This window comes from Ictidomys tridecemlineatus, chromosome 5, assembly GCF_052094955.1.
Source record: "Ictidomys tridecemlineatus isolate mIctTri1 chromosome 5, mIctTri1.hap1, whole genome shotgun sequence".
In the NCBI taxonomy this organism is placed as follows: Eukaryota; Metazoa; Chordata; class Mammalia; order Rodentia; family Sciuridae; genus Ictidomys; species Ictidomys tridecemlineatus.
In genome coordinates, this window is record NC_135481.1 from 64,553,964 (window position 1) to 64,842,321 (window position 288,358).

Below are 288,358 nucleotides of genomic sequence, written 5' to 3' on the forward strand. Positions count from 1 at the left end.
ATAGAATCAGAAATAGTGAACAACTCTGGCAATTATTCCAGCACAGATTATCTTTTGTGTTTTCTTTTCTATCTTGATTTAAAATGTGAAATTTTTACCCCATCTAAGAACAAAGACTTTCTTGTCTCAGTTTGCATGGTGCATTTTATACGCATGACTTCTGACAGGTCTAACACATTTATAATATTGACCATAAATGCACTTTTGTGAGATTTCAGTCCCCCACTGGAAAACGCTTCTCAGCTAACAGAGATCCTGCAGGACTGCCATCCTCATAGTATGGGCAACTTAAGAGAAAGAAGGGAAGGCCCAGGTAACTCTGGGGGAAAGTAGTTGGTTGAAGATGTCAGTGCCTTGAGGCATGAACGTGGAACTTTGGTTTGTGTGTGATCATTCCTCAGCAGTGCCTGCTGAAGTATCCTTCCACTGTGTACAAGATCCTTTACTGACCAACCTGGACCATTCTCATAATTTCCTGGTCACTTCAGTTACCTACAGATTCAGTTCCATTCAATTACAAATCTTCAATCTCCAAATTGACTTAGACCCGCCTCCCCGCCCTTCCTGGTACAATCTTGTGTTGGCTCCCTGCTGGGAGAAGAGCAGTTGGTTCTGAGTCATTTCCTCCACTTTATCATGACTCTACCTCTCTGAGGTGATGGGGTTAGGAGGAGGGCAGAACATGAGGGTCTCTTAACAGTTGTAGCCCTCTCCCTTCACTGTGGCTTTGCTTTCCCACCCGGTGGCAGGTGCCCACTTGCTGGCCTTCCTGTGGGGCACGCCTCAAGTCCTAGGGTGGTGACTCTCCACTGCACAGGACCTTGACATGGGCAGTCCAGCCTGGCTTGATCTCTTCCATATTTCCCCACATCGATATATCTCACATCCACTTTGTTCTAGGGATTCCGACTTTGTTTTTTTGTTTTGTTGTTATTTTATTTTGTTTTTGTGGGGCTAAGGCTCAAACTCAGGGACTCACATGTGTTGGGCAAATACTCTACCAGTGAGCTACAATGCCTGACTCTGCCTTTGGTTTTTGTACCAAAGATGTAGCTCTGCCTGGCTCCCTCTGGAGTGTGTGTTCACCTGTGGGAGACTCACACATCCCAGCCAAACCCAATGGTGGGAGTGCAGGCTGGTCCTCAGCTGCCTCTCTCCTGGCTCTGTATCTCTCTCTTTTTCTCTCCTCCTTAATCCCTAGAAGTGATTTATTCAGAGCCTCCCCATTTTTCTTTTATTTTTGGTGGTGGGGGGTGGCATGGGGGTGGGGAGAAGCAGCCTAGCATTTCTTGGCTCTCTCCTTCCTTCTTTTTCCAACTTTTTCTTACAGATGGGGATGAGTGGCTAATTGCAGAGATAATTCAATATTATCTTAGGGTCGGGTATCAGTCCCCAAATGGTTCTCTAGGATACAGGATGCTTCGTATCTTTATATTCTTAGTTTGGGGTTCTAATCGCCAACTCCAGGAAACAGAAAAGTGTTGTTATGGTGGGTTTAATGTTAGATACAAGAAAAAATGGATCCCAGAGAGATGCCCTGCCCCATCACGGAGGATGAAGAAGGCCCCTGTGTTCTGAGCCCTCAGAACCCCAGCAGCTCTGTGGGAAATGCAGGCTTCTGCCATCTCAGAACCCTATTGGGCTTGCCCTAGACAGCTCTGTCCTTGGAGGGCCCAGACCCCATCTATTCCAGGGCCAGGCAGGACCCCTGGAAACCCACTCATCCCTACTCCCCACATAGGCCTCTGTAGGATGCAAACATATCTTCTGAATTCCCATGACTGGCCCCATTTCCATTATGATTTAACCCCTCGCAATGCTGGTGCAATGGAAGAAATTGAATCTTTTTCGGGGGAGGATTTTTGGAGAGGTGACATGGAGCTCACATAGAGACCTCAGTCTTTCCACTGCTCCCATCCTCCCCACAGCCCAGTGTTCAGCCATTCTTTCCTATAGCATACCTCTTCCCTGCTCTGGACAAAAACTCTGATTTTTGGAGGCTTATTCTTAAGACCCAAGGAGGAGCCATGCTGGGCTGAGCTGACCCCAGAAGATTTGATCTGATTCTCTTATACATCAGTCCCTTCAAAATCCTTGACTGGGTATAAAATGGGCCTGGTAGAGATTTTCCCAGGCCACTGCAAAACCTAGAAACCAGAGCAGGACTCCTGGCTTAGAGTAGGAGGATCAGGAAAGCTTTTCATTCTCCTGCTGTATCAGCAGGAGATGGTGAGAAGTTCTACAGTGCTACAGCTGGAGCCCAAGTGAGATGAGAGAGCGAGGGTCCTGTGGATCTAACCACCCCACTGCGCCGTTTCCCCCAGGTGTGTCAGAGTCCTGGACTTCAAGCCAGGAGGCCAACTTCTCATCCTGGTTCAGCCATTGAACTACCTTAGGCCTTGGGTAATTCCCTTCACCTATAGACCCAGATGGTTTGTGTCTGGGCTCTTCCGCCTACTGCACACGAGGTAAGCAGGTCTTGAGTTAAAGGAAGTGTGAGTGCTTCAGAACATGGGGAAGCACATGCAGAGAGGGAAAGAGGTTCAGACAGGCCGAGGGCCAAGAGGGTGAAGAGGAGTGGGTATCGAATGGGGACAATGCAGGAGGTAAAACTTCAGGACATGCACAGTATGAGAAAGCCTCCTCAGAGAGGATCCACATTATAGAGACCATGGTTAACTGTACAGGAAGGAGAAAATGAGGAGTATGCATTAGGGGAGAAATAAGATGTAGATGGAATAAAAGGCAAAGAGAGGTGCAGGAAGTGGGAGAAGAAAGGCAGGATGTAATGAGAAGTGGCAGAGGGATCGCTGAGCAAGGGGTCACACTGGATGATGAAGAGTCACAACAGGCTGGCTGGAGGGGTAAAACATGGTGGGGACAGGAAGGGCAGGAGAGTAGTAGTGTAAGGTGTGGTGAGGGGATTGGAGGAAGAGCACTTGAGAGGAATGTTGGGTGACAACCTAGAGAAACAGGCAAGAACTAGGCTGAGGTGCCACTGATAGGCTATTGTTGTTTGAGGCCTTCACATTGCATCTAGAAAGGTCTGCAGAGCAGCATGTGGACTGTTTTCAGTTCAGAATAGGTGCTCAGGTGAACTGTGGTTACACTTGAAATTTGCTGCACTATTTCAGTCTCGGGATCCAGCCCAGCTCTCTTGCAAATCCAGGTTCCCAGGCACATCCACGTAGGTGTCCCACAAGCCTTGCTACCCAACATGCCTAAAACTGAACAAGTCATCTCTGTTCTTCTATCAATGCTGAGGCACAACCAGCCAGCCACTCTCCCAAGATTGGAACCCCAGAGACTGCTCTTCCTCTTTCCTGTGTCCCTCCCTCCCTCCCTCTCCAAATAGTTCACCGCCATGTCCTGTAAATTCTCTCTTCTCTCCATCCCTGTTGCCCCACTTCCTACAGCTGCCATTGGCCAATCTCTGCTCCATCCATTCCCCACCTCAATCATCTACAATGTGGATGATTCAGCTACTGAAAAAGGAAATCATGTCAGGTGACGTCCTACTTGAAGTTCTTCAGTGGCTTGGAGTAGCTGATATGGGCTGAATTGAATCTCCCCAAATCCCTATGTCAGAATCTAACCCCTAATGTAGACTGTATTTGGAGAGAGTCTTTAAGGAGGTAACTGGGATTAAATGAGGTTATATGGATGGGTCCCTGATCCTTGTATGGACTGGTGTCCTTATAAGTAGAGGCAGACACACCCGATTACTTTCTCTCTCTCCTGATCTCTCTCTCTCTCTCTCTCTCTCTCTCTCTCACACACACACACACACACACACACACACACACACACACACACACTCAGACACAGAAGAAAAGCCATGTGAGGACACAGTGAGAAAGCAGCTCTCTCCAAGACAGGGAAGAAAGCCTCACCAGAAACCAATCCTGACAGCACCTTGATCTTGAACTTTTAGCCTCCAGAACTGAGAGAAAATAAATTTCCGTTTAGGTTGCTGAGTCTGAATCATTTTGTTATGATGGCCTGAGCAGACTAGTATGATGGCTCTCTGGTGTTGCTTTAGTTTAGTTTGCAAGGCTAAGCATCTTGATCTAGTCCTGACATTGAGCCCTGGTTCCTGTACACATATTCCTATGAAATGCACACATCTCATTGTTGTGACATTGACACACTGCATTGGTGTGCTTCTAGGTAAGCACAGCTACATCTGCATTCAAGGCACTTTCCAGGTCATACATATCACACCATCTGTGCCACGTGCTCTTCAAGGTCTTACATTTCCTGCGTCTGCCTGGAAAAACAATAACATCAGTAACAAGCATAAATAATCACAAACTTACCAGGCAGTGTGATGCATAAATTATATCAGTTATGTATTGGGATCCCTCCCAAATCCCAAAGTAGATAATATCTTAGTTATGCAATTGAGAGAAAAAAAAATGCAAGACTTGGAGACCTTAGGTGACATGATCAAGGTCACCTTGCCTGTAATCTAAGAGTTGGGATTTTAAACTCAGGTCTCCACAAACAAGCCATTCTTTGCTTTCTGCCATTTCATACAGCATCACTAAATGACCCAGAATATGCATCTTCCATCTGTCCTCATTTGGTGAAATCTGCCTGGTCTTTCAAAATTAGCTCGGACATCTTTCTGCCAGGCTGAATCTTACATGCTTCCTCCTGAATGCTCCCAAACTACCCTTTCCTTGCCTCAGCTACAGCCCTGGACTTTCAGAAGGATCATGGAAAGTAGAGTCTCTATTTTAGGTGTTTTTCTTAACTCATCTCTGGAAGAGCAGTCAATGAATACCTTTGAATTGATGAAAAGATTATCTTTTTGTTGGATTTTTTAAAAAGGAACTAAGAAAACAAACTACTGTAATTTTTCTGGTTCATGTTGGAAACTCCACTCGACTATTCCTCTTTTTAGGAAGCATCCCGGTTTTCTTTGTCCATTATATGATGCTTCAGCATCTAATGCTGATGTCTCTGACTTCTTACGGTTTTCCTGTATTCCCTCCCGTATTATAATCAACAGTTCTCATGCCTGTTCCATCTACTAAGCTGAAATCACCACCTTAACGTTAGAATACCTTGCAAATCTTCATGAGATGTTTACATGGAAATAATTATGAGATTAGCACATTTAAAAATAATAATGGGGCACAGTGAAAGACTTGACAGGATTTTGACAGGAATGATCATTAACTTTTTAGGTATGATAACAGCATTATGACTATATTTTTAAAAGTTTCCATATAACTGGGTATGGGGGCCCATGTTGCTAATCCCAGTTACTCAGGAGGCTGAGGTAGGAAGTTGCAAGTTTAAGGCCAGCCTGAGCAATTTAGGGAAACCCTTTCTCAAAGGAAAGTAAAAAAAGAAAAAAAGAGGGGAGAGGCTGGGATATAAAGTTCCACAGTAGAGCACCCCTGAATCCAATCCCCAGCACTGCAAATAAATAAATAAATAAATAAATAAACAAACAAATAAATAAATAAAACAAAACCCTGTTCATTTATTTTAAAAATACCTACTTCACAGACGAAGTTTTTTGATGCCTGGAATTTGCTTCAAAATAATGGGAGGTGGGCTAGTTGGGAATGGAAGAAACAAAACTGGTTGTGAGTTGATAACTGCTGAAGCTGGGAGATAGTATATGGGAATTCATTTCTCTCATCTCTTTATTGTTCTACATATCAGCAGTTTTCCAAAATAAAAGTTAAACTACAAGAGATAAGATTAGGTATATGTATAGAAAGACACTGGGGCTGTGTTTCTATTTTCATGTCTGAACAGGCACATGGATGATAGGGGGTGAGAGGAGACAGGGGCATAATGGTTTGGAACAGGGGATCTCACACTTGAGAGAGTGCAGCAGATTCCTTTGGAAGGCCTGTTAAACAGATTTCTGAGTCCTATTCCCAGAGGTCAGGAGTGGAGTCTGGGATAAGGCCTTAGAATTTTCATTTCTTGTACATCAGCAGTTTGGATCTTAAATGTCCCCCAAAAGTTCATCAGCTGATGCTGATGTTGCTTATCTGGAGACCACATTTTGAAAAAAATCATTAGTTTATAGTTTGGCTTTCAATGTCAGATGTCCAAGTACACATTTGAGTTCTGTTAAGATAGTTAAGATATGGACTCTGTCAAGATATGGATTCTGGGAAAATCACTTGTCTGCTGTGTCTTCATCTGTAAAATGGGTGTCATTGTATCTTATAGGGTGGCCATGGTGATTCAGTGAGATAGAGTTAAGCACTAGACATGGTGCCCAGGTTACTTACAATACCTAATACAATGTAAATACTAGGGGTCAGCCTCCTCTTCCTCTTTTAAATCATTGGAGAGCTTTGGTGATAGGGGGAGCCTGAAAAATTACCTCTTCTAATGTTTCTTATTTATTTATGGTTATTTTTGCAGTGCTGGGAAGAGAACACAGGGCCTCCCATATGCTAGTTAAGTGCTCTATCACCAAGCTACATCCCCAGCCCCAATATTCTAGTGGTTATACATAAAAAATCCCAGGGTTGGGGATGTAGCTCAGTTGGTAGAGTGCTTGCCTTGCATGCACAAGGCCCTAGGTTCAATCCCCAGCACAACAACAACAACAACAACAACAACAACAAAATCCCAAACATTCTCCATATCTGCAGGTTCTGAATTCACAGTCTGAACCAATCACAGTTTGAATATCCTACTTTGAATGCCCCATTTATTTCTATTGGTGTTCGGACTGATTCAGGACTGTTGCTGAATCACAGTTTGAACCACAGGTCAAACACTTATCTTGTGGTAGATCCAGAACTAGAATCCACTTCTTTCAACTTTAGTATTTTTAATTTGCTATACATTGAAAGAGGACTCATATGAATGGAAAAGTTCATTGAAAGTGGAAGAAGGGGCTTGTCTACTGAAATCTTGAGTAGTGCATCACATCAGTATCTAAAAAGTGAGGTTTTGGAAAAGATATGAGAAAATACACCTGCTAACACCGTGAAATAGACATGCCATCGTAAAAAAGGCATGGTGAGAGACTGCATCATGGGGACTCCGTGAGGAGAAGCAGAGTGAAAGAACTATCTCACATCAGTAGCAAAGCCACCTGGCATAGTAGGGAAGACAGGGGCCGTAGAGAGAGCTCCTATTCCTGGGACTCCTCCTCTGGCTTTGCTATGAACTATTTATGTGTCTTTGAGCAGTCAGCCTCACCTCTCGGACCTTCTCTTTCCATTTGGAAGTTTTTTTTGGGGGGGGAGGGGGGGGGTGTGGTGCCAGGGATTGAACTCAGGGACACTTAACTACTGAGCCACCTCCCCAGCCTTTTTTTTTTTTTTGTATTTTATTTTAAGACAGGGTTTCACTGAGTTGCTTAGGCCCTGCTAAGTTGCTGAGACTGGCTTTGAACTCAAGATTACAGGTGTGGGCTACCATGCCCTGCTCACCTGAGAGTTCTTACTACAGTTGGCTCTCCATATCTTCGGGTTCTGCATCCACAGTTTGAACCAACCATAGATCAAAAATATTCAGAAAAAAATTGCATCTCTATTTCACATGCACAGACTTTTCTACTTGTCATTATTCCCTAAACAATACCATGTAACAACTATCTGCATAGTATTTACATTGTATTAGGTTTTGTAAGTAACCTAAATATGATTTAAAGTATACAGGAGAATATGTGTATGTCATAGGCAAGTAGTACACCATTTACATAAGAGACTTGAGCATCCGCAGATTCTGGTGTCCACGGAGAGGGGAACCAATTCTCAGATGCCAAGAGACAAGTGTGTACTTCAGGCACTTTGCTGAGCCTGTTATCCCATGAAATTTTTCTGATGACCTGATGTGATGGGCCAGATCTCTCCTGCCTGTGTCTCTGGGTCCATTCTTCCCGTTTCCCCACCTGCTCTCTGCATTGCCACGGAGGTCGACTTGTGTGCCCTGTTATCGGTAGAGCTCTTGTGCCCTTTAGATAACCAGGGGTTCAGCAAGAGATGGGAGAGGGGAGGCAGGAGAGGACAGGGTGTTTATTCCCCTGCTTCCTCCCTGTGAGGCTGTCTTAGGCTGGCTGTTTTCTACTGAAAGGTGTTGCCCCTGTCTAAGTAGCCTACCTACCTGACTCTTAATTCTGAAAACCTCTCCACTCCCAAAACCTCTCTAGGAATAATCGCAGCTCTGTTGCTGACAGCCCTGGGTTTCCAATTCTGTCCCGGCCTTCAGAATATCCTACTTTGAATGCCGCATTTATTTCTATTGGTGTTCGGACTGATCCAGGACTGTTGCTGGAAGTGGCCCCAGGAGACCAACTCATAAAATGGGACTCAAAGTTTAGGTGGGTCATGTTTTTGAGCCATTCAGAGTTCACTTCCTTGATGAGGGCAAATGATGGATCATGAAAGATGGTGGCAGTAAGATTGTCCAAAACACCATTGAAGGTAGTAGGAGGGCAAAGTGTTGGGAGATCAAGTGGTTCTGACATCACTAGGGCAATAACCGTGATTATAAAAATTGTGGAGCCTATGGATTCTTTGGGTGGCCTTGGTGATTGCTATGGTTTGGATCTTGAATATTCCCCAAAAGCTCATGTGATGAAAGTACATTTGCCAGCTAGTGGTGCCAACTCAAGGTGGCAGAAACTAGGAGGTGGGGACTATTTGAAGGAAGCAGGTCCCTGGGGGTGTGTCCTTCTCTGTCTCTTTGCTTCTTGGCCCTCATTTGAGTTTCCTTTGCCACACCCTCCTGCCATGAGGTTCTGCCTACAGGCCTAGAAAAAAATGAAGCCAGGTGACCAGGGACTAAAACCACTGGAACCACAAGCCAAAATAAATCTTTCCTCCTTTAAGTTGTTTTTTCTCAGGTATTTTGTCAGAGCCATGGAAAGCTGACCAACACGGATATCCTACAGGAAGGATGGGAAAAACAAATTTTAAGCTTTAAATATACTCATGGAGAACTGGCAGTCCTCCCAGGAAACTCTAAAGGAGCCCCCTCGTTTCCTGTAGGCACAGTGAAGATAGAGATGTGGACCAAGTCCAAGTTGTAGCATGAATTAAGCACTCGATCTCGTTAGGAGTGAGGAAGGAGTGAAACCAAGTGACATGTGACTTTATCCATGCAGAACTGGGTGCCTCATCCAACACAATTATAAAATTGGCTGTACATGGCAGTACTCCATCGTAAAATAGAAATGGTATATAAAAACCCAGGCCAATTAGGTCATCCTACTGCAAGGCTGTAGGAACAGGTGGTTTAGACTCCTGCAGTAACTCTGGCTACAGCTTTGCTACCTCTCTCTCCACCACACTTTGGCTTCCCAGAGAATTCCCTGTGATCAGTTTATAATTTAGGAAAAAAAAAAGAACTTAGTTCTGCATTTGCACAGTGTGCCAGCATAGTCCAGAGGTGGACAACATCATGCCCTAGCCCTACTCAGGTGTGGCCCTCAAAGACAGGCTGTACTGAAATCCTCCCAGTGGGCAGAATTTCAGGCAGTGTATTACATGTTCAGTTTGATCTAAATTATGGATCTAGATTGGCTCATACTGAAGACTTGAAAGGAAGTCAACTAGGAGCAAAATATTGGGTGGTTTGTCCTCTCCAAAGCTCATGTTGAATCTTAATCCCCAGAGTCATATCTTAGTGGTTTGGAGGTGTGTCCTTTGGGAGGTAATCAGGATTAGATGAAATAAGAGGATGGAGCCCTGTGATTGCATTAGTGGCCTTATAAGAAGAGAAAGAGAGACCTGAGTTGGTAAGCTTTCTGTGTTTCACCACATGATATCTTGTGCCACTTTGGGACTCTGCAGTATGTCCCCACCAGCAAGAAGGCTCTCACCGGATGTGGTCCCTTAAATGTGGATTTTCCAGTTTCCTTAACTGTAAGAAATAAGCTTCTTTTCTTTATAAATTACCCAATCTATGATATTCAGTTATAGCAACAGAAAATGGATGAACACAAGGAAATCTGGGGAAGGCGTGGAATGAGTTACACAGTGTGAAGATGTTTGTGTCCCACCTAAATGTCTACCAGAGCAGCCATGGTGGCCAATGTTCTCAATAATCAGATGGACTCTATGCTATGCATATTAGTTGGCCTCTCTCTTTCTGACACTTGTTCCATGGATCCATGTAGGAGATGGCAGCAGGAATGGAGTCTATACTTGGGCTCAACAACACACGTGTTTCATCATCAAGTTTCATTTAGCTATTGTCACTAAGAGCATATGAGCTGTTAATAGCAAAAGCAACAGATGAGCCATTGATATAGCAATATCTCCCAGGAAGACCAGCTGGTTGCCTGGTGTCAGGTTAATTATACTGGACTACTCCTATCATTGTGGAAGAGATGGAAATTAGCCTTTACAGAGTATCCATATTCTTGGTATGGATTAGCCTTTCTTGCCCATAGTGTTTTTGCTATCATCTGCTTTATGGACTCAGAATGCCTTATGGCATCTTCTACAACATGTCTCTAACCAGAGGTGCGGGTCTGACCATATTTTCTATTATCCAAAGGAGGCTTGACCTTGGGTGGGATGGCTTGATGCAGACTCAATTACAGCACAAGCTAGGAGATAATACCTTGTGAAATTATTGTGCTATCTTACTGTATATGTTCTAACTTACATTCTTTAATATTTAGTGTTGTCTGCCTCTACATAGGATTCATAGGTCTTGACATCAAGGGGAAAGGGATAGGATCATTTCTGAATCTAATAATCTACTTACGAATTTTTGATTTCTGTTTCTAAGTCTTGGGCTTAGTAAGTTTATAGGTACCAATGTCCAAGGGATAAATGCTTCCACAAGAACCATAGTTATGGTTCTGATGAAAAAGAAGCTGAGCCTTCCCCTAGCCATTTTGGATTCACTGAATTGGGTAGGGTAATTACTTGCAGGAAATTGGGTTGCTGTTACACAATGAGATTAAGAAGGACTGTGTTTGAAACTTGGGGATTCGTTTAGTGTGTATTTTCAAGCTCTCTTACTCAAAAGTACTGATCAATGAAAATCTGAGCAACATGCCAAGAACCATGAAGGTTTTCATGATCCCACCAAGTAAAGAACTTTGCCCAGTTTAGATGCTGGGTGGAATCGTTGGAAAAGGTGACAGCATGACATAGCAGAAGGTGAATGTATAGAGTCTGCCATTTTGTAGCTCTGTAAGAATCTTAATATTTGAGGTTAACCAACCATCCCAGTTTCCCAGGACTGGGGGATTTCCTGGGACACAAGACTTTCAGTGCTAAAACTGTGAAAGTCCTGGGATAATCAAGACAGAGCATACTGTTATGGTCTTTATTTTCTTCTGTAAATAATGACTTCATTTCATACCCAATAAGAGTGTGTGAAGGTGGTAGGATCTTGGACCTCAGTAGACCTAGATCTTGGATCTCAGTAGACCTAGATATGAAGTGCCACTTGTGAAATGTCCTTGGACAGATTCCTCAACTTCTCCCAGGGCCTCCCTTCTTTCTTGAAGTCCACAAGTTGTTTTTGCTTACCATTATCTGCCTTACTTATTAGCATGCAAGACCTGATGTGGCCTTCTGGCTCTTTCTGGATTGCTCTTTCATTGATACCAAGCTTGTCTGTCTTAATTTTTCACTATGACCTGGGGTTGGTATGACTTGGAAGTCCTGGTGACCACTGGTCATCTCTCCAGGTATTAATTTACAAGCCTAACACTTCTAGGGTATGTATATACTATGTACCATGGTAATTGACTTGACAAGGATTCGTTTAATTTTTGCAACCCTGCATTTTTTTATTGAGAAAAATGAGAACCAGGGAAGTCATCACCTGTTTAAAAATTCACAGGTAGACTTGGGACTCAAACCCTACAGAGTGCTGAGGGCAAGCACCAGCATGTGAAGGTCCAAAATGTAATTCTATAGGCCTTGACCCCATAGCAGGTGTCACACAAATAGCTTCAGTGCCAGGATGGTCACTTAAATGAGAGAGATGGGTTGGATAGGAAATCTGGGGAATTGAGGAGGTAGACCCCGTGTACGTGGGGTGGCCACTTATTAGCACATAAAATCATTAACACTCAGTGTGATCAGAAAAGCCCAGATCCAGATTTTTTTACAAAATATTTCAGTTTTTAAGTATTAACAACTCTTCCAATTTTTAACAAAGCATTGCATGGATCAAGCTCTTCAAGTTCTTCAAGATTTTAACTGCCGCCCCACAGTCACAGAAAGAAAAATTGATTGAATGAGTTAGAGGTACTGATCATGGGAAGAGAATGAATATTTACCACAGTGTGGAAAAATTCCATTCACGTAATGGTCAGTTTGTAAGAAAGATGGCAGGGTGAGGACCAGCTTCCATTGTTTTCCCACTCAGGTAGAAGTAAGAAAGTAAGATGAGCAGAAAGGACCAGGAGTAGAAAACAGAAATTGAGGATTTTGAGGCACCAGAATAGTCTACCTTGAGTCGACTTCTTCCTAGATTTTTCAGAAAAATGCAGCACTATTTCTAGGTATGTGTTAATCAGGTTTTGTTGTTGTTGTTATTGTTGTTGTTGTTGTTGTTTTGTCACTGTGACCAAAACAACCAACAAGAACAATTTAGGGAAGGAAAAGTTTATTTTGAGCTCACCATTTCAGAGATTTAGTCCATGGTGGGTTGACTCTTCTTCTCTGAGTCCAAGGTAAGACAGGACATCAATGGCAGAAGGGCATGGGGCAGGAGGGCTCTTCCATTCATGGCCGCCAGGAAGCCGCAGAGTCAAGGGGAAGGGACTGCAGGGAAAAATGCACCCTTCCAGGGCATGTCCCAGTGACCACCTCCTCCAGCCATGTTCCACCTACCTACAGTTTACCACCCAGTTAGTCCATTCAAACTAAGATGAACTGGGTATAGCTTTCATAATCCAACCATTTTATCTCTGAATACTCCTTCATTCATACAGGAGCTTTGAGGGGACATCTCCTATCCAAATCATAATAGTCCCCAACACAGCAATGTCCTGAGGTGGAGTTTTGGAAAGTGCTTGAATCATGAAAGTGCTAATCTCATTAGTAGATTAATCCATTGGAAAATGAAATCAGTTGAACACTTTTTCCTGTGTTTGCTGGTCGATTGTATATCTTCCTCTGAGAACTGTCTGTAGCAATAATAAGCATTGGCAAAGATGTGGGGAAAAGGCACACTCATACATTGCTGGTGGGACTACAAATTGGTGCAACCACTCTGGAGAGCAGTGTGGAGATTCCTTAGGAAACTTGGAATGGAACCACCATTTGACCCAGCTATCCCACTCCTCAGTCTTTTCCCAAAGGACTTAAAATCAGCATGCTATAGTGATGCAGCCACATCAATGTTTATAGCAGCTCAATTCACGATAGCTAAACTGTGGAACCAACCTAGATGCCCTTCATTAGATAAATGGATTTTAAAAAAACCTGTGGTATATATGCACAATGGAATATTATTCAGCATTAAAAGAGAATAAAATTATGGCATTTGCAGGCAAATGGATGGAGTTGGAGAATATCATGCTAAGTGAATTAAGCCATTCCCCCCCCAAAAAAAAACAAAGGCAGAAAGTTCTCTCTGATTAGTGGATGCTGGTCTATAATTGGGGGAGCATGGGGAGAATGGAGGAACTTTGATTGGGCAAAGACGAGTCAGAGGAAGTGGGTAGTCATGGGGGCAGGAAAGATGGTGGAATGAGATGGACATAATTACCCTCAGTACATGTATGACTGCACATATGGTGTGACTATACATCGTGTACAAACAAAGAAATGAAAAGTTGTGCTCCATTTGTATATGAATCAAAATGCATTCTGCTGTCATATATACTTATTAGAACAAATTAAAAACTGACTGAATATTATCATTACAAAGAAAAATGAAATCAGTATCCCAAAGAGAGATCTTTGTACCCAGTTCATTGAATAGTCAAAATATGGAAACAACTCAAATGTCTGTTGACAGATGAATGGATAAATAGTGGTACATATATAAATGGACTATTACTAAACCTTAAAAATAGAAGGAAATCCTGTCATTTGTATATTGAGGGTGAACCTAGAAGACACGATAAGTGAAATAAGCCAAGCAGAGAAAGGTAAAAATGCCACATGATCTCACTTATAAGTGGAATTCACCAAAGTCAAATTCATGAAACAGAGACTAGAAGGATGATCACCAGGGATTGGGTGAGGGAAATGGGGAGAGGTTGTCTAAAGGATACAAACTTGTAGTTATCAGATGAATAGGTTCTAGACATCTAATGTGCAGCATGAAGACTGTGGTTAAAATATATGGAATACATTCTTGAAATTTGCTAAGAGAGTAGATCTCTACCATTCTTGTCACACAAAAAGGGCAACTAAGCCATTGTGGTGGTGCATGCCTATAATCACAGCAACTTGGGAGGCTGAGACAGGAGGATTGAAAGTTTGGGGCCAGCCTCAGCAACTTAGTGAGGCCTGTCTCAAAATAAAAAAAAATAAATAAAAAGGGATGGGTTTATAGATCAGTGGTAAAGTGATCCTGGGTTTCCCCTTTCATTTCTTGGCCATGTTGTGATGCCCAAGTCTCTCAAGGGAATCTGAGCAGATACAAGTGCCATAGACTTGGACCTTCAGTGCTATGAGCTAAACAAACCTTTTAAAAATATAAAGTACCCAGTCTGAGGTATATTATTATAGATCAGGATTCTATCTCCCTGTTCCCTTCTGAAAATGCAGGAAGTACCACCTGTCATACAGACCAGTGCAGTTTCCCAGGAGTATTTTTTGGGTACACTTTCCCAAGAAGGTGTTTTTTGAATCATCTTTCCCTGGGGCCAGATGACACGCCCTCATTAATTATCAGTAATTATCAGATTTCCCATCTGCCCTCAGATGGTCTATCCAGGTGCCCCTAGAGGAAGCTCCTCAGTAAGGATGGAGACTGAGCAGAGAAGGGGGCCAGAGAAGTCGAGGGACCAGTTGCAGGCTGGCTTCTCCTGCTTCCCCTCCTTGGACACAGCCTGCTTCTCTGTGGATTTCTTTGCCTAGATCCAGTGTCCCAAAATTCCAGCTTTCTCTCTTTCTTTATTCTGATGCTTTTCAGAAGAGATCATGCTTAGGGCCTCACTAAGGTGCTGAGGCTGGCTTTGAACTTGCGATCCTCCTGCCTCAGCCTCCTGGGCTGCTGGGATTACAAGCATGTGCCACCGTGCCCGGCTTATGAAAGGTTTTTGGAACCCACATAGACAAATATCAGCTTTCTCTTGGCCCTGGAGGTAAAAAATATCCATCCTTACCCACAGAGTGATCATGGGTGGGGCAAACACTCATAAGCCATTCATCCTTCCATGGCATAGCATGTCATTGGGAAGCGGCTGCCCAGCCAAGGACCATGCTTCTCAATCTCCTTGGCATTTGGGTTAAAATAGGTTCTTTTACTAATAGAGTATGAGCAAAAGTGATGAGCCTTCCTTCAGAGCCAAGGCAGTTTGGAGTGTATGCACCATCTCTAATTTTCTTCCCATCTGCTGCTGAACGAAGAAGACTCCAAGGCCCCAGAGACTGGCAGAGTTACAACAGGAGAGAAAATGGAGTCCCTGAATCATCATGTGGAAGAAAGCCACCGGCTGATCAAAAGCCATCCTCACTGGATTATCACATGAGGGAGAAATAAACTTTCCTTTTTCTAAGCCCCTGAAATATCAGAGTTGATTTATTACATCAGCTAACAGTGCCCTGAAAATAAGTGAGACTAAGGCGTGTGGCTAGTTCGGTAAAAGGTGCTGACGATGATCGTGTGTGCGACAAATAACATACAGGCCGCAGGACTAGGGTGATACAAAGGGACGTGTACAATACTGTTGTCAATCAAGGTTGCCAGGCCCTTTGTGCATGTGTGCTTGTTCATATGTGCGCGCGCACACACACACACACACACACACACAGACATGCACACGCATGCACACAGAGCTTCTGGATATATTCTAGAATCTCAATGTTAAACCTGGAAGCAATTGACTTCAGTGGTCCTCTGTTACTGTGATGGGACAGGAGAAGCGTTGACTCAAGTCCTCAGAGTTGATGACACTGTTGATGCTGGTGGCATCTGACTGGCCCCAGCATCCTCAGTGAGCAACTTCAGGTTCCTGGGCTGCTCCTTTCAGCCCCATTTGCTGTGGCTTACTTCCCTCTTGACAAAGCCTAGCATCTGGATAATCCAGAAAGGACTCCAAAAAAAGGCAAGGGACGGACACAAATGGATTTCATGATTTTGCATCTACCACTTAATCAGCTCAAAGGTTTTTATTCATTTTCAACTGGGTGGCATGAAAAAAATACTGAATGAGCCTTTTATCCAAGACCCTCTGTCTGTCTGCTTTTTTAATGCCATTGTCTTACAGATCCCATTGTCCCCTAGTTATTGCTTCTACATCAGGACTTGTGCTCCTGATGCAGCTTTTTCCGTGCCAGAAGTTTAAACTTAGGCAAAGGTTAAAAACCCTCAATCCAGAGAAAGAAGTTAGAGAAGAGCCTTCATCACCAACTCATGACCACTCCTGGGCCTAAAACTTTCTCAGACATACCCAGGGGCCACAGCCAGGACCCACCTGCCTTTCCTCCACCCCCAGCAGCTCTTGCCACTCTGTGACCACACCCTATTCTGTTTCAGCCTGTGCCTGTGAGCACGCTGTTCCTTTTGTGTCTGTCCCTCAATACCAAGCCCTCTCACAGGAGTGACTCACTATTTTTTCTTCCTTCAAGATCCTTCCTAAAGGTCACGCTCTCTGGGAGGCCTTTCCCGGCTCCTCTGGGCTGAGTTAGTCTTTCTTTCCAGTGTGTTCCCACAGGACTCCGGCTCGGCCCCTCTGACAGCCATTTCTCTTTTGTACCTTGGTGTTCCCGGGCTTCATAAGCTCTTTCCCATCCTGCAGCTTTTGGAAGGGGCCATCGGGATCCCCACCCTCCTTTCCTTACCTGAATCATTTGGACCAGGAATGGAAATCGGATGCACAACAGTCACTCCACAGGGGCCCGGGCCGCCACCGCAGCCTCCTACAAAGAGGTCTGCCTTCCGGAAATGGCCTTCTGGGAATGAGCTGTGTTCTCTTCATTGAGAATTTGGGCTCAGATGAGAAAAGGGGATGTTCCAGTTAGCAGTGGGAGTGAAGCTGGGAGTGAGGTCATGAAATGCCATCAGGGCTGGTGACTGTGCTGGACCCTGTGTCAGACAAGCAAACCAGGAAGCTCTTTGTGAGGCAGAGGAAAAGGAGGGGCCTAAAAAACAGGGAAACCAGGAGGGGAGAGACCTTGTAGTTTTTTTTTTTTTTTTGGGGGGGAGCGGTCAGTTGTCTGGGTTCCCGAGGGCTTTCAGGCCCCTGAGGCCTGCTGTGCTCCTGCTTTGAGTTCTACAGGATCCCCCTCCCTGGCCTTCCCAGGCCCTCCTCCATTTCTCTGAACTTATTGTAATGGGTTTCTGCTGTTGTTAACCCAAACAGCCTTTATTAAAAGGACCTTTGCTTCGCCCTCTAGACTGTGAGTTTCTGGTGGTCAGATCTCTTCCTCTTCTTTGCGTCACCAGAACCTATCTCAACGTGTGGAGGGCGTCCAAAGTGCTTTTGGTTGAATGAATGGTGAGTGCGTGAATGTGGAGTATGTGTGTCTTGGAAATCAATATGGGGCCCCGGTTTCCTAACTGGGATCTTCCCCCGCTGTGCCCTCCCCTCTATCCCCACAGCTCTCCGTCTGTATGTCCTCCAGCTTCTTAAAAGTCCAAGCTGTGACAGCTGGCATTTCCCTAAAATTTTTGTGCTTAAAAAAGTACATTGGCACCTGACTGTGACGGGAAATGACACTTTCACCTCACCTCGGTTGCACCCGCTTCAGAAGTAACCCAGGGTGATCCCTGGACCATTTGCTGAAGAAACACAGGGAGAAGCGAGCTATATGTAGAGATATAAGTAGAGCTTTTATTTCTTTTTTTTTTTTTTTTAAAACCAACCCAACATTTCCACTGGCAACTGTCAACATAGCTTATGACATGAGCACTGTTTCTTTTTCAGTTATTTTTTTTTCTTAAAAAAAGTGTTTAAAATTAAACAGGTGTTTTTTTTTTTTTAATTTATCCCTCCCCCTTTAGAAAATGTATTTATGTCAATGCAGAAAGCCTAAAGATCCGTGGGCAGTTCTGTGGTGATGTCTGTGTGTTCACTGGTGTGTGTGTGTGTGTTTGTAAAGCCAGGTCCTCTCAAAAGTCATCAGGAAAATTTCCTTGGGGCATGTCCATCTCTTTTTTTCTACCCTCTCAGGCTCCACGGGATTAGAGAGACTGAGACTCTCTTAGGGGGGGCAAGAAATACCTCACAGGCTGGAAAAAAAGCTTCATGAGGTTTTCAAAACAAGCAGGAACATGGGAGAAATGAGGAATTCCAGTTCCCATCCTGTGCAAAAATTTTCAAATGTGGCTCGAGGGCCAGGAGAGGTGGAAGGAGCCCCTTGCTGTCTTATAACCCTCAAACTTGCATCACTTGAAGAAATTTAGGCAGCTCTCTATGTATGGCCCATTAGGAGGTGAGGGGCTGGTGTAGCCCACATTTCTCAGAAGGCTGACATTTTAAATATCGTCTTTTTCTTTAAAGATCTCATTGGGTCGGACACCTCTTCTCTCCTGCTTCAGATACAAAGTCAGAGATGTTCCAGAAGGCATGTGCCCCTTTTGTCTCCTCAGCTGCCCTTTGTCATTATGTACGGTTTCTATTTTTGTCCCATCACCCCCTCGGTGGATTTTCTTGCAGGAGGATCCACATACAGACACGGACACAGTGACATATAGAACCGGAGAGACGTGAACAGGGAAGAGGACAATTGCTTTTGGGTTTGGATTTGATTTCCACGCAAGCAAAGAAAGCTCCACCCGCTTTCCACGTGGGTGTGAGAGCTCATTTCCGCTCAAACGCCACCCAGTCCTCCAAACAACACGGAGGAAAAAAAAAAAGAGATGGGAGACAGGACCTTGCTGGACCTCTGTGACCCTGTGAAAGTGGGAGGTGCGTTTCTGAAAATTCATGCCTCCATCTGTCGCCTTGGACCTGGGATTCTTTCACGGCACTTTGTCACTAACTTCAGAAAGAAGAGACAAAGACAAAACAACCAGCAAAGCCCGATGGGAGAAATGAAAACAACCACCCTAATGATTGGGATGAAAAGAGAACCCAGACCAGCCGCGTGGTTTGGTTCCTGTTCGCGCCTCACCAGCTGGATGGGAGAATCGTGACACATCCCAGTGGAGAGACAGGAGAAACCCTGTCCTCAAAGAAACTCGAGGCAAAGGAATAATCCGAAGGTGGACTAGAAGGACACAGGGTCTGCCCTTTGTTGGGTCAGGGATAGGAGTAGGAGTGAGAAGACAGAGGTGGATCTGTTGCTGTTGTTGGTTTGTATTTAATGAAATACTTTGGAAAGTGGGTGTCTCCTCCGTTCTATCTGATGAAGACTTGGCCCTTTCAGAGTGTGGCCAGGGCCTAGGTCAGGTGAGGTTCCTGGGGCTCGGCCCTGATGCTGCCTCCGCAGGGCTGCTCAGCCTGGGAAGGTCACTGTTGGGAAAGTGCCCTTCTCTTGGAAGAAAGTTCTTGGCCTGCCCTGCCGGAGGCCTGGTTCTGGCGCTCAGAACCCCTTGATGTAGCAGTAGGCCTCCAGTGTGGCAAAGAGTATGTAGAGGAGCCACAGGCTCACAAAGAGCCACGTCGTGGCCAGCTTGCAGCCGCGGGGGCCACCGAGCTCCCCACCCAGGTGGGGCCGCCGTCGGTACAAGAGCACACTGATGCAGACAAATGCAAAGATGGTGAAAAGGGTGACGGAGAAGGCCAGTGTGCCTGCGGACACGTGGAACTCCTGTCCCTGCAGGGCCCAGTAGATGGCGGCCACGGACCAGGCCAGGCCAATACCCAGGAAGACATTGACGGCGTTGCTGCCAGTAACGTTGCCGATGGAGGCGTCTGCGTACACATCCTGGAGGGCGGCGGCTTTGCTGGCAAATGTATCTGGAAAAGGACACAGACAAACGGGAGCTGGTGGGAGTCTGAGATGTGGAGGGCCTTTCTTCAAGTATGCCCCAGGGCACCCTGGCAGCAGGAGCTAAGGGGCCACGGCCAGTTCTGTCCCTTAATGAGCTGTGTGGCCTTGGGCAGGTCCCACTGCTGATTTGGGCTTCCTAGTCCTGAAAGATTACTAAGAGCCATCTAGTCCTGATATTCACCAAAAGGATTCATTGTTCTGTTTTGATTACTTTTTTCATTAAGGAGAGTTCGCCATTTTAGAATGTCTTCCCAGGGAACATTCTGGGAATGTTTGACATCCTGGGAAACTGCTTAACGTGGATGCCTGATTATAATTGTCTGAGCAATGCCTATAGGCTGGGGAGGGGGGTGGGCATTGATTTTCAGGCACCAAGGACAAGCAGGGTAAGCTGTGGACTCAAGGAAGACGGGGTTCTCTCTTTGCTGTTAGTATATGGATCACAAAGACTTGAAGGATATTTGCCTTTGGATCTTGGCACAGGTTGTAGGCCCAGGGAGGATCGCCAGGGACATCTAGCCCATTACTTTTATTTTGTAGGTAAGGAAAATAAGGGTCAAGGATCTACCCAAGGTCACAAAGGAAGTTAGCAAGAAACTTGACTTTCATGTAAGGTTCCTACCATTGACCTTCAACCAAAGAGCACCAGCCAGCTGTGAAATCAGATGTGGACCATAGCATCAACTTCCCAATGCTCCAAGTGCTGTTAGCTATTTTTTGGACCAATTGCCAGGATTTGGAAATACCTCAAGACACCTCCCTGGCTGGTTTCTCCGGACTTGCCTCAACATTGCCAGTTTTCTCAGATCTCCTGGAGAAAACCTCTTGCCCTTTCTTGCCCGTGACCTTGCACTCAATCCTCTATTATTTATTCCCACATCTATTCTTTTCCCCATATCTGCTCTTTTCCCTCTGCTGGCTTGGGTCTCTCAATGCCTGGAGAACAGTGATCACAGGGCATCTCATATACTAAATCTTGCCTGTATCATCCATCTAATTTCTTCCTTTCTTCCTCCCTCCCTCCCTCCCTCTCCCTCTTTCTTTCTTTCTTTCTTTCTTTCTTTCTTTCTTTCTTTCTTTCTTTCTTTCTTTCTTTCTTTCTTTCTCTCTCTCTCTCTCTCTCTCTCTCTCTCTCTCTCTCTCTCTCTCTCTCTCTTTCTTTCCTTTTCTTTCTCTTTTTGGTGCCAAGAATTGAACCCAGAGGTGCTTAACCACTGAGCCACATCCCCAGCCCTTTTCTTTATTTTTTATTTTGAGACAGGTTCTTGCTAAGTTGCCTAGGACCTTGCTAAGTTGCTGAGGCCGGCTTTGAACTTGCGATCCTCTTGCCTTACCCTCCTGAGCCTCTGGGATTATAGATGTGCACTACAGTGCCTGGCTCTAATTTCTTATCACTCAATTTATTTCCATGATAACCAAACCTCTTGCATCACTAACAAACCCACAGTCTGTGCTGAGGTTTGAAGAAAAGGTTTTCCTAAAGTGTGACATAGATTTAGTTACTCTCCAGGAGGGTAAATTTTCTTGGTTCAGAGAGGGCTTCCCTTGGTTCAGCCAGCAGATTCCTGCCCAGTGAGATTTAGCCTCACCCCTCAAATAGAAGGATATCCTCTGCTTCTCCCTGGGGCAGTTGAAGCTGGGAGGAGTTCAGGGTTCAGATGCCCTGGAGGTCCCAACCAAATTGTATAAGGCTTTTGATTAATTGTATGAGGCTGCATTAGTTAATTCCTGCTTCTCACTCAGGCCCAGCTTCCATATGATTTCCCTTGGAAGCCATCCCTGACCCCAGCCTAGCCCAAGTCTCCCTGGTTTATATCTTTCTCTTTATATCACTTATTGAGATCATTTTAATCACAGCATTTGAATGTAGTCTTTCTCCTTTACCTGGATTATAAACTTGGGGTGGGAAAGGAAACACATCTGGTATTATCCCATACGTGATATGTCCCCCAAAAGATCACATGTGAGACAATGTGAGAGGGTTGGTGGAGGTTGGGGATGTTAGGAGGAGGTGTTAAGTTGTGAGAGCCTTAAACTAATCAGTGAATTGATCCATGATGGGATTAACTAAGTGATGGCTGGAGGAGGTGGGGCATCAGGGGCGTGGCTTTGGGGTATATATTTGTACGGGCGAGTGGAGCCTCTCTCTCTCTCTCTCTGCTTTCTGATCATCATGAGTGCCACTTTCCTCTGTTATACTCTCTTGCCATGTTGTTCTGCTTCATCTTGAGCCCCAAGGAATGGAGTCAGTTGTCTACGAACTGAGACCTCTGAAACCATGAGCCCCCAGAGAAACATTTCCTCCTCTACAATTGTGCTGGTCAGATCTTTTTGTTACCGCAGCAAAAAAGCTGACTAAAGCAACATCTGTAGTCTCTCCTAACAGCCCCAGCAACTAGCACTCTACTGTATCAGGCGTAATAGGAGCTCAGTAAATATTTGTCTAATAAATGAATTAGTGACACCTACTCCCGTTAGTCTTTGAGTATTTAGAAGGAAATAAATACTATGCAATTCATCATATGAAAGGGCAAATCTCACTAAGCTTTCTTTGCCTGTCCTGCTAGGGGACACTTTGTATTCACAGGTGTCCTTACAAATAGAAGAGACCAAGAATGCTTGTGGACATTTCTGTTGTGACATTTTCAGGCAGGTTGATCTTTCGTCTCTCAGAGACTGCCAGCGGTAAATGGAAGAACAGTGTCTACCTTCTTTGAATGACATTGTTTGTGTGCCCTGTTAATGTAATAGAGAGATTAAGAAATTTGGGCCACTTACTTTGGGCAGGTAGCTTAAGCTCCATGGACCTCAGTTTTCTCATTTGTTATGTGGGGATAATAACTTTCCCTATTTAATAAGGTCTTGGTAAGCATGGCAGGGATGTAGACTTTTTTAGCATCCATAGTGCCTGTCACATCAAAAGTGCTCCATAAATGTTAGTCATCCTTATTAATATTGTCATTCATCCCCTTGATGGACTTTTGTGCACTGTAAGCGCAGAGGTTCTGTTACACTCAGATCTGCGATGCCAAAGAAGATGAGGCAGAGCACAGGGCTCATGTGAACCAGGCCATTCCCCTTTGCAGACTCAAGCCCCTCTCTCCTCTCACCTGGCACAGAGGTACCAAATGCCACAAAAACAACAGCTGTGACTGAATCCTTGAGACCAATTGTGCAGCCAAAGTGGGAGGCCAGGTCCCCGATGATGGCGGTGAGCATGCCGATGATGAGGATGGAGACCACGAAGCAGGCCCAGCCGTGGCAGTACTCCGTGGGGGGCACGCAGGCAAACAGCACCTTCCAGAAGACCGTCAGGAAGTGCATGACGTAGTCAAAGCAGGATGGCAGCCTCTCCTCCCCTGACTCATCCTCATCCTCATCCCCTGCTGGAGACAAGATAAGCAAGTCCCAGAAAGGACAGTGAGTGAGATCAGATCCTCATTCAGGGAAAATCAAGTCCATCCCACATTGCAGGCGTCATTGACCAGAGGGGGTCTACAGCTCTCTCTGGGCATCTGGTGACCCACACGGGGTGTGGACATTGGAAAACAGCCAGGAAATGGGAAACAATTTGGTCATTTGGTTGTCAATTTGGATGCAGGCACAAAATGAGATTGGGAGAAAGAGCAAGGGAACAAGGAAGAGAAGAGACAAAGAGGTCGACAGGGTGGGAGAACACGAGAAGAGCAAGGTCATGGAAGAGGAGGAAGGGAGGATGGAGCAGGCTGTATTTGACTCCGAGGCCCAGAAAAGAAAATGCACTCTGTGCTCACTCTTCACTGGATGCCAATGAGGCTCCCCTCGGATTATCTGGACCGGCTTCTCTGATAAACATCGTATGTCTGGTCATTATCCATCCTCAGATGGCTGTCATTCCAGATCATGCAGGTTTACCAGAGAGCCAGTACCCTTTTCCAAGTACCCCATGGGACAGAGCGGGGAATGGGCCTCGATTGTCCTTGCCAGGAAACATGAGCAGAGTTGCCCATTCAGCATCTCAGAAGAGATGTGCTGTCGCCTCTCAGTTCCTGGTCAAGATCAGCTCGTCACGTTTGGGCATAATGGGTAGAAGCTGAGTTTCTAAAGAACAGCAATCAGGAACTGGGTTCCAATTCCAGTTTTACCACAAAGAAAATCTGTAACTAGGGTACATTATCTATTGTTTTTGAAGCTCAGTTCCTGCATTGGTAAAAGGAGAAGGGTAGATTCTGTGGACTACATTCTGTTTACTGTCTCTTGAGGGGCACTGTCAGGTCATCAGAGGGGGCAATGGAAGGATCGATGTGAAAGTAGGGCAGCAGCAGCAGCAGCAGCAAACCTTTCTTCCTGGCGGTACTTTTGCTCTGGCTCTGGGGCCTTGGGGATGTGACCCTGTGAGTTGCTATGACAACAAAACCTCCTGAAAAAAGACAAGGCCAGTAGTGCTCAGCAGTACAAAGAGGCCTCAGTGATGCTGAGAGGCAATGTGGGGTGGTTGGGAGACTCTGTTCATTCCCATTCTAATGTACCTGCAGGCCTCTGGGACTCCTGGCTGGGCTGTCAGTCAATGCTGAAGTAGAGGTTTGGAGTCATCCAGGGAGGAGATTTGTTCAAGAGTCAATGTAAAGCATTTTGAAAACTCCTGACCCCTATCTTGCGAGATCAGAATCATCCCTCATTTCATAGAAAAGGGAGATCAAGTTCATGAGAAGAAGGAATGACCAAAAAAAAAAAAAAAACCCAACAATTTGTGGTGTACTTGTTTGGTACCTGACTCTGAACCCTTTCTGCTTTTCTGAGAAATGTAGTGATAGTTCCCTTTTGGAATGAGGACATTGAGGACAAAGAGGATACTTGCTCTGGTCCACATAGGACGACCAGATTTGAGGCCAGACACAGCCATACTCTTTTTAGTCACCCCACCATCCTCTTCCAAAGTGACCCAGTGAAGCAGCTGAATACTGAGCACCAGGACTAGGAAGATGGAATGCAGCCACCCCCCCAAAAAAAAACAAAAACAAAAACAAAAACAAAAAAACAACTGGTGAGCCACTGATGGTGTCGTGCTCTTGCTTCTCCTGGGTTGTCTGCTTCTCCCAGCAAGGCCATTTTTAGACCCTTCTTACCTGCACTGACAGTGATGGCCTCCATGAACTGGTCCCTCCAGGAGTGGGTCCCCACAACCAAGGCCAGGTTTGTCTTCCTGATCAGTTTGTCCACTGTAGTCTGTCAGGGAGAGAAAAACTTGAACTCATGAGGTTAGAGTGCCCAGAACCAAGGAGGAGCCTGCTGCTTCAGAGGAATGAAAGATGCCCTGCATCCTGGGGTTCTGGAAGTTATGGATGGAGCAGCCACGTTGGTTTAAATCCTCTGGGGCAATCTTCTACTTGCCTTTTTTTTTTTTTTTTTTTTTTTTGGTTATGACTCCTGACATTGGATATTTGGAGAGAACAGGGTCTGATGTCAATAAACCTTGCCCTACACCACTGAGTTTTAGTGTCTTTGTTTTAAAGATACAATTAAACAATTGTGATGATACATCTACCATCTTTCTAGCTATTCATTTCATATTCTGTATTTTTTTTCACAATATTTCCAGCACTGTTGTTTCAGGTTACAAATGGGGAAAGAGACACCTGAAGTGGGTAAGTGATTTGTTCAGCTTCAACTTCACATATTCAGTGGTGAAACTGGAGCAGAACCCCAGGTCTTCTGCCCCCATCCTGATTGATCTATTATTGAATTAGACCTCACTGATGGCCTGACCTTGAACTCATAGGACTCTTCAATGATGACCTCTAGTTTGGGGTGTTCACCCAATATTGGCTTTCCCATCTCTGCTATCCTCTTGGCTTCCTCTTCCTCCATAGTCAGCTTCCTGTCTGTCACCTCTGCAAAAAAAAAAAAAAAAAGGAAATCAAGCAAGCTTTAGAACCTTTTCCATGTCTTGGCAATTTAAAGCTCAGCATATTAGACATGTGCGACAGATACAAAACAAATAGCTCTTGGGAATGGGGACTTTGTGCATTTTACTGCCTCTTTCTATGTATGTCGTGCTAAACACTTCATGACCATTGGGCCAGGAGAGGATTCTTGTAGGCTTGGATAAGAAGTCCTGTTTGTATACCTGGGTGGGCAACATGACTCAAAGACCTTCTGAGAAATAGCACCAAGTAAAGTCCCCCAAATCATTCAGTGTGTTGTGGGGAGCTAGTAAGGAAAGTTGAACTCTTGACATTTGACTATTTTGAACAGTTGGGCCTGTTTAACTTCATGTAAGAGTTCTTGGAGGCACAATTATCCAAAGAGAACAGCTGGTCCACATCAACATCTGTTTCCAACATTGCAGGTTCTCTCCCCTCTGGAAAGGAGAAAGGGGGTTTCCAGGGTGTCTACATTTTGTACAAGAGACGATTGTCCTCCTGGTGAGACACTTGGAAGATTTCCCCCCAAATATCATGGTGTTCCAATGAATGATTCCCCAGTGTTTCCATACAAATGAGGCCTATTTCTTCTGGAACACAAATACTTATTCAAACATAAAATAAAATAAAGTTCTTCCTTTACTTTCTCTGGAGGCATTCTCTGTGTCCCTCAGCATCTTGACTCATTTACCATTCTCGTGTCGCACAGTTAGACATTTTTTCTGCTTCATCTGGTGAGTCCATTTTAAGACCACTTCACCATGAAGACATGTTTTCTGGATTAGAGTGAAATAGAGATGGAATCTTTTTATTCCCCTTTGATTAGAAAATCGCTCTTGGCGGCCTGTTTCTTTCAAAGCTCATTTAAACATCTTCCCATCCAAGTCCACATTCTCACATGCAATTAATTCTTTTATTCGGCTCCTTAATTGCTTTCATTCCACACAGTAAACCTCCCAGGGGAATTCGATAGTCCTTGGATAATATGAAGGACGAGATGGGTCAGAGGCCAGGAAGATCTTTTTTTTTTTCTTTCTTTCTCACTGGGGAATTGGTGAAGCAAGGGGAGGGACAAGGCTCAAGTTCTTGAGGTTGCAATAAAAAGAATTCTCGGAAAAGACCATAAACCAAGAATATAAGTTACTAAAGAGAGAGCCTTGTATTTTTATATAACATTTATTTTCTTTATTCTTTCTCTCTTTTTCTTTTTTCTTTTCTCTCTTTCTTTCTTTCTTTCTTTCTTTTTTTGGTAGACATGGTATGAATGTTCACAGTCTCTGATTTCTGCACTTGCTGTTTTATTACTGTCCCTGGCATCAAATATAAAAAGCAATCCCAAAACTTCGTGGGAGCTGTCCATGGTCCTAACCCCCCTCTGGTGCTGGTGGCCACTTTTGGAAACAAGTATTTCTCAAGGATGTATGTTCTTTTATATATAAGTCAGAAGACACCTGCTAGCATTCTAACTACATTTAATTAATTTATTCTGGTTCTCTGGTTAGTTAATTCTGAAGGTATATCTGTGTGCATCTAGGGTTCTGGCTATGCACAAGGCCAGAAATCCTAGAAATCAGTCTGCATGTCACACTGGAAAAAAGCCCTTAGAAAAAGACATATGGATTCCTTCAAAGAATGGAATAGTTTTTTCCTCTTCTTTCAGGGTTTGGCACCGTATCATGATGCCTGTCTTAGCAGTGACAGTGTTGTTCCACCCCTCCCTCCCAGTTCCCCTATGTCTTACTTTTACATGTGCCTTAAGAACTTTAGACCACTATAATGAGCTCTCCAGTGACATAGAAATGTACCTGTCTAACCCCTTGTCTAGCTATCAATCTATCCCTGTATCCATCTGGCATGATATTCATCTACCTACTGACCTGTCCACCCCTGTGGTGACAGCCAGTTTTTCCATTTAGTTTTCAGCAAAAAAAAAAATCTTTTTTGACAAATAACCAATGCTCTATCTTTAGGTCTCCTACAACCCCACATGAGGCACTCTGTATTTATCTGTTAATTGATTGATTCACATGCCTCTATATAAACTCTGATTTAGCATCTTGGTTTGGCAGCAATTCCTGCCTTTTTCTATTTTAGTAATAAGCATTGCTTTCAATTCAGATCAAATTAATTTCTTGAGAGAATGTTAAGTCTCCAGCTTAGAATATTATAGTGAGTCTGATCACTTGTTGGTGGAACTCCTCAGAACTTCAAGTGAAGAGAATAAATGACAGGTGATCCTGATATGCAGACTGACTAAACACACTATCAGTTCTAGGAATAGAAAAAAAAAAAGATAGGTGGGAACGAAAAGAAAGAGAGAGAAAGAATATGAATCAGATGGAAGATTGGACAAGTACTGAAAGCACAAAGAACTTGCCAAGCCAGACAAGGCTGTGAATACTCTGCAAGTATCCTTACTGAGAAGTGAGGTGATACAGCCAGGGCTGTCACTCCCAGGCCCTTGAGCTTGGTGGGTAGCTCGGGATGAACATATTGACTTTCTGTGTCTAGTGCCACCAGGCATTTTAGCCACTTCAGTCTATCCTGCCAGGAATAAGAATTTGAGTTTCCCAGTGAATTTAAAGCCTAATCAAAGCTTTCTAAATTAAAGATCTATGGATTGGAATGTCTAGAAAAAGTGTCGTTCCCCCCCCCCAATTTTTAGTTTCTAGTGATATTTGAAAGTGTGTTAAAAGTATAAAGAAACTTAAGGTCAATCCCAATCTTTGTTGTATGTATATTTGTATGAGGTAGAGGCAAGATCTGGAACAGACGAATCCAAATATCTTCTCATGCAAGAGGATGAATGAAATGGAGAAGACCCAATGTTATGAGATCAATCCCCCAGGAGAAGCATGAAAAATACTGTTGGGTATGGGTATGGCCCTTGTCCTGTTGGTATTGCAAGAAGCCAAGGAAACCGGAACAATGTTTTTTTTTTCCCCCATAAAAGTAAAGTATAAGCATAACCTACATTTTTTTGTTGTTGTTGTTTAGGCTCCAAGGAGGCAAATGTCCTTGATATGTCCATGGCCTCCTCCTAAGCCCAGAGTGTAGCCGGTAGGTGAGTATGACTATGAACTCTATAAGATGCTTTTCCTCTTAAATGACTTTAAAATTTTCTGTGTTCAAAGAATGGATGAGAGATAAGACATTCTTTAAAAATACATTGGAACTCTCTTGTGGAGCCCATTCTGCCTGCATCAAGAGTTATGGCATTGCCAGATATGGGGAAATGCTTTCCTATCTGCTCATAACATTGGATGTTTGTGAACGGTTTCTAGTCACACCAGCACACTCTCAAAGTAGATGTACATCCTATACAGAATCTAGATTCTCCAAGAGAATCTCCACAAAATAAATTCTCTAAAATGTCTATGTCCAGCCCAGAACACTGTGCCCACTCCTCTTCCCGTTGTTCACAGCACATGTCACTTTAAGGGTCAATGACAAATGCATCAAAATTCTAGTAATTTAGCTTTCATCTGTGATGAGATGGGAGATCTCCAGGATCAGTAAAATTTCAGGTTATTTATAAAAAAATGCTTTTTATGCTCTCACAGCTACTTTTGATTATTTCCTCTTGGATCCCTGGGATCAGTATTTTCTTTTAAATCTCATTACAATCTTATTAGGAGGTTCCAGGTTTGACTTTCAGCCTCTCTTCCCCAACAACCTGAGTTACAGATGAATTCAGGTGTACAAGTCTACTATCTACTATCTCCTTGGTAAGTTTCTCTTCCTGGTCCCAGAGAGGATCAGCTATGCCTCTAGCCACATGCATAGACAGAAATGATACTCATGGAATTGTTTACTTCCTCACAATTATTTCATGTGGGGAAATAAATCTCCCATTCCTTAGGAGAACTGGTCAGGTTCACTTGAGCCTGTAGTTCCTATTAAGTAAATCAAAGAACACTGATCTTAAACCAAGCAAGGGCACTGGCAAGAAGTGGGAAAGAGGGGAAAGACACCTCTTACCTGGAGATAACAGGAGCGCTGTTTGCAAATAGGTACCAGACAAAGGGAGGAAAGAAAAGGAAAGATCATTAAGATCCCATCTTGAAAGTATCCCCAGACTTTGTTGTGGCTGGCAGCATAAGAAAAGCAATGAGCTTAGTAGGTGAGAGCTGAGGAACGCATGCAAAGAAAGCAGCACTTGGAGCATGCGCAGCAATAGCAGCAGCAAGAGGCGTGAGCAGCTGTAAAGGCTGCCGAGAAGTTAAGAGAGTTATCCCCACACTTCCCCTGCAACCTTGGAGAGCTAGGGATGGAGGAATGGGGGAACCAAATGAGAGGAACAGAGACTGAGTAGGTTACTCGTGATCCAGTCTGAAAAGAAGAAGTGAGAATCCAGTTATCATGGAAACTAGGTGGATTGCAACCTGCTAGAGGAGCTGGCTCATCAGTGGTGAGTGTGTCCATACGGCTTGAGTGGGACCTCAGGGAACCAGGTAGTAGTGTGCAAGAGTGCAATGGTGCCCAATTTTATGAGATCTATTCCTAACCTGACAATCAGACTATGATCTGCTCTCCAGTGCCCATAGATTTCTATGGCCACGAAGTGCATCTGAGCTACCACGTTTATTTCTCCTAAAAGAATGAGTTAGTGAAAAAGATAAGTCCTTCAGAATGTTTTCCTGAAATGGTTTGTCTTTTTTATAGATGTATCCTGGAGGTTAGGGTCATGGACATGGACTCCTATCATTTTGTGTCACCTGGGTCCATTAAGTCCCTGCATCTAATAGTGTTCAGTAAAGTTTTGTTTTTTGCCATCTATTTTTGCAATCATCTTTTCCATGGATGCTGCATCTATGGGAGGTGGCCTTCTTTTTTCCAGAAAAGGCAGATGAAATCAGAGTCCATATATTCTGGAGAAGAGAGACTGTCAGAGAAGAGAGGTGACAAATGAAAGTTCCTTAGATGGACTGGGACATTGAACCAAGATAAAACCAACACAAGTTGTCCCTAGTCTCTGAATTTATAAACCTTGAGTTTATAGCATTTATCTGAATTTATAGCATGGTACTTATGCTAACTCTTTTAGACTTCAACATTCCTCCAAAAAAAAAAGTTATGACATACCATGCTTTTATTCTGATAGTGTCTTAGTAAAGCCCCTCACTACTTGGTGCTTGTCAGATAAGTCTGGAAACACCCTTCCATGATTGGTGGAAGGAGTATGTGTATGTGTGGTGGAAGGGAGTTGTGACTTATTTTTTCTAGGAATCTCTAGGAATGCCACTCAGGCCTGGGATCTATCATCCTGTATTCATAGCCACTGAAGACATGTGGACCCAGAATCGGCACACCATATAAACAGCAATTGATTCTTCCTGATATCTTCCATTTAGAATTCTAAAGAAGTAATGGATCAATGCCTATCTTCACTACATGGAGATAGAGAACAAGAGAACTTGTTTATTCTGCTCCTTCCATGGGTTTGCCTGGGAGAGCATCTCCTGGTCCCCGAGTTCCAGTGAAGGCTGGAGATCCCAACACATGAGTGTACCAGGACACACACCAAAGAAGTTCTTCCAAAAAGGTCCTAGTGCTCTGGTTTTCACTCAGATGTCCATTCCAACCCAGGCTCATTCCTAGAGCACAGAGAAGGCCTGCCACCAGCTGGAATTGCATCATTCTCTGGCCATTGTCGGCAGGAATCTGAGACTTCCCATTAAACAGCTACAGATGGGTCTGTGAGATCCAGGAAGGCCAACTTTGAGTGATGCAATACCTTGAGGGTGTTTTTCCTGTTGCTGCTGATGAGAGAAGCTGGAGTGGAACTTTCTCCTGTATTGGCCACCAGGGTCAGCTTGAGAGTCATTTAAACCCACTTGTACACTCCAGGCACAAACAGAAAAGAGTATAGCTCTGTGAGTAATTAGGAAGCAGCTGGGGTATTTGTCTGGGTGTCCCTACATGTGGGAAGAGGAGGAACAAATAGGCCCAGTTATTGGAGGGCAGTGTTTTCCTTCCCCTCCTGAGACTTCCAGTGTCCAGATCCAGGCCCAACAGCCCTGAAGAAGCTGCTCACTGCTGCTCTCAGAAGCCGGTTTCGTAGACTCTAGGACTTACTCCACTCTAGGGCAACCATGTTTACTCTTTATCTTTCCTTTTTCCTCTACCACAGATTGTTCAGAGCTTTTAATATCACTTCTGATGTCTGTTTTGTTTGCCAAGAATACAGTCTTCTATTTCAAATCCTGTCCTTTATTTTTTTAAAAAAATGCAATTGTCATCTTGACCATGCAGAGAGTATGTCATTCTAAATGCCTAGGACTCTCCCATACAGCAGTGATAATGAAAAGCAATTTCCACTGTACTGTCTCTCACTCCGAGAGCAGCAGGGAATTCTGCAAATCAGTATGGGTTTTCATTTGATTCTGAGTCTAGACAATCTGGTTTTATGACCTTTCACCTTATGGTGGTCTGATGCCAATATATAAGAAGAACTGGAAAAAAAAACCCAAAAAACAAAAACCTGAAAGTCAACTCCCTAGGCCATAGGGCAGGAGGCTGAGAAATTGACAAATTTTTCATTGTCTGCTTCCATCTTAGGATCTTGGTCACTGGAAAGATATGGAGGTACATCCCACAGAGAGCTCGCTGAAATATTTGCCTTCTCACCTATACTCTCCCTCAAGAGTAGATTTCACCAGGGCTTTGCTGATAACTGACAAAGAATCCAGTGTAAAAAGGAAAGGTGTCCTCAAAGGGGGAGTAGCTATAGGTATTTGCATTTGGTCAGGTCTCTAGAGAGTAGAAGACCTATCTTAGGTCACTTTCTGTCCTGCAGTAGGTAGAGGTTTTAGGGGAGGGAGAAGAGAAGACTTTATTGACTGTTGGAACAAAGGCATAGATGGTGTTCAATTCTTTCCTCCTGGCTGGAGCCTCTGCCTTCCTTCCAGCTCCCCTGTATGAACCTTTGGGCTGCTTTGACTTGCACTAAGTAGCTGGAACTGTGGAAATTGATGATACTAGCTTACAATGGCCTCAGGTGTTTGCTAATTTCAACTAATCATGAAGAGGTGGAATAAATGCACAAGGGAGGTGAGAAGGAAGTAAAGAAGGTGCTGACACAACTTGTGAGAATCTCCTTAGTGGTAGGAACTGGATGATTAGCTGAAATTCAGTGAAATGGCACGAGAGATGCTTTCTCTCCCTTTGGCAGTCAGCTGATGGCAGCACCTTATTAGGTGATCAAGAAGAAGGTGAGCTATGGAAGATCCAGAGGGTGTCAACCCGTATACCACCAGATGTGCCCAAGCCAGTATGGCACAGAATTGGTTTAGCTCTTCAGGTACTCCCCAGAGGATGGAAAGAACAGATCAAACAAACATGTCTGAGAAGAGCTATAGAGGAGCCTTGGGAAATGCTGCTGCCCAATCCTTTGGGTCTGTTGGCTTCTTGCTGTTCCTTGTTACACGAATATGAAGTGGTTGCAAAATGATTGTCCTTTTTGAACAATGGGTGAATTTCACTGCTCCGTTCTCCATGAGACTCCCGGCAGCATCTCTTCCCTTAAGGGGAGTACCAAGGTCCTCCTCTTGGTATTTCCCTCGAGCACGCTTTCTCATTCCCACATCTATTTCTCTGACTCTTTCAAAGGGGTAGCTTCAATCATTTTCTTCAAGGGGAGAAACACTTCCTTCTTTCTACCCTGGTTGCAACATAATCAGCCCCTTAGGGATAAACCACTGGCAGGTGTGCTGAGATGCATGTCCTGAGGAGGAGGAGGGGCCACTTCTCTAGTGTGGGATAAAGGTTATTTGAGGGATTTAGGCAATATCCTCACTTGTGGATGCCAAGCTAAGGTAGGTGTACATGAACCATCCATTAGCTGTCTTCAATAGTTACCCTCAGAAACCATCAGCAGAGACTACAGCATTGAGAGTCCCTTCCATTGGTAAACCCATCATCAATCCTCAGGGCCTACTTAGAGTCAGTTTATTTCAGGGCTTACTGGCTAGGGGAATTTTCACACCTGGACTTACTTCTTTTCTCTTGAAGACTATCAGTTTTTTGCTTTAAAGCTTGGATTATCCCAAAGTAGCTTGAATTAATTACCCTACCTTGGGCTTCAAAGAGGGGTAGAATGGGGTGGACAGGATGCTGGGGGGAGGAAGAGTAGCTCAGGATTCCAGGTTGCAGGACTACCTCAGGAGCCAGCTCTCTCTCAGAGAGCTCCAGAAGCCTCTGACAACTGGTATACCTCCCCCTTGCCACCGTTGACCCAACTGGGAAATAGCCAGATGACACACTTACCTCCATGAAGGGCAGAGGGGCCCATGGGCCACTCTTGCAAGTGAATAGCCTGCCAAGCATTCATTAGAGGTCGAAGGATGCAGCAGAAAACTGTCAAAGCATCATGGCAACGTGAGCCCCCACCCCCATCCCCCACCCTCCCATATTCAATCCTGGCTAGAGAGTGAGGAGTGGCAGGGTAAGAGGCAGGGAAGGGGCACAGGCATGCAGCACATCACATTCCTTTCTCTTTCTTCTCCTCCCCACCCATCAAGGAGTCTTCCCAATCACAGGCTACGGTATGGGGTGGGGTGCAGGGGACAGCGGTAACTGGATAAGTGTAGCAACACATAGAAGTAACTCATCAGGGTCGTGAGGAGTTGAGGCCCCAGTGCTGCCCAGAAGGCGGGAAAGGAGGACTTTGGAAATAAACTATGGCTAAGAAGGCAGAGATGAGACCGAAACAGGGTGAGAGCGAGAATACAGGAGGGAAAAAGAATTAAAAAGTCCATTGGCCAAAAGGAGAAAGGAGGAGGAGGAGGAGGGAAGAAACAGGGTGGAGGGGAGAAAAAAAAATAGAGTTGCTTTTTTCTTTTGGATTGTTTAAAAAAAAAATTCTTGCTTTTTTTGGTTTGTTGTGGTTGTTTTGTTTTTAAAGAATCTCACACCTGATATTCCACGTTCCATCCATTTCGGTTCACCAAGGGCAATGAAGAAATTCTCTTGCCTTTCGTATTCCTCCTCATCTACTATTTTAACCCTTATGGTTTTCCTGTAGGGACAACAAGAGAGAGAGTGTGTCGACTGGGTGGGCAGGTTGGTCAGTCACCTGGAGCATAGCCTTTAAAATCATTCCCCGTCACTCTTGGCACATGCAGCCCTGTCCCACCACGGTGGCCTTGGATAGGACTATGGTGGATTGTGATGTTCTCATATAAAAAATGGTCTCGGCTTTTCTTGTCTCCTTGATCACAGTTGTTCTTGTGGGTGAGAGGGAAAGGGAGCCAGGAGGCCAGGACAGGTGGGCAAAGGGAGGGGCCAGGAGGACAGGAAGGAAACGGGGAGGGAGATTGGGGATGATGGTGGGAGGAGTCCTTTTAGGTCCTGCCGAGGGTTAGTAGGAGGTGAGTGGGGCAGCACATTCCACAGGGTGTCACATGGTAACAGTGCCATTTCTTTTAGGCTGCAGGTCAACTACCTGCCTGTTGGGATGACCCAGAACTTTCTACCATAGCAAATACATCCGTGGAACCCAGGACCTGGATCCCCCTTTTTTTTTTGTGCCTGTACCCACTTCTCACATGAGTCTCTTAAAGAAAAATTTAAAAGGAAAAGCATTTATGAGGAAGGTAGAGAGAGAGAGAGCAGTGGGAAAGAACGGGCAGCAGAAGTCTACTGTCTTTCTCATTCTTTATTTGATAGTGGACTTGTGCTATCAGGTGGGAACCAGAATAAACAAATACTAACCACAATATGATACAAGAATCCATTATATTTCTACCTCTATTGCATGGGGTGTTGGTCCTAAGTCTGGCTTCATAAAAGCTGATTAACTTGGGTTTGGGGCACAAGGTAGTGAGATTTCTGTTCATCTCTGGCTATCTTAAAGAGGCATGGTGTCTTTTACAAGCATATCATTCAGGGAAGCAAAATTTCTTGAAAGTCATTACCCTACAGACTGGCTGGAGGCTAGCACAGGTTCACTGTCACCTGGAGAATTTGGGCATGTCTGTCTCCTGGTCCTTCATGGAACCACAATGGTGGTTAGCAGGCCCAATTAGTGAGCTGGAATTATTATTTTCTGGGGTTTTTTGGGGGGGGGGTTGAGAGGAGCAGTTGGCTGGGACCTAAATTCTCTCAAAGTGCAAAGAGAATGAATGAATGACAGCTTAGCTGTGTCCTCAGATCCTCTGATATTCCTGTGATATTCTAAAGACATGCTCTGCTTTGCTACTAGTAAAGTAGTAAAATGATCTGAGCTGTTTTTTTTTTGCGGGGGGCGGGGGGGTCACAGGACTTGATGCATGTGCGTGCATGCATGTGTTTCAAAAGTACATCTTTGGTGACCTTTGGGGCTCTTTCTTGGACACCATTTCATACTTCGCTCCGTGAACCAAAGACAACACTCACTGATTGTTGAGCCATTTTGGGGTGATTTCTTCTCCTTAGATATGAGGTCCTGGGTTATCTATAAAATGTGAGTGAGACTGTTTTTCTGCCACAGAGACTTTGCTATTCAATAGGAATTGGGAGCTCTGCACCCATGAGCCTGGCCCAGAGGGACATGATTGATGACTTAGCCAAAGAACATTGCCCCCCAAATCTAGTAGTTGCTTCCTCCATGGTATGATCTAGATGGAAAGGATTTCCTGACCTGCTTAGTGGAGGCCATGGGATGTGCAGGGTCGTGTAAGTTGAAGGCAAAGGACTCCATCCACTCTGAGCAGTTCTATGAACTTGTTGGAGAAGCTTCCCTGAAGATCAGAATCCTCTGGCCCACTACTCCAAATCTGCCTGCACACCTAGCTGCTCTGAGTGGGAAAATAGAGTAAGACAGGAAGATCTTTGACTGGTATTTCCAGCTCAGTCAAGGTCAGGGAGAGAACTAAGTCTTAATAGTAGGGATGTGGCAGGTCAGACGGCTCCTGAGGCCTGCTTTGGGAGTGGAATGAACCATGACCCCAAAAACACAGATTCTCAACTTTTGAGGACTCTAAGCTCAGCCCTGGGAATAACTGTCCCCGTCAATCTGTGCTGAGTCTCTTTCCTCGTGCTGCCTCTTGTCCGCCTCTGTGCTGCTGCCCTTTCTCTTTCCTGTGCTCTGAGTCATTCAAGAGAAGTGGAGAATCCACATTCCATACTTCTGGGGCTTGGGCAGGGGTCTCTCTCTCTCTCTCTCCCTCCCTCCCCCTCCTCATCCCAGAAAAATTGCCATTGGTTCTTGAGCATCCCTTTTCTGGATACCATGTGACAAGTTGGCAGGTGTTAGGAGAGAGCTGGGAACAGAGAGAGAGGACAGAGGAGAGGGAAAAGTGAACAGAGAACAGGAGAAGAAGAAACAGGGAAAGAGACTCAGGTAGAAGAAAGAGAAGGAAGAGGAGAGAGAGAGGGGTTGTAGAAAGGAAGAAAGGAGAGAAGAATGTTAATGTTAGTGTGGAGGACAGGGTACTACACCTTTCTGAAAACTCATATCCACCATGCGGGGGCCCATCATCTGAATGAAGTAATTCTTGTTTTTCTCATACGCCTCATCATCAATTACCTTGATGTGAATCGTTTTGCTGTGGATGGAAAAATAAGTATCATAAGCCAGGAGCCGAGTGGGGGCAAACCAACCAGGAGAAAAAACAGGAAGAGAAGGAAACAGCAAAAAGAGGCAGAGAAGTTCAAGTCTGCCCCAACACCACAGAGGTGGTGGCATGGGGGAGAGTGACTGCCCAGGGCCCCCTCCAGACTCAGTGGGCTGCTTCTGTGCTTCACGTAGCTACACTATGTGACCATACTCAAAGACTGGAGGGAGCTTGGGCTTTATGGTCAAAGGCTGTGTTCTAATTACAGCTATGCTGTGTGATCTCAGACTTTTTTTTTTTTGGTACCAGGGATTGAACCCAGGGGCACTTAACCACTGAGCCACATCCCCAGACCTTTTTTTTTTTTTTTTAATTTTGAGACAGGGTCTCGCTAAATTGCTGAGGCTGACTTTGAACTCGAGATCCTCCTGGCTCAGCCACCCTAGCCGCTGGGATTATAGGTGTGCACCACCGAGCCTAGCTCACAGGAGATACCTTCTAACCCCAGTAGTTACCTGCAACCACAGATTGTACTGAATCCTCCGTATGCTATGCTTTTTTCCCCTTATGCATACCGATGACAAAGTTTAATTTATAAGTTAGGCACAACAAGAGATTAACAAGAACTCGTAATAAAACAGAATAATTATAACAATATAATAAAAGGCATTTAAAACTTATAAGTTGTTTTTCTTTTCTAGAGTTTTCTGTAGATAAGGATCAGGGACTACTGTATAAAGGCTCAGGCATTAGCACCTTCCCATAATGTTGGTTTCCTTATCCTTCTTGCTTTTGGAACTAGGGAGTTTTTTGTTTGTTTGTTTGTTTTTTGTTTTTTGTTTTTTTCACTTTCAAAACCAGCTGATACTAATTTAAAAGATTTATTTTATAGAAAGAGCAGGAAGAAAGGACATTCCAGGACCAGACCCCAGACCCCAAATGGCCTTGGGAATCTAGGCCTAAAAAAGTCCAGCTATTTTACCCTTTCTGTGTGGCCATGACAATCAGGGAGGGGCCTGTAGGAGCTGGGGGCTATTCCACACGTGTCAAGCATCCTGGTGGTTCATGGCTGGCCTCAAAGGCCACTGAGTCCATCTCCAAAGGAGCTCTGGCAGTCACAGGAGGAACACATAGGTGGGTCCCTTAACTCTAGAGCACCCCAGCTTCTGCAGGGATCTTGTGACTCACACAATTACACTGCTCTGTCTGTTGAAAAGTGGTATTTTGTTAATGTGAACATTTAAAAATATAAGTTGACTTTAAAACCCCTGATTTTTACATTTCTTCTTCTTTTTAAAAAAAAATACTAGTTGCTTTAAAAACAGAGGCAGGCCTGCGCCTCTCCCCCGACGTAGCCTCATGAGCGGACATTTCGGGACCAGACCCCAGTCAAGACATTTTGGCCTCCCCTGGAGGATGTGAGGCATTGCCGATGGAGTGAGCAGTGGAGACCCCCCACAGGAGCCCTGGCCTGCTCCCAGGGTGCTTCCCCTTCCAGGCTCTGCTGCCCTGAGGCTTGCGTGGCCTTTGTTGGGAAGGTGGAAGGGCTCCTCCCTTCCTTTTTATTAAAGTAGGAATATCTTTACAGTCTAACTTGGGTCAACTACTTTGCTTTCCCGAGCATTCCCAAGTCACCATGAGCACTGTGGTTGGATGTCTACGGGGTCTCTGCTGGTGACCATGTTGATCCTGCAGACTGAGATCAGGGTCCATCACTCCCCGGGGTGAATGTAACAGCAATTACTAATATGCCCTGAGCCCTGCCAACTGAACTTCCACAAAAGCAGACTCTAAGCCCTCATCTCTTGCCAGGCCTGGTACTGACAAACCCAACGAGCCACCACTAGCAACCTGTGAAAGCCACGACACTTGGTCCTCCCTCCCCCCCAGGACGTGGAGACCGAAGGCCTGCCTTGAAATCCCTCCTTCCCCCATCACTGGCAGGGCGACCTTGGGCATCTTGTCAAAGTTCTCCACGACTCATGTGTGAAATGGAATAACAATCCCTGCTTCTCTGGGTTATTAAATGAGATAATGCACAGGAAGTTCTTGGCAGGATGTGTGTTCTGTTTAATAAATAGCAACCATCATTACTAAGAGTAATAATGACCTCAGTTTGGTAGTTGGAGAGTAATATCGGAGAGGATCTTAACAGCTTCCAGCCATTAAGTCAGAAAATAAGGGTACATCAACAAAGAATTGGTGACCCAAGAGGTGGTACAGGCTGTAAATAGAAGTCAGGTCAACAAAGGTTGGAAAGAACAGGAGGAGAGATCCCAAATGGGTTATTAGAGGGGTTTGGAGTGTGACGAACGGTAACAGAGAGCACCTCTCATGTTCTCTCAAAATCTGGCCTCTGGCCCCCGGTAGCGACAGGGTCTGGGCAGGGCAGACCTCGTGTCACCCAATACTGCATGACTTGTGCTTGTTTTAATTTTGGGGTGAACAGATAACAGAAAAGCAGCCGCCACTGACTTCTTAGTCGAGGGCAGGGAAACAGGACAGTCAGGAATTTTGACTGCTGGAAGGGGGAGGGGGGGACAGCAGCACATCTGTTCTGATAGAAGGTGTTACTTTGCCCGGAGGCCACAGAGAGCCCTTCCAGCTCTGGGGAAGTCCTCGCTGGTCACACAACCAGGTCAACAAAACAAAACAAAACATTTAAATTGAACAAGAGTCACCAGCCAGGTCTCGAGTTCTGTTTCCAAACTTCTTCTCCCACTTCGGTCCATGGCACCATCGTCTACCAAGCGACTCAGGCCCCAAGCCTGGCATCACGCCCCGCCTCACCTCCACCCCGTCTCCTTCTTTGGCGCCTGCCTCTGGCCCCCAACACGTGGACCATCACCTGGCCCTTCTGGGCTTCCTGCCCTACCCTTGCTTACTTTCTTCAATCCTTTCCCCCTATTACAATCAGTGTCATGGATTACAATCAGCCCAGGTCCCACGGTGGCCCCTGTAGCTGGAGTTAGCACAGAGCCCTACCATGGCCTACAGGGAGCTGCAGAGCCCCTGGACTTCACAGCAGCAGCTACCCTTCCAGGGTCCCAGGGGCACTGATCTTCCCACTCCTCAAATTGGGTCTGGCCCCTCCCCGGGCTTCCCTGTTTCTGGGATCAGGACTGGACTCACTCTCATCCCTTGAGTCTCCTTGCAGACACCACCTCTTCAGAGAGGCCCTGTGTGGCCACTTTACCTCATGGACACACCCTCCCCGCGAAGGTCTGTTCCCTCGTGATACCCCATTGGTTCCTTTTGGGGCACTGATCACAACCCAAAGTTAGCTGATGGTTACTTGGTTACTGTCTCTCTGTCCCCATTTGAGTGTGAGCTCTGTGTCACTGTGGCTCCAGCACCTGGCAATGCCTGGCATGTTAGGAGGCACCCCCCATCAGGACTCTGAGTGCCATGGTGAATTCTAACACCCCTGGGTTCTCATGAAATGCATCCATTCTGTCTTTTTGCAGTAAGAATATGTCATGAGGGACAAAAATTATTTTGAAGGCTACTTTGATGACATGCCTAAGGATTCTCATTGGGACAGTCAGCTGGAAGGTCAGAATCATCACCTTGGACGCTCAGTTAATGTAACCTATGACATCTGTCCACTCTGCAGAAGATCTTTCCAACGACAGGGATCTGACTCATGGGTTCAGGTGGGGATGTTTGAATCCTTCATCCCAGTTCCTCCTTCTGGCTCAGTGGTCTAATTAGATGGTCCAGGGGACAGGCTCTCCTAGGCAGCTGCTCCTGGAGTCTGCAATTTGTCAGCGGCTGCAAGGGCTCACCCACACCTGCCTCCAGCATCTCCAGCTCAGACCTGGCTGTGCCTCCTGGACAGGAAGCCCCAGGAGATCTCCCACCAACAAACCAGGGGGATTGGGGGAAATGCTGCAGGCAGCTTGCTGGCCTCACAGAGCATTCCTTGCAGTGAGACACCCCATCGCATTGGGCCCCTGATCCTCAGTGTGCTACAAAGTTCTCTTTAACTGTTGAGTTCCTTCAGGGTGAAAGGGAGAGGAAGAAGCATCTATCCATTGAATAAATGAATAATACATTGGAGGAGGACCCTTGAATTTCACCATTTATGGAAAGGAAGAAATCTGGAAAAAAATCTTAGATGGATATATAGCGTCTGGCTCCATGAGAATAACTTTTTAATTTTATCCTTATTTTGCCATGTCAATATGAGTATTATTATTATTACTTCCATTTTAAAGATGAGAAAAATGTTCAGACAGGTTAAGTAACTCACCCAGAGTCACACAGCTAGTCAGCAGTGGAGTTGGGGTTTTAGCATGTTCCTTATTACTCCTATAGCTTACTCCCTACCAGCAGGTAAGTAAGTAAGCTCTGAGTGCCATTCCCAAGCTGCAGCCACCCTAGGAACCATGGAGTTAGTTCTCCCCCTGAAGTTCAGCCTGCCCAGGCAGTAATAAGTGGATCTGTTCTGAGTTGGACTGTGAGGCGGAGGCTTCCTAACACTTTGGTCCTACCATGTTTGAAATAATCTCTAAACACAGGCTGAACTTTGGAGTCTGAGATCTCTTCCCTCATGATTCCTTCTAAATGACTCTTTTGCATATCAACCTGGCTCCCTCTTATACTTGTAAATGTGTCTTGCTGCTCCAGGTCACTGGATGCTCACAAAGCTTCTTGGACCCGAGGCAGCAGGATGGGGGAAATGCCTGTGAACCTCTCTAAGAAGCTTCTAGAAACCTCACCTCTCCATGCTAGATTCTTTTTTTCTGTCTCTTTATCTTCCTGGTTGAGTACCAGCAGCTCCCCTCTTTCCCCCAGTCAGGTTTCTGACTCTTCAAACCTGGGCAGAGTCCCTCACCCCACCAATCCCTGACAGCTCCATGCTGATACTCCCCTCATCCACTCACCCACCCACCCATCCATCCATCCATCCATCCACCCCTCCATCCAACCATTCATCTATCTACTCCCCCATTTATCCAACCATCCATCCATCCACCCACTCAGCCATCCACATACCCATCCATTCATTCTTCTATCCACCATCCATCCATTCATCCATCTATCCATCCATCTCTGTGAAGTTATTTTTTCAAATTTGTCCACACAAATGCTGTACTTAAATTCTTCTCATTGTGCTTCACCATGTCATATCTCTGCTCACTTTGGAGGTCGGTCCTTCCTTCCTTCTTTCCTTCCTTCCTTCCTTCCTTCCTTCCTTCCTTCCTTCCTTCCTTCCTTCCTTCCTTCATTTCCTCCACTGGTTAATCCATCCACCCCTCTATCCCTTTCATTCAACAAATAATTTATTAAGCACTTAGTACATGTCATGTGTCATTATCAAGAAAAAAAGATCTATTATGCCTTTAGAGAGTCTTTCATGTAGTGAGGAGGCAGACAGTTAATTAAGTAATAATTATAAGATGTGGTAAGTATGATGGTAGGGTAAGAGCAGGACCGAGGAAGCACTTGGCCTAGCATCAGACCAGTGTAGCTTTTCCAGGGCATGGGATAATTAATCAGGGATGAATGATGAGTGGAGTTGGTTTGGCCATCAGGAGGAAAGCCTTAGAAGGGGATGGTGGGTACTTGCTAGTGAGAAAATACATGATGGTTTCAAGGGAGTGACATGGGTTTAGGTTGGCCACAGTGTTGAGACTGTAAGCCACACAGAGGAGTTAGGGGTGTCCTGCTCTGTCCTCTACTATTAGATCCACTAGCGAATCTAAGATACAGCCAAGGTACCACCTAGGTCTCAGAGGATGTTCCTGCACAGCAAGCCCACATTGTTGAGAATTAAAATAAGGATTTTCTATATTCTTATTGTTGCTCTAAGTTAATCATGTCCTGTCTGAAGCATTTTCTGTTTGTTTCATGTGTAATTATCTCGCCTCTTGAAATAAGTTGCATTTCAGGGGCAAGGAAGATGTCTTATCCCTATACTCTTTGGTTCCTCTTCAGTGACACCTACGAGATACTTGGTCTCTGAATCATCCATCCAGCTGTTCATCCATTCATCTCCCACCCTCTTGTTACTTCTCAAAGACAAGCTCCTGCTTTCATGGAGTGTATAGTCTAATGGTGGGTAAAGGGTTTTCATATACATCAAAAAGGTTTCCTTTGGTGCTGGGGGTATAGATCAGTGGCAGAGTGCTTGCCCAGTATCGGAAGACCCTGGGTTTGATCCCCAGTGCTGAAACACACACACACACACACACACACACATATGTATATGTGTGTGTGTATTTATACCTTTTTTATTTCCCCTTTGTTTGTTTGTATGAAATTTCCATGGAGCAGAGGTCACTATTAAACTCATTATTATTAAAAATATTTAAAATCATTATCATTAAAATTTATTTAAAAATTATTATTAAAATATTAAAAATTCAGTGTCTCTATGGAGGAAACCAACTTATTCACAAATTTCTCAGAGAGTTCAAGTAAGTCTTGACTTAAATATACAACAAATTTTAAGGCGGCTCCTAACCTTGACTATTTCTTCTGGCTACTAAGCAAAGATCAAGCAGGGGTCTGTGCCTGTGCACGCGCACACACGGGAAGGGAAGGGGCCCACTCACTGCCTCATAGCATTTTCTCTGCTAGGACAAGAGTGCTCTTATCTCTTTGAGCTACTGTAAAGATTTTTCTCCCTCTTTGCTGTCTCATGGTGGAAATGCTCTGTATTTCTAATCATGAGTGTGTGTATGTGAACGGGGTATGGTGGGGTGAGGGTTAGGAACAATCCACTAGAATTAGAAGGAGAATCAGGCCTTCTTAAAGGTGATCTCTGTAGTGGTCTTGCTAGTTAATCTCAAAGGGGAATTAAATTCTTAATTTTCATAGCTGTAAACCTATCTAGGTTTCAGCTCTGTATGCGACTTTTATACATCCTTCTTTGGGTCCAAATATTGCTATTTATAGCCCTATTTGAGCCCCCAAGTTTGCCCTGGCTCACCTTAAATGTGTGGGGGAAGACAGAAAGATTGACAGCTCCAATTCTCTCCCTCTTCTAAGTCAAGAGGGGAAGTAAAAAACACAAGTGATCTGGGAATAAATGGTGGCTGTGTCCTGAAATTGATGAATCCCCTTCTTGGAAAGGCAGTGAAAATAATCCATGAAATAATTTATTTAACAGTGTGTCTGCTCCCAGCACTGAAGGGAACAAGTGGCTGGTTATCTGATTCATGGCTTTACAGATGTTGGGTCCCTCTGTCTTGCTTTGTCTCCTGCTGGGGAGCTCATTTTTAAAGAATGATTTTGATCTGAACAAAAAAGAGAAAGTTTGGGTGGTAGAGACATAAAACTTCCGACCCAAGAAAAACCTTCTAATCCTTGGGGAGAGAGACGAGCTGGCTCCACAGGGCCTGGGTCAAATTTGGCCATTTCTTCCTGCTTTCCACCTTAGTTCCCTGTCCACTGGAGCATTCACAAAGTTCCTATTGCTGGTGGGTAATTTCTAGAGATCCCAGTGAGTAGTACATTCAGAAAACATGGCTGTGCCTGGGCTGGTCCTTCAATTAGAGACTTCACTCTGTAGACGGTCAGCTAATTCTATAGACGTTTTCTTGACTGCACCAAGCAGGGGCCAATCTGAAGCAGAGCTGCAGCATTGAGCACCTGCCCTGCATCCCATGCACATAGGAGTGAAGGGGAACACGGTCCCCGGGGATAGTACAACACCATGGCCCATAGCGGCCCTGGGTACGAGAACTGTGTACAGCTGGCATGTCAGTCATTTGAGGTGTATTGAGTTTTGGGTCACAAAGGATTGTCAGAAATTTCCTTCTGTGAGCCTTCTAAACGACCTGTCTTCCAATCCATAGCTCTTCCCTTCCACTAGTCAAATGGCTGATGCTTATTATCAATATTTTTTTGGATGACCTAGACACAAAATGGGGCCCAGGCTGTCACAGAGTGGGAGCCAGAGGGCTCAAGTCCTAATCTCAGTTCAGCTAAAGAAGCTGTGTAGCTTCTGCTCTAATAGGAGAATCTAGTCCGCGGCCGGTTTTACTTGCTTTGGGTGCTCTTGGGAGGAGCACAGTAGGCAAACTTTTTGGGAAATAGAGTCTAAAAGCAGAAGTGGAGAATTTTCACAAGGGAGGGAAGTGGGGATGGAAATCACGAGACCTTTACGTGGAAAGGTTTGACATCCTGATGGTCCACATGGGCTGTTCCAGAGAACAGACAGTCACAGATCCAGGGCCAGGGGGAGGGTGAGACTGGGGAGAAGGGCAGACATGTGCCAAAGATGCGCGGCTCCTTCCTGGCCGTGGGTTCTCCTAAGCCACCTACCCTCCCTGAACTTATATGAGAACAAGAAGCCTGTTTCTGTCTTGGGATTTTTACTGGTCATGATAGGAGCAAACCCGACAACGCGAGTTTGGGGAAATTGCAGGTCTCATTCAACAGTGTGTGTTTGTGTTTGTGAGTGTGTGACGTAAAGAGGGCTCCTATGTCACACTCCAGAGCTAACCTCTAACTAAGTCTTTCAGGAAATCAGACCAACAAGGCCTCAGCCTTGCAGCCTGTCATCCACCACGGCCCCAACTCTTCATTGGCTCCTTTTCTTCCCAGCCCAGGTTGCCCCAGGCCAGCTCTCCACTGTGCTTCTTACTTGTAGGCAGTGGGCCCGGGAGATGGCTGGAGCGGGAATGGGGGGTGGCTTCTTTGAGGCTGCTGTCTTTGAACTGTGCTTCTGAACAGATGGCAGCCGGGTCTCCATGCTCTTCCTTCTGCCCGCCCCCGTGCCTTGTCAGACCAGTGTGAACCACCCTCCCTCCACTCCTTGGCATGGTCCCTCTCTGCTGGGACCCCTGCTCTGGCCCCTACTCAAACCATTGTCGCCACTTGCCTGGACTCACACTGGCCACCTCACCTGCTTCCCTGTGTCCGTTCCTCTCATTCTGTTACAGTCCACTCTTCTTTCAGCAGCCAGAGGGACTTTTTTTAATTTTTAAAAGTAAACCCCAACATGCCACTGTCCTTAAAACACGGACAGGTTCCCACTGTGCTTGGAATACAATTAAAACTGTATAATCCAGAAATTCTGAATTGTAATGTTGGCCTACTCAGAATCATCTGGAAGGCTTGATGAAACACCGAATGCTGGGTTGCATTCCCAGAGTTCTTGATTCAGCAGGTCTGTTTGGGTGGGACCTGAAAATGTGCATTTCTACCAAGTTCCCAGGTGCAGCTGCTGCTGGCTCCAGGCTCACACTGACAGCTGCTGATCAAGCCCTCAAAGATCAACCTTTCTTGCCTTCCGAACACCTTCTCCCATCTTTCTCCATCTACTCTGCCCTAGCCATAGTTGCCTTCTTTCTATTTTCTTGAATGTGTCAACCTCATTCTTACCCTAGGGCCTTTGCACTAGCTGTCTCTAGTCTCTGGAACTTTTCTTTTCCAGACATTCCCATAACCATATTATTTTTAAATGCCCCAGCTTACATGCCACTTCCTTGTCTACCCATCTGATTGGTGCTCCAGAAGTTCTTCATGAAATCACCCTGTTTCATTTTTCTCTTGTTAGTTTATCTATGTATGTTTGGTATCCTCCATTAGAACAAAATCTCCCAGACAGCAGAAACCTTTTCTGTCTCATTTATCAGCACCTGGAATAGTCTCTGGGATACAGATGGTATCCAGTATATATCTGTTGAATGAATGAGTGAATTGTGGTAGACCATGAACCCAGGACTGTCTGACCACAGAGCCCATGCTTTACAGTCACCAAGTTACACGGAGAGGGATATGGAGGACCAGCTATCAGCTGGTCTCACTGATTCTGTTTTTGTACATAGTACTCTGTTGTGAGCGCTGTAATGATCACTTTAATAGTTCCCTTTGATTTCCCCCCAAAGAGTCTAACCTCCTTTTCCTGGCCTTCAAAACATGTATGGGAGGAGACCTCTTGGCTAGAATTCTGCCTCAGCTGTCACTTCAATTATTCGGTAATGACTTTAGTTCAGCGTATCCTCCTTTGTTCCTTTCTGTGACCGATGCTATGCAAATGATCATCCACTCCATCCTTCAGTGGTTAAGAACATGGGCCTTAGAATCAGAGATATCCACGTGCTGTCCTCAAAAGTGTTGGCAAAGTACTGATTGAAGCTCTCTATAAGCCTCAGTTTCCTTATCTGAAGATGTGTGCAATTATAAGACCTACCCATGGGGTTTTTGAGAGGACTCAACATGGTAATACAAGGAAAATTTGTAGCATGGTAACTAGCAAGGAGTAAGCAGTCATAAATGTCACTTAGTCTGGGGATGATCTGTTTCAGTTATAAATGGAGCAAGCAAGAAAAGGATTATGCTTCCCCTAGTTCCTAGGACAGGATCAGAAGAGGTTGAGATAACTGGCAGTTTGACAAGTGCTGATTTGGGACCAGGCAGGGTATTTCCTGAACTCAGTGGTCTGGTCTGAGGATGAATTGCTGGCAAAGGAGGGTATGCCTTGAGAGGTCTTGCGTTTCCTCAACACCATTCCTCATTCTCATAGCACTGCATATTGGCCTTACCCTATTTTAGGAAGTCTGGAAATGGAGGTCATCATTCCCTTGCACCTACTGCCCCAATGTGAACCAAATATCTTTCAAAGGTCAACCTTTCCTGGTACCCAACACCGTTTTCTCTTAGGTCTTAGTGCAGAGGCAGCTCATTTGCATACCTAAATCCCATTGGTTAGAGATAGGCCTTCAAGGGTCCAGGTTTATCTCCACGGGGTATGGGTGGAGAACCAATGGGATCAATTCATACTCTTTTTCTGGGGCAAGGGGGAGACCAGGGATTGAACTCAGGGGAACTCAACCACTGATCCCCATCCCCAGCCCTATGTTGTATTTTATTTAGAGACAGGGTCTCACTGAGTTGCTGAGCATTTTGCATTTGCTGAGGTTAGCTTGAACTCAAGATCCTCCTGCCTCAGCCTCCTGGGCAGCTGGGATTACAGGTGTCCACCACTACACCTGGGTCAATTTGTACTCTTGAGGGCTTTTCAGCCTTGGATAAGGAGAGTTAGTTCATGCCTGGACGGTCGATGCTCTTACTGACACCTAAGCCCCCACCCATGCCCTTTTCTTTTTTCAGAGATGCACAGTCTGATTTTGTAGTACCGGTTCCAAGTTGTCAATGTCCTTTCCCACGCTGCCTTGGCTTTAACAAATCCTCCCAAGATCTGCTCCTTACTCTGCTGGACAGAGTGAGGGCGTGGGGGCTGTCCCTCCTCCTGTTTCTATCTCTCCACTCTGTTCAGGGGCAGAAGATGGGCGGTTACTATTCATTTCAAACAGGACATTTACCAAGTCCTGTCTTATTGGAGGAATAAAAAGAAGCTTGGGTTTAGAGACAGGTGAGGATCAGCGGGTAGGAGGCAGCCCAGTTAAAATCATGTTTGCTTATACTACGCATCTGGGGGTGGCTGTCTTTCTGAGGACATTCAAGGCATGGAACAGTCAGACAGAGTCATTCACCTGAGAAAGAAACGCAGTGACTCTCTGGGGTGATAAAAAAAAAAAAAAAAACAAAAAACGTAATGACGGTGACAATAATATAATACATTTTAAACTCTGCACTTGCCTGGAGGGCCCTTAATCAAGGATTTCAAAGCACTTTCCCGAGATCTTGCCCATTCATCTTTCCCACATCCCCAGGAAATAGCTGGCAGGCAGGTAGCACAGCACTATAAATAGAGTACTGTATCATTATCTTTGATGTGAACACTATGTATTTAGACAGCATTTTTCTCTGAAGAGCTCAAGAGCTCCACACACGTTATATTATCTAATTCTAACTCATTCATACGACGGCCCCCATATTTGCTGCCTTGCAGGTAGTTTAGAAAGCTTTGGATCCGACAGAAATTCACAACTCTGAGGCCTACTCTCTTCCTCCCACTCCTGCCTAATTCACAAGCACTTCTCACTGCTCCTCTTGCTGTCCTTAAACAGCCACTAGCACCCGCCCGATCACCCCGTCCAGATACCACCATGACACAATCACCCTCGGCATGCACACTCAATTTCAGGTCAGTGACACCAAGGACTGAAAGAAAATGACATAATAAATTTCCTTACTGCCAGGTTCCATGTGGATCTAGTTTGTTGGATTTCAAAGCCTCACTTGTGCGCCTATCTGATGGACTCCGTGATATTACGAAGATACGGGGTGGGGATGGATCCACAGCCAGCACTGATCACAGGAGCCGGTGGCTGAGGTTCAGCAGCTAGCTAGCACAGTCCCTGTTCACCTTGAAAATGCGCATCACCTTGAAAACTGACCCCCAATAGGTTTCTTTTGTTTGTAAGAGCTTTGTATGTCCTTTCCACTGATAGCCTCAGGCCGGTGGTATTCTTCTGGTGTGGACTTACAGGGTATGTCACATTGTAAGGAATCCATCAATTGTGTGATCATTTTCTTGGTTGTCTTCTCCACTGTTCTAGGCTCTGTGGGGGGCAGAGGGCTCTCTGTGTCTCCGGAGCTGAACACATGTCTGATGCTTAATAAAAACACTCTTGAATGAATGAATGAGGGAAGAAATGATGGTGGAAATCACAACAAGCATTCTCTCTGTTAGGGCTTCTAATCACACCTTTATGCATAACTATAAGTTTCACTTTAGTGCATGATAATGCCACCTCTTGCCCTGGCATACCCTGGGAACTGCACCTTCAACAACCCTCATTCTCCCCAGCCCCAGGAAACACAGCGGGCGGCTTAGGTACATAGTCTAGTATCATCTCATAATTTAGTGGAGCTCTAAACTCAAATTGTTTTTATGATCTGCCCAAAAAGCCCAGTGTTCCCAGCAAAAAGATGTCACCTGCACCTGTCTATAGGGTACAAGGGGTAAAAACAGAAACTCTGGGGTAACAGAAGCTTGAGTTAAAGTCTTAGCTTTGTTGCTTACAGCTGTGTGAACTTGGCTGCGTTCCTAACCTCTTAGAGCTGCTTTCTCTTCAGCAGTAATGTGGAGAAGATAACATCCACATTGGGGGGTGGTGGAGGTTAAATGAGAAAGCGCAGGCAGCAGGCTTGGTAAATGACTGTTCCTTTCCTTCCTTCTATCCTTGACCCCTTCCTTTGACTCATCCTCCCTTCTGGTGGCCAGTTATCCTTTGGATGCGTCTAGCTGTCACCCCATAGGTTTTAGGCTCCATGCTGGAAGTGTTGAGAGACTCAGACTATATTTAGATGCCTCAGTTCTTTTATTTTTTTTTTTTACACCACTGTGTTGCTATGGTGATGGTATGAGCGGGAAGGGGGAGGACAGCTTGAAAGTAAGGATGGAGCTCAGCTGTGGAGATCAGTGGCTCTGGCTGTGGACTGTTCTAGTGAGCTGGTACTCTTCAAGATCCTTACCTGTGCATTCCATCAAGAGATGCCGCAAGGAGAAAGGAGGAGGTTCTGCCTGGCAAAAACGCCTAAGAAGAGGGAAGATAAAGAGGACAGAATGCTGAAAACCGCTCACTCCACTGGCCCAGACACAGCCTTATCCCCTGGAGTCCTTCTCCAATGGCTTCTCTATCCATCAAGTCAGCAGACAGCAAATGGGGTTGGGTAGAAAAAAGGCATTAGTTATGCTGGAGTTCAGAAGATGTTCAGATCAGAGTCCTCACGAAGAAAGTCACATCTCTGCACCAGGGTACAGACTTGTCATGGATTCAGTCCACAGGGATGACCAAAGTCACACAAGGGCAGAAAGGACAAGGTTCCTTTAATTGTGCACTTGCTGGATTTGAATGTGGGCAGGCAGGCTCCATGCTGATGGCCAAAGCCCTCACTGTAAAATGATCCCGTGTTCCTAAGGCTGTTAGACATCATTTCGTCAGGTCCTCAGAATGGCCTGGTGAAGCAGGATTATCTTTTCATGAGGAAATGACACAGAGTTGGCAACTCACCCAATGTCACACAGCTGGTAAATAGCTGAGAATTGAACTCGGGCCACCTGGACTGAAAATCCAATGTTCTTTCCAGTATACCAATCGCTCCCCAAAACGATTTTTTTTTTTAAAGCTAAAGATAATTTATGTGAAGAAAGTCTATAGTGACATATCACCAACAAAGCAGATCAAAACAGAGTGGCTGCAACTGATGTGGAAGGTCCAGCTAAGACAATTCCTCCTCCCACCTCCCCTGTGTGAAGAGGGTTCTCAGCAGCACTCTTCAAAGGGTGGCTGTCGAAGCACCCACATTAGAAACAGCTGGGGGTGACTGTGAAATGCTGATTCCCAGGTCACAGGCCCAGGTTCCAATACAGTGGATTTAGGGTACAGGAAACTAGGAGATTTTGATAAATACTAATTTAATTGGCGGTAACCTAGCAATACTGGGTCAGAAAACCGGGAGACAGAGCATAATCACATCCCCTATTTCTTTTCCTATCTGATTTCCCAGGCTTGTTTCCAGCAGCCTGAGATCATGCCTGGCAAAGCAATCTGGCTGGACTGTTGGGTAAGGGTTTTGAACTGTCCTCTGGGCCTCCTATCTAGGGGGCTTATCAGGGTCCAAGGAGGCCGCAACCATTTTCTGGACTTGGTGGAGTCATCATTGTGCCTAACGGGGCAATGTCCATGGGACGAGGCCCTGCATGAGGGTAGAGGGGCGGGTGCCGTACTCAAAAGCATCAAAGGGGCATTTATCAGGTGAAAAGTCCTAAAGGAAAGGGTGAGGTTTGGACTGAAAATATATTCGTTGGCCAAGCACAAAGTCCAGAAAGATAGGCAGGGAAATGTATGCTTGATTTCTCATTCACTGAAGGGTTGAAAGGCCCTATATGTTCAAGAAAGGAGGTTTGGGTATTTCCGTTGAAGGTAGCAGTCAGCGATGGACCACAATTTTGAGCTCCCCTAAATTCTGAAGACTTTATGTTGATTCCTTCTCTTATAAGCAGTAGCTTCCTGTGCTTTACACAAATAACTCATTTAATCCTCCCTCAAACCAAAGAAGGTGCTCTAAGCACTCCTATGTTGGAGGCAAGGAAAGTGAGGCTATTGGAAATTAAATAATTTTGCCCAATATCGCCCAGCTAAAAAGTGAGAGAAGGAGGATTTGATTTCAGTGATCTGGTTCCAGGGTTCAGAATACTCTTAACTTAAATTAATCCATAATTTAAATGTAGATAGTTCAAATAAGTTCCCATGATGAAAAATTTTAAACTATTGAATTCTTTCCATTTCCCACCCCCTAATTTTGGGTAGGGAAATGACCCTACTTAGGATGCTTTGGGTAATCCAGCTGCAGGGAGTTGAAGGGAGTTTCTAAAAGAGCTATTTTTTCCCTTTGCTATTCTTTCTACTCTCTCATCAGTTTCCATTTTTTTCAAAGTTGTTTTTTTTAAATCAAGTTTTGGTTAAAACAACAACTAAGGACTATGGTGGATTTATGATGTCAGCCCTGCCTCCAAGGCGGAGCTGGGATCCCACCTCCCCTAGAAGCCTTCCCCTGTGCCTCTGCCTGTGGGCCTTCTACCTCCTCCAAACCTGGTCTCATTTCCAGTCTGTAGTTACTACCACTTGCCCCCAGCATCCCGACTCCTGTCCTCTCTCGGGCTCACCATCCTGTGGGCCCCCCAGGGGCCTGGCCGAGGAACAACACCTGTTTGCTTCTCCAGAACTTGGCAGAGTGTGGCTAGCCCAAGCCACTGAGCTCTCTACCTGGGAACAGGAAGTCGAGCCAAAGGGAAAATGAAATCAAAGGAGGTCAATAATCCTTTGTATTTGCTCTGGGCTCTTCTGGTTACTTCTGTTTTGTCTTCACAACAGCTCAGAGATGTCAATGGAGTTATACTCACTCCCAGTTGAGGGGTGTGATAATGGAGACCCAGAGGTGTCAAGGAATCTGCCTACACTCACACAGCTCAGACTAGGCCTGTGTCTTCAGATAATGAGGCCTCCCTGCCTACAAGCCTCATCCCACCATACCTAGGCATTCTGAAGGTAGCAAAATAAATGTAAGAAGATGGTCCATTTCAGTGGACCAGGTGTATCACCGTGTAGGAGTGAAGGTAGAAGCAGAGCTCTTGCAGACAGATTCATCTCTGTTTGAGTCGTGGCCTCTGCCAATTATAGCTAGATAATATTGTGTGATTGTGTGTGTGGTGGGAGGTGGATCACTATTTCTTTCCTTTCTTTTTTCTTTCTTTCTTTCTTTTTTTTTTTTTTGTTTATTTTGGTACTGGCAATTGAACCCAGGGGCACTTAACTACTGAGCCACATCCCCAGCCCTTTTTTTTGTATTTTATTTAGAGGCAGGGTCTCACTGAGTTGTTTAGGGCCTTGATAAGTTGCTGAAGCTGGCTTTGAACTCGAAACCCTCCTGCCTCAGCCTCCCGAGCTACTGGGATTACAGGCGTGTGCCACGGTGCCTGGGTAGGGAATCCCTATTTCAAGTCTCTATTTTCTGATCTATGAGAGGACGATGTGAGGGTGAAGTGAGACACCTTCCTGCAAATTGTTTGGCATAAATCACTCAATGTCTACTCCTTGCTACTTGGTTGTTGACAACGACATTGGTATTCATCACTGAATCTGTTGTAATTAAAAGATCCCAAGTAAGAGTGCATCCTCTTGGTTATTTTCCAAGATGGAGGCTGTGTCCTATTGGCTCAGACACTGCCTCTATGTAGTAAACTTTTCTATTTCCTGAAAGTGGCCATATGGTTGCTTTTTTAGCATGCCCTCCATTAAGAGTAGTTTCAGTGCTTTCTGTTGTCAAACTTCCTGGGCTGGAGGAGAGAAATCCTGTAAGTGGGTGGTTATCTTATCTTTTCACCCTGCTGGTCATTATTCAGCCAAGCCTAACATATTTTCATCTTTTCATTTTTTCCCCTCATACTCTTGTCTAGTCAAGTTTCTAAAGAAGCAAACGTGTCATTGAAGCGATCAGACAGAATACTTAGCATTTTCCTCACAGGCACACGCTTTCAAAGTACTTTTCCATCTCTCTCCAACATGCAATCTCTAGGGGCAGTGTGGTGTCCAGGAGCAGAGCATTAAGGCAGGAGAAAATGGAACGCTCTCTGGAATTGCTGTACGCCTAATGGAGAACCAGCAAATATTCAGAGGGAGGGCAGACATGGAATTGGGGAGAGAAATTCAGGACCTGCCTCAGCTCAGATCTTCAGATTCCTAGAATTCCATTTCCACAATGGCACTTAAAGTTTTGATAGGGGAGACAGAGTGGTGGAGGGGTCCAGAGCAATGATGGAGGAGAAAGATCATTGGGGAAAATTTACATGCTATTTATTTATACCGTGGACATTGGAAGGAAAGACCTGGCTAGAGGGGCTAGTCGGACAGGGATAGGAAAAGGTGAATGACTTTCTGAACTTCAGAAACTCAATTCCATTTACATACTGTTATTGCATTTCTGTGGGCAGAGTATGTGTTAAGCATTAGAAACTGAAGGAACTAAAAAGAGGAATAAGATATCGTTCTTCACGTCAAAGACTTGGGCATGACAAGGATTATAAATATGGAGAAATAGTGACCTTTTGGCCAAATTCATAGGCTGTTTATGACAATTCCTCCCTGATCCCTAGTCTAGAAAGAAGAATGGATTGGTGGTACCCCATTTGCCTGCAGACTAAAACAAAACACACCAACACACACACACACACACACACACACAATACATAAATAATAATATACACGTGGGCAGATTACAATTTCCTCTTTCCTTCCACACATTCTCCTTGGACTCTGCTGGTGTTGACATGAGGGTGAAACATGGACCAGCTTTTAGACAGCAATGTTGATAGTTCATGGTTACTCTGTAGTGTGATGCCTCTGGGTTCCTTCTTCTCTCTTTAACCTGACCCACTTCCCTCCTATATTGACCCTCATTGGCTGAATCCCTACAATATGCCCAGTGCTGTGCGTGATCCCTGGTAAATATCAGGCATCCTTCTTAATAAGAGGCTGTGGTCTCTACAGAGAATAAAACACTTTCCTGCTTTTCAAGAACTCACAGTCCAATGGGAAAGACAGACGTAAGCGAATATTTATACTGAAAACTCAAGTCTGATTTATGAAACTGGGAAGGACTGAAATTCCTAAATGTCACTTGCCACATATCAGTCAATAATAACAATGGCTAATCCTCGCATGTCATTTAATATTTCCAGCAACTATTATAGTGCTTTTCATGTATTGATTCATCAAGACTCCATAACCAATAGGCTAGGAACCACTGTTATCCCTCTTTTACAGATTATAAAACTAAGGCCCAGGGAGGTTAAGTCACTTGCTAAAGGTCACACAGTTAGTAGATGATAGAATGCTAGATGAAACAAAAGGAGGTTGTGGCCTCCATTATAACCTCTAGGTCTCTCTGGCATTGATTGAGGTTCCTTAGGTGCCAGACACTGCTAGATTCTTCCAACCCATCTCATTTAATTCTTTTTACAATTGTCTATGAGGCAGGTGCTAATGTTACCTCTATTTTATAGAGAAGGGAACTGAGAATCAGGGAAATTCAGTGATATTTCCAAGGTTGCACAAAGAAGTGAAAAGAATCCAGGATTTCAGTCCAGCTTAGTCTGACTTGAGGCCCAAACCTTTCCTTGAAACCTGCATTTCTTCTTCCTGGGTGATGGGTTCTCTTTGGCTGGAATCTCAAGAACAGTAGGATTAGTATCTTTAGTTCCCTCAGCCAACTCCAAGATGTGCCAACCCCTTTGCTCTGGGAATATGTTTGTTTTCCTGTTTTGCTGAGATGGATCAAATTCCATAAATCAGTCCATCTACTACCCAGAGCCAGCAGTGAGCAGGGGATGCCCCAGGGAAGAAGTTGGAGGTATTGGAAGATGAGACACTTCAGCTCCAAGGGCTGTGACCAGCTGCAGCCAGGGATCCCTGATGACACAACTTTGCACAGGTACCATTACCCAAAACATGGGTCTCACAGGCTTTGATGCTTATTCAAGGAAACAGAAATTCTCCAAGAATCTCCAGGGGTCTAACATATTTTTTTGTAATTACTAAAATTGACCAAAGGGAAAAATATGTCAGGCTAGAGTTATTGGACAACCATCATACAAATGAGGAAAGAAAGAGAGCTTAATGTGGAGAATAAGGAGGAGGTGGCCAGGCAGGTGGTGCTCGGGAGGACAGGCCTCTAAGGAGGCTCTTGAGTCGCTGGGCAACTCCCACATCTCCTCAGACTTCCCAGAATGCCTGTACTGCTAGTGGCTCAGGAGGCTGAGGCAGGAGGATCAAGAATTCAAAGCCAGCCTCAACAAAAGCAAGTTGCCAAGCAACTCAGTGAGACTCTGTCTCTAAATAAAATAGGAAAAAGGGCTGGGCATGTGGCTCAGTGGTTAAGTGCCCCTGGTTCAATTCCTTGTTTAAAAACAAAACAAAACAAAACAAACAACTTCCCCGAACATTGGCCATTAACACACATTATCTACTGATGGCTTGACAGTCATGTAAACATTGTCTATCAAAGACCACAGTGGCTTGTGTCCAACAGGTTTAAACATTTTCCACTTGATCTCATTTATCTTCACTTTTTCTTTTTTTTTTTTTGTATTTTGCTGTTTCAAAAAAAGTCTTGAGAACTACTCTCTTCCCCTTTTCCTGTCTTAAGCAATTACTCTCTATCAAATATTCAATTCCAGTTTCTAGTTGTACTAAAAAAATCACTTGAGCTGCCATTCACAATTTCAATTCTTAGGTAAATCAAACAAATTCAAAACAATTGCTTCAAGAACTAAAAGGGAAAAAAAAAATAATCCGCACCTTCTCTTATATTCCACTTTGCTTTGTGGGAATTGAGCTCCATGTACCATCTGTCATTTCCATTTTATAAAAGATACACATGGACCAGAACTTTGAAGCCCATGTCAAATAGGAAATTAACGAACCAGTCTTCTAAATATTCATGGCGCATCTAAATATGTAAGGAAATGTACTAGAAACTGATGAAGTATAAATTGGATTCTCTGTCCATCAAGATCACAACATTAGTGCATAATGTTATTTTGTGCCTTGTGGTGCTGGGAATGGAACCCAGGGCCTCCTGGATGCTAGGCAAGCACTCCACCACTGAGCTATGTCCTCAGCCAACACAGGTGCACAATAGCATTTCATTTGATTGTTACAGAAGACGGGGGTGAAAGTGCAGAGTGAGTGGAAGCAATGATCACTTGATGGATATTAAAGTGTTCTTGGAAGAGCTGGGATGAGACTGATCATTAAGAATATGAAAGGTTCAGGTAGTTGAGATGGGCAGAAGGTTATGACACCAAGGCTGAAACAGAGAGCCTGCTCAGGGAAGAGTGTTCTCCCTAAGAGCACTCAGCAGACAGCCCAGAGAAGAAGGGTTGTGGGGGCAAACAACGAGATGTTCATCTGGTTGGTGATGTTGAGACCTAACAAAGCCTCTTAACCAGATAAGAGTCCCTTGGGAACCGAATTTCTCTACATAGGTGTTTTGGGGAAGCCCCTGCCCAGCCATCTCCTATGGATGCTGCAGTTTCTTCCCTCAAGATTGGTTTAGAAGCAGATCCCTCAGAGCTGTGTCAGCTGGGGACAGTTCTGTCCCTCCTGCTGTCTTCCGGTTAGTGGCTCTTTCCCCATCAGACAATGAACTCTTCTCCTGCTGCTTTCGGCCACTCTCTGACATCTGAGTCACTTGCCTTAACCGTGATGACTTTGGTACCTGGCTCACAGTCCTTCTGCCAGCATGCTGCATGATGTTAGTGCCCAAGATGACTCATTAAAACTCCTTGGCCTTCAGTCCCCTTATGAATGACTTTAACCTCCACTTCAGCCACCCACTCTCAAGTCCATACCTTACGCCTTATCACCTACAATTGCCCCACCTTCAGGATATCAAATGCAAACATCCCATAACTGAACTTACCATCTTCTTCACCAGAGCTGCTTCTCCTTCTTCATGCTCCCTGCTAGTTGGTCCACTATTCATTTATTCTTGCATCCTGGTCCCCTCTCTGTACTACCTCACTTCCAATCAGGCACCCGATTCGGCTGCTTCTACTTACTTATGTCTAGTGAAAACACTGTCTCCTTTTCCTTCCCTGCTAAAACTCTCATGGGTTGATCGCTATTACCTCTGGCCCAGATTCTGGTTAACTGTCTCCTGACCCATCTCCCTGTTCCACCCAACTTCATTCTCCCCATCTGTTTAAGTTACAAATTTCCTTCTGCCTTTTCTTCCCTCCAAACTTTTTGATGGTTTTTCATTGCCCTCCAAAGTTGTTAGCATGTTGTAAAAAAGCTTTTTAATTTTATTTTCCTAGAATACCGCCACTTGAACTCTTTCTTGCTCAGTTCCCATAGGATCTCCAGATCTCAGACTCCTTCTTGGAGAAGGTTTTTCCAACTTCCTTAGATGGGTGTGGTGACTCCTGCCCCAGGTCCCCCCACAGCACCCTGTGTCTCTGTGATGACACTTGCCATTGCTCCATTGAAATTATTGTTAAGGACACTATTCCCAGTACCTTGAACAGATTCCAGAACATAGCAGGGACTCATGAACACTTAAGGAATGAATGCGTGAAAAACAATGTAAGAGAGAGAGGTGTTTTAAATGAAGAAAAGGTGGGTAAGACAAAGTAAAAGATAAATTTCAGGTTTCACACTGAGTGAAAGAGGTCCTGGGGCAGTGAACAGGGAGGGGGACTGTTGGAAGAGAAGGAACCAGTTTTGAAAGTGATCCTTTCAAGTTGGGCATGCCAACTTGGAGAAAGCCTAGACACGAGGAAACAGAAGACAAGAGGCACATATTTGGGACATTCACACAAAGAAAACACCTTTAAATCCATCTACTTAGATGATTTCTTCAATATAGAATTTTAGAGAGGGGAACAGTGGACCAAGGCTTCTATGTGGAAGAAGTTTCAGCAGTTATCCAGATAATTCAGGCCTAAATGAGATTTTTTTCCCCTTACTTTTCTAGATAAAACTGTCTCCATTTGTTGTTGTTGTTTTTTCATATGTAACAATTGGACCTATTGATGGAGTACAGCGTGATATTTCAACACATGTGTATAGCACAATGGTCAAATGAGGGTTATTTGCATATCCATCACCTCAAATATTTATCATTTCTTTGTGAGGGGAACATTCAAAATCTTCTCGCTGTTTTGGAATATACAATAAATTTTCATTAACTACAGTCTGCATTGTTTTTGATTTTGAAGAGATCTGCTGGAATGATTTTTCCTCTAACTACTCTCCTTTTTTGGATCTATTTTGCTAACTCCAGCTGTTAATTACCTCACCACACAATCAAGCCATTGTGACTCCTGTTTGCTGTTTTTGTGCAGCGTGATGCTTGTTTTTCAATTGACTGGTATTGTTTTCCCCCAGAAGATAATTTCTCTGATCAGCGCATTGACTGGCTATTGATTTATCTATTTTACCAGAAATATTCTTGCTTACTTTCTCTCCTGATATCCTCTCTAATATTTCTGTAACATTTCTGTGTCCTGAACTATCTTCTTCTCCATTCCAACTGACTGTTTGTGAGTCTTTAAACATATTGCATAATATGTGCTGTCCTGCTGCTTGCTTGTCAAGTTCAAAAGCTCGGTGCCTGTTAGTAGATAAAAGTATACAGCACCACAGCACTGGCATTTTGCAAGGGTTACATTTCACCCCTAAAAGCCCCAATCAGACAGCATTTTCCTAATTGAGGTATAAAGGTTTGATTTAGTGAAATCACAATTACCTTTCAGGGTTGAAATATAAACATGAGGGCACTTCGTGAGTCCAATAATGCTCTTTCCTGCCAAAGGCAGAACATTTTATGTTTTGGAGGAAACTGTACATAGTGATTCTTATTCTCAAATAATAATACTCAATGTCTGATTCTTACAGAATGACTGTAATACATCCTTGATGCATCTGTATAGCTGAAGTAGACTTGATATTGAAATGCAAAACAGCATCCCTATTGGGTGACATGCCCTGGTTACCTCGGTTCAACCTTTGCTCTAAGAAGTGGTTCTTAGCCTTTTGGCGGATCATGAGCTGTTTTGATCATTCAGGTGCCTTTTACCAGAAAAATGCATGTGCTCATACATAATATTTTGTGTATGATTTCAGAGGGCTCATGGAACCCCTAGAGTTCCATAGATTCCAGGCTAATAGCCTCTGGACTAAGAGGTAAAGATCAATTGTTGATGGGTAAGGGATTTCACAAACCTCAAAATATGCAGACAATGGCTGTAATGAAAATGTGAACTGCTGGGCAGTAGCTACAGCCCCCAGCAGGAGAATCAGGGCTTGTGCACAATCAAGCCCAGCATGGCGTTGAGTGGTCTGCCATCTTTCCTTCTGCAGGGTATCAAGTTTTCTGCCCATTCTATTATGAGATTTTTATTTCATAACATCAGAGCTTTGATTTTATAATGGGAGCCAGCACAAAACAGTTCCTTATTTTTTTAAAAAATGAAAATTTTCCTTACAATCATTTTTAGCTGAAGCAAACCAGTTTTTGTGTTATTTTTTTTTAAAGCAGGGTTGGGGGGAGGAAGGAAAGGGGAGGAACCTCCTGTGTGCAAAGGGCTACTCGTTTTTGCCTCTTGCGCTCTTCCTTCCAAGCCAACCTTAGCTTTTCACTTTCTCCAATATTTCAAACTCCCTAGACTCCCACTCTCCTTTATTAGGTCTCATTTCATTTTCTTGAAGCTGGAGTCTGAAAATCCTATATCAGTTCCAATCTTTCAAACGTCTAGTATTAATCTCTTTCCATACTGCTTCACACATATCTGATTTCAGAGCCGCACACCATTCATTCCCTTGAATCCTAGCGGGTAGCTCGGTGCTTTTGATCATTTGAATCACCATCTCTTTTGCTCTTTTTTTTTTTTTTTTTAACTTGAGGCAACACAATCTCCCTTTTTCTATAGTTTTTTCAAACTTAACTGACCTTTGATTTTTTTTTTCAAAGTCACGCATAAAAAGCGTGACTTGAAGGATGGGCCAACTTAATAACCATGAATTACAAACAGCACTGTGATCTATTTTGTCTATCTCACGATCATCCTCCTAACAGTACTTATTAACATTTTATGTGTACAGGAAAGCTCATTAATTATTGGCACAATTTGAGATTCTTTCCTCCCTTCCCAAAGAAAAGGCCCTTAAAAATGCCATCACATCATGGACGCTCAGTTTTTCAGCCAACATTTCTGCCTTGTCACTTGCTGACCCATCTTCACAGCCTGTATACCTCTTTCAGGTTGCTCTTTGATTCTATTCTAAGTAAATCCTTTCATGGTGTGTGAGATTCTAACTCAAGTATTTTCCAAGGACTTTCATTTTTCTCTCCTTAACCTCAGGGCCTCATCAACCTTCCCTTCTGCACCTTGACATCTGACAACGACTGATCTACTTGCCTTTCCTGGATGCTCAAACTGCTGTGTGTGTGTGTGTGTGTGTGTGTGTGTGTGTGTTTAAGTATATATACACATTTTTTTTTCTGCAGTTGTAGATGGACACAGTACATTTACTCTATTTATTATTATTTTTTAATGTGGTGCTGAGGATCGAACCCAGTGCCTCACATGTGCTAGTCGAGTGCTCTACCACTGAGCCACAACCCAGCCCTTCTCTGTGTTTTTGCTGGTATTTTTATTTTTGTTTGGATTTATTTCTCTCCCTGGGTACTTCATAGTTCCCAGGCAACTTTTGAGGGAATGCTCCAGTGTCCCTCAGGCTCCTCTTAATGCTTTCATGATACCTCTCCTCAGCACACCCAGACTCACTCCACACCCCTCCTGCAGACTCTCGGGTCTCTTGTGTTGCAGAGCTAATGATGCTATTCTACAGCTGTTAAATGACTTGCCCAGGCCCATTCCCTCTGCTAGACCAAAAGCTCCTTAAGGTCAGGAGCTGGGAATTGCTTATCACCTTGAGATTCAGACTCCTTCCTCCACTCCCCCAGATTTGAGTATTTATTCTTCTAACTTTAACCATGTGCTTCCAATGGGTGCTGCCATCTTTATACCTAACCTACATCTTTTGCAAAGGAGATGGTCTAAGCAACCTCTGTCACAAAAGAGATGATCCATCTTTGGTGTTTAAGCTGAAAATGAGGGCCTGGTGGCTGCTTATGGTTGGGTCTCCAGCCTGGTGGAGGGAGCCAGGCTGAGAGAAAAAAGCAGGCACAAAATGAGAATGAAGACTCTTGGAGACATCTGAATTCCTGGTTGTGATCATCCCAAGAACTTTCCTTCTTATGCTTTGCTTATGGAGGCCAACAAGTCCCTCTTTCTCCAAAGCGAACTGAAGATGGACACTTTGGAACCAAAGTGTCCTCTGGTAATGTCAACCATCTTATATCTCCACCTCCAGCAGGTGACTCAGTATTCGGTGTTCAGTAGGGACTCCATAAACAGGGCCATGGTTACTTTAAAGCCTGAAATAATATTTGTGGTGAAGTGGAATCAGGATTGGGGTAAGAGTGAACTTGTGTCATACTGTGACAGGTGCATGGGGATCACACATGAGAGCTACCGGAGTCTGAGTTTATTCTGTTGGAATTGGGTCAACCATCCTTGACCAATGTTGGCTATTTCTTATCTAACCAAGAATAATTAGGTCTCGTAGGGTATAGATAGTCCTGAAAGACAAAATGAGGGAGACTGCAGCCTACAAACTCAACGGTGGGCTATTGGATGGTCCAGTGGCTTCCTATTTGCGTGATTCACAGAGTACTCCATGTAGGAAATGGAACAGCTGAGATGAATATTGTTTACCAGCTGTGTGGTGCTGAGAAGCAAGTTTACCTCTCTGGGCTCTGCTCTCACCATCTGCCAAGTGAAGAGAGTAACAATGTCTCCTATGCCTTACGGGGCTATGGAGATGATGAGACGGAAACACACAAAGGTGGCACTTTGTTGATGTTGGCAAATGCTTTCTCAGAGAATCATGTTAGGGCCTTCTTTAAACACAGAGGCCACTGTCGGGCTGACAGATTTGCTTTGATAAACACATGGCCTAAGGCAGGGTCACTGCGGCAAGAGCTGGCCTGGTGCACTTCCATCAAGGACGGAGGTGAGCCTCCCCAAGCCTGACAGTTACTTTCTCTCCTGTCCATCTTGTTGGATTGTCAACCAAAACTTCTGGATACTTGCTACTCTGTCATTGCTTTGAAAGCCTCTCTGTTCAGCTTTTGGTCAGGGAAATGGAACCTTAGTCTTCTGCCTATCTGCTCTGTCTCTGGAAACACCCCCTGGTACCTGCCTTAGTTAATACAGCTAGGTTAAAACCTCCGTGAAGCCCGAAAGCCTGTTCCTTCACAGGCCCCCAACAGCTTAGGCAATATCCAGGGTGTCCCTGAAGAGCACAGCCAGCCTTGTATAAGACCTGATGAGGACAGCTGGCTGGACAGTGTGGGCTGGCATGGGCAAGTTGCCTGGGGGTGCCTCATATAGTTCCGACTCTGCTCCCTGCCTGCTGGCCTTGGCCCCGGTTCTTCCAGCAGCTTCTCAGGCTGCTAGACTGGAAAGAGACATCTCGGACATCCAGTCCAGGGCCTCTCCTCCAGTGGGAGGTAGTGGTAGAAAAGTGGAGGCTCTCGAGACTTGGGTTCAAGTCCCATCCCCGCAACCACCTGTCTGTGGGAACAGGCCTATGCAACACAATCTTGCTGGGTTAGAGCCCCATCTGTGACATAGGGATAACAAAGGCCACATTACACGGCAAGAATGGCCCACGCTCACTTAGCTTTCCAGCACACAGTAGGAGCTTAGTAAATGTCAGTTTCCCTTCCCATCCGCAAATTATAAGACAAAAAAAAAATCCCCATCACTGGAATATCTTGTATTTCTAGAAGGTACCTGGATTCACAATTTGAATCTACAAATGAAAGTATTTAAAAAAGAAATCTGGGGCGGGGGGGGGGGGGGAATACACTTCCTTATCTCCCCAACCTGCTGGGACCACATTCTGGGTTCTGCTTTCCCTCAGCAACAAAGGAGGACGCAGCGTGAGCGACACTCCTTCCCGGCATGGGGACACAGGAAGAGTGGGACTCAGTTTGTCAGCCTCGCTTAGGATGAAGACAGACGGTCCCCCCTGCTGCTGATGGGGAGGAGGCAGCTCCAGAGCTCTGAGCTGGGAACAGCTCAGCAAAGCCCCAGGGGCTGGTGGTGTGTGACAGAAACAAAAATAATTCCCATCTGCAGGGGCTGCATTCATTTTCAAAGCACTTTCTCTTCTTTTATCTGTTTTTTCCTCTACAATATCCATGTGAGATGGGTATTATCGTTCCCATCTGACAGATGAGGAAATGAAGCAGAGAGCAGGAGAATTGCAAGTGGCAAGCGCACGGCTCTCAGGAATCAGACACAGAGCTGTGTCCACATCCTGGCTCCGCTGTCTAACCTTGAACTTGCTGCTTATCCTCTGAGCCTCAGTTTGCTTACCTGCAATTTTATCTGAAAGCATCCATCCTCATAGGGACATTGGGAGGTTTTATGAGGGTTTGTCCCAAGGTAAAAAAGAACATAGACTTTGGAGACTCAAATTCAAATCCAGGTGAATTCAATCTTAGCACCATAAGGTCACAACGAAATCAGTAAAGAGCTGCTCTTGGGACACAAGTTCCTTTTTCCAGAGCCAGAACTTTCAAAACGTCATTCTGGAAGCTTTTGTACTTGGGAGTTTGACCTGAGTCTATCTTAAGGAGGGCCCAATTCTCCCTGACTAGTTGGTGCTCTGTAGAAGGCATGTGGCACAGTAGAGAAGCCACACTTCCTTTAGAGATCAGATATCATGTCCAGGGGACCCAGCACGGATACAAAGTTCTGGGACTGGATCCCTGCCAGGTTCTCTCTATGCCTCATTTTTTTCCCTCTGTGACAAGGACATGGCTCCTTGATCTTTTGAACTGTCATGAGGACCATGAAAACAGCTTCCTTCCTGGCCTCCCTGTTGCTCATGGACCTGACAGCCGTATCTTTACTTAGTTTCTTGCCCTTCAGCTGAACCCTGGAACAAGCTTTCTCCCTACAATGTGGAGTTTTAAGGACACTCTGGCTGTCTGAAATGAGCATAGATAAATGGGAGTCATTGATGCAAGATTTTCAATGCACACAATGAAGCAATGAAAGTCTGGAGAGAGAGACAGAGAGAGGAAGACAGAGAAGCAGTTAAGAAACCATTTGTTTCCAGGGGAAAGACAGGGAGGCACTAGCGACTGCCCGGTTTCTGTTTGTGGCACCTTGTAAGGCCTGTCAGCCCTTCTTTGAGTTCTGTAAGCTACCCTTATATCTCACACACTTAGCTTTTGTTGTTTTCCAGAGCTACCTTTAGTGGGTTCCTGCTCTTGGAACCCAGGAGAGTGTCAAACATAAACCTGTGTGCTCTTCCTACCCTGCCTTCGGATGGGCTTCATCCCTGATGAAACCACACAGTGGGTCGTGTTCTTGGGGGTATCTGGTTGTCACGGTATCCAGGCAAGTCCTTGGACTTGAGGCCCTCATTTAACTGAAGCCACTGATAATGGACAATAAGGTCAGTGCAGCTCCAGGGCAGTTGACTTCTGATTTATTGTGCAAGAATATTGCAGCTGCCATATCTCAAACGTTTTCCTCAGATGTTTTCAAGTGGGAGGCAATAGCGAGCCATGGCCAAGGGCACAGGCCCAGCTTTGCACCACAGTTGCAACCACTCACAAGCTGTGTGAGCTTTAGCAAGTTACTCTAACTCTTTGTGTCTTGGTTTATTCATCTGTCAAATGGGGGCATTTATGGTACTTCGCTCATAGGGATATTGTAGAGAGGGGGATGCGTAGCATCATGAACACTCAACACATGTCCCCTATTTATTTTCATGTCCCAACAGAATCTAGAGGAGAGGCTGTGGCAAGTGGGGCTGTGAATGAGTTTTGATTCCATCCTTTACACTTTGGGAAATGGTGAATGTGGAAAATTAAGTGCCATTCTGAGAAAGGAGCAGAAGGACCAGGAGAGAAACTCGCACTGTGAGAATGGTTGGACAGAGTGCAGTCCTGCAAGGCTGGGGAAGCCATGGGGCTCAGGAGGAACAAGGCAATGAAACCTGATGAGAAGTCTGAGGAGAACCGCAGTGCAGGAGAGCCGGAATGGAACTCGTGAGAATCTCAATCGTAAAGACTTTCATGAATTTAGATACCGCCCTCAGAAAACCTCTTAAAAAAAAAAAAAAAAAAAAACCACCTCTTTGAGGATGAATGAAATCCCAGCAGCACATCTGCAGACTACTTTCAGCTCATCAATACAAAGTTACTATAAATGGTTCTGTGCACAGAACATTGTCTAAAATGTATGACAGGCCAACATGAGGTACTGATTTAGCTTTGCCGAGTCTCAAATCAGTTTGCTTGAGTAACAAACCTGGCTCCACTGTGAATGAGCTAGGTGATTCTGAGTAAGTCCTCAACTTCTCTGTGCCTCAGTTTCCTTGTGGGCCCAATGGAGATGGTAAGCACCTAGTCCCCTAGTCCATAGAATTAGGGATAGGAAAATAGTTAACATACGTAGAATGCCTACAACACACGATGGCATGGCAAAGGCCAATAAGCATTAGCTATTATCTCCGCCTGTGTTTTTTATTTCTTTGTGTGAGGTACGTGCGTACACATCCATCCATACTCCAACAACTCTGGTGCAAACAACTGAGCCAGCTTCATGAACTCTCCATAGTGCAGGGCCAAGGTGAGGCCAGAGTTTGGCTGAAGAGCTAAAGTGAGAGTTCTCAGAATCTAAGCAGCCAAGGAATGTGCTTGGCATTGGGGTCTAGCACCCATCACTCTGTAGGCCCTCTCTGATCCCCACATCCTGTCTTTGGACGTAACCTCTATTGTCTTAAGACTATCCTCTCTTCCTTTCATGATGACGTTACACACTGCAGGCCCCCAGAGCACCAGCTTGCTGCTTTGCCACTACTCCTACCCTGCCCCCCTCAGCCCCTGGGAGGGAAACCCATGAACAGCAGCATCAATCACACCCCCAGGCTTAAGTGTCACCCTGGCTGGAGCTGACTGAGCTCATGGAAAGGGAGATCAGAGGTTCCCCGGACATGTGACCCAGGACAGTTGTCACTGCAAACATCTATGGGCTTCCGGCAGGAAGGAGCTAGTTAGGGAGAAGCTGCTTAAGTGTTCCATTCTTCACCTTTTTGTGAAACCCTTTCCTTCTGAGGTTTTCCTTCTCTTCTTACCTCTTTTTTTTTTTCTTTTTTAATCTTCTCTCTGTCCATACAGTCCCCTCCTCCCTCTCCAATTCCCATCTCCTTACGCAACTGCATGGGCTAAAAATACTTCTGGCAGCCGTGATCAGACCCAAACTGAGCAAGATGCAGATTTAATGAGGCTTCCATGGAAACAAGATTTCTTTTGCCAGGCAGAAGACTGTCTGTGCCAGGGAAGAGGAGAGGGCAGGAGGAGGTGGAGGTGTTACTTAGATGGGGGCAGTGGAGTCACCGAAAGCCTCTTGGCCTAGAAACTTTTTCTGGAAGCTATGGACTGCACCCACTAGAGACAGTCAATTGTCTTGGTCAGCTGCACTCTGAGAGCCACACTGTGTGTGTGTGTGTGTGTGTGTGTGTGAGAGAGAGATTAGCAAGGGGAACAGCAGCTTCTTCCAGGCTAGAGATAAATATTTACCAATGGAGTCTCTCAAATAGTCAAACACTTAGCCACTGAAAAAAAAAATTAAAGTATAAAAATAAAAAGCTGCTGACTTGAAAGTTTCTGCTTTGATGATGATCAAGAAAGTGCAGAGGAGAAAGGTTGAGAAAGGCCAGCCAGATGCAAAGACAGTTTCTGCCGTGCAGTTTTCCTACTCCCTTGAGGAGTCTCTTCCCTCCAGCCTCGTGTTTCTCGGGGCTGCTGGAGGCATGGTTCCTCAAAGAATCTCCAAGGGGAATCTGAAGACTTTGTTGGCACAACTGGTCACCTGATGCCTGGTTTTATCTCACCAGGGCAGAGGTGGCATCTACTGGAATCCTACTACCTCTCCCAGGCCCTTACCATTTTCTTGCAACTTTTTGTTACAAATGCACTGAAATTTTACACCCCAAGAAGAAGTGTATGTACTGGGTAAAGAGTGAGTCCAGCAGAGTATGTACCAACCTGGCTTGTAAGCTGCTCTTGTAAGGTTTATGAATCTAAAATGGTTTTTACAGTTTTAAAAATAGTCACACAAGAAAGATGAATATACAACAGAGACTGCATATTGACCACAAAGATAAAGATATTTACTAACCTTCTTTACAGAAATAGGTTGCTGATCCTTGGTTATGAGCAAATATTATGAAATCAGATAGATTTAGGTTTGAATTCCAGCTCTTCTCTGGACTGGCTCAATGACTTGATAGAATTACTTAATCATTTTCATTCTCAGTTTTCCCAACTACAAAACTGGGCTAAGAGCACCTATCTCACAGAGAATGAAGCAAAGAGCTTAGTTCCATTTTGGTCACCTAGATGCTCTATAAAAGCTAGATGGCATTACCATTGGGAAGGATGGGGAAGTAAGTTTGAAGTGTGTCAGGAATGATCTAGATTTTCTGAAGGATTATTCCAATGACAAATATTCTACTCCTTGGTTTGGACTAAACATCTGACATGCATCCTCATGATTAATTTGGGAATTAGAATTCCCAGAGTTCTAAGACGACCGTGTTTCATCCGTGCAGGGGCCCTGGGCTACAATGAGCTTGGCAAAACCTCTGAAGCCAGAATATGCTGCTCAAACAAGTCACAACTTTACAGCATTGTGCTCTAAATCCTTATGCACCTAAAACCAATGTTATGTTAGGAACCCTACACTGACTTGCCTGTGGTCTTTAGCACGCAGCACAGCAGAAAAGTGGCAAAGAACTTATGGTTAGAATCCAGACAGTTTTTAATAGTACAAAACCCCTTGGGCCTACCTTTTCCCCTCTTTTTTAAATTACTAGACTTTATAAGTAACTAGGAAAAATAAGTGAGATCAAACACCCCAAAGAGACACTAACACGATGTTCAGTCAGCCCTTGGAATAAATAGCTAAGCTGCTGAACCAAAGGGGAGCTGAGAAGGTAGTCCTGATAAAGTCAAGGTTAAACCTGGGTCAGCCACTCAGCTTTGTGTGGCCAAAATTTCAGCTGGTGTTCCCAGCCCCAGCCAGTTGTCCTGAGGAGCTTAGGTGGAGAGCATTGAGCTCAGCAAATTCACTTCTACCCAGGGACAATAGCACACAAAGGACTGCAGGGTTTCTAGATTTATGGCTGATTTTTGGCATAGTCTTTATTGACTTAAAAAATTAATGGGGGCTGGGGTTGTGGCTCAGTGGTAGAGCACTTGCCTAGCACACGTGAGGCATTGGGCTCCATTCTTAGCACCACATAAAATAAATAAATAAGATAAAGGTATTATGTCCATTTAAAACTTTTTTTTAAAAATGTTACTGGAATATTTGGGTGTATTTTTACAACAAAAGAGGCTCAAGCAACTTTAAAATTTAACAGAATGACAAAGGACCCCTGCCCAACACCCCCCCTCACCAAGGCCAAGAATGGAAATGGGGATGCTCTGTTCACGGGAGTTGACAAGAGCAAAACGATTGTAAGCCCACAGGGTTTCACTGTGTTCACTGATAGTTTTAAGAGCTTCACAGCCACATGATTTCAATCTGAATAAATAAACACCTGCTTCAAAAGAGGATTTTAATTTTTGTACATTTTTGCCTTACAAAGTAAGTGTAGAAAATATCAAGAGAATGGGAGATCTGGAGAACGGGAGATCAGATGTCTGGAGACTGCTCTATCCATGTTTCTGCCTCTGGTAGCATGGGTTCTGGAAAGTCATGTGACTTTTCTGTGTCTAGAAGTCTTCATCTAATAATATTTATTCATAATCTTTTTTTTTTTTTACAGGGTTTTGTGAAGCTCAGAGGAGCTATTCAGGGAATCCTCTTTGAAAAGTAAAAAAAAAAAAAGTCTCTATGAATGTAAGGTATTATGTTTATTATCAATGATAAATGAGAAAATCTAAAAGATAGAAGTTGAATCACTTATTCAATTAGAGATCTTTACCTACTAGGCGTCAGGCACTAAACTAGAGATATGGTTTAAATGAGAGGCAGGATTTCTGTTCTAGATTGTGTATTCCAGAGGGGAAGACAGACAGCAAATGAAAACCATATAATTACAATGTAAATAAGTGCTATGAAGGAAAAATATAGGGTAAAACAAGAGCATATAATGGGGGGGGGTGCATGTGACCTAGACTGGTTGTGCCAGGAATGGCCATCCTCAGGAAATGACCTTTCAGTGGACACATAGGATGAACAGCAATGAAGGAGGAAAAAGAAGATGGAGCATTTTCATAGTGGAAAGAAAAAATCATGAAAAACATCTTGTGGTAGATAGAGGTTTACTTTAAAGAGAGGAGAATAAAAAGAAAGGAGAATGTGAAGCGAAAAGTTGGTACAATAGAAACCAGAGAAGTTGTCAGGGCCTTGAAGGTGGTGTTGTGGGTCACAAAGTTATCCTAAGAGCAAAGAAAAACAACCCCAGGAACTTGTGACCTTGGGACAGAGTAACTGGTAGTAGAATTGACCTCCATAGAAGACAACCTTAACACTGGAGAAAAAATATTGGAAGAATCTCTCTCGGGTACTGAACAACAAAACTGTGAAAAAACTATGATCCTTGTGAAAAAGGAAATACATAAAGTAGTACCACAATCACCTCATAATTGTTCCATCTTTCTTCCTAGAGATAACTCCCTGTTTGGGAGTAGGAAGATGAAGACGAAAAAGAGTGGCAGTTTGCCTATACTGAGGAGGCAGAGAAAGAGTTCTGGGTTATTGAGGTGGATGGAATTTGCAGGGTAGGTCTTCCTTAGAAGAGGAAACGATTCAAGGATCGAAGGCCCAGATGTTTGCAAGGAGGGCTTCCCTAGAGGTCTTTGGCTGAGTGCTGGGCTGCACGAGTGTAGGCAAGGTTCTCTAAGGGTGGGCAGAGGTCTCTTCCTGCAGGCCCCCAAACTGAATGAACACGGAGGTCATGCTGGAAAACACCGCAGTTCCCTCCCAACCAAAGTGAAGAGATGTAACTGATTATTTCAGGCGAAAGAAAGTTGTGTAATAAAAGTAAGGATCATAACATCAAGCCAGAGCTTGAGTTTAAAACTAGAACAAACTCATTCTAACAAAGAATAAAACCAGGTGTCTGTGGCAAGAACAAAAGTCTCCACCAGTAATTTAAAGATTTTCAGAACAAAAACTCAACACCCTTTAAAGGAAGATGATACAATTGATACTACTTGCAATATTTCTCTTTTTTAATATTTATTTTTTAGTTGTAGTTGGTTGGACACAATACCTTTATTTTACTTATTTTTATGTGGTGCTGAGGATCGAACCCAGGGCCTCGCAGGTGCTAGGCGAGCGCTCTACCGCTGAGCCACAACCCCAACCCCTATTTGTAATATTTCATCTCAATGTCTTGCAAACAAAAATAAATAATTACTAGACATATAAAAATAAGGAAATGTGCCCAATAGACAAGGCAAAAAACACTCAATAAAAAATGATCCCAAGCTGGCCCAGATAATGGAATTAACTAACAAGAACTTAAAATAAGCTATTATAAATATGTTTAAGGACTGTAAGAGAAACACAGTCATAATGGATGAAAACAGATGAAGAATCTTAGCCAAGAAACAGAAACTATTATCAAAAACCTGTGAAGGGATAGGGATATAGCTCAGTTGGTAGAGTGCTTGCCTCCCACGCACAAGACCTTGGGTTCAATCTCCAGCACACCTTCCCCCAAAAATCTGTGGGCTGGGGTGTGTTCAGGAGTAGAGGGTGTACTTAGCTTGCATACCACCCTGGGTTCAATCCCCAGTACCAACCAACCAACAACAACTCTAGAAATGCCAAGTCTTGATGGGTTTAATATGAGATTGGAAGTGGCATAATAAAGGATAAGTGAACTTGAGTAGATCAAGTGAGAGGATTCAATCTGAAGAACAGAAAGAAATTTTTGAAAAAAAAATGAACAGACTTTCAGTGATCTCTGGGACATCAAGCAGCTTATCCTACATGTACTTAGAGTCCCAGGAAGAGAAGAGAAAGAATAGGAAAGAAAAAAGAAAAAAAAATGGTTTAGAATTCCCCAGATTTGCTGAAAACAAATAAACAACAACAACAAAATCTTACAAAGCCTAGATGCTGAGGGAACATCAAGTAGGATGGATACAAAATAACAGCAACAACATTTTTGGCCATCACATTCGATGTGTTAATAACCACAAATAAAAACAAAAATCAACAAAAGAAAGATAACATATTCAGGGAAAGAACAAATAATAGATGATTTTTCTTCACAAACAACAGAACCAGAAGATAATGGAACTTAAGAATAAGGGGGAGGGCTGGGGTTGTGGCTCAGTGGTAGAGCGCTTGCCTAGCATGTGTGAGGCACTGGGTTCGATTCTCAGCATCACATAAAAATAAATAAATAAAACAAAGGTCCATCAACAACTAAAAAAAAAAATTGTTTATAAAGAATAAGAGGATGGAAATGGTAGGAGACCTTCAATGATACACAAAATTATAAGAGGTTATGAGGGGCAAGGGGGAGGGGGAAAAAGGGAGAGAATTGAACAACAGCAGAGGAGGTAGAGAGGGAAGATGGGAGAGGAGGGGAGGGGGATAGTAGGGGATAGGAAAGGTAGCAGAATACAACAGTCACTAATATGCCATTATGTAAAAATGTGAGTATGTAACAGATGTGATTCTGCAATCTGTATTTGGGGTAGAAATGGGAGTTCAAAACCCAATTGAGCCAAATGTATGAAACATGATATATCATGAGCTCTGTAATGTTTGAACAATCAATAAAAAAAAAGAATAAGAGGGAAAAATTACCAACTTAGATTTTGATGTAATAAAAATGCACTTAAAATGATAAAATAAAGCCATTTGAAGATAAATTAAAATAGATAAAGTATTGTTATAAGTCCTGCACTAAAAATGCTAACAGAAATGACACCAAATGGAAATAGGTCTAAAGTGTTCATATTGTTATCCATGGAGTAACCAATAAAAAATAATTCAAAGAGGTAGAGCTATAAAGTCAACAGAGGAATTAAAATGGAATATTAAAAAATTAAAAGAAACAATAAATAAGGAATTGAAGAATAACAACAAGAGATGGAAGATGTTACAAATAAATGATAAACTTAAATGCAACTATATTAATAAGCATATTAAGTGAGAAAGTCAAAATCATCAAAGAGGCTGGGCACAGTGGTGTATACCTGTAACCCCAGCAACTCAGGAGGCTGAAGCAGGAGGATCAAGAGTTCAAAGCCAGCCTCAGCAAAAGTGAGGCACTAAGTAACTCAGTGAGACCCTGTCTCTAAATGAGGTACAAAATAAGGCTGGAGATGTGGCTCAGTGGTAGATTGCTCCTGAGTTCAACCCCAGTACAAAAAAAAAGTTGTCAAAGAGGAGTAACATCAATCAAGAACATAAACGATATACTATCTACAAGACATATACTTTAAATATAAAAGTACAAATGGATTAAAAGTAAAATAATGGAAAAATATAAATAGTAAGCACAAAAAAAATGAAGTGGCCATATTAATATCTGTCAAAAAAGACTTATAGTCAGGGGATGTTCCCAGAGATAAAGAAGGACATTTCATCAATGATAAAAGAATCAATTCATCAGGAAGATATGACAATCATAAATGAACATATCTAATAACAGATTCAAATTACATGAAACATAATTGACAGGATTTAAAGAGGGAAATGGCCAAATCCATAATCACAGATAAAAAATGTTAACACTCTCATCTGAGTAATTCATGAAATAATTAAACAAAAATTCAGGAAGGAGATTGATGATCTAAATAACATTACCAGTCACTTTACTGTCATTTATAAAACTCTATACCCAATAATTTAAAACCACACTTCCTTTTGAAAGCACAAGATTAACCACCTACAGGCCAGAACATATTCTTAACAAATTTCAAAGGATTGCAACTTTATAGAGTACATCATACTCCGATCACAGCAGAATTCAATTGAAACCAATAAAGGAAGAACTAACTAAAATATAACCCAAATTCTCTCGGAAAATAAAACAGAATAATTCTTGATTTATTTTGTGATGCCTGTATCAACTTGCTACCCTAAACCCTTCCAGAAAGTTTATAAGAAAATAAAGCAGCAGGATGATTTTTAAAAAATAATTTTTGTTGTTGTTTAGATGGACACAATTCCTTCCTTCCTTCCTTCCTTCCTTCCTTCCTTCCTTCCTTCCTTCCTTCCTTCCTTCCTTCCTTCCTTCCTTCCTTCTTTCCTTCCTTCCTTCCTTCCTCCCTCCCTCCCTCCCTCCCTTCCTCCCTTCCTTCCTTCCTTCGTGCTGAGGATCAAACCCAAGGCCTCACATCTGCGAGGCAAACACTCTACCACTGAGCTACAGCCCCAGCCCCTAGGCTTATATTTTTAATGAAAATAGACACAAAAATGCTTAACAAAATAGCTTCAGATTAAATCCAGCAGAATATAAAAGGGATAACACATCATCGACCAAGTAGGGTTGGTGCCACTAATGGAAGCTTGTGAATCAGTAAATGTAATTAAACCATATTAACAGCTTTAAAAAGCAAAACCATAGATCCTCTCAATAGATATAGGAAAAAAATGACAAAATTCAGTATGTAGTCATGGCAAAAAAAAGTTATAAGGAAACAGGAATAGAAATACAAATGTTCAATCCTAACCAGTGCAATAAAACAAAGAAAAAGAAGTCAGAGACATAAAGACAGGGAAAATAGTAAAACTATAGGACCACAACATAATCGCCTGTTTAAAACCCTAAGGAAAATATAAATCAACCACTCATTGCTAAGTGAATTTTGCAAGGTCACAGAACACAAAGTCAAAGAACAGGACACTGATTATATTTCTATGCAGCAAACATCAAGAACATAAAATACTTTGAAACAAATTTAACAAAATATGTGCAAGGCTCTACATTGAAAACTACAAAACATTATTAAGAAGATCTAAGTAAATAGAGATACATTGTGTATGTGGATTGAAAGCTGCCATGTTATTAATATTTTAATTCTAGCTAAACTGACATATTAATCAACAACATATTTCCAATCACAATCACAGCCAGTTTCTAATATATAAATGGAAAAGCTAATTCAAAAATGTACATAGAGATTCAAATGACCTAGAATAATCTTTGAACAAGGAGTACAAAGTTGGGGGGCTCATATTTCTTATTAAAATGACATTGCAGGAGGCACTGTGGCACATGCCTGTAATCCCAGGAGCTCAGAGGCTGAGATAGGAGGATCCGGAGTTCAAGGCCAGCCTCAGCAAAAGTGAGGCATTTAGCAACTCAGTGAGACCCTGTCTCTAAATAAAATACAAAATAGGGCTGAGGATGTGGCTCAGTGATTGAGGGCCCCTGAGTTCAATCCCTGGTATTCAAAAAAATTTTTTTAAATGACATTGCAATCAAGTTAGTATAGTATTGGCAAAAGGACAGATTAATGTAATAGAAGAGTGAGTTTTTAGTTGTCAGTAAGGACAATTTGATAAAATGTGAGGCTAAGGTTTTCGAAGAATATTAGGTTACCTGAAGTACACAAAGAAAACCCTCCAAACAGAGCATGGGAGCAGTTGGTACTCTGTGCACTAATCATGATTCTAAAACTGTAAAAAATACAAACATCAATTTAAAGCTATGTCAATGTTATGGATGGGGCACTGACCACCACTGTTCTTATTCTTCAATCATATGCACCTTACTTCATGTCTGATTAAATGTGATTTATTTGGTCAGCACTGTGGACTAACATTCTGTCGTTACTTTATATTTCACTTTATTAAAAAGGAAATATTCTTGAAAAAAGGATAAGTTTAATAGCTGTAAATAGGACCCAAGTTTTATTGTGGCAGAAATCTTAGTATTTAAAAGTGCCTTAAGAAAGAAAAGAATCATTTTTATAATATGAATAAACGCCTTATCCAATGTTGGTGTGGAAAGTTCATGCATGAGTGACTCTGCCTTAGTGATTTTTTTGTAATGATGGTGGTGGTCATGTTGATGCTTATGGTAATGAGGATGGCGATTACTTTTAAGAATGGAATGGGGGCCAATGTGCTTAAAAGGATACCAGGATGGGGTTGTGATATCACAAGAGCAAATCAGGAACTCCATCATATGGAATATCTCAGAGCTGGGGCCCAGGTTCAGCTTGATTTGATTCAATTCTTTACCCCATCCTTCTTTTTTACCTTTGTTGGGGGAAGTTGCCCAGGGAGCATCCACTGAGGTCTGCTCCGCACAGATGGTGAGGATCGAGGTCACAGATGCTACCTTACTTGACTTGGTATCCTCCCCCCAGGGCCAAGCACAGGGCCTGATCTATGGAATCGTGAAAGAAAGAACACTTTGGTAGAGGCAGGGAGAATTTTCAGAGGCACTGAAATGTCAGCTGGACCGCAAAATAAATAACTAAATAAAAAGAAAGGAAGGAAGGAAGAAAAAGAAAATAAAGAAAAACTCCCCTGGTGGAGGAGAGCCAAAGAACCTGTCTGAGCAGAGGTCAAGGTCGGGATACCTCAAGTGACTTGGAGGAGCTAGGTGACAAAAGAACAGGTGGGAGTGAAGGCTGGAAAGGCCGAGTGGGGCCAGACTGGTTTTGATATCCACAGAGTATGATTTAAACTGATTGGCTTACCTATAGACAAACCAAATAAACCACACCTGAGGACTGAGAAGGGACAGCATGTGGTGAGAAACTTCCTGCTTGCTTACCAGGCTAAAGGGGAATGGTATATATACACAATGGAATATTACTCAGCCTTAAAGAAGAATGAAATTATGGCATTTGCCAGTAAATGGATGGAGCTGAAGAACATCATGCTAAGTGAAGTAAGCCAATCCACAAAAAACCAAAGGTCAAATGTTTGGTCTAATATCTGGATGCTAACTTATAATAAGAGGGTTGTCTAGGGAGGAATCAAGGTATTTTGGATTAGGCAGAGGGGAGTGAAGGAAGAGGAGGGGACACAGGGGTAGGAAGGACAGTAGAATGAATAAGACATCATTACCCTATGTGCATATAGGACTACATGACTGGGTGAATCTAAATCACGTACAACCAGAAAAAAAGGAGAAGTTATACTTCGTTAAAAGAAATGTATTCTTGTGGGCTGGGGTTGTGGCTCAGCGGTAGAGCACTTGCTTAGCATGCGCGAGGCCTGGGTTTGATCCTCAATGCTACATATAAATAAATAAACAAAATAAAGGTATTGTGTCTAACCAAAAAATAAATATTTAAAAAAATCATTTTAAAAAATGTCTTCTCTTATCATGTATAACTAATGAGTACGAATTAAGAAAATAAAGGTGAAACAGGAATAGGAAAACATGATAACTAGATGGTCATGGTGGAATCAGGTTCCTTAAAGATCTACTATGGCTGATAATTTTTTTGTTGTTGTTTAATCAGAATGCTTGAACAGAATAGCACAGTTCACATTCAGGTTGTAGTCAACGTTGCCAGCAGTCACTGTGTGCTTGTAGACACGCATCTATACATCAGATCCTATCACAAGGGCACCGGAGGCGTTTCAGCCTCTGAGTGAGGAGACAGTTGGCTTGCCCTGTGCACACAGCCTTGGGAGGTTTCCAGGAGAAGCCAACCTCCAGACGAGGAGAGATGCTGCAGTAGATTAACTCACGCCAGTACTGTCCAGGGGCGCCCCACACCATCACAGCAGCCCAGAGGGCCACGGCTCAGCCTTTCATTTAAGCCACCTTCTCTAACAAGGAGGAGACGTGGGAATTCTACAAACCCAGGACAGAAGTCTTCCTTTCTGTACCTTATGTCAGAAGTGACTCTAGCAGCCGCTCCCTGGAAAGCCTTTTAAATTGGGGTTTGGAGGAGAGAAGGAGGAGAGAGGTGGGTGGCAGGGAGAAGGAGAATGAATGAATATTTGATTTATCATAGCAAATACATTTTGCCAGCCAGATAATTTCCCTTGTCCTTCTTCTCTATCTTCCTTTCCAAAAGTCCCCCTTTATTATTCAGGGCAGATCCTAAAATTCCTCTCTCTGGCCTCTGATAGATGTTTGGCATCCACGGATGTGTCCGTCCTTTGTCTTTCTTCTTTTGGATGTGTCCATGCTGACTTCCTACAAGGTTGGCTTTCCACTCCCTCATGCCCACTGAAATGCACGCTTCCTCAGAGCCAGGATTTTGCCTGTGTCATTTACTGCCATATCCCAGTGCCCTGAGTGCCCCGTAGAGCCAGGAACAAAGTAGAGCCTCCTTACCCCAATTCACTGAACAACTAAAGGAGCAGCCGGAGTTATTCCTGAGACCCTCTTCCCAGTTCCCTCCAGCCATTGAGAGGAAACAGGGAACACAAATTTCTCTGTGTGATCCGACTCTGCCTGAACTGCAGGTTAGGGAAGAGGCCTCCGCACCCCTTTCCCTCTTTTCACCTTCAAGATGCCCCTGTCCCAGCAGGCTGACTTCTATTGCTGCCTTGTCTCCTCCTAGACTCAGGTACCTCTCCAGTTGGATTGTTCCTGGGTTCCTCCTAGGGGAAAAATGGCTGCTTTATGAATCAGAGCTTTGTCCACCCAGCGCTTGGCAGGAGGACCGGCTCCGAATTAGAGCAGCTGCTGCTCATGGTGGTGTGGTCCAAGTGTACAAGAATTTATTTAAGACTCTGCCATCCTTAGATAAATTAGCTTTCCAAAAGCCATAATATTATTCTAGAAGGCAGACCTACCTTAAATCGTCCGTGTTTTCAATTGTGCTGAGAAGGAAGTCTGAGCTTCTCGGTGAGGCCTACAAGGCCCTCCCTGCCTCTCCACGCTGGCCATCGTCCTGCCACCTGGCCTTCAGTGGCATTTCTTCACCAGGCGTTTCTCTACCTTGGGCTTCTGAGGTTCTCTCTGCCTGGGTCGCTCTTTCCCCACTAACTGCTACTACGACTCCTTCTGTGTTTCACCCTAAATGCTGCCTCGTCAAGAGGCCCTTGCAGTCTAAGGTTCATTCATCTTTCTCAATCTTAACACCTTTTGCGTCACCTACAGTACTTTTCACATATTATCATTTACATGTATTTTGCTATTTAAACCAGTTTTTCCCACTAAACTGGTTTTTCTTACCACTGCATCTTAATCGTGGAACACATTCACTGTCACATAAAGTCTTCTTAGTAAATATTTAAAATCAAGGAATCATTAAAGAATACATCCTCTGTAGCCACCCCCGCTGTGTCCCTTCCACACAGAAACGACCCCTACAATAGCCCTGCTGTAGAAACAAAGAGCTCATCACATCCTGAGATAGCTGCAGGGTTGGGATGCTCTGAGGGTTCTCGAGTTGCTTCTATATCAAGTCCACAATACTCATCCTCTAATATCCACTGACCAGTTTTAGTTTTATAGTAAGGAGACTCAATCTGTCCTCACTCTTCTGTGGGTAACATTTTCAAGTCTCTGATTCTCAAGTGGCTGTGACGGTCCACAAACACAAGGTTCACCCGATGGATGTGGCACTGTTTTGACGATCACAAAGGAATTTAGCCCAAGTAACACACCTGAATATCAAAATGGGGATAATGATTCTTAAGTGATGGTTATCTTGAGGATCAAGGGCCAGGCTTCATTTGAAAGTATTTTGTAAACCATCCAATATCATAGAGAGGCAAACCTCTTCTTCTTATTTATTATCATAAGCAAGTTCCAATAGGTAAGGATGTGGAAATAATCACAACAGGAGGCAGAATATGGTGGGAGGCAAGAGACCCAGGCAGAGGGGTCCAAAGGCAGTCATTTGCTGGCTAGCCCCCTACTCTTTTCTGACCTCGGTGTCTACATGGCCAAAGGACCAAGGAACTCTTGCTCTTCCCAGGTTCAGGTTATTGTGAGGATCTGCTGGGGAAAGTGAAAGTGAAAACATCTTAGGAACTGTGAAACTCTATTCAAAATAGGATAAGGTTACGGTGGCAAGGACAGCAAAGATGATTTGGGATAAATTTTGAAGTAGGTCCTGGATTTTGACAGGTAGTGCTCCAGGGAGGAAAGAGGCCGGTGGCAGAGGAAGCACGCTGACATCGTCAGGAATGCTGGGCATCTGAGCAGGAGAGGAGGTGCAGCACAGGGAGGGATTTGAAGACCAGTCTGAGTCTTCTGCTACAGAATATCTCCCCCCTTTTTTAGTAGAATTGAGTCACACTCCTCCAACTCCGACTTCAAGCAGCACTTTGGAAATTTTTTCCCCTCATGTAAGTTGACCTTGACTCAGAGGGAAACTCAGGTCCGAAGACTAGTTAGTAATTCACGGCAATGGTTTAGATAGAATGTGATGAGGGCCTCAGTCGTGGTACTAGGCCTTTAAAAACCCCTAACAATTACATTTTGAGGGATTGTATGGGGTTAGACTCTCAAAATTAAATCATCTAGATTTAAGGAGTAGTGGAGATGAAAGAACCCAAAAATAGCTTCAGAGTGGCCCAGAAAGTAGTGTTGCTGGGGACTTCTGTGCAGGTGCACAGAGAAAGAGGGGGTCAAAGTGGGAGATGGTGAACAGAGAGCCTGAGATGACTCCAGAGGGTGGGTGAAGAGGCTGAGGACCGAGAACAAGAGGAGTATGAGGGGGGAGAGATAACAAATCCAACTTTAGGTATGCCGAGAGTGAGGTTTCTGTTGCACATCAGGGCGGCCGTCAGAAGATCAGCAGGCAGGTCTAACCGAGAAGAGGAAACAGCCATTGGCAAGCAGGTGTTAACTGAGATTATCCAAGCAAGGAGGTGAGCCAATGAGGTTAGTAGAATGAGAACAGAGAGAGGGTCAGAAAGAGGAGCCAGAGAAAGATAGAAGGAGCAGAGGGGCAGGAGGAAAACCAGGGACTAAGAGGTGCAAGAGTTTCAAGAGCAGAGTGGTCAAATGTGATAAATGCCACAGAGCACATCGAAGCCATGATACCCCCATGCAAATAACACCTGTATGAAAGGCAAAGTGCAAAAACTAGAAAGTTTTATGTGCAGGTGTGAGATTCTGTGAGATGCTTACAATGACTAAGATGTCTGAGATACCTTTAATGTTAGGAGAGAAGATCATGGGGCTTGTTGATTTGGAAAGTGTCTGGTGGCTTTTGAGAGAGCATCTCAGTCGGGGGTGAGGGCAGAAGTGTGTCTCTAAGTGTTTTCTGGAGTGGAGGAAGAGATGGTTCACAGTGCTGTAAAGAAATTGGAAGGGAAAGGGAAAGATCAAGAGGTGGTTTGATGAATGCATTTGCAGTTTGGTTTTAAGAGAGAGGGGGCCTGCTGAGAATGGGGAGAGAAGCAGGTAGGGGAGAGACTGAGACGGCCGCTAGGTGAGACGAGCTAGCAGAGCAGGCCCCTGAGGTGGCAGAGAGGGTTGGATCTAGGGCACCTGTTCAGGTAAGCAAGCGCCTCACATTTGCCCTCATCAGACACTGCGGGTGTGGGGGTGTTCTGAAGTAAGGCCAGAAAATCAATTGCATCCATGTTTGAGAATACGTCATGAATTGCAGGCAGGGAGGGAGGGAGGAGTGGGCTCGGGGCCTTAAGAAAGGTAATAAAGGTCTGGAACAGTCACTGAGGGGCTGGGATAGGGCATTAGCAAGGGAGGAGTAGAAGGGTCACCACACGCCCATGACTGGGGAGAGGATGTGTGGGGGAGACAGTCATCCTGCTTCACTACTTCCTGTTGTCTCAAAGCCTGGACATGGTTGGAGAGCCGGGGCAGTGGACAAGCCCAGGCTGGGGGGTTCTGGCTATTTCTATTTGTTCTCATGTGTGTCCTAGACACCTCTCCGTCTTAATTGGATGAGTTTCCTAGGGCTACCATGAAAATAGAGGAGACAGAAATGTGTTCCCTCACAATTATGGAGGCCAGAAGTCTGAAATGAAGGTGCCTGTAGTGCCATGCTCTCTCTGAAGGTTGTAGGGGAGGATCCATCCTTGCCTTTCCTGGTTTCTGATGGTTTAGGGCAATACCTGGTGTTCCTTGGCTTGTAGACTAGTTGGTCTGGTCTTTTATTCTTTTCTTTCTTTCTTTTTTGGCACCAGAAATTGAACCCAGGGGCACTTAACCACTGAGCCACATCCCATCCCTTTTTATTTTTTATTTTTTATTTTTTTTTGAATTTTTTTTTTTAATTTTTAATTTTTTATTTTTTTTATTGGTTGTTCACAACATTACAAAGCTCTTGACATATCATATTTCATACTTTATTTTATATCTTGAGACAGGATCTTGCTAAGTTGCTTAGGGCCCCCGTATGTTGCTGAGCCTGGCTTTGAACTTGAGATCCTCCTGCCTCAGCATCCCGAGAAGCTGGGATTATAGGCGTGCGTGACCACACCTAGCCATTGTTCAAGTCTTTGCCTTTGTCCTCATGTGGCCACCTCCCTTGTCTCTGTGTGTGTGTCTGTGTGTTTTCCTCTTCTTATAAAGACTACAGTCAGTAGAATTCAGGTCCCACTCCAGGTGCTGTGGCCTGTAATCCCAGTGGCTCAGGAGGCTGAGGCAAGAGGATTGTAAAATTGAAGCCAGCCTTAGCAGCTTCACAAGGCTCTAAGCAACTTGGTGTTTCTCAAAAATAAAAAATAAAAAATAAATAAAAACAAAAAAGGTTGGGGACATCACTCAGTGGTAAAGCACACCTGGGTTCAGTCCCTGGGTACCAAGAAGGAATTTAGGTCCCACTCTACTCTGCTATGACTTCACATTAACTTATTACATCTATAAAAACTTTATTTCTAAATAAGGTTATATTCCGAGGTGCTGGGTGGACATGAACTTTCATGGGATGCCACTCAACAAGGCACCCTGATCTTTGTGCCCAATGGGGACTTAAGCTTAGAAGGGTGGTCCGTGTCTAGAACTGGACTCCCAGTGCCATGGCTGGCGGGAGCGGTGTGCGGGGAAGTGGAATGACATTGATCAGCTGCACTGAAGCCAAAAACTCTCCTCTTTTTCCTTTTATCTTATTTTATTCATTAAGTCATCTGTGTTCCAGAAAAAGCTGTTATTTAGCCATTCTGCCTTAATGCTGACCCCTCACCATGCAGAAAATGATCCTGCCAAAGGGAAAGGGAGAATAAAAACGAGGTGAATCACTAAATTGTTTACACTATAACCACAGGCTAATTCAACATGCTCAGACAGAGCCAGCATCGCTGAAAATTGGTCCAGAGAGCCACATCTGTGCTAGAGGAAGCCACATATTTTAAAGCTTCAAGTCACTGCCCTGTCATTGTTTCATGAACTCACTTGCCTGTCTTGTGTAGTGATAGCAAATTCAGAGTCAAATCAGAATTCAGCAGCCTCACCCCACCATGACATAGGGGACTTTTTATTTCTCTGGAATTGCTTAGTGTTGGTGGGATTTTCTCTGAAGATTTGAGAATAAGCCTCATGAACTTCCAGTGCTGGGAATGATTCAAGACATGCCCTTCTTAGATGGCATTCATAAGCCAGAAAGGTAGGCACCTTTTCCCATAGAAAGTTTGTAAAATAAAGCCCTAAGTTCTTTCTTAGGATCAATAAAGGTAACGGAGAAGCCTTGAGAGGAGGGGAGAATTTTAAACAGGAGGGACCCAGCTCTTTGTGGACAACATGACATCTCACAGTGCTGGCCTTCAGTGCTGCCGACACAGGAGGCTCAACTAGGATTTTAGAGCTGGAAGGGACATTAGGCTCATTTAGTTCAACCTTCTCATTTACAGCTGATGAAATTGATAGGGAATGTAACTTGCTCAAGGACACACTGAGAGCTTTGGGCTATGCTGGGAATAGATTCCGGTCTCTTGATTCTTGGCCCAGTCATCTTTTCACTATATGCAACACCATCCAAAACAAAAATATAGGTGCTGGAAGTGAACTTAGCTCCTCCTTACACCTGCTGTGGTTTAATTGGAATGCTCCACCCCGCCCTCCATCCTACCACTGGTGGAAAATTCAGGTTCAGAAATGCAAAGGCTAAAATTTTTCGGAGATTTATTGGCTCTTAAAAAAGTACTCTCTAAACACCTCTTCTTCCTGCCCCCATCCCTACCATCCTCTGGAAATTCCATTAAAAATAGCTTTGACTCAAAATTGGCCTGGAGATCATCATCGACTCTGCAATTACATAACCTCTCAACTGAGCGTATTATCATAGAAGCACAACCCAATCCAGTGTATGCTGGGGCTGGGCTGCCTGAGAGGAACGCCAGATCCCTGCTGGGAATCTGCAGATGCTCTGAGAACTCAGACATGCAGATGCTTCTTACCTGAGCTGGAGTGCGTGTGCACTGAGGTGTGTGTGTGTGTGTGTTGAAGGTGGGCTGGGGGGTGGGGGTGCTCCAAAGAGTCCAGGAGGCAGTGCCTCCTTGCTCGGCTTCTCCCTATGCATCAGGACCAGGCAGGATGGATGCAAAGTGGACTTCACAGACCCAGGTAGAGCTAATGGCTGGAGATACGACCAGGAATTCCCTCCACAGAGATGACTTGAAGGATAAAGGATCACAGGTTCTAAAAGGCTTTGCTCTGTGAACACTTAAAGATCATCTTGTCTATCTCCCTCTCCCTACGTGACTTATAGGAAACCCTCAGAAAGGCAGTGGCGGTCAGGACCAGACCCCAGGACACTTAACTCCGTGTCCAATGAGCTTTCCTCCTACCAGCCTTCAGGCTATGCCATCTCTTTCCCGACTCTCCTACCTCCAACATTTGAGAAACACCCCTTCCTCTGATAAGGTGCCAAAAACATTTTTTTCCCCAAAGATGAATCCAGATATAAGCCTTTTCAGTGATGGCTACTTGTCTGAGATGATGTGCTGTGTGTTTTGGTTTGAACCCCACTGCCTAGGTTTGCCTTTCTGCAAAATACGTGCAACAATGGCTCTTCCTTTACAAAGTTACTATAAGAAGAGTAACTCATGGGAAGCATTTGGCACCATTCCAGGCATGCAGGAGGTACTGATGTGCACAAGCTGCTGTTACTGCTCCTGAGCCTGCACATGAGGAGCAGGGAAACTGGCCCAGCAGCAGTGGGCACCACAGGAGGCGGGAAAAGCTGCTGGAGCCTTTGGCACAAATGAAGAGGTGTGACTTGCTGGCTGAGCACACAGCGAGTGGTCAGGTGGGCTTCAGTTTTTACTCCTGGCTTTTTCACTTAGCAACTCTGTGAACTGTGACATGTGCAGGTTGTGGAACCTTTTGGCTTCAGATCTACAAAACGTTGGGGTTGACCAGGTGACATCTTAGGTGCCTTGCAGCCCTCACACTGTAGAGTTTCATGAAAATCTTCTTTCCCAGGTTTAGAAGGGAAGAAGCAGGGGACTTTTCCACTTGCAAAGCATTTCCCAGACCTCCCCCAGCTCGACACCTTTAATAAAGCATATATCAGACATCATCCATTGTCAGGTCTAAGTTTTCCAAAAGAATGCCCAGGCTTATATTTATTTGACAACAGGAATAATGTCAAGAAAGAGAAGCAGGGCTCTCCAACAGCAAGTCATGCTGAAAGGTCAAAGAGTAGAGCCGGACTTGGAAACTTTGACACAGTCTGCGTAGTGGCAGCAAGGGGATTGTACATGGTACTTGGATCTTCTGGACCCTTCTCCAATCTCTCAAAAATAATTTTCCAGAGACCAGGAAAGAATCAGATGCCACACACATTTGGTGCATACTAAAAAAATGGATGAGCACTCAAAACACTGTGTTTGTGGGATGGGGTCAGGGGGATTGGAACCCAGCAGGAAGAGCAGATTGAGGACTTTATGAAGTGTGGAGCTTCCCAGAGGTAGTGGCAGGTGGCTAAAGCCACATAGTGGGCCATGTTCCCAAGAAGATCAGCTGACCCAGGCCTTTCCAGGTGGATAGACACGTCACTACTTCATCACCACTTCCCAGGTGAACCCATGAGCCTGTGATTTACAGGGACTGGAAGATAAAGAAAGTGGTGGTCTGCTTTTACCTGTGGTTCCCAAACAAGTATTTCCACTAAGTCTTCCTCTCACAAAAGGGGAACTCCAGCCATCCTTTCTGGTAGGGCTGTTGCTTCATTTTAAAGAAGAAGCTGATGCTCCCTTAGAAATCCAGAGGAGGCCTAAGATGAACTTCTGCCTTTCAAAACAAATTCACGAGAAAGAAAATGCTATGGATTGGATTCTCTTCATGGAATTTTTAGCAACAATACTGCTATACCACAAGCATGCCAATAGATAAATTTTATCTGAGCAGAATTGTAAAAAAAAAAAATCTGAATGTGATCCACGAATTTTTCAACACGAATAAGCCAGTTTGGTTTGGTGACTTCTTCCTAGCAGCAAATTGGGATGTCTTACCACACAGCTTGATTAAAAAAAAAAAAATTAAAAAATTATACCTGTCCTCCAGGGGATCCAACCTATTTCTGAGATTGAATCTCTGTCCCAACTCTAGTGCCTGCGGAGGTGTGCCACCCAGTTCCCCCTTCAGGACTGCGGGATTCCTTCCTCCAGCTGCTGAGTATTGGTGACCAATTTCCCCTCCTAGGGTGCTCCGGTTATACATACTTCAAAGACCATGCTTTTCCTGGGACAGGACAGGAAGCCCACATCCAGTGACAGGTCTCACTCTTTGTCCCATTTGGGGACATTTCTGAAGGGCCCTCTGGGCTCTGCAGCTCCCTAGCCGAGGCCAGTGTGTGATTGGCATGCTGTCCAGCCCCTCCTGCACCCTGTTAGTTTCTTCACTTCCTCCTCAGGTACGGGAGGCGGGTGCCTTAGGAACTCCTTAGGAGCTTGGCTAGACCATTAACTTCCCTTCATGCAAATCTCCATCTCAGAATTGATTTCTGGGGAACCTGAGTAACCCACACCAACTAGCAACTCTCTTCCTTTGCCCTTAACTACACATAAATGAGACCTCTTGCGAGTATGAATTAATCTTTTTGAAAACATTATTTTCTGATACTTTGACATCTGAGCCCATGCTATCCCTGGATGGATTGCCCCTCCCAGGGCTAGCCAATTTCTACAGATAGTAAAGGACGTCCTATACATGCACCTTTCATATAAAAATCAACCAATTCAAAGCCCCTCACCTCACACCACCCCTTTAGTGAGTTCTCACACTCTAGGCTAGGATTCCCCTACCCTCATCACCCAGGGCCAGGTACTGGGTGATAGACTGTCTCTATACCCTATAACACAATGAATTTGTTCAAACTAGACAATTCTAAACCTTCTTACTCCACCTTGTCTGTTCCTTCTCCATGGAAACCACAAGGCTCCTGTAGCATGAGATGCCCCGACGAATATACAATTGCAATTATTCTGAAAATAGAACATATATGTTGAGAAAGCAAAAAAGAAAATTAGAGATGCTAGCTCATATGATGGCTGGCCACAACTTCTCAGTCTGAAGGTGGGAAAGGTGAGTATTTGAGCCAACCAAAGTCTCAAGACTTTTGTTCCTCTACTATTTTAATGGTAGAGGACAAAGAGGCAGAGGCCAGGCTATCTCTGTCCTCCCTAGGGGCTGACACAGCTTTCCTGATGAGTGGTAAGAAGATGCTAAATGATTTCAGCCCTGGCGGTATGTTCCTGTAACATCTCGTGCAAGAATGGCAAGAACATTAGAGCCATTATAGAAGGGTGACAGCGGGGCCACGGTCCTCCCTCTGCCGGCAGCTGCATGCCCTTGGCCAAGCTGCATAATGTCTTGAGTCTTTGCTTCCTCATCTGTAAAATGAGGGCCAGAAGGATCTGAGAGCATCCTTCAGCTCTAATGTTTTGGGATTTTTAAGAGTTCACTCATTCAACGAACATTTATTGAGCACTATTCTGGCTGCTGGAGGTTCAAAGATCTTTAAGAGGTGGTCTCTGACCCCTAGACATTCGTAGTCTAGAGAGGATTTGCCTGTCCTGGAGTCAGGCATGATGAAAGTGGTCTTTATGCAGTGTTCTCTGCCCACACAGCCACTTAAAGGCTTCACTTACCTTGACATAAAATAGAGGAGGAAGGAGAGAAGGACCACTTCACAAGACCAAGAAAACTCTAAGAAATGTGCTCATTCTGGAATCTGCAACATGGCCACAATTCAGAAAAGGCCTATTTTTTTTTTGTTTCATCCCTTTTCGACTCTCAAAAATATTGCACTTTAGACCCCAAAGAGAGCCCATTATCATATACTCCCTAATTTTGAGGCCCAGAGATATTAAACAGCTCATCTGAGAGTAGGTCAAGTTCAGGATTCCTATGCCAGTCATGCTGTCATGGCCTTGGAAAGGAAGGGAGCTTTGGAAAAGCACTGCTCCTCTGTGCTCCAGGGAGAGGCCTGGTGTTTTCCCTGGCCGTGCAACCCAGATTGCTTGCTTCGGAAACCTCTGCATTTCTTCAGTGGATGTTATTGAGCTGGGAGACTCTTGATGCTCCCTCCAGAGTCTTACAAATCTCTAACCAGGACTGACATCCTCAGCTCTGATCAGTCCAGGCACCTCTGGACTAGTGCCTCCTTCTGCCCTTCAGCCTCAGTTTCCATTTATGTACTCTCCCACTAATGTTTTAAGATGCATAACTTAAAAATGCATAAGACAAGGGGCAGGAGAGTGGATGGTGGGGAAGAGCCAACAGCTACCTTCTGGTTGAAAAGATTCAGCCTTCTGAGGAAAACAAAAAGCCCCTTACTCTGTTGCCATAGGAACAGCCAGCAATGCTGAGGATGCTCTGCAGGAGGCTGCCTTGGAACAGAGCTGGGGAGAGGGCTTTCTCTCCAAAGAGGCAGGAAGGCCTAAAAAAAAAAAGCAATCTTGTGGGCTCTTCAGATTCCTGCAGGGGCTGGGAGGGGTCCTACAGCCCCTGGCCTCATAGTATCCTTTTTTTCATAGTATAATCCAATTGGCAAGAAAAGGGGCTATGGTCCAAGGTTCATTCCAAATGATTATGGAATAGGGTTCTTTTTTTAAGGGCTCAAACTCATAGAGAAGAGGAGAGCTTCCTCATCTCCACTGCTACACTCTATTCCTCTCCCACCAGGATAAGATGACTGGACACCCCTAGTCTGAAGGAGCCAGAGTCTCTTCTATGTGACTTCGGGATTTTTTATTGCCCCATGCCCACAGTACACATTCAAATGAAGATTAGCCATGCTCATTGCCTCCTGACCCATTTTTTTTCTTTTGCTCTGTTTCACAGAGACTCCTTCCTCAGCCCACTCCCAGCTGTTGCTGACTCAGACACACTGCCAGGGGCGTGTCCCCCAACCATCCCTGTTGAAGTGCTCCAGCTTTACTAGGTCAAGGACAGGAGGAAGGGCTCTGATGGTATGGCAGTGAACAGCACAAGCTCTGATGTCAGAAGGATTTGGCCTTGCCTGGCTCTGCCACTTCCTGGCTCTGTAACTGGGCCAGGCCACTAAACCTCAGAGTCTCAGTTTCTTCATCTGTAAAATGGGTCGCAATAATATCTACCTCACAGGATTGGGGGGCATATTATATCATATACTGCAAGGTTAACATTTAACCCAGGGACATATTGGGTGTTTAATAAAATGTAGCAAAAAAAAATTAAAGTTTAGAATGACCTTTATAAATTTCCCACTTATAGGAGACTGATTTCTATTCTCACTTCTCTAAAAAATGTATAATGTCCACCTTCCGTGGTATTTAAAAAAAATTTTTTTTAAATCTTATTTACTATCTCCTTTGCATATTCTTCCTTAAGAAATAATTGCTTACGTTAAGAACAAAGAATATGGCATAGAGAAATACAATAAAATGTTAATAATGTGTTCGATGGTAGGAGATTATGTGGGTTTTTTTTCTTCTTTTATCATGGAAAAATATTTTCAAGGGTGGTGTTATCCAGCATTCCTGTTTGTGTGATCTCCATTCTCTTTTGGACATCTATTTAAGAGATCTTCACAATTCCCAACTTTAATTATCTTTTCCACATAAAATATTTTCAAGTCTCCATCTCCAGGCTTGGCCTCCTTCCCAGGCTTTCATCCCCAGGGCCAGCAGACATCCACCAGGAGGAGCCAGAAGAATCCATAATTAACCAATTGCACATGGTGTGTTACTGACTACAAAGCCCTGCCACACTTGTCTCATTTAATCCCCCAAACAACCCTGGGATAAGACTATTGGTATCATCCTCCCCGTTTCAAAGAAGAGGCAACTGAGACAAATCAAAGGGCTGGCCTATTCCGTGTCAGTCAGTACATCAACAGTGGAACTAGTTATCTGAGCCCAGGTGTGCTGAAGATGCCGCTTCAGAACAGTTTTCCCCGAGGAGAAGGTCTGGATACCCCAAGTTAATTCTCTATTCACTAAATTTAGCGACTGCACTTGCCTCTCTCTCTCTCTCATCTCATCCCAAAAGCTAGCAGTCATTTGACTTCTCTCTGTCTCTTCTCTAATACTTTGCTCAGTCCATCATGAAGTCCTGTGAATTCTACTCTTTCAATGCCTCAGGTTGTCCCCATTTCCCACTGTGGTTCTGGGCTCATTTTCAGGTTTTTGTCACCTCATCTTCTGATGATTCAACTATGCAACTGTCCTCACTTCAATCTCTTTATCCTTTACAGTAACCAGGTTAATCTTATTTATAGTCTTTTGTGGAAAAAAAAAAAAAACTTCAATAGCTCTTGATTGCCTTCGGAATAAAATTTGAAATCACTGCCTGACAGACAAGACCTGCCTTGATGTCCTGCAAACCTGTCTTTCTTGCTTTAGTTCTTATTACTTTCTGTGTTAATCAGCTTTCCATTACTATAACTAATACCTGAGAAAAATCAACTTACAATAAGAAAAGTTCCATTTTGGATCACATTTTTTTTGGAAGTTTCAGTCTATGATCAACTGGCCCAATTGCTCTGGGCACATCAAGGCAGAAGCACATGGTAGAGTAAAACCAATTGCCTCATGGCTATGATGTAAAAAAGAGAAAGAGGAAGGGACTGGGGTCCCACCATCCTCTTCAAGGTTATATCCCCAATGACCAGAAGACCTCCCACTAGGCCCCACTCCTTAAAGGCTCCACCATCTCCCAACTGCACCACTTTGGAGAGCAAACCTTGAACCCAGGATTTTGAGAGATATTCCCAATCTAAACTACATCATTCCCCTATTCATTCATTCAACTCCAGCCGCATATGTATGGCCTGTCTAAGAACAGCAAGTGGGTACCAAGAGACCAAAAGATAAAACATCTGCTTGGAGCCCAGGGTTGAAAACATTTATAAGACCATATTTAGTTCAAAGGAAAAGGACAGCAAATATCAATTACTAACCTCTGCCATTATCAGGAGGATGGAGTGAGTATTAGAAGAAGATGCCTTTCCTTTATCGTTTCTTGTGTTTCTTTTATTAGCTTGAAACCTAGACTGTTACCTTACCTTCTCCCCCAAACTAATTTCTATATAGCCTAACACCTTGCACACAGTAGGTACTCAATAAATATTTGTAAATTGCTCTCTAAAGTGTCCTAATCTCATTTTGAGCAGAGACCCTACAGGACAGAGCAGTAGTTGTCAACACTAGGGAATTTTGTTTAAAAGCACTAATGTCTGAGTCCCATAGGTTCTGATTTAATTGATCTGGGATAGATCTGGCCATAGTAGTTTTTGAATCTCTCCAAGGTTGAGAACACTGCTTTAAGAAAAAGCCAGTGGGTTGGCACTGTGGCTCAGTGGTAAAGCACTGCCTAGTATGTGTGAGGCACTGGGTTAGATTCTCAGCACTGCATATAAATAAATAAAAAAAAATAAAGGTCCTTTGACAACTAAAAAAAAAAGAAAAAAATCGCGGGGCCGAGTGGCGCACACCTGTAATCCCAGTGGCTCAGGAGAAGGAGGCAGGAGGATCAAGAGTTCAAAGCCAGGCTCAGCAATTCAGTGAGGCGCTAACCAACTCAGTGAGACCCTGTCTCTAATAAAATACAATAGGGCTGGGGATATGGCTCAGTGGTCGAGTGCCCCTGAGTTCAATCTCCAGTTCCCCCCACACACACAAAAAAAAAAAAAAAAAGAAAAGAAAAGAAAAAGAAAGAAAGAAAAAGGTAATGAATCTCAGACATCCTGGTTTTACTGAACAGCCAGCCGTATAATCCTGAATAGACCACTTAACTTCACTGGGTTTCCATTTTAGCTTTTAGAAAATAAAGTCGTTCTGCTTTATTTCTAGGGTGCTGTAAGTTCTAACAACATTCTATTCTTTTTACTTTGAGTATTTCTACCAGCAGAGTTCAGCCCTGGATGATCCAAAGATTTTTATTAGATGTTTCAAGAATTAGAAGAAATATATGAATAAGAAGAAATATATTTTTTTTTGTCTTTCTTTTCCAACCAGCTCTAGCCATTGGAAATATTGCTTCTTCAGCCAATTAAGGGATGATAAATAAGGAGTGACTTGAGTAGGAAGTCCTGAAGCCCCTCCCAGCCCGCTCTTAAATATGCAGTTTCATTTTCTCACATTTATGAAATGTGTTTTAAGAAAAGACCCAAGAATTCTCTCAAAATCAGACTGTTGCCTTTGAGGCTCCTCCCACAATAAAAAATTGGGAGCTGCTTGAAATCAAAAGACTTAATGAATTCCTGTTATTGCTTAGAACATGCAAGGGGCTGTGGGGAGAATACAAACGAATGCAAAATTTTGTCCTGAGGAGCTTGGAATACAACTGAAGAAAGAAAATTAACACATTATACACACACACACACACACACACACACACACACACACCACTAAATACAGGTCCTGACAAATAAGAGTATTCACGTGGCACCCAGGGAAGGAAAAGGTCCATGTTCCTCCCTCCATTCCCAGGTAGTTCTCTTTGACTTGAGTGTTGATATCATCCCAAACCTACTATCAAGTTTATTCAGGCTATGGCCAATTCCCTGCTCCTGGCAAGGACTCCCAGAATGGCTTATAATTGTTCAGCACAGCAGGAAGTAACGAAAGCATCTTCTACCCTTCCCACCACATCTGCCGTCTATTCCCCTAGTAAAGGCTCCCAAATTCATTCCTATGTAATTTACTTGCAAATTAGACTAGAAGGGGGCCCGAGAAGATTGGGGTCGGGTGGGAGAAAGTACACCACTTGGAAGCACTTAAAATTGAGAGCTAAATGTTCTGTCACTTGAAAACAGAATCAGGGTGATGCAGACACAAGATCTCTAGAGGATGGGGTGAGTCCAGGTTTGACAAAGGTCAAACTTGGGACTTGTGTGCTGAGCAGGTAGACATTTTGAACCTACCCAACTTCTTACTTAATGGCTTATTGACCATCTTGTAGAACAATTGTGTTGGTGAGTTTTCCATTACTATAATAAATCAGGGACATAATTAACTTATAAAGAGAAAAGTTTTGGCTCACAGGTCTAGAGGTTTCATTCTTTGGGCATCTGAGTGCATATCATGACAGGAGTGCATGGCAGGGCAAAACTGTCACCTCATAGCCAGGAAGTAAAAGAGAAAAAGGGGAAGACACGGAGTCTCACAATTTCCTTCCAGGACACACCTCCAATGACTTAAAGACTTCGTATTGGGTTCCAATAACTTTGGAACTTCTTTAAAGTTTTAACTTCTTTAAAGTTTCTACCACTTCCAATACTGAAGAACAAGACTTTGATACATGAGGCTTTGGGCACATTTAAGATCCAAGCTATAATACCAGTGTTCTTTGGTCATCTCCAAACAGTTAGCTCTCAGCTTTGACAATTTGTTGAGTGTGAGCTATAATTAGCTGAAGGCTAGTGATGTGATGCAGTTGGCAACTCAGGTAGCTGAGTTCTGCCTCCCTGGGACCAGCACCAGAAAGTGTCTTCCTTGTGCTGGACTTTCTTTGCTTAGTTCCATCTCAGAATGTCCCCACCTGAAAGCCAGTTTGTTACATGCTGTCTAAACAGCATCACAGAATGTGGACCATCCTGTCGAATTCCCGATGATAACGGATGCAGAAATTAGGCCCTTATAGAGAGGGGACTTGTGCATGGTCAAACACTAGGTAGTTATCTTTACAACACTCTGAGGGTTTGTGCCCAGGACTGAAGAGTACTGTGAGGAGAGAGGACACCACAAGTTTAGCCTTTGGCTTTTTCTTTTGATTTGAATTCTCCCCTTGGGTGATCTCATCTCTCACCATGGCTTCTATAACATTTTGATGACTTTTTAATCTGGATCTCTCACCCCATATCCCATCCTGAACTTCAGGGGTATTTCTAATTGCCATTATTATCTCAAAAATAAATGTCCCAAGTGGAATCATCATTGACCCCAAAATACTAACTTATTACTCATCTTAGATTCTCCATCCTATTTAAGGGCAATTCCATCCATCCCGTTGTGCTGGATTGAAATCAGGCATCATCTTCAATCTTTTCCTTTCACTTTCCCTCCAAAGTGCCATTCATTCTCCAGATCTATTTCTCATCATAGAATGCTTTCTCCTCTACTTCCCTGTCTTTTTCAATGGACATAATCCATCCCCATCTCTCACTGGCAAAACTTGACAATTTCTTTATTCTTTTTTAAAGACAGAGAGAAAGAGAGAAATTTTTTATTATTTATTTTTTAGGTTTTTTTTGGCAGACACAACATCTTTATTTTATTTTTATGTGGTGCTGAGGATCGAACCCAGCACCCCGCGCATGCCAGGCGAGCGTGCTACCGCTTGAGCCACATGCCCAGCCCAATATGACAATTTCTTAATCAGCGGCCTTCTTCCTTGGGTTCCCTCCATCTGCTGCTTACCCTCCTCCATATTGCTGCCAGACTGACTTCCAAAACACGGATCTCTGATGTCATTCCTTTGCTCAAAAACTTCTGGGTTGTTTTACTGCCTCTAGCAGTCATTCTCCTCAGCCTGCCAATCCAGGCTCTCTATGGTTTGGTCAGATTCTGAAGTTCCTTCCCTCTCTGTCCTGTTCCTACCACATTTTACGATTTGCCCCTGCCTCCATAGGCCATGTACTTCCTTCTCTTGACCAGAAATGTCCTTCCTCTTGTTCTACTTTGATAAAGCCCTACTTATCAGAAATGTCCTTCCTCTTGTTCTACCTTGATAAAGCCCTCACTTCTTCTTCAATGAAGCATCTCCCATCCACATATTCTTTCAGAGGGGTACTTTAACATTTCCAAATTAATTTGATGGCATGATGATTATTTAAGACTATGATAAGATGTTAGGGAAAGAAAAACCAGGAGAAACCTGGAGAAGATGGAGAGGGTGGCCTCTTTTAACATGTTTCCTCTCCACGAAGCAATCTTCTCTCCTGTCTTTGTACCTTGTACTTCCATGATAGGTGTAGATAGAAAACTTTTCCTCCCCTACCAGTTGAAAAGCTCATGTTTGAAGTAGGCCTCATTATTGGCTTGGGCTCTGGGCCTAGATACCAATGCATAGATCCGATACCCTAGGCCATACCTTGGGAAGACATGTTTTTTCCGTGTAGGGTAGATTTAAACGTAATTCCCTACTACACTCAATTCTATCTTAGATTGTCTGCTTCTTAAGCTTCAGAAAGCCATACTTATTGCCTAAGTGGAGGAAAGGAATGCAAAAAAGCCTGAGATGAACCAGAATAACTGTATTTATCCTCCCAGAAAAGCTACCACAGAAAACATGTTATCTTAGAATCTTCTTATTCTGATTCGGACTCCTATAGAGCAAAGGAAAGATAAATAATGCTGAGGGTGACTCAGAGGGTACTATGACAATAGTAGCTACTATCCTGTGAGCTAGAAGTCTGTGCTAAGAATTTTACATACATTATCTCACTTAATACCATCAGTGATCCTATGTGGGTATTGTTGTTATTATCCTTATTTATAGTTTAGAGAACTTTGGGTCTGTGTTTCACAAAACAGAGTGTTGAGTAAGCTTCATGAAAGTTTTAATTCATTTGTTGAGTATTTTATGTCAGGTACTAAAGGAGCTTCAAGGAGAAATCTGATATGTTCACATGCCAGTGAGGAAGACAGTTATGTATTCAAGTAAATCAGAAATTATTAGATGGGGGAGATATTGCCACAGATTCAGCAGACTTATTTAAAAAAAAAAAAAGAATTTGCCTTAGTGGCCTTGAAAGATAGGTTGGACTTTAGGAGGCAGAGATAGGAAGGCATGTACTTGCAGGGAAATTAAACTGCAAACTCCTTGAGGGCAAAACCTAGTCTTTTATGCAAAGATCAATTCAAAAGACACTTATCAAGCACCTTTTATGTACCTGCCAGGCTGGTGTGTGTATGAGGAGTTGGTCAATGAATATTTGACCAATTTACTTATTTTATTTTCCTTTGCTTCTTCTGGCTCAGACATTCCAGAACAGCCCCAGGGGCTGCAATTCTGAGATCTAAAAGATTATGGGAAAGAGATTTATGCCATAAAACATTTGGCTATTACCTACTGAGCCTGGGTATGCATGTGTTTTAGAGGAGATTTAATAACCTTCCTTAATATACTCAACCCACCTGAAGTTCACCTGATCATTGACATGTCCCCATCCCTTGTGACGGTGCAATGCTCATAACTGGGAAGTGTGGAGATGCTGGGTTTCCCAGGTTTGCTTTTGTCCAGTGCATGCACATTGTACACTTGTGCATGCATGCTTAAAGGAGGGGGGAGGGAGAAAGAAGGCACATGTAGGTACAAGTGATCATTTTCAGGATCACCATGCACTTTGGGGGAACCCAAGTCAGCTTTCCTGCAGTTCTATACAAGGGGAATAACAGTACCCAGGAAACCACACTCAAGCTTGGGTAGTTGACCTGCATGGCAGGAGAACTCCTCTGGGAATCCCCAGGGGCTTGTCTGGGGAGAGCCATGAACACGCATACTACAAAGGCAGAAAAAATAACAACAGTCCATCTTGGCGCCCTGGCTGTAAATGGCTCATTTACTCTGGCAAGAGGGATAGAGTTTTAATGACAGATTGTAATGTTGCACAGCAGGCTTGGTTGTGTGCTGTAAATTATTTTGAAAGAGGCACTATGCCTTAAAAAAAAAAAAAAAAAAAGGATTGCTTTCTGCTGTGGAGCCTGGCATAGCAGCACAGAGAGAGCCCCTGGCGTCCCCCACATCCTCATTTCCACCCATCTCAGTCTCCCCCGTGCAGCCCCAGGCCTACTCTTTGCTGCCTCTGGTAGATGAGGAGCTGGCTAGGTGGGATCTGTAGCAGTGGATTTTTATCTCCTGGGAGGGCAAAGGGATAGAGTTGAATTTCACAGCTCTCAGACCCAGAGGGCACAAGGCTACTGTCCATTTGCTCTGCTAAGAACTTTCTAGTCTTTCCTCAACACAGAATTCCCTTTCATAAAGAAGGATGGAGCTCTGAGAACAGTGTTGGAAAGATTTAGAGGCACATCCGCAGACCTGAGAAGCATACTATCAACATCTTGGAAGAAGGCAATGTATGTGAACAGGAAGCTCCTGGGCTAGGAGGCAGATGCCAAGGTGACAGAGACAGTACTCCATTACATATCCCAGCCTCCTTTGGAATGGGTGAGGTGACTGGCATTGGATGATAGACTTAGATAGGAGAGCAATGAGCTGAGTATAATCCCAGCAGCTCAGGAGGCTGAGGCAGGAGGATCACAAGTTCAAAGTTAGTCTCAGCAACAGCAAGGTGCTAAGCAACTCAGTAAGACCCTGTCTCTAAATACAAAATAGGGCTGGGGATGTGGCTCAGTGATGGAGTGCCCGCAAGTTCAATCTCTGGTACCAAAAAAAAAAAAAAAAAAAAGTGCAATGTGTTATTTCAAGGCTGAAGCACTTAAGAGCCTATGTGCCTATGTGGCTTCCCCCAGCTCCTTCCTCTTTCTCTCTATCTGCTCTACACTGTGGTGATCTTGGAGTTCATCCATTCCAAGCAGAGTAGTCATGAGATGAAGGAGAGCGACATGGCTTTGTATTCTTGTGAATGAGAAATAAAGCTATTGTGTTAAGCCTGTGATGTTTCAGAGTTTATTGCTACAGTACTTGCAAGTGCATCTTGACCAATGTAACCACCTTCTCTGGAGCTTCTACTTGGAACTGTGTTTGCTGGAGCTGGGTAGTATGTCCCCTGTCTTGTCCCCATGTACTAGCCCTGCCCTGCCTGAGGCCTGACTATAGAGCAACGTCAACACAATCAGACAGGCCTGCATCCTAGGCCTGTGACTTCCAATCTCAGACAGCTCAGTCAGCTTCTCTGAGCCTCAGTTTCTTCATTTGTAAAACAGGAGCATCTATCTTATCAACTATTATGACAAATAAGGCGATCTTTATAAAAACCATAAGGCAGTTCTTGAAACATAGTAAGTGCTCAAAAAAGCCAACTCTTCCCTTCTCTTGCTGTCAACTTTCTAAAGTTGCCGTACAGTCCTGAACAAGGTGAGGTTAATTGGCCCATGAGTATCCAACCTGGGAACTGGTCTTCTCAGCCCTCTATGCTATCTAAACCCTTGAACATCATGAGCAAGCTATAAAAATCCCTGTACCTCAGTTTACTTATCTGCAAAAGGGGAAGGAAAACAAAATCTTAGACACTGGGTTGTTACTACACAACATGCTTGAAACAGCGGCTGGCACATAGTAACTACTTCACATGAAGGTGATCTGCTATTATTATTATCTTCTGCCCTCACCTTGAAGAAGCTGTCTACTGGTGGGCTCTCATTTATGTATCCTGAACTGAGAGACCTTAAGATCCAGAAGTGTTATCCACTGCAAGACAGATAGCATATGTTTCTATGCCAATGTGCTTTCTATGTCTTCTAGCCCCCTTATTCTCTAGGCTAGCTCTCAAGACCTGCATGGTCAAGTTTTCTCAGATGTTTGGGTTAATTTTGATGAGACAACAAAGGTTAGGAGAGAGGAAAAGAAAACCGTATCTAGATAGATAAGTTGAAATTGTGTTCTGTACCTGGTGCCCCCATTCATTTATCCTCTGAACATTGATTTAGTGCCTGCTGTGTTCCAGGTATTGGAGCATGTATCAAGAATGAGTATACCCTCATACTCTGATAGGGATGACAGACACATAAACAGAGTTAGGATGTAATGTGAATGAAATGACATTGTTCTAAGTAAAATATTTTAAGGAAGATCAGGAAACAAGTCCTAAAGCAGCCTATGTTACGTGTGTGTGTGTGTGTGTGTGTGTGTGTGTGTGTGTGTGTGTGTAGACTTCCTAGAGGAGATGACCTTCAGATGAATTTATAAGGCTAGGTAGAAGTTTCTGAGCAAAGAAAAATAGGAAGGTTTATAAGGCATTAAAACACACAGTACAAGACACACAGAACAGAAACAGCTGGATCATGGACATGGGCTGTGACATGTTGCTAAAGCATAAAGTGCGAGGCAGAGATGAAGAATAATGAAACTGGCAAAGTGGACGGATGGCCCAAGCCCCAGAGGACATTGTTCTCCAAGATGAAGAGCTTATGTTCTGTTCTGTTGATGATAAGGAGCCACTGAATTCCTCAAAGTTCACTTTAGAGCAAAGTTTACTTTGGTGGCATGTGAAGATGGATCTGAAGGGGACAGGCAAAAGACAGAGGCCATTTAAGAAGCTATTGCAATATAAAAGAAAGGAGATGAAGCTAGGAGCCCTGGCACTCGTCTGGAATCTCAGCAGCTCAGGAGGCTGAGACAGGAGGATTAAGAGTTCAAAGCCAGGGCTGGGGATGTGGCTCAAGCGGTAGCACGCTCGCCTGGCATGCGTGCGGCCCAGGTTCGATCCTCAGCACCACATACAAACAAAGATGTGTCCGCCGATTACTAAAAAATAAATACTAAAAAAATTCTCTCTCTCTCTCCTCTCTCACTCTATTAAAAAAAAAAAAAAGAGTTCAAAGCCAGCCTCAGCAACAGTGAGGTGCTATGCAACTCAGTGAGACCCTGTCTCTAAATAAAATACGAAATAGGGCTGGGGAAGTGGCTCAGTGTTGAGTGCCCCGGAGTTCAATCCCTGGTACCAAAAAAAAAAAAAAAAAAAAAGGATAGAGATGATGCAGGGTAGTGATAAGTAGGTGGAAAGAAGGGAATGGATTTGGAACATATCTGAGAAAATTTTGTTGGGAGTAAGGATGTGAGGTGGATTAGAATCAGAGCAAAGGAAGAGTAGCCTGAATGAACCCCAAGTTACTGGCTTTGGTGACTGTGCAAAATGTTATGCTCCCAAATAAGAGAGATTCTGTTCCATAGGAAGGAGACCTGCACTGGCTGAGTTTGAGATGCCTGTGACATAGTCAGGTAGTTACATCCAGCAGGCCCTGGGCATGTGGGAAAGATGCAGATTTGGATCTTGTTAATATGGAAGTTGTGAACAAAACTCGAGTGGGTAAAAATAATCAAGGAGACTGTATAGCAAGGAATCTGGCGCCCAAAGGTGGGATCCCATGACACCAACACTCATGGGGTAGGATGGAGAAAAAGCCACCAGTGAAAGAGACAGATGCAGAATAAGAAGAGCCAAGGAGATGCTCTACTCTGTAGTGCGTGGGAGTAGGACACTTCACCAAGGCCAGAGAGAAACAGTGCCTGGTGCAGCAGAGAAGCCTTGGATGATTTCAGAGTAGAGGTCAGACAGCAGGGGGCTGAGGAATAAAGAGAAGGGGGCGGGGGACACAGAGACACTGAGGAGTAGATAAGAATAGGAGGTGGGAGAGGGGAGAAGCCAAAATGATGTAGGAGGGAGGCACAGAAGGCGGAGCTTCTGCCATGTTTGAGTCAAGACAGGGTTGGCTACAGCTGTGTGACTTGGCCTAGATCATTTAACCTCCGAGACTATTTCATCATCAGTGAGCTTAATATAATAAAAGCTAGTGTTTGGGGGCATATGTAGGAGATGCCCAATAAATGAAGCTGAAGAAAGGGACAGACAGGAAAAAGAACAAATTCAGACACGGGCCCTAATAATGTCAAGTCGTGCTGTTCAAGTAGACCTGACACTGGAAGAAATGATGATTTCCTGGATTTCATCTGAAGAAGGGAAATGTGTCCGTTTACAGAATGTGACAGAGTTTATAACTGTTTAGCAAGACACTATGTGTTTGAAAATCCGGTTGAAGTTCAGGGACTTCAGAAAAATCAACGTAGGGGGAATCACAGGATAGTTCAGAAGTTATAACGTTACCTGTAGCCAAACCAGAGAAACTTCCTGGACAGATTTTTTGCCATGAGCCCCCATAAGAAATAAACAAACAATGTAAAAAGAAAAAATAAGCCAGATGCAGTGGCACATGCCTGTAATCACAGTGGCTTGGGAGGCTGAGGCAGAAGGATCCCGAGTTCAAAGCCAGCCTCAGCAACTCATCGAGGCCCTAAGCAACTCAGTGAGACCCTGTCTCTAAATAAAATACAAAAAAGGGCTGGGGATGTGGCTCAGTGGTTGAGTGCTCCTGGGTTCCATCCCTAGAACCAAAAAATTAAAAAATAAAAAAAAATATGCAGTTTGATCAAACTAAGGAGAAGCAGCTAGATTCTTTCTCTGCTGGTTACAGAAGCAATGATAACTTTAAAAACAAAAGCCAGGTGATACCCAAGTGTAGATTTAGCTGGGCTGTGCTGGCCAGAGAACACATCAGGTGCAGGTTCTTTGGCATGCGGCTGGGCCGGGGCCTAGTTTTTATTCTTAGCCTGAGGAAGTTCAGAGCTATGCTTCAATAGGTACAGTGGGAGAACAATTAATAGGTGGAAACAATGGGACACCCAGGACAGGTCACACAGAAGAGGGTGGAGGTGGGTCAAGGCTGCCTTTAAATAGGAGAGACACCTCAGGTATTAATCCTCACAGGAAAGTTCCTGAATGAGCAGACGTTCATGGGAGGGGGCTGGAGAAGAGTGATCAGCATTCATCCAGGCTGCCCCCTGATCTCACTGAGGAAGACACTGAAGACCAGAAAGGCTGACATATAAAATTCACACATGTAACTCACAGTGGAGTTGGAGCTACAGCCTGGATCACTTGGCTCTTTCTGTGATATCTGCCTGAAATTGATTAAAAATGGAAGAATTAGGCCAGGTGTGATGGTACATAACTGTAACCCCAAAGGCTTAGGTGGCTAAGGCAGGAGGATAGCAAGTTGAGGCTACCTCAGCAACTTAGGCCCTGAGCAACTTGGTGAGACCCTGTTTCAAAAATAAAAAGGGCTGGGAATGTGGCTCAGTGGTTAAGCACCCTTGGATTCAATGCCTGGTTCTAAAAAAATAAAAAAAGGAAGAATTAGCTCATCTTGGTTTGGTGAGTGAGTTCTTCGTGTTAGATCAGGAGAGAGGAAACCAAACCAAGATATGAGAACCCTCTATCAGAGAAGTAAGGAAAGTCTGGAAATGTGGCAAACTTCACTGAAATATTTGAGAACCCGTCCCTTGCAAAATATATATATATTAGTTTATTATTGAGAATCATGCTATGTTAGTTCTTTAAAAATACGAAACCTATTTGCCAGGCACATGGGGCATCTGTGGCCAAGTTGGAACTAGAATTGAGGTGTTCAGGCTTCTAGCCACAAGAAAATCATTGTGTGTGTGCCGTGTGGCCAGGCAAATGGGACTCTGGCTGCCCTAAGTAGCTCAGAGGCATGCACGGAGGGAACAGGAAGCCCGTTGTCCCATTTTTCCAATTGCATTTCAGGTCACCCGTTTGAGGTGATGATCCTGACAACTGGTATTAAAAGAGGGGTAGGCATCTAGATTAGCTAGATAAATTCACCTCTTTGCTTTGCTGGTCTCTGTGAGTAAGAGGGTGTTTGTCAGCATTGAGAAAGGTGATCTGAGCTGGTGGAGGCAGGAGCTCAGGTGCTCACAGCCCACTCTTAGGCGTCTGTGGATTCACTGAAAGACAGAAGAAGAGCTTCAAATCCCTTTTGTGGTGCCAATTCACCTCTCTGCTCGCCTGCCCGTGGCAACATCCTTGGCGTCTCTGCTTACCACCGGCTGTTGTCTTCTGATTCTAATTTACTGCCAGTTAAACACTCAATAGAAACCAAGGAAACATTAATTAAGAAACCTTCCTTTCCTCCAGCTACAGCCCTGTCCTCCAGTCTCCCAAACCCAACAGATGTGTTTTTTGTTTTTTTTGTTTTTTTGTTTTAAGTTATACCAAGAAAAAGAAAACTTTCTTCCTTTTCCTTAATAAAACCAAGGTAAGCATGGTCAGTACTATTAATGCAATGACCTTTACATTGTTCAAGCCAAAAAAGGAAGGGTGGGGGGGTGGCGCAGGGTTGCAGAGAAGAAAGACAATCAAATAGGATTCAGTAATGTGCCTGTAGGCTGGACAAGTGGTCCTGACACCAGCATCTCTGGTGGTCTATCCAAAAATGGTAAGCCCTGCAGCCACCGCTGCCTTCACTGTCACCCGTTGAAAATTACAGCGGGGCCAGGGACCCTTTCTGGCCTGGGCACAGGCTCAGTCTACCACACTCTTCAGTGGTAATATCCTATTCAGAACAAGGTACCCTGAGGCTGTAGCGGAGCTGATATTGAGCTTGTCTTTCCACAAAATCCATCAATTATCCAAACCAAAAGGTATGGGAGAGACCGGTGGGGTCATATCGTGCGGATCAACAGAGCCAGGATGTTAGTCTTGAAAGTTATTATCCCAAATGCCCAAACTCAGTTGGCCTGACAGGGGAGGAAAGGGGAGGACAATGGAAATAAAGGCGGAAGGGGTTGCTGAGGTGATAACCCAGCTCTAGAAGAAGCAAAATTCTGGGGTGTGGGAGAGCCACGGCCAGGAATGTGGAGGAAGACGGGATGTCAGGAGGGAGCTGTGGTGGTCAGTGAGGCGCAGGGAATAGGTCTGAAAAAGAACCTCAGCTGTAAGCCTAGGTTTCCTCCAAGCCTGTTTCCCAGGTCCCTGCATTCCTCTCAGCACATCTTGTGTGCCCCTCAAGCTCCCTGTTTCATTTCCAGCTGGTCTCTGGGGAGAGAAATCGCTACCCTCTAACCATTTTATTTGGGCACCTTGAACAACTTACTCTTGGGTGTTGGTCCTGCTCCAGCTCTGACAGAATTAAATTAAGCCCTCACCCACGGCCAGTCTATGGAAAAACCATGACACCCAGGATGTCCTGCCAGGGACCTAATTTTCTGTCTGTCCTAACCACACTTTTTCTGATATCCCATGTGCTACTTTGCCTCATCTCCCAAGCAATGGCTGTTTTGAGAAAAGGCGCTCTGGTGACTGTTTCCTCTACAAGGATGTATCTGCACAAGGGATTGAACATTTCAACAAAGGAATGCTAATTTATGTATGATATTTCAGATGAAAGCAAGAAGGTGGTGATGGGAAAGGAGTACTTCTAATTTTCATCTCTGAATTTTTCCATTCCTTCTTCATCATCATCACCACTTCCAGCCCCAAACCTGATCCTTTCCAAGGTTCCCCCAACAAGGTAAGTGGCACCTTGTTTAATCTCATAATTAAAGTAAAAGGCCTAGACAACACCCCCAGAGTCCTTCCTTTTCCTGAAATGTTTTGTCATTCTTCCTATGAAAGATGTCCAAACTCCAAACTGCTGCAGCCTTCGTCCCATCAACATCACCCTACACCCGAGCTGGCCTGTCACAAGTCACTTACCACTCACCAACTTCCATCCTCGCCACCCTAAGGCCATCCCCACACGGCAGCCTTTAGAACATTCGTGACTTCCTGCCATCTACCTGCTTAGGACACTCAAAACTTGCATGTAGAACAAAGTTCAAACTCCTTTCACAGTGTTATGGGCTGAACATGTCCTACTGCACTTCATTGGCTGACGTCCTAACCCCCAATACCTTGGAATGTATCTGATTTGGAAATAGGGTTGTTGCTGATATCATTAAGATGAGGTTATACTGAAATAGGGTGGGCCTTTCATTCAGTATAACTGATGTCCTTATAAGAAGATGGCTACATGAAGACAGACCCACAGACAGAATGCCACAGAGACTGGAGTTACACAGTCGCAAGCCACAGAATGCCAAGGATTGCCAGCAACCACCAAAAGCTGGAAGAGGGTTAGGGAGGATTCCTCTAGAAGTTGCAAAGTGTTCTTGGGCCTACCAACACCTTGATTTCAGATGTCTGGCTTTCGAGGGTTGAGACAATATAGTTCTGTTGCTTGAGCCACCCAGTTTATGGAATGGTAGCCCGAGGACACTAATCCTCATGGCTTCTAAGGACCTGTGTACTGAGGCTTCTGCCTACGACCTCACTCAACTGGCTTTTCTTCAGGTTCTAGAACACAATAAGATCACATCACTTCCAAGGATGCTGCATGGACTTGTCATTTTCCATAGAACATTGATCTTTTCAGCTCTTCATGTTGTTGACATCTTCTCTTCTTTTTTTTTTTTTTTTGGTTTTGCTTTAAATGTCACCACTTCCAGACCATCATATCTACATCCGTTTAGCTCCCTCACAGCCCCCAATACACCCTAAAATTGTGTGATTTCTTTTAGCTCTCTGTTTATTTTACTCTTCTACTTAGGAGGCAAACTGCCTAAGGGCATGAGGTGAGATGGCTCTAAGTCAAGCTCACAGTCACTCTCTAGAAAGAGTTTGTTCCCCAAACACCCTTGGCATTTGTCACAGTGATTGGCACATAGAAGGTACTCTATGCTTATGACCTGAATGAGCAAAGGAATGGAGGATGAATGCTGCACCTGAGATACATTCTGCTGTATCTCCTTTATGGAAAGAAGGATGCCAATAGACAGGAACACCTGCTATGAAGCACAGAAGGACCAATCAATGCAGGTGATGACACACCCAGTAGGAGTCAGGAAGAGGATTAGAAACCATCCTCTAAGACATAAGGCTCATACTTTTTGTTGTTGTTAATTCATGCTGAGAATATATTTTTAAAATCTTGTTTATATATCAATTTTTTATAAACCAAATTATGTTTTAAAAATACCAAGGGAACTGGCCACCTAAAAAGAATCCTGTGGTTAGCCAATGTGTAAAATGAGCAGTGGTCTCCTAATTCATCATGTGTGAAAACTCAGCTTTGTGGTTATTGACTTAGTAGGTATGAAGACATAATTATGACTTCTGTTCTGAAAACACCAAGGTGCTTCTTTGTACCATCCGCCCAGAGGTAGATGAATTTTCAATATAAACTCTATGCCTTAACCCCTTGTTCAAGGTTAGATGCCAAATAAAATGATCTGCACACACACACACACACAAAAAAAAACCACCAAAAACCCACCAACCCATCAGCCTGATTTGGGAGCGGGTGGGGTTTTCTGTTTGTTTTTAAAATCAAATTTTTGCCAATTTGACCCTCTGGAGGAAAATGTGATGTTGAATTCACCTTCTTAGGGGAGAATGGTGGAGGGCTTTTCCTTTTAAGCAAATCTTCTGCTTCTCTGTGTCACTTCCACATCCCCTCAATCCACCACTCCCCTCAATCCCTCCCCTCTAGCGGCCTTGCCTGGTGCTCCTTAGTTAGGGGAAGTGGATGGAGATTTCCCTGAGATCTTGCTTTCAGAAGGAAGGCAGCAGTGGAGTGGGTGTCCCTGCTCCTACTACCAATGGATGCACTCTGACCTTGCATGACTGGGTGGCTGGCATGCCGATGATCTGCATAACTCTGGAGCTCCCAGCATCAAGATTGCAGGACAACAGCCACTGAGAACGGGGCTTCAGTCACCAGAATGTAAGTTCCATGGGGCAAGAATGTTATCTGCTTTGTTCACGGCTGCACCTTCAGTGTGTAGAAGGGTGCTTCGCACATAATAGGGGCTCAAGACATCTTTTCTGGATGACAGAAAGAATGAGTGAATGATTATGTGTGATTCCCACCAGGTTACAAAGCAGCTTAGAGGCAGCGGGTCCTTCTCTGAGCCAGTGGTTTCCTCCTGCTCTGAACTCATAGTACAGCCCCCTGCTCCCCTCACCTGGATCAGGCACTTTGAATCCAGATTCAGACTTCTGTCTGCATCAACTTGATGTCCCTGGAAGGTGAGGACTTGGAGTTCGACTTACAACAATCTTCTCCCTCCTCGGTTTCTGTATTTTAAAGTTAACTAGCCATGTGCCTTGATGCAGAGTTTGGAAAAAATGGTCTCTGTGGCTGTATGGTGCTTGACAAAAGTAGACTTCAATAAACGTTTGTGGAGTGAGCATGTCTAGGCTCTGCCTTCCAGACTCCTGGGTGGGATAAGGACACAGGGCAGAGAGGACCACAGTCTCAGTCTTCTATTTATCTTGCTATTTGGGGATAAGCACATGGTCTTAGCCACCTTGGTGGCAAAGCAAAAAGGAAAATAATATAGCAGGCCTCTCACTGGCCTCTCACTTAGGAAACACCTGCCTGGTGCCAGGCACTGTGCTAATATGTATTACATATTTAACAGGGCGTTGGATGGAACATTCCTGCTCCCCCAGCATTGGCAAAAGGCATGCAGAGCTGAAGCAAACAGGCCTTAAGTCTCCCCAGACTTAAGACAGCAGCCAGCAGCTGAGGACAGACACCTCTCTCAGGACTTAGCAAAAGGCACTGAACTGGCTGTGCCACCCCTCAGCCATTGCTCCAGCAGTTCCCTCTTTCCAGTCTATAAAACAGAGGAGAAAGGCAGGGATGCCTGACTTGTTGACCTGTGGGGATCTTTTGAGCTTTCCTTCCCCTTTTACAAGGGAAAAGAGAGACGTGCCTCCTCTCACCCCTACCAAATCTGGTGAAGGGGGCCCCAGGAATTAGATTGGGGTACCTCTAAAAAGGGGACACTGGTATTCTCTCCCAACTGGTACTTTGCATGCTTCCTTTCCTGCTGCCATCAAAATGGGCAGAGTGAAGGATCCCTAAGGCTGCTGGTAGGAGCTCCATCAAGGCTTGGGAGCACATGAGATCATGGGAATTCAAGGCTGCAACCTCTTGCCCAGCGGGAGGCCAGGCTGGATGAGTGAGGAGAGGCAAGTGTCAAGTGCCTGCAGAGCAGGCTGAAGACACTCCCTTGCCCCCAGCATGGATCTCAGAGAGTATGAGAGAGGAACCCAGAGGTTCCCCCTAGCTCTACAGAGCAGAACATAAAGGCTGGAGGGTGGGGAGAAGCCCTGAGGCCTCCCAGGAAACTTCTAGACCAAGAAGGTGGTGACCCATAGGAGAAGAGATGGAGGCATGAACCCACCTAAGGAAAGTATGGTGCCTCCCTCTGAGAGGGTCCACAGTGACAGAGGGCTGTGGTGAAGCTGTGCACAGAGGGTAGAAGACAGAGTGAGTGGCAGCCCCAGATATTTCTCTCATTCCCACTCCCTAACTAGTCAGATCCAAAACGAGAAGGGTTTCACCCCAGAAGGGAGGGGTGTTGCAGAGGCAGACCATTCCCCTTCATGCTACTTCAAGGAGGTGTGGGGAGGAGGAGGAGAAATCATGCCATGGATCAGACTTGAAGTTTCTTACCTGCCTGCAAATCTGTGGAGTTGTGAACCTGGTTAACATTCGAAGAGGGAGTTTCAAGTAAGTTTTGAGGTTGGTGATTTGAACTAAGCAGGCAGAATGATTTTAACAAAAAACTTGCCAGTATATCACAGGTCCTGCCCAATATGTCATTAAAGTAAGAACTTTCTGTTTACATTCTGGAGAGGGAAAGTCAACATAGACTTATGGAGACAATGAATAGAGAAAAACAAAGCTGTCCCATTGTTAGACCCCCTGACTACAGTCTGCCTAATGAACTAGTTACGCATACATAATACCACTGCATTCAGATAGCCCTACAAGATATATATATATAAAGACAGATGAGGAAACTGAGGGTTCAAGAGGTAAAATAACTTGCCAAAAATCACACGGGAGTGGTCATCCTTGTTCTTAACTCCTATAGAACAAGGCTTCCCCATTCTCCTCTGGGCACCAACTCCAGGTTCTGTTTTGTACTACCTCACACTTTGGGATCTGGGCAAATAACCCAAAGTGTCTGAAGTTTACTTTCCTCCTCTATAAAATGGAGGGAGTAACTACTAACACAGTATAGTGAGGATTTGATAATACTTTTGCTTATGGTCTAATAAGTGACGTAGAGGTGCATTAATTAATTACTAATTCTTTCATCCCTTTTCTTAAAGGTCTGGTTCAAGGTGTACCCTTATCCCTGGACCTCCTACAGCATCAGAGAAATCTTGAAGAATGTTCTATGTTCAGCACTGGGAATTGACTACCAACTGCTCTGATTATCCACAGGTCCCCCCTCCAATTGATTGCATCTCCCCAAACTAGACTATATGCTATCAAAGGGCAGGAAAAACTCGCACCCCTCTGAATGCTTGATAACAATCAAGCCACACATACACAGTAGAGGCTCAGTTAAATCAACAAGTGCTTCTGCCAGAACATCTCTCTGTTAAACAGCTAGAAAAACTTCAAGTGTATGAAGAATAGGATGATGACAACACTGATCATAACAACAACTGATTTATTGAGCACTTACTCTGTGTTAGGCATGGTGCCAGGTGCTTTAAATACATTCTCTCATGGACTCCTTCCATTAATCCTGGCTATGAAGTTTGTGTGCTGGTTGGCTTTAATGAACATTTATCAAAAGCTTACCATGGCATGGATGGCGTTTGAGGTGTATTAACACATTTAACCCACTTAGACCTTACTGCCAAAGCTACACGTAGACACTAGCACGTGCATGTACTGTGTGGGCAGAAGAGGAGGCACAGCTAGGTTGAAACATTGCTCAAAGCCACCTAGCTAGCAAATGAAAGAGTCAGATCCTTGAAATTTGTCTCTAAAGCATAATCTAACCCCTGTGTTCCAGTGCTAATGGGTTAGGTGATTTGCCAAAGCGGAGCTAATAAATGACAGTGTGGAGATTTAAAAACTCTGGCTGTAGAGCTTAGTTCCCGCATATGGTAGCAGGACTCCAAAGCAGCAGTTCATAAATGGAGTGTGAACATATGCCTCAATCAATGAACTTCTTTGACAGGACAAAAGAGTTGGTGAATCCTTCATCTAACCTTTCATACTGTCCTCAGAAGAAAGGTGAGGCTTTGGAGGACACATCAAGGAGATGATCTCTAGTCTTATTGAATACTAAAAATCAGCTGCTGTCTACGACCAGAGGTGAAATCCTATCATTTTAGAAATATTACTCTCCCAGAGAGCTCTCCCTGATATTTTCCTCATGTCTCCACGACCAAGGGACCTTTCCTGTATCAGCCTTCTCTTCTCCTGGCTGACCTCAGTGTGACTCTCTTTTACCTGTTCTCTCTGAAGAGGGAGCTACTGTCCCTGGGATGTGTAGATACAGGCCAATGGCCTGCCTATTGTTGGTGACAAGAATCCCAGTGCTTGCTTATCCTGGGTGAATCTGCGAATCCTTCCCCTTCACCTGTGCTTCCTCTGGCTTTCCCTCCCCCGTCAGTTAGTCATGCCCTCTTGTGTGTCCCCCAGGGCCACGATCACCCCCCTCCTACAGTGCTGACCTCATCCTATTTCTCTATCAATGTGTTTCTCCTGCTGGACGCTGAGCTGCACAGGGACTGGGGCTGGGTCTGATTCCTCTGCATAGCCCCACTGTATGGCCAAGTGCTTAGTACATAGGAAGGACCCAAACAAAGTGGGCTGGAAGAATAAATTCAGGCCTAAAGAGTTGGATTCTTATACCATAAAATCTTTCCCCCCATCTGTTCCACAGCCTCTTCTCATTCACTTCCATTTGACACAAAGACTTTTTTTTTTTTTTTTTAATGAGAAGTAAGAAACGAAAGTAACTCACCCTTCAATATTTGGCTCCTAACGTACTTCCAAAAGGAAGTCTCTTGGATGGTTCCCAGTTCATCATGATCTCTTTAAATGAATTGTTATAGTCTCTACAGTCTATATTTTAGTGGCCAATTGCGTTCCTCTGTTATTGTTTCAATGGTTATTTTTGGTCTCGTAGGTTTATGTTTTACCTTCTTAACGAGTCTGCCAACTCTGCGAATGTGGGGGACTCTATCTACGATGGCAACGTCATTTTGTTGGCTCACTCACTTGATGTCTCCTGATAAACTGCAAGCGCTTTCAGGTCTGGCACTCTCTTCCATTAATCTTCACGTGACAGCAAAGGCATGGGGCTGGCACGGGCAGGTGCTTGGTTGGACTTTGTTAAATGAATACATTTGGTGACCCCTTTTAGGCCTCTGCCCCGAACTTACTCACAGATCATATTTGCTGACTGGGTGTGAAATGAAAAAGCATAGTTATTATTATAAGACGCGGTTCATAGGAAGCACAGAAATTCGTCGAGTAAACCCCTTTCAACTTTTTCTTCTTCTTCTTGTGAATGCTCGGCTATTTGGTTTCAGTATTGGAAAAATGTGGGGGCGGGGGTGGCCTTCTTCATCCACTTCCAAGTCCTTCACATATGCATTTTACACAAAGTCCCTAAGTCACTCTGAATGTCATATACCTCCATTATTAAATTCGAGACATCACTGCAGAGAACAGACAGTGGTGCCAGCTGCGTTTGGTTGGTGCCTGTACGCCCACACCTGCACCTAAGTGTACTTCCTAAATATGGAATCAGCTTTGCTATTTAATTTTTTTAGGAAAGGAAATAGATTCCCCAGCCCCCTCACTAGAGATGCTGCCTTGCTGTATCAGCTACAAAGCACAGGATTCTGCTCTGTTTTGCCAAATGATTATATAGGAGGGCTCCCCACAGATGACAGGTTTGGAGCCCAAAGATAGCAATGCTGTCAAACACATCGCTGTTTTCTGTTTTCCTTCGGTGCAGTAAAAGTGTGTGGGGGAAGAAGGGGACACACAAAAGAAACAAATGAACTCACCTGCCCCTGACTCCACTCTGTCCCCAACACTGAAACCAGCCCCATTTGGGGCCCTCTGGCTTCTACACACCAGCACACAGCTGCTGCTGCTTCTGCTCAGCTCTAATGATCTGGGGGAGGGGAGGAGTTTCCAATGCCACTAATGAGAAGGCTCAAAGATAGGGGCTCAGGGACTCTGGTTGTAAAGCAGATGATCAGAAGGAAGGAAGGCCCAGAGAGAAGGCCCAGAGACAGCTTGTCCCAACGTATCAGAATATGAGGAGGTTCTCCATAAATGTCTTCTGGAACTTGGTGAATGAGTTTCAAAGCCTCTGCCAGACCAGACCGGTTGCCATCTTCCCCCGAGGCAGAGGGAAGGAAGAAAAAAATCACAGCTCTAGCTGCTAGTGCATTGCCCTTCAGCATTCTGCTACGTGCAGTGGCTGCTGAGGACGTCTTCCCATTCCAGGCAGTGAGAAATCTGTCCTGTGGACAGTGCCATGGCTGAGAAGTTCAAGCCAAATTACCTTTGGCAGAAACCTGGGTCTGCAGTGAGCTGGAGGTGCTGTGTCCCTGTCTTCAAAAGGGTGCCCCAGCACATTTTCTCTCTTAGTACTGAAAAACAGACACATGAGGCTTTTTATTGGTGAGACACAGTTTCCCCTTTTAAATGGCACTTAAAAGAGTTGGGGTTGGGGATGTGGCTCAAGTGGTAGCGTGCTCGCCTGGCATGCGCAGGGCGCTGGGTTCGATCCTCAGCAGCAAATAAAATAAAGATATTGTGCCCACCGAAAACTGAAAAATAAATATTAAAAATTCTCTCTCTCTCTCTTTAAAAAAAAAAAAAGAGTTGCAAAATGTATTGAGGGAATGATTGGTCTCCAAAGAGGCCCATCATGGGAAAAGGTCTTTGCTCTAGCTTCTCCATTCACTGGAAAACATACACACATACATACACACACATGCACACATGTGCGCGTGCACACGCATGTACACACACACACACACACACACACACACAAAGATTTAAGGGAGGAAAAACAACCATTTTTACACATGTATAAACTTTAAGTGACTTGACTGCATGTTCCTACCTGAAGTCAATTGTGTTGGTTAGCTTTTCAGCACTGTGACTAAAATACCTAAAAAGAACAATTTAGAGGAGGAAAGATTTATTCTTGCTCAAGGTTTTGAGGATTCAGTCCATGGTCAGCCAGCTCCATTGCTTTGGGTCTCAGATAAACCAGAACATCATGGTGGAAGGGTGTGGCAAAGGAAAGCTACCTAGTTCATGGCAGCTGGACAGCAGAGAAAAAGAGAGGAAGGGTTCAAGAAGAGATCAACCCTTCCAGGGCATGCCCACTATGACCTACTTCTTCCAACTGGGTCCCACCTCCCACCCAGCAATCAATGGATTCATCCACTGATAAGATCAGAGCTCTCATGATCTAATCATTTTCCAAAAGTCTTGCCTTTGGATATTGCTGCATTGGGGACCAAGGCTTTAAGTGAGGAACATTTCAGATCAAAACAATAATATTCCACCCTGGCTCCCAAAGCTCATGCCTATCTCACAATGCAAGATGCCTTTAGTTTGTCTACAAGAGTCTCTTCAGTCTTAACACTTCTAGATTGTTCAAAGGTCCAAGTCCAATGTCTCCTCTAGAACTCAAGGCAATCTTTCAGCTATAATCCCCTGTATCAATGAAAAAGTAAGTTATGTGCTTTCAATATACAATGGCCCACAGCAAACACTCAGATTCCAAAAGGAGGAATTGGGGGCATATAAAGAAGGGGTAGGACCAAAGTAAGACTGAAATCCAGCTCAGTAAACAAGTCCAGTAGCTCCATGTCTAGCATCTGGTGCATATGGTGGGGAGATGTGGATCCCAAAGGGCTGGGGCAGCCTTGCCCTTATGGCCTTGCTGGCTGCAGCCTACATGGTCTTTTGCGGGGGTTGGCTCTACTTGCTGCCTGCACCTTTCCCCTGCAGATATTCCATGTTCCTGGCATCTCTAAATTTCTGGGGTCTCTATTGCAACTTTGTCCTTACCCTCACAACTTTACATATCACCCTATCATAGGATGCCCCACAGGATTCCAACCCTGCCACACACTGCCTGGCCTCCAAGTCTTTTCTTTAAAGTCTGGTGGAATTCTCCATGACCCCATAATTCTTGCATTCTTCATGCTTGCAAAACCAGTACCATGAAGATGATGCCACAGTCTGCCACCAGCAGAAGAAGTCCCCTGAACCACAGTTGCAGTGGTTTCTGAGTACCTGGATGATGGAGCATGGTGAAACCAGTCCTGGGGAAACAACTTCCTACATTGCCCTGTGGGAGCAGAGTGCTCCAACACTCTTTTCAAAGCCAAGTCTCTTAAATGAGTTTTCACTTTTATACCTTTGAGCCTGAAATGGGTGGGGTCTGGCCAATCCTGAGATGTCCTCAAGGCATCTTTCCTAATGTCTGAATGCAAAGTCCTTAGTTTCTCTTTAGTGGCACTCATCTGTTTAGCAACCATCTCTTCCTAGACTCCAATTTTACATGCACTTTTCTGGCCAAACTCCAAGTTTTTCAAATATTTTTATTATGTTTTTTGCTCCAGATTTTCACTGTAAGCCTGGCTAAATGCTGACAACAATACCCACTTCCTGAATGCTATGCTGTTTTGAAATTTTCTCCACTAAATTAGTTTGTCTATTGCCTTTAAATTCAGTCTCACACAAAATCTCAGGGCATGGACTAAATGTGAAGAAGTTCACAATGCAACATGAACGTCCTTTAGTCCAGTTCCCAAAAGAGTCCTCATTCCCATCTGAAACCTCATTAGCCCAGTCTCTACTTTCCACAGTCCTATCAGCATTCTGGTCTTCCAAGTTCATACCAGAATCATCCATTAAGCTCCACTTAAAACATTCTAAGGGGGCTGGGGATGTGGCTCAAGCCGTAGCGCGCTCGCCTGGCATGCGTGCAGCCCAGGTTTGATCCTCAGCACCACATACAAAGATTTTGTGTCCACCGAAAACTAAAAATAAATAAATACATAAATAAATAAATATTTAAAAAACATTCTAAGGTTTCTCTAACCTTAATCTCCAAACTTTGACAATTCCTCCTACAAACCAGTTCTAAAGTCTTCTGAACCACGTGGTCAGGTATAGTCCCATCAACAACACTATTTCTCAATACCAAATTTCTGTGCTACTTATCTTTTCATTACTGTGACTAAACTACCTGACCAGAACAACTTAGAAGAGGAAAGACTTATTCTGGCTCAAGATTTCAGAAGGTTTAGTCTATGATTGGTTGACTCCATTACTTTGGGCCTGAGGTGAGGTAGAACATGTTAGAGAAAGAGAATGGTGGAGGAAAGATACTCAGCTCATGGCAATTGAGAAAAAGAAAAAGGGAGAGGAAGTGACTGAGAAAAAACAAACCCTTCCAGGCCACATCCCATTGACCACATCCTCCAACTACAGTTATCAATGGCTTAATCCACGGATGAGGGCAGAGCCCCCGTGATCTAATCACTTCCCCAAATCCCCACCTCTGGATGTTGCTGCATTGGAATCCAAGTCTTTAAGTACATGAGCCTTTGGGAGACATTCCAGATCAAAACCAAGGCAACATTCCAACTTCTTGCTTTCGCTCTTCTTCTATAAAGAAGTGTCCTTTTGGAGTCTATTTAATGCCATGCTTTTCACATTTTTGTTTCTTTTTGTTGATGATTTTCTTGTTTAAGATGATCTTTCAAGTATTGTGCTAAAGTTCTAGCTAGCATTTCCAAGGGCAAAACGTCTGTGATGAACAGTAAGAGAACACATGTGTGTTTGATAAGCTTCACTCAGGAATGAGTTATCGTGTGGTTACACATGAGTATCAAAGTTAATAAATCAACAACACATATTAAATGGAATGTCTTTAAACAGAAACATACAGAAGACAAGGTATGAGCAGTTGATAAAAATTTGAGCAGTTGATAAAAATGTTATAGCCAGAAGCTCATAAGGACCTAGCCCTATATTTCTCCCAGGAAGAGTGCTTCAGTCCTCCCTGACTCAGTGTTTCCAATAACTTTGTGGGATATAACTACTAATCACAGGGCTGGGGATGTGGCTCAAGCGGTGGCACGCTCGCCTGGCATGCGTGCGGCCCGAGTTCGATCCTCAGCACCACATACCAACAAAGATGTTGTGTCCGCCGAGAACTAAAAAAAAAAGTGAATATTGAAAATTCTCTCTCTCTGTCTCTCTCTCCTCTCTCACTCTCTCTTAAAAAAAAATAACTACTAATCACAGTACTTTTTGGCATAATCTTGGCTACTTGAAATGGTATTATATTTCCAACCACTGAGTCTAGAAGATAGGTGAACAGTAACAGGAAGAAGACATAGAAAATTGTTATACATAATGGTTTGGATATAGTTGGTTGTGTCCTCCCAGAGGTCACACTGGAGGCTTGGTCCCCAGTGTGGCAATATAAGCAGTGGTGCAGATGGGTGGCGGGGAGGAGAATGAATGAGAGAGAGAATTTATTGGGAAATTATTGGAGAAGCTACCCTTAGAAGGAACAAGAGAGTTCTCCTAGGACCCCCAAGTTTTCTTGAAAGCAAGTTGTAATAAAACCTGATCCTGACCCTTGAATCACTCTCTCGCTTCCTGTCTTGTGATGTGAACCTTTCCTCTCCCACACATTCCTACCATGTTGCCATCTCTAGCGTTGGACCCTTGCCAGAGGCTTAACTAATAGGGCTACCTCATCTTGGACTTTCAGCCTGTGAACTCTGAGCTAAATAAATGTCTTTTCTTAATAGTCTGCCTCAGGTATTTTGTAATAGTCATAGAAAATGGACTAACATGACTTGTTTCTACTATCTGCTAGACTTTTGCAACATTATATCATTCAGTCTTTGTAATAGCCTTAAATGGCTGGTCTTATTGCCCATTTTTTTTCCAGGTAAGGAAAATGGATCTCAGAGACATTAGCCAATTTACCCTAGGTCACATAGCATGGGAGACAGAATCCTAATGTGGCCCCGAGATTCCTTCACCTCCTCCCCTGCCCATGCTCTGTCTAATCAGTCGTCTCCTTCAAGTGAGAGTGAGACTTATAAACATGATCATGATTATATGTCATGATTATGTGATGTGGAAAAGGTGAGGGGATTTTTCAGATATTAAGTTTCCTTACTAGATGACTTTTAAGCCTTGGTTTTTAGGAAAACATCCTGAATAGGCCTGGACTAATCAGATGAACCATTTAAAAGAAGTGAGAGATTTTCTCTCCTACTGGCCATAAAAAAGCAAGCCATGAGTCCTATATCTGCAAGGAAATTAGTACTGTTAACAACCACCTGAGATTGGAAAAGGACACCCTCAAAGACTGAGATAGGAGAACATGCCCAGCCAACACCTTAACCACAGCTAAGTTATGCCCAGGCTACTGATTTATGGAAATTGATAAGAAATCGTGTCATTCATGGCAATTAGTAACCCAGCAATAGAAAACCAAAACATGCAGCTGAGAAGTAGCAAGTCCACCCGCCTCCAAAACTGATGTTCTTTCCCTTCATACCACATAATACCACATGTTGTTTGTTGCTGTTTGCTCCCTTGCTTGTTGGTTGGCATAGGGGTGGTGAAGGTGGAAGGGAATCATTTTTTTTTTTCTTTTGAGGAAAGGGATATGGAAGACACTCAGATATAACAGCCAAGGACTGACACAAAGGGAATTTCTGGCCTTGGGAGGTGGCAGCAACTGTGTCCAGTGGGAAAGGTGGGGGGCCTCTCTGATGAGGGAGAGGTGGGTGTGAGCAAGTATTTTAACTCCTCTGGTTTAGGGAATAGCCTGTGGGGTTTGGGGGCAGCAGAGTTCATAGAACACTGGGACCTAGTGTTGGACAAACCACACAAAATTGCCAATGTGATTATGTTTTTGATGTTCAAAAATAGCAATCACATATGACTTAACTAGCATGTGCAGGGACGAGGTTTACCCAGCGGTTAGACCAGGGCCAAGTCAGTGGCCAGCAGCAGGGCAGAAGCCAAGCGTTCTGCAGGGAACGACTTCTTAAGTGGGAAGAGAGGTGAGGGGGGCCACTATCAATGCCAAATCCAACAACTAGGTGTTGAGAGCCAGGGGGAGCCTTGTCAGTGATCACTTTTAAGTTCCAAACATGGGAAGCTGCAGGTCAGGGCTCTGCACAGCTGTGGGAAAGATGAACACCTAGGAAACCCAAACCTCACCTTCAAATTACAGTTTTCAATGTTGTGACAGACCATGCTGTGAAAGGGGAAGCCCAGGTAGAGTGCTCAGGGCTGGGAAGTTGCAAGCTTAGAGTAAGGTTCATAAAGAATATGCCGCGCACTTGCTATAGCATCTGGCACACCGTAAGTACTAAATGAATGGCAATATTATTATCTGACATTTTGTTAGACAACAGGAAACTGTCTTCCTTAGGTAAGATGAAGGCAAGAGTGAGTCTTCTCCAAATATAAAAATGGAAAAAAAAAAAAAGGCATCTGGCCCTGCCTTATTGAAAACTAGAATCAGATGGGAAAAAAATAAATTAATTCTTTAGTCAGGGAACTTCCTCTTTGGGGGTGCATGAGGGAGGCCAACCCCCTCCCCAACCAGCAGAGCAATGAGAGGGTTGAGGGTCTTGCTGAGGACCACTTAGCCATCGAGAGCAGGCCTCTCCATCTGAAGGTTTGCAACACACAAGCCCATCAGTGTGACTCCACTCAGAAGCCATAGTCGATCTGTGGAATCCTCTTGGTTATGGATGGGCTCTGAGGTGGAAGGTGCACCCACCGTAGGGGCTGAGAGGTAGGTTCAGTGAGACAGGTCTCCACGCTGCCTGTGTGCTGCTCGGAGACATGCCCGGGAGCTCTCTGGAGCTTGTCCTGTAATTATTGTAGCTTTTCCAGCCCCAGAGTCAGTCCCACTGGCAAGTGACTTCACATGTAATTATCGTGGAGATGAGAAGACTTTGCCCATCCTCCCTCCCAGTCTTTCTTCCTCTCTCTCTTTTTATTCTCCTTCCCTCTCTGTATTCCTTCTTACTTTCTCATTATCTCCCAAGCAAGCCAGATAAATCCCATATCAGGATGCAGAGGACTCAGTCTCAAGGTCATCTTGTGCTCTGGCCTGGGGCTGCTCTCTCTTTAGGGAACAGCCTGTCATGTTCCCTGACATTGTCAAAGAAAACCCCAAAGATGACATTTTGCTCCACCTTCCTCTAGACAATATTCTTTGACTTTCTATCTTTAGATCATCTGACCCTTCCTAAAAGCTAACCTTGGGGATCAGGAGGGAATCCAATTACTGGTGGGGAAACAAGAGTGATCGCTGGTCCAGGCAGGTCAGAATGGCTGGGATACAACTGAGATTCCACCAGTGACTTAACTAATACCTAGCATATCATACCCCGATGAGTAACCAAGACAAAGCACTGTGTTGTTTTCTACTGTATGATTGTATTCCGTCTTCACCACAACCCTGAGTTAGGCACCATCAGTAGCCACACTGTGCAAACGAGTCAAGTGAAAGGTTAGGTCACCACCAATCAGCAGCCGAACTGGGACTCCACCTCCTTTTTTCCGACAACAGGTCCATGCACTTAATCCTGCTGCTCTATCAACGCCCACGTTTATATGGGCTTCAATCCACATAGTTGCTTTCATACTTCTGTTATTGATGAGTTCACTGTGACAATAAAGCAAAATTTTCCTGGATCCCAGATGCTCAATCAGCACCCCTACCCACCTCTCAGGAATGTCCTCCTTTCATCATAGGCTGTCTGAGGCCTCAGTTGTCCCTAGATTGCTCACGGCATTTTCAGTTGTACCCCAGCCAGACCTGCCTCCCTTTGCAGAGGGATGGAGGTAACCGTATCTGTGATTCAGGACAAGCAGGTAACACCAGAGGTTCAAGATCAGTTGCACAGCACCAGGGAACTACAAAAAGAGAAGGGCTTTGGCCAGGCATGGTGGTGCCTGCCTGTAATCCCAGCAGCCAGAGGCTGAGACAGGAGGATCATGAGTTCAAAGCCAGCCTCAGCAACTTAGTGAGGTGCTGAGTAATTCAGTGAGACCCTGACTTCAAATAAAATACAAAATAGGGCTGAGGATGTGGTTCAGTGGAGTGCCCCTGAGTTCAAACCCCGGTATGCCCCCTCCCCCAAAAAGAGAGGGGCTTTGGAGAAGAGGTCTTATTTTATCTTCCCACTCACAAGGTGAAAGATCTGAACCTCATGGTAGGAGGTTGTGTTCAGTAGCCCAGAGTGTAGCTGTCTGGAAGGGTGGAAGAGCAGAAATGAGAACGCAGGTCTTGGGGCTCAGGCAGGAATAGCTGGCATTTGTTTAAAAACTGTGAAAACACCAGGACTGAGGAGGTGGCATGATGGCAGTGGAGGCCATTATAGCAGCTATATCAAAGTGACTAAACTGACCCTGATGTGTGACTTAGAGAAGGTTGAATATTTCATTTTTTTTTTGCGGGGGAGGGGGGCTGCATCTATTTGCAAACAGAAATTGAAGAGGTTTGCAATTAGAGACCTTATATAACAGTGAGCTCTGGCCTCCTCCTGCCTTGAGGACCAAGAATCCATGTCCAAACTCCCCCCCCCCCAGGAAGCTCTTCTCCCCCTCAGACCTTACGGATCATAACTGTGAGGTCCCAACTCACACAGTGAAGTGTGAAGGAAGTGTTGGGTGGGGATTATGTACTCATTTCTGTAGCTATATCCACAAACTTGGTGGGTTAAGACAACTAAAATTTATTGTCTCAAGTTTAAAAGCTGGAAAATCGGAAATCAAGGCTTTGGAGGGGTCAATTCCTTCTAGAAATTCTGAGGGAAAATCTGTTGCATCCGTCTCTCCCAGTGTCTCATGGTTACTGGCAATCCTTGAAGTCCTTTGGCTATATCACTTCCATCTTTGTCTGCTGTCACATGACCCCCTCTCCCTCTGCATCTTCACATGACATTCTTATAAGGACACTAGTCACAGATCTAAGGCCTCCCCTAATCCAGTGTAACCTGATCATAAATAATGTGCAAGGTCCCTACTTCCAAATAAGGCCACATTCTGAGGTTGTCATGAATGTGAATTTGGGAAGAACAGATACTATTCTACACAGTACGGTTTGACCTAGGGATTTGGGGCAGAGCCTACCTAATGATAAGAAAATCTTTTGGGTTTCTCAAGAAAAAGAGTCAAATAAACCTGGGCTGTGCTTCCCAGTGTGGTGGGAGAGAGGAACCCCTGAGCAGTGTTCACAGCAGACTGGGGCATACCCCATGCACCCAAAAGTTGCACGGGAATCAAGCAAAGAGAATCACACAGAGAACGAAGGCAACTTTCCTCACAGCTTATGACAGAGTAGGTGCCCCTCCCTCCCAAATTCAGCACATGAACTACTCAGACCAAATGCTGGGAATGACTCCATCAACCTTACACAGTTGCCTAGGCTGGCCTTAAACTTGTGATCCTCCCACCTCAGCCTCCTGAGTTGCTGGGAATACAGGTGTGTGCCATGGTGCCCAACTAGTCTGATTTCCAGCTTTCAAACTTGAGATAATAAATTTCAGTTGTCTTAACCCACCAAGTTTGTGGTAATTTGCTATAGTAGCTACAGAAATGAGTACATAATCCCCAAGCTAACAGAACACAGGCAAAGCCTTCAATCTTCTTTCCCTCCTTCCCAACTCCCAGGAGGGCTGGATGTCCATGGGAATATGCCACGAGAAGAGAGTGGAACTCTCCCACTCTCTCGGCCTCTCACACATAAAGGACAACCCTGGACAGAGCAGCTCCTGGCCAAGAGCACAGCGGGACTGAGGGGACACTGCGTTCCTGCAAGATAGGCCTGTTCTGCTAGTGCAGACTCATTTCAGAGGCATTCGGGGAAGTGCTGCACAGAACTGTGTCCAATCTGGGCTAAGCAGATTAGTTCCCTCCCAGGGAAAGGTTCTGGGCAGCTGAGCGGGGCAGCTCCCTGTGCAGTGGCAGGGGGCTGTCATTACAAGGCGCAGATAGGACATAATTACATGCTCCCTGGAGGAAATGCTTAATTGAATTCCAGAGTGTCTCCTGAGCATCAAAGGCAGCCCAGGCTCAGAGGTAGCACAGCTGCACGGGAAGAGCCCCTCTGAAGCACTGGTGCCAGTCAGGGATTGGGCTGTGCAGGGGCTCAGGGATGCCAGTGCACAGAGGGCTATGCGGGTCTCTCTGAAACTGGGGGAGGAGACGAGGAAGGGACAGAGAGTAGAGAATGGTATGCCCTTTCTAGTCCTGATATCTGAGAGGTATGACTGAATCTTAGATCCCCCTATGCTTGATGCAACCTGGGGGTGGTAGATAGGCAGAGAAGTGCCAGGAATTCACTCACTCACTGTTCTTTCATGCATCAGACATTAACTGTAGCTCTCTTGTGGGTGAGGCATCCCACTAGACAGAGGGGTAGAACTGGGTGCTGTATTGGTATGAGGATCATTGGGGTGGCCTGGCTGGGGACCATTTACTCCTGAGGCCACCTTCTACTTATATCTGCGTGTGCCACTCAAGCCAAAGCCATTAGCCATCCCTTCCCCTCCTTTCCTCCTCCTTCTCCTATTTTTTTATTTTTGGAAGTACTTGTGATTGAACCCAGGGGCACTCTACAGCTGAGCTACATCCCAAGCCCCTTTTTAAATTTCTATTTTGAGACAGGGTCTTTCTAAATTGCCCAGGCTGGCCTCAAACTTGTGATCCTCCCACCTCAGCCTCCTGAGTTGCTGGGAATACAGGTGTGTGCCACCGAGCCCAACTGGTCATTTGTCTTAACAAGTCCTTCTGCATGGACTGGAGGAGAAGGTTCGTGTGAATCACCACGATGACGTCAAACTGCATCCCCAACAAAAGGCAGGAGGAGGTTTGCCTCTGTGTGGCCACAATCCTCACTGGTTCCTTCTTCTATAGCAACTATCACACATACCGGTCTTCCCCCCAGGGACTGTGTCTCTTCTCACTGTGCTCAGCCCATAGTATGCGCTCCCCAAAGGTCTGATTTTGCACACTGAGTGGTAGACACCCTCCCACACACACACCTTCTCTACTCTCCTGTTGCTTCTGGCCCCGCTGATGTGGAGAGCTGGCTTGGGCTCTCCTGGGACAGCAGCAGAGACCCCCTGCTCTCCATTATCATCATCCCTCTAACCCCTGCCCCTGGGTTGCCTTCAGAAACCATGGATATAGCATCAGAGAAGTCCCCTGAATCTGACCGCATGGTCCTAAGCCAGCCTCACCCCTTTCCCACACAGCAGCCACAGCAACATCTGTTGGCAGCTCCTGGAGAAGAAGCGGCACACCAAGAATCTTCTGTGGACTGGCTTGGGCAAGGGTGGGTCTGAGCCAGCAGTCAAGGGTGATGGATACAGATTTCTGGGCTGGGCGTTAAGTTTATTTGACCTTTTCTGAATTCCCTGGGCTCAGTTGTCCCTGAATTAAAATGAGAGAAGCCAACTCTTGCTATTAAGAAAGAAATGTGGGATGCACTCTGAGCTTCTTCTGCATGAAAAAAAAAAAAAAAAAAGAAACTGCTGCTTTTAGCTTCATGACCTTATCCCAACGCTGACACATGTAACTTGGTAAAAAGAATGTGCAATTAGAATCAGAGGATGTGTACTTCATCTTAAAAGTCCTGTGTTCTGGGGTCAATTATTTTGTATTTCTTAGACTCTGTGACCTAAGCTGAACAAAGTACTGATAGTAACCCCAATGTTATAACAAAATCTTTATACTTTTGAAAGTAGAAATTTATGTTTCATATAAATATTATAAGTCTTATTATGTAAGAAAATAACAGCAATAATAGCAAGCTTTCTCAAAGGTTTGAATACCAATTGTAACAAACACTGTGCCCATTCTCTCCAGAACATTCTGATCTCCCTACAGGATTAGCCTCATCAAAACAACTTTATACAATTATGACCTAGTACTTTCAAAGCTTTTTATGTCAGTTAGTTTCTCTGACAGCTCTTGGCTGTATTTATTTTACGCTTTCTTCACCCCCCCCCCCGCCGGCAATAGATAGTATATATTCTTTCAACAGTCCACAAAGGTTAATTAAGATGTCACTTCTCTCTGCTTTGGTTAGAATTTTATTAATTCATCATGGTAACACTAGTTATCTTTTGTTATATCGTACAAGAAAAATGGAAATCATTAATTATTAGCTAATAATCTTCTAAAGCACAGGTTCCCCAGGAAGGGGCAGATAATGAAAATGACCTGTAATAGGAGTGGTTTGGAAACCATTGATCTAGTTTATGAAACCCAGTAGGTTAGAAAGGGGCTTTGGAAGATTCTAATCAGATAAGAAAATTGTCTGCTTCATGTCTCCAAAGGGAATTTACGTCCCTGTGGCTTCATCTAGGGAATAAAGAAGGTTCTGTGTGATGTAGGATAAAGTCAGGAGTGATTCAAAGAGGTTTTTCTGGTATTAGGATTGGCCCAGGATTGGTGAGATAGTGGCTATTTCATACTGACACATCCAATGAAATAGAGCCTTCTAGTTTCTCCACTGAATGAAGTTCTTTCTACCTCTAGTCCCAACACTAGGGTTGGCAGACATTTGACCTTCCCATCTCAAGTCTCCCACTGAGCCCAGATACAGCCTCCCAGATCCTCTCCACCATGTTTCCCCAGAGAGCCACTACTCACTGAATGGAGCTGACACAAAAGGAGAGTCTATTTTCCACCCCAGTCCTGGGTCCTAAGATCTGGACACCTGATAGAGTCACACACAGTGAAACCTATACAGAAGAGTACTCTGACTTTAGGGAATTCCTGGGAAGGCCTCAAATTGTAGCTCCTAGGATAAAGAGGGGGTGCCTGCTGGCTCCAGCTGAGTCCAGGTGACCAGCTGTCCATCAGAGGAGGGGGAGAGAAGGAGAGGCTACCGGAGAGCTCTCACTCTGTCCTTGGCAGGCATGAGAGTCAGGGAAGTGTTCTGTCTTCATCTGGAAGACAGGCTGCTCTGGAAACCCAAACCCAGGAAGAGGCTTTGAAAGTGACTCAGTACCCAAATAACACACCTGAAAATGAGAGCAGATTATCTGCTGACGCTAGTGTCCTGGAGAGGACAGACCAGCAAAGGGTAAAGGGAAAGGGATGACCCTGGTAGCCTTGAGATTCATGCCACTCAGCATCACTGTGGATCTGGGCAAGGCCATTCTAATCCTGGCTGTGGAGTCTGTAGGCAATGTGACGTATGTGGTAGATCTGGGGCTTCTAATCTTTCAGCCTACTGTCCCAGCACAGACCACTATAAAGCCAGTGCTCTATAAACCTTACATACCTGTGCAGGTTCAGAGGTGACAGGTGCCTGTGTCACCTGAGACTCCTTTCAAAAGTGACATTGCCCACCAGTGTGCTTAAGTACAACTGCTTAAATAGCTTGTCATGGAATTCTCACAGCAACTTCATTTCCTATCACTCAGTTATGTAGATGAGCTGGGGTGGGGTGGGAGGAAGAAGTATTTGACAACCAACAGAATGACCAACGCACGTCTGGCCAGTGGACTTTTGATGTGACCAAATTGGGAAAAAAAAAAAATCAGACTCCTTCTTTTGAGAATATGAGCTAGAAAACTAGAAAGAACTTTCCAGATAAGGGCTGAACGCACATATGGAAAGAGAACTTGGTTTGTGAGTTAACACTACAAGCTAGAAGCTAAAGGAGAAGTTCACAGAGAAAAGCCAGGAGACAGAGACCATGTGGCCCAGGAGGGAGCGCCCTGGAGAGAGAAGGCAGTCCCCAGAGCTGCCTCTGTCCTCTGCGGCTCTCCGTTACCAGTCCCAGCCTGTGGTGGATCCTGACAATATAATCTTTCTATCTCCACAGAGTCAGGCAAATGCTTGATGATGGAGGAAAACGGAGCGCCACTGGGAGTGGCTTGTTTCCCGGGAGATAGCCGTCTTCTTGGTGCTCTCCTGAAGCTGGCTCTAGCTGTGCAAAGGACAGGCTTTCTTGAGGGATACTTTTCTGGCTCCTTCTTGATCAGTCAAAGAAGGCCTAGACCAGACAGGGGACAGAAGGCAACCCAAGTGCAGAGGCCAGCAGTGAGAAGGAAGGGAATGTTGGGAACCGGATCCTGTTAGAGGAGCAGATGTGGCCAAAGGCCTTGAGGAGGAAGGCCCTGAGTGCGGGAGGAGCGGAGACCACAGCAGACACTCTCCAGCACCTGCTGCAGCCGAGACTGTTTCCAAAAGAAAGTGAGTGCAAGAAAATAGCATATGAACCGAAAGGAAGGTACCAGCAGGGGAATAAAGTAAATGAACATGAATGCTTGCAGTCAGAGTCATGGTTAGCCCATATGGTGGTGGTAGAGTACCTCCTGCATGAACAGAATCCAGAAAAAGAAGGTCAGAGATGGTAGTGGGGTCCGTGAAGGTCATGTGGCAAACACAAAGAGAAATTCAAAAGGTCAACAAATCAAGGCCAAAAGGTCTGGAGAAAAAAATGGAATACTAAAATGGCAGTTGTAGTCATTCACAATCTATTAATTATTTTACTGTCATATTCTGCCATATTTGGAGTATTAAGATACGATCAGATGCCATTTATTTTGAAAGTACCAACTCAAGAACCTGCAAATGGCCAAATTATATTGTTAATATATATGTACAAATAAGTAACAATAGATTCCATCATTATGTATAATTATAATACACCAATAAAAATATGGAAAACCAAAAAAAAAAAAAAAAAAAAAAAAGAACCTGCAACAGAATTCTGTCTGGATCAAAACTCACTGGTTCTTCAGGAATCCAACCCATTGAATGGTAACTGAAAGGGTTTAGGCAAGGGCAGATGAGCTAAATTGTGCCTCTGCACGCTTACCTGCAGCTAGGGAGGGTAAGGGTGTTGGTGTCAAATCAATGGTTGACCTTAATATATGCCCATATCTAGCCATCACTAAGTTTTCAGAAAAACAAAATTTTTCATAATAACAAAAATTTTCATAATAAGTAGCTCCACTTTCAACTTTAAATTTTTCTCTACTTATGGGTAACTTCTTACTTGGGTACCCAGTAGGTGGTAGCCATAAGAATTTAATTCCTGTGAGTGGTAACGTCATGCCTAATATTTACCTAATCTTTACCTGGTGCTTTCCTTTACAGTTATATAGCAAAATCCTCAAAGCATTTGACTCTTGAAAATGCTTCTACACTGTGCAGAATTTAAATATCAAGACCTTGTTCAGTTTGCAGATCAAGAAACTCTCTTTCCACAACAATCAATTATATGCTATGGGCTTTCCACCAGGACTTCAGACTAGATTCTGGGAGTGAAGCTTAGTTTCTCTTTAGAAACAACAATAATAAAACAACATCCTGAATAAGTTGGAGACCACAGCTCAACCTCTGATACCTTCCTTATGAAGTTGATGGGGCATAACCAACAGAGAAGGAATGAGTATTCCTGCCTCATCCAACACCTCTGGGAAGTTGATGAAGGTTAGACAACCAGGAAGCTTCTCCTCACTCGCCTGCCTCACTTTGTTCAAGCATCCCTTGTCTTCATCTTTGTGAGTGAATAAGGAAACTTTGACCTTCAGAACCAGAGGACTCAAGAGAAAATGAAGACTTAAAAAAAAATTAAAAATCTGTGGACTCACTGAGTCTTGAACAGCCTCTAAGTGCACAACGAGATTAAAAACACTCCATAGTATATTCTTTGTTAAAACAGTAGTCAAGGGCTGAGGTTATAGCTCAGTGGTAGAGCACTTGCCTAGCATGTGTGAGGCACTGGATTCAATTCTTAGGGCCGCATATAAACAAACAAACAAACAAATAATAAGGGTCCACTGACAACTCAAAAAAATTTTTTTTAAAAAAAACCACTAGTCATGATACTCCTTGATTTGCTCTTCTAGAGTATGTATTTTTCCTTCCACCCCTGAATTGCAATAGTCTTTCTGAAGTTAACACTTCAGTGAACAAAAGTAAAGTGGAGAAGTCCAAACCAATAAAGGTACATGTGCAGCAAATGCTAAAGTCCTTTCCAACTTTGACTTCCTCTCCTATCTAGCTGATATTGGACAAGTCACGTTTCCTCTCTAAATCTCAGCCTCATAATTTGTCAAATGGGAGGTCAGATACCTGCCAGCTTTTCTTGATTTGGTTAGAAAATGTTCAGCACAGCCAATACTGAGTGCTTCTCTGAAGGAAGCCCATGCGATTTAATTGCAGTAGATCTTGGCATTTGCATAGCTGACATCTGTGCCTTTGACTATTCCCAGAGACCCCAAAGGTCCATGAGCTGCAATAATGGGTTATTTTGCAGAGGCGTGCTGTGAGCCTGGGATAGAAGAGCCAGTCACTTGCTTAATGAGTGAAATTACCGTGAGGCAAAACTCATATCTCCATGAGTTATAGTGACATTCACAAAAGCAGGGATTCTTCTAGATGGTGAAGATGTCAACAGTGTCACTTGCAAATGTTAAGGGCTTATTGTAACCTGGGTGTATGTTAAACGTGTATACACCCCTGCTCCTCCCCCTTCACTTCTACATTCTTAATGAAGGTTACTTGAGACACTTCAGTGGTGTCACACACACAGCAGAGCTCTTGTTCCTCTTTTATTGAATCTGCCTCAACTATATCCTTCTTCCATGTTTAGATTGGTGTAAATACATGAATTCCCTCCTCCTGAGAGTAAAATCCTTCAGAGATGAAGAGCTAGCTTGTCTCACTCATTAATTTATCCCTTGTGCCAAGGCATGTATCCAGTACATCGCAAATATTTAATAAGTGTTTGCTGAATGACTGAGCACCTTCTATGGGGAATCACTGTACTCAAGGGGCATTTTTTCCTATTTCTATTTGATACTCTTTTTCAGAGCCTTGTGTACACCAAGCAAGTACTCTACCAGTGAGCTATATTCCCCAGCCACCGGATTTAGTTATCACTCCCTGCCAGGATAGATATTATTCTATCATTCCAGCAAAAAAGTCTGGGATTCAGACAGGTGAAGTGAACTACTTCAAAGTTAACACAACTCCTGAGTGATGGGTTCACATCTATTTGTCAGATTCCTAAGTTCGTTCTTTTCTGTCCTATCATGCTGTTTAGGACAACTTTAAGAAGTAAAGCCTTTAACCAAGCAAATTAATTCAATATTATTGATGGCTCCAGTGTTACTGATAGATCACGAGCCTGCCTATAACTTGATTCTATCTAGAAGACTAAGGTGAAGGCAAAAGTGAAAATGCCTACCCCAAGCTTGGTAGGCAAATAAAGCTTCAGAAAGAGGGAGGGGTTAGAGAGGAAGATTGTTTCCAGTATCACGCAGCTTCTGTACAAGTATCCTGAAGGTTTCAATTTCAGTTCCCAGATTGGTATTGCAATTAGCAGGGCCTTAGTAAGAGCTTTGTTCTTGCAAATCTGGAGTTGAAAGTTGGAACTGGAGGAAAAACATTCATGATTCAATTAAGCAAGCCATTTGAAAAGCCACTTTCTTTCCTGAGTCTCATGGTTTGGTCAGGAGCTTTATGGTTTTTTCATTCTAAACAGGGACCAGCAGCATCAGGACCTTGTCAGAAAAGCACAACCTTAAACCCTACCCTAGACCTTCTGAATTATAATCCGTACCTTATTGAGATTCCTGGGTGATTGATAAGCACATTAGCATTTAAGAAGCATAACTCTAGAAGATATTCTAAGGTCCTTTGTGGCTCTGACCATTTATGAGTTTAGGTGAGGACTCTTCATGGTAACCAGAAAACCAGCATGCTCATTAATTAGGGTCGCACAGAGATACAAGCAACCTGATCATCTTATGACCTCTTCTGAAGAATATTGCTAATTCATCAATGTTACTATTAAGGCTGTGTTTATCGAGCACATACCATGTACCAGGTATATGGTAGTTTTAATAGCCCTACAAGAGAGAGATCATCATCCCCATTTTACCCATAAGGAAATGACCTCATAGGTTAAAAAAATTTCTCCAGACCACATGGTCAAGTCAGCAGCATTGCCAGATTTCTAACCCAGAGTACTTAGTACTTAGTACTTCTTTTGCTACATTGTATTATTGTATTATCTCTCATGTTAAAAGATCTTCTGGGTAGTGACTAGCAGGTTTTTTTTTTCTTCAAGAAACCTGAAAGGATCAAACCACACAGAAATTTTTAAAAATAATGAAATGAATATTAAGAATGTAGATTTGCTCACCCAAACCTGGACTATGTGGACGAGAGGTTGACACCATTTGGAACAAATGTCACCCAGAAGTAATGTTCATGGACTCATTTGCCCCAAGATATTATATAATCAAACATAAATAAGTTGGAGGAAGGTTTAGTCATATCCAGAGATTCTAGGTAAATAGTTGATTATTACTAGAATGAGGAAATTGGGATCTAACCCTGTGATCCCTCATAAACTACCCTTCCATGCCATTGGGAGATAGGTACTAAATCAGAGAAACTATGAGTTCATAGAATTAGGGCATATTCTGTAGGCTTGATGCTATTTGATGCCTGACAATAAATTCTTACATACCAACATTGCCATAAATGTGTGAAATTTCATGGAGTTTGTCTTCCCAGCAAGGGCCTGGCCTTCATTTATATGTATGAACACTCTCCCCAGAGCATATATAAATGGATAGTATTCTCTGGAAGGCACAGGTTTTTACTTATGCTAACAAATGATTATCCTTCCCAGCAAAATGACTAAACAGAGCTCTAATAAATCAATTTGTCAATGGCTATTTCCTTTCAGAAGACAATATCCCCTGCTCCATTTTTTGGCTCAGGCAAATACGACCTACACAGAGCATTTGTGTCCAGGGTTCAGAAAATCCTTGAACTGGAAGGAACTGCAAAAGAATCTGACCCTACTTCCAGGAAAGGGAAGTATCTTTATTCTCACTTTGAATAGGAGAAGGTTTAGTTCCAGAGTTACTAAATGACTTGCCAAAGTCACGTTATTAGGAAAAGATTGAGGATAGGGGTAGAGTTTCCTGGGTCTTTCAGCTCATTTTCCAACAGAACCCAACCCTTTTGGAGTACTGTCCCAAGACTGGACCTGGGAAGCAGCAGTTCTACAAATACATCTTTCCCTGGGGTCCATGGATCCCCCTTTTCTATGAGTTGCTTCCCTCCCTCCTAACTGTTGCATGGTTTAATTTCCCACTGAAAGTATAATTCACAGGTTCTTGGGGCAGTCTGACATCCTCCTCTTTTATTCTTCACCTCAATTCCTGCTGTTGTTTATTTTTTGTGGACAGGAGCAGGAATTCAGAGACAGGTTTCCTGTTTTCTCATCTCCATCTTTCTAGGCCTCCCCAGAAGGTCCACCCTATCAGAAAGCTGCAAATCTTAGGCAAAGCCACTCTGCTTTCTTCTTTGAAGATCTCCATCTGAGAAAAGGACAGAATGACCAATCTGTGAGAAGGTTCAATGGGGAGAGACCTTAGGGTAGTCACCACAACAGAAGCATGGTACCTACAGCTTCTGAAGAACTGGATGGGGCAATAACCAGAGGATTACTCCAGGAGAGTTCTAGCTTATGAAACGACATGAACACAGAAGATGCGCTTTCTCCCACAATTATTAAGAGGCGTCTCTTCTCCTTCACTGCATAGCCAGAATTTGGAGCTTAGACCTGAGACTAGATACAGGCAGTCTGCAGGCATGGGAACTCTGCTTCTCCAAGATACCACTAATACCGAAGCCATATTGATTCATCTCACCTGGCTGGGCAAGCCTTGCTCCATAAAATTGGCTATGGACAGTTAAAGAGACTCTGCCAAGAGTCTCAATCAATTTTTCAATTTCCAAATTGAAGGAGAAGTGCCTGAAATCTGCCTATGCAATACAACAGCCATCGCTGGGTTTTTTTTCCCCCTCTCTTTCAGACTATTCTGATTGGGCTATTGCTGTCCCAGAAGGGTATGGAACTGGCTTCAAAGCTCATAAGTCCTTTGTATGAAAAGAGGAGGAAGGGGAGGCCCAAGCAGTTTCCTCACTCTTGCTAGTCACAAGAATTCTCTAAAATCTGATATTACACAACTTCTTTCATCCTATTCCCCCATCAGCCATCATTTTTGAGTCTCAAGAAGACAAAACTTTCTGTGTCCTTAGATCCTAACACAGGATCCCTTGCCCAGAAACAAAGTGAGAAAACCAAAGGAGAATTGGGAAGCAGGACCTGTCCAGTAGGGTCGGCTGCTCCTGCACACCTGTGATGGAACCAAAGTTTGACATTAACACAAATACAAGGAGGAGGTTTGAAGGGTACAGAAGGACAGAAGGAGATGGCAAGGGAGGGCTGAGGGGGACTGGAATACCAAAAACCAAAAAAAAAAAGTACTTACACTGTCTCATCATTCTTGAATTCCAGCTCCCCATACGTGTCTTCAAAGTCCTCACCACCACCCTTGGCCGTCCCTTCTACTGTCCTAAAAGGGACGATGACTGTGCCCCGGGCCCCTGATGTCCGCAGAACCTTGACTTCCATAACACCAATACTTTCACTGACATGAATGGTATCACATTCAAAAGTGAAGATGCCCGCATGATCATCGTCTAAGATGGTGACCGTGGCCACACAAGGGGACGCTAGGACAGCCCGAGGCAGGGGAAGACTGTTGAGGATGGCTGGCGGCGGCATCCCCTCCTCGGGCTGCTCCTCTTCGAGGCGGACATTGCTCAGCCTCACAAAGAAGTGTTCATCCTCCTCAAAAATGTCATCGTCAATGATGCCCACGGAGAACTCCTTTTGGGTCTCTCCTGGTTTCAGAACCACAGTGCCCTCTGTGAACTCGTAGTCAGCCCCCGCGTTGGCAGAGCCGTCCTCGGTTTTGTAGTCCACATACATGGTCTTGGACATGTCTCCTCCTTTCCTGACCACCGTCAGGAGCACGGCCCCACAGTTCTCCAGGCACTGGTAGGAACAGGGGTCGAAGAAGACCTTGGAGACAAAGTCCTCGGGCTCCTCGGTGTGCACCTCGCTCATGCTGGAGCTCTTCTTGGCCTGCTCTGCGGCGTGTTTCTTCAGGATGTTGCCTGCACCGGTCATCATGCGGGTGGCTTGGATCCGGTAGAAGGCGCGGCTCTTCTGTTGGTGGGAAAGAGCGTAGTAATTGGCCATCTCCACCAGCTGGTCTAAGTCCTTCTCTGGGTGTTTCTGTTTCAGATCCTTGAGAATCCGGATCATCTCCCGGCGGGACTCATCCACTTCCTTCCCTTCCAGGGGCACCAGGTTCCCATCTAAGAAGTGGGAATTCATCATTTTCCCATCCATTTCAATGCCCTTGGGGTGGTCACCCTCCGTCTCTATGATAATTCCTCGGTGTTTATCCGTGCGGTACTTTTTGTGCATATATTTATAGAAAAGCAGCCGTTTGTCTGCCACCCAGGCCAGAAGGACACAGACTGGAAAGAAGAAGAGGGTGAGGAGGCCTTCCCAAACCTGGACCACACCAGGAGAGAAGACGGCCAGGATCATATAGAGCCAGATGTAGGCAAAGATACTCCAGGCAGCAGTGACAAAGAAGACCCTCAGGTGCTTGATCTTGCGTGTCTCTCCGTCGGGGATCACGTAGACGCAGATGCCAATGATGATGAACATGTTGAAGGCGGCACTGCCTACAATGGTAGAAGGTCCCAGATCACCAGCAATGAACCCGTGGCCACACACCTCAATTAAAGAGAGGAGAATCTCAGGGGCAGAAGAACCGAGGGCCATAAGGGTCAGGTTGGAGACAGTTTCATTCCAGACCCGGATGGTAGTCGTGCTGGTCTCCCCGTTGGGCTTTTTAATGGTCACCTCCCTCTCTTGGGAGGTGATGACTTCAATGGATGCCATGAAGCGGTCGGCAATGATGGACACCCCCAGGAACATGTATATCAGGGCCACGAAATAGACAATGACCCTGGCGATCTTGTCCCCGAGGGAAGGGTTCTCTGGATACCAGATTGGGAGGATGACGCCTTCCTTGCAGTCCGACGACCCTGAACAGGACTCATTGTTCTGCCCTGTGCTGGGCACATCTCCTGAGCCACCTGCCTCTGCCCGAAGACCATTCAGGAAGAGCATAAAAGTAACTAGCCCAAAATGGAGGAAGGCAGAGGTGAGAGGCTGCAACCTTAACCACGCCATACACGAGACTTAGATGCTAGCTTCCGCCGCAGCACCAATGGTCCTCCTGACAGGCCAGAGACCTAGGAAAGATCAGAGAGGCACGAAAAGGCATGAGGAAAAGGGGGCAGCAAGTGGCAGGCTCCCACCAACACAAACGGATGCTTCACCTCCGGCGACATATTGCACTGACATATGGGGCAGTCTCTCACTTGGAAAAATAGATGTCAATGGGAGGCACAAATAGCTGCTCTGTCCTCGGAACCATCTGGTGGGAGACTCAGTTGAAGAATGGTTTGAAATAGCCAGGAATATTGGTGATGGGAAGCTAGGCAGTAACCTTCTAATCCTATCTCCCCAATGATCTAGACTCCATTTAAAATAGGGTGCCCACGACCTGAATCTTTGTACTTCTAGAGCGTTTAGACTTATTTTCTCCATTGTCATCATACTGAAGACTCCTGCTTTACAGGGGTTTGCAAGAGTAACTACTGAACTGAGTTTTCATGAGCTAGTCTCCCAACGTACAACACCTTGCTTTGAGTGTAATTGAACGCTCTTGGGTTAAAAAAAAAAAAAAAAAAAAAAAAAAACCTTCCCCAAATGCAAAACTTCTGGAGACAAGATATCATTCTGAGATTTCCTGTGAAACCAAGAAAGTCAACATCTAGTTAACTCTACTTGCACCACACTAAACCGAGGCTGTGTCAAGTGTGCCCAGGTAGAGTTCCCAGCAGCTCTTGACCCTCCAGTGGAACACACTTAAGAACAGGTTAGGAAGCCTGTTACAGGAAGGGAAAGACCAATCAGCCACTCAAGTTCCAAAGCCAAAGATGGAAAGAGACCCATAGTAGAAATTGTTATTAATAAAACATGCAAATGGCCCTCAAGTAAGTCTTTTATAAAAATGGAGACAAGATTTTGGGGTGAAATGCAACCTCATCTGCTGGCCTCAAACCCCTAAAAGGTGAGCATGAGTTCTGAAGAACAGGAAGAAACCCAGTTGAAACTCCTCTTAGTCTTTCCACTCATTGCCTCATTGAGATAGAATAAGAATAAAAATAACCATGCAAAAGCCTAAAAAAAAAAATAAAGCAACCTATTCATTTCCCCCCTCTGCTACATTCATGTAGGGATCCTTCTAGTAGCAGAGTAATGCTGATGTCCATTTGTGCAGCAGCTTAAGGGATTCAAAGTCCTTGTCCTCTGTATATGCTCCTTTGGCCAGTGTTTCCCATCTCTGAAAATAGCACCTCCATCTACCCAGTTACTCATGCTAGATGACAGGTGTTATTCTGAAAGCCTTCCTGACCCTCCTGCCTCTTTACCCAACCCAGGACTAAATCTTATCAATTCTCCCTCCAACTCTCCTGCCAACCTTACTGCCCAAACTCCCATCATTCCTCATGGGATAAATCTACTCCAGTAGTCTCCCAACTGCACTCAGCACTCCAGCTCTTGCTAGAGAGCAGAGTCTTGATTCTCCTGTCCCCATATAGCCAAAAAAATCTTTAAAAAAAAATCACCAACACAGTGGTGCATGCCTATAATCCCAGTGCTCAGGAGGCCGAGGCAGGAGGATTGCAAGCTACAGCCTCAGCAACTTAGTGAGGCCTTAAGCAACTCAGCAAGACCTTGTCTCTAAATAAAATATTAAAAAGGGCTGAGGATGTGGCTCAGTGGTGCCCCTGGGTTCAATCCCCGGTACCAAAAAAAAAAACAAAACCAAAAAACCAAAATCCAAACTTATATACATCCTTCCCTTATTTGAAACTCTTTCATAATTTTCTCTTACTCTTGATACAATCCTAACCTTGATTTGCAAAGGATTGTAGAAAATACCTCCTTTCTCCTCCTCCCACCCCATTCTGTCTCTTACTACATTTCAACAATGCTCTTCATTTCTACCCTTGAATGACATGGTGTTATTCCCCACCTCAGGATCTTTGCATGTGCCCTTATTCTTGCCTGAGGTGAGTGTTTCTTCTTTGCACCCCCACTCTTAATAATGTTTTAGGTCTTGGCTGAAGTCATGCTCTTAAAAAGAAAAAAAAACCTTTTGTCACCCCTAAAAAATGGTCAACTCCCTTTGTTAGGTTCTCTCATTTTACTGTTTGCCCTTTCTGTAAGGCACTTCCAAAACATTGAAATTACATGTTTATTCTTAGTGTTTAGATGATCAGTGTCTTAGTCATTCATAAAGCTGTAAATAAGAGCAATACATAAGGCTGTATCTCTTCAGCTTATTGTGGTGTCCTAGGTATTTAGTAGGTGCTCCGTAAACGTACACTTTTGGAATGAATAAGTGTAGACATCAAGGAAGTTTCCTAAGACATCACCTTCTTTTTAGCCATTTTACGATTAAATTATGATCATTTGCTTTGGAAATAAAGAGAGAGGACTCAGAGACAAATCCTGACTAGAGATTTAGAGGCTGTGGAGGACATCTATAAATTCCCAAAGCTTGTGCTCAGAGAGAAATTCCCCCTGGGACCCAGGTCACCAGGGTACATCCTACAACCCTAAAGGCTTCCTTCCAAAGGGCTGCGGATTAACTTGGTTTCGTGTTCCCCAGAGTGGCATCCAAGTGCTGAGGACCACATTCCTCATCAGTCCAGGTACTGGGGGTCATCACAACATGTGCTTGGGGCCTCTGCCTTTGACCTCACTCAGAGGACAAGAGGTCACGAGGACTGCAGAAGAGCAAGTTGGATAAAGATGTTCATCACCCACTCTTGCAACCTGTGATGAGTGCAGGGATTCCCCTCCACACACACACACACTCAATTCAAATTCTGACACTCATTCACACCGGGAAAGTGTGGATAAACAAAGATCCTGGCTTCTTGCCTTGATCTGTGAAAACCCTGACACTCTGTGGATTCTGATAAGCCCCTTGCAGGAGGAGACAGAGGGTGGGCACCGCTGGAGTGGCTCTTCCATCAAGAGCCAACATGGTGACAGGAGGTGGTACCCCCAAGGGAGTGGGGTATCCACAGGTGAGGGAGGAGGGTTACCCTTCTGGAGAACCTATGTGGTAGAGTTATCCTGGGTCACAGGGGGCATGGACTCCTGTTTATCTTATGCACCAGGAGGATTAAGAAGGATTGTGGCTTTGTTCTCCCTGGACTCCACAGACACTTTGTGGTGAAGGGTTTTCATAAGGTTTATGCTATGCTCTGGTCAGTATCAGAGGCCAGTTCCTCGGGAAAACAACTGAACCAAGGGAATGAATGAAAAGAAAATGAGGCAAGAAGGTAAGGCGTGTCTAGTAAATACTTGCCCTGGCGTTTGGAATTGAAGGTGGAAAATGCTCTTTGATAGCCTCAGGGTGCTTTCCAGCCCTGCCCGGGATTGGCTTCTGGCTGAGATTGTCAGAGGGGGAGGACACAGCTGTGATGGGCATCCGTGGTCTTTTTTCTGTGTGTGCCATTACTTACCAATTGAGACAAACTCCTGAGGGTCTCATTAGTTTCTCTGGAACCCAGACTCAGGGATATGACTCAAATTTAGACTCCTCCAAATAACAGATATGAACAATAGTAATGAACATACACATTAGCATTTATGGTGCGCACAATGCAAATAATTTAATTTTCATCACAACCCTGTGAGATTAGCAATATCTTTATCCCTATGTTCCCATTTTGAAAGAGTGAGTCTTGGTTAAGTCATTTTACTCAAAATATAGAAGGCCAGGAAATAGTAAAGCCCAAAATCTCACACAGTTGACATAGAACACATGGATCTGATCACTCAATTTCCCCAAATTATCTCATTTGGTTATAAGCACATCTATCTGCTTCTAGCCTGATGTGGGCTTAGGAGCAATGTGCCTGTCCCACACTCCCCATAGAAGAGAATAGCCACTTGATAAAGTCGCACAGTCCCCAGGCTTCCTGGGGCTGTCCTGGCTGCCTGCTGCAGTCTCCCAAATGAATATTCTTTTCATCAGCTCAGTTTGACAAATATTGACAAAGGCCTGTGATTTGCCAGGCCTGGTCCTAGATGCCGTGGGTAAAAAGAAAAATGAGATACAGTGTTTGCCCACAGAGGTACCATCGAGCAGGGGCGGAGACAATTTTACTACACAAAGTGGAGGCAGGCAGAAGGCTGTGGGGGTTCCAGGAGGGCGCTGAGCTAATGTGGGGATTCAGGGAGGCGTTCTGAAGGAGGTGATCCCTGAAATGAGTCTTCAAGCTTGAGTGAGCTTTAGTCAGAACAGAAAAAAAGGAAAGTGGGAAGGGCATTCGAGTCAAAGAGAACAGCCTGAACAGAAAGATCACAGAGACACAAAAGAGCCCCCGTGTGCATGGGATGTGCACGGGATTACAGGGAATTCCGAGTGAGGCAGGGGGGTCAGCAGATGAGGCTGGACGTTGGGGGGACACGATTCACGGCAGGTCTTCTACGCCCGGCTGAGAAGATGGGATTTGATCTCAAGGGCAGAGAAAAGCCAATGATGGGATTTGAAACAGGAAATGACATGGTCCGATTTATATTTCAGAAAAACCAATTTCGCTAAAGACTCAGGACGGCTGTAAGGAGGACAAGACTGGAACAGAAGATCAGTTAGAAACCTATTGCACACAGAGCAGATGCAGATAAGGAGGCCCAGGGTGTATTCTGCATGGGACAACTCTCTGCCCCCATGTCACGTTCCTCTCCCTCAGCCAAACGGATGCCCTGAGTCCGTGACCTCTTGTCTCTTTCCTAGATTATTTTCCTAACGCCCCCAGGGCCATCTGCAAGGTGTCTGTGTCCTCAGCAGTGGCTCCTGACATCTTTTAATATCACTGGCAAATTTAATTAAAGTCACTGTTCCTCTGCTCTTCCAGATCATTAATAAAACAGTGCCACCAGGCCAGACTGAGAAATGCTCCCTACTGCTACGCCCTCCACTTTCTCCAATGGGAACACTGCTCCGGGCCTGTCACCAGGCTGGGTAGAGTCGTCCTTCTCTGCTTCTAAATCTGGGGCCCTGCACAGGCGTCACAGCCAATTTACATTAAAGTTTTAGGTGCAGCAGCCAGGCTGTCCTGGCTCTGACATGTTGTCGCAGCTCTAAGCACACTACAGTGAGTCAAGGCAGAGTCCTTCTTCCCAGGGGAATACTCCCCAAGAAACACACAGGAGGTCAACTCCCTACTCTCTCAAGAATAGGAAGGATGTGACCACAGCTGCTTAGGTAGCTTGATTGTCACAACTGAACTTGGATTCAAGGGAGAAGATATAACAATGCTAAGTGTTTTTCCTGCATTATTATTGTTCTGGATCTCCACAGGGAAGGAGGAAATATCATCTTTTTTTTTTTTTTGGCAGTACTGGGTATTGAACTAAGGAGTGCTCTACCACTGAGATATATCCTCAACCCTTTTTATTTTTTTATTTTGAGACAGGGTGTCGTTAAGTTGCTGAGACTGGAATCTGGCCTACAACTTGTGATCCTCCTGCCTCAGCCTCCCAAGAAGTTGGTTTTATAGGAGTACACCACCATGCCCGATCACTATCATACTCATTTTATAGATGGCAGATCAGAGCCCAAGATCACAAGTAGAGGCCACATAGAAAGGTAGCATTGAAATTCCAATAGTCTGTGTCTGAACACATGGTGTGAACCACTGGGCTGGGTATGTGCCCTGGGCTTGGGGACCCCATTGAGCAAGGATTCAGGACAGCAGAGTGAGTCTTTCTGGGTGTGGAGACCTTCCCACAAGCTTGGAGACTGCACTCTAAATCAGCATCGAGCTGCTGGATCTGAAAGTAAAGCCTTGGATCTGAAAGCAGGAAGCAAGAACTTTCTTCTTAGTTGTGTCTCAGTGAGTAAGCTAAGAGAGGGTGGTAGGAATAGGGGTCTAGAGAAGGTCAAGGACAGCCAAAATTCTGTATTTACCAAAAGCCTCTTGATTCAAATCCAGTTTTTAAGAAATGGCTTTTTGCTCATTTAGGGACCAAACACGATGCTAGCGATTGGGGGTACCACCATGAATGAGCTACACCTCATCCTCAACCTTATTCAGTAAAGCTTATCTTCTGATGAGGGATGAAGACAAACCAGTAATTACAGGAACGATCCATTACAATTACGTTCTGAGAAGTAATGAATACCTTTTTCTTGTTCTTCTCTAAGTACTCAAGCTGGTGGCTCTAGAACTTGTTCAGACCATGTGGGTGAGTGGCTCTGATGCAGGAGGGCTTTATAAGGTGGAGAATCTTACAGTACGTGAAGTGATATTACACTGTTCCTGATTCTCTGATTACATGCATCTGACATATTTTTGCCTCCCCTACGATGAAGTCTCATAAACAGACCAGGGCACCAGCAGGCTCAGTCTCTCATGCTTCACATGAACCAAAGATTTAAAAATAAATAAAGAAATAAAAAAGGATAATAACAACAATGATCACACGTATTCATGGAGTCCCTGCTCTATGGCCAGCACTGCACTAGGCACTGTGGTATATGCCTCCTGCGGTCAGAGTGAGACAGGTATTGACAGTTCACCTGAGGTCTACCAACTGAGCAAATCCCACGGGATAAAAGAGATGGTGGATGATTAGGGTAGGAACCTAGGGCCCCAGAAAGCTCTACCTCTTCTAGGAAGGCTTCCTTGACAATGTCCCCTTCTCTACTTTCAGAACGAGTCATTTCCTCCTTTGAGTTTCTCTCAGACTCTGACCACCACAGAAGCACTTGTCACAAAAGCATGGGTTTATCTGTTTAAAAGTTCATCTTCCTCATTCTTCCAGAAGACTCCAAGAGGGATTTCAACTCAATGTAGGGAAGAATTTTTTTTTTTTTTTTTTTTTGGTAACAATGACTAGTCACACTCACTGAAACTATTGATAAGGTTAAGAGGTTGAACTTGAACTCTGATCTCCTTTGTCCCTCAAAACTTCTATGATTCAAAGATGCTCTAAAGCCTGCCAGACTTGTAGAAGCCAGAGGATTTTGACCTCTGCAAGGCCTTGACTCATCTGGGGTATCATAAACCCTGAGTGGGCGAAGACCTAGGAAGAGGAAGAGAGGAGGCTTTTCTCAGGGTAAGTTCTGTTTTTCCTGCCGAAGGGTCTATGTCTTAGTCATCCCCCAACTTATGGAACTAAAACCATAGAGGGGGCTGTATATCAGAAAAATTATAGTCATCTGAATTCTACTTTAGATCTAAGATTTGGGATCTCTGGGAGTGAAACTAGCATTTATAGTGTTTTTGTTTGTTTGTTTTTTGATACTGGAGCTTGAACCCAAGGGCCCTTCACCACTGTGCTACATCTCCAGCCCTTTTTATTTATTTATTGCTAAGGCTGACCTTGAACTTGGGCTCCTCTTGCCTCAGCTCCCTCATCACAGGGATTATAGGCATGGGCCACCATTCCCACTAGATATTAATGTTTTTAAAAGTTCCTTAGTTGATTCTAAGATATAACTAGGGTTGAGAATCCTGGGCAAAGATTGGACGAGGAGCGTAGCATGTCATCTGCATTTTAGGGATTCCAACCATTAGGAACTTTTTCCAGACTGAGAGAAGGACTTTTGGAGAACTATGAGTTGATGCACAAGCAAGGTCTTCCTGTTTACTAGACAAAAGCCCCTCCTCCTGGACTCTTGCTTACCATGCGAAATATAGTGGCATTGGTTCTTTCACCCACAAAAGCAGGTTTTCCCTTTGTCTCTCTCTAAATTTGCTGATTGCTTGGCTTACATGTCTACTGAAGAAACATAAAAGACATAGAGTTCTCTTATCTTCATAGGAAAGTGATGCTACTCATCCATTTTCAGCAAGATATGTTTCTAGTTATTTTCCCTTTCAGTGATGTCAACTTAGGTCAACTTCTCCACATTTTCTTAGGGCCTCTTTGCTCACTCGCTCATTCATTCATACATGCATGCATTTGTTTAAAACTCAGCTTTGTGTCGCACGATGACTTTCCCTGAATTATCATGAGACAGTTACTCTGATTTGTTCCAGACTCATTTTTTTTTTTGGCCCACATGCTCAAAAAAGCATAAGTTCCAAGAGAGTAGAAATTTTTATCTGATATTTCTGTATTCCCAGTGCCTAAATCAGTGTCTGGCATATAGTAGAGGCTCAGTATATATTTATTGAATGAATGTGCAAAAATAGAAGGGATAATATCCAGTGATTTCTCCCACCATTGGCAATGTTCAAGTGGAGTTTGGAGAACCATCTGTTAGGGATGCTGTGAGCAGGTTTTTTGAATTTGAGTAATAAGAACAAAATATAATCCGCCCTGAAGAACATACATTTCACTGGGGAACAATGACAGAAAACTGAATAATTAGGACAAAACAAGTATTAGATTTGAAAGCATATGCAATGTCCCAAGAGAGCTCCAGGAAAGAAGGTTTAGCACAGCCTGAAATCATGAGGACCAGCTCCACGAACCAGGTAATCCTGGATCTGAGACTTGAAGAATGAACGGGACTTCACAGAATGCAGCCAGTGAATCCTGAACAAAAGCAAAAGGAGGCCTATTCCAGAGGCTGTGGAAGCCTGAACCAGCAGCATGTGTTTAGAAAAGGACAAGTGATGTGGCCAGAGGGCAGCTAACAGGAGCTGCAGAAATGGGTGAGGAATTGCTGGTAAAAGGCCTTGTATACCTGACCAAGGAATTTTGGGCAATCTCAGAGGGAATAGGGAGCAATACAGCTGAACGTTTTTAATCACAGAAGGAACAAGCTCAATGCTTCTTCTTTTTGGAAAGGCAAACCACTATGAGGACAGTGTGCAAACTGGATGGATGGACAAAAGCAGGGCAAACTGGAGTGTAGAAAGACCTGGTTCAGACTTGCACTGGGGTAAGAGGTGGGAAGAACCAAGAAAGTGAGAGCAGGGCTGCTGAGGAAGATAGGAAGCTCAGAGCTACCCAAAGTAAAAACAATCTAATCTGAAGACCAATGCACACCAAAGACGAAAATGAAGGTGAAATGCAGAGGCCTAGCAAGCACCAAAACACATCGGGCACCTTCTCTATCCCAAGGCCCTGGAAAGTTCCTCCTGATTTGGAGATGCAAAGGCTGGAATAAACAGGTGTGGGAGAAATCAACCCCAAACCATGCAACTTACACACCTGCTTAGCTTTAGGACTTTCCTAAACTGTGGGCTAAATAAGACCAATAGGAGTTCTGTGCTTTCTAGGAGGTGAGGCAGAAAGTCCCCAGAATTCAACTGAGGTCCTGGAGTGTTCTGTCTGGTTCAGGTGGTGGCCATTTGTTGTTTCATTAACCCAGACTGTAATAAGCTCTGGAGATACACTGGCAAGGCAGGTCTGTCCGTACCCTGGATGAACACAGAAGAGTTCATCAGATCAGTATTTAAACGTGAGCCGAAGGTTTGGGGGGACTTAATCACACTGTCCGAGAACATCAAGAAGTGGTAGAATGGAACATCTTCTGTCTCAAATGGGAATGTAGTTTCACACAGAAGGAAAGGAACCCTTGGAACACATCAGCTAGAAAAATTTAAAACTATCTTCAAAATATCCAGAGCGTTGATGCTAACTCAAAACCTAGAGTGGCCATAAGAAAGCCTTATTCTGTTCATAGATTCATGGAGAAAAAGTATTTGTTCAGCGTTTACTATGTGCCCACCAGAGCTGTAAATTCATTGAAGGTGAACTTTAAAAAAAAAAAAAAAAGTGTCACACTCTGTTCTAGCTACTGAAGTTTTGGTATTGTTTCTCTCACCTGAACTACTGCAATAGCTAACAATTCTGCCCCATCTCTTCTAATCTAAACCCTCCACCCACCGACAAAACATCCAGAAATATCTTTTTAAAATATAAACCAGATAGTTCATGCCATTATTTGTGTATTCTCTCTTCCTGAAGCTCCTCCCACCCCTGCTGACTTCACTTCTAACTTCTCACTTGATGACTTTATGTCCTACCACTTTGGTATTTTTGTACCCAGGGGTGTTTAACCACTGAGCCACATCCCCAGCCATTTCATATTTTATTTAGAGACAGGGTCTCACTAAGTTGCTTAGGACCTCACTAAGTTGCTGAGGTTGGCTTTGAACTCGTGATCCTTCTGCCTCAGCCTCCCCCAGCTGCTGGGATTACAGGCATGTGCCACCATGCCTGGCTGTCCCATCACTTAGTTTTGCCATCCACAATCCTGTCAGCTAAGATAAAGTTCTCTGAAGTTTCTAGAAGAGGCCTAGCAAGCATGAGCTTGCCTTAGGGCCTTTGCATTTATTAGTTCCTTTGCTTGAAATAGCCTTACTCTAAATATCCACATAAGTCACTTTTTAATTTCATTCAGGTCTCAACTGCCACCTTTTGTGAGAAGCTTTTATACCATCTATCTTATCTAAAGGTGACCCCCTTTGTCATACCACTTTTCATTTTCTTTATGTGCTATGAAAAATCATTTTTTGCTTGTTGAAGTCATCATTGCTCTTATTTATTTGTTTGCTGGTTTACCAAGGAAAATAAATCCCATCCTAGCGGAAACTTGCTCTTTCTGTTCACCACAGGATTCTCGGGGCCTTGACTGAAACCTGGCAGAATGAGTGCTCAATAGGTATTTGCTGAATGAATGAATGAATTATAATTCTGCAAGATTAAGTGATTTTGGAAAGAGGCATATGTGTGGGGAGACTTCAAACTTCCCAGCAAGCATTGGGGTAGAGAAGTACACAGTTATAGTTAAAGATCTCAGAGAGCAGGTAGTTTTGTTTTATTCATCAGAAGAACCAACATATGCATATGGTGTTGGAGCAAAAGTTGTGAGTCTATTTGTCAACAGTTCTTTCCTCTACCCTGCCTTCATCAGCACCTGCCTTCTCCAGAGTACACCACAGTGATAATCAGCATTTACACTGCATCAATCTGTTCCACAGAGATTAAGCACTATGATGCACCAAGAGTTTACAAAAGTCTCCTTGCACACCTGATCTCACTGAGTCCTTCTTATAAGGATGATCATTCAGATACAGGTCATACAGATCATCCTGTGAGGATGATTGTACAAATAAATTGAGGCTCTGTTAATCACCAAGGGTTTTGATGCCAGTGAAGTATGGAGCCAGAACCAAACTCTGACTGCCAGAGGTCTCCTTCCACCAGGGCTGCAGACATGTATTGGATGATCAGGAAGGACCAAGAGAAAATAACTTCGGCAATTAAACAGACCACAGGACTGAGATCAGAGAAGTGAGAAGACCTGGGCAGCCTGAGGCAGCCATCATTCCTGCCTTTTATTGCTTCCCAGAAACAATCACCTGGACTCTATTTTTTGAGGTTGCTCATGGAGAGAGGGCTAACATCCTTCTGCCCTGTTGCTAAGCCATTGAATGAAGCTGGTAATCAGCCTCCTGTATGTCCATTCTCCCCAGACCATTCTCCAGAAGCCTGATTTATTTATTTTTAATATTTATTTTTTAGTTGTAACTGGACACAGTATCTTTATTTTGTTTATTTATTTTTATATGGTGCTGAGGATTCAACCCAGGGCCTCACACGTGCTAGGCGAGCAATCTACCGCTGAGCCACAATCCTAGCCCCAAAGCTTGATTTATTTTAATACCATTTAATTTATCTTATTTTTTTTAAATGTTGAAATACAAAATTAAATCATTTCACTGCTTGAATGAAGAACAAATGGAGTCTGGCAAGTAGTCAAAGTCATCTCTAACAGACGTGGCTGGAGGACTCTCTTACAATCAACTTGAGGGGTGCTCTAGGCACCCCTTTCACAAGAAGAGCTAGGAGTGGATTCTCAGACTCCCAGCTGATTAGCTTCAATCTTTGCAGCTGTGCTCAGTCCCCAATACTTCAGGATTCCCCTTGAAGCTAATTTCCCTATTAGTTCCTTCTGAGGGGCTGAAAGGCGAAGGCTCAAGATGGTTCTTCCTGTCTGACTAGGGAGGGATTCTGGTGGTGTGGTCCAGGATGGGCATAGTGGTTGAACTAGATCAATGGTTTGCATGAGACAAGATGGCTGGAGCATGGGCCCAGTGGAGAGTGGGGTGATCCTGGGTGGGGACTACACACTGGTACCAATCTAGGACATCAGAGCACACTCAACCCAGCTCAGGGGGACTAGAAGCCCAAACATTCAGATAGCCAAGTTGACTGGCAGCTGACCTTTGACTTGCCCAACATGAAAGCAGACACACTAGGGACTTCAAGTTAAAGCTCGAAAGATTTATAGCACTTAAGGTATACTTAGCGGGAGGCAATCTATATGCTGTGAAATAGAACTCACGGAATACAAAGCTGTCAGGTCAGGGAGGAGCTTATCAGTCAACACATCGAATCCAAACTCTTTTAATGAACAAGGAATCCAAGACCCAGAGGATAAAGACAGCTCTTTTCTGTGGTTGTCAGAAGCAATAACAACTAGAACCTAACCTTCTTACCACCAGCCCCATGCTTCTCCTGTTATGACACGTTGGCTGTTCCTGGCTTGATTTGTTACTCCATTGCTTGCTTCTTTTATGTTAAATTGCAGGGATCCACTTCCTTGACCTTGTTTCACCTGCCTCGAGAGCAAGGTGGTTTGTTCACTCCTTCACTTTTCATTGAACATCTAGTGTGTTTCAGGCTGCATGGAACAGGGAGCGGGAGAGAGAAGGCCGACCCAGGAGGGGGAGGCAAGCCACAGGCAGAAAAGCCAGAACAAAACCCCTCCATTTCAGAAAGTGTAAGGAACTCATGACAAACAGAGGCTGTGTTCTCAAGATTCAGAGGAGAAAGGAGTACTTGGTGAAGCCTCCCCAACAGGAAGAGCCATTGAATAGAATGTTGGAGGCAGGTATGACCCTCAGGGGCAGGTAAACTATGAACCAAGGCATAGGAGAAGAAAGGACAACTTTACACAGGTGACCCCAGGGCTACATGTGGAGTGGGGAGCCAGAACACAGGAACTTGAATACAAGGATATGGAAAAATGGGGTGTCCTTCTCAGACTTTTGTGAAGGAAAATGAAGAGCTTAGGAGGGTGTTTTAGGAAGTAAATTTTGCAGCAGTGGTCATAAAGACTTGAAAGAGTGAGAGGTTGAAGTTGGGAAGATGGTAGATGCCATTTTGAACAGTGTAATCATGATAGTAACTACTTCATGCAGCTATGGCAAGGACTGAATGGGGAAAAACCCATGGGTAGTACTTTTCAACAGAGTAGGTGACAAGGGGTAAATACACAAATAATATTGCTCTGCTGAGTTAAGGAGCAAGAAACTTCAGATAAGAGAGAGTCTAAAGCAATTTGTGAAGGCCCAGGTGGCTCCCTGGGCACTGGGCAGGAGGAGAGCAATTTTCTACTCTGAGGTTAGAGAAGAATAAGAAATCAAGTGGGAAAAATCAGGGTGCAAAGAAAGAGTACTGATCAAGCTCCGTACTGTCTGCCTCGTTCTCTAGGACTTTGAGATCTTCTCCTCTCAAGTGACTTGGAAAGTAGTACATGGGAGCCAGAGCAGGTTTTCAGTTTCCAGTCCCACTTCCGGATCCAGTCCCCACATGACCCAGCATTCTTGCATACAACCAGGGAAGCCCTATGGGTCAATCCAAATATCAAGCCAATAAGTGCTACGTGGCCTATTCCAAACTATATCTAGGATGAAATAGAACAGTGTTCGTAGTAGATAGGACTCCCTACATACCCTGTCTGAGTACATGATTCTGGAATTAGCCTTCATTCGCCCTCCATATTATTTTTTGAAATCCATTTACATATGCATGTGATTCTTCTTATTTAGATATCTTGCTCTGTGATCTCTATGGATGTGTCATTGGACCTAAACCTTTCTTAACCTTCCAGGCTCCTTCCTGGGGTCTTTCCCAGGCCTCCGAGACCTCTCCATCTCCAATCTTGGGGAGCTTGCTTTGCTCTGCTGCTTAGTGTATTGTATGCCTCCTACAGCCTTCTTCCTTTCCCCTAAAATACCCTGACCAGTATTAGGTTTAGAATGCCCATTTCAAAACCAAACGAGCAACCAAACATAAACTGACCTCATTAAAGAAAATTAATGGAACTTTCTAAAAAGGCATCTCTGGTTCATACACTAAAGCAGACAGAGAGCCTCCCTCACAAGCTGCCAGGACCACACTCGGGAGTATCTAAAACAGCCTCTTCCTTCTCTGCCTCCCTTTCCTCCTACACTCCAGTTTCAGCCAATTTCAGCATACTATCTAAAATGCAAATCTGACCGTTCCCACTGGAAACTAGGTGAAAATCCTTAGCATGGAGTAAAAGCCCTATGGCTTCTCCAGACTCAACCCCCTCACCCCATACACACACACACACACATACACACACACACACACACACACACACACACATACACATTATACTCTATCTGCAGCCATTTGGGAAAAGTCTCCTCTACGATAGGCCTCTGCATATTCCTCTTTTCACTCAGTACTTTCTTACCTTTCCTGCCCTCCCCTTCCTGCTTTCACCTCCTTCCTTCCTTTCTGGGCTTAGCTGTTCCTTAAAATCCTTAAAGCCCTATGGAGGGGTGTTCTTCCTGTGCACTTACACTGACCCGTGATTTACCCCCCAGGGAGAGCAATCACTTTCTGCCGCAACTGCCTGTTCACTGGTTGGTTATCCCTGCTGGAATCTATGTGTATGAGGAAAGGGGCCATTCTATTTTACTTGCCTCTGCACCTTACTAACACATGCTGGCAGGTAGGTGGCTGTTGAATATTCCTTAAATAAATGGCTGGCTGAACAAATAAATGAAAGCTTTCTCTTTTGGAATCCAGTGTATTTCTGAATCTCACCAAATATTGAAAACAACCAGACTTCAGTGAAAAAGTTTTTCCTCTCTTCTAATGGTTTGAAGAGAAGTCAAGATGTGTGACACATTCTTCAATCCAGATTGTGGGCAATCACTGGATGGATCATGCAGGCCAGGGCACAATGCCTTCAATGAGTGCTCATGGTCAATACCAATAATTGTGTTCAGAGACTACATAAGGAATTGCCTTACAAAGGAGCAGACTGGGGTCAGGGCAAATGCTTTGGGGTCCCAGCCTATGGAGGGGCACAGGAGAAAGGGACTTTTTTTTTGACAGGATCAGTTTGATCCCATATGACTCCCTTTTCTGACCAGGAGGATGTGGAGAGCAGTACAAAGTGGAGATCAGAGGAGCAGGAGCAGAGAGAAGAAGCTGTAACTTGTCCTTCCAGTTTTATTAATTCAACCAATGTTTACTGAGTGTCTGCTGTATGCCAGGCACAGAGATAGGCGCTGGGGATATAATGTGAAAAAACACCAGCCATCTTTCCTGTCTTTGTGGAGCTTATTGTCTAGAGCTGTGCCCAGCATTACTCAGTTATAAACAAATTTAATGTGCATCTTTAAATCACTTCAAAATCATAAGTTATGGGTGTATGAAATAAGGGAACCTGGCCTAGTCAGAGAAGGTATGGAAGGCTTCCTTGGAGAAGTAGCTGAGAGCTGGAGGGTGTGTAGGAGCACATTAGGGGTGTTGGGAGAACTTAAGTAAGTATTCCAGGTAGAGGAAACTGAATGGCCTTCCCATCTGCAGCAAGTTAAAGAAGGACCACTGCGACTAAATTCAGTTCTATAGGTTCTTTCTGCTTCTTCTCAACCAAATATCTATACTTATTTAAAGAAAAAGACTAGGGAGTGGACTGTGTTTAAAAAGTAACTACTATGGAAACTGTAGATTGGAAAGAAGGATTGGGCTGAGGAGGCCACATCTGGTCACCACAAACTCTGACCATCAACCATCCTCATTTGGAAAAGTGCAAGGAGTGAAGGGCCAGCTTCCTCTCAAAGTTGGATGCAGTTGGGGAAGCCAGCAAAAGAAAGGGCCGGCTGGAGGCCAAGCGCCCATACACAGTGAACTGATCACCCTATTTCAGGAAGAGCATGGCGCAGCAGCTATATTTGAAAACCCGAGGTAAACAAGAGCTGAGCTCAAGTGGACGGGGCACAACAGCTGTGGAAGATTAATCACAGGCGGCTGCAAGTCACCAGGTCGCTGGAGGCCCGGAGGCTTCCCTTTTGGTGCCCGCACCAGAAGGCCGGATGTGTTCCTATCACGTACCCACACCCTCCCCGGCTTCAGGGCTTTCTTGACCACCCAGGAGCTGAGCACCTGGCTCCCAGCTGCAGCCTGCGTTTCTGATAAATTGCACTCAATTTCAGTCTTTCTGCCTGGGAAACCTTAGCACCACGTTCAGGGGTTTGTGTTTTAATCGCCAAAAGAGAAGGGGGAAAAAAAAGAGAGAGAGAGACAGGGAAAGGGGGAAAGGAGGCGGGCAGAAGCGAGCGGGTAAATTTATGGCACTGCATTAAAGGCGTTTGTTTTATTTAACCCCCCTCCCTCCACGGTTAAAAATAAAACACAATAAATACAGGCGAAAAACTGCGTTTTTCCTGGAGCAAATAGCTTTCATCATCTCCCCCAAAGGCTTGGATCCTCGGGGCAGGTCAGCCAGGGTCTGCACGAGCAGCGCTAACCTCTAAATGAGGGCCTGTGGCTCTGTGTGTGTGTGTGTGTGTGTGTGTGTGTGTGTGAGAGAGAGAGAGGGGGGGGGGAGGAAGAGAATGGGGAGGGGGCTTAGTTATTATATACTTCGCTTCTCTCCACACAGCCCGGATCGCCCAGACCACCCCAGTCTGGACAGTCAAGGACTGGAGAACCCCTCCTTGTCGCCCGCCCCTTTGGCGGCGGTGGGAGGGTGAGCTGGGGCTGCAGTTCCCGACCCGCGGCGGTGGAGTCCCGAGGTTGGGATGCGCGCGTGCGTGCCTGTGTGCACGCGGGCGCGCGCCGAGTGAATAATGCGCTCTCCTCCTAGCCCCCAAATCCGGTGGGCATTCATCCCCAAGAGCCCAACACGCCCTGGCACAAGCGATACACACATGCATACAGCACGCAACGCAGCGATTTCCCCAATGAGCTGAGCACCCGCCACTACCCAGCAAGCCCACGACTGGACTGTACATACATTCCCAGGCATTTCTCCCAGCACCCCCATAGACACTCACTCCGACAGACCTCCCTCTCCAACACCGCATACACGACGTATACTTTCCAGGGCACCCCCACACACACCACACACACACACCATCCACACACATAGACTTCTACTGGCAGTAAACCCACAAAAAGGCAATACCTATGAATGATCATAAGAAATAACTTAATTACCATAATTATTCACGGCCACGTTCCTTCTTGGGGCATCCCAAGCCTCCCAGCCTCCGTCTCCCCTGCCTCGGTCGCCCGCTGAGGGGGAAGGGCAGGAGGCTCACCCCATTACTCACCGTTTCCTCTCGGCCTCTAGAGCCAAGTGGGCAAGCGAAGAGGGTAAGGAAGATGCGCGATGCCCCCGCCACCGGGCTCCTTACGGGCCGCCGCGGCTCATCGCCCCCGCGGGCTGCCCGCCGGCCGCAACCGCGTCCGGGGCATGTCAGTCCGCCGCCACCTCAGTCGCCCGCCCGCAGGGGCTCGTGGACTCGCAGCTGTCAGGGGGCTGCGGGGCAGCGCATCTGGAGCGCGAGGACTGGGAGGGAGCGGGGCTGAGGCCAGGGCGAGGGGACAGAGGAGGGGCGCTTCACGCGGAACCGAGCAACCAGGAAAACCCCGACGCGGAGCACGGGTCGCCCAGCGCGGGAGAGGCCCGGAGTCCCGGCCGCCGGCGGCGGGGGATCCCTGCCGGGAGGGGCTGCAAAGCAAGCAGCCCGGCGCGCCCTGGCGGCTCCAAGGGACCCGGCTCAGGCTCTCAGTCGCGTCGCCGGGGCTTTCCCGGGACTGGGAGCGCGCCGGCTCTCCGACTCTCACGCCGTCACCGCGGGAGACGTCTCGGCCTCGCTGAGCGCAGAGGGGACGAGCGGAGGGGCTGGTTTCTGGGCGAGCCGAGAGCTTTGCCCATTAAGCTGCCGCAAGAAGCCAAATCAAAAAGCCAATCTCCAAGCCTCCAAAGCGAACGTCACCCTATCAGCTGGGAGAGAGAGCCGCACCGAATGACAAGCCGCGCATATTCAGCCTGGTGCGCAGAAGGGAGACTTTCAGATCACTTCCCGGCCAGAATTGGGGACATCGAGCCTGCACCTCGCGTCTAGAGAGCCCGGGAATACCAAACGCAGACAGAACCCCTACCCCGCCCACCCATCCAACCATTGGAGCCTGGCGTCCAGCGCCTCTGGGCCGGCGGCGCTTCCAAGACATCGGCGCGTCCTGACCTGGATTCCCGGGAGTTGGGAGCTCCAGGCAGCAGGCGGGCGCGCGACTCTGGCTTTCCCCTTGTCCTCAGGAGACGCCGCCTGCAATTCCGAAATTAAGTCTCCACCGAACACATCTGTGGTTTTTAAATATAGCAGGGGACGATTACCCAGGCAGGGTCCACCCAGGCCTAGGGGAGGAGTTGAGGGGGACGGAGGTTAGCAGTGGAGGGAAAATAAAACTCTTTTCTCCCCCGTTTTTTTCTTCTCTTGTTGGTGCAGAACTCAGCCTGTCATTTTCTCAACCCAAGTCAAACAACAGCTTGTGAGAGACGCTTGAGTGAGCGCTGGTATGTTGGCTTTTGGCATTTTTTTTAAAGGCTAAAAATAAGAGGGGGCTGCCTCCCAAATTGCGGCTTGCTTTGGGCCTGGAGACTGGAGGAGAGATGCTCCTTTGATGCAGCCTCAGAAGTAAGGTTTGGGGCTTGGCTAGGGCGAAATGTACACACATAGCCTTAAATCAGATGCCTGTAATTTCTGCTATATTTGTCAGGCGTGGTCCTGGAGGCAGGAGGGGTGGGCAGGCCTCTCCTAAGAATGGAGTTTCGTGTTCTGAGCTTATCGTGGCATTAGACAGCTCTAAAATGAGCACAGTGGGTGGCCTTTTGTATGGACACCAGGGTGGTGGGTACAGATATTAATATAAAGGCCAGTGGTTGTTTTTGCAGCCTTCTGCTGCCTGAAGATAAAGATGATGGAACCAATAAACAATAATAATACTTACCAAATATAAGCCTCTCCTTGGAGCCAGGGGTGGTGCTAGTAAAATTGGTTTATTATCTCATGCCATCCTCTGAAGACTATGAGATAGGTACAACTTCTATTTCCATTTTTCGGTTGAGGAAGTTGAGGCTTAGAGAGGTTAAATAAGCATCCCAAAGCCACATGCAGCAGAATCAGGATGGGAAAAAGCTGGAACTAACTGGGGTTGTGCTGACACACAACAGTTGTGAAACCACAATCTGTACATGTAATTTCCAGGATCCTAGGCTCCCCAGAGGGGCTGCTTTCCAACAAAGTTTGATCCCCAAAGGGGTAAAGGGGGTACAGGTCTAGAGAGCCTCTGGACTTGGGATGAAGTGAGTTCATTTCTGATTCCTTGACTCAGTGTTCCCCTAGCAAGTCATATAGTGGCTTTTGTCCTGAGTTTGGGTCTTGGATGTGCCCGGTTAGGAGTACTCTGAAACTTTATGGGCCTTGCATTAAGTTAGGGCTGAGACATTGACTTAGTAAGATTTCAGAAACTCCTGACCGTAGGATTTCAATATGTATTTCTTATTGGGATTTACCTGTGTCTCTTCTTGTAGAGCACCACAGCTGACTGTATTGTAGTTGAGACCAAGAGATTGCTGGTGGGCATGAAAACTGGTATGGGAAGGCAATTTGGAAAGATTAATCATTCCTTAAAAAATGTGAGTCCATGTGACTCCTTAATTTTACTGGCAGAAATTTATTCTATGGCAATAATTATGGATAAGTGTAAGCATGTAGTTATGAGGATATTCATGGTAGTATTCATAATAGTGAAAATTAGAAACATCTTAATTTTCCAACAGAAAATAGGTAGAGTAAATCATGTTGACATAATGGTGTAGGATACTACTATAAATGTACTGATTCAGCATTCTATGTATTAACATGGAAAGGTTTTTCTGATATATTATTGAAAGAGAAGAAAATAGAACATGGAGTGTGATTGTGTATGTATGGTGTGTGTGTGTGTGTGTGTGTGTGTATGTGTGTGTGTGTGTGTGTTTATGCCCCAGCAGTATAAAAACACCACAATGGCAATGGTTATCACTGAATGGCATGATTTCTGGTGATTTTCTTTTTCTCTTTAGATCAACGTTATTGAAGCATAATTTACATGTAATAAAATTCACCATTTTTTTTTCAGTAGTGGGGATTTAATCCAGGGCTTCACATATGATAGGCAAGCACTCTATCACTGAGCTACATTCTTAGCCCACACCTGTTTAAAATGTTTATATTGATGAGCGCTATACTTTGGATCTGAAGTGGTAAAGCCCTGCTCCTCAGGAAAGCACTATTGGGAGGTGGGTAAACCTTTAAGAGGCGGTGCCTAATGGGAAGTCTCTAGGTCATTGAGGACATGCCCTTGAGGACATGCCCTTGAGGACATGCCTTTGAAGAGGAAATGCCCTTCTTTCTCTCTCTTTCCTTCACTTTCTGGCTATGAGGTGAATAGTTTTGAGCTATCAAATGCCCTTCTTTCTCCAGAGGCTAAGCAGCATGCAACAGGGCAGATGGCATGGATTGTAGGAAAGGGGCATGAAGCTTCTTGGTTATGCCCCCATTATTTACTATCATGCCCCAGAACTCCACAAGTTGCTGCCTCTGCAAAACTGGGAACTTGGGCACTTCCTAAGGAATAGTCCTGCCTACCCCAACCATCACTGGCACAAGGCAAAGCCCTGCTGCTCACAGGCAGCGTAAGTTGCCAGGATGCCACAGCCCTTGAACTACTGTACAATCTGACCACAGTTAAGAAGAGGCAAGAGCAGAAAATCAAGTTCATCTTTAAAATAAGTCCTGGAGAAGCTCTGTATGGGAGATGAATGTTTAATAAGCAGTTTGATAACAGGGTAGTTTATTGAGGCATGATTCTTTCCTATACATTATATTATTTTTAACTGTGTTGTAACTTGCACATCAAACTTTTGTCAATTATTTTTTGCCTTTGGTAAAATTGTTTACATGCAGAAACATGCACAAATCCTAAATTTGTGGGTCATGTAAGGTCAAAGATTTTTTTCACAAAGTAAATGTCTAGTATTTAATCATCACCCAAAATTATAAATATTACCAGTATTCAAGGATCCCTCATGTTTCTCCCCATCCTTTCTCCTCCTTTCTAAAGGGAACTGCTCTCATGATTTCTAAAATCCTACATTAGTCTCATGGAAACATATAGAATAAACTATTGTGTCTGGATTCTTTCTTCATGTGACTTTTGTAGGGTTCGTTCATGTTTTTGCATATAGCAGCAACTGTTTATTCTTAATTATAGTTTCCACTGAAGAAATACACAACTTAACTTGAAAAATTTTTTGATTTTATTTTTTTAATTGGCAAATAATTTTATATATTTACAGTGTACATATGATGTTTCAGTACATGTATACATTATGGAGAGATCAAATCAGGTTAATTAACATATCCATCATCTCAAACATTTGTCATTTCTTTGTTGTGATAACATTTAAAACGCCTCCCTGTTAGCTCTTTTGAGATATGCAATACATATTATTATTGACTGTGGTCACCATGCTGTGCAATAAAATGCCAGAATATATTCTGCCTATCTAACTGAAACTTTGTAAATTTTAATTCTGCTCTTTATTGCTAGCTAAATTGTTTCCAATTTTTAAATCCTTTTCCATATGCTGCCGTGAAAACTTGTATTCACGTCTTACGCTTCCTGTGTCTACTCACTTCTCTTGGGTATGTATCTAGGAATAGACTGGCTAGTTGGTTGGGTTGTGAATATGCATCATTGATTGGTAATGACAGTTTCCTGTTATTTGTACTTATTTACACCCCTGCTCCACAGCATTATTTTGTCACATTTATGTTAATGTCAGTCTACTTAATTTTAGTCATTTCAGTGGTGTTTATTGAACTTTAATTTGCATTTTCCTAATAACTATTGAAGTGGAAGCTTTTTGATGTATACATTGGCTTTTAGATAATCCTCCTTTGTTCACGGATGTAGCTTCATTTTTCTGTGAGATTGTCTCTTTTTCTGATTGATGTGTTGGGACTCTTTACCTATTCTGAATGAGTCTTCTATCATTACATGCATTGCAAATATCTTCCCCAATCTTGCTTTCTCATTCCCTGTATTATCTTTGCATGAACTGAAATTCTTACTTTTAATGTAATCCATTTATTTGATTTTCTTTTTCATCCTAATTGCTTTCTGTTTCTTTTTCCTTTGTTAACCTAAGGTCATGAAGATATTTTTCTGTTATCTTTTAGAATTTTATTTTTTAAAAAAAGTTTTAATTAAAACTTTTTAAACGTATAATCCTTCTGGAATTGAGATTTTTTTAACTTAATGTAAAGTAAATTTTGCTTTTTCTATATGAATATACAAATAATTGAAGATAGGTACAATTTATCAAAATGAAATCATTTCACTTACAATGTCACCTTTGATATAAATCAAGTGTTCATATATGTATATATCTATTACTGACTATATATTTTATCAGTTATTTTCCTACTTTTGTGTCTATATCATGCTTTTTTTTTATATGGGGGATTGAACTCAGGGGCACTCAACCACTGAGACACATCTCCAGCCCTATTTTGTATTTGATTTAGAGACAGCGTCTCACTGAGTAGTTAAATGCCTCGACATTGCTGGCTTTGAACTCGTGGTCCTCCTGCCTCAGATTTCCCATATCATACCATTTTAACAATTATAACAAAACATCTTGATATCTATGAATATTTTTGCTTTGTTCTTTATGAGTATTTTGGTTATTTTTGGCCTTTTGCAATTATGCATAAATTTTAGAATTTAGTCAGAATTCACAAAAATTCCTGCTGAGAATTTCATTAAGATTGCATTACATTTATTGTCAACTTGGAATGAATTGTCAATGTCAATCTTTACAATATTGAGTCTTCTGATCCATGAACATAGAATTTCTTTAGTTCTTTCATTTCTCCCAGTGCTTTCCTAAAAGTTTCAATGTACAGTTCTTGCACATATTTCTTTAGTTTTATTTCTGGGTATTTGAGTTGAATGATGCAAGTAAATGGGTTCTTCTTCTTCTTTTGTTCTAGTTATACAAAATTTTATGTTAAACTGTTTTTCTTATGGTAAAAATAAAATTGACTTTTGAATAATGATTTTGTATATGGTAACATTATTAAATTTGCTTTTAATTCTGAAAGTTCATTTGTAGACTCTCCCCCCCCCCAATATATAATTATGCTTACAAGTTTCTTCCTTTCCAATCTTTTATTTTTGCATGGGCTAGGATTTAAAATACAGTGACAAATAGAAGTGGGCATAGCAGGTATCTCTGTTCCTCTCTTGATCTCAGTGGAAACACTTTCAATACTTTCCCATTAAATATGTGAGCCAGGTGTGGCGATGCATGCCTGTAATCCCAGTGGCTTGGGAGGCCGAGGCAGGAAGATAGCAGATTCAAAGCCAGCCTTTGAAATTTAGCAAGGCCCTAAGGAACTTAGTGAGACCATGTCTCAAAAAATAAAAATAAAAATAATAAAAATGGCTGAGGATGTGGCTCAGTGGTTAAGTGCCTGTGGTACCAATAAACAAAAACAAAAACAAACAAAAAATGATGTGAGCTTTATGCTCTTTGTACAGCATCTTATCAGATTAAGGAAATTCCCTTTTCTTCCTAATTTCTTAAGATTTCTTTTGTTTTTAGTTGAAAATGTATGTTGAGTGTTTCAATTTCTTTGCATCATTGAAATAATTGTATGCATTTTTTCTTAATCTGTTAAAGTGGCACATTATAAGGACTCGTTTTCTAATGTTGGAAATTTTACATTCCTGGAACAAAGTCTTGTTGGTTGTGTTGTATTATCCTTTGATGTGTATCTTGAATTTTGTTTGTGTGTTCTTGATTAAGGATTTCTGTGTACAGATTCAGGATACAGGTTGACCTATAATTTTCTATTCTTAAAATGTTTTTGTCAGACTTTGGTGTCAGGGTGTTCGGGCTTTACCAAGAGAGTTGAGACATGTTTCTTTGTTTTCTGGAGGAATTTGCATAACTTTAGTAGGGAAGCCAATCTGGAATTAGAGATTCTGCGTGGAAAGATTTTTAAAGAAAGGATTCAATTTCTTTAATCAATTGTATTAGTTTTTGTTTTCAGGGGTGGCTGCAACAAATCTCCTCAATTGGGTTTAAAACAACCCAATTTCATTATCAGACTATCGGGTAGCTTGAAAATCCCTCGCAGATCTTGCTAGGCTAAAACCAAGGTATTGGCAACAATGTTTCTTTTTGGAAAGTCCTTCTTTTTTTTTTTAACTTTTTTTTTATTGGTTGTTCACAACATTACAAAGCTCTTGACATATCATATTTCATACATTAGATTGAAGTGGGTTATGAACTCCCAATTTTACCCCAAATGCAGATTGCAGAATCACGTCGGTTACACATTGGAAAGTCTTTTTCTTTGTCTTTCTTGGCTTCTAAAGGCACTTGACTCATGGTTCCCTTCCTCAGCAGCATTGCATCTCCCTGGCCTTCTTTTCTAGTCACATCTTCTGAGTACAGAGTGGGGAAGGTGCTCCATTTTTAAAGACCCATGTGAATACAGTGGACTTGTCTGGATAATCCAAGATGATCTCCCATCTTGAGGTCCCTAATCACCTCTGCAAGGTCTTTTGCCTTGTAAGGTGACAATATCCACAGGTTCAAGGTATTAGGTTATGGACATCTTTGGGGAACCATTATTCTGGTTACCAGATTGACATTTAAATTAACCTTCAAATACATGCAGTTTTTCTATTTTTTTCATGTTTCAGAATGTCAAATTGTATATTTCTAGGAATTTGTTCACTTCATGTATCAAATGTATACTTTCAATTTTTTTGGTAAAATATCATGATAGGGTCTTTAATGTTTTTACTTTCTATTAAATTAGCACTTTTAGAATTCTATTTTTTTCTTTATTTAATTTTTATGTTTGTGTGGTTCTGGGGATTAAACCCAGGGCCTTATCCCCAGCCCTATTTAAATTTTTTATATGAATAATGTATGCCATTTTTCTTTTCTTGATCAGTCTTGCTAAGATTTAAAATCATATTTTTAAAATTGTTTATTCTAATTTGTTATATATGATATCAGAATTTTACAGTTCATTTTACACATATAGAGGACAATTTTTTATATCTCTGGTTATATATAAAGTATATTCATACCATTCGTGTCTTCATACATGTACTTAGGGTAATGACCATTTTTTTAAAAATAATTTTTTAGATGTTGATGGACCTTTCATTTATTTATATGCAGTGCTGAGACTCGAACCCAGTGCCTCACACATGCTAGGCAAGTGCTCTACCACTGAGCAACAAACTCATCCATCAAAATCATCTTTTTAAGAAATTCAAAGAAACTTTTAATTCTAATGATTTTTATCTAATGTATGATTGTAGCTTATTTTATTATTTCTTATATTCTATTATTTCTGTCATTATTATTTCATGAGGTTTGATTTACTATTCTTTTTTTCTCTCTCTCTCTCCCCTTCCCTCCATATATCTCTCTCTATATATAATATGCATTATATTATATTTATATAATATATATTTTTCTTCTTCCCTGAGTGCCTGGTAATTTTTTAATGGAATGCTAATATTATTTGAGAAAAATTCTATAATTAATTTGAGTCTCTGGATAAAGTTAGCTTTTCTAGAGAGGCCTTTTCTTGAGTGGACTATTAGGACAGAGATAAATTATCCTAATTCAATATGTATTAAAGCTTATTGGAGACCATGATCCAGGTTTAGCAAGGACTGGTCTATTTGTCCCTTATGTCACAAGGTTTTCTTCCACACGGAGTCAGGAAGTCCTTTTTTGTTGTTGTTGTTGTCTCCACATGGATTAGAGTACTTCAAATTCTATTTAATTTCTCATTTGTTTTCTCTTCATTTCCTTCCTTCCTTCCTTCCTTCCTTCCTTCCTTCCTTCCTTCCTTCCTTCCTCCCCCTCTCTCTCTCTCTCTCTCTCTCTCTCTCTCTCTCTCTCTCTCTCATATCTCTGTCTCTATCTCTCTTTTTATTTATTGTACCAGAGATTGAACTTGAACCCAGGGCACTTAACCATTGAGCCCCTTTTTTATATTTTATTTAGAGACAGGTTCTCGCTAAGTTGCTTAGAGCCTTGCTAAGTTACTGAGGCTGGCTTTGAACTTGGGATCCTCCTGACTAAGCCTCCGGAGCTCTAGGATTACAGGTGTGTACCACCGCACCCAGCTTTAATTTCTCAGTTTCTCGCTTACTGCAGTCTGCCTACCTTTTCAGTAGACCACAGATGTGAATCTGCAGATGCCTCAAGAAGAAAGGCACTAAAGAATTTTAGCCCACATCTAAGTGCCTGCTCTCCCTCGTGGGTTTCATCCCTCAGGTTGTCTCTGAAGCTTTTGTTATTTTCAAGCCATAGCTAGAAGTGGAAATCATTTATTTTTATCTTTTTGTAAAAATCTACTGACTACTCTCAGCTATTCTCCTATTGATCCTGGAAATTATTTTATACTGTGTAAAAACACAAACTAGAATTCTGGATGAAATTTTATTAAATATATAAATTAATTTAGAAAGTGCAGACATTTTCATGATACCATAACATTTTATCATAGAAAATTGTCACCCCATCTAGGTATCTCATTTTCTTCATATCATAATAAGATATATCCAGTTTTGTATCTAGTCACTTTAATCGTTTTTTTTTTAACAAGAGGTGCCTACTGAGACCGATAGAAGTCTAGAGACTACAGTATGCTCAACCAGCAGGTGGAGAATGGGTGTGAGAGAGGTGGAGATGAACTGATAGGTTCACTTTACTGGATTACTGGGTGTCACCTGAGTGGCTTTCATGCAAAGAGTTCTAATGGGTGGGTTTGAACCAAGAAGATGTGTTGCATAGGGACACTCTGAGAGGTGGTGACTGCAGCGTCTGTGTAGTCTGTCTATTTTGTGGGTGTTAGAGGGGTAAGGCAAGAAGCTTGTGTGTATATGTCCCACAGCAGGGTGGGGTGTTACCAGGAGGTTACTATATAAGGCAGATAAATGGATCAACCACCTAGAGGAATTGGGAGGAGGTAAAAGGCAACAGCGTCAAGTATAATTGAGTTTTGGTATGAGAAAGTCCGACTTGGATGCCAAGACAACATAAAATTATAAGAATTCACTATAATTCTTCCCTTGGTGCCTCAGCATTTACACAGATTGTTTCTTTTTTATTATTTTGGCTAAAACTTATAAAACAATGCTGAGTGATAGAAGAAATAGTATTTTCAATTGTAAGGCAATTGTAGTTTGAGTAGTCATGGTGGTCGTGTTCAGGGTAATAGGAGATAGAAAGCTGGGTAACAGGAGAAGGCATCAGGGAATAGGTGGTCCTCTCCCCAGAGTGTCAAGAGGTTGATGGACACAGGACAGGTGCCTCCTTGGGAAAGCAGTACTCTCCATTAATTGTAATAACTTGCATCAGAATTTCCTTTAGGTATGGAGGTATATGGAAGTGTAGGGTACATATTTCAGCAGAGAAGAAATATACCAGGAAGATGGGCTGAATAGACAAGTTCAGGAAGAAAAGCAAAAAATGTCTTCTGTTTGGTGCCTTAGGAGAGGCGGTCTCTGGGCATCACTGGGTGGAGGCATTAATGTAGGGAGTGGAGAGTCTCCAGCACTGGAGGAGATGTCATCTCCAAAGGTGAGGTTTTGGGTTGGCCAATGTCCTCTGAGGCAAGGTCATCTGTGGTTGGCTAGATTGATGTTGTATGGGATGTGAGACCAGGGTATCCCTTTTTAGTGGGTATGCACTTGAGTTGATGAGGACTGCCAGACTGTAAACCAGTGGAAGTACCCAAACCACTAGGAAGACCAACAGTCGACAGAATACTGTCCTGTACTGCTACACCTGATTGGACTTTTTTTGTTTGTTTGTTTTTCTAGTGGAATTTTAGTTTTAAATGAATCCTGGATCAGATGAGCAGCTGCGTGGACTATGGGACAATTTATGATTAGTGAGTCTCAACAGGGTACGTGCCTTGGATTTGGCCTCCAGCCCTTTTGGGATGAGGACAAGATGGAAGATTTATAAAAAGTAGGTTAAGACCTGGGGCAAAACAGAAACTTATTTAGGGGCTTATTTGCTGGGCTGGAATTTGAGGAGTTGTTTGAAGAGATCGTTATGTCTTTAATTAAACGAATCATCTGGGGCCTATTAGAGATGTGAAAGTTTCATTGAATGCCTTTTTCAAGTATTTAAAGAAGTGAAATATGTGGTGTCTTGGTTACAACCAGGAACGTCTGTAACTCTGAAGGAAATTAGGAGTGTCCTAGACAGGCCTTTTATTTTGTCCTTAGAATATGTGGAGACATGAGTGATTTTGATTTATATTTTGGGGATTCATGGGGCAAGAGAATCCCAGTGTTTTTATCTGGAGGGGGACAAGTTTAGGTAATGACCCAATAGTTTATAATAAACATGAAGATGGGACCATTTGTTGACCAGGGCTTCCAGGGTTAGGATGAATACCTGAAGTTTGACCACATGTTGTTTTGAGAGTCTAGTCCTTTATTAAGAATATCCTGGCTAAAGGATTGAAAGCGACAATATTTCATTAAGCTCCCTCACTTATGATGCTCAGCAGTGCCATTTGCATAGTCCATGAGCTTCTATTACAGGGTACTTGGTTAATCCCAATGGATTCCCTGGGTGGTGAAGGGCTGACCTCCTCCAGCATACTGGCTTCTGGCAATGGATTGAGAATGGGGGAAATCACTTCCTCCTGTAAGTGGAACATACCAAAGGGCCAGGCTTAATTCTATGCTGTCTTAGGGACACTTCTGCAGCTGTGCAGGAAAACTGGAGGCTTTAGTGTGAAGAGTAGAGTTGCCTCCAGAATTGCCTCAAGCACCAAAGGCGAAGTCATCTGCAGTGGCAATGTTTTGAGTTGGGGCCATGTTGTCTGAGGCAATATCATCTCCAGCAATGAGATTGTGACCCGGGTCAATGTCATTTCCTTGACCCAATGAATAATGGGCAGCTGAGTATGGAAGTTCACAGGCTCAGGGACGTGAGAGTCTCTACTTCCAAGAGAGCCCAGGAGCCAGCCAGCCACCTATTGTTAATAAGGGTGTAGAGCCAGAGGTTGGAAGGGGCAACGTTTTGGTTTTTTTTTTTTTTTTCCTATGATGCCCTGGGGCTACTAAAGGCCATCAGAAGTGGTCCAGAGATCCCAAGAGGCATGGAAGAGGTTGTCAAAGCCTTTACTATGAAAGAGCCTTTCCTTTTTTTATTCCCACTCCCTCTCGTACTTCTTCTTTCTTTCTTTTTAAGGCTTTAAGGAAATAGTGTATTGTGTCCCTTCAGAGATAGGGGCAGACTGTTGAGAGGCTGCTGAGGTAGGCACTGAACAGAACATGTTGGCCAAATCTACAAGAGCAAAATATTTACAAATTGTTAGATAGAATAAGTAATTTTAATAAGAATGGGAACATAGCAAAGGTTGTAATAATCCATGAGGTGCCCTTTATTTTTTCCAGATTTGAGAAAAAGCAAAATATAATTGCTAAATGAAGAAGCAGTGGGAAAAAAAAAAGCCTTTTGTTAGTTAGGCTTTGAATAAGTTTTAATCCTTAAAGGCTGTATTTTAATTTTCTTTAGGCCATACTAACTATTTGAGGCTCATGGGCTCCCATTTTATCAACTAAAGAGTTACTTTAGCCCAACATATTATTGATTGGCGTACCTATGCTTAACTTAGAATCTTTTTCAGCCAGGCGAGCGCGCTACCGCTTGAGCCACATCCCCAACCCTATACCTTTTTTTTTTTTTTTGCTTATATTTTAGTTGTCACCTCAAGATTATAGGAGCAAAAGGTTTAGATTTAGTATGATTTGAGCCCCACTATTGTATCTATGAATTTTGTCCATGAGTGCATTTTAGCAGATGTTAAAGTTAAGTGAGCATCTATGTTGTAGAGACACAAAAGTCTATAAATATCCTTTAAAAAATCTTGTATAAATTCTTTAGCATATAGATTTTGGATATCCAATTGAATCAAAATATAGAAATTCATTTTAATTTAATACTATCATTTATACATACATGTACACAATTCATTTATTTAATCTGTATTAAAATATATACATAAATGTATTTAATTACATTTTTCTTCCCTGTACTTAGGGTTAGGTCTATAAATCAATAAGAAATCTAGGGCAAGCATTATGTTTTGTAGACCTGATCTTTTGCTAGGTGCTTAATATTTTTCTCTCCTCCATCCTACTTTGGACTTGGCACATAAAGTGGAAAATCTTTTGTTTTGTTTTAGACTTTTAGCTGCCTTTTTTAGTTTCTGTCTCTGCTAGTTAAGAGGAAAAGGGCCAGTTGTGGTGGTGCAAACAACTCAAGAGGCTGAGGCAGGAGGATCATAAGTTCAAAGCCAGCTTCAGCAACTTAGCAAGGCCCTAAGCAACTTAGCAAGACCCTGTCTCAAAATAAAAAATAAAAAGAGTTACTTTAGTTTAGAGCAACATCCTACCTAATGGTTAAGCACTGCTGGGTTCAATCCCTGGTACAAAAAAAAAAAAAAAAAAAAAAGGAAAAGGGAAGGAAGAAAGAATTGTGTTTTCAGGCAGGAGTATCTCCCTGGGATGGCCCCAACCCCAGGGTGATCAGTTCCTTCCCTACTTTTCCCCCCCCTTCCCCATCCCTTCCCCCTCCTCCTCCCCCTCCTCCTTTTTCAGGAAGCAGGACTTTATTCTGCAATATGGAGGAAGCATGCTTTGCCCACTGCCCTAGACATAAATTGTTACCACTCAGGAACTGGCCAGCAATGCCCCTTGTGGATCCCTTGCAGGGTTCTAAAGACCAACCAGAGCCCGAAAATTCTTTCTTTCCTTAAAGACACCCATATCATTATTTAAAGAATTCACTCTTATACTGTTATCAAAAATTATACTAAAAATTTATCACTAAACTAACTTTATTATATTTTTTCCCTCTTAAATTTCTTTGCTAAATATCTTCACTGTCCCAGTGACTTTCGTTTCTTATTTTCTTGGTATATACTGTGTCCTTATCCTTCTTTAGATTTTCTTTTTTAGTTAAAGTCCAGTCCTTAAAATTGTTGAAATTTTTAAGGCTGAAAATGGTTTTCCCTCTCTCTTTGGATGTTTACTAGACAAGTTCCTGGTGTCCCAAGTGGTCCTTGCAGTGAGCAGTGCCTCTGATGCTGGTTATGGGCAGCCCCACATATAGGCAGCTGTTCCAAGGGACCTCATTTAGGTTAAGTAGGAAGAGTGACAGAAGCCGGGGAAAGCAGTCATATTGGGATGGCAGAACCTGCTGCACCATTGTCAGAGAGGTGCCAGTGGGAAATAAATAATCTCCTTAGATTGTGCCAAATCAATTCAGTGGAGAGTCAGAGGGTGAGGCTCCTACTCCATCTACTAAGGCTCTGCTGGCCTAATGTCTACCTGACAGCCTCTGAAGCTGGAATTACCCCTTCTGACTTTCAATATTAAGTCAGTAAGTTCTCAGAATATAGCTGAAAGATGCAAATTGCTTCTGATCTTGCATGAAATTTTACTTAAAAAATACATGTGTCTAATGTTTATATAGCATGTTGCTAAATTATATCTGTAGATAGAATCTCCTTAAAAACTGACAATGATCCCCAAAGGTAGATATTGTCCAATTTGACGATGAGGAAACAGGGACCCACACATAATTAAGTGCTTTGCTTAGGGGCTTGTGGCTACTAGAAGTGTTCAGAGCAGAGCTCCTGACTGAGTTCCAGCTCAGGGCTGTTCTTTCACTCTACAGCCCTTTCTGTAGAGGAGTTTGGCGGTTTCTGGTATCCTTTGTTGAAAAAGAGTGGTAAGCGGTCTCAATGCAGGACAGCCTTTCCCCCTTTTTATGGAGAAAAAGTCATCGTAGAGCCGTGTGACGTGTTAGGGATGAATCAAGCCCACAGAAGCTCCCTCAGACACCAGTGACAGTCTCTGAGGTCCAGGGGCCTAGGTCCACCCTGGAGAACACAGGTGGGCTGTGATGAAGAACTCAGAGAACAGCCCTCAGGGACACTCAGAAACAAGCCCAGGCTCTAATGGAGTGAATCCCCAGAGGAGATGATGAAAGATGGGAACTGGACAAGAATAAAGGCTCTTTGGCACAAGGGAGAGAGGCAAAGGGAAGAATTCAAAACTCCAGGTTCACTCTGATTGCACCTTGATTCACCTGAGAGACCTCACAGGGGTGAGGGGCAGTAAAGCTGCTGCAAAATCCTCTTCAGGAGCACGGTGAGGGAGGGAGGGTGTTCATTTTTTCAATGAGTGCTTGACTGAACATGGCCACGCTGTAGGTGCCGGGATACATCAGCAAGCACGAGAAAGTTCCTGCTTTCATTGGTTTCCATTCTAATGGAGAAGGAGAGGGAGAATAAGCAAATGAATTAGGGTCTATTTTCACAACACTTCACATGAAAATAAGTGGTATGAAGAAAAGCAAGCTAGGTGAGGGGTTAGAGAGCAACTGTTTTGGTGGCAATTTAGTCGGAATATCCGAGAATTTCTGTGGAATGTATCCCCTCCTGTTCCCCACACCTGGCAAATTCATGTATGAAAGACTTAATCCTCTAGGTCTGGCCTTCGGGGAGGTGATCAGGTTTGAATGAGGACATGGGATGGACCCTCCATGGAAAAAAATTGGTGCCTTTATATTAAGGAAATGGAGGGGCCAAGCTTTTTTTTCCCCCCCTCCTCTTCATGTGAGGACACAGCAAGAAGGCGATCCCCTGAAAACCAGGAAGAGAGCCCTCACCAGGAACTCAATAGGCCAGCAGTTTGATTTTGGACTTCCCAGCCTTCAGAACTAGGAGGAATAATGATCTGTAGTTTAAACCAACCAGTCTGTGGTACTTTTGAGATGGCAGCCCTAACTGAATAAGACAGAAAGTCTGTCAAAGGAGGTGACATGTGAGCAGTGATTGGAAAGAAATGAGGCAGTGAGCCACGAGCAGGTGTAAGGGCAGAGGCGCGGGTACTCTGTCCAGGGTATAAGAAGTAGCCATCTTGGCTGCAGCCTCAGCCACCACAGAGAGTGGAATGGGGGTAAGGGAGGGAGATGTGCTGGTGGAGTCAGACAGCCTGCAATCCTAAGATTTTTTAACTGGCTTCTATCTTCTCTGGATTCTTAAGATAGCACCTGCTTCCTCCTCTCCCTGATGGAAGGCTGTTTCCCTTCACAGGGGCTGAGCTGTCTACCTGCAAGGTACTCGGCTGATTACTTGTTTGCTGGCAGTTTGGAAGGCAATAGAACCCAAACAGCAAAGTCTCGAATGGCATGGTGATTTAAAAATTTTTTTTTAAATTTTTGCTTAACACATAATAATTGTCAATGAACCTGGAGGTTCAGGAGCACAGTGATTAATCTGCTAAAGTCCCCAGTGGCCCAGGAGCAGCATCAGGCCAGACAGAACAGACTTCAGGCTCCTAGGCAGTCTCTCCCAGAGGAAATCATCACAAAACTTCTGGTGTTGATCTATTGATTACTCTTCCTTTTGCCCAGTGAGAAATGCACTACTTGATGAAAAGAAAACAGCTCTTGAAAGATTTGCTCCTTCCCAAGATGGGGCACAGGCCAGCTGTTAAATAGCATCTGCTTCTATGACACAGATTTAGAAAAAAAGAAAAAGAAAAAGAAAAAAAAAACGAATGATTTTTACCTAATCATGAAACCAGTGCATATTTGTTGTTGAGAAATTAGACATGTAGGAAATTAGAAAGAAGAATCATCCAAATACCACCACCTGGAGATACTTATTATTAAGATTTGTAATTTTACACATATTTTTTGCATCTACCTGATATTATTTGGTAGCTGGATTAGATAGTGCTGTGGTTTGGATGTGGTTTAGTTGGGTTACCCAAAGGTTCATGTGTTCGAGGTTTGGTCCCCAGGTGCTATTGGGAGGGGCTGTGGAGTCTTTAAGAGGTGGAGCCTATCGAGAGTTCCTTAGGTCATTGGGGGAGTGCTCTTGGAAAGTAGTTCTCAAGTGAGACACCTTGAATTCTCCTGAGAGAGTTATAAAAGGGGCAAGCCCTGTCACACCGCATTTCTACTCCCGGGTCCAGATATTATCTTTTTCTCGCTCCCATGTGCGGTCTTACCATTTTTGTCTACACCATCAGGGCACACAGCCAAGGCCGCACCATGCTCTTTGGATTTTGAACCTCCAGAAGTGTGAGACAGATAAACCTCTTTCCTTCAAAAGTAGATTGTCATATTTCATTGTAGCGATAAAAGCTGAATAATATACCTAGTAATCCCTTTCCATGGACATTACCTTTTAATCCCACATACTAGCCTCTGGGCTCTAGTGGCACCAAGGAAAATAATGCAGGGAGAAGCTGGAGTTGGCAAAAGGCTGTTTTGTGGGGTAAACACCATTGTGTTATAATCATGGCAGTTCCCCCAATTTATTAGGCATTAATCAAAGAGTATAAGGGGCCTGCAGAGACCTGGGGACTGGGTCTCAGATCAAGTTATCATATTTGGCATGTGGATGTCAGTTAGACTTGTTTCTGTGTATAATTCATTCTAAAGAACATGCTTAATATATAATCACACAAATGGCATTTAAACTTTTCTGGCTTCCATCATGGCCCAGTCATCCTGACTTTAGACCTGCTAAGTTGATCTTCCTAACCAGGGAATAGACTGATTCTTTGCCTTTAGAGATAAGGGAGCTGTCTTTGGCAAAGATTTTATCTTTGTCTTCATCAGAGATTTGTTCTCCATCACCTGATTGGAACCACAACTTCAGTTGCCTCCTCCTTATTTTTGCCCAGGGAAAGTCTCTTAATGGTGTGTGTAGTGAGTCAATAATAGATTTTAATTAGCTTTCACATTCCTACAATTTTGGTGTCTTTGTTATCTTTTCCATTCTGTGGCCAAGACTAAAGCAGGAGCTAGACACAGACCTAACTCACTTCTTGGTTCACCTTCACCACAGCATCCAGGTAACTTTACTGCCCTTTGATGCCTATCAGAGCTCAGAGGATGGTATGAGATATGGCATCACATGAGTAGGAGGTTCTGTTAACTGCCTAACAGACATTTTCCCTTTCTTTTGCCTTGACTACAGCAACAGCAAACATCCACAAAAGGCACCAAAAAGGGAGGAATGAAAAGGCTGCATAACATAAATTGTGATTGGCCTAAACCAGTCATAGAAATCTTAATCCCTCCTTGACAGATACTCACTTTTCAGTTAGAGATGACTGTGTGATTCAGCTCCCACCATGGGCTTAGAAGAAAACCTAGGAAATTTTTTTTTTCTTCCTGATGAGTAGGAAAGTGGTTTTTCTTTTGTTTGCCTTTTCTCATCTTTGAAGATAGTGTGAAGACCTAATGACTAGAGCTGTGGCAGCCATCTTGTGACAATGAGGTAACAAGCATGTGCAGGAAAGTTGACATGCTAAGCATGCTGGAGTTGAAGGGTGAAAATTATCTAGACTCTTGATCACTTTTCAAAGTTGCCAATAAACTCTGGAACAGCTTACTTCAGGAATATTCCTTGGGGAAAAAAGAGTATTTCTTATGGTTTAAGTCACTCTTTCTTGCAGGTACCCTGTCCTAAAGGATACATATGTCGGGTGACCAATTAGTAGAAGATCTAACTTTCTGAATGGCACCATTAACATTGTAGTAACTGCAGTACAACAGGTTCAGTTTCAGAATCTTGCTGCTTGCTTGTGTGAATTTAGAGAATACCGCCTGGCCGAGTGTTTCTTTTTTTGTGTGAAGCTATTGGTGTTCCTTTGTGATTAATTATGCACAGGATATTGGGACTTGAGAAACTGAGAACTTCAGGAAGGCTCTTCCCTTATGAATATAGACTATAAAAAATAATTGGACTGGCCCTGGCTTAGTTCAACACGGGCTGGATGATTGATGACCGTGTGTGAAATTATTTAGGACACACTAGCGCGGAAGGCACAGCTGCCGGGCCATGGTGATCTGATCTGGCTGGCTAAGGCCAGTCCTCTGAGTTTCCTTTGTAGCAAGGGGTTCGAACTGAAGAGACTGCACTGTAACAGGAAGTAATTATAATAGGAAACACTTATAAATACCAAGGAGCCTAATAAGGGTTTGCTTGAAGTATTACTTTAAATCCTAAACAAAACAAAACAAAACAAAACAAAAAAAACCTGCCTTTAGCTCAATTTCACAAAATGAAGCAATCCATGCACAGAGAGGTGAAGTAATGTGTCCAATATTAAACAGCCACTAAGTAGTAGAGCTGGGATTTGAATCCAGCCAGGCTCCAGAGGCATGTTCTTAACCATCGTGGCCTGCCACCTCTTGAAATTATGTCTAATGTCCATGTCCGTGAGTGAAGCTTGCATGGTGTAAGGCAAAGGAAGAAGGGAACAGGATAAACTGAAAATGCACATCCTATCCAGCAAATTCTGTGATGGAGGAAGGTGGGCCCAGTACTGCCATATCAATGTGACTGTCCTATCATGATAGCTTCTCCCCTCTCTAGTTCTAAAGCAGTACATTTAAGCTGTGTCCCTTGGAGTGATGCAACACTGCACGATCCACTGTGGTTGCTGACATCATGGACAAACGGAGATCAGTGACAGTGGTTATAAAAGATAATTATAATGCATCCATTTGACATTAAAAGCAATGTTGTGCTGGGCGTCATGGTGTACACATGTAATCCCGGTGGTTTGGGAGACTGAAGCAGAAGGATCGAGAGTTGAAAGCCAGCCTCAGCCTCTTAGAGAGGCCCTGAGCAACTTAGAGAGACCCTGTCTCTAAATAAAATATAAAAAAAGCTAGTGGTGTGGCTCAGTGGTTAAGCAACCTTGAGCTCAATCCCTGGTACAAAAAAAAAAAAAGTTTCTCCTTTGTTTTTTGGGACATTGTATGAATTTTGTATTCTCACTCAAAACTTTATAACCATTATGAAAACTTGGACTCCCCCCCGCCCACGGGGAAAGTTTCCTAGCACCAGGACTTAAAGTACTAGACCAGGACAGTATTGGACAAACCAGGATGGTTGGTCACTTTAGCCAATAAACTGAGATTGTGCATATAAAGCATTAGTGTGATGCCTGGGGCACCGAAGTGTCCATTAGGGTCTTGGGAAGTTGAATCTGGGTTTAGGAGCACAGAGATGCCCAGAGTTCTCTCAGTGATGGAAATAAACTCATTTTACCACAGGGAGGCAGGTGAGGAGCTCGGGAGAGCTTTTAGCCCTATTTTATTTATTGTCTAGGATGCTCTAACAAGCTACATACAAAGGTTTAGTTAGGCTTTTTTATGAGGACCATTAGCAAGGAAGATAGGAGTGGGCAGAGATGAGCAGCAGGGAAAGACCATGCTGGACTTGTCTATTTTTTTCTTTCTTTTGTTGTGTTCCTGAGAATTGAACCCAGGGGCACTCTACCACTGTGCTACCTTTTTATTTTGCAAGAGGGTCTCAATAAGTTGTGGAGGCCTTGAACTTGCAGTCCTCCTGCCTCATTCCTCTGGGTGGCTGGGATTACAGGCTTGTGCTCCACACATGGCAGGACCTGTTTCCTAACGCATGAAACAGAAAACAATGAGGCAGAGTTTGAGCACTGTTAAGCCCTTCACGATAGGGTTAACAAAATTTAGGAGGTCCAGCTTTATTTCAATTTCAAATAAACAACAATCTTTAGTTCTTTATAGTTATACCATTTTAAAATATAATAAGTACATCACAAATATGGTGTGAGACATATATATCTAACTTTAAAGTATTCATTAATTATTTGAAGTTCAAGTTGACCTAGGAATCCTGTATTTTTATTTGCTAAATCTGGCAACTCACTGCATGGGAAAGTGGGACTTAACAAATGTTAACTGATTTACATATGCATATAATATATAACAATAAAATCAGGGCAATAAGCATTTTTGTTTCCTCAAACATCAACCACTAATCATTTCTAAGTTTTGGGCCATTTCTTACTTTTTTAGTCTTTTTGAAATGTATCCCAGATTGTTGTAGACAGTAGTTATTCTGTTGTGCTATAGGAAACCAGAATTGATTTCTCCACTCTAACTCTATTTTTTTTGGTAGTGTTTCAATTTTTAATCTAGGATCAAAATTCACTAAGTTGAGATTTACTGTGGTATATTCATGTATGTACATACAAAACTTTGGTCAGATTCATTCCACTTTTTTCCCCTATTCTGTCCCTCTTGCCCTCTTCAATCCCCTTTGTCTACTCGCTATTCTTTCCTCTATTTTTAATTAAGTTTTTCATTGATTCTTTTTAGTTACAAATGACAGTAGAATTCATTTTGATATAATTATGTAAGAATGGAATATATTATATTCTACTTAGGATCCTGTCTTGTGGATGTATATGATGGTGAGAATCACTGTGGTGTATTCGTTTATGTACATGGGAAAGTTACATGAGATTCAGATAGTATTCTTGATAATTGCCATTCTGACTGGAGTGAGATGAAATTTGCATTTTTCTAATAGAGAGGTTGAATGTTTTTTCATATGTTTATTGACCATTTGTATTTCTTCTTTTGAGAATTGTCTAGTTAATTTCTTTGCCCATTTGTTGATTGGGTTATTTGGTTTTTTTGGTGTTAAGCTTTTTGTGTTCCTTGTATATCCTGGAAATTAACACCTTACCTGAGGTGTGGGTGGCAAAGATTTACTCCAGTTCTGTAGGCTCTGTTTTCATGCTCTTGATTGTTCCTTTTGCTATGAAGAAGCTTTTTAGTTTGATGCCATCCCATTTATTGATTTTTTATTTTACTTCTTGCACTTTAGGAGAATTATTAAGGAAGTCAGCTCCTGAACCAGTGTATTGGAGTGTTGGGCCTACATTTTCTTCTAGTAGTTGCAGGGTTTCTGGTCTAATTCCCAGGTTTTTGATACACTTTGAGTTGAGTTTTGTGCAAGGTGAGAGATAGCAGTTAAAATTCTTTCTACTACATAAGGATTTCCAGGTTTCCCAGCACCTTTTGGTGAAGAAACTATCTTTTCTCCAATGTATGTTTATGGTGTCTTTGTCTAATATCAGATAACTGTAGGTATGTGGGTTTGTCTCTGTGTCTTCTATTCAATTCATCTTTATGCCTGTTTTGATGCCAATACCATGCTTTTTTGTTACTGTAGCTCTGTACTATAATTTAAAGTCTGATATTGTGATGACTCCTGCTTTGCTTTTCTCACTAAGGATAGCTTTAGTTATTCTGGGCCTCTTATTTTTCCAGATGAATTTCATTGCTGCTTTTTCTATTTCTATGAAGAACATCATTGGAATTCTAATGGGAATTGAATTAAATCTGTATAGTGCTTTTGGTAGTATAGCCATCTATTTATTCATCCTGATTTGTTATACTTGATGACAGAATACAGCAAAAATTTTCAAGATACTGGTTGTATACAAAGTATTTTCACACCATTCCTGTCTTATACATGTACTTAGGGTAATGATGTCTAACTCATTCCAATATCATTGCTACCCCTTTGCCTCCTCCTTTCCCCTCCCTCCCCTTTTCCCTATTCAAAGTTCCTTCATTCTTCCCATGATAAACCCCCCAAATCACCTTTATGCATCTGCATCCTCATATCAAAGAAAACATTTGTCCTTTAGTTTTGGGGGATTGGCTTGCTTCACTTAGCATTATATTCTCCAACTTCATCCATTTACCTGAAAATGCCATGATTTTATTCTCTTTTAATGCTGAGTAATGGTCCATTGTGTATATATACCAAAGTTTCCCTATCCATTCATCTACTGAAGGGCATCTGGATTGGCTCCACAGTGTAGCTATTGTGAATTGTGCTGCTACTAACATTGATATGGCTGTGTCCCTGTAGTAGGCTGTTTTTAAGTCCTTTGGGTATAAATTGAGGAGTGGGATAGCTGGGTCAAATGGTGGTTCTATTCCAAGTTTTCCAAGGAATATGCATACTGCTTTCCATATTGGCTGTACCAATTTGCGGTCCCACCAGCAATGTATGAGTGTGTCTTTTTCCCCACATCCTTGCCAACACTTATTGTTGTTTGTCTTCATAACGGCTGCCATTAGAGTGAGATGAAATCTTAGAGTAGTTTTGATTTGCATTTCTCTAATTGCTAGAGATGTTGAACATTTTTTCATATATTTGTTGATTGGTTGTATATCATCATCTGAGAAGTGTCTGTTCAGGTCCTTAGCCCATTTATTGATTGGGTTTTTTGTTTTGTTTTTTTTTTCTTTTTTTTTTTTGGTGCTTAGCTTTTTGAGTTCTTTATATACCCTAGAGATTAGTGCTCTATCTGATGTGTGAGGGGTAAAGATTTGCTCCCATTCTATAGGCTCTATATTCACCTCACTGATTGTTTCTTTTGCTTTTTAGTTTGAATCCATCCCATTTATTGATTCTTGGTTTTAATTCTTGCACTACAGGAGTTTTATTAAGAAAGTTGGGGTCTAATTTGACATGATGGAGATTTGGGCCTGCTTTTTCTTCTATTAGGTGCAAGGTCTCTGGTTTAATTCCTAGGTCCATGATCCATTTTGAGTTGAGTTTTGTACATGGTGAGAGATAGAGGTTTAATTTCCTTTAGTTACAGTGGATTTCTAGTTATCCTAGTACCATTTGGCTACCTTTTCTCCAATGTATGTTTTTGGCACCTTTGTCTAATATAAAATAACTGAAGTTATGTGGGTTAGACTCTATGTCCTCTATTCTGTACCATTGGTCTATAGGTCTATTTTGGTGCCAATATCATGTTGTTGTAGTTACTATTGCTCTGTAGTGTAGCTTTAGGTCTGGAATAGTAATGCCACCAGCTTGACTGTTCTTGCTAAGGATTGCTTTGGCTATTCTGGGTCTCTTATTTTTCCAGATGAATTTTATGACTACTTTTTTTCTATTTCTTTAAGGAAAGCCATTGGGATCTTGATTGGGATTGTATTGAATCTGTTCAGTGCCTTTGGTAGTATGGTCATTTTGATAATATTAATTCTGCCTATTCAAGAGCAAGGTAGATCTTTCCATCTTCTAAGGTCTTCTTTGATTTCTTTCTTTAGTGTGTTGTAGTTTACATTGTAGAGGTCTTTCACTTCTTTTGTTAAATTTATTCCCAAGTATCTTTTTTTTGAGACTATTGTAAATGGGGTAGTTTTCCTAATTTCACTTTCAGTGGATTTGTCACTGATGCACAGAAATGCCTTTGATTTATGGGTGTTGATATTATATCCAGCTACTTTGCTGAATTCATTTATTAGTTCTAGGAGATTTCTGGTGGAATATTTTGAGTCTGTTAGGTATAGAATCATATCATCAGCAAATAGTGATAATTTGAGTTCTTCTTTTCCTATGTGTATCTCTTTAATTTCTTTCATCTGTCTAATTGCTCTGGCCAGTGTTTCAAGCACTCTGTTAAATAGAAGTGGTGACAGAGACCATTTAGAGGGAATGGTTTCAATTTTTCTCCATTTAGAATGATGTTGGCCTGGGGCTTAGCATAGACAGCCTTTACAATGTTGAGGTATGTTCCTGTTATCTCTAGTTTTGCAAGCATTTTGAACATGAAAGGATAATATATTTTATCAAATGCTTTCTCAGCATCTATTGAGATGATCATATGATTTTTATCTTTGAGTCTATTGATGTGATGAATAACATTTATTGATTTCTGTATATTGAACCAACCTTGCATTCCTGGGATGAATCCTACTTGACTGTGATGCACTATCTTTTTAATATGTTTTTTGTATTCAATTTGTCAGAATTTTATTGATAATTTTTGCATCTATATTCATTATAGATATTGATCTGAAGTTTCCTTTCTTTGATGTGTGTTTCTCTGGTTTTGGAATCAGGGTGATATTGGCCTCATAGAATATGTTTGGAAGTGTTCTCTCTTTTTCTATTTCATGAAATCGCTTGAGAAGTATTGGTGTTAGTTCTTCTTTAAAGGTCTTGTAGAACTCAGTCATGTATTTATCTGGTCCTGCGCTTTTCTTGGTTGGTAGACTTCTGATTGCATTCTCTATTTCCTTGCTTGAAATTGATCTGTTTAAATTGTGTATATCATCCTGATTTAGTTTAGGCATATCATATGCCTCTAGAAATTTTTCAATGTCTTCAATATTTTATATTTTATTAGAGAACAAATTTTTAAAATAATTTCTAATTATCTTCTATATTTCTGTAGTGCTCATCATAATATTTCCTTTTTCATCATGGATGTTAATAATTTGAATTTTCTCTCTCCTTCTCTTTGTTAGCATGGCTAATGGTTTATCAATTTTATTTATTTTTTCAAAGAACCAGCTTTTTGTTTTTCAATTTTTTCAATTGTTTCAATTTCATTGATTTCAGCTCTAATTTTAATTATTTCCTGTTTTCTACTGCTTTTGGTGTTGATTTGTTATTCTGTTTCTGGCTTTGAGATGTAATGTTAGGTCACTTATTTGTTGACTTTTTCTTCTTTGAAGGAATGAATTCCCTGCAGTTAACTTTCCTCTTAGTACTGCCTTTATAATGTCCCAGAGATTTCAATATGTTGTATTGGTGTTCTCATTTACTTCTAAGAATTTTAAAATCTCCTCCTTGATATCTTTTACAATCCATTGTTCATTCAATAGCATATTACTTAGTCTCCAGGTGTTGGAGTAGCTTTTATTTTTTATTTTTCATAGATTTCTAATTTAATTCCATTGTGGTCTGATAGAATGTAGGGTAGTATCTCTACTTTTCTGTATTTACTAAGATTTGCTATGCAGCATAACTTATGGTCAATTTTACAGAAAGATCTATGTGCTGCTGAGAAGGAAGTGTATTTGCTCATTGATGGATAATTTACTCTATATATGTCAGTTAAGTCTAAGTTATTTATCTTATTTTTTAGTTCTATAATTTCTTTGTTTAGCTTTTGTTTGGTTGATCTATCTACTGGTGAAACAAGTGTGTTAAAGTCAACCAGAATTATTGTGTTGTGATCTATTTGACTCTTGAACTTGAGAAGAGTTTGATTGATGAATGTAGATGCTCCATTGTTTGGGCCATATATATTTATAACTGTTATGTTTTGTTGATGAATGATTCTGTTAAGCAGTATAAAATGGCCATCTTTATCCCTTTTGATTAACTTTGGCTTGAAGTCTACTTTATTTGATATAAGAATGGGAACCCCTGCTTGCTTACATAGGCCATGGTATATTTTATCCCAAAATTTCATCTTCAGTCTGTGGGCATCTTTTCCTATGAGATGAGTCACTTGAAGGCAGCATATTTTTTTTAAATCCAGCCTATGTCTTTTGATTGGTGAGTTTAAGCCATTAATATTTAGGGTTATTATTGAGATATGATTTGTATTAACGGTCATTTTTGTTTATTTTTGGTATTTAGCTTGACTTGGTTTCTCCTTTGGTTGGCTCTTTTTTAATTGTTGTTCTTCTCTTTGCAGATTTTCATTGTTGTTTTTCATTTCCTCCTCGTAGAATATTTTGCCAAGAATGTTCTGTAGTGCAGGCTTTCTTGCTGTAAATTCTTTTAGCTTTTGTTTATCATGAAAGGTTTTAATTTCATCATCAAATTTGAAACTTAATTTGCTGGATATAAGATTCTTGGTTGACACCCTTTATCTTTTAGAGCTTGGTATTTGTCGTTCCAGTATCTCCTAGCTTTGAGAGTCTGGGGTGAAAAATCTGCTAAGATCCGAATTGGTCTTCCCTTATAGGTACCTAATTTTTCTTTATTGCAGCCTTTAAAATTCTAACCTTATTCTGTATGCTAGGCATTTTCATTATAATGTGTCTTAATGTAGATCTGATGTAATTTTGTACATTTGGTGTCCTATAGGCTCTTTTATTTGATTTTCCAATTCATTCTTCATGCTTGGGAAATTTTCGGATATTATTTCATTGAAGAGATTGTACATTGCTTTGGTTTGAATTTCTGAACTTTCCTGTATTCCAATAAATCTTAAATTTAGTCTTTTGATGGTATCTTATAATTCTTGGATGTTCTGTATGTTGTTTCTTACCATCTTAACTGTGAGATCAACTTTATTTTTCAAGACTGTATAGTTTGTCTTCATTGTCTGAGGTTCTATCTTCCACGTGGTCTAGTCTTTTGGTGATGCTAGTATTGAGTTTTTTAATTGGATTATTATTTCTTTCATTTCAAGGATTTCTGCTTGATTTTTTTTATCAGTATCTCTATCTCTTTCCTTAATTACTCTCTTGGAACCTGTATTTGGTCTCTTATCTCTTTGTTGGAGAGATCGATTTTTGCCTGGATCTGCTCACTTAGGCATTCTTTAATTCCCAAATCATTTTATGCTTCTGTCCTATTGTCTTACAATGTGTCCACAGGTTACCAATACCTCACTTTTAAGGGAGAGATCAATATTATAGCACTCAATGTACCAAAGTGCAGCCATATATCAGTTAGCTTCTGTTTTTACATTTACAGTTTTGTCATTATAAACAGAAATGATGAGTTTGGTTATCTTCAACCATATAATCAATAGGGTTGTGTAATGGTTTATAGTTTCTGATAGTGGAAGGGAGGATGGGGGTTGGCTGAGATGTTTATGAGGTAGGATGTGAGAATATGGAGGTATTAGATTATATGACTAGCGAGAGGATAATCATAGGAAGTTGGCTGTTAGTAAGAGAAACAAGAGATAGGCAACCCTATGCAAGACTTCCTGTTACTTCAGCAACAGGATAACTGTTAGCATCCCTAGTAGAGAAACCTCTGGTGCAGCCAGGCCACAAGGACCTTGGTGATGTCTTACCAGGTCCTTATTTTTGTCTCTTGATAGAAGCTGCGATATACCTAGTTTCCTGGTGGTGGCAGTTGCAAGACTGTATGTTTCCTGATGTTGAGCTGTGGAGCCATGCTTTGGTGAATAAGGAACCCCATGGCTCTCAGCATGGGTGTTGCATGGCTCTGTCTCCAAAACTCTAGGCTGCAGTGCCACAGGGCAGGCGGGCAGGCTCTAGTATAGCTATTTTTACAATATTAATTCTGCCTATCCAAGAACATGGGAGATCTTTCCATAAAGTCTTCAATTTCTTTCTTTAGTGTTCTATAGTTTTCATTGTAAAAGTCCTTTATCTCTTTTGTTAGATTGATTCCCAAGTAGTTTGGTGGCCCTTATCTGACTTCTTTCTTCTTCCTCTTGTTCCCTTTCCAGTCCCTGGTGACCACTATTCATCTCTATTCTTCTATGAGATTGATTTTTTATTTCACTTAATAGAATGACTTGACTTCTGGTTCTATCTGTGTACTGCAAATAATGACTTTTTTTTTTTTTGTATCAGGGATTGAACCCCAGGGTGCTTAAACATTGAGCCACATCCCCAGCCCTTTTATATTTTTTTATTTAAAGAGATGGGATCTCGATAAGTTGCATAGTGACTTGTTAAATTGCTGAGGCTGGCTTTGAGCTTGCAATCTCCCGTTTCAATCTCCTGAGCTGCTGGGATTACAGACATATGCCACCACACCCTAAAAGATATCATTTTTATGGCTCAAAATATTTCATTGTGTGTGTGCTGTGCTGTGTGTGTGTGTGTGATATTTTTCTTATCCACTCATCTGTTGCTGGACACTTTGGTTAATTCATTATCTTGGATATTATGAGTAATCTGCAATAAACATGAAAGGGCAGGTATCTCTTTGATATAATTCCTTTGGATATATACCCAGTAGTGGGATTACCAGATCAGATAGTAGTTTTATTTTTAGTTATCTTCATACATTTTTCAATAATGAATGTACTAATTTATATTTCCACCAACAGTGTTTAAGAGTTTTCCCTCCTCCACATTCTCACTAGCGTTTGCTATTTTGAGGATAGGCTTTCTAACTGGGCTGAGGTGATCACTGTTTTTTTTTTTTTTATTTTGATTTCCCTATTGATTAGTGACATTAAGCTTTTAAAAAATATACTCATTAGCCTTTTGTATTATTTTTGAGAAATTTCTACTCAAATCTTTGGCCCATTTTAGTAGAATATTTTTTTGTGTTAAGTTCTTTGAGTTCATTATATATTCTGGATGTTATGACTTGGACCCTTAATGTCTCCCCAAAATCTCATTTTTTATGTGGGAATGTTCAGAGGTGAATGATTAGATTAGCTCTGAAACCTCATCAATGGATTAATCAATTGGATGGACTAATAATTTGGATGGATTACTCGGTAGTAACTATAGGAAGGTAGTACATGGCTGGAGTAAGTCACTGTGGGCATGTCCTTGGACTATATGTCCCTGGCTCCTCTCTTGCTCTCTTTGCTTCCTGGCTTCCAAGACTTGAGCAACATTCCTATGCCATACCTATGCCATGAGGTTCTGCGTAATGTCAGGCCCAAAGCAATGGAGTCAGCTGATCATGAACTGAGACCTCTGTAATTGTATGTCCCAAATATACTTTTTCTTTTAATAAGTTGTTTCTGTCAGGTATTTTGGTCATAGTGATGAAAAGATGACTAACCCACTGGATATTAATCTCTTTTCAGATGAATAGTTTTCGAATACTTTCACCCACTCTGTAGGGTTTTTTTTTTTAACTCTATTGATTGTTTTCCTTAAACTGATTTGATCATCACAATATGGCAAATCTCCAAGATTGAGTGATCAATTGATAGACAACTGAAAAGGCAGAAATCAAATATTAAACATGGTTATCATTGAATGGATAAAATTACAGTGATTTTACTTTTCCTAATTCTTTAGTTTTTGCACATTGTCATGTTACTATAATTAATATAATTAAAATTAGCATATAATGTAAAATAAATTAAAATAACATAGTTTTTTTTTTTGTACAAGGGATTAAACACAGGGGTACTCGCTCAACCACTGAGCCACATCCCCAGCTCTATTTTGTATTTTATAAGAAACAGGGTCTCACTAAGTTACTTAGTGCCTCTCCCCTTTGCTGAGGCTTGCTTTGAATTCATGATCCTCCTGCCTCAGCCTCCCAAGCTGGTGGGATTATAGGCATGCACCAACATGCCCAGATAAAATAGCATAGTTTTGATGAATAAGAAAAACCAGAAAATCTCCTAAAGGATGCATTAGTCATAATCTGATAACTGTTATAATACACAGCCTCAAAATTTCAGTGGTTTTACCCAATGAAAGTTTATTTCTTCCTCACATACAGTTAAAATGAGTATCTTAGATCAGTTGGCAGTGCTCCTTCAATGAGATTCAAGGATTCGGATTATTTCCATCTTTTGGCTTCTCCATCTTCAATATATGACTTCCAAAGTTGCTGTGTTGTTGTTGTTTTTTAATCTCTATTTTTGTTGCAGCAAATGGCAAAATGAGCATAAAAGGTTTTAAATGGAAGGACATTGAATGGGAAGACTTTATAGGATAAAATCAATACATCATTAATTAAATAATCAATCCCATACATCAACTTAATCCACATTCTAGCAACCACAATTCACATAGCAGTTTCCACCACCAAAGACATAAATGAAAAACTTGAACCAATGACAGGTATGGCATGTTCCTAGGATGTTTCATGATTTTATGGCTACTTGATAACTTTTTTCCTTCTAGATAACTTTTATATTTTAAAAGTTATCTAGAAGGAAAAATATTGGTGAAAACAATATTTTCAAAAGAAAATGCTAATAATGATAAGTGCATGAAGGGGGAACTTCAGAATCATATATGAGAATACATTCAAAGATCACATAATGAAATCAGAATGAAACTCATATCAATAATAGACATACACACACTTGCTCAGAAAATAGATTTCAGAAAGTGACATAATTTATGAAGTAGAAGTTGCTTTGAGTTGTAGAAGTAGGCTTTTTTCTCCCCTCCAGGACCAATTAGCAAAAACTTACACCTAGTTCTCACTGCCACCCCTTTTATTTGACAATAAGGAGGAAGCACTTGCTTCAATCTGGGAGAAGCATGTTGTAAGACCTGATCTAAGTAGTGGCTGTACAGGCACTTGCCCATGTAAACATCCATCGAACTGTACACTTAAGATCTGTTCACTTTATGTAAAGTATACCTCAAACCAAAGCATTAAAAACAGAAAAAGAAGGATGACCTTTGAACATTTATAGCAGAGGAATGGGAGTAAGCCTGGTAATCAAGGAAGACTTTTCTGAGAAAGTAACCTGTGAGCTGAAATCTGAAGGATGAATTGACAGAAGCAGACAGAGGGGGATAGCAGACCATGCTGGATGCAAGGCCCAGCAAGTATAAAGAACCCGGAGTGAGAAAGGCATTTGATATTGCCTTTAAACACTTTTATGGAGTTGCCTTGACATTTAGATTTTTTTATCCACCTAATAGATATTAGTTTTGCTTATATTGTAAGGCATGGGTGTAATTTCATTTCATTTTTTCTATATAGATTATCAAATGTCTCAGTATCATTTATCCAAAAAAAAATTATCCTTTTTCCATTAACCTACTATGCTAAGTTTGAGTGTTTGTGTGGGCCTTTATCCAGGCTTGTTAGACTACTTGTTTACATCTTCATCAACAATACCACACCACCCTTAATTACAAAAGGTTCCCAGAGACTCTTCTAGCCTAGTAGGAATTCCTCTCATCTTGAGTTATTTTTTTTTTTCAAGAGCATCTTGACTATTCTTGCATCTTTGTTCTTTTTTAGACATTTTAGAATTATCTTTAATGTCAACAAGGCATTGGTTAGGATTTTATTAGGAATTACATTAAATAATAAGTTTGAGAGAGAATTGGTATCTTTACAATATTGGCTTCTGATCCATGAACATGGTCTCTCTCTTCTTTTATTTAGATAACTAATTCATTAAAGATTAATGATTTTATCATTGAAGGTCTTGGGTGCCTTTTGTTGGCTTTTTCTAAATTTTTATATTCCTATAAATATTATTTGTACTGTTTCTTTTTGCCATATAAAAATACAATTATTTTGTGTATTGTTTAACAGAATTTTTATCTTGTTAAATGCTCTTAACCCAAAAAATTAAAGTTATTTTGTATTTTTTACAAAGAAAATGTTGTCATTTGTAAATTAGACAGTTTTATTTATTTCCCACCCTTATTTATTTTATAGTCTTTATTCTTTAATTTGCTAATCAGTAAATTCTAACAGCTGATTTTCAAATGTTGATAAAACACTGCATTACTGTAATAAATTCAACTAACTTAAAATGTACTATCTTTTTATTCATTGTGAAAATTCAGCATGCTAATATTTTGCTTATAGTTTTAAAATACATGTTCATTATTGCAAGTGACATTTTTCTTTCTTGTATTCTCCTTCTTAGGTTTAAATATCATGATTAGAACATTCTCTTGAAATAAGTTGAGAGTGTTTTCCTTTTTAAAAATTTCTGGAAGACTTTGTGTATGGAATCATTGAAATGATCCATTTCTTGATAGGTAGGTAATTATCTTACAAAGCCATCAAAGCTTATTTTCTCTTTAGCTAATTAATTTTTGTAAGAGTTTTAACTACTTATTCAAATTTCAACTGAAATTTTCATTAAGATTAATTGTAGATTCACAAGTAGTTATAGAAAATAATATAGAAAGATACCATGTAGCCTTTACCCAATAGAGAAAATAGTTTCCCCAACAGAGAAAAAGTACAATTATTGGGTTGTATAGTGGTTGCACATTTAATTTTTAAAGAAACTGCCAAACTGTCTACCAGAATAACTTCACCATTTAAATTTCCATCTGCAACATATAGATGATTCCAATTCTCTGTATCCTTGCCAGTACTTGTTGTGTCACTTTTTTTAGTTTTGCCATATTAATAGGTACATAGTAGATCTTATTGTAGCTTTTATTTGCATTCTCTGAGGGCTGAAATGTTGAACATCTTTTTATGTATTTATTTGAAATAAATTTATCCTCTTCAATTAATGTTTCTTCGTGTCTTTCGTCTATTTTCTGATTGGACTGTTTGACATTTTTTCTTTTAGTTTTGAGAGTACTTTATATCTTCTAGATACTAGTTCTTGATGGATATGTGGTTTGTGAATATTGTCTCCCAGTCTATAACTTGTCTTTTCATACTCTTCATATGGTCTTTGGTAGAGCGAAATTTTAAATTTTAATTGAGGTATTTTAGAGATCATGTTTTTGGTGTGAAGTATAATAACCCTTTGCCTGGCCCTAAATGCAAAACTAACTAACTTGCTGAGAGTGTTTATCATGAACGTGTGTTGGATTTTGTCATTACTTTTCTGGTCAACTGATATGATCACATAAATTTTGTTCTTTATTCTGATGATGTGGGGGATGACATTTATTACTTTCAACTGTTGATCTAACCTTGAGTATTTGGAATAAATCCCACTTGGTTGTAATTACTTTTATATATTTGGGGGATTTATTTATTAATATTTTGTAGAAGGTTTTTGTATGTACATTTTGGAGAGATGACTGTACTTTTCTCATTTTGTGTTTAGTTTTAGTTTCAGGATACTAATGGCCTCATGAAATGAGTTAGAAACTGCTCCTTCCTCTTCTATTTTTCTGGAAGAGATTGTGTTAAATTGATGTTAATTATTCTTTAAACATTTGATAGAATTCTCATTTCAGACTACATAAACCTGGATATTTATTTTGCAAGGGATCTTCTTATTTACATATTCAAATTTTCTAATTGTTATAATACTTAAGATTATCTATTTTATTTTGGTTGAGCTGTAGTAGTTTAAGGTTTTCAAGGAATTAGTCTTTCTTAGTTACTAAGTTTTTGACCATAAAGTTGTAGACTTTTTTTTTTTAACTATCCACTTTATGGCACATAAAGTGACATGATACCATCTTTAATGGTGCCACAATTTCATTTATAAAACTGTTGATTTGTGTCTTCATTCTTTTTATTTTAATCAGTATTACTAGAGGCTGATCAAGGTTGTTGATTTTTTTAAAAAAACAACCTTTTCATTGATTTTTCTCCATTATTTTCAATTTCATGGATTTCTGATATTTATTATTTACTTCTGTTGTTTTGAGCTTATTTTTCTTTTACTTTTTTATTTTACTGATACAAACTTAGAATATTAATTTACAACTCTTCTTCATGATAATGTAAACATTTAGTGCCATAAATTTCCCTCTTGACACTGCTTTAACTGCATCATGCACATTTTGATATGTTTTATTTCCCTTCAGTCTTTCTCCTTTAACCAATGGATTATTCACAGAAGTGTACTGTTTAATTTCCATATTTTTAGAGATTTTCCTTTTTTATTTTGATTTCTACTCCATCAGAGAAAATACTGGATGATTTTAATTTTTAAAAATGTGCTAATACTGATACTATGGCACACGATATGATCTGCCATGGCAAATGTTACATTTGGGTTTTGAAAAAAATGTAGTTGCATCTCCTTTTTATTTCTATATTCTGTCCCTTTTGAATAAAATTTTTTGGGGGGCGGGTACCAGGGATTGATCTCAAGGGCACTCAATTACATTGTATTTTATTTAGAGACAGATCTGAGTTGCTTAGTGTGTCGCCATTGCCAAGGCTGGCTTTGAGCTCCTCCTGTCTCAGCCTCCCAAACCGCTAGGATTACAGGCTTGGTGCCAGTGTGCTCAGCTTCTATGTTAGATTTACTGTATTCTGTTCATATTCTACTTAGTAGCTCTATCTCCTTCTGAAAGAGAGGTATGAAGCCTCCAACTGCAATTGTGGTTTGTGTACTTCTCCTTTCAACTAGATCAGTTTTTGTTTCATGTACTTTGAAGTTCTTTGGTCCAACACATACACATTTAGGATATTTATATTTTCTGTAAAGGGTTGAATTGTGTTCCCTCCAAATGGTATGTTGAAATCCTAATTCCCGGTATTTGTGAAAGTGACCGCCTTTGGAAATATATGTAATCAGATCATGATGAAGTCTTATCAATTATGATGAATTTAAAAGAAGAGAAATTTAGACACAGACAGAGGGAGAAGACAATCCTGTAACGACAGAGAAAGACTGGAATGATGCATCTACAAGCTAAGGAATACCAAGAATTGCTAGCAAACACCAGAAACTAGAATTAAAAAAAGGAAAGATTCTTTCCTACAGGTTTCTGGGGCGAGTATGGCCTTACTGACATCTTAATTTTAGATTTCTAGTCTGTAAAACTGAGAGACAATAAATTTCTATTGCTTGTACTAACTAGTTTGTGGAACTTTGGTACAGCTGGCCTAGGAAACTAACATCTTCCTAGTGGATTTATTCTTTATCATTGTGTAATGTTCTTCTTTGTCTCTAGGAATATTCTTTGCTCTGAAATCTACTTTGACAGCTATTAATGCTGCCATTTTTGCCTTTTTTTTTTAAAAAATAAACATTTGTATGGTAAATCTTTTTTCAGTTCTTTTATATTCAGCCTACCCATTTCATTTGAATTGAAGTGAGTTTCTTGTATATAGCATATTGTTGAGTCAGGCTTATTTATCCAGTCCGTTTATCTCTCATTTGATTGGAATATGTAGATCTTTTACATTGAAAGAAATAATTGTGGTGCTTAAATTTGCTATTTTATTATTTGCTTCTGTTTGTTCCCTTAGCTCTCATTCTTTGTTTCTCTTGCCTTTGTGTGGGTGACTTGAAGGTTCTTTAGGATTTCATCTTGACTTAGTTATAGTGCTTTTGAATGTATCTCTTTGTATAGTTTTCATAGCGGTTGCTGTGAAATTCCTTTTATTCTTTCCCTAAAGAATTTCTTTTAGCCGGGTACCCTGGCTAAAAGATTACCCTGTAATCCTAGCGGCTCACAGAGGCTGAGACAGGAGGATCCCAAGTTCAAAGTCAGCCTCAGGAAAAAAAAAAAAAAAGTGAGGTGCTGAGCAACTCAGTGAGACCCTGTCTCTAAATACAATACAAAATAGGGCTGGGGATGTAGCTTGGAGGTCAAGTGCCCCTGATTTCAATCCCAAGTATCCCCTCCCCCCCAAAATTCTTTTAGCCTGTATTTAAGTTTGCTGGCTACAAACTCTGGTAGTTTTTCTTCCTTTGTCTTTATTTTTTCTCCACTCCTTAAGGATAGCATCACAGGATATAAAATTCATGGATAGTTCTTTTCTTTCATTACTTGAAAATTGTGTCACTTCCTTCTGGACTTCATGTTTACTGGTGAAAAATCTATTGTCATTCAAATTAGTGTTGCCTTATAGAAATGCATTATTCCTTATTAGTTATTTTTCTATTGATTTAGTTTCCAGAAATTAATTATGTAGTATGTTAGAGTAGACTTCTTTAGATTTTTTCCTGCTTGAAATTTTCTTGCCTTTTTGAATTTGTAGGTTTGTGTTTTGCCAAATTTGCAGAATTTTCAGCTATTATTTCTTGCATTCCCACCTTCTCTGGTTATTCCAAGAGTCTGATGTTACAAATGTTAGTATTATTCCACACTCCCCTGAGTCCCTGAGGCTTGATCAATTTTTTAGGGTCTATTTTATCTCTGTTGTTCAATATTCTGTAAATTCTATTGTTTCGTGCTCAAGTTCACTGTTTCTACTCTCTAACAAACCACTTCTACTGAGTCTATCCAGCAGCTTAAAAAATTCTTCTAGCATAGTTTTCATATCTATAACTTCCATCTGGTTCTTTTTTAACTTTTTTTTTTTTTTTGCTGAGATTTTCCTTTTTGGTTTGAAGAAAATTTAGAGTTGATTGTTGAAGCATTTTATGATAACCTCATAAAAAATAATTGACAGATAATTCCAACATTTGATTCATTTTCAGGTTGGTATTAGATGATTCTTTGTTGATTACCTTGATTTTTGCTATGCTGGTTAATTTTTTTTATTGTATCCTAGAAATTTTGTCTACTGTTATCTCATTTTCAGAGGCATTTACCTATTTATATATGGCATTGTGGGCTGCAATTTTTATGGCAGATTAGTTTGCAGAGGCTTTGTTACTTTGTTTCCATGGGGGCTCCCTTGTCAGTGCTAAAGGGAGCAAAATAGATTTCTTCCAGTTGGGCCATCAAGACCCCATTGGGGACATAGGAGTCTTAGTTCTTCAGGGACAAAGGAGTTTTCTAGGCTGAGCAGCTTGTTGTAGTGGGGGTCCCTCTTGTTGATCACTGCCTGGGTCCTAGCCAACTCAGTGTCACGGGGTGGGGGAGAAAAATCTCAGAACTACACAGACAAAGGGCTTCCTTGCTTGTGGTGGTGGGGTCCAGTGAGTCAGCGCTTCTCATCCATTCCTTAATGAGGGAAGTGGATCCCAGGTCCAAAAACAAAAGGGCTTTTCTTGCCACTAATTGTTAGCAGGGCTTTTGTTAATGATGCCAGGCCCACCTAGTGCTATTTTCTTCTTTGATACAGATGGGGTGAGGGTGGGATAGGACTCAGGGAATGAATCTATCTAGGCTGCCTTCTCTTGCTAGCTTGGGGGTTGGGAAACACTGAACCTGGGTTGCTGCCTTCTCTTGAGTGAATGGCATGTAAAATACCCTGCCATCATATACTGGGATCCCAAATCATTTCGCCTTCTTTCTACTGCCTTTTTGAGTCTCCTTTGGTTGCTTCTTATGTCATTTATAGGACATACAGTGGGAAGGGTCAGAGAGAACCAAGTTTATATCATCTGAACCAGAAGTTATCTACTTGTTCAGTTTTATCATTTGCAAAACTATTCACGTTTTCTGTTTAATTTTCAGTCAGTTTTGGTAAATTAAAATTTTTAGAGTTTATTAAATTCGTTCAAGTTTTCAAACTTGGTGCTTTTTATAATTTTTATGACACATAATAATTGTGCATATTAATAGGGTACACTGTGACAATCTCATACACGTATACAGTAAGTAAAGACCAAATCAGGTAATTAGCACTTTCATGTCCTTAAACATCATTTCTTTGTATTGGGAGTCTCTGAGCTCCTCTCTTGAACTTCTTTATATAAAATGTAGAATAAATTGTTGCAAACTATAATCACCCTATTGAGCATAAGACCATTAGAATTTATTTCTGCTAATGAAGCTTTCAATTTATTGTTTTCTGATCTCTGGAATTATAATACTATTTCTCATATGGTTTGTTCATTCTCCCTGAACCCTTGGTAAGATTTGCTAGAGTTACCAATTTCATTTGTCTTCTTGAAGAAATATTTTTACCTTTAATGGGTTTCTCAGTTTTGTATGGATTTATTATTTTCCCCCATTCCTTCTTTCTTTGGGTTTGCTCTGCAATTCCTTTTTTTAAAAAATTTTTTATTTATTTATTTATTTTAGTTACAGGTGGACACAATGTCTTTATTTTACTTTTGTGGTGCTGAGGATCGAACCCAGTGCCTCACCGCATGCTAGGCGAATGCTCTACCACTGAGCCACAATCCCAGTCCCTTTTTGTGATTTCTTAAATTGTATACTTAGTTTATTAATTTGTTTTTAGCTTTTGTCACTCCAACCTCCTTGTCTCTTAATATTTCTTTTATTTTTCCATTTGATGTTTTCCTAGATAATTTGCATTCTAGATAATTTCTTTGAATAGACGTTTCATTTCACTGATTCTCTCAAGTGTTCTTATTTGTTCCACTGAGGTTTTAAGTCTAATTATTAAATATATTTTTATCTCTAGAAGTTTTAGCTGACTGTTCTCTAAACCTTAGTGATCTCTTTAAATTCTTTAGTCTAAGCTTTCAAAAATGTCTTTAAACATATTATTCATTTTATAATCTCTAAATGTGAATATTTGACAATTGGAATATTTCAAGTCTTGTGTCTGATGCTGCTCTTTTTTCTTTGGTTCTCACATTGCCTTATTTCTGCTCTATAATTTGTTTATCTTAGAGCTGTTTATTTTACTTGGAAACTTTAGGGCTTGGTTGATGTCACATTCCTGCAAAAGAGATTTGCCTTTATTTCTACTATTTGCCTAAAGGCACTAGTCATATAATAGAATCAACTCTGTTGTTAAACACTCCAGATGGAACACTCCTATTTGATCCCTAAATAATAGAGTCTAATTTAATGCAGTCCAGATAATTTTTTTCCTAAGCATCAGGGCTCCTACCTTACCTTCTTTTCTTTCTGCTTACTCTTCTATTTCTCTCTTCCTCACTTCCTCACCCAGTTCCTAAGTGCCATTTTAATATGATGGATACAATGATAGTAAAATTAACTTGAAGTGAAATTCATCAAAACAGGTTGCACAGGAAAGCGAATGAAAGTCTGTTCATCACAAACATGGAAGGGTTAGAAAAGGATGCTTTGTCAGGTGTAATGGAGTGTGCGGGCTCAATTTCCTGTTGTGAGAACCCTCAATGGGTCTGACCTAAATGTTTGCACAGGGAGAGTTGTGGGAAGGGGAAAATAAAGAGAGAGCCAGGGAGATTATGAGGAGGGGGAAAAATAACTTAAACAAAATGTACTTTTAAGAAACAGAAGTACTTTTTCAAAAACATAATGAACTAATTCCTCTTTGCTAGTGTTTTCCTATCCTGGAGGTGAAAAGGATGCTACAAATCCAAACTAGATTAAAATGATTCAGAAAAAGTGTTTCTGGATGAAGGCTACTGGTAGAAATTTAAAGAAGAAATAAAAGGGCTGGGCTATAGCTCAGTTGGTAGAGTGCTTGCCTCACATACACAAGTCCTTGGGTTCAATCTGGCACCACAAAAACCAAACAAATAAAAAACAATTACATGAATAAAATATTCAACCTCATTACAATTTAAGAAATATGAGTAAACAGAGAGTCAAACTGTCAAAGGTTAAAAATCACCATGTGTTGTCATGGTAAAGAAATAAGCAATTAATATGTTGCTCGTGGAGTAAAAATTCATACATATTTCTTGAAGAATCTAGTAATATTTCTTCTTAAAGATTTATATTCATGGGTTTGGGATGTAGTTCAATGGTAGAACACTTGCTTATCATGTGCAAGGACCTGGGTTCAATCCCCAGTAACACACACATACACACATGCACAAAATATAGATTTTTTTAAAATATATTTTTTTAGTTGTCAATGGACTTTATTTATATGAGGTGCTGAGAATTAAACCCAGTGCCTCCCACATGCTAGGTAAATGCTCTGTCACTGAGTCACAACCCCAGCCATCAAAATATACATTTTCATCCAGAATGTCCAACTATAGAGAAGCAATAACGAAGGCTTTGGGTAAAGATAAAACTCTATGTAAGTTAATTACAATATAGAAAACCTGGAAATACCTAAACTGTCCAAATATAGTGTTTTGATGAAAGATAGTATATCTTTTGACTAGAAATTTATCTAGTGATTAACAAATTACATGCTGTGAAATATGTAAAGACCTGGGAAATATACTAAAGTAAAACACAAATTACTATGCATTACATTATCCCCTATGCTTAGAAAAATGTATTTTGAAGTAAAAAAGAAAACCTTGATTCCCTTCTTCCACTCTCCCTTTTTACTATTCACTATTCATTAATCTTAAGAAGTTGTTAATATTTTGTCAAATTCTGGGATACCGTTGGAAAGTCATGTGTGGCTCCCCTCTCTTGCTCCCTTTTGCCCCCATGTGGTAAGACTGGTGAAATGAATCTCATCCCCTTGGGCTACACAATCAATTGCTGGTTTGCCTCGCCTTTCTTCTTTCTACTCACAGTTGTTTAGGCCTCCAGAACTCTGTGGCAGGCCAGAGAATGGCAAATCCCAAGGAATAGGAATTGTGTCTGGGGAAAGGTAAGAATTCTTCTAGGTTTACAAGGAACTGGTGTCAAGACTCAAATATCTTGCACCAGGCTGTCTAAACTGCAAACAAGTAGAGGGCATTGATGGACTTCATCAATTATTTAAAGGTCTAAGAAAAACAAAGTTTAAAGAGTAGTGGCTTTTAGGGTGAGGACACATTTTATACTAAACCCTTTGGGACTTTGTCTAAAGGGCAGTGATAAATTGCAGTGAACTTTTGTTTTTGTTTATCCTGCACCTTTTTATTCTGATAAGAGTACCATGACCTGCTCTACTCAGGTTTTTGACTTGTATTAAGCTAAATTCTTTCCTGGCCTCAGCAGTTGTCACACAGCATAAGCCCAGCCAATAAGAGCACCACATTCTTGTCTCCGTGACATTTTTTTTGAGATGAAAATGCCCACTCAAAGACAAGGTGTTTCCTTGCAACCAGGTGCCATGTGTGGAGCTCTGACATACGCTGCAACACTAAAGCATGGAACATCTGTGCAAATAGAAGTCTATGAAGAAGTAGTCTAGGTTGAGTAGTACAGAACACTTGTTGAATGTGATGCTGATAGAACAATACCTGGCACACAGTAATAATAATAAAATGCCTTAACATTAATATCAATATTGCTAACAGTAAAACACAGCATTTTTAAAAGACCTTTATTTTAGGTATTTTTGATGTGGTGCTGAAGATTGAACCTAGTGTCTCACACGTACCAGGCAAGTGCTCTACCACTGAGCTACAGTCGCAGCCCAACACAAGCATTTTTAGAATATATTTTACTCTGAATACCAAACTTTGATTATTATCAGGTGAAATTAATGGTAATCATCTTTCTGATTTCTCTCCATTTTTTGAGTGGGAAGGCTTTTTCATGGCAAAAGTCAAGTGGTTAAAAACATAAGAGGATGCTTGGTGTAGGATCTGATCAGGTGGTATGTCAGTTGTGGCAATAAAAAGCAGAAAGAACAGTGATATGAGCAAAGGCAAATATTAATATCCACATACAAAAACTCACCACAGCCAAATTTGTATTCAAGTCTAAGTGGTCAATTTTGGGTTTCAAATGAGAAATAAAAGCAAAGGTCAGATTCAGAGTTTAATCTGGATTCAAGTAGGATTCAAGAAGAAAATAGACAAAGAGAGGGTCAAGGCCATTGCCTGGAATTGGAAGTACTAAAGATTCTACTTATGGAACCAAAACCAGTGATTCTTAAATACGTTTAGTGTAATTTAAAGCTCTATGGAATAAATATCACCTCCTTAAGGGTCCTTCTAGTGTGCCTATTTAAAAACAACAAAATGAATGATAAGAAATAGAAACTAGACTTACATTTTTAGTAACTATGGTAGATTACATGTGCAGCAAAACAATTTAAAATTCCAGGTAAGTTTTTAATATTTTATTTATTTATGCAGTACTGAGGATCAAACCCCAGTACTGCATAAATAAACGAAACTAAAAGTTGGTTCTTTGTGAAGATCAACAAAATTGAAAAGTCTTTAGCCAACCCAATCAAAAGAAGGAAAAAAAAAGACTCAACTAAAATGATTAGAGATGAAAAGGGGATATTACCACAGATACCACTGAAATCCAGAGGACAATTAGGGAATATTTTGAAAAATTATATGCCAATAAATTAGAAAATATACAAGAAATAGAAATATTTTGGCCTACCAAAATTGGACCCAGAGAAGATAAAAATGTAAGTAGATGGAATAACAAGCATTGAGATTGAAGCAGTAATAAAAAGTCTCCTTCCCACAAAAAAAGCCCAAGACTGGAAAGATTCACTACTGAATTCTACCAGACTTTTAAAGAAGAGCAAATACCAACGATTTTCAAACTATACCATGAAACAGAAAGGGAAGGAAGTCTTCCAAACTTTCTTCTAGGCCAGTATTAGCCCTGCTACCAAAACTTGATAAAACAAAACAAAACACCAATATTCTTGGTGAACATAGAGGCAAAAATAAAATACCTGAAAATCCAATTCAACATCACATTAAAAATATCATACAACATGATCAAGTAGGTTTCATTCTATGGATGCAAGGTTGTTTTAATAAATATTAATCAATAAATGTAAATCACTTTGTAAATAGAATCAGGGATAAAAACCACAGGATCCTATCAACAGATGGAGAAAAATCCTTTGATAAAATTCAACATTGTTTTACAGAAGAAACCAGAATAAACTAAGTAAACTAGGATTATACTTCAACATAATAAAGGATATGCACAATGAACCTATAGCAAACAACAGGGAAGCTAAAAGCATTTCCTCTAAAGTCAGGAATGATTTAAAGGTATCCACTCTCACCATTGTTATTTAAAATAGTACTGGAGACTTTAGCCAGAGCAATCAAGCAAGAGAAAGAAATAGAAGGGATACAAATAGGAAAGAAGGAAGTAAAATTAAACCCTGTTTGCAGATTATATGATTTGATACCCAGAAAACCCTAAAGAGTCCACTAAAAGTCTCTTAGAATTGATAAATTTAGAAAACCAGCAGGATACAAAATCAACATAGAAAAACCAGTAGCTTTTCTACATACCTAGAATGAACTTGCTGAGAAAGAAATCAGGAAAACAATCTCATTCACAGTAATCACACAAAAATATAAAATACCTAAGAATAAACCTATCCAAAGAGATGAAAGACCTGTACAATGAAAATTATAAACACTGAAAAAAGCAATAGAAGACACTAGAAGATGTTCATGGATCTCCCGTGTTCATGGATTTAGGAAAATTAATACTTTTTAAATGTCCATGATACTCAAAGTAATCTACAGATTCAGTGCAATCCCCATAAAAATACCAAAGACATTATTCACAGAACAGAAAAAAATAATCCTAAAATTCACAGGGATGCACAGAAGAACCTGAAGAGTCAAAGCAATCCTGAGCAAAAAGAACAATGCTGGAGGCATCACAACATCCAATTGCAAACTATCACTATCAAGACACTGTAACGAAGACAGGATAATAGTGACAAAAAATAGACATGTAGACCAATGAAACAGAATAGAGGACCAAGGAATAAATCCATGCATCTACAGCCATGGGGTTCTCAACAGAGGAGTCAAAAAAACATGTTGGAGAAGAGACAGCTTCTTCAATAAATGATGCCGGGAAAATTGAATATGTATGAAGAATATGCATGTAAAAGATTGAAACTAGATCCCTCTCTCTCACCCTAATCAAAAATCAACTCAAAATGGATCAAAGATCTTCATGTAAAATCCAAAACTTTGAAACTACTGGAGGAAAACAATAGAAACTTTAAGATATTGGCATAGGCAATGTTTTCCTGATTAGGACTCCAAAAGCTGAGGAAATAATAGCAAGAACTGATGAACAGGATTATATAAAATCAAAAGCCTTTGCATAGCAAAAGAACCAATCAATTGAGTGAAGAGATAGTCTAATGAAAAAAATGAAATGAATGAAAAAAATCTTTGGCAACTGCTCATCTGACAGAGGATTAATATTTTGAATATTAAAAAGACAAAAAATGTACACCAAAAGAATAAGTAATCTAATGAATAAATGGGCAAACAAGCTGAACACACGTTTCTCAAAAGGAAAAGTATAAATGGCCAATAATTTATGAAAAAATGCTCAACATCTTTAGCTATCAGGAAAATGTGAATCAGAAGCTACATTGAGATCCCATCTCATCCCAGAGTGGCCATTATAAAGAAAACAAACAAATAAACAAACAATAAATGCTAATGAGGGTATAGAGAAAAAAGAACCCATATACTGTTGGTGGGAATGCAAACTAATATAATCAGTATGAAAAACAATACACAGGTTTCTCAAAAAACTTAAAATAGAACTACTGTATGATCTAGCAATGCCACTCGTGGGTATATACCTGAAGGAAATGAAGTTAGGATACAAAAGTGATACCTACATATCCATGTTTATCATGGCACTATTCACAATAGCCAGGTTATGGAATCAGCCCAGATGCCCATCAATGGATGAAATGGATACAGAAAATTTTGTACATGTGCACACACATGCACACATATGTGTACACACATTGGAGTATTATTCAGTCATCAAGAAGAATGAAACCATGTCATTCACAGGAAAATGGATGGAACTGGTGATCATCATGTTAAATAAGCCAGACTCATAGATAAGTATCACATGTTCCGTCATATGCAGAATCTAGGAGGGAAATAGACAATGTGAAAGTAGAAGGAGGATTAATATGAGAAGGGGATCAGTGGAAAGAGGAGGAGGCAAGAAGGTAATGATGACGGTGAATATAATGAAAGTACATTATTAATCATGTGGTTCTTTATAATGGTAGCAGATAGTCCTTTTACTGATACGATAATTCATTCATTCAGGTTTGATTTGGAGTTATTTTTATAAGCATAATATTTCATTAAAATGTTCATCCTTTTTAGTTCTTAAATGTTTGGCTAATAATCTTATGCTGTATTCATTCATATTATTTTAATTATTTCCAAAAAAATCTCTTAAGGCAGCGAATTCACATTAGCCAAGTTATGGAACCAACTTAGGTGCCCTTCAACAGATGAAAACGTGGTACATATACACAATGGACTATTACTCAGCCATAAAGAAGAATGAAATTATGGCATTTGCTGGTAAATTGATGGAACTGGAGAACATTATGCTTAGTGAAATTGGCCAGGCTCAGGAAGTCAAGGATTGAAGGTTCTCTCATATATGGAAGCTAGAACAAAATAAGGGAGGGAAAATGAGGGAGGGAATCCCATGAAAATAGAAGGGAGACCAATGGAACAGAGGAAGAGGACTGAAGGAGCAGGAGGAGTGATGGGAAAAGGGATGACTGATGGAACAAAATTGACCAATGTATGCTATCTACTTACATGAACATACAACAGTGAACTTCAACTTTATATATATATACATATATATGCACACACACACACATACACACACACTCTCACACACACACCTGTATACCTATAAAGCAAAGATTTTTTAAAAACCTGTAAATAGAAGAGCAATAGAGTAGAGGTATAGGAAAAAGGAAGGGATGAAGAGGAAAAAAGAGGAAGTATTGGAGACTTAAGTGGAGCCAATTACATTTCATGTATGTATGATTATGTAAAAAGAAAATCCCCACATTATGTAGAACTATAGTGCATTAATAACATTAAAAATCTCACTCAAATGCAAGATTACATTTACAATAGCATATAAAAATAAGGTAGTATTATGGTTTGGATGTGAAATGTTCCCCCAAATCTCATGTGTACAAGAAGGTTCAGAGGAGAAATGATTGGGGTGTGAGAGTCTTAACCCAATCAATGAATTAATCCCAATAGGGATTTACTGAGTGGTAACTGAAGGTGGGTAGGGTGTAGCTGGAGGAGATGGGCATTGGGGGCATGGCTTTGGGGTATATATTTGTATCTGGCAAGTGGAGATAGCCCTCTGCTTTCTGATCATCATGTGAGCGGCTTCCCTCTGCCACTCTTCCACCATGATGTTCAGCCTCACCTCCAGCCCCTAGGAATGCAGCTGGACTTATATGGACTAGGGCCTCTGAAACCATGAGCCCTCAAATAAACTTTTTTCCTCTAAAATTGTTCTGGCTAGGTCTTTTAGTCACAGCAATTAAAAATCTGACTAAAATAAGTAGTTAGGGAAAAAAATCTAACAAAAAATGTACAAGCCTTTCCTAGAGAAAAGTGTAACTCTTTAAGATTTATGTAAGTGGAGAGTTATGCTATGTTTACATATAGGCAGAATCAATACTACCAAGATGCCAGTTCTCAAATTGACTTATAGACTTAATCCAATCCTAACTGAAACCTTAATCAGTATTCTTTTTGGTCACTGGTTCAACAAGCTGTTCTAAAATTGCTATTGAATAACAAGGTCAAGATAGGATACTCCCAAAGAAAAAGAATCAAGTGGGAGTCTTAATCAAGGCCTATAACTAAGCTGTATTATAAGTTTTTGCACAAGTGCTTTGCCCTTGTAGACAAATGAAAACAGACTAATAAACATCAGGACAGAGACTCAGAAACAGATCCCATATATCTGCAAACTTGATTTGGGACAAAGGTAATATTTAGATCAGTGGATTCAGAATGCTACAATGAATGATACTGGGAAAACTGTTCATCTGAATGGTTAGATATGAAACTGGAATGTGAAGTTTTATAGCTCCTTTAAAAACCTATTTGATCAAATAGTTAGCTATGTATGCTATATGGTCTAGAAATTATACTCTTGGACACGAATGCTAGAGAAACTTGGAAAATCTATAAATTACTTGTAGACAATGGACATATAATATAGAAGAGAAAATGACTACATGAACCTACATAAATCAACATGAATAACTTTCAAATATAATGCTGGGAAGAAAAAAATCCCCCCAAAACAGCATATACAGTATGATTTCATTTATATGAAGTCTATAAACATAAAAAAGAGATATACAATTTAGAAATGCACGAGGAGTAAATAAATAATAAAAATTCAGACAAATTAATAATTTGATTAGGTGGGATGGAAGATTAATTCAGGTAGGGTAAGCACTTAAAATATATTTGTAACATTCTATTTCCTAGTCCAGGTGATAGGTCTGAGGCTATTTGCTTATTGCTACTGCTTAGTCCCTCCAAGTCCATCCATTGATGCTTAATTCCCATTGTGGTAGCATTAAGAGGTAGAGCCTTTGGGAAGTATTAAGAACTGTGTCCTCATGAATGGGATTAATATCCTTGTAAAAAAAGAGGTTTTAGAGAGCTGCCTGGCCCTTCCATCTCTTCTGCCATCTCCATGACATCTCTGTGATAAGACACAGCTTTTGTCCTGACCACCACATAAGGAAGCAGCAACAAAGAGCCATCTAGGAGGCAAGGAGCTTTCTTCATCAGACAGCAACCTAATGTTGGACTCTCCAGACGCTGTTACTGTGCAAAATAATTTCCTGTTGTTTATAAATTACCTAGTCTAAGGTATTTTATTGTAGAAGGAACAGACCAAAACAACTACTTGATTATCTTAAACAAATGAACACTCCTTTGTATTCACTAAATATTTAATAAAACTGTTGTGAACACTTTGCAGAGTCAGTATGGACCCCCAACTCAAAATCTGGTTTTGATGTGTTCTCTCTCTCTCTCTCTCTCTCACACACACACACACACACACACACACACACACACACACACACACAAACACATGGGGATAAAAAGATTTATCTGTGCAAAATGAGGCTTTCTGAAGAGAACAGAATATCTCCCAAGCAGGCTTAAAATGGCTTGAGAAAGCACAGAAAGAAAGTTGGCTTAGGGTTTTTTGGTGACTAGGAAGCGGGATTAGTGTTAGGGTTCCCTGTATAGTTTGAATTTCCAGGCTAGTACCAAAAAGAGATCACCTTGGTTTTCTTATCAGCTTGCTCATATGTGGGTTAGAAGGGGAGGAAGAAAGGTGATATTTAAAAGCTATCAGAATCAAACATCAAAAAATAAAATCAAGCTGTGGTGCACATCTGTAATCCCAGCAGCTCAGGAGACTGAGGCAGGAGGGTTGCAAATTCAAAGCCAGCCTCAGCAAATTAGTCAGGCACTAGGCAATTCGGTAAGACCATGACTCAAAATAAAAAATAAAAAGGGCTAAGGATGTAGCTCAGTGGTAAAGCACCCCCCGTGTTCAATCCCCAGCACTAAATAAAGAGATTCTTTATTACAAATATATATATATAATTATTTATATATAATAAAAATAATATATATTTGTAATAAAATAAAAAATATATTTTTAATTGCGTCAGAAACAAAGAGGGCATCTGCCATTTTGGAAATAATATGTCCACAGAAAAGAGAATATCACCTTTCCCTTTTAGAAACCACTTCTCTCATTTTTTTTCTTCTAGGAACACCCCACTAAAGGAATCAGTGCAGTGAAATTGTTAAATATGATAGAAAATTGAATATACTACTACACATAAGAAATCAAATGTCAAGAGGGATTATTTTTTATTTTTTAAATTAATTTTGTTTATTTATATATGACAGCAGAATGTATTACAATTAATATTATACATATAAAGCACAAATTTTTCATATCTCTGGTTGTTTACAAAGTATATTCACACCAATTCATGTCTTTACATATGTTTTTGGATAATGATGTCCATCACATTCCACCATCATTTCTAACCCCATGCCCCTCCCTTCCCCTCTACCCCTCTGTCCTATCTAGTGTTTGTCTATTCTTCCCATGCTCCCCCTCCCTACCCCACTATGAATCAGCCTCCTTATATCAGAGAAAACATTTGGCATTTGTTTTTTTATGATTGGCTAACTTCACTTAGCATTATCTTCTCTAACTCCATCCATTTATCTGCAAATCTCCATCATGTGGGTTTAGGCCCCAACTTCCTTAATAGGATTCCTGTGGTATAAGAATTAAAATCAAGAATCAATAAATGGGATGGATTCAAACTAAAAAGCTTCTTCTCAGCAAAATAAATAATCTGTGAGGTGAAGAGAGAACCTACGTCTTGGGAGCAATGTTTGCCCCTCACACATTAGATAGAACACTAATCTCTAGGGTATATAAAGAACTCAAAAAGCTAAACACCAAAAAAAAAAAAAACAAAACAAAACAAAAAAAACCCCAATCAATAAATGGGCCAAGGACCTAAACAGACACTTCTCAGAAGATCATATACAATCAACCAACAAACATATGAAAAAAAAGGCTCATCATCTCTAGCAATTAGAGAAATACAAATAAAAACTACTCTAAGATATCATCTGGCTCCAGTCAGAATGGCAGCTATTATGATGACAAACAACAATAAGTATTGGCGAGGATTTGGGGAAAAGGCACACTCATACACTGCTGGTGGGACTGAAAATTGGTGCAGCCAATATGGAAAGCAGTATGGAGATTCCTTGGAAAATTGGGAATGGAACCACTATTTGATCCAGCTATCCCTCTCCTCAGTCTATACCCAAAGGACTTAAACACAGCATACTACAGGGACACAAACACATCAATGTTTATAGCAGCACAATTCACAGCATCTAAACTGTGGAACAAACCTAGATGCCCTTCAGTAGATGAATGGATAAAAAAAATGTGGCATATAAACACAATGTAATCTCAGCAATAAAAGAGGGATTATTATAACAACATAAAGTCAGATATCAAGTCCTGTGGAGGGAAAAGAATTATAATTATTATGATTTTGAAATTTTATAGGATTATGCTATGGAATAGATGTCATTCAGGCCACAACATTATCCAGCTGAGCCCATACTGTACCATCATGGAAATTGAAGAATTCTGTATCTCTAAAAGCACTAATTGTAAATGAACACCATTTTTGAAGCCTTCTCCCAGAAGGTGGGGTTTTCATTCCTACTGAAAAGATATAGACAATAAATTACAAGTATCCACCAAGTTTTTTTTATTGGTTCTTTTTAGTTATACATGACAGTAGAATCCATTTTGATATAGATGAATATATATTTTATTCTAATCAGAACCCCATTCTTGTGGTATTCACTGTGTATCTATGTATGTACATAGGAAAATGTACATGTATGTCATTTTCATATCAGGTTCATTCCACTGTCTTTCCTTTTCCTATCTCCCTTCCCTTCACTTCATTCCCCTTTGATTAATCTACTGAATTTTACCACCCATTTCTTGTGGTTTAGCATCCACATATCAGCAAAAAGCATCTGACCTTTGGCTTTTGGGGAGTGGCTTATTTCATCTGGCATGATAGTCTCCAGATCCATCCATTTACTACCAAATGTCATAGTCATATTCTTAATGGCTGAGTGATACTACATGATGTATATATACCATGTTTTCTTTTTCATTCATTTGTTGAAGGGCACCTAGTTTGGCTCCATAGCTTAGCTATTGGGAATTGAGCTGCTATAAACATTGATGTGGCTGTGTCACTGTAGTATGATGATTTTAAGTCCTTTGGATATATATATATATATATATATATATATATATATATATATATATATCAAGGAGGGAGACAGCCTCTTCAACAAATGGTGCCGGGAAAACTGTAAATTCTTATGTAGTAGAAAGAAATTTAACACCTATCTCTCACCCTGCACAAAACTCAACCCAAAGTAGATCAGAGACCTAGGAATTAGATCAGAAACCCTGCAATTATTAGAAGAAAATGTAGGCCCAACACTCCAACATGTCAGCTCAGGAACTGACTTCCTTACAAGATTCCTAAAGGGCAATAAGTAAAAATTTTTTAAATCAATAAATGGATGGCATCAAACTAAAAAGATTCTTCACAGCAAAGGAAACAATCAGGAGGAGGCTGAAGAGAGGGTCTACAGAATGGGAGTAAATCTTTGTCATCCACACCTCAGATACAGTGTTAATTTCCAGGATATACAAAGAACACAAAAAACTTAACACTGAAGACACAAATAACCCAATCAATAAATGGGCAAAGGAACAGAGCAGACAATTCTCAAAAAAAGAAATACAAATGGTCAACAAATATATGAAAAAAAAACTCAACATCTCTAGCACTTAGAGAAATGCAAATTAAAACTATATTGAGATTTCATCTCACATCAGTCAGGATGGCAATATCAAGAATACAAGTAACAATAAATGTTGGTGAGGATGTGGGGAAAAAGGTACACTCATACATTGTTGGAGGGACTGCAAAATTGGTGCAACCATTCTGGAAAGTAGTATGGAGATTCCTCAAAAAACTAGGAATGGAACTACCATTTGACCCAAATTTTAAATTTTTTTGGTACTAGGGATTGAACCCAGGGGCAGTTTACCACTAAGCCACATCTCCACCCCTTTTTATTTTGAGAGAGGATCTCACTAAGTTACTTAAGGTCTTGCTAAATTGCTTAGGCTGGCCTTGAAATTATGATCATCCTGCCTCAGCCTCCTGAGTCAATGGGATTACAGGTGTTGTGCACCACCTTGCCCGGCATCCGTCAATTTTCTTCTTCTTCTTCTTCTTTTTTTTTTTTTTTGTGATGCTGGGATTGAACCTGGGGCCTTGTGCATACTAGGCAAGTTTTCTACCACTGAGCCACATCCCCAGCCCCCATAAACTTTTTTTTTTTCCCCAATGATACCAGGGATTGAACTCAGGGGCACTCAATCACTGAGCCACATCCCCAGCCCTATTTTGTATTTTATTTAGAGATAGGGTCTCACTGAGTTGCTTAGGGCCTCACTTTTGCTGAGGCTGGCTTTGCACTCACAATCCTCCTGCCTCAGCCTACTAAGCCTCTGGGATTATAGGCGTGCACCACTGCACCCAGTACCCCATCAACTTTTTGATTTTTGCTTTTCTGTAGTGCTAGGGATTGAACCCAGGGCTTTTGCATATGAGACAAACATTGAGCCACATCCCCAGCCCCTCCCCCCATCAACTTTTGAATATCTTGCTAGCTACCAATGTGGACATAAAGATGTAAAAGATTTAATTTCTGCTCTTTAAGGGTTCACAGTCTTTTGCATTACTTTTGCAGCCTGAGGTTTGAAAATGTGGATATATAAAATACAAAACAAAACCACAGTCATAGTGATGGTTCAAATGATAAAATAATTAATCAGATTGCTTCCAACATACTTCAATACTCAAGAATTTGGAAGACCTACTAGAAACTATCCATTTACTGCATGATATATGCAGGAGGAAATACTGAGGCTTAAGAAAATTCTTGATAAACAAGTATATTATAGTTTAGATATGAAGTATCCTTTAAAATTTTGAGTGTGGAACAATACAAGAATGTTCAGAGGTGAAATTATTAGATTATGACCGCTTTAACCTAATAAGTGGATTAATCCACTGATATTGATTAACAACAGGCAGGGGGTGGCTGGAGGAAGTAGGTCACTGGTGACATAAGTTTGGGGTTATTAAGTTTCTAAGTGTAGTTCTTCTGCTTCCTGATCACCATGTCCTGAGTTTCCTTCCTTTGCCACAACCTTCTTCCATGATGTTCTTCCTCACCTTGGGCCCAGAGCTGTGGAGTTGATTTACCATGGACCAAACCTCTGAAATTGTGAGCCAAAATAAAGTTTTCTCCTCTAAGTTGTTCTTGTTGGGGGATTCTGGTCATACAAAGCTGACTAAAATGAATATATGATGAGACTGAGAACAGAGTTTAATAGAGCTAAAGGCAAGAGAAAAAGCAAAATTGTTTTGCATTCATGAAGATTAAAAATGGAGAATGGAGAATAAGAGGAGGGTAAATTCAATCTGGAAATGTCTGAGGAACTTTTAGGAACAGGATTATATATCCTGAAATTATACATTGTTGGCACAAATGAAATGAAAATTCCTTTATTTCCCTAATCTTTAATAAAGTCTTCTAGACACACACCCTACAGAGTAAGACTGTTTTGAGTGAAAAGAAAAAAAAAAAAAGAGGCTGAACTCAACATCTGGTTTAATGAATAATAATCAGGTTAGCATAGTTATAATAATTACTTATTATAATTAAAAAGTAAGTAGTAATTACTTGTTAATAAACACTCATGTGTCAAGAGGTATTCTAAGCTCTTTACATATACTGATATTTAAATGCTTTATAGTAATTTATTTAATAATTCAATTTTATTTTTTTTGTACCAGGGTTTTAATCCAGGGTGCTTAGCCACTGAACTATATCCCCAGCCCTTTTTATTTTTTATTTTGACACACACGGTTTCACTAAGTTGCTTAAGGCCTCGCTAAATTGCTGAGGCTGATTTTGAATGCATGATCCTCCTTTGACATGACTAGGAAAGTTCCTGATGACCTTCATGATGCCAAATTCAACAATCAACTCTGCTGTCTCTTCTCTCATAGTCTCAGAGCATGAAATACAGGTGGAAACATTCTCCCTGAAAAATTTCATGGCCTTGATATGCATGCATGATGTCATTCCATGATAAACTTTGTGTGGGATTGTTTTTATCCTGATTTTTATTTTTTACTTATGCCTCCTTTGTAGCATATATTCATTTGTTCAGGTTTTCACCTTGTTATTTTAAAATTTATTTTGTAGTGCTCTTGCATGTTAGGCAAGCATTCTACCATTAAGCTAAACCCTCATTCCAGGTTGTCATCTTAAAAATAGATATTGTACTTTGTTTCTATAGTCTGCCATTTACTAATATACCATAAAGAGCAAGTCACAATAAAGTTCCCAACACAACAGACTTGGCTCTGAAGCTTAGTTCATACTGTTGCTCTTCCTGAATGTCTGTCCAAATAACCTTCTAAAAGTAATATTACTCCTTTTCAAAGTTAACTCCCAGGAGAATCAACTACTTCCTCCTCTGCACTCCCTATGCCATGTTCTAATTAATGTCTTTCAAATCCCTACAATGTTCAGTTTCACTGACTGCTTTATACATGTGCTTTCACCTCAAGACAGATCCTTGAGTACATGAAATGTGTCTGATTTTTGGTGGTTCTGAGACCCAGCTCAATGCCCAATACTCAGTAGCCACCTAATTAATACACAGGAAATACAGTCATGTACACCTTAAAGATGTGATATATTCAGGGAAATCCATCACTAGCTGGTTTCATCTTGGTGGAAACTTCAGAGTGCACTTACACAAACCTAGGTGACATAAGTTAATCACTCAACATGGCCTTTTGATACAAACAAAAAACCTGGAAGTCAAGAAATCTATGAGGCTACTGTCAGAATAGAACAGTATACTCTTTTAGAGTTAACTATATTTTTTAATAAGTAGGAGTACACTCTAATGATAAAAAGTATAGTATAGTAAATACAAATAGTAACATGGTCATTTATTATCATTATCAAGTATTATGTAGTATACATACCCATATGTGCTATGCTTTTATCAGATTGATTTTATCAGGTTTATTTACTAACATGTGCCGCACCACAATATTTGACAGCTATGATTTCACTAGAAGGTAGAAATTTTTCAGCTCCATTATAATCTGATCACCATCATATATGTTATTATGTGGCATAACACTATACATGAAGGAATGTGTAGTTCTCTGGCCTTCCAATCAAAGCCCTGATAGTTTACTAGGTTCTCCTTGTGGTGGGTTCCCAACTTTTTCTTCTCACCTTGTACCTGCAACAAAGTCATAAATCCTGCTCAATCTCTCAATATCTCAGGCACCTCTTCCAAAACTGGACAAACTTCCAGGAGAAATTAATACAAAACTCCACACTCAAGTCTTGGGATTCCTTTTCTTTTCTATATTCTCAACCTGATACTTAATTCTCTAGTTCATTGTATCTGTAGCCTTCAAGTAGATTTTTAATTCAAATTTTACCTAACTTTTTAGTTTTCTTAAGAATTTGATTTGCATTACCTAGTCTATCTCCTATTGACAGTGGAAGTCCTATAGTCATTTCTTGCCAGTTTCTCCAACTCCACTACAGATCCCTTCTTGGGAAGGCCTGTGTCTTGTTCATTTTTTGTAACACCAGTAAGATGCTTTATAAATGTTTTAAATCAGTCTAATTTCTTGCTTTCAAGATGGAATCGATCCTGGGTAGTTTAAGTTGCTCACAGAATCTGGGAAAGCTGAAGAGCCAATTATGGGGATTATAAATCCAAAAGTAATCCAAGTTCCACAGGTGGTCATGGGTAGACACAGATGCCCATGGGCAGTAGGCCCAGACACTGCAGTTTATATCATCAAAGTGAGCATTGATGTTAAATCTGCTCCTGGGCAGAGTGGAAATCCTGGGCTGCTGAACAGAAGAACTAAAAGAAAAATGAATGGAAGGAAGAACTGGGAAAGCAAAGAAAGGGAGGGCAGGATAAGGGTACAATAAATTTTGGCTGCTTCTGTGAAGGAATTGATAATGGGAATTTAATCTATTCTCAATGTTAAAAAGTGAAGTAGAAATCCTGTAGAACTAGGAAGTGGGTTTCTAGATTCATTACAAAGTGAATCTTAGTATGTCCAAGGAATAGATGACACAAGAAAATAAAATGATCCAGAAGACAAATGTACTGTGAGCCCATTTTTTCCCTGCCCTGGATACCCTGCTTAAGAAGACCATGATCCAGTCTACATACTTTTCTTTTCAAAAATCTCCGTGCTCCTTCTCTGTCATTATCTGCTGAGCCATTCAGACTCTACTACTTACAAAAGGATGTTTTCAGTAGCTACTATGTGGGCCAAGTGTCTTACCAGCCATTTTGTCAATGCCTTTCAAGTAGAACCAGAGAATTGTTAATTAAAATGATTGTATTTCTCACCTAATTTCATAGACATAGTTTCTTCAGAAGCCTGGAATTCCCCAAAGGCTTTCATCTGGTTTTTCAGCCAGGTTTTTAACCTGTTCATAAATGCATCAACTCCAAAAACTAAGAAGTAAATCTGAAGAGGCCTGAGGATGACTGATTTTGCCACTTATCCCTGAGGACCTTTTTCTTTTATGAAAACTCACTTTGCTATTTATCTAAAGATCTGCAAAAAATAAGAAGCAAAGAAAATATTATTCAGACACCAATCCGTTTTATGAAGTTTCTAAGTAGTCTTCCTTCTTTGAACCTTCCAGGGTCTTCCTACATCTGTCTGTTGTATTATGTCTAGAGATTTTTTAGTTGTAAGAGGAAATAGTAGGCAGAAATGGGGATATTTCATTTTGCCCAGGATTAGAAGTCTTCTACTTATACTTTTTTTTTGTTCCAGGGATTGAATCCAGAAACCCTTTAACCACTGAGCTACATCCTCAGCCCTTTTTATTTTTTATTCAGAGACAGGATCTCACTAGGTTGTTTACAGCCTTGGTAAGTTGCTGAGGTTGGCATCAAACCTGTGATCCTCCTGCCTCAGCCTTCTTAGCTGCTGAGATTATAGGCATGTGTCTCCACACCTGGCTGCTTATACATTTTTTTATGGGAATGGATACTATTCTAACACAGACATATCACAATATATATACTCCAGAGTTATTTTTATAGTCATGTACAGATTATCTTGTTTTTTCTTCAAAATTACAAACAGTATTGTAAAGAATATTTGGATATTTACAGAGATGGAAATATTAAGTCAAAGGGATAGTCTTAAATTTTGATATTTATTAAATTGATATCAAATTAATACCAATAGTGAATAAGTATGTATATTTTTGCACATTTTCATTAACACTACACATTATCAAATACTTTAATCTTTGCCAACATAATTTGTAAAGAATATTATTTGGCTACAACTAAATATATATATACTTATATATATATTTAGTTGTAGATGGAAAATTTATATTTTAAAGAAATTATATTTAAAAAATTTATATTAAAGAAATTTATATTCTGCTACCTTTCCTATCCTCTACTATCCCCCCTCCCCTCCCCTCCCATCTTCTCTCTCTACCTCATCTACTGTAATTCATTTCTCTCCTTATTTTTTCCCATTCCCCTCACAACCTCTTATATGTAATTTTGTATAACAATGAGGGTCTCCTTCCATTTCCATGCAATTATGGCATTATGTAAAAATGTGGATGTGTAACCAATGTGATTCTGCAATCTTTGTAATGTTTTGAATAACCAATAAAAAAAAAGAAATTTATATATATATGTAATATATATATTTCTTTAATTGAATTGCTTTGGATATTATTGAAATTGAAGAGAATCTAAGGTTTAAATGGTAACTTATAGATGGTTTTATATTTATTCATGTATTTAGTGAATAAATGTATATACATATATATAATATATAAAACATATAATATATGCTATTTTGATGGGAGGTACTGGAGACTGAACTCAGGGGCACTCAACCACTGAGCCACATGCCCAGCCCTATTTTGTATTTTAGAACAAACCACTGCAGACAAAATAGCAGTTTCCTGGGTCTCACTGAGTTGCTTAAGGGACTTGCTTTTGCTGAGGCTATCTCTGAACTCTCGATCCTCTTGCCTTACCCTCCCCAGCTGCTGGGATTACAGGAGTGTGCCACCGTGTCCTGCTAATATATACCATTAATGTAAATATATAAAATATATAACATGTATTAAATATGCAACATATAACATAAAATATAACATGCAACATAAATATCTCTGGAAAGCAAACATGTTATTTTACATGGCCAAAAAAGAATTAAACCCAAAGATGGAATTAAGAATTTTTTTGTTTTGTTTTTGGTACTGGGATTAAACCTAAGGGTGCTTAACCACTGGGCAACATCCTCAGGCCTTTTTTTTTTTTAATTTAGAGGTAGGGTCTCCCTGAGTTGGGTAGGGCTTTGCTAAACTGCTGAGGCTGGCTTTTGAATTTGCTATTCTCCTGCCTCAGCCTCCTGAGTCACTGGGATCGAAAGTGTGAGTCCCTGGGATTGGAGGCATAAGCAGAATTAAGGATCTTAATGACTGACCTTAATTAAGACAGGAAGATTATCCTGGACTATCTCGGTGGGCCCCATGTTATCACAAGGGTCCTTTAAAGTGGAAAAAGGAGACAAAAGTGGAGATCAGAGTAGATGTGAGAACAATCCAACCTGCTATTAATGCCCTTGAAGATAGAAGAGAGCCATGAGATAATGAATGAGAAACTAGGAAAGGCAAGAAAATGGATTCTCCAATAGATCCTCCTGAAAGGAGCACAGGCGTGGGAATACCTTGGCTCTAGACCAGCGACACCCATGTCAGACCTCTGACTTCCAGAATGTAAAATAATGAGTGTGTTGTTTCAAACCACTAAGTTTATGGTAATTTATTGATATAGCAATTGAAAATTAATATAGTAAGGTGGTACATAGATACTGCAAAACAAAGGGACACAGAATATGGGAAGCACTGCGGGCTGAGGGTATACTAAGGTACATGTGTAAGTCTTGGGTTGTAGTTGCCAGTAGAAAGAAGGGTTAAATGAGAGGTGGGAAGAATCAGGAATTCCATTCTTTAGTTGAAACTTTCTCTTAATTACTTTATAGCAAACTCAGGTTAACTAGAATATGAAGGACTTTCTCTCTCTGGCCCTATGTCCCACACTGAGACCACCAGAGCAATTCCAAAATCTTTGTTACATAAAAAATCTTATGTGGCTATCAATATAAAATTCAACTATATTATAGTAATGTTCTTCCAATGGTGAAAAGCAATATTGGCATGACAGAAAAATTATTAGTTGGAATTCAGGAAACAGGGTGCTTTTTATAAAGGACTGGCAATCTGTTAATGGACACTAGGGAAATGCCAATAAATTGATATTACATGTATCATCAAAATTACAGAAAGACAGGAGACATGCTGTGTTCTATCTTCTGATTAGTTGTTAAAGTTGGAAAAGCCAGATTACTTTTCTTTTTTCAAAGATTCACTTGCTAGGGTAAGAGCTGAGTAGACCTACTGTTAACAAGTATTTAAAGTGGCAAATGCTATTTTGCCTGCAGTGATTTGCTCTGTCTTTATATTGCGGTATAGCTGATAAAAGATTCCTTTTCCTCTTCCCATTATAAAAAATAATGGGAAGAGGAAAAGGAAATACCATTGATACAGGAAAACCTTGATTCCTATAAAACAGCAGAGATATGAAATTGAAACTAATTTACAAATATTGTTGGTTTTTGGAAAAGCAATATCTTTCTATGTGTAAACACAACACACATGTACAAATGCAAATATTTTCTCACATATGTATATATATATGGCAGATAGTATTTTCCAAAATTATCTTCTATCCCATTTTCTCTTATGCTAGGTGACTGTGCCATTCTGCAATCAAAAAATGAGTATTTTTTCTTTTTCTTCTTCTTCTTTTTTTTTTTTTTTTTGTACTGGGGATTGAATGGTATACTTTACCAGTAAACTATATCCCTAGCCTTTTTTATTTTAAAATGGTCTCACTATGTTGCTTAGGGCCTTGCTAAGTTGCTGAGGCTGGCCTCAAACTTGTGATCCTCTTGCCTCAGCCTCCCAAGTCACTGGGGTCACAGGCATGCACTACCACACCAACCTAAGAGATGGAGTCTTAATTCCCTTCCAAATCTGGGTTTAGCTAGTCTTAACGGTTTGCTTGTAAAAGAACACAGCAGAAATGAACTTGGTTATTTCTGAGACCAGGTAAAAATTTTTTAAACAAATAAATAAAAAGAAAAAGAAGCTTTCACTTGGTTCATATAGAACTCAGTATCTAGATATTACTTCCCAGAATGCTTCCTTTGGAAACCCAGAACATTAAGAGGAGCCTAAGCCACTTGGAGAGGCCATGATTAGGTGCCAGCCTAGGAACTAAATATGTGCATGAATTTGCCTCAAGATAATTCTGGCCCCTGTTTATTATAATACTTCCACCCACTGAGTAGAAAATACAAAGATCTGAGTAGAGATATAAGACATGCCTGAGTGAGTGGAGAAAATAAATAGGCATTACAGAGACATTTGAGACACAGATTAAGACTTTAGGCAGTGGTGTCTGCAAGATATAAAGAATAAAGGACTTGGAAAAGAAACCAAGTTTGGTTATTATACATGTGGAATCAGAAGTACCTAGGATGGAGTAATGAAAAATACAAGTTAATGGACAAAGAAAATCATAAATGAAAACGAGAAAGAGCTGCAAGCTAGCAAAACAATGGATGCACAACAGTTTTTATAGAACAGAGGTTTTCACAAAGCAGGAAGTGGTAGCACATACTTAATACAGTCAGATGGAACATGAGCAAAATACTTAGAAAGTGATGAGTCACTGATAATATTAACTGAGGAAATTGAAGAAATGAGTAGAAAGAAACTGAACTAGAAAATCCATTTTTTCCAGACTTATCAGAGAAGGAAAGAAGAAAATTATTAGCATATACCTGTTACTTTAAAACTCTCTCTGTATGTCATTGTGTAAAGATTACTAATATTTACCAAAGGAAATAGTCTAACATGAAGATGTGACTGTTATTATGCTATGTACAATAATACACTGTTTTTCACCTAAGATTCCTACCTGGGAAAAAACTCATTACTTGAGTTCATGCTGTCAAAAAGTCCTGAGGAGTTTAAGAATATTGAATTGAACACTTTCTGTATACCTTGACTCCAGTTGTGCCAACAAATTAATTGGTGTATTCTACAGGACACCTAAGATAAGGCTTACAATCCTTCTGAAAGTAGCACTGTTTTGTGTTTGAAATGAAGTGGCCTTTATATTTGGCCTTGTCAGTACAATTGAACTTCGACTGCAAGGCCTAATTCCTGTTCCAAAGCTTAATCCAAAATGTAGAAAACTGAGGATTGCAAAAGCCAACAACTTGCCTAAGTTCACAGAGCAAATACAGAAAGTTGTTTGTAGTCCAACTCAGGGATGGCTGATTCCAAGGCTTTTTTTTTTTTTTTCCTTTTTCATCTTTACACCATAGTCAACCTGCATGCTCTTAATTAACAAAGAGAGAGAGTTCCTATTTTGGGTAGCTCAATATACAACAAGACACAACACACAAAGAACAAAGTCTAAGATCATATGAACAGTAATATACTACAAGTATGTATACAAATAAACAATAACACAGCTATCACTTTGGGAGGCCCTACCATTTGACAAGACATTGGGCTAAACACTTCATGTGTGGTTTCAAATGTGAAATACAAATTAAGCACATTTTACAAACTAAGAAACCGATGCGCAGGAGATGTCCAATATAAGGAACTACATTTGGTTCAGCGATCAGAGAAATGTCAAGTGATAAGAAAAATGCAGACCTTGTAACCGGCTAGAGTTGGGTTGAAATCAGGCTCGAATGCCGGTTTAATTTTGTTATCTCCTACAAGTCTTTCACTTTCGAGGAGAAAGAGAACCATCTAAAAACTCCACATCCATGGAGGCCAGCATCCCTCACCTTGCCCTACGCCCCACACATTACATACGGGTCCCAGGTCCCTCCATCCTGCCCAGCAGGAGGCCCCACCCCTTCCGGAGTCCTGCCCCATACTTCTCGAGCCTCCTCGCTCTCACCTCTCCAATCGGTCACAATTCTAGGGCCTCTGTAGCGCAGGACCTTGGTCTAGCGCAAGGCGCACAGCACCCTGGGTGCAAACGGGACTAAATCCCCAGCTGGCGGGATACCACCCCAAGAGGCTCAGCGGGGCCTGCCAAGTCTCAGCGACTCAAGCTGGCCCCAGGAGAAGGAAGTCGAGGGCCTTCGGCCTTTTCTGGCCAATCGGGGCCAATCGGGGCCCAGTCCCCTCCCCATACGCCTCCGCCAGGCAAAAGCAATCGATCCGTCCTGACACACTCCTGCGTCCGCCCCGGAGCTGGGGCTTCGGATCCGAAACTAGGTGCACTATTGGGGTTGCGGGGCTTGAATCTGTTTCGCTATCACCATCAAATTGATATAGAAGTCCGTACCTCCCACATTCTGGGTCTTGACTACTGTCTTCTTACAATGTTCCCTGGCGCAGCCATTCGACAGAATCAGCTAAGGGGGAAAAGGTATTTTGAAACTAGTACTCTAGCCTCTTACGAAGTCTACTTGAGGGATAGAAAATTTTCCAAACTAATTAAAAAGAAAAACTTTTCTAATGCTGAGAAGGATGAGGCTGAATGGTAACCAGATATCGTCTTCCCATCAGTGAACCGTTAATGCAAATGCTTACATTGTGAGAGGATAGCCTGTCATCTTCAATCATCTGGAAAGGCTTATTTTTCACTCCTTTAACCACGAAGCAGCCCTCCCTTTTTTCGCGTGTCACTGGAAAGAGCAAAGAGACTCCAGAAGTATTGCGCAGGACTTCCTGAAGAAGCTGGCGCCTAACAAGCACACAAATGAAGTACAATGTTAAGAAACAGCCACATACGCCATTTGTCAGGATGAGTGTCACCGATCAAGCACTATTTGATCTGACATGGTCATAGAGGTTTCAGGGAACATAAGAGTATCATCTCTCATGCTTTATTTCTGAAATCCTTCTACCTCTCCAAAACCTTCCTGTTTTAATCCCTTGTCTTCCCACTAGACAAAGTAGCTCCCTATGGAGCTCAAGAGGAGAAATTCCAGAACTCTACACTATGGACTGCAGGTCAAATACAAAGGAAAGAAAAGCAAACTTCATTGTGATTCTCAATTCTATCTTGACACTGTTGAAAACTAAGAGATATAAAGATAATGGGATTCTCCTGCTTTTGACTATAGTGTTTGCTGATTTCCTTAGCAAGTAACTTTAACACCCTTTGTAATGTAACTTCGACCTGTCTACTACTGTCTCGCATTCACTTTATACTATATTCTAGAGGAAACAGTGTTGCCTGAGTTTTCCATGAATTTCCACAACTTCAAAATACAGCTCCAGGGGCTGGGGTTGTGGTCAGTGGTAGAGTGCTCTCCTAGTATGTTTGAGGCGCTGAGTTCCATCCTCAGCACCAAATGTAAAATGTAAAATAAAGATGTTGTGTCCACTTAAAACTAAAAAATAATTTTTTAAAAAAATACAGCTTCAGGGAAATCAGTTTCATGAAGACTTTACCTACTCTGTAGGCAATGTAAACCACTACCACCTCAGAACCTCTGACTCATATATCACAAAGTACTTATCATATTCTATCATTTTTAATGTATAAATCAGTGCCTCAACTAGAGTATAAGCAATATGAAAATAGGAGAGAATCTTGCTCTCTGAATCCCTAGCACTTAGGAAAACCCCTAAACTATGATAAATACTGATGAATGTTCATTTAATTATGTAAATGGTTTTAATAAGAGTCATCTGTCATTGCCTTGATTAACATGATGCTGTGAAGCACTTTACTTGCTTTAACGCAGTTGGAGTGAGCCGAAGGCAGTGAACTGAGGTATTAAGGCTTCTGGTCCTGTGTTGCCCATTACAAAGGAGTCAGCACTATTCCAAGTGAGGCCTATTTAACATCCTTGGCATAATTTCTAATGCACAAACATGAGCAATCCCTGCAAAAAAAAAAAAAGACATACTGAATTTTGGGAAGTGTTTATGGAATTTCAGCACAGGATTATTCAAAAGAAACCTCTCCATAGCTGACTCCATAACTGGCTTTGAACTTTACTTTTTTTGCTGCCCCATGCTACATCTCCATATTTTATCAGCTTGCTTCTTTAAAGTGTCATGTAATATCATCTGAAGGAGGCCTTTGGTTCAAGTAAAAAACACACCTCAACCCAGAAACTAGAGAGTTTCTTGTATGATTATGTTATGCTTTTCTCAAAACCTTCCAATGTCCCATCATTCCCTTCAGAGAAAACCAGATATTACAGTGGTCACCAAAGCCTTTGATCTGCACCTTCTCTCCTCCCTTTACCTCTCACTTCATTTTTTTTCCTGTTACTCTCCATGTACACACTTGTCTTCACTCCTACTTGCCTCCTATGTTCCTCCAGTCATACCTACCTCAAGACCTTTGTACCAAAGATGCCCTCAGCCTGGAGCCTACTTGTTCTAGATATGCACTTTCTTTCTTTATATTCTTACTGTTCCTTTCTTCAAATATTTGCTCAAATATAATCTCAATAAAGTCTACCCTTAGCACCTTATTTAAAATAGCAACCTACTGTCCCCCTCTTCCTACACTCTCAACTTCCATTATCTTCACTTTTTAATTTGCCTATAAAATTGACCACTTTTTAAACATATATTTATTTATAATTTAATGTCTAAATCTATGTATACAAATACAATTTCTATGTGGTTGGGATTTTTTTTTAAAGAGAGAGAGAGAGAATATTTTATTTTTTCTTTAATTGCTGCGGACACAACGTCTTTGTTTGTATGTGGTGCTGAGGATCGAACCCTGGCCGCACGCATGCCAGGCGAGCGCGCTACCGCTTGAGCCACATCCCCAGCCCCTGGTTGGGATCTTATTCTGTTTTTAACATTGTTGCATTTCAAATGAGAGGTTGTTGTTTGGCTCACAGAAGTCACTTAGTAGTTATTGCATTAATTAATCCTTGCCAACTCTTCTCTGCCAGATTTGTCCACCATAGCAGTGCTGAGAATTTTGAGTTTTGAGCATACAGTATCCAGTGTATGCTTTAGAGTTTTTTTTTTTTTTTACCTCCTTCTCCCAACATCTCCCAAATCTGAGGATTTGACTTGTCCAAAAGACTCCCTAGGTCAAGGAAATGCTATTTTCAAACACATAGTAACTTCTGTGCATGGGAGTAAATGTGTCCCCTTCAAGTGTGATAGAATGGTGACTTATGCTGAAGGCAGGCTCAGAGCTATCTCCTAAGACTGCTGTGTCACATGGCCCATTCCTATGCATCAACCACCAGGGACTGGTTGGTGTGTGTGTGTGTGTGTGTGTGTGTGTGTGTTGTGTGTATGCACACATGTGTCCATGAGTTAGTATAGTTCTGGAGCAGGTGGTCTAATGGACCAACAGTAGGATTCTTACTGCCTAGAGGCATCTGACAGAAAGGAGCCTTGTTTTCTTATAATCAATATACCCAGACAAGGAAAAGGGAGCTGAGAAGGAATAGAAGAAAACTGGACAAGAAGCATAAAGGAAGACAAAATAGCTGAAAGAAGGTACTGGAGCCCAGCTCAGACACGTGCTAGTAGATTCTCAGAGCATCATATGTGAAAGACTTAATTTTTATTATTAACACATATTAATTGCAAAAACAGTGGGATTCACTGTGATATTTTTATACATGCATCAATCATGTCCTACCCTCCCCCCTGACCTTCTCCAAGCTTTGGCCCTCTTCCTAGTCCCTAGTAGTCCCTCTTCTACTTTTAGGTCACTAAAAAATTTTGCTTTTCATTGTTACATAAGAGAAAACATACAATCCACAGCTCTTTGGCCTCTGTTTTTGGAGTCCAGGGTTTGTGAGGCTCTGCTGAGCTTCAGGCATTAGGTATTCTTTAGGGAGGAGGCTCCACACAAAGAGGATGCAGTAGCTAATGCAATTCATACAGTCACGTATTTCTCTTTTTAAAAATATCTTTATTTTGATTATTTACTTTTATGTGGTGCTGAGGATCGAACCTGGTGCCTCTCCAGGCAAGCGCTCTACCCAGTCATGTATTTCTTGACCTCACTGTGCCTAAAGGTTTTTCAGAGAGAAAAACTGAAAATTCATGATTCTGAGACTCCCTGTCAAGGTACTGTCTTAGTAAAAGCTTGACTTCATCCAAGGGTTCTAGTTGCAAAACACTACTGTATTGCATGGTCTTAATACGCCATCTGGTGGTAGGAGAAGTGACTCTTTCCCAGACCAGGATGATTTCTGTTGGGAGCATTACAGAGTAAAGTACATTCTCAAAGCCTGGTCTCTAATTTCACAATCTAAAGGCACACACACAAACATCTTCCATCCAGTGGATTTCGGAAACCACCTGTCCATTCTCCTTCAAGAGCTCTAGTGATACTTCCAACAGGCTACAGGACAAAACAAATTAGAGACATTTTTTTAAAGCCTGAATTACTTGAAGCAATGTCTATATATCAGAATATCCGTCAGCAGACTTTTATTGTACTAATTCATAACCATCACCACTCATTACTAGCTATCCCTTATTACTTGCCTCCTCACTGAGTTTTATGCACACTTCACCAAGGTGAACTGATATATACAACTATACAAGTCCAATTCACAGATGAGGTAAGATTCACAAAGGTTATATAGTTTGTCTGATACTACAAAGTTTGTAAATGATAGAATCGAGTCCAATCATTCTCTTTCTTTTTCTTTAAAAAAAATCCTAATTCAGGTCTACCAATTTTACCAGTTTGGTTTTCCACTGAATTTTGATGTTTACAGAAAAGAGATATTGAAGATAGTTCAGATAGAACTCTCCACATAGGATTAACTGCTACAAGTTGAATAGCCTGTTAAGTATGACATTTTGATTACTTGATACTAAAAATGCTTTCCCATTAACAATAGCTAACATCTATCAAATGTTTTCTACATGCCAGTCACTATTCTAAGAACTTTATAAAATTAACTCATATCCACCTTACAATGTTGCTATTATTACTATTCCTATTTTCACTTGAGGAAAATGAGGCACCACGTAGTTGAATAATTTCCCAAGATAACTATTCCCATTTATATTCCATTTGTAGAAGGTAACTTTCCTTACTATGTTATATTCAGAGGATATGGGGATGGATGCTGGTTTACAGGAGCTGAAGAAAATATGAAGTTTTCTACCTATTAATGAGTTTGGGAGAAGAGTGTGGGAGAGAGTAACATTGGAGAGTAATGGTTACAATGAGTAAAGTTCCAGAAACAGAAAAAAAGATCCATCAAGAGCCCTATATATGGAAATGGCCAAGTGAGAAGAGAACATGGTACCCATGAGTGGTACAGCATATATGGACTTGGTGGGGAAAAGAAATTGGTAAGGGCATTTGTTGAACTGAGAGTTATATGAAGCAGTATAAACTTGTCTCCTCTCTTCCCTATGAAATCTTTAGTAAATTTTACGTTGATTATTAATACTTATGTGTTAGAGCTAAATTTCTTTTAGGGCAGGGAGCTCAAAAGATACTGATGGAACACAAGCAAACAACTACACTTAATTGAAGTGCTCACAAGAACTCTTGGAGACAAAAAATGTCAACAGCTTAAATGTATGTAGTAATTCCTCATCATCTCTTAGAAAAAAACAGAAAAAGGTAACATTAGTCCAGAAACCACTGTCTTTAGTAGAAAGAGGAGAAAGGAGAAATGGGGTGCAATACTTGGAAAAGAAGAATTCTCTGCCTGAGGCTTAGTCTTAGCAGATCCTAATGCCTCCACTGTGTCTAGGATCCTACTTTCATTCTATAGAGAAAACTAAGTTCAGAATTTGGCTACATGTAGGTAAATTCCCAGCTGCCTTGCTTTTTAGGCCTCATTGTATCAAACAGTGTGCTAACACTCAGCCCTACCCTTTACACCCCAGCTAACATCCAATTCTAGCCCAATGCCACTTATGCCATGGACTGGTAGGGTTGAAGTATGATTTCTCCTACCCCCACTGCTTTGCTATAGAATGATTGGGACAGTCCCACCATAAATTAAGAAAATGCCAATGTATTTCCACACTTTGGATTTTGGCCAAGATTCTCTCTGTAATAGGTGATGATTTAAGCAAGTCAGTACCTTCTCTGATCTCTTTTCCTTATATGTAGATTGGAAAAAAGGATGTTAGTCCCAACAGTCTCACAGAATACATTGAAAACAGAAATAAACTGAATAAAATGTTTGTTGAACAACAATATATATATAAAATGTTTTTGCAGATACTTTCCAATATAGAGACATACTTACTGTAAAGCCAAGAGACCACTAATGGGAAAGCCTCTTATAGAGTTAAAATTGCTTTAAAAAAGGTAAGTTAAAAGGATATTAATATATTACCCTTTTGCTTAAGTTTTCAGGTATACATTTATATATTTTTAAACATGAAACTAATTTTAACATTTGAAAATATTGACATTTAGATTTTATGTTCATACATCACAAAATCACATTTTAGTCAATGACAGACTGTATATATAATGTTATATATATTGTTCCCATAAGATTATAATGGATCCTATTGCCTAGTGGCACTGTAGCCATTGTAGTATCATAATACAGTGCATTACTCATGTTTGTGGTGATGCTGGTGTAAACCTACTGCACTACCAGCCATGTAAAAGTACAGCAATACAGCTGGGCATGTGGTGCAACTATAATCCCAGTGTCTCAGGAGGATGAGGCAGGATTACAAGTTCAAGGGCAGCCTCAGCAACCTAGCAAAGTCCTAAGCAACTCAGCAAAGCCCTGTTTCAAAATAAGACACATGAAAGGACTAGAGATCTAGCCCAGTGGTAGGGTGCCCCTAGGTTCAATCCTCAGTGCCCCCCAAAATACAATATAATTATGCATAAAATATAATTGATATGATTATAAATCACTGTTACTGATTTACATATTTATTATACTACTTTTTATCATTATTTAAGAGTACTTCAGCCAGGTGCAGTGGCACATGTCTGTAATCCCAGCAGCTCAGGAGGCTGAGGCAGGAGAATTGCAAATTCAAAGCCAGCCTCAGCAACTTGGCGAGGCCCTAAACAACTCAGTGAGACCCTGTCTCTAAATAAAATATATATTTTTAAAAAGGGATAGGGGGCTGGAGTTGTAGCTCAGTGGTAGAGCACTTGCCTAGCATGTGTGAGGCACTGGGTTTAAATCTAAGCACCGCATATAAATAAATAAATTAAATAAAGGTCTATCAACAACTAAAAATATTTTTTTTTTTAAAAAAAGGACTAAGAATGTATCTTAGTGGCAAAGTGCCCCTGGTACCAAAAAAAAAAAAAAAGTACTTCTACTTATAAAAAATTTACTATAGAACACTATGCTGTACTATTTGGCATCAGCCTCATCTCATGTTTATTGTGTTTCTTTTTTAATACTTATTTTTAAATTGTAATTGGACACAATACCTTTATTTTATTTATTTATTTTTTAATGTGGTGCTGAGGATTGAACCTAGGGTCTCGCACATGCTAGGCGAGGTTTCTCTTGTGCTTGATGTGAATTTCAAATTGTGTTCATTACAGCCCTTAAGCATACAAAATCCACCGCTACTGTTGACAGTAAGGAACCATATTTTACCTGGTAATGAAATGAAGTTAAATGAATGAAGAACTATGAAGGGGAAAATCAGTGATGGTTAGTCATTCAGGAATGTCCATTTCACCATGCATACAATCTTGAAGAACAAGTAAAATGACAGAGCTGTTAAAGGATTGAAGGCAATGAGAATAATAAAAACTTGAGGAGAACTATATCAGATATCAAGTAACTTCTAATGTCTTGTATTGAAGACTAGACACAGAAACATGCTCTCAGCAGCATATTGATCACAGCCAAAGCCAAAAGTTTGATTGCAATGTTGAAAGAAAGGCTGGACCCAACTACAATGCTGAATTTACTCCTAGTTATGGAAAGTTTAAACAAGTCAAGCATCATTATACATCACATAATGTCAAAGCAAGTGGTGAGCCTTTGAGTGCTGATATGAAGGCAGTGGAGCAATCATTGCAAGCTCTACTTAAGCAGATAGGAAAATTACTTGCCAGAGCAAATCTTCAACATGGCTGAAAGAGTTTCATCTGTAAGGAAGCCAAGTCAAGGCCAAGTTTCTAAGTTTTTAAGGATAGAAAAAAAGTCTTGTTGGGAAACAATGCTGCAGGTTACAAATTAAAACCCTTTGTGATATGGCAAAGTTAGAACCCCAGGGCCTTTAAGCCTATCGATAAGCACTCAATGCCAGTGTACTACAGGGGAAATAAGAAGTTATGAATGACCCAAACTCTCTTCCAAGATGCCCTCCTGAATTGCTCTGCCAGTAAAATAGAAAAGTACTATTTAGAGAATACTATATACTATCTTAAGAATCCGTGTGTGGATATCCACAAAATAACTTGCTAGGATTTTATTGGGATGGTGTTGAATGTATAGGTCAAGTTGGGAAGAATTAAATCTTAATAAAATTAGTTGATCTTCCTATCCATGAACATGGAACACCTCTCCATTTCTCTCCCTCTTTCTTGATTACGTTCATCAGAGGTAAGCAGGTTTCCTCAAGTCTAAATCTTGTATTTTGTTAGATTTATACCAACGGCTTTTTTGTGTGCTAATGCAAATTGCATTTTTAAAATTTCAAATTCTGTTCATTGCTTATATATAAGAAAAACAACTGATTTTTATATATTAGCCTTATATCCTGCACCCATCATATAATTGCTTGTTTGTTCCAGTTTTTGTCATTGTTGTTTTTAGGATTTTCTATATAGACAATTATTTCACATGTGAAAAAAGATAGTCTTACTAAATAGAAGAGATGAAAGGGAAAATTCAAGCATTGTTTCTGATCTTATCAGGGAAAGCATTCAGTTACATATGATTAAGGATGTTAGAGATTTTTTTGATAGATGTTGAGGAAGTTCCTCTCCATTCCTACTTCACTAAAAGTTTTGAATCATGAAGGGGGTTAGAATTTTCAAATGCTTTTCCTGCATATATCACATATTTTTTCCCAATGAGCCTAAAGTGATAGATCATAATGTTTTTTGAATATTGAGCCAGTCTTGCACATCTGGATGAAATCTCACTTGAAAAAGGTGTGTTAATATTTTATTATGTTGCATCTGTATTCATGAGAGTTTTCTTTTCTTGTAAATTTATTTTTTTGCTTTGGTATTAGGATGGGGCATCAGAATGAAGTAGGAAATAATCTATCTGCTTCTGTCTTCTGGAAGAGATTGTAGCAATTGGCATAATTTCTTCTTTAGATGTTTGGTAGACTTTACCAGAGACTCCATCTGGGCTGGTGCTTTGTGTTTTGAAAGGTAACTATTGATTCAACTTAATAGATTTGGGCTATTCAGGTTGTTACTTCCTTCTGTGTAAGTTTTAGTATATTGTATCTTTTAAGAAATTTATATCCACTTCATGTAGGTCATTTGAACATAGTATTTTGCATATTATTCCTTTATCATTTTAATGTCTATGGGGTCAGTAGTGATGGCCCCCCTTTTTAATATTTGTAATTTGTCTTTTTCTTAGTTTGGCTAAAGTTTATCAATTTTATTTATGTTTTCAAAGAACCAGTTTTTAGTTTACTTGAAATTTTTTATCTCCTATTTTCATTTGTACTGATTTCTGCTGTTTTTTATTAGTCCTTTTTTTCACCCATTTTTTTTCTGGTTTCTTGAAATATTTTTTTTTAACTTTCCTAATGTAGAAACTTAGACCCATAATTTTAGGTTTCCCCTTTTTTCTAATGTATGTATTCATTCTATAAACTTGCTTCAAAGAAACTTTTCACCTCACCAAACTATTTTCAATTTCATTTTGTACAAAATATTTTGAATTTCTCTTTATTTAGACTCTTCTTTGTCCTATGTGCTACTTAGAAGAGTATTGTTTAACCTCCAAGTTATTTTGGAATTTCCAATCTGTCATTGGTTTCTAGTTTAATTCCATAGTGTTCTAAAGGTATACTTTGATTTCTATTCTTTTAAATTTGTTGAAGTTGTTTTATCGTTGCCTACTGTGGTTAATGTTCAACATGAGCTTAAAGAGAAAATATATATATATATATTTTTTTTTTGCATGAAGTATTCTATACATGTCAGTTAAATCCAGTTGACTGATGGTGTTCTTTATTTCAACTATGTCTCCAATGATTTTTCTGCCTACTGGATTTGTCAATTATGGATAAATTTTATATAAGTCTCTAACTATAATAGTCTACCTATATATTTTTTGTTTTTATGTCAGTTTTTGCCTCATGTATTTTGCAGCTTCATTTTTAGGCACATATACATTAAGGATTGTCTTCTTGGAGAATGAACCCCTTTTCATTATATAATGCCTCTCTTCATCCATCATCACTTTTCTTAAAGTAGGCTTTATCTGAATTAATAGTGATTCCAACTTTCTTTTGATTAGTATTAGTATGGTGAATCTATTTTCTTTGCCTCTCCTCCTCTTTCCTCACTCATGTCCACTATATTGATAATCCCTTCAAATGCATTCTTCTGTTCAGTATATAGTCTTAGAATTTTCTTTTGACTGCCTCTGTTTCTCCAATATCATTCTGTTCTTGAATGTTATAGTTTCTCCATTAGAGACATTAGCTTATTAATAATAGTTATTTCAAACTCCCAGTCTGATAATTCCAATATCACTGCCATATCTGAGTGTAGTAGATCTGATGCTTATCTCTCCAAAATGTGTTCTTTTCTTTTTGCTGAAAACTGGATACAATGTACTGGGCAAAAGGAGCTCCAGTGACTAGGCCTTTAGTGATGGAGTAGTAATGGGGATAAGTAGTGCTTTACAAATCACAGTCCTGTGGTTATTATTATTATTTTGTTGTTGTTGTTTTATTGAAACTAGGCCTTTTGGGCTCTGATCTTTTCAAGCACTTCTCAATCTTTTCCCCTATCTTCCAATCCCCTATTAGGTGAAACAGGAAGGCTGAAGAGGGCTGGAGTTGAGTATTTCCATTCTCCTAGTAGGTTAGGTTCATATGAAGTCCAATGTGATTGGGCTTTATTTAGCAAAAGCTTCTGTTGAGACCAGGCCTTTGTTATGGAAAACCAAATTCTCTGGTCATATTTCAAAATGGTCACTTTCCTTTACTCCTGCTGGAAACACAATAGGATTTTCCTCTGGTATTTACTGTGAGAACCTGGTGGGACCCCTGAAGGGAAAACTCATGTGTGCCTTTCTCCCCAAACTGGCCTCCATCTGTTTTTCTCTCAAATTAGGCCATGTTGTTTCCAGCTATTAGTCAATTCCTCTTTGAGTACTCTTACTTGATACTTGTTCCATCAGTAGTTTCTAGGCAGATTCTACTCCAGGAAAATTAATTCTTTACCAGTCACCAGTTTTTAGGTTGGTGGTTTTTCCTGTGACCTCAATTCTGATGGACCAAAGGAGAACTGATGTTTATTTTTTAGCTTTTTGTTGTAGTTGTTAGGAGGGTAGTTATTTTTTGGCTCAACTTCTAAGATTCTTATATATCAGACAGGAAAGCAGAAGTCGCTTATACTGCTTTTGAAGAAACTGCCAATTTTTCAGAACATTTGTTCCATTTAACACGATCCCAGCAATATGTGAGATGTAGTTCCTTCAGGTTTTTTGACAGTATTTGTATTGCCACTATTTTTTTTTATTTCAGCTGTTCTAACAGATATGTAGTATTCACTGTGGTGTAAATTTAACATTTTCCCTGATGCCTAATGATGTCAAACATTCTTTTCATGTGCTTGTCATTCATACTTCCTTTTCAGTGAAATCTGAGGGTTTTTTTTTTTTTGCCTATTTTTTAATTGGATTTTTTTCTGTTATGTTCCTAAAGTTCCTGATATATTCTATAGGTCTTTACCAATAATTGCTCTCAATCTGCAAGTTTTTCATCCTTTTTAACAGTTTTTAAAATTTATTTTATTTATTTTAATTAGGTATATATGACAGCAGATTGCATTTTGATTCATTGTACACAACTGCAGCACAACTTTTCATTTCTCTGGTGGTACATGATGTAGCATCACACCATATGTGCTGTCACACATGTACCTAGGGTAATGATGACCACTTTTTAACAGTCTTTAGGAAAGGAAAGTTTGTAATTTTGATGAGGTCAATTTGTCAAGTTTTCCTTTTATGATTTTTTTGGGGGGTGGGTAAGAACTATTAATCATGAATTATTCACTAGGTCCAGAAGACTTCCCTGTTTCATTCCCAAGTTTTATACTTTTACATTTAAGTCAGTGGCACACTTTTGAGTTACTTTTTTGTTAGGTTTGGTGGAGGTTCTCCCCACCATCACCTTTTGACCATTTCTCCTCCAAATAACTAAGGCTTAAGGATAATCTCTATCACCGATTATTATTACCAGGTAATATGTTTACTCTGCTTTTTACTAAAACTAACTGCTGAAAAGAATACAAATTTTGATTAGGGGAAAGGCAGCATGGACTTATGATTTGTTGGCAATTATGGGAATATTTTAATTGAGACTTTAGGCTTTTAGAACTCAGCATGAAAATACCAGAAAATAGGGGATCACGCATGTTCAAAATAGGGGTAAAAAGGAGAAAATGAGTTAAAAAAAAAAAAAAAGAAAAAGTAACCTTTTGCCTAGGGATCGGATAATATACTAAACCCAAGATTAAAAAAAAAATCTCAGTGGCTTGGGAGGCTGAGGCAGGAAGATTTTGAGTTCAAGGCCAGCCTCAGAAATTTAGTGATGCCTTGCCTAAACAACTTAGTGAGACCCTGTCTCTAAATAAAAAGGGCTAGGGATGTGGCTCAGTGGTTAAGTGCAGGGCCCTGGGTTCAATCCCCGGTACCAAAAAACAAAACAACAATAATAACAAAAAACTAGGGTCAATTTGCAAGCAAATTATGTTAAGGCATAAAGCATACATCAAATCAATATTCACCAAATTGTAGTCATTTATGGATTATCTCAATAATATCATTATTTTCGGCTCAACCAAGAATTACATAATTTTCTTAACATGTTTAATGGTATCAATACAATCATCAGGTGATGCTTTGGAGACTGATTAGCATACTATATAAGGTACTATAAATAAAACTAAAACTGTTATTGGATCATGACCACAATTACTTTTCTACCTAGGTTTTAACACAAAATCACTGCTTGATTTTACTTTGAGAATTTGGATCCAAGCCATTCTCATTAGGAATCAGAATGAAGTAGCAACTATTGCTCTAGGCCAGACATGGTGGCACTTGACTGTAATCCTGGCAATTTCAGAGACTGAGGCAGGAGGATCACAAGTTTGAGGTCAGTTTCAGAAGTTCAATGAGAGTCTCAGCAACTTAGTGAGACCCTGTCTCAAAATAAAAAATAGTAATTAAAAAAAAGGGGGTTGAAGATGTAGCTCATTGGCAGAGCACCCCTGGGTTCAATCTCTAATACCTAAAACTAAAAATTAAAAAAACAATATTGCCTTAGTGGCTGATAGAAAAGAAATACAAGTGGCTAGCTGCAGAGTGAAATACATGACACACTTTGGTAACAATATTCACATTTTTATTGAAAGGTATATAGATGTGCTCACCGCTGATACCTTCATTGGAAAAGGATTAGTTGCAAAGTATAAAGATCTGTACTTGACTTTTTAATCAAGATTATTGCCATAAGATTACTTATTTCCAGGTTTCTGCAGGTATGGAACTTTTTTCCCACTGGATCAGAAGTGTATCCAGTTGATAATATTTAAACAAACAAAAGAGAATAGTCATGTTGTCTTAGTCTTAAGGGTTTCTGAATTTTGTCCTTGGAGTAGATCAGGATCTTCCCAAGGTCTCGGACCTCGGATATTCTTCCAGTCTTCAAAAGTAGAGTCCTTTATTTTCTATAGAATCACAAAAGTTAAAAAGTACACATATTAGTGCAGGAGCCCTGCAGGTTTGATTAGGACATCACTGATTAATGAACAAATGAATAGAAAGAATTCAACAGGCACTTAATTAAATTGCTAACAAATAATCAACTGCAAAAATAATAACTGAAAAAGCAAGCATAATAACTGAAAAACTGCCATGTTTCTTAGGATTTGTAGCTTTTTTGATAGGCATTGATGTTAGTGCCTATCAAAAAATAATAATAAAATAATAATAAAACTACTAATACAGAAAGAGTGTACACACCTTATTTATTTTTAAGAGCACAAAGGGAGGAAACTGGAAAAACAAGTGTAAATCTGAATGCTGATCTAACATAAAAGACTAAAAGGGTTAGCATGGGTGATGGTTAAAAAGAGAGAAGAACACAGGTAGAGACCCTAAAATATTGTATAAGGAAGAAAAGAAATCAAGATGATTTATTTGAGCCTGGGCTTAAGAATGAAAAGACTGTTCCCATAGTTACCAAAAACAAAAGTTTTTTGAGCAATCAAAACTGTTCCAACAACAGTTTGGGGCATCCTATCTTTGTTTAGTATTAAGTGTCTCTCAAACATAGAAATGAAGGTAGGATAAAAGGGAAGATCAGAAACATTTCCTCCCTCCTCTAGTAACTACCACTCTGACAGTTATTTTTACATAACTGCTAACTTTGATCATTCTGGAATAAGTGAGCAAGATAAAAAAAAACAGGTTGAGAGAATACAGAATAACTTATATCCAAAGATGGGGAAAACGGGATAAGTCTATCTTGACATTTGGATTCTAAGCATTACATTTTCACTAACTATCTGCATAATTTTTAGCAAGTAATTTAAACCTTTTGGGAATTAATTTCTTATAAAAGTAATAATGAAAAGGTAGAACCAAATGTTCTATGTGGAGTCTTTATTTTAAAAATTTTATGACTTTTAAAAGGACTAGAAGGAATATCTACTCCAAAACAAGCACTTCATAGCATCGCTACTGGCACAGTACTAGTAGATATTCAAGTATTGAGTTACAGTTTTGGGCCAAAAAACAGCGAATGAGTGAATGAAAACATTGCTTTTTTAAAATCAGGAGTCTATATGCTCTAAAGATATGAAAAGATTTTCTAAAGTAATGGCCAGTATCCATTTAACTTAAGATATATATGCATAAGACAATTTCAAATCATTCTTAAATAAGAGGCAATGTCGGCAGAACAAATCCACCTAAGAGTGTCCAGTCTTTAAAGATCTTTGGAAGAAAAAGTTTCTTAGAAATTCTGCAAAACATGCAAAGTGGATGAACCACAGGTTGCATACATGCGCTGGGCAAGATCACTCAAGACTTACCATTTTATATCCAACTGCCACAGTAGTGAGTGTGGAACAGACTCAAGAAATGCCAAGAAAAAGTAGTGTTAGGAATACTGAATTTTGAGCTCTGCCTGAATGGAGATGTCTTCTTATTATCTTGCTGCTACCTTGACATACAGGTAAGACATCTAAAAAGTTGTCTTTTAGGAGTAAGCATTTTTCAAAATTCATTTTAGGTTCACTCCAAAAAATTTAAAACCGAACCCTGACAAGAGCCTCTGGGGAGACTGCAGAATAAGTCCCAAATCAAGTTACAGGGGCATAGGAAACAGTAGTCTTTCCAAGATTCTCCCTTACAAAGCACAAATCAAATTCGAAGTGATCAGCCAATTATTAAACTGTCTGGTAAAATGAAAAACATAAGAAGTTTCTTCAGTATAGTATTCATCACATATACCTCTCAACTAAATAGGACCAGATATACAAACAGGAAAGTGTGATCTAGTAAAAAATGAACAAATTAAAACAAAAAATTGAACCAAGTAAGACGAAAAACACACTCCCTTACCATATTCCATGACATAATGTGCCATTAAACTTTTTGACTGTGCTGATCACTTAGGTGGAAAAATGACACCCTGTTATAAGCCTAATTAACCCTATTATGTATGTTGAGCATCTCTTCATATGTTTAAAAATATGTATTTCCTTTCCTCTGAACTCCTTACATGCTTTGCCCATGTTTCTACTGACCAATTGAGTTGTTGAACTTTTACACATTGATGTAGATGCTTTCCATATTTAAATAAATTACTTAGCCATAAGATAAAAACATTTTTAGAATTTCTTATTTAACTTGGGACTTTATGTACAACATTTTGTTAGGCTGAATTTTTATGACTTAAAAACACAAAAAAGAAAATCTGCAATTTTTTCCTTCCTAAAACCTTTCATATTTTGTTTATTTTAAAATTTGTAACCTCTGTGGAATTTGTTTGTAGAGTATGAAATATGAATCCACCTTTATATTCTTTTCAAACTGTTACATAAAGAGCATCCCTAAGCCCAAAATATGGAATCTAAAATGAACCAGAATCAGAAACTTTTGGGGCACTGATATGATGCTTAAAACTTTCAGATTTGTGGCTGGGGTATATCTCAGCATGTGTTGAGGTAGTCGGCTTGATTTCCAGCACAGAAAAAAGAAAGGGATAGAGGAATGGGAGGGAAGAAGGAGAGTTCTGAGGGCCATTGTCAAGTAGGAATGACGCACATCGAAATTTCCTTGCCAAGCGTACCCCATGCTGCTTAGAGGACATTCGATGGGACAATGCATGCATGCTTTAATAAGGTGACCTTGCTCAAGGACCAAGGCGGATCAGGGTTTAGAGCTGATCAGGTTTGAGGAAGTAACCGGCTTGCCAGTTTAAGACAATGGGTTTTAGGGAAGTTGGAGATTGAAGATTATTGCTGGGATTAGGGTGTTCCTGCTGCTTGTTCCCATTGAGTTCTCATGAGATTAAAATGGGATTTGGAGATAGCCTCCAGGAGTAGGTGAATTGTGCGGGCAGAACGGGATTGCCCCTGGACCTGTGTGGAGGTGGTGTGAGAGTGGGAATAAAGAATTGCTGTTTGAACCTACAAAGGTGTGTGGTGGCTCGTGATTCTGGTGCCAAGCCGAGACCTTGGCAGGAGAGTCTGGGTGGGAAGAAGAAAACTAATTCATATTTTGAGTTTTCAGATTAGAGATGCTCAATCAGGAGTCTATCTGAAAAATTCCAAAATCTGAAACACTTCTGGTCCCAAGTAGTTTATCAAATACCAGATTTCAAAATAAATATTTTTTTCCTGTATTAGTAATTTAAGTTTATCTTAAGGCAGACAGTTTCAAAACATAGAGTATTAACATAGTGTACCTCATACTCTGACTCTAAAGATACTTTATTCATTTTCAGTTTTTTTTCCAATTCAGGATCAATCTGGAGAAAAGAAAGAAGAACAATAAGTTACCTAAATTTGTTATAGTCTATTTCCACTTTTAAAAGTTACAGAAGGGATGACTGGGATAATACAGCCAACTTAAAACACACGGCAAAACCTCAACCATCCATCCATTCCAGTCACAAAATGATATTAATGCAGTACTACCATCACCACTACAACTAACAATTGCTGATATCTATTGAGCATTGTTATGTGCATGGCATTTTGAAATGTACTATCTCATTTAATCCTCATAAAACCTATAAGTATTATCTATATCTCTTTAATTATATGTAAGGAAAATAGGACACAGGGAATTGGAATAACTGGTCAAAAATGCAGGCTTAGCAGAGAATATTGGCCCTTTGCCTTGAGAGGTCACACTATTAACCACCAACCTAAATTACGTTACACAAAAATAATATTAAAAATGTTAGTAAATATATTACTGCACTTGAAAACAAAAATAACACCTTCCGCAGACCAGAAAGAAAGAGATAGCTATAAAAATATTAAGATTCCATAATGGTACACAGGAGCTGATGCTATGTTACTTGTATGTGGAAAAGTTTCTAAAAGAGTATGATTGCTAAAATAAACAACAATAAATTAAATTAAAAGGTATAGCTGATCAGTGATGATTCTACAGACCCTAAGAACAATTAGTAAGCTAGAGGTATATCCAGGATTCCACTACAATGTTGCATAAAGAGTAGATTATATAACATTTTTATCAACCATCTTCCTGTGCCTTTAGTTTTTTTGTAAATGATTAAAAATGTGTCCACTGATGTCAAAGTAATTTGCAACAAAACCAGAAAACTATATGACCTGAGTCTCTTGGGGATTAAGAAGTAAAGACCCACTTACGGGGAGGATTTCATAAGAACTGAGAATTGAGGTTGAAAGTCCATTTTGTCCTTGGGCACACATGCCAAACCTGGTAGAGCTATAGAATAAGAGCTAAGGGTTGAAACCAGATAGATGGCTGCTGATGGGGTTAAAGACATCATCCAGGCCTCTAACAACAAAAATAGAGATAAAAGAACTCAGAACAGTGATCTCCCTCAAAGAGCTTCTAAACTCATAAGTTAAGATTATACAAATAGGCTGGAAAATCTTTGAAAAGTAAAGCTAAATATCCTGAAGTCCCAACTGAAAGTCATATAGGGCTACATTCTAGGTATGAGGAAAAACAGAAAAAGACTAAGTCATAATTTTAAACTACAACCAAGCCATGACCTGGATCACTCCCAGATATTAGGGGGACTACTGCCCCACTCTATATGCCTAACAAAACAAAAAAAGCAACCTTTCTGGAAGAAAACAATACTATCTCTACAGCTGTTTATAACCAATGACCAATATTTAATGTTTAATTTAAAAATTAAATTTAAAAATTGAAAGGCATGTTCAAAGGCAGTCATACTATCAAAAAACAAAAAATAATAGACAATAAAAGTACATTTAATCTTTTTAACTAATATTTTTAATTCTAATTTGTTATATATGACATCAGAATGCATTGCAATTCATATTACACATATAGAACACAATTTTTCATATTTCTGGCTATATATCTAATCTCGATCCATATGTTGGAAAAAGGACTTTGAAGTAACTATAATTCATATATGTTAAGACATTAACAGAGAAAGTGGATAAAAATATGGTACCACTGAAGATTTCTCCAAAGTAATGGAATACTTTAATACTTTAATTTATTAATTTTAATAAAAATTAAATGATACAGTTCAGAAGTAAGAAACCTCAGTCAAGGAATAAGAGATGGAACAAGCAAAAGACAGGTTTAGTGACTAGAAGATGAAACAACAGAACATATACAAATCAAAATACAAAAAAAAAAAAAATGGGGAGGGGAAGAAGCCAAATAGAAGAATGTTAGATATACTTAAGTAGTCTAATATGCATCTTGGTGAAGTCCCATAAAAGAAGTAGAGACAAAACTGGGCAAAAGTAACATTTTATAAGACACTGACAATTTTTTTTACATGATTTCATTTAAATTTTTCAAAGAAATCAGAAGACAATTTGAAATTCCATTTTTTTTCCAAATCAGAGTACTTAAGAATTATGGTAAACATTTTGTGTTGCTATCACTCAGACCGTCACTTGGTACAAAACAGAAAGCATAATGCTTGGTCAGATTTTACAGAATCAGCTCTATACAGTAGGGGATAAACAGATCTGGTGTTAAAATTTCCTCTTTTGTTCACCCAAGGATATTTTAGTTCTAATCTCTGAATCAGAATTTGATTCAAGAAAAATGTAGTTAGCTACTACGGTGCACACCTGTATCCCAGCAACTTGGGAAGCTGAGATAAGCAATGGCAAGTTCAAGGCCAGTTTGGACAACTTAGTGAGATCTTGTCTGAAAATAAAAAAATACTAAGGGCTAGGGATGTAGGTCAGTGGCAGATGACCCCTGGGTTAAATCCCTAGTACCAAAAAATGGGGAAAAAGTTTTAAAAGTAACTTTATCCAGTTTTATAGGTCAATCAAGGAAAACAAAATGAATGTTCTTTTTTTTTAAAAAAAATTATTTTTCTTTTTAGTTTATATATGACAGTAGAAAATGAATGTTCTTATTAGCATGGTCTGCACAAGTCAATTGAACATCTGCTATTTTACACTGAGTATTTTATTTTGGGGGGAGATAAATAAACTTATGAATGATTTCATATGTACCTGCCTACTTGCCTGTCTCACCCTGGATATGTGAGATTCAGTCTTCATATGTGTTTTCACATCCCTGTCTCCAATATGCCCAATTTTAATTCTTTTTTGCATTGTGTTGTATGCTCTGTTTTGGTTATTTAACTCCTAAATCCAATTATATGTGTCCTTTTCATCTGTCATTAAAATAACAGATTTATTTAGCTTTCTTTTTCAGTGATGTCTGGATCACATTCACAGGAGTATTTTAATTGTTCTCATTTCCATTATCTAAATCTTAGAAAACAATATTGATAATGTTAAAAATTAAACTAGCCACTACCTTGTTACAAAGCACAATAGATAAGCAAAGTCAAAGACTCTTACTATTCACAAGTGCAAGGTATAAAAACAATTTACTTAAACTGCACACTTATATCACTTGGAATGATCCAACAATGGAAGATTCATTATCGTAGATCCACGACTGTTACCATCAGAATTCAGGAGAAAAAACAACAGCCTCTACGGATGGCAGACAAACTGCCATATATACATCACACTAAAAAAGAAAAGATGCTCCTTTCAGCTCTTACTGTTTTTGTGGGTCTTCTACTTTTCTCTCAACTTTCAATACCCATTACTGAAAAGCAGGAATTTTCTTATCATTGGATGCCAAATTTTCAGTATGAAAATGATTACAGTCTCAGGCAAAAACTACAATCTCTGGTCACTCCATACCATTATTGTCTTCTTTCTCCTTCTCCCAATTTCTCAACTGAACTCATTCTCCTTTGGTCTTGTCAACTGATTTTGTTTAGTGCTGAGGATGTAGCTCAGTGGTAGAGCACTTTGCCTAGCATGCACATGGCCCTGGGTTTGATACCTGGAACAACAAATTTAAAAAAAAAAAATCAACTTGACTTTGCCCTTTAGACCCTAGTCTCAATCTGCCTTGGACCCAGCAATTTTGCCCTCTTAGCCAAATCCCCATTGACCTCAACCTTTCAATCCTTACAACTACCATCAATCTCAACTAATCTTATGATCTCAACCCTTAAGGTTCAAATTTATCCTCTCAACATCAGCCTACCTCATCCTTGCTAAGGCATTTGAACTCAGCCTCAACCAAACACTGAATTCTTTGGTTTTCATCTGAATTAGACTTCACAATATCAACCACCCTCAACCTCTCAATCTCAGTTGGCCTTGTCCTCTGATCTTTCTCACCTCAACCTTGCGCTCTCATCCTTCTCCTACATATAGACCTGACCTCACTGGTTTTTTTTTAAAGACGCATTTATTCAGCATCATGATCAAACTATTACATTTAGCAATCAACAGCATAGGTCACCAAAAAAAAAAAAAAAAAGTCTACATTAAACCCTTTGTTGGAATACTTTACACTTTTCACACAATAGAAACTAAAATAATCTGTTATTCAATTAGCCCCACAAATACAGTCCTTGAGTTTTGTTGCCCATAAACATAATTATTAACGAGTACTGTCTTCTTTATAGCAGCTAGGCCCGCCACCACTGTGCTTGGCTGACTATAACCTGTAGCTTCCCTGTCACTTCTCTGGCTCTCCTTTCCTGCTGAGTTTCATTTCCTGGCAGTATGAAAACCTTCTGCCACAGCCAAAGCTACTGCTGCTGCTGGAAACACCACAGCCACCTTGGTTTCACAGTTTGGCAAGGTATTGGCCTCCACCACCATAAGGTCCAGAGCTTCTGTCTCCAAAGTTTCCACCATTCATGGGTCCAAAATTTGATGATTGTTTTAACTGCCCAAATCATTGTAGCCTCCACCACCTCTAAAATTGCTTCTGTTATTACCAAATCTAACGTAGTCACCTGCACTGTCACGATATCTACCACCACCATGGACACTACCAAAGCCACTACAAACACTCAAGTTTCCTCCACTACCAAAATTGTCATTTCCACCAAAATCACCTCCATGACATGACCACCACCAAATTTTCCAGAACTACTTTGACCTCTTCGGCTAGATGAAGCATTAGCCACTGGCTTCCTCACTTCACAGTTGTAGCCATTCACAATATGGTATTTCTGATGACAATCTTATCCATGGTCATCAAAAGTTACAAAAGCAAAGGATTTCTTCCTTACACTGTCTCGGTCCATCATGATTTCAATAACTTCACTTTTCCCATACTGTTCAAAATAATCTTGTAGATGTGATGTTCTTAAGTGTCTTCTTTAATGCCACCAACAAAGATCTTTTTCAGTGGGTCCCTGGTCTTTGAGAATCTTCTCTTGAGACAACTCTATCTGGTTCCATAACTCTTCCATCCACCTTGTGTGGTCTTGCATTCATGGCTGCATCCATTTCCTCCACTATGGCATAAGTGACAAACCAAAGCCCCTGGAGCACTTTGTGTTTGGGTCTCTCATTACTACCCAGTTCGTGAGTGTTCCACATTGCTCAAAGTGGTTTCTCAGACTCTCATCAGTTGTTTCAAAGCTTAGCCCTCCAAAGAATAGATTCTGCAGCTGTCCGGGCTCTTAAGGGAACTCTGATTTAGACAAGATGGCAGTATGATACTTTCTCAGCAGTATGATACTTTCTCAGCAGCATTCCCGGGCAGAAAGCCTGACCTCATTCTTTTAACCTTATTCTCTTGACTTCAATTGACATCACCTTCTAAACTTCAATCAACCTCATTGTCTTGACCTTAATTACATTCTTCTCTTTATTTTGCCCCCACACTCTAGGCCTCTCCTTTTATCTCAACCTCCCACATTCTCTTCTTAGCTGAATAACTAGCACCACAATTTATCCAATCCTCAAAATCAAAACTTTGAAACATTTTAGAATTACTCTTATATTCATATGACATACATCACACTGTGTATCAAATACAATCAATTCGATGCTATAATTTATTCTGGAACCCATTCATTTTTCTTTATTTTCATTGCGAATGCTTTATTTTGGGTACCATTATTGTTTATGTACTCTGATACCACAGAGTCCTAACAAATCTCTTTAAGCAATCTCTTCCCTTCTATATTGCTCTCCCTGTCCCCATCCATCCTCTTTACTCCATTGCAAGAGACATTTCTAAATTGAAAATTGATATACATACATTACTTGTAAAAAGCTTCCCATATCAAATAGGTGGCACAAATAAAAACTACATACTTCTCAATGACTGTGCCAGAGTTCTTATATAACACCTGGGGTGGATTTGATAGTATATGTGTAATAATAGAAGGTGATCCTAACTGTACCCCAATACAGCCACATGACCTCAAGCAAGATACTTAAGTTTTCTGAGCTTAGAAAGCCCATTTTCCTCACATGTAAAATGAAGGAGCTAGTACAGTCCTAGCACAAAGTAGACATTATAAAAAGGCAGGTATCTTTACTTATAATAAAAGATAATTTTTCCTTTCTTTCAGTATCAATTACTAAAGATATGTATCAATATAATTAATACAATTATTAATATTAAATAATTAATTTTAATTGGAGAAATAAAATGAAGATTTTTGATCCATGTTCTTTAGTCCCTTCTAAATCCTAAAAACAACTAAACCAATGTATGGGAGAAAGCTAATGATATCTCAAATTTCCTAGTGAATAGACAGAAAGATTACTAAATTCTTTACATCAATCACTTCCATGTGATCATTAATGATATTTTAAAGAATAAAGGCCAGTTATGGCAGTGCACACCTATAATTCCAGCAGCTCAGGAGGCTGAGGCAGGAGGATCTCGAATTCAAAGTCAGCCTCAGCAATTTAGCAAGGCCCTAAGTAACTCAGTGAGGCCCTACCTCTAAATAAAATACAAAAAAAAGGCTGGATGTGTGGCTCAGTGGTTAAGTGCTGCTGGGTCCAATCCCCAGTACCTAAATAAATAAACAAGCCAGCCTCAGCAACTTAGTGAGGCTCTAAGCAATTTAGCAAGACCCTGTCTCAAAATACAAAATAAAAAGGGATGGGGATGTAGCTCAGTGGTAAAGTACCCCTGGGTTAAATTCTCAATACCGAAAAAAAGAATAAGAAAGTGCTGAGGTATTCAGAGAGATTGAATACTGGCTTTGAAAAACAAGACAAACTTAGATTGCTAAATACTCGGATCATTTAATTCTAAACCAAAATATACATATACACAGACACAAGTAAAATTCCAATTACAATTCTTACTTTAATCTTCACAGCATCATATCGGATTTGTGAAAATTCACGAAGACCAAAAGAACCTCCAACAACCAGCAACTAAAACAAAGAAAGGAAACAGTTAAACAAAATAAAAGAGTAGATTTTATGCACAAATTGCTTATCTAAACAACAGCAGAGACAGACTACAGATCCTATAGATTAGTCCTCCTTTCAGAACTGATGCAGTGGATATAATTCAAAGATATTCCACAGATGCCTGAAACTTCAGATAATACTGAATCCTACATATACTATGTTTATTCCTATACATATATCTCTATAATAAAGTTTTTTTTTTTTTTTTTTTTTTTTTTTTTTTTTTTTTTTTTTTTTTTTTTTTTTTTTTAAAGAGAGAGTGAGAGAGAGGGGCACAGAGAGAGAGAGAGAGAGAGAATTTTAACATTTATTTATCTTTTCTTAGTTCTCGGTGGACACAACATCTTTGTTGGTATGTGGTGCTGCTGAGGATCGAACCCGGGCCGCACGCATGCTAGGCGAGCGCGCTACCGCTTGAGCCACATCCCCAGCCCAATAAAGTTTAATTTATAAATTAGGCACAATAAAAGATGAGCAACAATAACTAATAATAAAATAGAACAGTTATGATAATATACTATAATAAAAGCTACTTCAGACATAAATTGTTTATTTCTGGAATTTACCATTTAATATTTTCAGATAGCATTTGACTATGAAATCACAGAAGTGAAACCTCAGACAAAGGAGGCTACTGTAACAGTCCTGGAAAAATTTACATTGTTATCAAATACCAAAATTAGCACCTTATAACCTGTACTTGGTCTTATAGTTTAAATTATGTCATGTCAAACAAATATTACTTGATCCTTACAACAGACCTATCTGTTAAGGGGGAAAACCCATTTAACAGACGAGGAAATAAAAATAAAAACACAGCTAACTAAATGATTAGCCCATTGTTATATTAAATTTGGCCTGAGGCTGTTTCTATTCTTAGAATTCCTATCACTCTAACTTAGTAGGTAAACAGAAATTTGATTAGACCATGTTCAAATAAAGCAAATGCCTAGCTGTTACCAATCAAGCTATTTCTGTACTTCATTTCCTTGTTCTGTCTATAAATACTCACTGCCCAGGTCAAAGAAGGGAAATTCCCAAACCTCTTCTGGTTCTAAATGCTGCCTGATTCATGAACCTTGTTTGCTCAAATACTGTAAAATTTGTTTCCTTTAAGTTTTTCTTTTTAAAAAAATGGTATTGTATTTTTTATGCCTTAATTTATTTATTTATATGCAGTACTGAGGATTGAACCCAGTGCCTCATGCATGCTAGATAAGCGCTCTACCACTGAGCTACAACCCTAGTCCTGAAATTTTTCTTTTAACATGACTCCTCATGGTAAACATGGAATACAACTCTGACCTATTTCTTTACGTCCAGGATTCTTTCCACTTTATGATTTTGCAAAATAAGCCAACTGGAAAATATTCTCTTTTTCTTATCTAGTGATAAAGGAATCCTGTGAAATATGCCACACTTTTTAGAATTTGGTGAAGTTTTTAAAAATCCCTCAATTGTCACTGCTGCTTTACCATCTCCTCTAAAAATTTAATTGGCCTTAATCTTCCATTCTAAAGCTGCAAAAGTCTAGCCATTTGGAAAAAAGTTTGATTCCTATCTTACTTTTTATATTATTGTACTTTTACTACTGATTAAAGAATTAAATATAAAAAGTATAAATTATAAGCTCTTACAATTTTGAAGGGAGTATCAACAAGACATTGAAGCCATGAATTTTTCAGTCCAATACATGTACCCACATAAAAGTTTAAAACTTCTACCCTGACAAATAAAACAAAAAGAACATAAATACAAAAGACAATAAATCAGGAAAAAATATCTGTTATATGTTAAGCGGATAATACCTGCAATGTCAATATGTAAGAAATTCATCACATAAGTAACTTTGCCCTTTACTTTCAATATGAGAATGCATACCCCTAGTTTTCTTACTTCCTCTCAGTTTCCTTTTATCTTCTCAATATTGGAGTACACCCAAAGGCTAAGTGTTTTCACTCCTTCTGCCTATTATCAACAAACATTGAGACCCTAGGTGATGTTATCCATTTCCACTGACTTAAATAGCCTCTATGGCCCAAACCTCCAAATGCATATTTTTAGTGGGAACTACTATACCAAACTGAATACCTGCTTTCTTATTTGACACTTCTCTTCAAAGTCTAACAAGTATATACAAATAAACATAAAAGATCTTTACCCCAACCTTCTTTCTGTCCCAACCCACCTCTAACCAACTTTTATGATCCCAGTAGTAAATGTCAATTACTTTCACCCATTTCTTGAAGTCAACTTCTTTGTTGTCATCTTAAGCTCCTAGTTCATATCTCCTATCTAGTTCATCTCTGCATTTTGTTATCTCTACTTTCAAAATATTTCTTGAATCTGACAATTTCTTACTATATTATGTTCTAATACCCTAGTTCAGGATACCATTGCTTTCCTGGACTTATTCATTCACAGAACCCACATAATGCATAAGAAAGAATTTAGTCTTTGTCCTAGGTTTCTGGAAGTTGTTTCAAACTTGGAATTTCCTGATAGGACTGTCTTTGTTATGGTGAATGCTGGGACACAAACATTAAGTAAGAGATGCAAGATGGGCCCCTAGACAGTTTCAGAACAGAGAGAGGCTGGACATACTGGAAAGATCAACTGAGTGATAGAAGGCTATGGCTTTGCGCTGAGTGATATCAACCTGACCTCTAAACCTCCAGGAAAGGGAGCACAGAGGTGGAGACTAAACACAAAGTCTAATCATTCCTGCCTAGTTAATGAACCCCAAGAAAAAAAATTGGACACTGAGGCTTGGTTGAGCTTCCTGATTGGTGAACATATCCACGTGCTAGACGGGTTGACATGCTGTGATTACAAAGGAGGACAGAAGCTTCACATTCAGGACCCTCCTAGATCTTGCCCTATGTGTCTCTTCTTTTGACTAGTCCTAATTAATAAACTTTATAAGGAAATAGCAATTGTGAGAATAGAGCTCACCTGTGTTCTGTGTCATTATAGTCAATACTGAACAAGAGGGAGTACAGGGAACACCTGAATTTGTAACGAGTTGTTCAGAAGCAACAGTTAGTTTGAAAATCCCAGAGCTTCCACCTGAAGTGACAGTTCTGTGGAAGGTTGTGCCCTGAGGTTGTAAAGTCTATCATAATACTGGGACTTGCCATATGAACTGTACTGCACCACCCACTATTACCTTAAAATCCACACTTCTAAATATCTTCATTTTTGTACTGGATTCCATCTTCTCTTATCTACTAAAGAATATTGATTAATCACTTTTCTCCTCTTCTATATCATCAAAATTTTGCTCAGTTCTTCATGAATCATCATAAAAGGCTATTATTTCTCCTTCTTATTAACAAATTTTTCTCGATCTTACTTTCCCACCATCTATTTCTTTATTTCTATTTGGAGTAAAACTTCTCAAATGAGTTGTCTAGCCAAAAACGTACACTGGAGAAAAGATAGCCTCTTCAACAAATAGTGCTGGGAAAACTGGAAATACACATTAACTAAATGAAATTAAACCTCTATCTCTCACCATGCACAAAATTCAACTCATAGTGGATCAAGGACCTAGGAATTAAGCCAGAGACCTTGCACCTAATAGAAGAAAAAGTAGGCCCCAATCTTCATCATGTAGGATTAGGCCCCAACTTAATAAAACTCCTGTAGCACAAGAATTAAAACCAAGAATCAATAAATGGGATGGATTCAAACTAAAAAGCTTCTTTTCAGCAAAAGAAACAATTAGTGAGGTGAATAGAGAGCCTACAGAATGGGAGCAAATCTTTACCACAAGCACATCAGATAGAGCACTAATCTCTAGGATATATAAAGCCCTCAAAAACCTTAACACCAAAAAACCCAAATAACTCAATCAATAAACAGGCCAAGGACCTGAACAGAGTCTTCTCAGAAGATGATATACTGCTGGGGTCCAGCCCTGGTGGGGATCCAGGGGTCCTGAAGGAGGAGTAGCGTTGGCAAAAGATGATGAGATGGAATGACAGGCTGTAAGTTACAAGCAGCCTCCAGAAAAAAACTGCTGCCCCTAAAAGGGCCTTTATTTTTATACCTTTTTTACAGGTGTTTTTTCAGGTAGTTAATGAATAGCCTCAAAGCCCAAAACTTCTTTGACTTATATAATTTTCAAGAGTTACAATCTTTTCTGACATACATTGATAGATACCTAAGATATTATGTACGTTGTTTAAAATATTTTCCTGTAACCTTAGCCAATCATGATTAAGCTTTTACATTTTCACCTCAATCACTAGGTGCTAGGCTACCCAACTAGACTACATGTCTCTGGACCTATTATTAACTTCTAACTTTAAAGCATACCTATAATTATTTCATTAACCTTTAACTTTTAAGCATACTTATGATAAATGGTAAGTTTTCTTACTTCTAAACTAAAATCCCGGTAAAACGCACTTAAAATAGTGAAAGTTTATTACTTAAAAACCCTACTACTCTGAAATGCCTCTAAAATATATGTTACTTTTACATTATTTTATTTTTAATTTCCAAGGTAATTTCCTTTTTTCATATGATCTATTTAATTGCTTTCTTAAAGAGTTTCCTGGATCTTTGGTCAAAGTACACCAATTCTTATATCTTTGTAATCTTTAACTAAAGGGTAGGCTTTGCACCTCAACCCATTTGTCATTTATATTAACTATGTGTTTCCCATTCTCATCATAAATTCCTGTGTAAGGCAAAGGAGGGGTCTGTTGGTGGGGGGAATGTATGTCGCACAGGTTGTGGCTTTAGAACGGATGGCTTAGTATAAACTCTTAAGCTTTTCTCAGGAACCTCAATTTGCAATCTTTTCCCTGTGAATTTCTTGAGGAATAACACTATTGTTTGTATCCTGAGAGATACTGAAACACACCTTGTGGCATGTCTTAATTTTGTATCCTTAGTCTCTTTCTGGGAATTTTCCTGCAATCTCGGGCGACACATAATTTTATTATTGATTGACATACGCCCTATTATCCATATCATGAGTATCATAAACAAAACACTTAACATTCCCCATGGTTCCAGTTTCCAGATGGTGTGGCCCTGCCACAGCATCCCCCCATGCTGAGACCCTGTCAAGACAGTGGGTGCAGGAACACTTTCACCAATATATAATCAATCAATAAACATATGAAAAAATGTTCAACATCTCTAGCAATTAGAGAAATGCAAATCAAAACTACTCTAACATTTCATCTCATTCCAGTCAGAATGGCAGCTATTAAGAAGACAAACAACAATAAGTGTTGGCGAAGATGTGGGGAAAAGGCACACTCATACATTGCTGGTGGGACTGCAAATTGGTGCAGCCAATATGAAAAGCAGTATGGAGATTACTTGGAAAATTGGGAATGGATGCACCATTTGACCCAGCTATCCCACTCCTCCTTTTATACCCAAAGGACTTAAAAACAGCATATTACAGGGACACAGCCATATCAATGTTGTAGCAGCACAATTTACAAGAGCTAAATTATGGAACCAATCTAGATGCCCTTCAGTAGATGAATGAATAGGGAAACTTTGGTATATACAGACAATGGACCATTACTCAGCATTAAAAGAGAATAAAATCATGGCATTTGCAGGTAAATGGATGGAGTTGGAGAATATAATGCTAAGTAAGCCAATCCTCAAAAACCAAATGTCAAATTACTTCTCTGATATAAGGATGCTGATTCATAATGGGGATGGGGAGAAACATGGGAGGAACAGACAAACTTTAGATAGGGTAAGGAAGGAGGGAAGAGGAAAGGTGGGGAATGCGATAGGAAAAATGGTGGAATGAGACAGACATCATTACCCTAAGTACATGAATGAAAACACGAATAGTGTTCAATCAGACATGAAAAATTGTGCTCTATTTGTGTAATATGAGTTGTCTTGCATTCTGCTGTCATATATAACTAATTAGAATAAATAAAATTTAAAAATGCTCACAGAAAAAAAAAAAGGAAGAATACTGCTGATGTGGTGGCGTATGCCTGTAATCCCAGCAGCTCAGGAGGCTGAGATTGGAGAATCAAGAGTTCAAAGCCAGCCTAAGCAATGTCGAAGCGCTAAGCAACTCAATGAGACCCTGTCTCTAAATAAAATACAAAAGAGGGCTAGGATGTGGTTCAGTGAAAGAGTCCCCCTGAGTTCAATTCCCCGGTACCAAAACAAAACAAAACAAAAACCCTAAATACAGCATTTTTCTCTACAAAATTATTTACATGTTTAGGGCCAATAAACATATAAAGCAATCTACAGTTATATACTCAGGACGAAAGCTACTGAAGTACTTTCAAGTTCATGAACTAAAAACAAAGGAGAAAAACCCTGGACAGTACTTCAGTATGCAGTGGTTTTATGACCTTGGCTTTCTTTAATAATTTTGAAAAGTAAGAAACTCAAACTGGCCTCCAAAGGAACATGCTGGTGACTCAAAGCCAGTGACCACAATCTCAGTGTTTACAAATGGCAGAGGACATTTTTATATACATGCCCTATAACCTACAGCAATGTAATTACTATGTTATTTTTACAAAGACAGTTATCTTTAAACTTTTACAAGCATATTAAAAATTTTTCTAAAGATGAAATTTAGTCCTGCTGTAACAGCAGAAGCTGGTAAGTTCACCTGTGCCAATATCCATACCAAAGTATTAAACTATTCTGTAGTTTTAAAGCGGCTTTTCTTCATATGCTTGACTTACGTGATTTCATGTACTATGACATAAAGGTTTGCTGAAGCGAAATAACTTGTCCACGATTCAACAGCAAATAAAAGTAGCTGTCGGGATTCCAGCTCTGATCGGTCTTATGTCAGTTTGAATTTCATCCTCGTGACATTACGGGAACTCAGCGCAGAATTCAAAGCAACCATATAAGCTACAGTGCTTTAGAAACATTAACTAACACAGTGACCATTTGAGGGGTGTCACGGGTGGCAGACACCGTACTGAACATTTTATTCACAAGATCTTATATGATTCATCACAAAACCCTTGAAACAAGCTAACATCCGGGCTTGAGTAAAACTCTGGTTGATAAGTTTTCCGAGAAATGGGGACAGTAACAATCGCGTTCCCGATGGAAAGAGGCCGCACAGACCCCGCTCACCAGAGAAAAGCGGGACCGGAGAGCCTACTACGAGCGGGCAAGAACTCGAGGAAACCATTGCCTGAAAGCTCTCAAACCTGTCGCTGTCCACTCCTTTCCAATCTCGGCCGTCGGACTTCCGTGTAGACTCCAGCAGGCTGGAGCCAGCCAACCAGGAACTCGCCCCCCTCCAGAGTTCGGGCCCACAAATCCACTCACCAACATCGGGACGCCGTAGCTAAGGGTCTTGTTTTTGCGCAAGGCACGCAACACTGCTGGTGCAACCATGATTGAATTCTCCAGTTCGCTGAGACGCCCCTCCGCTCAGACCCAGTGAAGTCTCGTAAATTTGAGCAAAGGAAGGCGTTCCAGCCTCATCATCTCTCCTTTGCTATCTGGTTTCCGGTCCTACCAGGCAGAACTAATCGATTCATCGTAACACACTCCCGCGACCGCCCGGAAACGGGGGAGTCACCGCTTTAGTTCCGTGACGTTGAAGGGGCTTAGGGACTTGAATCTGGTTCCTGATCCCCATCAAATTGGTGTGGAGGCCAGTACCTCACATATTCTGGGTCTTGACTAATGTCTTGGAATACTCTCTGGCACAGTCACTCGATAAACTTAGGTAAAAAAAGAAAAAAAAACATTTTTTGAAGCTAATACTCTATAGTCTATGCCTACCTATAAAATTTTTTTAAAATAAATCGCTAGAAAGTTTAGATTGAATGTAATCGCTGTTTTACCAAGTTTCACCGAAATGTAAATGCTAATGCTGGACCTGTGGGATAGCCTCCAATATTCAGTCATTTATGAAAGCCTATTTTCCACTGATTCAACCACAATACCTTTTTGCGTGCCCTTGAAAGGCTATAGGAATACAGATGAAAAGATATTCCCGTCTTAAAGAAATTGGAGATCTAATGAGCACATAAATGAATATATCTCTAAAGTACTGTGATAGCTAGCCTAGGGAACAAAGTCACCACGGTGACATTTGCCAGAATTAATCAGAGAAAGCTTCAGCAATGAGTGCAGATGACATAGAGCAATGAGCGTCTCCCATACTATTCCTGAAATCTTTCTATCTGCCCCTGTCACCGACACGTTCCTGGTTATCATCTTTCCATCTACTAAAGCAGCCCCCTAATGAATTTCTCCAGAGGAGAAATGCCAGATCTACCTTTATGCTCCTCCAGTGACTCCCATGTCTATAGGACTAGGGTCAAATTTTAAAGATTCTTCACACTGCTGAAGACATAATCTGATGAGATTCTGCTTTTACTTAGTGTTCCTTCAATTTCCTTAGCAAGAAATTTAAGACCCTTTTTAATGTGACTGTGGCCTGCCACTGTTCACTCCATATTTCATCCTGAAGGCCATACTATTTCTTGAGTATTCCATGAATTTCTGTCTTCAGTATGCAGCTCCCAGAACACAAGTTTTTGAAGTCTCTCTTACTCTCCATTGCAAATCATTCCTTCCTCAGAGCTCCAGTAATCTTTTACTAATATCACACAGAACTGTCACACTGTATTATCATTTTTAGCATATTAGGTAATTATCACTTGGATTAGCATATAAGCAAGGTGAAAACAGGAGAATGGGAATAATATTCCAGTTTGAATATGAAACTTGAGGAGAGAAGCATCATTTGCATTGAGCTGAGGGAGACTTGGAATGATCAAGACAAGGTATAAAGTGACTGTTGGCTAATTCTTTGCCTTACCCCACTTGACTATGGAAAAGAGAATTTGCAAATGTGGGGACTAAAGTAGTAGAAAGGTGGGAGGCCTTAGCATAAAAGGTTAAGTAAAACTATACAGGCAAATAGGAAATTATGTAGATTAGTGGGGAAAGTCTGGAGCAGAATTTAGAACTGAAGGAATGGGTTTATAAACAGGGTTGCTATGGCTTATGAACAGGATCTTCTTTAATGCTGGTGTTTCTTTATACTGTATTTTGGGTTGGTGTATGCTTGTCTTTTAACTCAGCTCTGTGCAGACATAACCATATGGGGCTGCAGGATTAGAGAATTTGTTAAGTATATAACAGAGTTGAATCTTCACTTTATTTACTTCACTTTGGTTTTGTTTTGGGCACGGGGTTACTGGGGATGGAACCCAGAGTTGCTTTACCACTGAGTTACATCCTCATCCCTTCTTAAAATTTTAGGGTCTCACTAAGTAACTTAGGTTGCTGAGTCTGGCCTTGAACTTGAGATCTTCCTTCCTCAGCCTCCTGAGTCACTGGGATTATAGGCGTGCACCATCATGCCCAGCTTCACTTCCCTTTGATATTTCAAAATTCATGCAACATTTAGGTTATACAAATCTATTACTTTTCCCACTTTACCTCAGATCTTAGAAGACAAGACGGATGTTCCAAACTCCAGTCATTATTCTACCAATTCACTACATAAAAATTACCCACTGGATCCTACTCTATCAAAGCCCTGCATCCGGATAGTAGTTATAAATTATATACATATATTCTGGATAATCCCTTTTCGGATAAGGCACATATCCAACTGAAGTGACCCTAGGTCTCTAGTCTCTTGTTTGTTCATTTATGTAAGCATTCATTGATACTTTTGATAACCTTGAAGGAATAACTTTAAATATAATAGCAGGAATTTCAAGTATCCTGGCAGATTGTCAGGGCACAAATTTGGAGTCAATGAGGAATTTAAGCACCTATCAAGTCACACTATCTCTGTGGTAAACTCTATTAAGTCTATACATAATGCTCACCTTAAACATCACTACTGTATACCTCAGTTTCTCCATCTGGAAAATCAGAATAAGTGATAACTTGTCAGTTTATAATTCTCACCCCCCAAAAGAACAAATTTCTCATCAGTATGGAATCTGTTGCTTTCCCCAAAAATATAACAAGTTCTGTGTTTCCAGTGTTCATAAACAGTCAAAAGTTGATTCAACCATTTTAACTGTCACACATGGGAAGTTATAAAAATTTATATCTGGGATATAAGAAATCTCTTCCACCCATGCCAGTCCCTGAGGACTTGTATAGTCTTGATGTCTAAAAAAGTTATCCAGGTATATAGCAGATACCAATGTCTGCTCTACCAGCACTTAAGTACATGGGAGCACTTTGAAAACACTAGTCCTTTTTGAGAATTTTAGCACTGAATTAATTTACAAATTACGTCTAAAATTCATGGCTATTGTATGGAAAGACTAGTTACTTCATGAATCTTTGTATTTGTAATGCCATTATTATCTACTATCCAATTTAATTGAAAATCATTCTAAGATTTGAGGCATGATTCATTTTATAGTGAGCTGAGACTCAGCAAGGTTTAAAGGCCACACTTTGTATACAAATATCCTACATAGAACCAACCTTTCTGTAGAATTTGAAAATATCGATTACTTTCTACTCGGGCTATTTCACTTCCAAGGATCCTTTTGAACTGCGACTTCTTGTCTAGCCTTGCAAACCTTAAACTGGAATCTTTAGTGCTTTTCCATTTTCTTCTTCCAGCCCAGTATGCTTCAAAATCCCTTAGAGAACTAAAACACAAACTGCTGAGCCCCATCACCAGAGTTTCTGATTCAGGAGATAAGGGATGAGGCCTGAAAATCTCCTTTTCTAACAACTTTCTAGGATATGTTGAAGATGCTGGTCCAGGGACTATATTGTGAAAACCACTGCTCTGCTTTCCCTAAATAAATCCAATTTTCATTTGGGCTTCAAATTTTATCACAGTGTAGGTGACTTCTGCTACATTTCCAGAAACTGGAACTAAAGTTTGAATGTTTTTCTAACCCTTCAAGATCAATATGCCACAAAAGATATAATGTTTTAGTCATTCTCCTCAATCTAATTTCTATAGCTATCATTAAAGTAGTTGAGACTTCAGTTCAACTTGAAACCAATTAAAATCAAGTTCTTGAAATTATTCAACTAGAAAATCAACTGTTTCTCCTTTAGTTCACATTCCTCTTGTAACAGTGATCACAACCATTACAGTTTTAGAATTTATCCTCTATTGCCATATTACTTTTTATGGGGTATAAGTTAAGGGATAAATGGAACCATGCCTAATACACTTTGGTCTTACATGACTTCCTGATAATGCTAAATCATAATTTATAATTTTTAAAAATAAATTAAATGGTAAAAGCTTCTTATAACATACTACATAGTTAAGAATACCGTTAGTGATTTCCAAACCAAGCAAAAACCTGTTCTGTTTCATTTTAGAGAGAATAAAAGGTTAACTATTTTGCACAAAAGTGCTAGAGATCTCTTCTGTATACAGACTAATGACTCTGTAAGGATTTCAGAGTGTAGTGTCTCAAAGTGTACTACTACCTAAATTATAGTAGATTTCATCAGGTGGGGCAAAGCAGGAACTCGCCTTCCAGTTGTTATAGGCCTAAAATTTCATCTGAAAGCTTTTTCTGTCTAAATATTGTCAACTATATTAAAGATGGTTTTCTTTTGGGAAGGCAAATGTGTGCTTTCATGATACAAATCAAGGGTGAAACAGGATTTTATTTATTGCAGTTTTTTTTAATTTCCAGAAAACAATTTAGAAATATAAATGTTTGACTCCAGAGCAAGTATACTTTAATCTCAAACTTTTTGAAAAGGAAACCATTAAAAAAAAATGGCCTGTCTATATATGTGCATTTTATATTGTTTGAATATCATTTGTTGTCCACCACTAGCTTTAAAATAGATTGGCCAACTATCATTGTACACAGTTGCCTGCAAAACAAACAAAAAGCACATTATTCTAATAAAAACTAGAACTTGATACCTCAAAGTAATCACTTCTTCAAGTAACCACTTCAAAAATCAAATAATATTACTGAACCTATTTTGCTCTCATACAATATACCAATAACTGAAAAAAGTTTTTCAAAAAACAAGAGTTTTATTCACAGGGTGACCCCATGTGAAGACAGGAGAGTAGGTCTCAAATCCACCTCCCCAGAAATAGGATTTTGGGGTATTGGGGGTGGGGGCAAAAAAGTAGACTGATCTAAGACATGGAGAAAATGGCAGTATGGAAAAGTGAAGTAAATGGTGGTCTGTGCAATCACAACGAAATTTCACGGCTCTTCACATAGCACATGTTCAGAAAGTTCTGGTGCTAGTTTCAAATGTTGACTCTCAAAACATAATTATTAACTAGAAACAGAAACTTTTCTCTATAAATTCTTTTTTCCCCTATTTTTAAAATAGGGAGAAATAATTTTGATTTGATTGGTATATTTTAAGCATTAAAAGAAATAACTTATACAGTCAATATAGCTATTTTTATTGTGTGCATCCTTGAATCCTGAATAGTGTTTTGGCCATGATGAGAGCCCACAGTCAAGTCTAAAAATGGTCACAATTCACCTCTTCCAAAATTACAATAGGGAAAATTGTTGGACTTTCCCTGGTTCCTATTTCTTAGAGGACAGATTTTTAAAGAGTTACTCTAGAAAATGTCAATGCTTTTCAAATTGGGGCTCAAAGGAGTCAACATTGGGGAAACTTCTCTCATTTTTACTCCTTAAGGCCAGTTTCAATCTGCAATAGGTTTTGGCATTGATCCTCAAACAATGAATTAACAAAGACTATTGTTTGGGGAACTACAGTAACATACTACATGATATTTGAGTCAACAACACAATACATATTGGATGATGGCACAATAAAATGGTAATGGAGTTGAAAAATTCCTGTCACCTTGCATTTTTATTCTATCTTTTCCATGTTTAGATATACAAATGCTTACCAATGTGTTACAATTGCTTATAGTATGATGTATATAATATGCTCTGTAAATTTGTAGCCTAGGAGAAATAGTTGTACTTTCTAGGTTTGCATAATTACATAAGTTTGCAACAATGACAAAATTAGATAATTATGCACAGAATGTGTGCTGGTTAAGTGATGCATGACTATAAAGTTTTACAAGAACAATTACACCTTTTTGCTTAAATATATGTCCATGGTTGCTTTCACAAGTACAAAGACCCAAGGTCTGGCTCTTCAAAGAAAAAATGTTTGTGCCCGGTGTGATGGTGCATACCTGTAATCCCAGCTGCTCAGGAGGCTGAGGCAGGAGGGAGGCTAAGAAAGGAGAATTGCAAGTTCAAAGCCAACCTCAGCAATGGCAAGCGCTAGACAACTCAGTGAGACCCTGTCTCTAAATAAAACACAAAATAGGGCCAGGGATGTGGCTCAGTGGCGAAAGAAAGAAAGAAAGAAAGGAAAGGGGGAGGGGAGGGGAGGGGGGAGGGAGAGAGAGAGAGAGAGAGAGAGAGAGAGAGAGAGAGAGAGAGAGAGAGAGAGAGAGAAAGAAAGAAAGAAAGAAAGAAAGAAAGAAAGAAAGAAAGAAAGAAAGAAAGAAAGAAAAGAAAGAAAGAAAAAGTTTGCTCCTTGAGTCTAGTTTCTTAATGTGGTGGATCATAAATGCCCACAGTCTGCTCTACTTCCATCAAGAGGTGGGGTTGATGTCCCCCTTCCACAGTGACTCCAGGCTTGGCTATGACTTGCTTTGGCCAATTAAATATCAATTATCTTATAGAGTCATGAGACTTAAATGAATACATGTGAAGGACTTAGAACAATAACTGCAATGCTGGTAAGAGCTCAATAACTGTTAGTCTGTTTGCCAATTTTTATTATTTGCAGTACATGAATGTTCTATTCCTTATCTCCTATGTTAAAGTTAAGCCTCAAATTGACCACTGATTTCTGTCCTCTTTCCATTGTTCTGCCAGAAGTGTTAACCTAAGAAGGTGGCAGAAAAATAAGGAGATTTAATCAACAGTCTCCTAAATAAGGTGATGAAAAGGATTGTAAAGATTCATTGACAAATTCAAGTTTTTATTGAATGCCATAGCTCACTTAATAGGCATAGTTAGACATAGTATTATCTCATTTGCTATATCTGATATCACATAACAAAGTTTGAGATTATCATAGAATCTGATAGCCTCATTAACACATTTAATCTATAGAGAAATAGATATTGCGGTTTTACATTGACATTTACTTGATTTGAAAAACGACCTGCTGTGTACATCCAGAAATGCAATGTAACATGACAATCACAGAAGAAAGGAAACAAAACAAGGCTCATGAGGAAAATAACTTCTTAAGAACTATCATAGCTTGAAGGTAAAATTCACAAGTATCCAGTAATAAGAAACTCACAATCAAAGCAGCACTGCAGATACAGCATTAAAATGGGATTCAGTTCTGTGTCTTCATTTGAGAATCTTCAAACAAGGAAGAAGGATCACCTATTTTCCTGTGATTTGTCAATAAATTTACAAAGTTATTTTGTAAATGACCTTGCTGGTTAATAATTACATTGCATTTGAAAATCTACTTCAGCCCTCTTCCCTTCCCTATTTTTCCTGGGAAAATAGAGAACATTAAAAAAAAGGAAATTTTTTAGGAACAGGCATTAATGTTTGCTATAACTTAATTCCTTAGCAGCCATAATGCTTTTTAATAATTTAATAATTTTATGCTATCAAGTGAAGCAGGTAAGTAGATCACATGCTTTGTAAATACTAACACTAAACAAGAGAATACAGCAATTAAGAATCTGGTTCCAACCAGAACAGATTCCTTAAAATATGTCTTCCTTTTGATCCTGATTGTCCTTTTGGATGCAAGTGATGCTTGTTAATACCCTTCAGCTATCAGTTCTTCTGGTCTTCATTCAAAGTTCAAAAGAGAGAAGATGGATGAGGACTGAAATTAAAAAGGACTTTTTATATATGCAATCAGTGGACACATTCAAAAGGAAAAGATGAGAGAAAAAGGGGTCCTCTGCAAGGTTGTGGCTCAGTGGTAGAGCACTTGCCTTGTATGCATAAGGCACTGGGTTTGATCCCTGGCACCACATAAAAATAAAATAGAGGTATTGTGTCCATCTACAACATATATTACATATTTTATAGGGTACCTCTGCAACAGACTTAAAAAAAAAGTTTGACCAAATTAAATTAGCTTACCTCTCTAAACACTGATTTCCTTATTTCTAAGGCAAATTCATTCCATAATCCTTCTGGTTCCTTTTTAGCTTCAATATTCTCTCATTTGGTTCTTCTTCTTTCTTTTTTTTTTTCTTTTTAGAGTGGAAAGTAGAAGCTTTATTAAAGGACAGTAGAAAGGGGACCCAAGAGATGGAATCCCTCATTTGGTTCTTAATGGATGCATGAACTGAAACACTAATCATACATTTTGCTGGAGGTGGAATAGTTTCTCATTAACACATCAGGAGTGAAAGAATGTTCTACTTAATCCACATCTATATCAGGTTCTGAAATGGCTCAAGGGAAGTTATTGGTTTGGGGCAAGAGTAAAGCCTGTAGGTAATTTAGTAGTTTAAACAGTGTCTAAATCCAATTGCCAAAGAACATTGTCAACTTAGGTTGTAACCGGAATTGCCTGATAAACCTGTTTTATTGCTGCCTGAGTCCTAGCCCTGTATGTTGCTCTGAAGTATAGCCTGGTCATAATTACTTTCACTAGCTCTCTAGGTGATTCTCACCCAAGAAAAAAGGAAAACTACTAACACAGAGTGGTAACCTCTCAAACTTAAGCATGAATTGGTCTCCTGGAGGGATTATTAAGATTGCTGGTACCTGAATCCTAAATTTAAATCCTGTTATTACCACCTCCATAATCTTAGGAAAATACTCTCTAATCTGTAGTCTCTTGATAGCAATACTTAGATCTCAGAGCTGTGAGACATAAATAGTGTACCAATCAGTATCCTGGAGGGATTATTAAAACAGATTGCTGGTTGCCACACTCAGAGCCTCTCAGTAGGTCTAGAATGAAGCCTAAAAATTGCTTTTCTAACATGTTTCCCAGTAGTGATGCTTTTGTCCAGAAACTTCCCTTTGAGCACCACTGGTACAGTTCCTGGCACAGAATGCAAAAACAAATATTAACTTCCTTTTTCCATTATACATAGCTAGATGGACCAATGATTACACTAAGATGTTTGCACAGAAGTTAATGTTTCACAGGAAAAGCAGCCCATCTAACGAAAATTACATGTATAATCATGACAAGTATGAGAAATATTTTAAAGTACAAGGCATTAAAAATACCTGCATCCCGTTTTTCAAAGCTTTCATTATAATTTAGGTGGTAGGAATATTAAAAACAGTATTAAGTATTAGGAATATTAGGTTCAATCTATAAAGAATATGAATTTTTTTTACAACATATAATGGATTCTGATACCTCATCCATGGTAATAATTTGTTTTCCATAGAATTAGAACAACATAATAAATAGCAATACCTGCATCAAACTTTAATATTTTGGTCTTTAAATGCTATTTAATTTCCAAGAAAACCTGTAATATAAGTGCATAAGAATCCCTATTACCACAAAGCAAAACTACCGATGATGGGATAGGTGGCTTTTTATTTACATATACTAACAAGTAAAAAAGCAAATCTCTTTTCTGCTTTCCATTTGCTTCAGTTTGTATGTCCCAAGGTCTTTCATGAATTAATGTCTAAACCCTGAGGTGAATCCTGGGAGGTTAAACAGGCCACTATAGAAGTAGTTGCACATGCCTTGCCATCAGATCTAGGGAAAGCACTAGAAGTTGGGCCTTCATGGTGGACTGGTTAAAATAATAACTGGATACTGTTTGGTTTTTCTCTATGGAACCTACAATGAGTCTCAAAAAGTACTGAATAGTTCAGGTTGGAAGGCATAAGTTAGGATTGTTTAAAGCATGTTTCTCCCTATGTCAATTATTGACCCAGAGGCAAGGTCTTACTGGAACTTTTTATTTTAAAAGGCCTTCCCTTTCCATTCTAGTCCGATGCCATTAAAAGACAGATTTCCTTTTCTGAACTCTCTAGAAAATAAAACTGATGACCACCTGTAGATCTTCATTGCTGCTTCATGTTCTCCATGGTCCTATTTCTTTTCATTACTATTTTCAATTATTACTTAATCTGAAAATAAACTTTTCATCTATTTATGAATTTTCTTAACTAGACTGTGAACTCTTATTTAAGAGTCCTTAACTTGTGCCCTTTCCTCAAGTGCTTCAATTCTAACTTTTTTCTTTTGCTTCCTGCAATATAAACTTGACACCAACTTACACTCCCCTGTTTATGTGTCTAATTCCATTTAAAGCTTTCTCTTCCCAACTGGAACCAAAAAACCCTTTAGGATGAAAGTTAATATTTCACTTCTTTGTAAAAGCATCTCAACAAAGCTGATGTCCAACCAGTATTTATTAAATAACTGTTAATTTGTCCATACTAAAAACTGGATACATTTTATTACCTGAGGAAAATTCCTCATCATCTTAAGTCACAATGATATAAAGCCTCCAGTCTGGCTGGTATATTTGGAGAATGGAAATGACTTTGTAAGGCTAAGCTTTAGTTCAGTTATTCTCAGTGCTTTAAAACCAACACTTAAATAAGATGGGTCCCACGTCACCAACATCCCCCGTATTCCCTAGCATCCATTCATCCATATTTTCTTTCCAGGCTTTCCCCAGGAAACAGCCATCAAATATCCCTAAGCCTAAAACAAACAAAACTCATTTCCTCCCAGTCTCTGAAAAATGGCTTATTTTAATGTATTAAAAGCCACACTCATTGTTTGGAGCCTTTCAAAAAGCTAGTAATTCAGGCCTTCTCATATTCCCTAAAATCAGAAACAGAGCTGATTTCATGCCTATCCTGTCCAGGAGGCAGTTCTTTTCTCAGGTTTTTTTCCTGTTACTAGAAACCAAAAAGATTGGTAGATTGCCTGAGAGGGTTCAGATGCCTCCTCGAAGGCACTATCTTTTGTCCTTTCAGAAGTTGTCTTGATGGGTCGGTTTGGTCCCACTGCCATATCTTTGACCACAATCATCCCCACTGATCCTTTAACAGTACTGTGAGGTATCAAAAAAAGCCATTAGTATAGCCACAAATTGGTAAGATTTATCTTTATACCTCAAAGTTTTTTGAACTGATTGACCTGAGCTCAGCTGTCTTATACCAAATTTACCTCTACTTTATCATAGCTAGTATGAAAAGAAATATTGTTCTGATTTTTAATTAGTTGCTTTAGTTATTATTTTTTAAATGACTTTGATTAGGCATGCCCTTTGAAAGTTCATCTTCCTGTTTCCCATTACATATGTTCTGCAAACAGCTGTTTAAAAGTTCTTCAATTAAGATTAGCCCTTATATACAGAAATCTAGAAACCACAGAGCAGTTTTCTCACCTCTTTAATTTTCCATAAGGTATCAATATTATACTGTCATATATGCATATGTATCTGTATTATATATATGTATTCGCTTTTTTAAAAAAGTAAAAAGCTCTTCTTAGTCTCCTGTGTCCAATATAGGCACCAAAAATGTATTTAGAAATTAAATAAAGGCCACAAGTACTTCCCAAGGAAGATCATTAAAAAAGAAAAATCCTCTCTTCCTCTTATGTCATACAGCTGGCCTTCAAGACACAGCAGCTAATAAAATGGTGTGACCCATGATGACAGGAAGACTACACCATTCCATCTTTGGGTGGTAGCTGAATTTCTATTAGCAGTCCTAGTAAAATATATAACTCCTCATTTGTTCTAAGCAAGTCTTTTCTTCAGCTTTCCTTCAAACAATACCTTTACTCTCCCATTAGAATATGAAGACTTGGAGCTTCTGAATAGCAAGGTTCTGGGTGGGAATCAGTCACTTTAAATCATGTGTTGGCTATGCAGAGAGGGAAAGATACAGGACAACAGCAGGGAAGGAGGAGAAAAGAAATGTAAGTTCACTGGGAGCACTAGAAGACAGCAAGACTTTCAAAGGTGTTGCCGGTATCTCATGAAGGCCCAGGCTGCAACCATGGTGAGGGCAAACACTGGCAGCAGCACCATAGCTATGGGAACACCACTTGGCTCCCCTTCACCTCGATGTCCTATAGGTCCATTCTGCTCCTGTAACTGGAAGGGAAAGAAAAATGTTAACTCTAGTGACTACAGTGTTTACCACAATTGAAATGTCATGTTGACACATCACCCAGGGTTGTAGCGTGTAGAGCACCCAAAGTGGTAAACTCAAGCATTTCCTATTGTCCTGAGCTTATGCACCGTAGACATAGATGTTTTAGGAAAAAATAGGCCTGAGGGTTCCCCAAGGGCAAGTCAGATGTACTCAGTTTCTGTACTGCCTCCATCTCACTGCATGTGTTTCATATCAGGAAAATGGAGTTATGAGATGAAACCTATTTATCCTGTGAGGAACCTGGATATTACTAAGAAGGAGAAGAGAGAAGGAGATATCTTCCTTGGAATTTTGCTTATATGATTATTAGTCATCAGAATGTAGTAAGAGCAGATCAAGGAAATGTAAACAAAGGTGCAATGCCATCACTTGGAAATGTTTTTCAGTTCCTGGGAGGTACCCCCTTCCTCCTAAGATGAGGTCTTGTCCTTCACGCCCTAATTTATAACACTAAGGTGAAACCTATATGGAAGAGAGGTTAAAGAATGAGAGGTAAGTGAGTAATAATAAATTATATACTAGTTATTATAATTTCTCAGTGCCTAAATATTCCTTTTGAGATTGGATTATCTTTCTTTATTGCATTTTTTTCAGGGTGGCCCTTCCAAATATCAACTTTTAATAATTAACTTGCAGTAATTATGGTGCTATCTTGTTTCAGTTAGATTTTACCTCCTTGTGATAACCTATGAAACTTCAACCCTTCCATCTGAAAGATAAGACCACACAAACTACCTTTTATACCCTCTATCCCACTTCTATACATTTCATTTCTTTCTTGATGTTCTGAGAGGGTATATTCAATAGGAAAACATGTATTTTAGGATTGGGCCAATTCCCTTGAACAGCAGGATCTGTTGTATTAGGAGTTATTTATAAATGTCCCTAAAGTGAACATTGCAAACCACTTCCCACACACCTTTGAAAAGAATCCTAATTATATCTTAAGTATATGCCTATATTTAATTGCCTTTACCTACTACATAAACTCTCCCATACTTTAGAAATACAGAAGAGTCAAGGCACAAGCAGTGGTTGACCAATATTGTCTCTTATCAACTTTTTCTTTTTTTGTTGGGGTGGGTACTGAGGATTGAAGGATTGAACCCAGGGGCACTTAACTACTGAGACACATCCACAGCCCTTTTTTGTATTTTATTTAGAGACAAGGTCTCACTGAGTTGCTTAGGGTCTCACTAAAGTTGCTGAGACTGGCTTTGAACTTGCGATTCTCCTGCTTCAGCCTCCTGGGATTATAGGCCTGTGCCACTACACCAGGCTTATCAATCTGCTTTCTAATCCATCATACTCACATTCTGTTTGTGATACTAGCTACTAGCTCAGCTTTTGTGTTTTTCCTTCTCCATTTTTTTTTTACTAGTTTCTCTCAAACTTCTATAGCCTCTCTTTACTCAGTCACTAGGTAAAGCAAAGAATATACCAATTTAAGAAGGAATAAAAGGCACAGTGAACCTGTACTGTGAATACACTTAGAAATTCTTGGTGCTGTGGGAAGAACTGTCTAAAAAATACCCTTCATTTTCATCATCCAAATTATAATCACTAGGAAATAAAAAGTGATGGAGGGACAGATATTGTCTTAACCCAATTTTGAATTCCATTTCCTTTTTCCTAGAACTCCCCTTTGAGCATGATAGCTTTTGTCAAGAGTCATCAAGTTGGTTGAGAAGGGTTCATGGCAGTGATAGGGAAAGTAAAAAAGGGATCCAGGAAACACCCCATCTTTGTAGTCCAGAGTTTTATAAACAAGATTTTTCCAGGGCAGGTATATGTTTCTTTTCCCCCCAATTATTTAAACTTGACTATTAAGCTTTATCTTTAAAGAACATTACCTTGAAGGTAGGATCTGGGTTACAAGCAAACTGTTCAGAATTTCTTTTGATGACAAACAGAAGAACCAGAGAACTCCTGCCTGTGCCAAACAAGCTCTTCAAAGTAGTGACAGAAAACAAAACAAAACACAAACCCACCCATAGGTTTACTCACAAGGATGGTGCAAAAACCCAATGGCTACAAGTGACACCTACCCTGTGTTGCACTCTCAATGAAACAGCATAGCCTGCATTACGAAAGAGGTCTACCGCATCCTGGTGCAGCAGGTTCTTTAGGTCTTTACCATTTACCTGTCAAAAACAGTGAGGGAGAATAGTAAGAGAAGCAGACAGCTAACTCTCATAAGTCAACAATCTACTTTCATATGGCCAAAGCTATAAAAACAAAAACAAAAAAACCCCAACTCTTTCAGGGCAAGTTCAAAGGGCTAGGAATAAAGGAAAAACTACTTAGAGTCATTTTCCCCCCCATTTTCAAAGTTGTTTTCCTACAGCTAAGGTTCTGTGGGCCATAGGAAGAGAACCTACATAAAAATAAAATGGGTTCTCCTTTTTCCCAGCTTCTATGCCTTCCTGTTTTGACACTTGGGATTCTTTTACTATATTTGTATGTCTTCCTAGAGAATTAGCCTATAACTAAACAATCTTCGAGGTTATAACCCTATTCTTGATATTCTTAATCCTTAGCATTATCAATTTTAAATCTGAAAATGTAATTCTATGAAACTCTCCCACAATTAATTGATTGATTGATTGATAGATACCAGGGATTGAACTCAGGGACACTTGATCACTGAGCCAAATCCCCAGCCCTACTTTGTATTTTATTTGGAGACATGGTCTCACTGAGTTGCTTAGTGTCTCACTTTCAGCCTCCCAAGCCACTGGGATTACAGGTGTGCACCACCACGCCCAGCCCACAATTTATTCTGATATAAATCTATACTGGCACATTCTCTTGGGCTTACTTTATTGTGACTAATTTTCCTGAATTCCATAGACATTCCTATCCTCAAATTTACTAAACACCATATTTCTGTGATGATACAAACCTTAAAAAAGGCATTTATACATAGGCTACTCTTGGCAGTTAAAGGTAAATGATGTGAGGAATACTGGAATTGATACTGTTTATGGTTAGGAGTGACACTGGCCACAAGTGATATCTATCCTATGCTGTATGTACCCAGTGACACAGCACAGTAAAATGTGTACAAGATTACAGATCTTTTGTACAAGATTACAGATCTTTTGTACAAGATTACAGATCTTTTGTACACATCAGTGTTATCAACAACAATAGCAGTAAGAATATTTACATATTTATCTATGCTTTGTATATGTTATCTTAATTCTCTCATCGTGTGAAGAAAACAGCATTTTTATATTGCTTTCATTGATGCAACAATTGAAGCTGTGTAAGACTAGTGAGTACAGGAGCTAGGGCTAGTTTTTAAATAATGGAAGGAGAATCAGAATATCCTTGCATTCTATGGTCCACATATGCTACTCTTCTACCACCCTAGCTCACCAACCATCCTTGGCTTGATTGAAGCTCAAGCTATTGACTTTTTCAATTCTCTCATCTCCCTTATCACAATCTTCCTTGGCCAAAAGATTCATAGCATTCTATTTCCTGCTAATGCCCTTGGTAAATTTACCAATACTTTTGCCCTTCAGGCTGTCTATTCTCTTTATAGTTTCCAACTCCACTTCTCTTTTGTTACTAACTGACTGACACACACTTAAGACTTAACATTAGATATGCTTCAACTTAAAACTATTAAAACTATTAAAAACTTAAAACTATTAAAAACCTGTCAATTTCTACTCTTTTTATACTTCGTAATCCTCTAGTGGATCTCCTCTTTAACTTCAGAATCTAAACTTTTTTACGCATTTTACTGGTACTTTTACCCATCTTCACAATTGCATTTGTACCTTCAACCAAGCACTTAATGAATTATTGGAATTTGTTGTCCCCAAGATCTTCTGACATCTTCCCAGTCCTGGGCAACGTACTACATCTACTTTCCTTGTCATCACTGAGTTGAATATTCATAGAGAAAGATAGTAACTCTACGACAGATACACATTAGCTGAGTCTGGCTTATCCTTAAAACACTCTACTCATCAAACAAACCCACGAAGAAATATACAGCAGTATCTCTTCCGCACCTTTTCCACCATCAAAACCCCTTCAAATCTTCTCTCCTCTCAGCAGATTCCTATCTCATCTTTTTTGAGAATAGTGAGGATTTCTCACATTCTCACCCTTTTCTTATCATCCTCTTCAGTTTCTTGATATCCTCTCACTGCTCCTTTCCCCTAATTTCTGAATTAGATCTATTTCCTTTATAAGGATAAACCATCTAGTGAAGTACTTGTTCATATTCTATTATTTATTTTCTCCTCTCAATTGCTTTATTTCTCCTCTATAAAGAATACAATTATTTTTTTATTTTTATTTTTTTTGGTGATAGTGACAATTAAACCCAGGAATTCTTTATAATTGAGCTACATCCTCAGTTCTTTAAATTTTTTTTTTTTTAAATTTTGAGACAAGATCTTGCCAAGTTGCTGAGGCTGGCCTTACATTGCAATCATCTTTTCTCTGCCTCCCAAGACTCTGGAATTTCAGGCATGTGTTACCATGCCTGGCCTCGTCTTTCATTGCCAAACTGTTTAAAGACCTGTTTGCAAGCACTGCCTCCACTCCCTCAGAATCCATTCACTCTTTATTCCTTTATAATTTAATAATATATAAGTCGGGAGGAACATGTTCTCTTGAAGGTCAGCAGTGATTTCCAATTGTCAACTCTTTCTCAATCTTCACACCAACTCCTTCCTTTTGTAATCTTCTCCTATCTTGGCTTATGTATACTTAGCTCTCTTAGTCCTTAAATTATTCTTTTTCTGATTCCTCTCCCTTTCCTTCTTCTTAAAGTAAATTAGCATTCTTCACTGTGAGTCCTTCAACCCTTCTCTCTCATGATGATCTTTCACAATTCCAACCATAACCTATAAGATAACTCTCAATTTTTATTCTGCTTTTACTTTGGGATTTGCCAATTTCCTGCTGAATGCTTATACTTGACCTCAATGCTCTACTAGACCTCAAATTCAACATATCCAAAGCCTCTTGGTAACTTCCCACAAAACCAGAAATTTCCTGACTTCCTTCTCATTGCTACGACCATCCCTTCACACTAAAATGTTAATACCATTTTGCTGTTTAAGACACAAAAACAAAACTGGGGAGCAAGGAGAGTGCATACTTGATTTCTCAAACTGGTATGCAAAGTCCTCCAGGAAAAGGCTCTAACCCACTTTCTCAGTTTAATCTCTCTCTTCCTTTATATATCCTATGCCCAAGATATGCGTAGCTTACTGACCCCTAGGACCTAAAACATAAACAAACATTCATATTTATGCTGAAGCTATAGTCATCACCTAAATGCTATTTCCTTTTCCAAAATTCTACTTATCTTTCAAGATTGATCTTTAAAAGGATCAGTCCTGCAGTGTTTGCTGGCAAAGAGTAGGAGTTTTGGTGACTTGGATTTTGACCAAAGGTAGTCTGTGAAAGGAACTTTTTCCTCCAAGGTTCTCAAATCCAAGGGTAAGGGTGTCAAATACTACAGCACTACTCTCTCCAACACACTGCCCTGCCACACTGAGAGCATCAAACCTTCTGTTTCTCTCCTACTCCCCACATCACTACCAAGTTCTTCAGTGTTTTATATAGATTTTAAGTTCATTTAAATTACCTTTTTCCTCATGAATGAGTTATTTATAGAGATTTTGTTAAATATTGAGCCATATGTGGATATTGGACATGCATATGTAGATATTGGCAGGGTTGTGTTTGGTTTATGATACTGTGCAAACAGTTCATATTAGCCAAAAAACAGAAATACATACCAAAAAAAAAAAAAAGGATCAGTCCTGCTACCTATAATATAGACTAAACATACAGGGTTTTCTTCTAGTTGACGGACCTTGATTTCACATTATCAAGACAACTTCTGATTATGCCTTTTTTGGGAGTGGGGGAGATAGGCCACATGGGAGAAACTTTACAATGAATTCTCAATGACTCAGTTTTCTAGTTAACTCCCAGGGGAGAGAACAGGTGTGAGATTACTGACTTTTTGTAGTGAGAATGCCCACTTATGTAATCTAGCCCATATATTAACTATATTTCTCATTGTAAAAAAAATAGGTATTTTCTATTAGAGCATACAAATAAGTTAATAATGCAGTCCTGTCAGCAAATGTCAAATGATGTCACAGCTCCAAATTAGTCTCAACAGCAAAGTTTCACAATAATATGAATTCAAGTGGAATAATTGGATCACTCCATGACATTCATGGTAGGAATACTGAGCTTAAAATAATCTTTGCCATAATGTTCAGTAATGATTCCAGGAAAAATTATTTAACATTTATCATTATGTTTGGGGCTTCCTAGTCATTCTACCTACATTAACTCATTTAATCTTCACAATGGTTCCTTTACATTAGGAACTTCCATGTTTTAAGTGATAAAGCAAAAACTCAGAGAAACTATCAGCTCATCTATGAGCACATATAATGTAACAAAGCAAAGATTCCAACTCAACCATCCTGGCCCCCAAACCTTCACTTTAAAACTCTGATCTGCACAAATTTACACTGTAAGCAAGGATCTCATTTCAGCAACATTTCACTATCTCATTAATGATGTAAATTAGATTTTATAGTTTTGTCTGTATTTAATGTTAACTTTACACATGCATAAAACATAGGTCTTTAAATATTAGTATTTTTATTCATTTGTATATGCTAAAGTAGATTTAAAATTTTAAAAACGCAACTTAGCTAAACGCCACTTCATGGACAAAGTCTTCATAATTTCACTACTAGATGTGACTGGTTTACTTCTTTGGATCTCCGTAATATATAATTCTCTTAAGCTCAAACTGAACTCTGCCTCATGTCATTTTACATTCTACTTTGAGTAACTTGAAGTAGTTGTATCTCAACTCATCATTATAAGCCTTATAACACCTGAAGAGCAGTTTGTACAACACTTGAACATAAGAAATATCATGTTTTCCTGAAGTTTGGCTACAAGTATGCCCTGCAGGAAGACTGACTGACAACAATCTCAGTATCACAGAGTTGAAAGGTCTGGAGTCTAATAATAGCTCTATCTGCCAATGATTCAGTGAACAATCTTGGCCCTCATTTGAACCTCCTCCTGCTAACAAGGAAGAAAGACATTGATGATATTAGGCAAAAGAAGGTACTATAAAGGGCAAAAGCCAATTAGGCCTCTCAGCCTCTTAGTAAAGCCTAAATGTATTCTAATATAAAAGAATTGTTCTAACTACTATTTTAAAAATAAAACCCTTTTGCTGGGTGTGGTGACGCACACCTGTAATTCCAGACTCAAGATGTTGAGGCAGGAGGATCACAAGTTCAAGGCTAGCCTCAGCAACTTAGCAAGGTCCTGAACTTAGTGAGATCCTGTCTCAAAAATAAAAATAAAAAAAGGCTGATGATAGAGCTCAGTGGTAAAGCGGTTCAATTCCCAGCACCAAAAATAAAACCCTTTTAAAACAAGAGAAATTCTAGAAATGCAAAGGAAATTTCTTTTTTAAAAAAATATTTTTCATCCTTCACCCAAGATAAACTAACCTCATAAAACAAGTCATGACTATGATTTTCTCCCTTGACAACATAATTTCTACTACAAATCTGAATTTGCTTTCTAATATTTATCTCTCCTAAATATTTTATAGTTTCTAGTTGCTTAGAAACTTATATCTTCAGAAGTCACTTTCTTTATCACCATACATACTAATACAGAAAACAGCTCTCAACCTCCGGGTGATTTTGAAGTTGAGCGAATCCTAATCTAAACTACCTCCAATAGTCTTTCAACTGGTCTCCACTCCTAGACTACTTATCCTATTTAAGACACATCCCATGCAGCTACAGATTTTATTGATGAGTTTCCATTTACTGAAGTATTGAAGTTTCAAATATGAGTCTGCAGACCCAGTACAGAAGGTTGTAAAATCAATCCATTGGGTCAAGAGAGTATTTAATTTTCAAAAAACGAAATCAGAAGAAAACATAAAATACTGGATTTTATCACATACAGAAAAGTAGTTTTCTTAAACTTTTATTTCAAATATATATGCTTATTCCAATTTGATGAATATAGAGTATATGTAGTTCCTATTATAGGACATAATTTTAAATTTTTGAAAAATACTTGCCTACAACAGTAGTTCTTAAATTACAGAGACCCAACCAGGAAAGTTATAATGTAATTGTGATTCACAGGTCTGAATGAGATTCTGCATTCCCAGGTGAAACTAGACTGCTGGTTCTTGGACTGCCTTATTTTTGGGGGGTGGGGGGGATACTGGGGATTGAACTCAGGGGCACACAACCACTGAGCCACATTCCCAGAACTATTTTGTATTTTATTTAGATACAGGTCTCATGGAGTTGCTTTCTGCCTCACTAAATTGCTGAGGCTGGCTGTGAACTCACGATCCTCCTGTCTCAGCCTCCAGAGCCACTGGGATTACAGGTCTATACCCAGCTGGATGTCACTTTTAATACCAAGAGCTACTCAGCTAAGTAATCTCAGAATTGTTAACTTGCTACTGCTGCTTCCTTAACTCATGGCATAATTAAGTTTTATTGAACCCAATAACAAGTTTACAATGTACTAAAAATATTTACCAAGTGAATTATTTGGAGAATCAGGATGGTGGTGTTCTAATTAATAACTGATGGGTTAACACAAAATTTTTGCTTTAACTCTGACTACTGGCAAACTACTGTGCTAGATGTGCTTCCTATTTTTGCTTTAGGAAATAAACTAAGCTAAAATTAGTTTTCTTGGATGATTCAGAATTTCAAATTGCCTCAGGATAATCCAAAACAGGAGCTCTCACTACAGGATAGATGTGGGGCCATAAAGAAAGAATGAGCCCAATTTAATGAGCATCAATCTTAGACAATACTGTGGATATTTTTATCAAGATCCTGAAACCACATTTTTGTCTCTTTTTTCGTCAAAGTTGAGAGAATAAAAAAAAAAAGTTATTTAAATCCAATTAGTCAGGCCCAACCAAAAGAGTCAGTATGTTATAATGGAATGATTCACTAACTGAACAACTAAGTTAGATCTTTAACCTGTGCCAGCTATAACAAGCCTCAGTGCTAGAGATTCAGAGATAAGAAGAGAGACTCTTCTGTAGAGGCACTTTGTCTATATATTTCAATGTCTGTATAGCTAACTAGATGGGGTTTCTGCTAGGTCATTCCCCAATTGCTAATCTAAATGGAGACCAGACTTTCATCTTCTTTGTAACTTTCCACAGCCCCGACATATGCTTGAAAGGCCATCAAATACAATAATTGATAAATGGTAACTAACCAATTCTTTCTTTCACCCAATTGACTTATACTTGAACAGAATATGAAATGCAGTTGGCTAATGGCCCAGTCTATACTATTTTGTTTTATAAATGGTTTGGTTAAAGAGGAGCATGCATCTATGCAGTGTAATAAACCAGCTGCATCACCCTGAATTTCATAAAAAATATTGAGAATTTACAGAAGATCCACTATTATTAGCTATCTACCTCCTTTCATTACGCAGACAGAGGAAATAAGAATCATCAGAGAGTTTACTCTTGTTTTACTTTTAAGCAAAAAAGAAAATTTCTCCAGCTTCCATGGTAACCTGTTCTAATATGAAACCATCCTCATCAACACACACACACACACACACACACACACACACACACACACACTTAAATAAATAAATAAGGAAGGAAGGAATTTCCAGCCTTCATGTTAAGTTCAGGTCTTTTCTTCCATTACTAATAACTATTTTTGTTTCCCATACAACACAACCTTTAAAAAATTATTTAACATTGATTAGTTTTAAAATTTTCTTCTTTTTTAGTTGAAATCATACATAGCAATCATAAAAAATTAAATTTTACTTTTTGATGAGAAAAGAGGGCACTACATGATATAACATGCAATTATTCAATTTTAGAACTTGAAATCAAGAAAATATGTGGGTATTATTTGGAAAGAATAAAAAGATAGTCAATAACTCAAAAAATTTACAGGTCACTGAATGATACTTATATTAGTTATCTAAAATGGATGTGTGCCAAGGAACATATTTTTAATTTGATTATCTCACAAAAGTTATTAGAAAAAAGTGAGGCCCATTTTAAAACATGGAAAAATAACCCATATCAGGAGAATAGAAAAATCCATTAAAAAATGGAAATATACTGGAGCTGGGATTGTGGCTCAGTGGTAAAGCACTTGCCTAGTATGTGTGTGGCACTGGGTTCAATCCTCAGCACCACATAAAAATAAATAAAGTAAAGGTATTGTGTCCATCTACAACTAAAAAAAAAAAATTAAGGAAATATGTGCTAATAATTTAAAGTCATTCATAGAGACATCAAAGCCAACAATAAATGAATATGTAAGTACATTAAAGGAAGCTAAAAAGATGAAACCATTTCATGGTTATGGCCTAATGGGTTAACTTAAGCATAGAGAGGAAATTGATGCCATGGATGAGTGAGGTAACAGAAACTGTTCCACAGTGTTTCTTAAGGGATCTACAGAGAAAATTTTGGAGCAAACTTAGATGGGAAATTGAAGTCAAAGGAATGCAGACCTAGCTAGAGAGAATATGCTGCCCTCTCCTCTTACATGTCTCCATCTTTTTCTGTCTTATTTCCTGCATACCTGTTTTCTATTTCTGCCATTCTGTCCCGACATTTTCCCTTCTCTTTTTCAACATGTGTTTTGATAAAGTAAAATCTTATGTACTATAAATTTTAAAGTTAGATAAGCTGAGTTTTTTAATCATCTACTTTTCTTTCTTTGATAGTAATCTCTCACTATCCATCACTACCCCCCAGCCCTATTTTAAAACTTCAGAGGCCTTCCAATAAGTCCATCTTCTAGAGACTAATTACCATCTACTGTTAACTGACCACACGGGCACACAAGGTAAGAACAGAGACTTCAAGTTTGGACAGACCACAGTTTTAGTTCCCCAACACTTATTATTTGTGTGGCCTTAGGCAAGCTGCTTGACTTCATCAAGCCTCAGTTTCCCTAGCAGTGAAATAGGGTTATTATAATATTAATATCCACCTCATAGGGTTATTATAATATTAAACAAGATTAAGTCTGCCAGGCATAGTGGCACACACCTGTACACCCAGCGACTTCAGAGGCTGAGACAGGAGGATCAAGAGTTCAAAGCCAGCCTCAGCAACTTAGCAAAGAATGAAGGAATTCAGTGAGATCCTGTCTCTAAATAAATTTTACAAGATAGGGCTGGAGGTGTGGCTTAGAGGTTGAGTGCCCCTGAGTTCAATTCCCAGTATCAAAAAAAAAAAAAAAAAAAAAAAAAGAAAGAAAGAAAGAAATATCATATAGCCAATAAAGATAATATTTTTTAAAAAAAGATTAGGTCTAAAGTTCTAAAAATGCTACTTGTCATTTAATGCTTAAAAACTTCTCACTGTTTTCATTTTGCAATGATCTACATTTAACCAAAGCTTTTCAAATACTATAGTTCTCTTCTTAACCTCTTTATTATTCAAGTCTTTCTTTAACCACAGAGCCTGTTTGAGATTGTGATTTGTGTTTCAAATTACTAAACCTCATAGATCCTACCTACATGCTATAACTTTATTTTAACCACCCACTCTTTTTCCTTACTGTACCATTGCCAAGTTGATTCACAGTTTTTAGGATGTCTTTCTCTGGGGAGCCATAGGACATCATGTGCTTCTAAACTCTTCAATATACATTTGAGATGAAAGGTAGATTATCCCTGTCTCCATCTTACAAGGTTAATAAACAGCACCTAGGAGAAGTTTAATGGGCTAGGACACAGTAAAAACAGTGAGATGGACTGAAATAAAGCCATCCATGAGATTATATTTACATTCTGGATCAGGACACATTTTTTAAAAAACATTTTTTAGTTATTTTAGATTTTCTGGGGACTAAGTGGAGTCATAAAGCTTTCTTGAAGAGGTATTCAGAACTACTGCTGAGCCTGATCTCTTGAATATTCAGATATCAAGTGAAGAAGAGGTGGACATTCTCTTTTCTTTGTATCTCTGCCTACACATATTACTAAAAAATGGGCTGGAATGCAAAGAAGTGTCTAATAACTCAGAGGACCAGGAGACTTCCCACATATGTCCTTTAATCACTATTCAACTGAACTGCATGAGATATAATTCAAAAGGGAAAGTTCTAAACAAAGCTACAACAAAGTCTTTAAAGGGATATACCTTTCTTATAGAGGCAGATTCAAAATTAAGTCTCTTAGACTAATTTTTTAATCAAGATTTCTCTTAACCTAAATTACATCCATCTATTTCAGCCTCTTCCCAACTTAACTTTTGTGCCTCATTCACAAGAGAAAGAAAAAGTTTTCTCCTCTTCGGACCATGGGCTCATAATCTATGGCCCAAGTGAAGAAGAAAGTAGGGGCTTTTTCTTTTTCTTTTTCCATAAAGAACGAAACTAGTTCAAATTTCTATTTATTTTTGTCTAGCCCTTTGAAGCCCCCTCTAACTCCAAAGAATGTAAAACTTACCCCCCACAACACTCTTCCATTCTTTATAACAATCAACTGTATCATTTACAACTAGTAATTAGCTGGTTATTTTTTAGCTAGCCCTGGAGTTTAACTAAAAAAAAAAAAAAAAAAATCTACAAAATCACCTAACCAGGCTGAGGATATAGCTCAGTTGGCAGAGTGCTTGTCTAGCCTGCAAAAAGTCCTGGTTTCAATCCCCAGAATCACCAAAAACAAAACAAAAACAGACAAAAAAAAAAAAATCACCTAACCTTCCTACCTCTCTCACAACTGAGATACTGTGATACTATAGCCAATGATGGGGAACAGAAATGAAAAGTGAGGCCAGATGCATGCTGTGCATTTTAATAGTTTTAAAATTCTTATTTTGCCAGTATTCTGATTTACTATAGGCTAAGTCTAATTTATTTTGATACTGGGTTAGCAGGATGAAATGGGAGCACAGTTGATAAGATAGCAAAATTAAACTGCATTCCAATTTTTCATCTTTATAATGGGTAAGAAAGAGTTCTGAGTCTATAATGAGTAAGAAAATACACTGAATTCCTGCTTTTCTTCTTTGAAACTAAATCAATTTATAGAGGCTAACAATCCCCCAAAAAATACAAATTCATTTTTTAATTTTTAGCAAAAGAGAGGTAATAAAATATTGGAAAAATGATGAAAATTGTGGGTTTTAAATCTCTTCCCCACACCAGTCCTTCACCTCTCTCTGATTTGTGATTTTTGGAACTTGGGCAAGTAACTTCATATTATGGGTTTAATTTGCCATGTCTATCAACCAAAGATCATATTATCCTCCAAGCCCAATGGTAGAGCTGGAAGACTGAGCAAGGTTTGTCCCATTCAACTATATAATCTGGATATTTCCAGATCCAAAAAGGTAGGCAGCAATCTTTCTAAGAAAGGGGTTAGGGTAAGACCTAAGAACTACGGAGCAAAGTACAGCAAAGGAGGAAGAAGCCAGTTCTCACCGAGAGGATCTTATCACCCTCCTGGAGCCGCCCATCCAGGGCGGCAGCCCCATTCTCTTTGATGCGGCTGACGTAGATGCCACTGTCATTGGAGACTTGCTGTTGATCTGTCCCACCGACGATGTTGAAGCCCAGCCCTGAGAAAATCATGGAGGAATGAAGGAGATGGGGGTGAAGAAGAAAGAAAAGGGATTAGAGAAGTACAGAGAAAGAAAAGGCCTAGGGGAGGAGAGGCTGGTAAGTCAGACTGTGAGGCAGCTACAATAGTCATAAACAAGGTCGGTTAAGTTCAAGAGTTAAGGTCAAGAATACCAAATTGCCCACTCAGGTCAGGTAGGACTGAAAATACAAACACAGAGATCAAGATGACCTGTTGAATACATTCAGAAAGATCTACATACAATTAAAGAATATAGTCATTCCTGTAAGATGTTAAGTGGTTCTGCTCACAGTTGATTTTGATCCTGTTGATGGCATTCCTGGCATTTCTAGTATTAATGTAACAGGATTAGCTTCGTTCATAAGAACCTAAGCTTTTAACCAATTATGAAATGAATTGTTCTTAATTGAGAAAGAGATTTCCAACCATAACTTCCTCTCCATACTTCTCTCAAGATTCTGGAGAATTTGTATATGGCAGTTTTGGAAGAAGTGATCTAGGGAATTTCATTTATTATTTTCCATTTTGTGTTATGGGAGGAGGTCAGTGGATAGGTTTTGGTAGGAAACCTCAAAACCAGAAAGGTAACTGATGCTTCATGGTAGACATAGAACCAAAATCCTCCCCCCCTTTTTTTTGTTTTTAATCTCAAGTACAAATAACCACATACTTGGGTATAGTCATGACCAAATTTTATTCACTTTAGATAAAACTGATTCCCTACTGACTACCGACTGCCCATCTCCCAAACCTCTAGTTCCTGGAAAACACTATTCTATTCTTCATTTCTATGAGTTTATTTTGGATGGGTATAAAATTTTAGTTATGCAAAATGAATGAGTTCTAGAGATCTGGTATAGAACATTGTGCTTACAGATAGACACAAGTTTAACTTTGAAAGCTGCTCTCACACACACACACACGCAAAATGCAATGTAAGGAAGTGCTAGGGATGTGTTCAAATTCCAGCACTGCCCACACTAACTGAGAGACCTCAGCCCCTCCAAATCCCACTTAATAATACAATATTAAGTACCCTGTTAGTAGGATGAAAGATACAGCCTTAATTTGTATCATAGAAGATGGGGGTGTTGGGGAGGTTCTGATAACTTGAGATGAAGTGAAAAGGTAGACAGATCCAGACACTTCAAAATATGTCAACAGGGTAGATTTAACTGTTCTTATTACAATAAAATACAGAAAGCAAGCAAGCTAACAAGCTAGCTGAGCTAACAAAGCTAGCAAGCTAACAAAGTGCCGTTTCAATGGACCAACCACTAAGCTGTAGAAAGAATTTCACTCTATAGAAACCATTGTCATAAAGGGATTTTACCTATGCATTTAAGAAAAGAAGATATAATTCAAAATAGCCAAACTATTCAATCAGCCTAGGTGTCCATCAACAGATGAATGGATAAAGAAAATGTGATATATAACAAAGGAGTTTTATTCAACAATAAAGAAAAAAGAAATTATGGCATTTGTAGGAAAATGAATCAAACTAGAAACCATCATGTTAAGTAAAATAAGTTAAACTCAGAAAGTTACGCGTTGTATGTTTTCTCTCATATGTGGAAACTAGAGGGGAAAAAAGGAAATCAAAGGTCAGAGTGGACCCCTAAAAATCAAAAGATCAGTAGAGGAAAGCAACCAAGGGATAGAAGGCAGGGAGGGAAGGGGGGAATGCAGGGGAATGATATTGGCAAAATCATGTTGTTATATTGTGTGCATGTACAAATATGCAACAACAAATCCCATCAATATGTACAATTATAATGCAACAATAAAAAATGTGGAGATGCCAGGCACCACCATGCGCACCTGTAATCCTGGTGGCTTGGGAGGTTGAGGCAGAAGGATCATGAGTTCAAAGCAAGCCTCAGCAACTTAGTGAGGCCCTATCTCTGAATTTTAAAAAAGCGGGGATGGGGGGTAGGGGATGTGGCTCAGTGGTTAAGCACCGCTAGGTTCAATCCTCAGTACCAAAAAAAAAAAAAAAAAAAAAGTGGAAGGAAAAAAAAAATAGGAAAAAGAAACTCTGAAACTCCTTTAGGGGCTTCTTTATGTTAACTACTGGTTGGTAGGGCCACAGTACAGAGAGAAAGAGAAAGGAGATAATTTGGAAACAATTAAAATTAACAAAATGCATTGGTACAACCGGAAGGAATAGGCATAGACACCTTTATACTACTAGCCTCTCTTTAAGTATCTGTTTAAGAAAACAGATTAATGGATAAAGAAAATGTGAAAACACATACTTAAAAAGAGAAAATACGTGGGCTTTCTAAAAAGTTTTCCCTGTTGGTAGGATGAAAGATATACTCTTAATTTGTATCATAGAAGATGGGGGCGTTAGGGAGGTTCTTATAACTTGAGATGAAGTGAAAAGGTAGACAGATCCAGATTATGGAAGGCTCTGAAATGACTTCAAAACAATAGCAGGTTTGGGTAAGGGGGATGAGGCCAATCAGCCTGTCCCAATCCTGGGACAAACTATTTACAGAAAATCTTTCAATGAAATCCAACATCCTCAGTATGGTTGGAGTCTCACCAAAATGCTGTTGTCTCCAGGGATCTTGGGAAAAGAAAGAAAGTATTAAGTAGCCAAATGCATTACAATAGTTAGCAAGAGAAGGAACTCTGCCACAGGTTATTTAAAGCAATAAAACAGTATCCAAAAGAAGATAAGTAGAAGAAATCTTACTGAGGCTTATTATAAACAAGCATATTCTACTACCCACCCCTTAATATCACATTATATAGGTACATTTATAACTCATTGCTAACTTCTGTCATAAATGAACCAAACCACTTAAAATGAGAACTCTTGGGCTGATGTAAAGCCCTCTTCATCCACGTTTACAGAACTGAGCTCATCTATAACTCAAAGCCTTGCTACTATAAATGGAAGTCTCCACAACACTGAGTAACAGTGTTTCAACTCAAACCTGGGGTTCAAGATATACTTCAATAGGATAGCATTTGCCTAGCATACAAATGCACAGGAGTCCCTGGGTTCAATTCCCAGTATTAAAATTAAAATAAAAATTTAAACTTGGACCCTGAGTATCCCTAGATAATCCCCAGTTTATTTGTTTAATAAAAACTAGGAGTTATTTACCACATGTCAGGTACTATGTTAGGTTCTGAAAAAGGCAAAGCTAAACTGGACAATCCCTGTTTTAATCACAAACAGAAGTTTATCTTTTTGCCTGTCCCTTTTAAATACTGTAGAAGCAAATAAAAGAAACGATTCCAAGTTCAACTCCATAACTTACCAGAAATGTGAGTCAGTTTATCTCTGATCCTCAGCTTCCTTTTCTGTAAAACAAGGATTAAAAATTCTGCCCTCTCTACCTCAAAGAGTAATACTAGGACTCAATAACATAAAATATGAAAAAAAATCTTTATAAAACACACAGTAGTTGTTATATTGGAGTAAGGTTCTAGGAGTAGTTATCAATAAACTAGTAATGGCTACTTACCAAAACTATATAGTTTTGCTGCAAGAGGAGGAATAAATACACAGTACAAATGTGAGAACTCCTGAAAAATGGTTAGACAGATTTAAAAGTCCACCCACCTATAAACAGGAAAAGACTACATTAGAACTTAAACTATTGAAATTAAGTAGTCTATAACCTGTGACCTAGAAATCCCCTTTAGGAGTATTTTCTGGCAAGGGTGATATTTTAAATTTACAACAATCATCCAGCACATTTTATCAACAAACTAGAACAGATGCCAATCTGAAACAACTGGAAGGAGAAAGCCTATCCAATTCATATTTTCTAATTATTAGCTATACTCTAGAAAAATCTTTCATGAATAAGGTGTTCACATACTCTAGTTTGTCTGGAAGTCGTAGTATACACCTTCTGCCCCAGTGTTATTAAGTGTTCCTTTTCAATTTCAAAATCATCCCAGTTTGGACACACATTATCATCCCATCTACAAATATTAATGTAAAACTGTGTTTACTGCAGGACATTTTGTGGTAGTGTGGAACTGGTAGTGATTTAAATGTTCATCTTTTGGAAAACAGATTAAAATACAGTTAAAAGTTAGAAGCACTAATAATCATATTAAAATAACATGGATAGGGGGCTGGAATTGTGGCTCAGTGGTAGAGTGCTTGCCTGGCATGCGTGAGACCCTGGGTTAGATCCTCAGCACCACATATAAATAAAACAGCTAAAAAATAATTTTTAAAAAAATGGGTAGTTTTAAAATGTCATGTTGATATTCACAGCATAATATCTTCCCCTAAGTAAATACAAAACTATTACCTGTTTACAAAGTGCATGTAAAGACATATCAGAGTAGATACTCAAAGGGAAGAACATACAAGGTGGAGGTTAGGTTTGAAGGGTAAAACTAAGACCAGAGACAGATATACTGATGACAATAGCATGTTGTGGAGCTGAAGGATATAATTAATCTACTCTCAACATCTAAGGTTCAAAAAGGATGAAGGCCAATAGGAGAAAGAAAAGACTGGGATTCAGCAAATGTTTTAAAAAACCGAGTGAATGAAAAATATTGCTTAGTGAACTCTAGTTATAATATGCTAATAAATTTTAAAATATAACAAAATTAAAATGGATTGCTCAGTCTCTAATTTTGATGAGCAGTCCAAACACATTCCCAAAAAAGGAAAGGTTGCAGGTGATACAGAATGATACCATTAGAGGATTGAGAGGAAAAGAAAGTGTGTTTAGTAGAAGAACCTTGGAAAGCTAAATGAGAAACACATTCTTCTAGACTCCTCCTGACTACAGGTTTGGACCTTGAGCCCATTAATAAGTAAAGGCAACAGCAACAGCAACAGTTAATATTTGCTGAGTATTTAATATCTATGAAGTAATATAGTATACATTATACTTCCATACAGATGAATTTTAAAAATGAGTTATGAAGGCTGGTGCAATTGGCACACACCTGTAATCCCAGTGGCGCAGGAGGATTCAAAGCCAGCCTAGGCAATTTAGCAGGGGCCTAAGCAACTCAGCAAGACCCTGTCTCTAATAAAATAGAGAAAAAAAAACAGAGAGGGGTGAGGGTCAGGAGGTGAGGGTAGATAACTGGGGATGTGACTCAGTGGTTAAGTGCCCCTGGGTTCAATTCCCAGTACCACCCCCCCCCCAAAAAAAAAGAGTTATGGAGTGATTAGGCAAATTTACAAAAGGTCATAAAGCTTTTGGTGAAGCCAATACTCCAAATAAGAGTGTTTGATGCCAAGGTCTAAGCTTTTAACCATTTTGCCATACTGTATCCTTGTAGAAAAATGTACTATTTTAGAGAAAAGTCTTTTAAGCACTGCTTGCTATCTTGGGAGCCAGCTGGTCTTTGAGCTAGCTCTGAAAAAAACAATGTTAAGATAGTGGTTGAGAACAGTCCCCATCAGTAATATATTCCAGAAGAAAGACTGGAGTTTTGTCATAGTAGTAGGTCCCTACTGCTTATCTTTAGGTCAGAGAAGGAAAAACCTTGCATTTCATTCAGATTCTTATCTATAAAGTCTTAAAGTTATAAAGTAAAATAACTGTTCAAACTGTTGTTCTGGATATAATCTAGAAATAATTAATATGAAACAAAATAGTCAATTAACATCAAGGATTGTAATCACTAATTGAGTTATGAGCACTAGATTGACAAACACTGTGTTTGTCCTTCTGTCTACATGGAAACTTTTTCTACCACAAAATCAATCCCACTAATTTTCATCAGACATCAAATAAACTATTGGGTACAAAATCTTTATTATGGTAAAACATGCTTAATGTAAAATTCATAGTTTTAATGGCTTTTAATTATATAATTCTGTGGCATTAAGTACATTCACAATATTGTATAACCATCACTATTCATATCCAGAATTTTCACAAAGACACACACACACATTCACAAAACCAATAAACAAAAATACCCACCTCTATACCCATCAGACAATAACTCCTCATTCTCTCCTCCTTCCACATCTTGGCAACCTCTATTATGTATTCTGTCTATATATCTCATAAGTGGAATAATATAATTCTCTTTTGTGTCTAATTTCACTTAGTAGAATGTCTTTAAGATTCATCCACATTATAGCATGTATCAGAATCTCTTTCCTTTAATGGCTGAATATTATTCTACTGATTAAATATACCAAATTTTAAAAATTTGTCAAGGGACATTAGGAGTATTTCCACATTTTAGCTACTATGAATAATACTCCTATGAATACTGGTATGCAATCATCTGTTTGAGTCTCTGCTTTCAATTATTTTGGGTATATACAGAAGTGGAAGTATTAGAAAACAGGGTAATCCTATGTTTTATGATACAAGGAATTGCCAAACTGTTTTTCACAGTGGTTGTACCATTTTACATTCCTATTAGCAAGCATAGGGTTCTAGTTTCTCCACATTTTTCTTAAGATTTGTTATTTATTTTATAATAGTCATCCCAGTGGGTGTAAAGTAGCATCCCACTGTGGTTTTGATCTGCATTTCCCAAATGCCTAGTGATGTTGATTATGTTTTTCATGTGATTATCAGCCACTTGTACATCTTCTATGGAGAAAGTCTATTCAAGTCCTTAGCTCATTTTTAATTTGTTTTGTTGTTGTTGAGTTTGAGTTCTTTACATATTCTGCTTGTTAATTATTATCAGAAATAATAAATATCTTCTCTGATTCTGTAGATTATCTTTAATACTCCTGATAATGGCCTTTGATGAACAACATTTTTAAGTTTGATGAAGCCCTATTTCTTATTCTTCTTTTGTTGTCTTTGCAATTGCTATCATACCCAACAAATCATCACCAAATCCAATCATGAAGATTTTTCCTATCTCTTCTTCTATGAGTTTAGTAGTCATATTCACAGCATATTATAAGTAAATACAAAACTACTACCTGTTTACAAAGTGCATGTAAAGACATATCAGAGTAGATATTCAAAGGGAAGAACATACAAGGTGGAGGTTAGGTTTGAAGGGTGAAAATAAGATCAGACAGGGACTTAGGTATTCATAAATTTTTAATTTTTATATATTGCATAAGGCAAGGATAAAACTCATTCTTATGCAAATGAATGTCTAGTTAATCCAATATCATATATTGAGAAATGGTATTCTGCCATTATTTGATGGAATGTTCTGTATGTCTGTTATTTGTTGATAATGTTGTTCAGTCCTCTATTTCTTTATTCATCTGTTGATAGTCCTATTACTAAAAACTGGAGTACTAAAATTTAACTATTACTGTAAAATCATCTGTTTTCCCTTCAATTCTTCAACATTTGCTTCATGTATTTTGGGACTCTGTTGTTTAGTGCATGTAAGTTTACAGTTATTATTCTTTCTGATGAACTCATTTTTTTAATAATTATTATGTAAAAATAGGGAAAAAGGAACATGGGCTGGGATTGTGGCTCAGTGGTAAGGCACTCCCCTAATATGTGTGAGGCACTGGGTTTGATCCTCAGCACCACATAAAAAATGAAATAAAGAAACTGTGTCCACTTAGAACTAAAAAATAAACATTTTTTTTAAAAAAGGAACATAGTTAAACACTGTAGAAGCTATATACAACAAATCCAAGATTGACATCATTCTAAACAGAGAAAAATTGAACACATTCCCTCTAAAAACTGCAACAAGACAGGGTGGTCACTTTTACCTCTTCCATTCAATGTAGTCCTTGAAACTCTAGCTGAAACAATTAGGCAAAAGAAAGAAATTAAAGGGACACAAGCAGAAAAAGAAGAGCACAAACTATATGTGTTTGTGGACAACATGATCTTATATTTAGAAGACCCAAAAAACTCCACTAGAAAACTTTTAGAACTTATAAATGAATTCAGCAAAGTAGCAGGATACAAAATTAACACCCCAAAATCAACTGCATTCCTATATTACAACAAATAGCTGAAAGAGAAATTAGGAAAACTATTCCATTCACAATAGTCCCATGGGAATTACGCTAACAAAAGAGGTAAAGAACTTCTACAATGAAAACTTCAGAATAGCAAAGAAAGAAATTGAGGAAGACCTCAGAAGATGGAAAGACCCTCCACATTCTTGAAGAAGCAGAATTAATATATCAAAATGGCCATACTATCAAAAGTGCTTTACAGATTCAATGCAATTCTTATCAAAATTCCAATGACATTCCTCATATAAATAAATAAAAAAGCAGTCATGAAACTCATCTGGAAAATTAAGAGGCCCAGAGTAGCCAAAGCAATCCTTAGTGAGGAAAAGCAAAGCAGGAGGCATCACAGTACTAGACCTTAAATTATAGTACAGAGCTATAGTAACAAAACAGTATGACATTGGTACCAAAACAGATAAGACAACCAATGGAACAGAATAGAAGACACAGAGACAAACCCACAAGAATACAGTTACCTCAAACTTGATAAAGGCGCTAAAAACATATATTGGAAAAAAATATAGCCTCTTCAAAAAACGGTGCTGGTAAAACTAGAAATTCCTACATAAATGAAATTTAACCCCTATCTCTCACCCTGCACAAAACTCAACTCAAAGTAGATCAAAGACCTAGGAATTAGACCAGAAACCCTGTACCTACTAGAAGAAAATGTAGGCCCACACTCCAACATGTCAGCTCAGGAACTGACTTTCTTAACAATACTCCTAAAGTGCAAGAAGTAAAATCAATAATCAATAAATGGGATTATAGCAAAATAGAAAGCTTCTCCACAGCAAAGGAAACAATCAAGAGTGTGAAGAGAGAGCCTACAGAATGAGAGAAAATCTTTGCCACCTGTACCTCAGATAGGGTATTAATTTCCAGGATATACAAAGAACTCAAAAAGCTCAAACTAAAACAACCAAATAACCCAATCAATAAATGGGCAAAGTACTAAACAGATACTTCCAAAAGAAGAAATACAGATGGTCAATAAATACATGAAAAAATGTTCAACATCTCTAGAAGTTGGAGAAATGCATATTAAAACTATGCTGAGATTCTATCTCATTCTATCTCACTCAGAATGGCAATTATCAGGAATACAAGTAACAATAAATATTGGCAAGAATGTGGGGAAAAAGGTACACTCACACATTAAATGAGACTGCAAATTGGTACAACCACTCTGGAAAGCAGTATGGAGATTCCTCAAAACATAGGAATAGAACCACCATTTGACCCATTTATCTCACACCTGGTTTAAATCCAAAAGATTTAAAATCAGTGATGTTTATATCAATGTTTATAGCAGCACAATTCACAATACTAAGCTATGGAACCAACCTAGATGCTCTTCAACAGATAATGGACAAAGAAAATGTGGTATAAATACACAATGGAGTATTACTCAGTTATAAAGAAGAATGACTTTATGACATTTCTAAGTAAATGGATGGACCTGGAGACAACTATTCTAAGTAAAATAAACCAGTCCTAAAAAACCAAAGGTTGAATGTTTTTGCTGATATGTGTATACTAACCACAATAAAGGGGAAAGAGGAGAAAACAGAAGTTCAGTAGATAAGGTAAAGAGGGAGAAAGGAAAGAGAGAGGATAAAAGGAAAGACAATGCAATAAATCCAAAACAAATTTCCTATGTATTTATATGAATACACCATTATCAATCCCACCATCATGTACATCACACATGTACATCCTAACTAGAATAAGATATATTTCACGCTTGTATAATTATATCAAAATGAATTCTATTGTCATGTATAACTAAAAAGAACCAATAAAAATTTTACTATGGAATGCCCCTGAGTGTCTTGTAATTTTTTCACATTAAATCTATTTTGTGTGAAATTAGTACAGTCATTCCAGCAATCTTTTGAATGGAATATCCTTTTTCATTCTTTCATTATAAATCTATTTGTGTCTCTAGTTCTTTTTTTTTTTTAAAGAGAGTGAGAGAGAGAGGGGGACAGAGAGAGAATTTTAATATTTATTTTTTCTTAGTTCTCCGTGGACACAACATCTTCGTTTTGTATGTGGTGCTGAGGATCGAACCCGGGCCACACGCACGCTAGGCGAGCGCGCTACTGCTTGAGCCACATCCCCAGCCCCATGTCTCTAGTTCTAAAGTGAATCTGTTGCAAACAGAATATCATTGGATCTTTTTTATTCCATTCTGCCTACTGATTGAAACATTTAATGCTTGCAATTTAAGTAATTAACAATACTTCATCCATACAGGGTTTTTTTTACCTTTAGTTGATTTTTGTTTTTCAGTGACACTTTTATTCTCATTTTCTTTCTTTCTTTTTTTTTTTTTTTTTGTAGTGAGGATTAAACTCGGGCACTCAACTACTGAGTCACATCCCCATCCCTATTCTGTATTTTATTTTGAGAAAGGGTCTCACTGAGTTGTTTAGCATTTAACTTTTGCTGAGGCTAGCTCTAACTGGCAATCCTCCTGTCTCCACCTCCCAAGCCACTTAGATTACAGGCCTGCCCTGCCTGGCTTAGTCTCATTTTCTTTCTTTTTTAAAAAAATATTTATTTTTTAGTTGCAGTTAGACACAATACCTTTATTTATTTATTCATTTATTTTTATGTGGTGCTGAGGATCAAACTAAGGGCCTCACACGTCGTGCTAGGCAGGCACTCTACCACTGAGCCACAACCCCAGCCCCTCATTTTCTTTTGACTAACAAATATCCTATTGTACAGGGATTATTTCTTGTCCTTCACTATCAAAAATTCCTAATCATATGTAGACATGTAACAAACAGTAAATAAATTTTAAAGTTTTACTTTAATTTTGTGTCTTCTAAAACTAACATTTCTATCATCTTAGTTGTCTTTCCCTCAATAAATAATTTCACAACTATTTGAATATAATCCACTTAATCATACGGCTCCACAAAGTGGGATGCACCTGTCCGCTTATCTTTCATTTCTGTTTCCCCCAAATAATGGCTAGATATTCTTAAGGATTGTTCTAAAAAGACCTTTAGACTAATTCTTCTCCCCACCCCACCCCCAGCCCTTTTTATATTTTATTTTGAGACAAGTTCTTCCTAAGTTGCTTAGGGCCTAAGTTGCTGAGGCTGACTTGAACTTCTGGTCCTCCTGCTTAGCCTCCTAGGCTGCTGGGATTATAGGCATGCACCACCATGCTCTGACCTTTAGACTAATCTTCAGAGCTCTTCTGTTCCGTGGAGTTTTTCCACCTATTTCTTCCCCTTATTTATTGTATCTAAGCTAATTTCCTAGCCATCACTATAACACATTATGTCCAACCTCATCCTTTTTTTGTCAAATTGTTATCTACTAGAGAATTCTGTTTATGACTTTGCAAAAGCTTAAACAAACCTTCTTGCTGGTTCTTTTTACTGAAACACATTCTATTACGTTATTCTATTATATCAGTTTGGTCATTTACTGATTATTTTGTGTCATGCACTAGACAAAGCATTAGCCAAAAAAAAAAAAAAAAAAGAAAGAAAGAAAATATATATTTTATGGGGGGGGGGCACCAGGGATTGAATTCAGGGGCACTCAACCACTGAGCCACATCCTCAGCCCAATTTTGTATTTTATTAGAGACAGGGCCTCACTGAGTTGCTTAGGTTGGCTTTGAACTTGTGATCCTCCTGTCTCAAAATCCAGAGCCACCGGGATTACATGTGTGTGCCACCACACCCTAAAACTAACATACCTGGCTGAAATATACATTTTTGTTAAAAAATCAGAAAACCTCCTAGTAGAGACAGGAGATTTCAGTGAGAAAACAAAAACAAAACAAAATAAAATTATCTCTAGTGTTTCAGAGTTTGATTTTTAAGTCATGCAGACCTGGATCCAATTCTTAAATCTGTCCCATAAGAGCTGTATGATGTAAAAGTCAAGATTTCCTTATTTGTAAAACAAGGGATAATAGCCATTCCATCTTTTCATTGATAGGAGATAAAACAAAGACCTTGGCAATATATGAGATACAATCTATAATTGTGTAGAATGTTGAATGATTAGGAAGGATCTAATCTGGGAGAAGCAGTAAGTTATGCTATGCTCTTATATGTAAGATCAACTGCCTGTTGCCCCCCCTTTTTTTTAAACAACAGGAAGGAAGACACAAATATGGATAACTCTGAAAGTCATGTTTCATAAAGAATGATCTATTAGTAGTGAGTAAACTATTGCAAAATTCCACATAAGAGAAGGTGACGGATGGTTCTAGGTAGTGGCAATGAGAAAAGAATGAAAGGACATTTCAGAGAACTCAGAGTACTTGATTAGAGGTACTTGAAATACAGTATTTGGCAAGACTTAACTGTCACCTAGCCATGCATCCATTAACAATAACAACAGTAGCAAAAACACTGCTTTACACATGTCAGACAATAATCTAAATATTTTACAGAGATTAACTCATTTCACTCTCAACACTCTGAGTATATTCTATAACCATTCCCATTTTACAGAGGAGTATATTCTATAACCATTCCCATTTTATAGAGGAGAAATTAAGGCTTGCATCAGTTACAAAGCTAGTAAGAGGCTAGATAAAAGATTTGGCCTTAGGTAGTGTAATCCTAAATCTAAAACTCCTAATGGAAAAATTAAACCGCCTTATAGAAAAGGCAACCAACTTCAAAAAAGGCAGTTGTAGTCATGTCAAAAGCACAGCGTAATAAAGTGTCACGGAAAAGAGGTAAGTGAGCATCTGGCTATATCTGAACCACATGAGGTATTCAGTTTAAAAGACAAAAACCAAAGTCCATACTGAATCCAATACTCCGAAGATGGGGCCTAGGAAATAGCGTTTTGGTTTTTGTAAATGAAAGAGCAAAAAATTAAAAACCCTGAACAATTCTGGAGTAGTACCAAGTTTGAATGTTTTTGCAAAAAAGTAACTAGTCCCTCAGAAACAGGGATCGAGCAGACAAAGGTAGGAAGGGGATGGTATCCGCGATATGCTGGCTTAGAAACAGGACTTTTCTCGTTTTGTCTAGCACCGTTAGCTGACAGAATCCCTTCCAGGCTGTGAACGCATGTGGTAAACCGACTGGATTATGAAGCCAAGTCCTCAGACCCGTTATCTGACTAACGAAGGATGCCAAGATTTTTCCTACGTGCCTGAAAGCTTACAGGAAACTTTGAGGTTAGGGCCTGCTTGCTCCGAGGCCAGGTAAACCCGGGTTAGCAAAACAAATGTCTGCTCTGCAATTACACCCTCAAGTCCCCTGCTCCGAGTCAAGTCCCGCACATACCTGAGGGTCCTCTCGTAAGATTGATCTCTTCCTCAGTGACCAAATAATCCACCCTTCCGTTCATGTTCCACTGCTCGCCTGGCTTCCTCCTCGGGTCAGCTGGCGCTCTGCACAGGTGAAGGTGAATCGGTCTCGGCGCGGTGTCCTAGGCACAGTCCTTTCGGTTTCCGAAGCCTGCAGACCGGAAGAAGCCGCTGCCGGGCCCAGGGCGCAGGGAACGCAGGGAATTGTGGCTCTCGCGTTATCTCGCCGCGAGGGATCGCGTTATCTCACCGCCTTTTCCCAACCCCAACGAGCCCGGCGTGAGTCTGAGAGCAGATGGGAAGATGGGAGCGGAGGCAGGCTTGTACTGGTGGGGGACTTAAATAAATGGATTTTGTCGAAGAAATTTTTAAAATTAAATTTCCTGCCATCTCAGGAAATCACAAATGTAGAAAAATGTAGAAAGGAAGGGGTTTTATTAATCTATAAGTATCCGTCCGAACTAGGATGAACATCACAAATGATCTATTAATGAGATTGCAAAGAAGGACGGAAATCATACCTTTTATGTAGCCAAGCAGGTGCAATCCATTACGTGCATGTTCTCCTGTAAGAGGGCACCGTTTGCCACTCATTCTTTGGTAGTTCACCCTTGGGGTGGCTGGCCGTGTTAATTGTTTGCCTTTACCCAAAGGAAAAACAAAACTATCTCCATCCCCCCCCCGCGCTCCCCCCCCCCCCGCTCTCCCCCCCCTCCCTCTCACGGCCCCTCCCCGCTCCCCTCCCCCCTGCTTCCCACTGCTTCCCCCCCACTTCCCCCCCTTCACCCCCACCCCTGCTTTCCCCCCACCCTCCTCTCTCCCTCCCTCGGCTCCCCCTCTCCTCTCCACCCGCTCTCCCCCCTCCCTTTTGACAAGAAGATTCTTAGATCTTGGCACAAGCCACTTTGGATAACTTCCTTGGTGACAGGAGATGGAGGACCATCTTTCTTGATATTGACGTTTCAGAGTTATGTCCCAGAACCTTAAGAAAAAGATCCCATGTTTGTATCTGACAGAAGCTTATTTAACTTTTATAGAGAGAAAGAGACACAGAGGAAGTAATGTAATTACAGATTTTTTTCCCCCCAAGAAAATCCTCAAAGTAAAGGAAGAAGGAAAAATATCTCATCCTTTTATCCTTTTGACAGTAGGGAAAGCTTCAATCATTTTTCTTCTTTTTAACCCTTATAGTAAAATTAGTGCACTCCCTAGCTATGACTTTTTAGCTCAGCTTTTTTTTTCTTTTTGGAGCGGATATTCCATACTGAGTTTGAAGGAACTTTCAGGGCTTAAAGAGCCAGGAAAGTAAGTTTGTCTGTCTGTCTCTCTCTCTCTCTGAGGATGGCCTTAGGCCTGAGCCTAAGCAACTTCATTTTTTAAACTCCAGTTTGAAACCTGCAGTCTCACCAGGCACATCCAACAGATCCCTCCAGTATGGCCTCAAGCAAGTTACTTCCCCTCACCCTGAAAAACAGAGTGAAGCCTCTGTCAGGCTGGATGTTTCTGACCCCAGGATAAATGATGTCAAGGAGAAATCCAGAGGTAGCTGATAAAGATTGAAAGGGTGGGAGTCAAAAGACCCAAAATTTAGTATAAATAATAGAGCTGATGAACAGGAATTCAGCCAGCTGAAACAAGGATACAATCAAGCTGGAGAGCCTGATGAGGACCTGACATCCTGTCACTTGTCATCGTTTCCTGATCCTCTTTCCATCCTCACTGCTCTCAAACTCTACAACCTCATCTGGACCATGGTGAGAGCCACAACTCCTCCTTATGACCCCCTCCTCAACTGGTTGTCCACTCCACACCAGAAAAAGCCTGCCTTGGTTCACTCAGACATGATCACCATGGTCTGAGTGAGTGTGCATCTGCTGGACTTAAAGCCTAAGGCTAAAGATTTTTGAATTTAGCTTGCAGAGGGAATGTCTGACATTAGCCTGTCATGATTAAGTGTGTTTGCAGTGCTTAGAGTTAATCTAGAATTGTTTGCTGTGAATTGATTATGTCTATTGCAGCGCCTAGTATTAAGGATTGTCCTTTTCTTAAGAACCTATAGAGTGAAATTGTATTGAGCAATTTGAGTGAATAAAACATTGAAAGGGGCAGAAGCATGTAGACATTCTTTATTTCTCTCTTTGACTAATATGTTGCAATTTTGCCCCCTTGCAGCACTCATACACACATACACACGTGTACATATATGTGTACATATATATGAGGTTGTTACTGGCTGCCAAGCCAAGGGACCTGCCTGCATCTGCCCATGTAAGAAATAAACAATGAAAAGACAAAAATGAATTTTATGCAGTTTTATCAAACTGGGGAGAAACAGCAAGATTTTTTTCTCTGCTGGTTGTTAAACCATGTCACAAAAGAAAAGACCACCGACTCCAATTGAAATCAAATTAAAGCAAGCTTGTAATTCCTACTGGCTGGGGCTGTCTCTCCCAAAACCCATGGGAACAAGACAGCCCCACAGCTTTCTAGGAGCGCAGCTTTAAAGCACAGAAAGTTGCAAAAAGAGGCAGGGTGTCTTAAGAACTTACAGATTATAGGATTTTGACAAGCATAACACAAAGGCAGGTAGTAGGTTAATGGTCCAGCACGTAGGGAGTAAATTTAGATTCCAACATCAGAATTTATGAGGCGCCACTAGAATTTCAGAGAGGGTCCTTATCTGGCCAGGGAAAGCCAGGCATGGGTGAGTTCAAAGCATGGGCAGGCATTTCAAGCAAGGTTAGAGATCGCAGTAATTTATACTAAAGCTGAAATCAACTTTTCATGCTTTTGTGATTAAATGGCCCTCAATCTTAAGAGGGAATTAGGCTGGGTTTATCATGGTCCCACAGAAGCAGTTACAATTTATGGAAACAAAAGCAAGGTGATATACATATGTAGATTTAGCTGGGCTGTGCTAGCCAGAGAACATTCCAGTTTTAGCTTCCTTGGAACTGCAGCTAAATCAAGAAATAGTTTTTATTCTTTGTTTTATTCTTTGTTTCAAGGTGACCACAGGGGTTAGAGGGAACATTGGAAGATTGACAAATGTAGGCCCAATAAAAAGGCATTTAAATGTAGATGTAAAAACCAAACTAGCAGCTGCTATGTGTACCAAACAAATAAGACAGATTCAGAAGGGCTCTTATTTGCTCACCTTGAAAGAAGTTAACATGGTAGTGGAAAGAACACAGAAGATGATGCCAAGAATACTTTATTTCATTGATGACACATGCAACAAGTATGTAAGTATGCCACTAGTAGTCCTGGGAATGGCCATCATTCCAGGGACATCATGGGAGGTATATGAAAGGCCCAAGAGCTCCAGGACAGCTGGGACTGACAAACATATAGCTTGAGGAAATTCAATATCCTGCATATGGTGAAGAAATTTTATGTGGTGATCTAAATGCAGCATCCCTAGTAGGGGGTTCAAGGGATGACTGACTATCAGCAATAGGAAAGTCTAAGTGAGTGAAGTCTGTTTTGGTCATCATTGGATTTTACATTAAAACTACTGACCTTGGGCACTTGGCTGCAAAGCTGGTGCTTGGAAGTTGAGTGTGGAGTTATGAACATGGTAGCTGCCACTGTAGCCATCATGGGACAATAAGCTGAGATCTACCCTACCTATAGAGTAACTGTGGAAGACCATACCAAAATAGAGAAAATTGGGGAAGGTACTTATGGAGTTGTATATAAGGGTAGACACAAAACAACAGGTCAAGTGGTAGCCATGAAGAAAATCAGACTAGAAAGTGAAGAGGTAGGGCTTCCTAGTACTGCAAGTCAGGAAATTTCTCTATTGAATTTCTTTCTATGGATCTCAAGAAATACTTGGATTCTATTCCTCCTGGTCAGTTCAAAGATTCTTCACTTGTTAAGAGTTACTTGTATCAAATCCTTCAGGATATTGTGTTTTGTCACTCTAGAAGTTCTTTACAGAGACTTAAAACCTCTTATTTATGATGAAGAACAATGAAACTAGCTGATTTTGGCTTTCCAGACCTTTTAGAATACCTATTAAGGTATATACACATAAGATAGTACCACTCTGGTATAGATCTCCTGAAGTTTTGCAGGGGTCAGCTCATTACTCTACTCTAGTTCTCATTTGAAGTATAGGCACCATATTTGTAGCATTGGCAACAACACAAAGATACTCCATGGTATGCCAAGGGACATGAGGGACATGGTCAGGGACTCAGGCAAGTGCCCAGGCACGGGGACTGGAGTGCAAAGAGTCATGGTTAGGGAGGGCTGGGTTGGGGAAGGGACACCATGCAAGGTGAGATGGCAAGGGGAGGGAAAAAAGGGGATCTCTCAGGACTGAATTGGAGCAAGTCTCATGTTAACTGCCAGGCCTCAAGGTTCGGGCTGCGAAGGGGATGCAGGTAAGTGGCAGGGCTGTGTTTCCCATAGGGAACATTCAGAGCACAGAGGCCAGCCAATTCCGCTCCTCTGCCCCAGGTGAGTAGATCCTCAGAGAGGGACCTGAACCAAAGTAGGGGCAAAAGGGGGTACTGTGAGGGGATACCTGGAGTGCGGAGGTAGGGTGGACTACCAGTATCCATTTGAGGAGCCTAGGCTAGGGAGAAGCAGGGGGAGCGGAGGGTCTGGGCAGTGCCAGGATACCACAGGATGAGGGGAACAAAGGGGAGGCACAGGAGTGGGCTGGCAAAGGGGTCTGAAACCAAGGGATAGTGACAGGGTCCTCAAGAAGGGAGGCCAGGGGCTCAAGCAAGGAGCTGGGCCCAGTAATGGAGAGCCAAGTGCTAGCACCTGGGCCTGAGTGAATGAAAAGGGACATGGATCGAGAGGGGAGAAAGAGGAGCAGGTGGCACAGGAGGAGGAGGGCTCAAGGCCCAGGTCCACTGCAGGGTGTCAGGATGAGCCAGGCTGAGGGAGGCCAAAGGGCCCAGGCAAGGGGCAGGGTTTCATTTTCCCAAAGGGAGCTGCAAGGCCAAGAGGCCAGGTCAAGTCCCCTGGCCCGAGTTTGTATCCTGGGAAGGGTATGAGGAAAGTGAGCCAGGCAGAGACAGAAACAACAGGAGGGCTAAAGGAGGGCACAGCCTGAAGGGCCCCAGGACGGGTGTGGGGATGGTGGGGGTCAGGACCCGAGGAAGGAGCCCAGGCAGGAGACCTAGAGGAGGGCCCAGGCCAGGGGAG

At 40.8% G+C, this 288,358-nt stretch overlaps 3 protein-coding genes and 1 pseudogene across 14 annotated transcripts; 1 reads left to right on the forward strand and 3 right to left on the reverse strand.

Moving 5' to 3' along the window:
- Nucleotides 1–19,369: 19,369 nt before the first annotated feature.
- Nucleotides 19,370–152,651, reverse strand: Slc8a3 (solute carrier family 8 member A3). Of its 9 annotated transcripts, none has more exons than XM_078050128.1 (8): nt 152,537–152,651; nt 132,580–134,428; nt 34,843–34,946; nt 29,909–29,926; nt 25,770–25,894; nt 25,130–25,229; nt 23,135–23,410; nt 19,370–19,990 (listed from the first exon to the last, which is right to left on the reverse strand). In XM_078050128.1, the coding sequence occupies exons 2-8, from the start codon at nt 134,364–134,366 to the stop codon at nt 19,614–19,616; spliced, it is 2,787 nt and encodes a 928-aa protein (XP_077906254.1). In that variant the 5' UTR covers nt 134,367–134,428; nt 152,537–152,651; the 3' UTR covers nt 19,370–19,613. The 9 variants fall into 9 exon arrangements, with proteins under 9 accessions (XP_077906254.1, XP_005322902.2, XP_021580519.2 ...); XM_005322845.5 differs by lacking the exons at nt 34,843–34,946; nt 152,537–152,651 and adding exons at nt 37,349–37,455; nt 151,619–152,412; XM_021724844.3 differs by lacking the exon at nt 152,537–152,651 and adding an exon at nt 151,619–152,411 and having other exon boundaries at nt 23,135–23,407.
- Nucleotides 152,652–226,549: 73,898 nt separating this feature from the next.
- Cox16 (cytochrome c oxidase assembly factor COX16) lies at nt 226,550–251,598 on the reverse strand. Its single transcript, XM_005322847.5, has 5 exons — nt 251,458–251,598; nt 244,489–244,889; nt 237,070–237,141; nt 230,145–230,207; nt 226,550–226,896 (listed from the first exon to the last, which is right to left on the reverse strand). Exons 2-5 carry the CDS (start codon nt 244,555–244,557, stop codon nt 226,780–226,782), a joined length of 321 nt encoding a protein of 106 aa, XP_005322904.1. The 5' UTR covers nt 244,558–244,889; nt 251,458–251,598; the 3' UTR covers nt 226,550–226,779.
- Nucleotides 251,107–283,372, reverse strand: Synj2bp (synaptojanin 2 binding protein). 4 transcript variants are annotated; one of them, XR_013439002.1, is made up of 6 exons: nt 275,891–276,101; nt 273,236–273,278; nt 269,798–269,934; nt 258,344–258,439; nt 252,270–256,234; nt 251,107–251,554 (listed from the first exon to the last, which is right to left on the reverse strand). XR_013439002.1 is itself a non-coding variant. In XM_078050131.1 (5 exons), exons 1-5 carry the CDS (start codon nt 275,936–275,938, stop codon nt 256,094–256,096), a joined length of 465 nt encoding a protein of 154 aa, XP_077906257.1. In that variant the 5' UTR covers nt 275,939–276,101; the 3' UTR covers nt 251,107–256,093. The 4 variants fall into 4 exon arrangements, 3 of the variants coding, with proteins under 3 accessions (XP_077906257.1, XP_005322906.1, XP_077906258.1); XM_078050131.1 differs by having other exon boundaries at nt 251,107–256,234; XM_005322849.4 differs by lacking the exons at nt 273,236–273,278; nt 275,891–276,101 and adding an exon at nt 283,167–283,372 and having other exon boundaries at nt 251,107–256,234.
- A 2,990-nt stretch (nt 283,373–286,362) lies between these two features.
- The window catches only part of LOC110597878 (cyclin-dependent kinase 1 pseudogene), an 18,041-nt pseudogene continuing 16,045 nt past the window's right edge, over nt 286,363–288,358 (forward strand).

Excerpts from the sequence above, each read along its gene's own strand:
- Slc8a3 (XM_005322845.5), bottom strand. The coding sequence starts at position 134,366 with ATGGCGTGGTTAAGGTTGCAGCCTCTCACCTCTGCCTTCCTCCATTTT. Across the intron at positions 25,230-25,769 it reads AAGAGTCCTATGAGTTCAAG|ACTACAGTGGACAAACTGAT; the intron begins GTCAGGCCATCA and ends TCTCCCTGACAG. Across the intron at positions 23,411-25,129 it reads GGCCATCACTGTCAGTGCAG|CAGGGGATGAGGATGAGGAT; the intron begins GTAAGAAGGGTC and ends TCTTGTCTCCAG.
- Cox16 (XM_005322847.5), bottom strand. The coding sequence starts at position 244,557 with ATGGTTGCACCAGCAGTGTTGCGTGCCTTGCGCAAAAACAAGACCCTT. Across the intron at positions 237,142-244,488 it reads GCTACGGCGTCCCGATGTTG|TTGCTGGTTGTTGGAGGTTC; the intron begins GTGAGTGGATTT and ends TCTTTGTTTTAG. Across the intron at positions 226,897-230,144 it reads CTTTAGAGTCAGAGTATGAG|AAAATAAAGGACTCTACTTT; the intron begins GTACACTATGTT and ends GTGATTCTATAG.
- Synj2bp (XM_078050131.1), bottom strand. The coding sequence starts at position 275,938 with ATGTGGAAGGAGGAGAGAATGAGGAGTTATTGTCTGATGGGTATAGAG. Across the intron at positions 269,935-273,235 it reads TAAACTGACTCACATTTCTG|GGCTGGGCTTCAACATCGTC; the intron begins GTAAGTTATGGA and ends TGATTTTCTCAG. Across the intron at positions 256,235-258,343 it reads CATTGAGAGTGCAACACAGG|TTACAGGAGCAGAATGGACC; the intron begins GTAGGTGTCACT and ends TTTCCCTTCCAG.